The 234,386-nt window shown below is 44.0% G+C and overlaps 1 protein-coding gene across 4 annotated transcripts; it reads left to right on the top strand.

Moving 5' to 3' along the window:
* The first annotated feature begins 19,902 nt into the window (after positions 1–19,902).
* On the top strand, positions 19,903–223,911 carry KIAA1549L (KIAA1549 like). 4 transcript variants are annotated; one of them, XM_040328290.1, is made up of 22 exons: positions 20,155–20,565; positions 86,419–86,694; positions 91,111–91,722; positions 94,279–94,400; positions 97,826–98,030; positions 104,115–104,248; positions 109,697–109,859; positions 115,597–115,656; positions 120,844–120,998; positions 130,195–130,360; positions 134,446–134,609; positions 146,825–147,000; positions 149,235–149,362; positions 152,604–152,630; positions 165,714–165,892; positions 173,405–173,613; positions 184,276–184,408; positions 195,631–195,975; positions 206,442–206,539; positions 208,802–208,866; positions 213,139–213,287; positions 223,100–223,911. In XM_040328290.1, exons 1-22 carry the CDS (start codon positions 20,412–20,414, stop codon positions 223,379–223,381), a joined length of 4,002 nt encoding a protein of 1,333 aa, XP_040184224.1. In that variant the 5' UTR covers positions 20,155–20,411; the 3' UTR covers positions 223,382–223,911. The 4 variants fall into 4 exon arrangements, with proteins under 4 accessions (XP_040184221.1, XP_040184222.1, XP_040184223.1 ...); XM_040328287.1 differs by having other exon boundaries at positions 19,903–20,565; positions 86,419–91,722; XM_040328288.1 differs by lacking the exon at positions 152,604–152,630 and having other exon boundaries at positions 19,903–20,565; positions 86,419–91,722.
* Positions 223,912–234,386: the final 10,475 nt, after the last annotated feature.

Below are 234,386 nucleotides of genomic sequence, written 5' to 3'. Positions count from 1 at the left end.
CATAACGAATTATCCAAATTGATTCAGATCCATTTTTTTTTGCATTTAAAATTTTTCATTAATATAAAAATACCCTACAAATGAAATGGAAACATGTTGCAATAAAAACATTAGGGCTGCTTTCAAACTGCTCCATGGCAAAAACGCATGTGCGAAACACGAATCGATTCGAAGCCACAAATTTTTTAAATTAATTTAGAAAACAAATCATTCTAACATAACGGATATGACGAAATGAAACAACATTTTCTGTTGTGCACATCTCTAGTTATTACCCTCCCTTACTCAATCCAACATAGAAAAAAAAAATCTTTGAATGATGCATTCTTGATTGACATAGTTGCGATGGTTAATATATAGACATTGGACGGATAATAGGCTAAATAGCAAAATGCTCTGTTTGTTTCTCAGTACTCATCTTTTTGCACCGGTCTGGATTCAGTGAGTGTGCCATTTCTTGGAGACTAAAGACTCTAGCAAGCGCTACTGTCTCTTGTACTTCTTAATGTAAAAAAGGAAAGAATGGAGCAAAGACACCTTTGTATGGAAGCATTGGTCCAGCCTAAAATGTTTCTGAAAACAGTGTTCAGTTCAGGTTAAATCAAACCTAAACAGGACTGCAGATTTCCTTGTGAGTTAAGAAAAGTTCTATCTTGGACGACTGTCCCATTTCACGATCTTCAGTATCAGACAGTAGAATTAAATGACGGATGTCCAGGCAAATCAGCTTTGGTAGTGTATAGTCTGCCTCCAAGCCTAATAATATTTGCAACTGTTCAAAAAAACGTCATTTGGAAAATAAAATATTTGCAACATCTGTAACTTTGGAAAGCGTAATAGCGTTGTACCGCATTAGCCATTAATGCAGAAAAGTTTGATTTTTAAGCGAAACCCTTTATGAATGAACTTGAGTTAGCAAAGATGTGAGTATAACTGACAAGGGAATCTACATTATCCCGAAAGCTTGCATCAAGTTGGCCTATAAAGGGTGTGACCTAAATGCCAAACATTCTGCACCTTTGACAATGCAAATAGTAGCACCTGTGAACATTTATGAAAAGATCGTTCGTTGTTGGCTGATGTGCGTGTGACATTATTTCAGTGGACACTTTTACTACCGTGGTGGGGTGGTTTAGGTTTGATTGGGTGCTGTGTTGTTGGACTTCTTCATGGTCGTGTGCCGAGTCTTTGATGTCAAGTGTGGGATTAGCACAATCTTATGCAGATATATGAGCAATGTTCAAGTAGGTTTCTCCAAGGGGGGCCCCTGGTGGGTCTTCTGGTGCTTGTCTATTAAACGCTGTAGCAGTTTGTTGAGTGAGGGTGTTTTGAAGGCCTTTGCAACTCTATTGATTATGGTTGTAAATAAGCAGGTAATATGTGGCTTTCATGGGCCTGCAGTTATAGTCATCAGAATCGTACAGTAAAAATCGGCATTGCCTGTGATGATGGATGATGTCTGTATAGAACAGCCATTACAGACCATAGAGATCAATGGTTTCTATGATGACCACAGTTAACCATTTGGTGACCATGGGCTGAAGCAGCTGTACTATGGCACATGAAAGCCACATCATGAATGGCGGCCTTTACATAGCTTAAGCTGGTCAACTCTGCTTTGAAACTGCAGGTGTATTACTCTGCTTTGCAAGACTTGAGGTCTGTTTGATGTAATAATTGTGGGAGTTTTCAGATTGACATTGCATTTACCATAGACAGTGAATCTTCACCATCCTAGTTCATTCTTTCAGCATGTTTATTTTTGGGAAAGGCTTTCCTGCATAGGTGATCTGTGTCGGGTTAGACAGATCTTGGAGCTAGTTTGCCAGTACACCTAAAATAAATTTAAAGCAGGAGTCAAACCTTTAAAATTTGTCTTTATACATTGATAGATATCCATGTTCTCTTTTGCGCCTTATTCTTAAAGGCTCCTGCTTGCTACATGGATTTGTCCACCTCTCTGTAGCTTCATACGGGCGATAAAGAGGGACAACCTTGGAAAACAAAGTCATACATTGTTAAAGTGATTGTAAAGAAGAGAGTAAAAATTCAGCACTGGGACATCTTGGCATTAAAAATTGATATTTTTATTTAATCCATCAAACCGTAAATGGCAATCCATCCCTAAAAACTGATGAGTTTCAGCCTCCTGCATAAGCCTTAGTCATAAGGCCTATGTAGGAGGCTGAAACGCGCCAATCTTTAGAAACCAATTTCTGGTTTGCTGGATAAAATAAACATATGCTTTTTTAATATATGAAAAAATAGGGGTGCAATCAGCGCAAAAATATAAACTATTGATGAGGTTAAAGCAAGTGCTAAAATAAAGTGAAAAACCATAAACATTAAATTCACCAGTAATGCTGGCTGAACACTAAAACAGGATATTCACAAAAATACAAAGGAAAGCAGTGCAGCGCAAAACCAATAAGAACATATTCAATTGAATATATATTATGTGAAATAAGTATAAATATAAATCAATAAAGTATAAAATTAAGTGATAAAGTCCAAATATTAAGTAGAAAATCCAGATAATCAAATCTTGGAATTCTTCACCAGGTGATGACGACAAAGCCAAACTTAAAGTGATCCCTCCACCAGTAAGAATGGGTACTCTCACCTCCACACATGGACCACTGTTTTACCAGATGGTCAAATAGGCAGATATCTCAGCTTAGGAGACCAGGAAGCAGATTAGCAATTCAAATCCTCATAGGTCAGCAGTATCAGACGGACCCGAACATGAAAAAGGAATCACAAACTAAGTGCTCTCTGCTGGACTCAAACATTTTATTAAAAGCACAGGCTACTCACATTTAGCCACTGTAAAAACGGCAATAAGGAATGCAGGGAAAAACTTGATTCCAAAGGACGGCAGCGAGCGACGTGTATTCAGGCTCCTAACTCATGCTTTTTTAATGCCAAGATGTCCTGGTGCCGGATTTTTACTCTCTTCATTGGATTTTGGGTGTTCAGTACTACCTGAGTCTGGGCACAGATGTCTTGATCTCATCTTGTCTATCCTTATCGGATTTTGGGGTTGTAGCACTTTCTTTGTTGCTCTAAAGTGGTTGTAAAGGCTGAAGGTTTTTTACCTTCATTTTTTTTAATATACATGAAGGTAAAAAACCTTTTGTGTGCAGCATACCCCAGCCCCTCCTAATACTTATTTGAGCCCCCTCTCGATTTTTTGTTTTGCTGAGTTTCTCAATCCTCATTGGCTGAGACACAGCAGCGGGAGCCATTGACTCACTCTGCTGTCAATCACAGCCAGTGACAAGGGGCTGGAAGGGGGCCGCATTCTGTGTGTCTGAAAGAAGCACAAAAGTGGCTTGGGAGCGATCACGCATGATTGTGCCCATTCAAACAGGTTGTTAAGGGACAGGGCCAGGAGCGCAGGCGGGGGACCCGAGAAGAGGGGGATCGGGCTGCTCTGTGCAAAACCACTGCACAGACTAGGTAAGTATAACTTATTTGTTATAAAAAAAAAAAGCATAAATATGACTTAAGATTTCCCTTTTTTATTGTAGCCATTTGCTGCAGTAAATGCATTGAAATAATTGAGGTATCCTATTAGTACTCCTGTTCAGAAGTAAAACCTCAACTGAATCTTTGGCTGTTCTGAAATGTATAGAAGTACTATCTGTATAATTTTGTATAGCTTAACCTTGTGTATAGCACTTTACCTGCTTGCAAACTGCAGCCAGACAAAAACAATAATACAAAGGGTAATGGACTGTCCCCAATAACCTGAGCCAGAATACAGCACCAAAGACACAGAGAAGGAAAGGCTCTGTTTTTGTTGATTGTCTCCTCCTTGAGCTGTAGGACAGGAAAGCCGCATAATGTCAGCCGCTTATATTTTTTTTCTTTTTGTTCAACCGGCCCATTCAGGCTTCAAACCACCTTGTTCAACACACGGCAGCAGCGTGTAGACTGGAAGTTTCCCTTGCACTGCTTAAGGCTTATTAAGAGTCGGCAGTGGGAATCAGCTGGAGGTTTTTCACCACCTTTACAGTGCTAAAAACCACGCAGAGCAATAAGTGAACTGTTGAATGAAACCAACTGTGTTGGAAAACCAAAAATGTTAATGTTCCTCGTTTTTACTTTTAACAGCAGACTGTCATTCATGTCTTCTTCAAGGGCTTTTGTGTCGTATTTTTTAAGAAATAACCCAAAGTAAGCGCTCCTGTGTGCATATTCCCTCTTGCTGTGATCCTAATAGAATGCAGCAAGAAAGAGCCTTCTGTGTAGAGATGGGATGCTTTTTTAGGAAGGAATCGGCACTGCAGATAACCACAGAATGGTGTAGTTATCCGTGGTGCAGGAATAGCAAAGTCCGTCTCATTGAGGCTGCCTACCAGAGGGAGCTTATCCAGCTTTTGGGGCACCAGTCGAAGTCGTGACTGACTCAATGGTGGAGAAAACCTCAACAGGGTTCTCCATTTCATCAGATAAGCAAGTTTTTGCCTCATGCTGCCCATTTTGGAAGGGGTTCTGCCCTAACGTTTACATTGTCTTGTTAGATTTAAGAGTCTGTCTGTTTTCATTGTACAAGTAACTTACAGATTGGATAAGGTACAATAATGCTTTTCCCCTGCAAAAGATAACCCTTGTGATCAAAGCCTGATGATCCACAAAGCTACCTAGATAGGAGCCAGTGGATGGTCTAGGGCAGGGGTGTCAAACTTGGTTTGCTTGTGGGCCACATCAGCATTATGGTTGCCCTCAAAGGGCCAGTTGTATCGGCACCCCACCCCCCTTACATCAGATTTTAAGAGCCCACCACCATTAGAAGTCAAGCTTCCCCCACAAAATCCCTTATATCAGGGCACCCCCTTGTCTTGTGCTGCTGCCAGGAGGACTGGAGAGAAAAGTGGAGGAGCCCTGTCCTCTCTGCGGCTGACTGTTGAGACCAGAGACGAGGGGGGGTGTGAGGGCCACATGAAATGACCTGGAGGGCCGGATTCGGCCCGCGGGCCTTGTGTTTGATACCTGTGGTCTAGGGGTTTTAGCTACAATCTCCCAGGAGGATAATGTGATGGGTCAAAGCTTGTGCACTTGCCTATCACAAGGGAGAATGCAGTGGTGTCTGATGAGGCAGGTCTTCTCTGTGCCTATTGCAGTCCTTATGAATATCAATTGAAGAGATGGGGTAAAGCTGCTATCTTGCCTAAGGCCAGTTCTGCCTTATGTGATCTCTGGTTTTAAAAACCGAGGGTCAGAGAAGAGGGGACCTTTCCATGTTAATCTTTGAGCAGATGTCTACATTTCAATGAATGCACTTAAAATAACAGATCCTCCTGAAGAGATGGTAGCAAGGTGGCTTTGTCGGGAACACAAGACCTGAACAAAAGCAAGTATCATTCACTTCTGATGACTTGCCCATTCTTTTAGTTAAAAAAAAGTCTTCACTCGCTCGAATGTGTGTAAGATTTCAAACTTTGTAATGTATTGGATCATTCTACTTTCGATCATTCTATCATTTCATTTTTCAAGACATGCCTTGTATCATATACCCTTTGCAAGGTATGGAAAGATGACCAACGCTAATGATTCTCACAGCCCACGCTGTCCTTGCCACAGCCGTCTGCTGCTGTATGTTACTATGATTCCTGGAAGAAATCTTTAGGAGTCATTGGGATTTCTATGCCTTTTCCAATAATCACACGCAGGAAGTTTTTAAAGCTCTCTAGGTTGGTTAGACGGCTCCCACAACAAGCATGCCTCCCTCAAAAGGTACCAAGAAATTGGTCAGAATGTAAACCTACATGAAGGGGCACCAAACCATTAGGTTAAAGAGTCCAAAAAGATTTTAAGAGTTCACAATTCAACAATTAAAGACAGCCAACACGTTTTAAGGGCAAAAACACCCCCTTCATCAGGGCTACAAGATGGACAACACATAAAAAATAGAATTTTGGTCATAATTTATGATGTTATTGTAATTTCAATTGTGATTAGGTCTCCTGTTGCCACCTTGAGATCCGACCAATCAATATGTGGAATCCAAGTTATGCAATTTAAATGCTATCAGCCCTTTACGCTATTGTTGATTTAGAGACGGATGTTGTACTTTTGTACCTTTTTTGTCAACCTTTAATAAAAATGATTGGAAATGAAAAATAAGATCTTGTCACATGTACATATGAGAGCAAGATGGTATCACTTTTGTTATGCTTGGTCTATTTTGTAGCTTTGATGAAGAGGGAATGTGATTGCCCCGCAACACGTTGGCTGTTTTTTATGGTTGAATCGTGAACTATTTTTTTTTTTTTTACTATTATACCTAAGGTAATACACCAATGGGTGCCACACCATTATGGTTTGGTGTCAATGTTTACATTTTGAGCCTGTTTCTCGAATAGCTTATCCAACTGTTTTTTGGGAATGGTCTGTCGGTGGTACCTGACTCTCCGATTCAGTGCTGCAGCCATTTTCTGTGATGATCAGTCACTTTTATCACATATTCTGTTCAGTTATATCATGTGGCATACATAGCTGTGTTGAGGTGCCTCACAAGCAAAATAACCGCCTTTGATTTTTATTAGCAGCTGGTACTTCCAGTTATGTTCCAGAGTTAGTCTTAAAGTGGATGTAAAGCCACTCTCATCCTTTCTAAACTACTGCCATATTGCTGATCTATAAGGATATAGATGTCTCCTGCATGTAACCTTACCTGTCAAATGTCTCCCCTCTGTCTGCTATAAGAACTGAAAAACTTCAGATTCGGTAGATCTGTTGTCTGGAGCTCTGTGGGTGGAGTTGTGATGTCAGTAGACTCCCCGCCCTCCTCTACACTCCCCTTGTCAACATGCATTTTTCCTGCGTATTGCTTACTGCAGGGTTTGACAAATTTGCTTGAAATCTAGGAGCCAGCTAAAAAAAGTTAGGCGCCAGAAAACGCACCCCGTCCCGACGAGCTTGCGCGCAGAAGCGAACACATACGTGAGCAGCGCCCGCATATGTAAACGGTGTTCAAACCACACATGTGTGGTATCGCCGCGATTGGTAGAGCGAGAGCAATAATTCTAGCCCTAGACCTCCTCTGTCACTCAAAACATGCAACCTGTAGATTTTTTTAAAAGTCGCCTATGAAGATTTTAAAGGGTAAAAGTTTTCCACGAGCGGACGCAATTTTGAAGCGTGACATGTTGGGTATGAATTTACTCGGCGTAACATTATCTTTCATAATATTAAAAAAAATGGGGATGACTTTACTGTTGTCTTATTTTTTAATAAAAAAACGTGCAATTTTTTCCCAAAAAAAGTGCGCTTGTAAGACCGCTGCGCAAATAGGGCGTGACAGAAAGTATTGCAACGATCGCCATTTTATTCTCAGGGGGGTTAGGATAAAAAATATATATAATGTTTGGGGGTTCTAATTAGAGGGAAGAAGATGGCAGTGAAAATAGTGAAAAATGACATTAGAATTGCTGTTTAACTTGTAATGCTTAACTTGTAATGCCAACGGCCACCACCAGATGGCGCCAGCTCACACATCTGGTGGTAATAACTTGTAATACCAACGGCTCACCACCAGATGGCGCCAGCTCACACACAAAAAAAAAAGTCGCCAGGACACTATTTCTAGTCGCCCTGGCGACCGGGATTTGTCGACCCCCTGATGTAAATAACCTGTCACTCACAGCAAGGGGGTGGAACAGACTAGTTTTTCTCTGTAAGTCCGTTTTATTTCTCTGAACAATAAAAGAGGATTGCTCAGAGCTGGATTAACTCTGTGTGGCAAGACTGGGCACAGATGATGGGAAATCTTATACTCTACATTGTGACATCAAAAAAATAAAATTTTCGAGTTTACATCCACTTTAAGTTAAGGGTACTTTTATACAGGAGAGCCATTACAGGGATAATTATGTAATGAAGTAAATACAACACTGTGCTAGTATTAAAAGTTGGCCTGTACGGGAAGGAAGGCAAAGCAACTATTTGTATTTTAATAGTTGGAAAAGGGCAGACTAAAGTCGTCCACTGGATTTTGTAATCGTTCTTACCAATCGGTAATCATGCGTTGTCTTAATAGAACTGCTGCTCATCTTCCCACGAAGAGGTTGCATTTACAACGACCTATAAGGAATTGCATGGCCATTTATTCAGTCACAGCGGCTGTTGTGAACAATCACTATTGATTGGCTGCTGCTGTGGTGCAGACCACCAATCACTGAGCTTATTTCATCGACGGACAAAGAACTTTTAATTCTGAGTTTAATGAATTTTTCCTACCCTTCTTTTTAAATAAAACACTGCGTAGCCGCAGAGGTGCTTCTACACAACCAATTTCCTATTTATTTTTTACAGATTCATTGTATTTAGATATTAACTCATTCAGGGTGTTATTAAGTATGCTACTGCACTAACTGATTTGGTTTGGGTTTTTAGTTAACTCCATATTTACTTGCTCTTGTGATTTTTATTAAAAATTTTTTTTTTTTTGGCTTGCGTCAAGCGTAACTCATACTGCAAGTGGTAGGACTGTTTAGAAATCCAGCTTTTATTTTTTTCCTTTGATTTGACAAAGTTTGAATTGTTACTGTTTAACAAAAAATGTAGTTTTTGTGGCTTTAATTTTAATTTTTTTATCATTTATTTGTTTTCTCTTTTTTTTTTTTCCTTGGGCTCTTTTTTTATTTTTTTTTGTTTTATTTTATGCTACACTAGTTTGCCATGTAGCAATTGCACTGTGCAATATTCTAATATGAGGACTGGGAAACATTTTTATGGATGTATGTCTCGTTACAGTTTGCGATAGTATTTCTCTCTAGTTCTCAGTGATTTTCAATGTGACCAAGGCTTCTGTACTTTGTCACAAAAAGCGGGTTTTCCAGGTTACTATTTTGGTGAGTGTCAAAATATGAATTTATGGTGTATTATTGTCTAAATTCACTTTGAATTAAAATATATATTGCAGCAATTTTATTGGCTTCTGTCCTTTTTTTGTTCTTCATTATATCATCTGGCTGGGTTGACATTATAAAATTAATGAGAGCAAAATACTAAAAATAAAACTTGGTGATTGACCATCAAGGCTGGGTACTGTGAGTGTTTGTAAACCCTAGCAATTGACATTATTTGTTCCATTTTGATCTTTTGAATTTATAATTAAAAACATTTTTTGTAAGTACAAAGGGCCAGATTCACATAGAACTGCGGCGGCGTAACGTATCGTAAATACGTTACACCGCCGCAAGTTTTCATCGCAAATGCCTGATTCACAGAGCACTTGCGATGAAAACTACGCCGGAGGCCTCCGGCGCAAGGCGGGCCAATTCAAATGGGCGTGTGCCATTTAAATTAGGCCCGCGCCGGACCTACTGCGCATGCTCCGTTTCGTAATTCCCGTCGTGCTTTGCGCGCAAGTGACATAATTTTTTCGAACGGCGACGCGCGTAGCGTAATTCCGTATTCCCGGACGGCTTACACAAACGACGTTATTTTTTAAATTTCGACGCGGGAACGACGGCCATACTTTAGACAGCAATGCGTTTGCTGACTAAAGTTAGGGCACCTAAAACGACGACTAACTTTGCGACAGGAAACTTGACTAGCGGCGACGTAGCGAACGCGAAAATCCGTCGTCGATCGCCGTAACTCCTAATTTGCATACCCGACGCTGGTTTACGACGTGAACTCCCCCCAGCGGCGGCCGCGGTACTGCATCCTAAGATCCGACAGTGTAAAACAATTACACCTGTCGGATCTTAGGGATATCTATGCGTAACTGATTCTATGAATCGGTCGCATAGATACTCTGAGAAATACGACGGAGTATCTCGGCTGTGAATCTGGCCCAAAATAATTATTGATTGATCCTGCCAGGAATGCATACATTTTTTTTATATGGTATGAAAATCACAAACCTACATATTCACCTAGGTGAATGCAGCATCGATCCAATGCTGCACTAGTCCTATGCCGCCTTTAAGACTCAAGTTGTTGTTTTTTTGTTGAAAATATCAAACGTATCATACTTGCCTCCACTGTGCAGTTTGTTTTGCACAGAGTGGCCCAGATCCTCCTCTTCTGGGGTCCCACAGCAGCTCCTCCTCACAATAGATATCCCCCTCTGGGAAGCTCTCTTGGTGTCCATAGCTGGCAAGCCCATGACTCTGCCGCGCCCCCGGATTTGATTGACGGCAGCGAAGGCCAATGGCTGTGCTGCTATAAATCTATCCAATGAAGAGCCGTGAAGCCATAGGGAGAGCGATGCAGGATTGTGCCCACAAATTCGGGGCTCAGGTAAGTAAAACTGGGGGGCCGGACACAGCAAGGTGTTTTGCAGTGGTCCCTAACCTTTTTGGCACCAAGGACCGGTTTTGTGGAAGAATGTTTTTCCAAGGCCCGGTAGAAGGAAAGTGGATTCGCAGGGTTCTCGCATTGCAGCCGTGTGAACCGGCCCTTATTAAAAGTCCCAGTATAAAAGTATTATCAAAGTCCCAGTATAAAAATATTATTAAGGGGCGGGTTAACACTGCTGCGGCGCAGGAACCGTGCGAATCCACTGTGGGTCCCCGCATCGCATGTTTTCCGGCGGCAGTTCACATTGCCCTATGCAAACTGCTGGGAGTGTCAGCAGTTTGCATATCGCATCAGTTTGCATATCGCAGTGGAGACGAGTCTTGCTGTCTGTGTCAATGGACGCAGCAGCAGGACTCTGGAGCGCGCCCGCACAAGTGCCCCCATGGGAATGCTGCTCTTCTGTGGGGGGTTACTCGATAAGGAGGAGGAGCCAGGAGCGCCACCAGGGGACCCCATAAAAGGAGGATCTGACCGCTCTGTGCAAAACCCTTGCACAGAGCAGGTAAGTATGACATGTTTGATTCAATAAAAAATTTAATTAAAAAAAAACTTTTACAATTACTTTAAAACCCAACTGAACATTGAGTAAGAGCTCGCTAAATACATCAAAACAAAAGCTGTCCAAAGTCTTGGGGCCCAATTACACCCCGGACAGTGATCTATGCTTTTTTTTTTTTGCAATGGATCATGGCAGGTCATTGCAAAGGCATGTAGAAAACAATGTTTTTCTATGTGCTTCATTCACATCACAATGGTGTAGATGTGCGTTGGATTAAAATGTGGCGTGTCTGAACTTGATGCACCACCCATGAATGCATGCAAGCACAATACAACACAATTGTGAATGTAAAGAAATAAAAAATAAGTTGTTTTGTATTTTGCCCATTCAGGACCCATGGCTTCACAATAGATAACATTAAAACACATGGCAACGAACATAATACTGCAGTGTATGTATATGTACGTGTGTGTGTGTGTGTGTGTGTGTGTGTGTATATATATATATATATATATATAAACAGCAAAGGAAATCGCTGCTCCAGGTACAATGAATAGTGAGACTCCTCACATGGGTACAACCCCCGGCTCGCCTGCCATAGAAGACTGAATAAGGAAAGAAATTGGCTGCACACCGACGTACTTGAAGTCCATTTATTGAATGTTCCATACAATGACACACACCACGGTTGCAGTAGCCGGAACAGAGGTGGACTAGTTTTCGCCCTTGATATTAAATAAATCATTTAAAAACAACGGACATTCAGGAAGTGGCAGGATCACCGTCTTAATATCACCCAGCAGTGTTGCTGCCCTCTGAAAAGTGACCCACCGCAGATTGCTTTTCCGAGTATGGTAAGAATTTGTGTGCTTCCTTGTACTTCCCGTCGGGGAGCACGCAAAGTTCACTTCATCCTATAGTCACATGTTCACATGCGTTGGGACTACATATCTCATCATCCCTTGTACACAAAGCACATGTGTGCCTCCTCTGCTTCTGGGCTTCATAGAACCCTGGGTGTGCACATAAAGCTGGATACACACTATACAACTTTTCTTGTTAGTTTTTCTTTAGATTTACCTTAAACGATGTGCTTGGGCCTGCCTGATAGTATACCAATTGAAAGTGTTGAGGTTTTAAATGAATGGAAAGAAATGTGTATAGTGTGTATCCAGCTTAGTGTAGCTTCACATTGCTGCGGGTTAGAAATGTAAAAAGTTTAGCTGAACGTAGGGCTGGGGAAAAAATTGATTTGAATCTTGAATCGAGTTGCAAGGTTAAATCGATTCAGATTTTCAGCAAATCGATTTTTTTTTACACCGTGCCGGTTTCTAAAGAGCTGCGGGCAGGAGGTTTTAGGCGAGGCCGCTGCTTCGGCCTAGTCCGCGAGGCCGGACGACGCAGACTAGGCCGAAGCTGCGGCCTCGCATAGAGACTCCTTCCCGCAGCTCCCCAGGATCGGCGCTGACACCGCACCAGTCCTGAGGAGCTGCTGGTGTATTGTCACATTCTGCTGCCTATCGTAGAATGCTCCGGAAGTCATGTGGCGGCCAACTGCGCATGCGCAATGCATTCCAAACGCAAATGCGATGCGTTCCAATGGATTCACGACAGTACACACCAGTGAAACCTCGGTCGGCATCCAGGCTCTTTTCTTAACATCCCAGGATGTTAAAAAAAGAGCCAGGAGGCAGAGCGAGCGGAGCGAGCCGTCTGAGCGAAGCGAGGACGTGAGGCCGACTGGCCACTTTCCTCTAAATCCACGTCGCCCTGAATGCCGGGTTCGCTGGTGTGTACTGTCGTAAATCTGTTGGAACGCATCGCACTTGCGCTTGGAACGCATAGCGCATGTGCATGCGCAGTTGGCCGCCACGTGACTTCCGCAGCATTCTACGATAGGCAGCAGACTGTGACACTACACGGGCAGGAGTTTTTAGGCAAGGCCGCAGCTTCGGCCGAGGCCCGGACACCACGGCCTCGCCTAAGGACGGACACCACGGCCTCGCCTAAGGACCGGCGTGGTGTCCATAAAAAAAAAAAACTTGATTCGAATCGTGAATCGTTTTTTTTTTTTCAGAGAAAATCATCCAGCTCTAGCTGAACGCATGATTTCAACCCGGCAATGCAGTCCGACTTCAGCTGCGATTTTATACATCTGTGCGGGTTCCTGCACAATGTCTATACAAATTGCCCCTAAAAGTAGTACAGGAACTGCTTCTGGGAAAAATCTAACTGGAACCAATATAAGTGATGATATTCTTGTTCCAGAAAGAAGGTTTATTAAAGGAGTTGTAAAGGAAAAAAAAATTTGGGCTAAAATGAATGTCTGCAAGGTAGACAGACCGAATAGTGTAATGATTCTGTTAAAAAAAACAAGTAAATACCTATTAAATTCCTTCATCTATATCACCTCCGGCGTTCTAGTTTCTGTTCTCTCATTCACTTCCTGGTTTGCGGCGCTCGTTCATGTAAGAACTACATTTCCCAGTATGCATTGCGGCACGCCCAGTAATTCACACCTCCTTGAAGTCTCTAACACGTAGAGAGCGTCCTGCCGCACAGATGTAGTTCCCAGGAGGGGGTGAGCACATCACTGACCACCACAGTAATGCCTACCATCACGGTGGTCAGTAAAATCAGACAAGCAGGAAGTGAACAGAACAGAGAAGAAATAGAGCAACTTCTGAGAAAAAACGAACAATGAGGAAGTGAAAAGAGCAATGTCTACAGGTAAAGGATGCTTATTATGGAAAAAATAAATTCCTTTACAACCCCTTTAATGCTTTAATTATCCTCCTGCTCTTTCTCACTCTTGTGAGAGTTTGCCAGCAAGGGCAATGAGAGCTGCAGAGCTGGAGGTGTGCCTCTGTGTAAATCCAGGAAATGAACAGGCAGCAGCTTCAGCTGTACACAGTTAAAACGATTGCAGCCAGACTCAGTGGAGGGAGATTTCTTCAGCATATTTGGTAAGTACAGAATCACAGTATATATAAAATAATATGAAAAATGGTTGGAGGGAAGCTTCAGAATGGCAAAGATGTTTTTATTACAAATTATGTGAGCAGACTGCAGTTCCTCTTTAACCACTTCCTTACTGGGCACTTAAACCCCTTCCTGACCAGAGGACTTTTTGCGATTCGGCACTGCGTCGCTTTAACTGACAATTGCGCGGTCGTGCGACGTGGCTCCCAAACAAAATTAACGTCCTTTTTTCCCCACAAATAGAGCTTTCTTTTGGTGGTATTTGATCACCTCTGCGGTTTTTATTTTTTGCGCTATAAACAAAAATAGAGCGACAATTTTGAAAAAAAAAAAACATTTTTTTACTTGTTGCTATAATAAATAGCTCAATTTTTTTTTACGTTTTTTTTTTATCCTCAGTCTAGGCCGATACGTATTCTACATATTTTTAGTAAAAAAAAAAAAAAAATCGCAATAAGCGACTGGTTTGCGCAAAAGTTATAGCGCCTACAAAATAAGGGACAGAATTATTATTTATTTTTTTTTTTTTTTACTAGTAATGGCGGCGATCTGCGATTTTTATTGGGACTGCGACGTTATGGCGGACACTTTTGACACATTTTTGGCGCCATTCACATTTATACTGCAATCAGTGCTATAAATATGCACTAATTACTGTATAAATGTGACTGGCAGGGAAGGGGTTAACACTAGGGGGTGAGGAAGGGGTTAAATGTGTACCCTAATTAGTGTTCTAACTGTGGGGGGAGGGTGGTGACTGGGGAGGTGACCGATCTGTGTCTCTATGTACAAGAGACACAGATCCGTCTCCTCTCTCCCCTGACAGCACCGCTGTCTGCGAGAGCCGGGAATGAGAGATGATCTCATATGTAAACATATGAGATCATCTCTCATTGGCCGCACAGATCGCCTAGGAAACGGCCGCTCCGATTGGCCGTTCACGGCGATCTGTGACTGGCTGTGTCCAAGGGACACGGCCAGCACAGCAGTTCCCCGCTGCGCGCTCGGGAGCGCGCGCGGGGAACGTGCAAAGGGGAGGCCGTAAAAAGACGGCCTGTTAGAGTTTGGGAGCCGCGCTGAGGCCGTACAAAGTCGTACGGCCGTCAGCTAGTGGTTAAGAAGTCTCTTGGGGACCCCAAGGGCACCAGAACCAGTGTCCCCATTGGAATATTTCCCCTCTATTACTTTTCTGGGGACAACCCAAAATTTGTGACTTTCACTTTCAATGATAATGGTAAACAGGGCAAATAGAGAGGGTGAATCTCCCTAACGGGGACACAGGCAGCAATAAAAACTCACAGGTGTTCTTATCCCTCTCCACTCTATCTAAAACTAAAAAAAAAAGTTTTGCCTTTAATTATACTTTAACCATTTAAGGACTGCCTAACGCTGATATACGTCGGCAGAATGGCATGGCTGAGCACAGGCATGTACTTGTACGTGATTGTTAAATGCCCAGTCGTGGGCGCACGCCCGCGACCCGGTCCGAAGCTCTGTGGCCGCGGGACCTGCGGACCCGATCGCCGCCGGAGTCCCGCGATCGGTCCCCGGAGGTGAAGAACGGGGGGAGGTGTGTGTAAACACAGCTTCCCTGTTCTTCGTTGTGGCGCTGTCATTGATCGTCTGTTCCCTGATATAGGGAAAGGCGATCAATTACATCACACGTCCAGCCCCGCCCCCCTACAGTTAGAAACACATATGAGGTCACACTTAACACCTTCAGCGCCCCCTAGTGGTTAACTTCCAAACTGCAATTGTCATTTTCACAGTAAACAATGCATTTTTATAGCATTTTTTGCTGTGAAAATCACAATGGTCCCAAAAATGTGTCAAAATTGTCCGATGTATCCGCCATAATGTCGCAGTCATGAACAAAATCGCTGATCGCCGCCATTAGTAGTAAAAAAAAAAAAAAATGAATAAAAATGCAATAAAACTATCCCCTATTTTGTAAACGCTATAAATTTTGCGCAAACCAATTGATAAACGCTTATTGCGTTTTTTTTTTACCACAAATAGGTAGAAGAATACGTATCGGCCTAAACTGAGGAAAAAAAAAGTTTTGGGAAAATGCTTTGTTAAGATCGTAAGGGGGGGGGGGGGAATCGCAATCTCGATTCCTAGCAATTAATCGTGCAGCTCTAGGGGAGAGGGATTAAAACCCCTATCAGGTATTTATTGCTATCTGTGCTCATGTTGGAGAGATTCACCCTCTTTTTGCCTAGGGGATCACAAAAGCCAAAGGTGGAAAAAATAAAATAAAAATTGGCGCTGCCTCCAGAACAAGAATATAGGGGAAATCTTCCAATGGGGACACTAGTTCTGATGACAACCAGGGATTCACTTACTTTGGAGGAATTTCCTCTCACTTCCAGTTTGGCTTCACTTCCTGTCGCAGCCAAATCTCCCAAACTGCTCAGATAGGAAACAATCTGGTTGTAAATAACCCTATGATGTTCTGTGGATTTTTGCTCTTTAATTTAACCACTTAACAACCAGGCCAATTCTGACACTTCAGTCCTACATGTAAAAATCATATTTTTTTTGCTCGAAAATTACTTCGAACCCCCAAACATTAAATGTTTTTTTTAGCAGAGACCCTAGAGAATACAATGGCAGTCATTGCAACATTTTATCTCGCACGGTATTTGCGCAGCAATTTTTAAAACGCTTTTTTTGGGAATTTTTTTTTTTTCATGCTTTGAATAAAAAAAAAACAGTAAAGTTAGCTAAATTTTTTTGCATAATGTGAAAGATGATGTCACGCTGAGTAAATAGATACCCAACATGTCACGCTTCAAAATTGCACACACTCGTGGAATGACACCAAACCTTGGCACTTAAAAATCCCCATAGGCGACACTTTAAATTGTTTTACTGGTTACATGTTTTTAGTTGCAAAGGAGGGCTAGAATTATTGCTCTCGCTCGAACGTTCGCGGCAACACCTCACATGTGTGGTTTGAACACCATTTTCATATGTGGGCGGGACTTATGTATGCGTTCGCTTCTGCGTGCGAGCACACGGGGACAGGGGCACTTTAAAAAAAAAAACAATATTGTTAATTTTACTTAAAAAATAAATATTTTGACACGTTAAAAAAAAAAAATTGAATATGGCATGACAGGGCCTCTTTACACTGAGATATGGGGTCAATAAGACCTCACATTACCCTCTAGGCTGGGAAGCCTAAAATAATAATAAAACAAAACGATCACCGCTTCACAGCCGTAGCGGCACCGGTTGGTAAACAGTGGTGACGTCAGCACGCCGCTCTTCCCTACGCCGCTTCGTCAAAGAGATGACTTCTTCCGTGCCCCTGGAAGAAGTCATCTCTTTGACGAAACGGCGTAGGGAGGAGCGGCGCGCTGACATCACCGCTGTTTACCAACGACCATCCGGAAGGACGGGCGGAATATTTGAGCCGGCCGGCTTTACACAAACTACAAACGCTACTTTTATATCAATGAACATGTGAGTGCATCTCTGTTTTATGCTATTAAATTGTTTTTATCGTACAATACTTCTTTATGTTGGCTATTTTGTTTTACTCCCGGGTTTGAATCTGTGCGGGGAGACCTGGCAAGTCACCACCAAGTGTTTTTCTTATGTGGAGGAATACATCAGAGGAGCTGTAACAAGGAGCTTGGCATAGAGCCACATGCGCAATTGATCTTTAGATCGGTAAGCAGATCTTTTATTAGAGGTGGAGGTGCCTTGCGTTCTGCTGTCTGACACTGCTCCCCGTACTGTCTTTAACACATTTTGGGTGCATCTGTGATTCATCTGGGTTATCCATAGGAGTTGCAGCTGTGAATGTCACGACATTTTGGACTATCTATTCACTTTATTTTGCACTTTTTTCATCCTTTTTGTACTATATGCACATTGAGTACACTATTTTTGTATATTTATTTGTGAACTAGCCTTTATGTCACAAATTGGCTGGTTATGCAACTTTGTTCACATTGTTTTATTTCTACAAGCAGTGCAGCCTACATCTTTTTAAACAGCCACTGCATTACCTAGACTGGTTGCTAGGCCCAGCCCCGCCCGGTGTCTAGCAATGAGTGATGTCACAGCAGTCAGCTGTGCCTGCCTGGCTCTGTTTCCGGGTCTTCCCCTCCCAGTACTGTGCGCTGCTGAGCCTTTCACCTTCTCTGCGACTGCCGCTGCACACTGTGTGTGTTCCCTTCAGCTGCTGCCCGGGTGTAACAGAGGCAGAGCCGCTCGCCATGTGACCGAGCTAGTGCAGTAATGGGTGGGGGGCGTCTTGCGATAGGGGTGTTCTGGAGCCCGAGGTTAGCTGTTGCTTTAGGGGGGGGGGGGGGGGGGGGGGGGGTTTGGCACGGTGTTTTGTCAGTAAAAAATGCTGCGGGAGGTTGGAAACACCGGGCACAGTGGCGGCATTTGGGGCACAGTGGCGGCATTTGATGGGGCACAGTGATGACATTTGACGGGCACAGTAATTCCGTTAGTATATGTGCATTTTCAGGGTTGGGGTACTTTCACTTTTTTCTTTGGGGGGGGGGGGGGGGTTCCGACATTGAAGGACCCGACCTTGGGGTGGCAAAGGGAGTAAATCTGGGCCTGATCGTGGGCGCTCTGGACAAGTAATGCTGCGTACACGCGATCGGTTCATCTGATAACAGTCTGATGGACCGTTTTCATCAGACGAACCGATCGTGTGTGGGCCCCATCGTTTTTTTTTCCCATCGGTGAAAAAACGTAGAACCTGTTTTAAAATGATCTGATGGTTAAAAAAACGATAGAAAAAAAACGATCGTCTGTGGGGAAATCCATCGGTTAAAAATCCACGCATGCTCAGAATCAAGTCGACGTATGCTCGGAAGCATTAAACTTTATTTTTCTCAGCACGTCGTCGTGTTTTACGTCACCGCGTTCTGACAGGATCGTTTTTTTAACTGATGGTGTGTAGGCAAGACTGATGAAAGTCAGCTTCATCGGATATCTGATGAAAAAATTAATCGGTCCGTTTTCATCGGATGAACCGATCGTGTGTACAGGGCATGTGTGCTTATTTTAAAATACTTTTAACCGCTTAAGGACCGCCTCCTGCACATATACGTCGGCAGAATGGCATGGCTGGGCACATGTACGTACAGGTACGTCCTCTTTAAGTGCCCAGCCGTGGGTCGCGGTAGCGACCCGGTCCGAAGCTCCGTGACCGCGGGACCCGCGGACCCGATCACCGTTGGAGTCCCGCGATCGGTCCCCGGAGCAGAAGAACGGGGAGAGCTGTGTGTAAACACGGCTTCCCCGTTCTTCACTGTGGCGCCGTCATCGATCGTGTGTTCCCTTTTATAAGGAAACACAATCAATGACGTCACACCTACAGCCACACCCCCTACAGTTAGAAACACAGATGAGGTCACACTTAACCCCTTCAGCGCCCCCTTGTGGTTAACTCCCAAACTGCAATAGTCATTTTCACAGTAAACAATGCATTTTTTGCTGTGAAAATTACAATGGTCCCAAAAATGTGTCAAAATTGTCCGAAGTGTCCGCCATAATGTCGCAGTCATGAAAAAAATCGCTGACTGCGATTTTAGTAGTAAACATTTATTTTTTTTATAAAAATGCAATAAAACTATCCCCTATTTTGTAAACGCTATAAATTTTGCGCAAACCAATCGATAAACGATTATTGCGATTTTTTTTTACCAAAAATAGGTAGAAGAATGCGTATCGGCCTAAACTGAGGGAAAACATTTTTTTTATATATTTTTGGGGGATATTTATTATAGCAAAAAGTAAAAAATATTGCATTTTTTTTCAAAATTGTCGCTCTATTTTTGTTTATAGCGCAAAAAATAAAAACCGCAGAGGTGATCAAATACCACCAAAAGAAAGCTCTATTTCTGGGGAAAAAAAGGATTCCAATTTTGTTTTGGAGCCACGTCGCACGACCGCGCAATTGTCAGTTAAAGCGACGCAGTGCTGAATCGCAAAAAGTCCTCTGGTCTTTGACCAGCAATATGGTCCGTGGGTTAAGTGGTTAATAAACATTTTCCCCCAAGATTCACAGACATTTTTAGCAGTGTGAAAATGTTGGGTGATAGTTCTGTGAATCTCCCATTTAGTACACTGTAGTTTTCTGCATGCAGTACTGTTAATCCTCCACTAGATGTCGCCGGTGCGGGACGCGCATTAGCAGGTAGTCTCCCCCATCTGTCCGTACCTCCACATAGATGTCAGCAGGTCCTCTCTAGGTGAGCTCCATTCTGACATCTCCCAGTCCTCCTGACCTTCCTCACTTTCTCCAGCAGAGGTCCCCATAGCCCAGGCAGCCCCGGCTGGTGTGAATGCGTTTTTTTTTTTTTTTTTATCTGGTTGCTACGTGATCTCTTTTTCAATGAAAAGACGTTTCTAAGCTGCAATAACAGTTTCATCCCCAAAGCAACAGAAACGCCGAGTGACCACACCTCCACCGGCCAGAACAGGTCCTCCTGGGTCACCCTGCCAGCAGATCGCTCACCTGGGCCAGCATGAGCACCTAGCACACCTGCACCCAGGGCACCTTGGCATTTGGGGGTGGGCAGGGAGGACTGTACTCATGACTGATCCTGGGCTGCTGTGACCCCCACTGATGGCTCCTGCTGACAAGTGGCTTGGTGGACCCATGGTGCCACAAGGATGGACTGCAATGAGGAGACCTCACCTAGGACCATCATGGACCAGAAGGACTGCTGTGCTGATGCTGCTGCTGGCCCTGGTGTCAGCTCTGCAGCACCCCACACAAGGTAAGGGGGGCAGATTTACTGCCAAAGCAAAAAAAAAAAAAAAAAAAAAAGGTTCCTCTGCCATACTGCACCATCCTTAGATCTAGAAGAAAGGGGGCACCCTAGCAGTAAAACACCATGATACCCTATGCCTACCCTTCAGATCTAATCATGTGTGAGATGGGTTAATGAGCTGTGCCATGCTGCCAGGATGGCAGCTGATGTATGCAAATCCTGGAGGTCTTTTAGAAGCCAATACAGTCATAATATTGATTTATGTGAAAAAAATATTTATGGGGTGTTCAGCTAGCATTGGGGCTAGGGGCCTTGGACTGATCACCATGATGTGGGTTACCTAGCATTGCCATGCTGCCTGGCTGGCACTTGATTTATGCAAATGTTTCATAGAAGAGAATACAGTCTCATTTTTGAGTAGGTGTGTCTTTTTTATTATAATATTTATTGTGTGTTTAGATATCGATTTAATTTATCAATGGCCTAGGGGGTCCTGAACTGATCACCTGGATGTGGTATACTATGGCATGATGCCTAGCTGGCAGTTGAATGCAAATCCTAAATTCTCTGAGGTCTATAGAAGGGAATACAGTCACATTATTGATCTATATAAAGAAAAAAATATGTATTGTGTGTTCAGATATCAATTTTATATATCAATGGCCTAGGGGGTCCTGAACTGATCACCTGCATATGGTAAGGTATGATGTGGGTTCATTATAAGTGCCATGCTGCCTGGCTGGCACTTGATTTATGCAAATGTTACATAGAAGAGAATACAGTCTCATTTTTGAGTAGGTGTGTCTTTTTTATTATAATATTTATTGTGTGTTTAGATATCAATTTAATTTATCAATGGCCTAGGGGGTCCTGAACTGATCACCTGGATGTGGTATACTATGCCCTGATGCCTAGCTGGCAGTTCAATGCAAATCCTAAATTCTCTGAGGTCTTTATAGAAGGGAATACAGTCACATTATTGATCTATATGCAAATAAAATATGTATTGCGTGTTCAGATATTCATTAATATATCAATGGCCTAGGGGGCCCTGAACTGACCACCTGCATATGGTAAGGCATGATGTGGGTCCATTAGAAGTGCCATGCTACCTGGCTGCCACTTTATTTATGCAAATGTTTTATACAGTCTCATTATTGAGTAGGTGTGTCTTTTTTATTATAATATTTATTTTGTGTTCAGATATCAATTTAATATATCAATGGCCTAGGTCAAAGGGGGTCCCAAACTGATCACCCAGCATATAGTATGGCATGATGCCTAGCTGGCAGTTGAAGTATGCAAATGTGGGAGCCTCTGAGGCCTTCATAGAAGAAAATTCAGTCACGTTATTGATTTATATTAATAAAATATTTATTGGGTTTAATTAACAATTTAATATATCAATGGCCCTGGGGTTCTGAACCAATCACCTGCATATGGTTTGGCGTGATGCCTAGCTGGGAGTCTTTATAGAAGAGCATACAGTCACATTATTGATCTATATGAAAATAAAATATTTATTGTGCGTTCAGATATCAATTTAATATTTCATTGGCCTAAGGCAGGGGTGTCCAAACTTTCTAGAAAGGGCCAGTTTACTGTCCTTCAGACTGTGCCCTGTGAAAGTAAACAATGCCCGATCTTTGGTATTAGCAGGAGAAATAGTTGGAGTCAGTGGGAGGCATAGTGGCCCATTCTTGTTGTCAGTGGAATGAATTATGCCCCATTGTTGGAGTCATTGGAAGGAATAGTGCCCCATCATTGGTGTCAGTGGAATGAATTATGCCCCATTGTTGGAGTCATTGGAAGGAATAGTGCCCCATCATTGGTGTCAGTGGAACAAAAAGTGCCCAAATGTTGGCGTCAGAGGCAGGAAAGATGCCTCAAGGGCCGGATAAAGGCAAGCAAAGGGCCACATTCGGCCTCAGGGCCGCAGTTTGGAGACCCCTGGTCTAAGGGGTCCTGAACTAACCACCTGCATATGGTATGGCATGATGCCTGCCTGCCACTTGATGTTTGGGGCCACTGAGGTCTTTATAGAAGAGAATACAGTCACATGATTTATGTGAATACAATTTTTAATGTGGTTCAGATATCAGTTTTATTGATTATTAGCATAAAAATATTTATTGTGTTTGGATACCAATTTATTATATCATTGGCCTAGGGGCCCTAAACGAATCACCTGCATTGGGGAATGGCATGATGTGGGTTAGTAAGTGGTGCCATGCTGCCAGGCCTGATGTATGTAAATGTTAGAAGGGAATACAGTCACATTTATTAAGTTGATGTGTAATTTTTTATTATAATATTGATTGTGCAAACAGATATCAATATGTAGTGACCTAGGGGCCCTGAACAGATTGCCAGCATATGTGCCATGTAAGGCAGTGGGCATCTAAGCCCCCATCCCCCTTCATAAGCAGGTATGCATTCAGACACACTCCCAGAAAATCCATAAAAATTCAGTCTGTGATGATGAATGGAGGTTGGCTGTATAATTAAATGGTATCTGAGCTGTTGTTTTGTTTTGTTTGTATTAACATTGAGGAATGACATTGTTGCCACCTGCCAGACAGGTTCATCACTGAATGTTACATTGTATCCCCAACACAAGCTGGAGGATTTCCAGGCGGCCCGTTATATGACACAGAGCTGGTTCAGGGAGAAATCGTACTGTGATTGCTGAAATGATATTATTACATTTGTGTGACTTGCAGTGTAAATTGTATTTCTGAATCCCACTCTACGTAATACACATTTATGGTTCAGGTGATAGGCAATGAAATCATCAACTGTGCAAATAGTCATTGAAACCTGTTTTGTTCTATAATGTTTAGGGGGGACAACTTGCTATAGATCTAGTTGTCTTCTGGAGCGGCCCCTGATTTTACCAAGTGGTCACATATACAGGGCCGCCATCAGGGGGGTACAGGCAGTACACCTGTAAGGGTCCCCAGGGCCCCAGACGGCAACCCCCCCTTTTTTTTATAAAAAAAAATACATTTATATATATATATATATATATATATATATATATATATATATATATATATATATATATATATATATATACAGTGAGGAAAATAAGTATTTGAACACCCTGCTATTTTGCAAGTTCTCCCACTTGGAAATCATGGAGGGGTCTGAAATTGTTATCGTAGGTGCATGTCCACTGTGAGAGACATAATCAAAAAAAAAAATCCAGAAATCACAATGTATGATTTTTTTAACTATTTATTTGTATGATACAGCTGGAAATAAGTATTTGAACACCTGAGAAAATCAATGTTAATATTTGGTACAGTAGCCTTTGTTTGCAATTACAGAGGTCAAACGTTTCTTGTAGTTTTTCACCAGGTTTGCACACACTGGAGGAGGGATTTTGGCCCACTCCTCCACACAGATCTTCTCTACATCAGTCAGGTTTCTGGGCCGTCGCTGAGAAACACGGAGTTTGAGCTCCCTCCAAAGATTCTCTATTGGGTTTAGGTCTGGAGACTGGCTAGGCCACGCCAGAACCTTGATATGCTTCTTACAGAGCCACTCCTTGGTTATCCTGGCTGTGTGCTTCGGGTCATTGTCATGTTGGAAGACCCAGCCTCGACCCATCTTCAAAGCTCTAACTGAGGGAAGGAGGTTGTTGCCCAAAATCTCGCAATACATGGCCCCGGTCATCCTCTCCTTAATACAGTGCAGTCGCCCTGTCCCATGTGCAGAAAAACCCCCCCAAAGCATGATGCTACCACCCCCATGCTTCACAGTAGGGATGGTGTTCTTGGGATGGTACTCATCATTCTTCTTCCTCCAAACACGGTTAGTGGAATTATGACCAAAAAGTTCTATTTTGGTCTCATCTGACCACATGACTTTCTCCCATGACTCCTCTGGATCATCCAAATGGTCATTGGCAAACTTAAGACGGGCCTTGACATGTGCTAGTTTAAGCAGGGGAACCTTCCGTGCCATGCATGATTTCAAACTATGACGTCTTAGTGTATTACCAACAGTAACCTTGGAAACGGTGGTCCCAGCTCTTTTCAGGTCATTGACGAACTCCTCCCGTGTAGTCCTGGGCTGATTTCTCACCTTTCTTAGGATCATTGAGACCCCACAAGGTGAGATTTTGCATGGAGCCCCAGTCCGAGGGAGATTGACCGTCATGTTTAGCTTCTTCCATTTTCTAATGATTGCTCCAACAGTGGACCTTTTTTCACCAAGCTGCTTGGCAATTTCCCCGTAGCCCTTTCCAGCCTTGTGGAGGTGTACAATTTTGTCTCTAGTGTCTTTGGACAGCTCTTTGGTCTTGGCCATGTTAGTAGTTGGATTCTTACTGATTGTATGGGGTGGACAGGTGTCTTTATGCAGCTAATGACCCCAAACAGGTGCATCTAATTTAGGATAATAAATGGAGTGGAGGTGGACATTTTAAAGGCAGACTAACAGGTCTTTGAGGGTCAGAATTCTAGCTGATAGACAGGTGTTCAAATACTTATTTGCAGCTGTATCATACAAATAAATAGTTAAAAAATCATAAATTGTGATTTCTGGAATTTTTTTTGGGGATTATGTCTCTCACAGTGGACATGCACCTACGATGACAATTTCAGACCTCCAAGTGGGAGAACAAAGTGGGAGAGCAAAATAGCAGGGTGTTCAAATACTTATTTTCCTCACTGTATATATATATATATATATATATATATATATATATATATATATATATAATTTTTTTTTTATTAAAGGGCTCAGAGGTCCCCAGGGCCCCATGTGGCAACCCCCCCTTTTTTTTATTTATTTTTTATAAATATATATTTTTTTGTTTGTTTATATATTTTTTTTTTATTATTAAAAGGCCCAGAGGTCCCCAGAGGCAACATCCCTTTTTTTTATGTATTTTTTTTTATAAATGTTTATATATGTTTATTTTTTTTTATTATATTTTATATATATTTTTTTCTTTATTTCTTCTTTTTTTTTGTAAAGGCCCCCCCCCCCCCACTTCTCAATTTCAGGCGGCAGCACCCCCCCCCTGGTTCTGTGCTCCAGGGGGCCCATGCCTGGAGCTGTGTAAGGGGCCCCAAAATTCCTGATGGCTGCCCTGCACATATATCAGATATTATATGTAGTACTACAGGAGACTGGGGGCATGTTGGGCTGTACTTACACTAGACATGGTTGCCTTGTACCCTGCTTGAGTATGATTATCCCTACTTCTCCTCTGGTCATATTGTGCCAGGCAGTGGCGGCTGGTGCTCAAAATTTTTGGGGGGCACAAACAAACTGAAAAAAAAAACTATCAATTGCAGCCACTGTACCCATCAAATGCAGCTGCTGTGCCAAACGCAGCTACTGTGCCATCAAACGCAGCCACTGTACCCATAAATTGCCGCCACTGTGCCATCAAACGCAGCCACTGCACCCATCAATTGCCGCCAGTGTGTCCCATCAGATGCTGCCAGTGTGCCCATCAATTGCTGCTACTGTGCCCCATCAGATGCTGCCAGTGTGCCCATCAATTTCCGCTACTGTGCCCCATCAAATGCTGCCAGTGTGCCCATCAATTGCTGCTACTGTGCCTCATCAGATGCTGCCAGTGTGCCCATCAATTGCTGCTACTGTGCCCCATCAGATGCTGCCAGTATTTGATGCTACTGTGCCCCATCAAAGAGAAATATGCTGCTCAGGTGTCAAATCTTCAAAATAATTGCTTCTCCCATAACCATGGATGCAATGCATGTGAGATGCAAAACAAAAGAACGGATTCTTCTGGACAGCCGCACTCCGAATAAAAATTGTCTTTATTATAAATCCAAATAGAAAAACAGCACTACATGTCACAGCACACCGGCAGAGCTGACGCATTTCACACTATACTTAGTGTTTAATCATAGCTTGTGCCCCATCAGATGCTGCCAGTGTGCCCATCAATGGCCGCTACTGTGCCCCATCAGATGCTGCCAGTGTGCCCATCAATTGCCTCTACTGTGCCCCATCTGATGCTGCCAGTGTGCCCATCAATTGCCGCTACTGTGCCCTATCAGATGCTGCCCAGCACTAACCTGTCTCGGAGCAGGTCAGTGGCGGTCTCCTGCACATCCTCCATGTCTTCTTCTGTCCTCTCTCAGGCATCCAATCACAGCGCCTGATGTTTCAGCCAATCAGGTGACTGGTAACAGACCCGGCAACCTGATTGGCTGAGAGACATATTCAGTGTTAGCAAAGCGAATTCCTTTGCTTTGCTAACACACAGCTGAGTGAACAGCGAACGCCTAGCATGGCGCCCGCTGTTCACATTTTTGGGCGCCTATTAGAGCCTCCAGCTCTAATCAGGCACTTCCAAAAAACACCCCACCACTATAATTCAGGTGCCCGGGGCCCAAAAAGGGGCCAGACACCTGAATAGGGGGGGTGTCAGCAGCGACCATAGATAGATTCCTGCATTGCATGAATCTATCTATGGTGATTAGAGCGGTGCAGGAGAGAGGGTGTGGCCATGGGCGTCCGCTCCATAGGGCAAGGAAGGGTGGTCGCCCCCCCCTGGAATCGCCAGGAGCAGGGCTGGACTGGCCCTGGGGCCGCTTTAAGCACTGCAGTGCTCTCCTCCCTCTGTCCTCGGTGCTTGTATTGTATGTCACAGAGCTGGGTCTGTGTGCAAGGTCCCGCCCCCCTAGTTCGGCTCCTCTGATAGTCTTCTAGTGTTCCACATGAGGTTGGGAAGGTATCAGCGCTTTCCTGATTCAGTCTGCATGTATACAACTTTCCCTCTCCTAGACAGTCTTCTCTCCCCCTCTCCAGCCATTTCTATCCTGCTTTCACTTTCACAGTGTCCCGATGTTTGTGGGAGATCACCACCTCGCCCCCCCCCCCCCTCCCCCAGCCTCCTGTTATCTCTCCCTGCTTTAGACAATCTATTCCTGCTCTGTATAGTGACCCCCCCCCCCTCCTCTCCTGTGCTCTTCTCTCGGACCCCCTCCTCCCTACCTGCACAGCAAAACGGAGTGATGTTTTCTCCTGTCTCTGTGCTGCTGAACCTGCCTCTATTCAGCCCAGCCAACAGGTAATAACAGTGACACTTTCAGGCTTCATATCACTGCTAATTGTGAAGACAAGACAAATGTTATTTCAGATTCTATTTTTAGTAGGGGCCCATTCACAAGGGGTGCAAACATGCATCTCCCATGCAGGGCTGGCATTTATCAGCAGGGGGGTACATAGGTGTTGTGCACATCCCTGTGTCATCACCCCATTCATATCTACTAGGACGTGAGTCTGCATGGACACAGCCTATGTATCCTAATATGACATGCAGGTGAGGGTCCCTATAGAAGTGAATGGGACGCTGGCACAGAGATGGCACACAATGACCATATATCCCTGTGCTGATAAGAGAGGACACAGGACACACATGTCTGCACCACATGTGAATGGGCCCTAAAGAATTAGTGTGCACGGAGGCTTAGTGAGCTCCCCAGGCATACGAAGACAGGAGCTACTAAACCTGCCCATTGATGGATGGAAATGTAACGGCTTCAGCAAGGACCGGACAATTTTCAATCCTTCTGTAGTCATTCTTGCTAAAGAGACATCAATTTAATGATTAACTTCTCTCAAGCCAGCAGAAATGTTTCTTTAGATTTGTAGCTCCGACATAGATGTCTCAGCGGAAAGGGTTCCCTTACCCACCTTAGTTGTGTGGATTGGGGGATCCATTCAATTTTTCAGACAAAAATAAAAACGTTTCATCTATGGCCAGCCTCCAGCTTACCATATGTTATACAATCTGATTGTACAATATCTTTTGGATCTACCACCAACTATGTAGTACAAAGGCCTGCCTGATTGGATACTGCTTAAATGAATTGTTTAGGTTGTCCATATATTACATCGTTTTTGTAAATGTAAAGGAGATTGTGCAGAGATTGTACAATCAGATTGTATAGTGTATGCTATACCTACAGTATAGTGTTCTTGTGCATGAGTACTAACAGTGACAAATGTTTTCCCTGTTATCTTTATTCTCACCTATGCAGATTTGTTTGCCCAGGAACTTGGTCTTTGTGTCTAGGGTTGCACCAATACCTGTTTTGTACCAACAATACTTGTGCTCAAGTACTCGCTGATACCAGTTGCCAATACCTTTGCGGTGCGATTTGAGCCCATACGAAATGACTGGGCTTAAATCGCACTGTAAAGAATCACATGTGATTTGAACAGGAATGTGGTGCGATTCCTGTCTGAATCATATGTGGTTTCCTGCACCACTCCTGTGTGAACCCCGGCTGAAGTCATTATGACAAGACAGGGTTAACACAGGAGCGGTGTGAGAAAGAGCATGTGATTCAGACAGGAATCGCACCACATTCCTGTTCAAATCACATGTCATTCTTTACAGTGCGATTTAAGCCCAGTCATTTCGTATGGGCTCAAATCGCACCGCAAAGGTATTGGCAACTGGTATCGGCGAGTACTTGAGCACAAGTATTGTTGGTACAAAACAGGTATTTGTGCAACCCTAGTGTGTACCCAGCTTTAGACAATGTGTCCGTAGACTACAGAGTTGTAGCCTACAGCATAGTTTCTAGTTGTCCCTTATTTAGAGTGCCTGTCCCTCTTCTGAAATCAAATCCATTTGTCCCTCATTCCAAAAAAGGTTCCTCTTTTAGACCTTAAATAAATATACAATATAGTGATATTTAGTCAAGGGAAAGGGGTGCTGTGTAATATAAAGGGGTCCAGTGTTGCAGGGTGCTGTGTAACGTAAAGGGGTCCAGTGATGCAGGGTGCTGTGTAATGTAAAGGGGGCCAGTGATGCAGGGTGCTGTGTAATGTAAAGGGGGCCAGTGATGCAGGGTGCTGTGTAACGTAAAGGGGTCCAGAGGTGCAGGGTGCTGTGTAATGTAAAGGGGGCCAGTGATGCAGGGTGCTGTGTAAGGTAAAGGGGTCCAGAGGTGCAGGGTGCTGTGTAATGTAAAGGGGTCCAGTGATGCAGGGTGCTGTGTAATGTAAAGGGGGCCAGTGATGCAGGGTGCTGTGTAACGTAAAGGGGGCCAGTGATGCAGGGTGCTGTGTAATGTAAAGGGGGCCAGTGATGCAGGGTGCTGTGTAATGTAAAGGGGTCCAGAGGTGCAGGGTGCTGTGTAATGTAAAGGGGTCCAGTGATGCAGGGTGCTGTGTAATGTAAAGGGGGCCAGTGATGCAGGGTGCTGTGTAACGTAAAGGGGGCCAGTGATGCAGGGTGCTGTGTAATGTAAAGGGGGCCAGAGGTGCAGGGTGCTGTGTAATGTAAAGGGGGCCAGTGATGCAGGGTGCTGTGTAACGTAAAGGGGGCCAGTGATGCAGGGTGCTGTGTAATGTAAAGGGGGCCAGTGATGCAGGGTGCTGTGTAATGTAAAGGGGGCCAGTGATGCAGGGTGCTGTGTAATGTAAAGGGGGCCAGTGATGCAGGGTGCTGTGTAATGTAAAGGGGGCCAGTGATGCAGGGTGCTGTGTAATGTAAAGGAGGCCAGAGGTGCGGTTGTGGAGACAAAAGACATATTAAAAAGATGCAGGGGGCACAGTGGGGTGTTTTTTACATTTTAACATGGGAGGGGGGTCGCTTCTAACACCCGCCAGCGGTCAAAGAAAGGGTAAAATGCGACTGTGTATTGCTGCTGCCGAAGCGCCCCCCCCTGAAAATATTTCAGCGGACGCCCATGGGTGTGGCGCTCCTGCGCCCTTTATGGACGCACCGCCACTGGTGCCAGGCCCAAGCATGGTCATGTCTTAACCTCTGCCCGCCAGATTACAGTGATCCTTTTTTCTTTTCTTCTGAGGATGTGGTTTGTTTGCTAAGGAATACAAACTGTAAGATCTTTGCACACCTTTTGTTTGGATACAATTGGAATGTATTTAGCTGATTTAAACTGAAAGTTCAGTTGATCTTTGACAACATAATACTTGAAAAAGTAAGATTTGATTCTGTTAAATGTTAAAGCGGAACTAAACCCATCGATTAACAGTTTAAAAAAACAGTTACATTCCCGGCATCCCATTATATTTGCCTGTGCTCTCAACCAAACAGTCAAACTATCAAATGGCTGGTGTATTAACCAGGGCTGATCCTAGGATCACAGGCGCCTGGGGGCAGAAATATTTCTGGCGCCCCCACATGGGCGTGGTCATTTTACTAACTCCTCCCCTTTACACATGTTTCTATGGCAACGACACAGTCTGCCCTTCTTCAGTTTAAAAAACTGAATGAGAAAAGATACACTGTTCACAATTTAGGCAACACAAATAAATACCGTATATACTCGAGTATAAGCCGAGTTTTTCAGCACATTTTTTTTATGCTGAAAATGCCCCCCTCGACTTATACTCGAGTCACTTTTTTGCGCCTGATCTCCCAGACTTTGGGGACCCGGTACCGGCCGGTTGTAGGTCCTCTGGACCCCAAACTGGCACACATGTAGCCCCATTTCTCCTCTATAAGTGTGCAAAGTTTGTTGTCTGGGGGACCTACGGCCGGGGAGCACCGATTATTCAAATCCGGGCACCCCTTCCATAGACTCCCATGTTAAATGGTCATTTCTCCGGTGACTTTGGGGACTCTTTACCGGCCGGCCGTAGGTCTCCTGGACCTGGAAGTTGGCACACATGTATCCCCTTTTCTTCTCTACAAGTGTGCAAAGTTTGTTGTCTGGGGGACTTACGACTGGGGAGCACCGATTTTTTTCAAACCCGGGCACCCCTTCTATAGACTCCAATGTTAAATGTCAGTCTAGTCATGGGCACAGTGAGGCATGGGCACAGTGAGGCATTGACATGGACACAGTGAGGCAAAGTGAGGCATGCAGATGGACACCCTAGGTTTATACTCGAGTCAATACGTTTTACCATTTTTTTTTGTGGTAAAATTAGGTGCCTCGGTTTATATTCGGGTCGGCTTATACGCGAGTATATACGGTACTCTACAATTACATAGTGTACACAAGAGACATAATAGGGGTTATATATGAAAGACAAATCCACTTTGCACTAGCAGTGCACTTGGAAGTGCAGTCGCTGTAGATCTGAGAGGGGACATGCAAGGGAAATAAAAAACAGCATTTTTACTTGTACATGATTGGATGATAAAATCAGCAGAGCTTCCCCTAATTTCGGAGCTTCCCCTCAGATCCACAGCGATCTACAGAGACTGCACTTTCAAGTGCACTTGCAGTGCAGAGTGGATTTCCTTTTAGTAAATCAACCCCAATGCTTCTATGTCAGACATCAGAAATTGGTAGACTGCAGTCCAGCTTCAGACAAAGTGACAGTTTTTTACCTGTATTGCCAGCCAGTCCTGTCGTCCCTCTCCCCCGCAGTCATTGGTTGCTAGGACTGATGGCATCCTAACAATCAATTAGGTCTAATGCGTGCCCTGGAGGAAGTGGAACTTCCTCTGTCCAGACCCGCAGCCTGCTCTGCCTTTTGGCTTTCACTCTTTAGCTGCCTGGTGCTAAAAGGTGTAGGGATACTCTGATGGGGACAACTGACGTAAGGGGACTCTGATTTAGACATATAGGGCCAGATTCACAAAGGTTAGCGGATCTTTAGATCCGTGTAACCTATGTGTTTTAAGATCCGCCCTCGCAAGTTTGTGAGGAAAGTGTCAAATTCACAACACACTTACCTCCAAACTTGCGACGGCGGATCCTAACTCCCCCAGCGGAATTCAAATTCCGCAGCTAGGGGAGTGTCATATTTAAATCAGGCGCGCTCCCGCGCCGATTTAAATACGCATGCGTCGTCCGGGGAATTTCCCGGCGTGCATTGCTCCCACTGACGTCAATAGGACGTCAGTGGTTGCGACGTGAGCGGGACTTGCGACGCGCGTGTTCGTGAATCGGCGTACGCAAACGACGTAGGAAATTTCAAAATCGACGCGGGAACGACGGCCATACTTAACAATACTTACCCCTGCTTTTAGCATGGGTAAGTATACGACGGGTACCGCGCTACGGAAACGACGTAAGAACACTGCGTCGGGTCCGCGTACGTTCATGAATTTCGCGTATCTCGCTGATTTACATATTATTCAGTGTAAATCAGCGGGAACGCCCCCGGCGCCATTTTTAAATCAAAAAAAAGATCCGACAGTGTAACACAGTGTGACACTGTCGGATCTCAGCCCTATCTATGCGTAACTGGTTCTATGAATCAGGTGCATAGATAGGACTAGTAAATATCCGAGATACGATGGTGTATCTGAGATACACCGTCGTATCTCTTTTGTGAATCTGGCCCATAATCTAAGGGGCACTCTGATGGTGACACCTAATGTAAGGGAGCACTCTGATGGGGACATCTGATAAAAGGGGGCACTCTGATGGTGATACCTGATGTAAGGGGGCACTCTGGAGACATCTGATGTAAGGGGGCACTCTGATGGTGACATATGATGTAAGGGGGCACTCTGATAGGGACATCTGATAAAAGGGGCACTCTGATGGTGACATCTGATGTAAGGGGGCACTCTGGAGACATTTCATGTAAGGGGGCATTCTGATGGTGACATATGATGTAAGGGGGCACTTTGATGGGGACATCTGATGTAAGGGGGCATTCTGATGGTGACACCTGATGTTAGGGGGCACTCTGATGGTGATGTATGATGTAAGGGGGCACTCTGATGGGGACATCTGATGTAAGTGGGCACCTCATTTAGACATATAATCTAAGGGGGCACTCTGATGGGGACACCTGATATAAGAGGGTACTCTAATAGGAACACCTGATGTAAGGGGACTCTGATTTAGACATGTAATCTAAGGGGCACTCTGATGTACAGTACATCTGATATGGATAGGTCTAGGATGGGGGCGCACATGTGCTGTGACACCAGTGGGGATTAGGGACACCAGTACAGTTGACATGGATAGGCCTAGGTTGGGGGCACACATGTGCTGTGACCAGTGCCGATCCTGGCCTCCCTGGGGCCCTAAGCAATATGACATGTCACATTAAAGTTGAGAAGAGAAGTGGGGGGGGGGGGGGGCTGCTGAAAATCTGAAAATGACATATCACATTAAAGTTGAGGAGGCGGGGGGGGGGGGGGGGGGGTTGCTCTGCCGACAGTGACAAGTCACATTTAAGATTAAAGTTGAGAAGCGGGGAGGGGGTGTTCTGCTGTCGGAAATTACATCTTACATTAAAGTGAGATGTGGGGGGTGCTGACTTCTTACATCTTCTCCCATGCAGCCAGCGAGTTGAGAAGCGGGGTGAGAGGCCGAAAATGACTCCGAAAATGACTTCTCACCAGGCGGGGCCTCTAGTAATTTGGGGGGCCCTCTGCAGCTTTGTGGGGCCCTAAGCGGCTTACATAGTGAGCCTATAGGGCAGATCGGCCCTGGCTGTGACACCAGTAGAGATTAGGGACACCAGTACAGTTGACATGGGTAGCCCTAGGTTGGGGGCGAGCATGCGCTGCGACACCAGCGGGGATTAGGGACACCAGTAAAGCTGACATGGATAGGCCTAGGATGGGTGCACACAAGTGCTGTGACACCAGTACTGCACTTGCTGTCAATATCAGGCAGTGCAATCAGCATCATTGCCAAACAATTGCTGAAACAAACATAATGACATGATGAGCCACTCGGAGAAAGTGGTCAATGGATGAATTGTCGGACTTAGAAGATTTGAACTGAGATTAGACTTGTGATGCACATCTAAGCAGGAAACTGCCTGTATGTGTAATAAACACGGCTTTTCCCATGTACATATATATACGTATATATATATTGCAGATATCTGGTCCTTGCTCACTGATTTAATTGAACGCTATATGATATCACACAGCATGCTGGATGTTTTTTCCTCATTATCTACAGAAAGACGCCTCATGTGGTCTAAAGATCAGTTGGCGGTTTCTTGTTAACATCAATAAAAATGTTTGATGTGCGTAGAATTTTCTATGCAGTTATTCTTCACTAACACACATTGGGCTGCATTTTTCATATTTTGTTGATATCTCTTTGTGTATGATGCTGGGATAGGAACAATTTAGCAATGGGAATTGTATTGTCCATTCGAAAGTCTGACAACTCCCCCCAGTTAATCGCAGCTGCTGGCATGCATGCTGCAGTGCTGATTTATGTATTGTGACGGTGGGGGAAGTCCCTGCTGTCAGAATACAATAGCGCAGCAAGGGCGATCCCTGCGTCCTCATTGCTTGTGTGGATGCGTTGATCTGTCAGGTTCTTCTTCGTTTAACCTACTGGTTGAAGGGGAAAAAAAACTGTCTGTGAATACCTTGCTTAAATTTGTCTTTTGACATTAAAACCTTGTTCAGATCTATTGCCAGCAAACGCTGATGCAGTCCTGGTTTTCCAACACAACTGGTCATTAGTCCAGCTTCTGTTGAATATACAGCAGGACTTTCGGTACCGTGTATAATCAGCTTCAAGTGATTGTAAAGGAAAAAATTGTATTTAAAAAAAAATAAATAACAAACATGTCATACTTAGGCCTCTTTCAGTAATGTTCCGCCCCGTAAACCTCCGCTTGCTCAGCAGGGATCGCTCCGTTGATCCCCGCACACTGTTTAGGGACCGCCCTGTCTTTTCTCCGCTCCCCCCTATGGGGATCGGATGAACACGGACCGTCTGTCCGGGTCCATCCGATCCGATCCACAGACGGAAGGAAAAATAGAGTTTTCTTCCGTCTGCAGAATCGGATCATTGCGGAGGCGGGCGAGATCTGGTGTCGGGTGACATCCGCGATCTCATAGGAATCCGCAAACGGATGGATGAAAAAGCGGACATACGGTCCGCAGGTGTGAAAGGGGCCTAACCTGCTCTGTGTAGTGGTTTTGCACAGAGCAACCCCGATCCTCCTCTTTTTGGGTCCCCCGCTGGCGCTCTGGGCCCCTCCCCCTTGCCAAGTGCCCCCATAGCACGTCGCTTGCTGTGGGGACACTAGTGTGTGCTCATTCCTGAGCTGACTCTCTGCATCCATAGGACACAGAGAGCATGACTCAGCACCGCCCCCCTCCTTCTCACTGGCTGATGGCTCCGGCCCCTGTATCTCAGCCAATCAGGAGGGAGAGACCCAGGAGAGCCTCGGGTCTGGTTCACATCACTGGATCGAGATCGGGCTTAGGTAAGTACTGGGGGGGGGGGCTGCACACTGAAGGTTTTTTACCTTCATGCATAGAATGCATGAAGTTAAAAGACCTTCAGCCTTTACAACCACTTTAGGGACCTACCTACACAATTCAATCAATTCAGATCTAAAGGCTATTTCACAATCAAATTTAAAAATAATGGCCCGGATTCACAAAGCACTTGCGCCGACGTATCTCGAGATACGCCGCGTAAGTGCACATATGCGCCGGACTCAGAAACTAGGCTTCATCCGACCAACGCAACCTGCCTACGCAGGCGTAGAGTGGGCGCATATTTACGCTGGACGTATTTGGCGCTCCCATTGATTTTCTATTCACATATGCAAATGAGGGAGATACGCCGATTCACGAACGTACGTCCGTCTGACGCAGTGCGCATAAAGTAATACGCCCGGCGTAAAGTTATGCCCCATAAAGAAGGTGTAACTCAGCAGCATCCATGCAAAGGGCTGCACCAGGGAACACAAGTCGACGTATTTTATGTAGTTTACGTAGGACGTGAATATGACTAGGCGTAGGTTACGTTCACGCCGTAGGCAGTGATCCGACGTATCTTAGGCAGTTTTTCCGACGTGATTCTGAGATGCGCCCATGGGACGGCGCATACGCAGTTGGCAATACGTATCTGTCTGGGGCTCGGCCCATCATTTGCATGGGGTCACGCCTCATTAGCATGGCTCACGCCCACTTCCACTTATGCCGACTTACGCCTGAGAAACCCAGCGCAGATTTGGGAGGAAGTGCTTTGTGAATTCAGTGCTTGTCTTTCTGCGCTGCGTCGGCGTAGCGTAAAGGAGACACACTACGGCAGCATAATTATGCGCCAGTGTCTGTGAATCCGGGCCATAATGGCTACTAAAAGGTCTTCCAAGCAGGTTACTGAAAAACAAAAAAACAGACAAAGGTAGCTTTTTTAATTTGAATTTTTTTTTTTATTTCCTCATTTTGTTGCTTCAATAGTAGGCCTCCTAGTTGTGTGCCGGACTTGGCTGCTATCTAACTGGCTTCTTGTCATATCTCTATGGGGACGGTCAAAGCTTTACTGAAAAACACACAAGAGGGGTCAGTAAATTATTGTGTCATTACCTGATTATCATTACATCCAGTACGAGTGTGTGAAATATAAATAACATCTGTCATCAATCTGAACTGAGACTTGTATACCTGTGCCAAAATCCCGACTCTCTAAATCTGAGTTTCTGATTGGTAAGTTGTACTTGAGTTCCAGCCAACATTCATACTCTCTGAAATGCACGTAGGAACCCCAGCCTACCAGTGCAGGAATTGTCCTGTGCAGAAATAATGCATTCAGAGCCCTAGCCACCAAAGTCCCAAAAGCGATATATTGTTGTTTTTTTTTTGCATGTTTTTTACCAACTAGACCTTCTCTTTTGGTTGTCGCCATAGATGGTCAGGAAGTTATCCCGGTGATCTGACGATATGGTTCCGGCAATCGAGAAAGTTCCTGTAAAGACTGCGCAGGCGCAATCCTTGCCGACGGAAATCTCCGAACCACGGCCGGCATCCAGGGCGACGTGGAATTTGAGGAAAGTGGCCAGTCGGCCTCACGTCCTCGCTTCGCTCGGACGGCTTGCTCCGCCCGCTTGGCCTCCTGGCTCTTTTTTTAACATCCTCCAATCCACGAGGATGTTAAAGCGGGGGTTCACCCAAATTTTTTTTTAACATTACATTCAGCCGAGGTGTCAGAATGACAATCGGCTGTTTTTTTTTTTTATTTTATCCCCGTACATACCGTATTTTCACAGCCGATTGTCATTCTGACAACTCGGCTGAATGTAATGTTAAAAAATTTTTTTTTGGGTGAACCTCCACTTTAAGGAATGAGCCTGGATGCCGGCCGAGGTTCGGAGATTTCCGTCAGCAAGGATTGCGCCTGCGCAGTCCTTATAGGAACCATCTCGATAGGGGAACCTTAACGACAAGTCACCGGCAAGCCAATGATCTTGACCTAAGTTTTCATTTATTTTCTGTTTTAATAAAATTTTATTGAGACTTTTTCAAAGATACTGCAGGTTATGTACATTTCCAAACAACTAAACTGTTCAATACTTTTCCGGTTCAAAAATGTGTATTGAATTTTATGAAAAGAGGAAATCAAAACAGCCGTAACGCCCACGCAGGGGCTTAGACGTCAGAAAACAATAACTTGAATCCTGAAGCAGTGGATGTAACAAAACTGTGCAAACTCACAAACGCTACCGAAAGGTGTTGATAATTAGTGAGCAATGTAGCCCAAACGGTAAGGAGGGGGGTCATGGTCAGGGACGGGGGGAATGGGAAGGAGGAAAATGGGGGGGGGGGGGGATATTCCACAAGCAACTGCAACACTTCACATGGTGTTATGTCTAAGATACCAAATAAAAATCAGTGGAGGTGAGTGAATTGGTTAGTGAGAGCAGTGAATCCAGACAGTTCATGCTGAGCTGGACTTCACAAAGGATTAAAGCGGAGCTGTTGCTGTCCCTGGCAGAGTGCATTTGGTGTCACTCCACCTGTGACAGGATCCGGCGCTATACAGGAAGCAACAGCTTATGCGGCTCTGCTCCCCTGCAGCCACTTGCTTCCTCTATTGGCAACTTCAATTACAACACTGATGCTCTGGGATAGAGGGTCGGAAACCTGCGATCTGGGCTTGCCGACCCGCCATTCCAAATCAGGAGATCGTGGGCAACATCAGTGGGCTCCGCGGGCCACTTGCGGCCCCCCGGGCCACTGGTTGGGCACCCCTGTAGTAAGTTATCCTTTGGACCAAGTTTTTACTAGTCTACCAGTAGCACTGGGCAAATTGAATACACTATCATAATGTATCCCAGTCTACACTATGACCAGTGGAGCGTGTCTTCCATTACTCACTCACCTGTATGAATCAGGATTCTAGTTCTACCCCATAGGCTTAGAAGAAAATCTGTCCTGCTGGAACGCAGAAGTTTGTCTTCACAGTTGCTAATAACAAATGAGCATCCGATGTTTAACCGCTTCCATACTGGGCACTTACGCACCTTCCTGCCCAAGCCAATTTTCAGCTTTCAGCACTGTCGCACTTTGAATGACAATTGCGCGGTCGTGCTACACTGTACCCAAACAATTTTTTTATCATTTTGTTCCCACAAATAGAGCTTTCTTTTGGTGGTATTTGATCATCTCTGCGTTTTTTATTTTTTGCGCTATAAACAAAAGAAGAGCGACAATTTAAAAAAAAACACAATATTTTTAACTTTTTTATTTAATAAATATCAAATTTTTTTTCCTCAGTTTAGGCCGATACGTATTCTTCTACATATTTTTGGTAAAAAAAAATCGCAATAATCATATATTGATTGGTTTGCGCAAAAGTTATAGCGTCTACAAAATAGGTGATAGATTTATGGCATTTTTATTTTATTATTTTTTTTACTAGTATTGGCGGCGATTTGCGATTTTTTTTACTGTCACCGTGACATTGCGGGGAACACATCGGACACTTTTGACACGTTTTTGGGACCATTCACATTTATACAGCGATTAATGCTATAAATATGCATTAATTACTGTGTAAATGTGACTGGCAGGGAAGGGGTTAACCACTAGGGGGCAAGGAAGGGGTTAATATGTGTCCTAAGATGTGTTATAACTGTAGGGGGGAGGGGACTCTCAAGGGGAGGAGACCGATGTGTGTTCCTCTGTACTGGGAACACACATTGGTCTCCTCACCGCTGACAGGAGGTGGATCTGTGTGTTTACACAGATCCACACTCCTGCCGTGATTACCGACAATCGCGGGCACCCGGCGGCAATCGCGGCCGCCGGGTATCCGCTGCGGGAACGTAGGACGTCATATGACGTCCACCCGGGTCGAGAAGGGGTCCCTGCCGCCGTAATTTCACAATGAGGCGGTAGGGAAGTGTTTAAAATGTTGGCTTATCTGAACTGTATTGTTTGAAAACCAAGTACTTTTAATTGAAATGTCCCTGTATGCCCCCCCATTGGTACTCTAGACTTATAGCTAGATTCAGAAAGATGTACGCCGGCGTATCAGTAGATACGCCGACGTAACTCTGAATCTGCGCCGTCGTAAGTTTAAGTGTATTCTCAAACTGAGATACACTTAAACCTAGCTAAGATACGACAGCCTGCGCCGTCGTATCTTAGGGTGCAATATTTAGGCTGGCCGCTAGGTGGCGCTTCCGTTGAGTTCGGCGTAGAATATGTAAATGCCTACATACGCCGATTCACGAACGTACGTGCGCCGGTCGCAGTAAAGATACGCCGTTTACGTAAGGCGTTTTCCGGCGTAAAGTTATTCCATCAAATAGCTGGCCTAGTCAATGTTAAGTATGGCCGTCGTTCCCGCGTCGAAATTTGAAAATTTTACGTGGTTTGCATAAGTCGTCCGTGAATAGGGCTGGACGCAATTTACTTTCACGTCGAAACCAATACGTCCTTGCGGCGTACTTTGGAGCAATGCACACTGGGATATGTACACGGACGGCGCATGCGCCGTTCGTAAAAAACGTCAATCATGTCGGGTCACAAGTAATTTACATAAAACACGCCCCCCACATTCTCATTTGAATTAGGCGCGCTTACGCCGGCCCATTCACGCTACGCCACCGTAACTTAGGAGGCAAGTGCTTTGTGAATACAGCACTTGCCTCTCTGACTTACGGCGGCGTGGTGTAAATGCCATACGCTACGCCTGCCTAACGCTGCGCCCGCCTACCTGAATCCAGCTACTAGTAAATAAGATAAAACTCGGGCATCCACGAAGCAGCCATTCATAAGAGCTCTCAGAGCGTGTTACTGAAATCATTGTTCTAACAGAGATCTATGGACCTATTCCAAAGGTCGTGCACCTGCGTTCAATGGGCATGATTGACTTTAGAGGCAAATATCTTCAGTAAAATACATCAGCCAGCAGGTAGTCAGCGGAGACTGCCAGGAGCAGTAAATCAGTTTGTTTAAAGCCAGTCTCCATGGAGATGGAATACAGAACACTCCATCCCGTCCCATTGTCTTCACAGCGCACCTTCCCTTCACAGACAAGACAATGCCCAATCCCAATGTCATTATTCACACACCCGTTTCTAATTACAAGATGTGCTCATTAATCTAAACATAAGTTATGGCTGTAATATATTATTTGAGGGTAGGAATTATAGAGTGAAAATATAATACAAACAGTTATTAGAAAAATTCGAAAATTTGGTATTAATGTATAAAAGTCAAATATAAATAGATAGATAGATAAAGATACGAGAGATACTATCTATCTATCTATCTATCTATCTATCTATCTATCTATCTATCTATCTATCTATCTATCTATCTATCTACCTATATGTAAAAAAGAAAGTGCACACTAAAACCCAAAAGAACCCAAAGTGCACTTCCCGGCGCCAAAAATAATAATTGTCTGTAAGTGAGATTCCAAAAAAGGAATAAAGAAATAATTGTCCAATAATTGAATAAATAAATAGATCAGTATCACAGTCTAATCAGTATAATGTGATAAAAGGTGCAGCAGCTGTTTAAAATAAATGACAATTTTCTATTTCTTTATAGATGATTTTTTTATCATCACATATAACCAAACCTGGATCATAAAATGATAAAACAGCGCTAAAAAAAATGGATAAAGTCCAAAATCAAATGTATAAAAATTGGATAAATGATGAAGATTCCAAAAGTAATTGCGTGGATCAAAGTTCATACAGTGGTAAGTGCTTCTAGGGTTGAAACTACTATTTCAACCCTAGGAGCACTTACCACTGTCTACCTATATATCTATCTATGTGGGCAACATGTTGTGGACACGGGACCACCAATTACAGTATATGAGCTTTTTGGACATTCCATTCCAAAACCATGGGCACAAATGTGGGATTGGCCCCCTTCATGGCTATAACAGCCAGCACTTCTTTGGGAAGGCTTTATACAATGTTTTTGAGTATGTCTATGGGGATTCGTTGTTATTTTGCCAAAAGTGTCTTTTTATGATTTTGGATGCTAATAGCCCACAATTATGGCTCCAAATTACCCAAAGGTCTTCAAGTAGGGTTGAGGTCAGGGCTCTGTGTAGGACACTCAAGGTCCTCATCACCAGACTCATCAAACCTTGGCTTTATAGATTTGGCTTTATACATCGGGGTATAGTCATGCTGGACCAGAAGGGCCTGCTCCGAAATTGTTGCTACAGAGTTGAAAGAGCACATTAGTCTAAAATGTATTTTTTTGCTGTAGTATTAAACGGGTTGTATCCTATGCATTAATGCATCCTATGCATTAAGGTGAAAAAACATGTGGCAATCACAAGCCCCCCGTTTTACTTACCTTAGTCAGTTCACCTGCTCAGCTCGTCCCCAGCATCCTCTTCTCCACGGAGTCTCGCCATTGATTGGATTGATTGATAGCAGCGCAGCCATTGGCTCCCTCTGCTGTCAATCAAATGCAATGACGCAGCCGCCGGGGGGCGGGACCGAGTCATACACTTGGCATCTATGGACCCCGATAGTATGACACGGGAGCATGCCCGCAAGGTAACCCCCTAGGGAGAAAGCTTCTCAGAGGGGGTTAGCTATTGCGGGGAGGAGCCGAGAGAGCCGCCGTGGGACCCCAGAACAGGAGGATCGGGGCCACTCTGTGCAAACTAACTGCACAGTGGAGGTAAGTATGACATGTTTGTTATTTAAAAATAAAATAAAAAAATTAACCTTTACAGCCACTTTAACAGTAAATTTTACGGAAAACACAACATTTTGGAGCGCTGTACTAATATATTGTGAGGTGTGACAGCCGGGTGTCTACAAAAGAGATAAGATAAAGCAACTCATGTTGTAAATCATGGGATCACTGTAGAGAGAAATATGAAAATGTCTTTTTACAGTAATAGGCAGTAGAAAATATAATAGAATGAAGATGCCCATAAACATTTGATGACAGTCTCCCAATGCAGCTATATTTAGGTGGATGGGGGTGATCTTAATATGTCTATTGGTCAACCACAATATGAATGAATGACCATTATCAGGGGACAAAGCACTCAGAAAGGTTGGAGAGCATTGACCAGTCACTGCTATTTCACCTGAGATAAACTGGTGACAAAACAGTCTGCATGTTTTTCCCTCTGCCCCTTTAGCTTATACAGGTGTTCTTCCCTCTACCCCTTTAGCTTATACAGGTGTTCTTCCCTCTACCCCTTTAGCCTGTACAGCTGTTCCTCCCTCTACCCCTTTAGCCTGTACTGGTGTTCTACCCTCTACCCCTTTAGCCTGTACTGGTGTTCTTCCCTCTACCCCTTTAGCCTGTACAGGTGTTCTTCCCTCTACCCCTTTAGCCTGTACAGGTGTCCTTCCCTCTACCCCTTTAGCCTGTACAGGTATTCTTCCCTCTACCCCTTTAGTCTGTACAGGTGTTCTTCCCTCTACCCCTTTAGTCTGTACAGGAGTCCTTCCCTCTACCCTTTTAGCCTGTACAGGTGTTCTTCCCTCTACCCCTTTAGTCTGTACAGGTGTTCTTCCCTTTAGCCTGTACTGGTGTTATACCCTCTACCCCTTTAGCCTGTACTGGTGTTCTTCCCTCTACCCCTTTAGCCTGTACTGGTGTTCTTCCCTCTACCCCTTTATCCTGTACTGGTGTTCTTCCCTCTACCCCTTTATCCTGTACTGGTGTTCTTCCCTATACCCCTTTAGCCTGTACTGGTGTTCTACCCTCTACCCCTTTAGCCTGTACTGGTGTTCTACCCTCTACCCCTTTAGCCTGTACAAATGTTCTTCCCTCTACCCCTTTAGCCTGTACAGATGTTCTTCCCTCTACCCCTTTAGCCTGTACTGGTGTTCTTCCCTCTACCCCTTTAGTCTGTACAGGTATTCTTCCCTTTACACCTTTAGCCTGTACTGGTGTTCTTCCCTTTACACCTTTAGCCTGTACTGGTGTTCTACCCTCTACCCCTTTAGTCTGTACAGGTGTTCTTCCCTCTACCCCTTTAGTCTGTACAGGAGTCCTTCCCTCTACCCTTTTAGCCTGTACAGGTGTTCTTCCCTCTACCCCTTTAGTCTGTACAGGTGTTCTTCCCTTTAGCCTGTACTGGTGTTATACCCTCTACCCCTTTAGCCTGTACTGGTGTTCTTCCCGCTACCCCTTTAGCCTGTACTGGTGTTCTTCCCTCTACCCCTTTATCCTGTACTGGTGTTCTTCCCTCTACCCCTTTATCCTGAACTGGTGTTCTTCCCTCTACCCCTTTAGCCTGTACTGGTGTTCTACCCTCTACCCCTTTAGCCTGTACTGGTGTTCTACCCTCTACCCCTTTAGCCTGTACAAATGTTCTTCCCTCTACCCCTTTAGCCTGTACAGATGTTCTTCCCTCTACCCCTTTAGCCTGTACTGGTGTTCTTCCCTCTACCCCTTTAGTCTGTACAGGTATTCTTCCCTTTACACCTTTAGCCTGTACTGGTGTTCTTCCCTTTACACCTTTAGCCTGTACTGGTGTTCCTCCCTCTACCCCTTTAGCCTGTACTGGTGTTCTTCCCTTTACACCTTTAGCCTATACAGGTGTTCTTCAATCAGCAGCCCTGGTTTTCATGGTCTGTACAGAGAGGGAATACAGGAAGTGGCGGGTTCAGGGAGGTTATTTTACAGTTTAGAGAGGGGCAGATAAATAGATTACATTGCACAAGCACTGTGCTGTTTAATCTGCTTCAAGGGACCAGGATCAGATTTTTTTGGGGGGTTAATAAACACTTTAAGTCCCATGGTTAAGTTGAGAATAATTTGGGTATGGTGTTGAAATGACTACCAATCTAGGGACAAGCTGCTACATCCCCCAAAACAGGTCTCTGCTATATAATGACAAGCTATTTATGAATTACGGTCCTCTTAAAGTGACCACAAATTTGTGTAACTTTTTTGTTATACAATAGTTTGTTGTGTGACCTAAGGCAATCTCTAGAAGAAGCCATGGTGAGTTGTCATCGATGAATGGTATGTTGTCTTTGTCTGTCCAGGAGGAATTCAGGAGGAATTCAGTCTTAGCTGTGCCACAATTGAAGGTTACCTTTATCTCTGGCTTTGTAAACAGATGTAGAAGTGATAGCCATACATTATTAGTCTTTTGTCCTCCAGACAGTAGAAACGAGTAGATATACACTATGTACAGATCTGCAGCTTGGCAACTGGAAGTGTAGAAACATTTTCATGTCACCGGTTCCTTAAAGGGAATTTCCAGTCTAAAGCCCTAAAGTCATACTCTAGCTTAAACTTTTGTTTATGTGTTAGCAGAGGCGGCTCTAGACTTTGTGAGGCCTTAGGCAAAACTTAGACATGAGGCCCCACTCACGCCCATAATGGGAAAAATAATATGAAATAAAAATTAATGGTATAAATGCATATATTAACAGCCTTAAAGGGGTGTTCCAGGCATTTTTAAATGTTTATTAAAAGTCTGCAGCTACAAAAAGTGTATCTGCTGGCTTTTAATAAACATGCACTCACCTGTTCCACATTCCGGCGACGCGCCAGCCGAAGCTCCGCTCCTCTCCCCCCCCCTCTCCGGCCGGCGTCCTCATTGTTACTGTGGGCACCCGCCCGTGACAGCTTTCGGCACGTGTCCCAGGCGATCGCCTACAGGGAGGGCCGCTAAAAGGGGATATGACGTATCGCCTTAGCGGCCCCTCGGCGGAAGAAGGAAGTGGGACAGGATGTCCCACTCCTCCTGAAGTCCCCACTCCCCCCCCCCAAAAAATTACATGCCAAATGTGGCATGTAAGGGGGCAAGGCGTGGACTAAGCGGAAGTTCCATTTTGGGTGGAACTCCGCTTTAATTCCTATGAATTCACAGTTTCTATAAATTTCTCTAGCCAATTATTCTTTAATCAAATATCATTAAACATAGGGCGGCTGGTGCTCAAAATTTGTGAGGGGGCGCAAACAAACTGAAAAATTCAGAAAAAAATAAAACTATCAAACACAGCCACTGTGCCCAATCAAATGCAGCCAATGTGCCCAATCAAATGCAGCCACTGTGCCCAATCAAATGCTGCCACTGTGCCCAATCAAATGCAGTCTCACTGTGCCCCATCAAATGCAGTCTCACTGTGCCCCATCAAATGCAGTCTCACTGTGCCCCATCAAATGCAGTCTCACTGTGCCCATCAAATGCAGTCTCACTGTGCCCATCAAACACAGCCACTGTGCCTATTAAATGCAGCCACTGTGCCCCATAAAATGCCGCCACTGTGCCCATCAAATGGAGACTCACTGAGCCCATCAAATACTGCCACTGTGCCCCATCTAATGCTGCTACTGTGCCCCATAAAATGCTGCCACTGTGCCCCAAATGCCGGGGCGGTGGCTCTGCTCAGTCTGCAGTTGTGTGCTGCACGCCCGCCGCCCGCTTACCCCGCCGCTTGCGAGTCCCACAACACCTGAAAGGCAAATTAGGCAATCGCGAGGCCCTTTCTGTGGGCGAGGCCTAAGGCGATCGCCTAATTTGCCTAATTAAAGAGCCGCCTCTGTGTGTTAGATATGCTGAAGAGAACGTAGAGAAGGGATAGAACTCCATTGAAAAGACATGAAAAAAGCCATAGTAAACCCAAAAATTAAATATATTGCAGCTTACCAATCATTAGATGTGGTGGCTGCATTAGTTTTCGTTTTTTAGGCTTCCCCCCCTATGTGTTTCACCTCCCGTGTTTCACCTGGTGATTTGGCCAGTAACACACTACCTGTATTAGGATGGCTATACACAGTTCTAATCTTGGCCGGTTCAGCAGGAACCAGCTGAGATTCAAACCATTAATGGGCAGGCTGAATTTACCAAGTTGATGAATCAACTTGGGAACAACCAGCCTGGCAGATTTGCTTCTGATTATCGCAAGCTGCTGCTATAGTTGCTAGCAATAATCACTGTCTTCTACCAGCGGGGAAGGCTTGCCCTCCCGCTGCCGGGAGAAGACAATGGCATGGCAGGAGAGATTCCCCTGTCAGCACTGTCTGTAAAAAAAACATTTTTTACTTTCTGCTATAAAATATATCCAATAATAATAGAAAATAAAATAAAATCGAATTTCTTTATAAAATTAGGCCAAAATGTATTCTGCTCTCTGTCTTTGGTAAAAAAAAATCCTAATAAGTGTATATTGATTGGTTTGTGTGAAATTTTTAGCATCTAGAAACTATGGAATATATAATAAAAAAAAAAAAAAAATGTAATACTAGTAATGGTGAGGATAACAGGGTGATGGGCAATCTGACACTAATAAATTTAAAGTCAACTGCTACTGACTTTTAACCACTTAAGGACCGGACCAATATGCTGCTAAATGACCCAAGGGGTTTTTACAATTCGGCACTGCGTCGCTTTAACAGACAATTGCGCGGTCATGCGACGTGGCTCCCAAACAAAATTGGCGTCCCTTTTTCCCCACAAATAGAGCTTTCTTTTGGTGGTATTTGATCACATGTGCGGTTTTTATTTTTTGCGCTATAAACAAAAATAGAGCGACAATTTTGAAAAAAATGCAATATTTTTTACTTTTTGCTATAATAAATATCCCCCAAAAACATATATAACATTTTTTTTCCTCAGTTTAGGCCGATACGTATTCTTCTACCTATTTTTTGGTAAAAAAAATCGCAATAAGCGTTTATCAATTGGTTTGCGCAAAATGTATAGCGTTTACAAAATAGGGGATAGTTTTATTATTATTATTTTTTTTTTACTACTAATGGCGGCGATCAGTGATTTTTTTCATGACTGCGACATTATGGCGGACACTTCAGACAATTTTGACACATTTCTGGGACCATTGTCATTTTCACAGCAAAAAATGCATTTAAATTGCATTGTTTATTGTGAAAATGACAGTTGCAGTTTGGGAGTTAACCACAGGGGGCGCTGTAGGAGTTAGGGTTCACCTAGTGTGTGTTTACAACTGTAGGGGGGTGTGGCTGTAGGTCTGACGTCATCGATCGAGTCTCCCTATAAAAGGGATGACACGATCGATGCAGCCGCCATAGTGAAGCACGGGGAAGCCGTGTTTACATACGACTCTCCCCGTTCTTCAGCTCCGGGGAGCGATCGCGAGGGGGCGGCTAGCCGCGCCCTCGTCCCGGATCGCTCCTGAAGCCACGGGAACCGCCGCATGTACCGGGGGATCCTGAACGGACCCCCGACCCACGTCTAGGCAGGCACGTACAGGTACGCCAATGTGCCTGTCCGTGCCATTCTGCCGACGTAAATGTACATGCGGCGGTCCGGAAGTGGTTAATATTAGGACACTTACCTGTCCAGGAATCCAGTGATGTCAGCACTCTAGCCGATTTTTTAATCGGCTCTCGGGTGCTGCCGCAGCCATTATTTGTAAGGGAAATCGCATGCGATACCTTGCAGCTTCACAGCCAGTTTCCTTCTGTGCATACTCAAAGCGCGCTCTGCTTTGTGAATGGCCCGGCGGGGAAAGGACGAGGGGCACAAACTTCCAAGTGACTTCCCCACGGCAAAGTGGGAGCAGGTAAAAAAAACAGGTACCCGCTCCGCCCCCCCAATGTGCCAAATGTGGCAGTGGAGGGGGGGGGGGCAGGAAGCAAACAAGCGGAGCTTCCACTCGCTTCAACTATCAGCGGGTCGCGGCCATAAATCATTGGTTAGGAACCGCTGATTGACATGTCCTGGGGCCAGTAAAAGCAAAGCCTGCACGCATGTGCCCCCTACCCAGAAATGCAGAATCGCATATATATTAAAATATATATACGTGATTCTGCATAAGTAAAACTGCAGTGCGCAGTCGGCGTGTGGCTAGACAAAACAAGCCATTACCCCTTGCAGCACAAGCACACTGCACTTTACTTTTTTCCGGAGGTGGCTTTTAAAGATAAACTCCAGGAAGATATAAAAGGCACAAGATATTGCGGCACTGTGATTATTTACACATCATAAAATGTACAGTGCCTTAAAAAAAGTATTCATACCCCTTGAAATTTTCCACATTTTGTCATGTTACAACCAAAAACTTAAATGTATTTATTGGGATTTTATCTGATAGACCAACACAAAGTGGCACATAATTGTGAAGTGGAAAGAAAATTATAAATGGTTTCATTTCTTTTTACAAATAAATATGTGAAAAGTGTGGTGTGCATTTGTATTCAGCCTACCTTTACTCTGATACCCCTAACTAAAATCTATTGGAGCCAATTGTATTCAGAAGTCACCTCAGGGCTCAAGTCCTGCGGGAACGCGTGGGAACGGAGTTCCTGCACTTTTTTCACAGCAGGAACGCAGTTCCCTTTGCAGGACTAGAGCATCTGAGCCACCCGAGCCAATCCCTCACTAAGCGGCGATGCCCAGCCCGAGTCACTGTCAGGGGCAGGCGAACCTTAGTAATACTTTTTTTTACAGGCCGCTTCCTGTATATGGATTCATCAGGTAGTGTGCGGGTATTCCGTCACTTCCTCGATGCCGCAATGTCTCCTGGGAGCTTTTGTCATTGTTCCCAGGAGACATAGCGGAGGTCTGCAGTGAGTTATCGCGGGATTTAGAAAGAACTTGCGGTTTAGTAATTATGCATATGAGCGTATCATTTTTTTTTTTTGGTGGGGGAGTGGATCTTGGGTGGGAGTTCCCACACTTTTTTCCCCAGGACTTGACCCCTGATAATTATTAAATAGAGTCTACCTGTGTGTAATTTAATCTCAGTATAAATACAGCTGTTCTGTGAAGCCCTCAGAGTCAGGTCAGGTATACAATTGTAGATACGTTTAAAGCAGGGTTAGGTTATAAATAAATATTCCCAGCTTTGAACATCTCACGGAGCACTGTTCAATCCATTGTCCGAAAATGGAAAGAGTATGGCACAACTGCATACAAATAATCGGTCCGTGCACGGGAGGCCGCCATTTAACGACTGCTGTTTTAGAAGGACACTTCACTGCGCCCCCCCACACCCAATATTTCGTGCCGCCCAGGGCATCTGTCCCTTCTGCCCCCCCCCCCCCCCTCCTTGTACCAGCTCTGAGCAACAGCACATAGGTGCCATTGCTTCAGTTTTCCCCAGTGCGCATGTGCCGATGACATGGGCACACGCAGGGGACAGGGGATATCTCCTAAACCGTGCAGGTTTACGGTATATAGGCTGTATTTATTGTGTTATTGTACCTATTTTGAGTGTAGCTATTCTGGATTATAGTTGGTAGAACCTGACATGCCAGAAGTCCAAGCAGGCTGCAGTCATGGTGGCAGGACACATTGGGCAGTGAGAAGTACATTAGGCTTCCAGGCAGGCTATTTTTGCTCATACTATAATGAGAATGAAAGGGTGAGCAGACAGATCATTAATCTAGTGTTAATGTACAATTAGCAGTTCCGTTCTTTCAGCGCGGTTATTAGAAATTAGAATACAGGAATGGTTGTCTGGGTTCTCAGTGCTGCTTATTTATATAGCAGAGAGCGCTTAACACAAGATTAAAGCATTCTGCTACAAAATATATCTGATAATTGCTTATCTCATTGATCATCGTATCTCGAAGGAATAGGAGTCTTATGTATTAGCTAATCCCTGCTGGGGGGTGCTTATACAATCTGACCTCATATAGCTGAAAGACATAGGCGCTGTAATGATTTTCATGCAGAGATATAGGGAAACAAGCTTAAAGCAGGAGTTCACCCGAAATTTTTTTTTTAACCTTAGATTGATGCTCATTTTGTCAAGGGGAATCGGGTAGTTTTTTTAAAATCGAAGCAGTACTTACCGTTTTAGAGAGCGATCTTCTCCGCCGCTTCCGGGTATGGTCTTCGGGACTGGGCGTTCCTATTTGATGGACAGGCTTCCGACGGTCGCATCCATCGCGTCACGAGTAGCCGAAAGAAGCCGAACGTCGGTGCGGCTCTATACGGCGCCTGCGCACCGACGTTCGGCTACTTTCGGAAAATCGTGACGCGATGTATGCGACCGTTGGAAGACTGTCAATCAAATAGGAACGCCCAGTCCCGCAGCCCATACCCGGAAGCAGTGGAGAAGATCGCTCTCCTCCACTTTAACAATGGCCTTCTTATTTAAAAAGGGGTTGTAAACCCTTTTTTTTTTTTTTTATAACAAACATATCATACTTACCTCCACTGTGCAGTTCATTTTTCACAGTGTGGCCCCGAACCTCATCTTCTGGGCTCCCCCGACGCTCGTCCTCGCATCGGTAAACCCCCTGGGAGAAGCGACAAAAGAACAAAAAGCGGCGCCCTCTAAGCGTAGTATGGAGTTTAATAGAACAGACAAGCGCTCTCCCTGGGGGTTACCTTGCGGGCGCATTCCCGAGTCCAGCATTTGTGTGCATAGACACAGAATGCCGGACTCGGCCCATTAAAGGCAAGCTGTTAATAGTGGCCCAGATTCAGAGAGCAATTGCGTCTGCGTAACCATAGTTACGCAGCGCAATTGCTTACTTGCGCCGGCGTATCGAATGCTCCTGATTCAGGAACCTCGATACGCCGACTGCAGCCTAAGATATGCCTGGCATAAGGCTCTTATGCCGTCATATCTTAGGCTGCATTCTTACGCAGGCCGCTAGGTGGCGTTCCCGTTGTGGTCAGCGTAGAGTATGCAAATTGCATACTAACGCCGATTCACAACCGTACGCGCGCCCTGCGTACACAGTTTACGTCGTTTGTGTACGTTGGTTTTTGCGTAAGGCTGCTCCTGCTAATAGCAGGGGCAGCCAATGCTACGTATACCCGTCGTTCCCGCGTCGCGAAGTTTAAATTTGACGTAGTTTGCGTAAGTGAATCGTGAATGGCGCTGGACGCCATTCACGTTCACTTTGAAGCAAATGACGTCCTTGCGACGTCATTTACCGCAATGCACGTCGGGAAAGTTTCCAGACGGAGCATGCGCACTACGCTCGGCGTGAGAACGCGCCTAATTTAAATGATCCACGCCCCCTACGGGATCATTTAAATTACGCGCCCTTACGCCGGGCAGTTTTCTGGAGCGCACACGCAATTTACGGAGCTACTGCTCCGTGAATCAAGCGTAGCGCAGGAAATTTACGGAGGCGCAGCGGCAAAACGGTGCGCTGCGCCTCCGTAAAAAATGGGCAACGCTACCTGAATCTGGGCCTCTAAGTTCATTTTTAGGGTGGAACTTCGCTTTAAGGACCTCGGTGGCTGTGGGCTTCTTTACAACCAGCTAAAATAAAACAGATTCTTTAACTATTGCATGCCTGCATCACTACTTAACTACTACACGCATTCATTTATTTATTTCCTTTATGGAATTGACTTTAACACAGTTTTATGCAGTATTTACAGAGCATTTTTGCCTTTTGAGGTTAATCGCATAAAGGGACAGTGACTTGACATTGCGGTTGATTTACTAAAGCTTAGAGTGCAAAATCTGGTGCAGATCTGCATAAAGACCAATCAGCTGTTTGAACAAGCTGAAGTTAGAAGCTGATTGGCTACAATGCAGAGCTGCACCAGATTTTGCGCACTCCAGTTTTAGTAAATCAACCCCATGCATTGTAAGCATCCCAAGCAATATTTGGGAAAAATGTGTCAGATCACCTAAATACTGCATGCAATCTGCTTTAGAGAATGGAATCCAACGTCACTTAGAGGTTCATATCCCTTTTCATTAAAGTCCAGACAGGCCTGGACATGTGCTCCTTGCACCGCTGATTTTTACTCTATTGAGCAGCTAAGCTCGCTAAGGAATCTTTAGCATCTGACACAGTTCTGATTATGTTGGATGCCAAGTCTCCCAATAGGTTGTTTCTTCCACCAGCGCCACTGTATTCTGCAATACAGTGGCGCTGGTGGAAGGAGTAGGACTATTTCATGTACAACATAGCTCATAGAGCGCACAGTGGTCAGTAGGGTGACCACATTTCCAAACTACAATTTAGGGACACCCCCCTTTCCAAAAATGAGCCTGTGCTTTAACGAATCACAGCACAGTGATTGGACACAAGAGGCGGGATTTATGATTTCTCCAATCACAAACGGGAGGTGGGGATTGTGCTCCTCCAGGCATTCCCGGCCAGGACAAGTACTGTCAGTGAGTAAAGTGGTGATGTTGTGGCCTTTTTTGGGGGCATCAGATTGGCCCGGGGGGTGGCTGTGTCAGTTTCATTCCGGGACACTGTATTGTCCTGGAATGAAGGTGCCCGGGACAGACCTGCAAAATGCGGGACTGTCCCGGGCAATCCGGGACACGTGGTCACCCTAGTGGTCAGGACTATGTCATGTACAACATAGTGTACAGAGTGCAGTGTTAAGGACTATGGGTTTGATTTACTAAAGGCAAATCCACTCAGCACTACAAGTGCCCTTAACCGGTTAAGCCCCGGACCTTTAGGCAGCTAAATGCCCAAGCCAGGTTTTGCGATTCGGCACTGCGTCGCTTTAACAGACAATTGCGCGGTCGTGCGACGTGGCTCCCAAACAAAATTGGCGTCCTTTTTTCCCCACAAATAGAGCTTTCTTTTGGTGGTATTTGATCACCTCTGCGGTTTTATTTTTTTGTGCTATAAACAAAAATAGAGCGACAATTTTGAAAAAAAATGCAATATTTTTTACTTTTTGCTGTAATAAATATCCCCCAAAAACATATATAAAACATTTTTTTCCTCAGTTTAGGCCGATACGTATTCTTCTACATATTTTTGGTAAAAAAAATCGCAATACGCGTTTATCGATTGGTTTGCGCAAAATTTATAGCGTTTACAAAATAGGGGATATTTTTATTGTATTTTTATATAAAAAAAATTTTTTTACTACTAATAGCGGCGATCAGTGATTTTTTTCGTGACTGCGACATTATGGCGGACACTTCGGACAATTTTGTCACAATTTTGTCACATTTTTGTCATTTTCACAGCAAAAAATGCATTTAAATTGCATTCTTTATTGTGAAAATGACAATTGCAGTTTGGGAGTTAACCACAGGGGTCGCTGAAAGAGTTGGGGTTCACCTAGTGTGTGTTTACAACGGTAGGGGGGTGTGGCTGTAGGTCTGACGTCATCGATCGAGTCTCCCTATAAAAGGGATGACACGATCGATGCAGCCGCCACAGTGAAGCATGGGGAAGCCGTGTTTACATACGGCTCTCCCCGTTCTTCAGCTCTGGGGAGCGATCGCGAGGGGGCGGCTAGAAACGAATAGCCGCGCCCTCGTCCCGGATCGCTCCCCGCAGGTTTCCGACTGCCGCATGTTACGGGGGGGGTCCCGATCGGACCCCCGACCCGCGGAAAGGCGGGGACGTACATGTACGCCCATATGCCTGTACGTGCCATTCTGTGGACGTACATATACATGCGGCGGTCGGCAACCGGTTAAAGGTGCACTTGGAAGTACAGTCGCTGTAAATCTGAGGGGAAGATCTGAAATCAGCTCTGCTGATTTTTCATCCAATCATGTACAAGCAAAAAATTTTTTTATTTTTTTTAAATTTTCCTTGCTTGTCCCACTTGGATCTACAGCGACTACACTTCCAAGTGCACTTGCAGTGCACTTTTAGTGCAAAGTGGATTTGCCTTTAGTAAATAAACCCTCCTGTGATGTACAAAATGACGTACGGGGGGCAGTGGTCAGGTAATGTATATCACAGTGTATAGTACAGTACAGTACAGTGATCAAGACAAAATGTATACAGTACTGCTTTCAACATGCAAAGGGAAGGACGCACAGGACAACCTATACCAGAGGTTCACAACCAGTGGAATGCCCGAGGGCTTTCACACTGAGGCGATGCACTGGCGGGAGAGAAAAAAATCTCCTGCCAGCAGCATCTTTGGGGCGGTGAGAGGAGCGGCGTGTATACCGCTCCTTCACCGCTCCTTCCCATTTAAAACAATGGGAAACCGTGGCAATACCGCCCGCAATGCGCCTCCGCAGAGGCGCATTGTGGGCAGTATTAACCCTTTATCGGCCACTAGCGGGGGTTAATACCGCACCGCTAGCGGCAGAATCCCGCGGCAAATCCGACGGTATAGCGCCGCTATTTTTAGCGCCGCTCTACCGCCACCGCGCCTCCCGCACCAGTGTGAAAGGGGCCTAAGAGAAAATCCCAATTTTTTTGGGCTTTAGATATTTTTTATTGGTGTTATTCGGAAAATTACACAACTGAAAAAAGATGTGTGTATTCTTTCCACAGACAAATTTTACCACAAAGAAGGAAAACGTCAGAGCAGATGTAGCAAAAAAAGAAAAAGCCTTGGTAACAGAAGCATCCTATTCAATGAGAACCTCCAGTAGTCGTTACCAAGATTAATGTCCCACAGACGCTTTAGTCAGAGTCCCTTCCCTCTCTGCTGCAATGCAGTGAGGTCAGAGAACACCTTGGCTTGTGATTGGAGGAGTCCCCCGAGGTGAGCTAGATTACCAATGTGGTATGCCAGATACTGGCCCATTGTGTATAAGATTATTAGATAACGTTGCAATGATTTTCTTCCCACTGATCCAGCATCTTAAGGTGCATTATATATAAGACTTTACGTCAACTGCATGCATTCTTGCTATGCGAGTTTGATAAAATACAAGCAAATCAATATGGTAGGTAATATATATATACGGTACATACAGCCTTTAGGTCCTTCAGATGTAATGAGATCATCCTTCACTTTGGTTACTGCAGCTGGGAAGATGTATTCGAATTTCCTCTTTTCTTCTGACACAGGACAGCCATAGAAAGGTGGGGGGGGGGGGGGGGGGAGGGGTCATCTACAGTGCAGGAGAAGCTCTGCCCTCTGACTGCGCGATCTCAGTTGCCGTGCCTAATGCCCTGTACACACAATCAGATTATCGGATGATAAAAATCGCTTTCGGATAAATCGTTCGATAATCTGATCGTTAGTACACAGCTTTCGACAGCCAATCGCGACAGTCCGTCCAACAAAATCCAAAGGGTCAAACACGAAAACTTTGCTCGGACGACAGCCCATCGTGCGACAATCCTTTATTCAGTACAGTATGCGTCCGCTAAAAATCGATAGACAAACACCGCGCATGATTGGAAACACGAAAATAAACCAGGACACAGGTGTCACACATATTTGACATCATTTCAGATATGTAGCTACGCACACCGGAAAGGTTTCTCCAGAATCGTAAGACAAAAATCGTACTTTTCCTAGAGCAGATTTTGCACTGTTGTATTTGATATTAGTTTTATGCAACAAAATGCGAACGATGCATTGTACGATAATCTGATCGTGTGTACGAGGCGTAACTCTTACGTTGATGTGACTTTAACCACTTCCAGACCGCCGCATGTACATATACGTCGGCAGAATGGCACGGACAGGCACATCAACGTACCTGTAGGTGCCTGCCTAGACGTGGGTCGGGAGTCCGATCGGGACCCCCCCCGTACATGCGGCGGTTCCCGTGGCTTCAGTAGCGATCCGGGACGACGGCGCTGCTATTCATTTCTAGCCGCCCCCTCGCGATCGCTCCCCGGAGCTGAAGAACGGGAAGAGCCGTATGTAAACACGGCTTCCCCGTGCTTCACTGTGGCGGCTGCATCGATCGAGTGATCCCTTTTATAGGGAGACTCGATCGATGACGTCAGACCTACAGCCACACCCCCCTACAGTTGTAAACACACACTAGGTGAACCCTAACTCCTACAGCGCCCCTGTGGTTAACTCCCAAACTGCAACTGTCATTTTCACAATAAACAATGCAATTTAAATGCATTTTTTGCTGTGAAAATGACAATGGTCCCAAAAATGTGTCAAAATTGTCCGAAGTGTCCGCCATAATGTCGCAGTCACGAAAAAAATCGCTGATCACCGCCATTAGTAGTAAAAAAAAATAATAAAACTATCCCCTATTTTGTAAACGCTATAAATTTTGCGCAAACCAATCGATAAATGCTTATTGCGATTTTTTTTACCAAAAATAGGTAGAAGAATACGTATCGGCCTAAACTGAGGAAAAAAAATGTATATATGTTTTTGGGGGATATTTATTTTAGCAAAAAAATATTTGCATTTTTTTCAAAATTGACGCTCTATTTTTGTTTATAGCGCAAAAAATAAAAACCGCAGAGGTGATCAAATACCACCAAAAGAAAGCTCTATTCGTGGGGAAAAAAGGACGCCAATTTTGTTTGGGAGCCACGTCGCATGACCGCGCAATTGTCTGTTAAAGCGACGCAGTGCCGAATTGTAAAAACCCCTTGGGTCATTTAGCAGCATATTGGTCCGGTCCTTTAGTGGCTAACCACCTAAGACCCGGACCATTATGCAGGTAAAGGACCTGGCCCCTTTTTGCGATTCGGCACTGCATCGCTTTAACTGACAATTGCGCGGTCGTGCGATGTGGCTCCCAAACAAAATTGACGTCCTTTTTTCCCCACAAATAGAGCTTTCTTTTGGTGGTATTTGCACTAAAAACAAAAAAGGAGCGACAATTTTGAAAAAAAAAGCACTATTTTAGATTTTTTGTCTTTAATAAATATCCCCAAAATAATAATAAAAAAAAATGTCTTTCTTAGTTTAGGCCGATACGTATTCTTCTACATATTTGTGGTAAAAAAAATCGCAATAAGGGTATATTGATTGGTTTGCGCAAAAGCTATAGCGTCTACAAAATAGGGGATAGGATTATGTCATCTTTATTATTTTTTTTACTAGTAATGGCAGCGATCTGCGATTTTTATCATGACTGCGACTATATGGTGGACACATCGGACACTTTTGACACAATTTTTGGGACCATTGTAATTTTTACAGCGATCAGTGCTATAAAAATGCACTGATTACTGTGAAATGAGTGCAGTGAAGGGGTTAACCACTAGGTGGCGCGGAAGGGGTTAAGTGTGTCCTAGGGATGTGTTCTAACATGTAACACGACAGATTACAGGAAGCTGTGTACACTGTCCTATCACTAGGAAGAACCCGGGAAATGCTTGTTTACATCAGCATTTCCCCGTTCTTCCTCACCGTGACACGATTGCTGGTATGCCCGCGGACATCGATTCCGCGGGACCCGCGGTCGGAGTCACGGAGCTCCCGGCGGGCGCGCGCACGCTTGTCCACAATGAAGGCTTCTTAAAGGGGACGTATATATACGGCGTCCTGCCTGTCCGTGCCATGCTGTCAACGTATATAGTCGTGCGCTGGTCGCTGTAGACTAAGAAACTCACCATGAGAATCCCGAAGAGATATAGGAAATTGTAGGTCTCCAATTCTCCATCTTCTACTAAATACTGAAACATCAGTTTAGGTGGAATATCCTTTTAATATTGACCATCCTTGAACATGAGTTTTTTCAACAGAAGGGAAAAGAACGAGTAAATCTAGCAGAGGTATAAGAAAATTACCATGACTGGGTGTATAGGGTGACCACATTTCCAAACTACCATTCGGGTGTGTGCTATCCCTTCTGCTGTTGGTGCCCGAATGGCTAGCTCCGCCCCCTGATGCTTAAATAACAAACACAGGGTGGGCTGGCTAGCCCCGCCCCTGTGCAGAGAAATTAACTTACTGGCTGACATCACTTCCTCTGTGCACCCTTCACAGCGTCCCCCCCGCCCAGTCATGTGGCCCCTGCACCTAGGTTCCCTCTGCTCCGGGGATTTCTTTTGTTTTACTGTGTTTATTCCTAAGAGTATATAACAAGAATGAATAAATCCAGAATGTATTATTAAAAACCCAGATATACGTTACCGACAGTATGTGACAGACATATTTTCAGTGTGAGGTAGGGAAAGAAGTACACTAGATAGGAGAGTTATCATGTAGGAATTCTTGGGAGAAGTGAAGATGCTTTCACCAGGATGAGGGGGAGAGATCACAGCTCCGAGTGTTCATGTAAGGGGTGGGGGAGGTTTACACTGTGCATAAGCAAGGTTTAAAATAAATCCTGATTAAAAAAATGTGCTAAAACTTTGACTAGAGAATCCATGTGGAGAATCACTACTTCCCACTTCTAGGTTGATGTTTTGATTGTGTGATTTACAGATAATCTAGTGGATCTATGGCGTTCATTTTGGCAGAAAATTTCGATAAAATTTTTGTCTAATGCTGCGTACACACGACCGTTATTCATGTCATGGAAAAAAAACAAAGTTTTTCTCTACGTGATTCCTCTCAAACTTGCCTTGCCTACACATGATCGTGATAAAAAATGCTCGAGCAAAACGTGATGACGTACAACACGCACGACACCACTATAAAGGGGAAGTTCCATTCGAATGGCGCCACCCTTTGGGTGGCTTATGCTAATTTCCAGTCTCATAACTTGCTTCTGAGCATGCGTGTTTTTTTCCCCCCTCGTTAAAGTGTACACACGATCTAAATTTTTAACGCCCGTTTTTCTCGCCGAGAAAAATGCTCTGGAGCCTACACACGATCGTTTTTAATGACCAATTTAAAACATTGCATTTTTCTTGTCATGAAAAACGGTTGTGTGTACGCGGGATCAGTCTTATGCCGGGTACACACGAGAGGATTTATCCGCGGATACGGTCCTCCGGACCGTTTCCGCGGATAAATCCTCTGAGGATTTCGATCCGCTGGAGTGTACTCACCATCGGATCGAAATCCGCGCCGAATTCACACCGCGGTGACGTGTCGCGCCGTCGCCGCGATGATGACGCGGCGACATGCGCGACGCTGTCATATAAGGATATCCACGCATGCGTCGAATCATTACGACGCATGCGAGGGATGGGTTCGGACGGATCGATCCGGTGAGTCTGTACAGACCACCGGATCGATCCGCTGGAGCCGATTCCAGCGGATAGATTTCTAAGCATGCTAAGAAATTTTTATCCGCTGGAAATCTGTCGGCCCGAAATATATCCACGGATAAATATCCGCTGGATCGTACACACCAGCGGATCTATCCGCTGAAACCGATCCGCGGATCAATTTCAGCGGATCGATCCTCTCGTGTGTACGGGGCCTAAGGACTAAAATGGCATTTCAGTTTTAGTCCCATTTTAGTCTTCTGCAGTTGTTTTAGTTTTAGTCGTATTTAGTGAACTAAATCTCCAGTACATTTTAGTATACTAAGGGCCAGATCCACATATAATTGGATAGGCGCAGCGTATCTCTGATACGCTACGCCGCCGTATCTTACCTGGCTTTAAGTCAAATCCAGGAAGATTTTGCGCCGTAAGTTACGGCGGTGTAGTGTATTTCTGGTGGCGGAATTCAAATCGGCGGGTAGGGGGCGTGATTCATTCGAATAAAGCGCGTCCCCGCGCCGATTGAACTGCGCATGCTCCGTTTCGAAATCTCCCGCTGTGCTTTGCGCGAAATGACGTCGCAACGACGTAATTTTTTAAACTTAGACGTGACTTACGTCCATCCCTATTCACGGACGACTTGCGCAAAAAAATAATAATTCAAATTTCGACGCGGGTACGACGGCCATACTTTAACATGGCAAGTCTATCTATACGCCGCAAAATAGCAGCTTTAACTATACGCCGGAAAAAGCCGACTAGAGACGACGTAAGAGAATGCGACGGCCGCGCGTACGTTCGTGTTATTCACGTCATGTTTCCTCTCAAGCTTGCCTTGCATACACACGATCGTGATAAAAAATGCTTGAGCAAAGCGCGGTGACGTACAAAACTCACAACGCCACTATAAAGGGGAAGTTCCATTCGAATAGTGCCACCCTTTGGGCTGCTTTATGCTAATTTTCATCCAATTGTATCACTCGGCCCCGCCCCCTTAGCGAGCCACATCTGTGGTTTGATTGACAGCAGCGGGAGCCAATGGCTGCGCTGCTATCAATCTCCAATGAAGAGCCGCCTCACGCTGGGGGAAACCATTGGGAGATTGCGCCCACAGAGTTTCGTGGCTTAGGTAAGTAAAACGGGGGGAGGGCTGGGGGGCCCGAGAGTGTGAAGTGGAAGGAAAATGATAAATGGTTTTCAATTTCTTTCACTGCAATTACAGCTGCAAGACTTTGGACATCTAGAGAGGGAAATTTTGCAAAATAGCTCAAGCTCTGTCAGATTGGATGGAGAGCGTCTGTGAACAGCAATTTTTAAGTCTTGCCACAGATTCTCAATTGGATTTAGGTCTGGACTTTGACTGGGCCATTATAACACATGAATATGCATTGATATAAACCATTTACAGCTCTGGCTGTATGTTTAGGGTCGCTGTCCTGCTAGGAGGTGAACCTCCACCCCAGTCTCAAGTCTTTTGCAGACTCTAACAGGTTTTCTTCTAAGATTGCCCTGTATTTGGCTCCATCCATCTTCCCATCAACTCTGACTAGCTTCCCTTTCCCTGCTGAAGAAAAGCAGGCACAGTGAGTGAGCTGAAGCCAAAACCAGAGCAGACTTCCCGCCTGCCGGGACGGTGAAGAAGTGGGAAAGCATCAGCAAGTGACAAGTCAGGGACCCAGCGGGACAGCAGAGGAGACGCCTGTGGGGTGCTCATTGAGCAGAGACCCACAGTGAGTGAGTGTGGGGTAAAGAGAACTGTTCATGTTGCAGATAGTTGAATACTTTTACTGTTAGTAACAGCTACAAGATTGTTGCCATAGGAAACAGCATCCTACCTATACAGAAGTGGTATCCGGCTGGAGACCTTCCACTGTATAGCTGTCTACCTATAGAAGTCTCGGAGTCTGCCAATTAACATTGCATCTGCCCAAGGCTGTCCTTTCTCTAACCCTCATTCCCACAGTTTTGTTTAAGGCCCTGTACACACGACCGAGTTTCTCGGCAGAATTCAGCCAGAAACTCGATCGGAGCTGAATTCTGCCGAGAAACTCGGTCGTGTGTACACTTTTCAGCGAGGAACCTGTCGAGGAACTCGTCGGGCCGAAAAGAGAACATGTTCTCTATTTCCTCGTTGTTCAATGAGGAAAGTCGGCCCGCCGAGCTCCTCGGCGGCTTCCACACTGAACTCGACGAGGAACTCGATGTGTTTGGCACGTCGAGTTCCTCTGTCGTGTGTACGGGGCCTGAGAGACAATAATTCTCTTTGCAAAAAGTCTCTGGTGCCCACCTGTTCATCTTACATTACACCCACCATGCCTTGTAACCCACTCTTCACTGGAGGATGTCAGCTGTCCTTAACTCTGGGGGTCACCATTGGGCTTCAGGGGCCCCGGGACTTTGCTACACCCATATTGGATTTTACCGGAGAGCCTCGGAAACACACGAAAAGGCCCAAGGACAGCTTGGCTGACCTCGGCAAACCTTGGAAAGACTTTCTACCCGAGATTTGCCGAGGTCAGCCGTGCTGTCCTCGGGCCTTTCCGTGCATTTCTGAACGGCGCCAATCGGCGACGTTCGGGTCTGCTCCTCTCCAGCACCCCCCTTAGCTCAGGCCAAAAGCGGTACTGCACACCGCTTTGGCCTGAATCGTGTTAGTTTTGCGAGACACCACTCACAAACCGAGTCACGTTTTTTTAAACTACAGTGCTCGTATTGCGAAGCGCTCGTTGACTGCGTTACTCGCAATCCGAGGTTCCACTGTACTTTGTATCATGTATCACCACTCTCCCCTTACATCAGTGTTCTCTTGGTTGTCCCCCCTTCCGGAGTCTGGGTGGCATGTCTCACTGCAGGGCGTAAGAGAGGCAGAGCAAATCTAGACAGGAGGAGAAAGTTACATGCTGGATCCGTGCAAGCATTCAATTGGTTGCTAGGACACTAAGCGGTCTTGGCAACCAAAAGTTTGGCAGGATGGGCAGCAGGCAGGATTTCAGAAGACACATCCCAGCACAGCACACAAGGCTGCTGATCACTCCACCTGCACTTCAGTGACTGTGGGCGGCGGTGGCCAGATCTATAGGCCAAGCATCAGCTAATGCGGCTGCCGCTGCCTGTGTGCACAATAAAAGAAAAGTCCCCAAAGCTGCTGCCCATGTACAGTACACACTTCAGGGACCCAGCTGAAATGTGATTTAATTGCATTTTTGTTACTTCATTGTGGGCAGAGAGTGACAGGGCACAGTGGGCCTCTCTGGCCTTGGGGGCCCGTGTGCCTCGCACACCCTGCACCCATGAATGATACGCCACTGGGTTGGAGTTCTGTTGTACGTGAGCGCCTTTCTGTTCTGCGTGTACCAGACCTCTGGCAACTAACAAAAAAAATGCAGAATTAAGACATTGCTTTCTTATAATTCTAATGCATAAAAATGCATTACCGCTAATAAGGATTTAGCTTTGCCAAGATTATAACAAAAAATATGAATATAACCTCATACTTTTTTTAATACACCAGTCTGTATTTAATTCCATGAATAGAATGAAGAGACAGTTAATAATGATATGTAAATCACTAGCTTAGTCACTCAGATTAATGCACCTTGTGTCAAGTAAAATTCTACCACCACCTTGGGGCTCGTACTTTTATTCTGCATATTGGCAGCATGTCAGGGCTCTATCAAATTCAAAAATATCAGAGAGAACAAGGGCCCGGATTCACATACATCGGCGCATATTTATGCCGCCATTGCGTATCTTTTTTACGCTACGCCGACACAGCGCAGAGAGACAAGCACTGGATTCACAAAGCCAGTGCTGCCAAATCTGCGCTGGGTTTCTTAGGCGTAAGTCGTCGTAAGTGGAAGTGGGCGTGAGCCATGCTAATGAGGCGTGACCCCATGCAAATGATAGGCTGAGCGCCAGATAAATACGAATAACGAACGGCGCAAGCGCCGTCCCGTGGACGCATCCCAGTGCGCATGCTCAGAATCACGTCGGAACAAATGACTAAGATACGACGGATCACTGCCTACGGCGTGAACGTAACCTACGCCCAGCCATATTCACGTACAACGTAAACAACGTAAAATACGACGGCTTGAGTTCCCTGGTTCATACCTTTTCATGGGTTGCGCCTCATATATGGGGAATAACTTTACGCCGGATGTACGACTTACTCAAACCGCATATATTATGCGTCGGGCGCAAGTACGTTTGTGAATCGGCGTATCTCCCTCATTTGCATATGTGCATATAAAATCCATGGGAGCGGCAAATGCGCCCAGCGTAAATATGCGCCCACGATACGCCGGCGTAGGCAAGTTACGTCGGTCCGATGAAGCCTATTTTTAGGCGTATCTCAGTTTGTGGGCACGGCGCATAGATACGACGGCGCATATTTACACTTACGCGGCGTATCTCAAGATACGTCGGCGTAAGTGCTTTGTGAATCCGGGCCAAGGTCTGCAGTGATCTCAGCACACATTGCAAATCTTGTTCAATAAAACAAAAACTTCAACCCCCATTCACACTTAGGGGGTCTATTTATAAAACATTTGATGCTGAGATGTCGGAAGTATTCCTGCAAGCTGAGATAAATTTCACTGTTTGATTTCTAATATATTCATTCTTGTATCATCTGCTCTATCTAGTCGCCAAAAGGTGGCATATTTTTTTATTGAAGTGTTTCATAAAACTATACTGCAATTCGGCCACTAGATGGAGCTAATGACACAGGAATTGATCTATTAGAAAACATACTGTAAAATTTAGTTTAGCTTGCATTTGAGTAACAGATGTTTTATAAAATGATTCCTTAGCGTGAGTAAAGCCTGGTGATTTAGAGGAGTTTTTTTGTGTTCAGAGCTTATAGGACAGCAGCAGAATCGCTTGTTTTTTGCCCCATAGGCTTTAAAAAGGGAGCACGTAAAAAAAACATGCCTAAACACAAGTTTTTCAATGTTTTAAGTGCTCCCAGTTAAATATTTTTTAGCCAAAAACTTACAATTTTGCCCCAAGGACAGGGATGGACTGGCCATTGGGACTACAGGGAGTTTCCCGGTGGGCTGATGGCTCAGTGGGCCGGCTTCAGTGACAGCGGCCTGGGAGTTTCTCACTTCTGCCTAATCTTGTCCTATAAGGGGGGGGCACCAAACTGATTCTTTGCCCCGGGAGAAATAATGTCTAACTTCCCCACTGGTACTGCCTATAAGAGTACCAGTACCAGCCGTTCTACTCTAATAAAGTAAAACGGCTAGTGGCTAGTGAAGGGGGAGAGGGGGCTTGGGTGACCAGGGGGGGGGGGTGGGGGGTGCGGGAGTTGTCCGGCCGCTGTAGGAGAGACCTGTCAAAGTGGGCCAGTCTGGATGAAGTCCAGGGCCACATTGTTGTCCCAGTCCAGCCCTGCCCAAGGAAGTGTACTTTTTCCGAGCTTCATGCAACAGGAGACAAGTAACAGAAATTTCAGGTGGGAAATGGCCCATTGAGAATAGTGGGGGATTCTTCATATTGAATGCAGTTACGATTTGGAAATTGCAGAGCAAAATGCTCAAGTGTGAGCGGAACGGTTCGGGTCGGTACAGTTTGGAACGGTTAGAATGGTCCGGTCTATTCTGGTGAACGTTTTCACTGCAAGTCGTACCGTCAGGGTCCATACAGGGTTTAGAAAAAATGCCTAGCGTGTCCACCAATCAGTGGAATGTATTGTAGCTCCGCCCTAACCGAACCGTTCCATTTTCTATGGCCCCACATCTGAAGCAGGACCCAGAATGGTGCGGTACGGTTCGGTTTTATGGCACGCTTTCATAATGGAAACACCCAAAATAGCGTACCGAACCGAACCGTACCGAACCGATCCGCTCAGTGGAAACGAGGCATTCGTGAGTGAAGTATGAGTGAAATAGTGTATAACGTGGCTTTGGACAGGCTTTGGTACAGCTTTCTGAACGCCAGTCAAAGCTCCTGTTACTAATTAAAATGGTTAGCTTATGTTCCTGTTTACACCTTGAGTTTGCTTTGCTTCACCTTCGCTTCATAAATGATACCCCATGTAGCTTTAGTGGTGCTTCAAACCGTTTTCAAAGCCTCCATAGACTCTATGACAAAGCTCATTTGAAGCTCGCTTGAAGCACCTGCAGCTTTTGAGAGGCTTTAATGCAGCTTTAGCTTCGCTTTGTTTTGGAGAAATTGCATGTATGAGATATCCACACGCACGCAGGGCATCTTTCAAGCTTCAACAAAGCTTTAAAAGAGCATTACCAAAACTTCACCAAAGCACCACAAAAGCTTCATCGAAGCAGCACTGGAGCATCAAAAACACATCATAAAAGCATGTTAAAGCGGTAGGCACTTTAATATTTGTTGAAGCTAAATGAGCCGTAAGGGTGCAGATGGCTTTAACCACTTAAGGACCGCCTAACGCCGATATTAGTGTTGAGCGGAATACGCCATATTCGATTTCGCGATATATCACGAATATATAGCCGAATATTCGTGAAATATTCGCTAAAATCGAATATTCGTGATATTTAAAAAAAAAAAAAATTGCGAATTTTTTTTTTTTTCGGATTGGCTCTGATGCTAAAGAAGGGCGGAGAAAGTATTCTCGAATATTCGGAAATCGAATATTCGCAAATACTTTCTCCGCCCTTCTTTTGCATCAGAGCCAGAGTTCTCCTACCACAGTTGTCAAAATATTTCAAATTTTTTTTTTGATAAAATATTCCAAATATTCGATTTCCGAATATTCGAGAATACTTTCTCCGCCCTTCTTTTGCATCAGAGCCAATCAGAAAAAAAAAAAAAATTCGCAAAATGTTCGCAATAAATTCGCATTAGCGAAATTTCGCAATTTTTTTTTTATTCGGAATAGCGAATATTGGCCGCGAAATTCGAGATATTCGCGAATACTCGAATATGCCATATTCGAGCCGAATATTCGCAATACGAATATTCGTGAGCAACACTAGCCGATATACGTCGGCAGAATGGCACGGCTGGGCAAAAGCACGTACCTGTATGTCCTCTTTAAGTGCCCACGGTCCGAAGCTCCGTGACCGCAGCCAGAGTCCCACGATCGGTCACAGGAGCTGAAGAACGGAGAGAGGTGTGTGTAAACACACCTTCCCCGTTCTTCACAGTGGCGCTGTCAATGATCGTCTGTTCCCTGATATAGGGAAAGACGATCGGTGACGTCACAAGTCCAGCCCCGCCCCCTACAGTTAGAAACACATATGAGGTCACACTTAACCCCTTCAGCGCCCAAACTGCAATTGTCATTTTCACAGTAATCAGTGCATTTTTATAGCACTTTTTGCTGTGAAAATGACAATGGTCCCAAAAATGTGTCAAAATTGTCCGATGTGTCCGCCATAATGTCGCAGTCATGAAAAAAATCGATGATCGCCGCCATGATTGGTTTGCGCTATAAATTTTGCGCAAACCAATCGTTAAACGCTTATTGCGATTTTTTTTACCAAAAATAGGTAGAAGAATACATATCGGCCTAAACTGAGGAAAAAATAGTTTTTTTATATCTTTTTGGGGATATTTATTATGACAAAAAGTAAAAAATATAGAATTTTTTTCAAAATTGTCGCTCTATTTTTGTTTATAGCGCAAAAAATAAAAACCGCAGAGGTGATCAAATACCACCAAAAGAAAACTCTATTTGTGGGAAAAAAAGGACGCCAATTTTATTTGGGAGCCACGTCGCACGACCGCGCAATTGTCAGTTAAAGCGACGCAGTGCCGAATCGCAAAACAGGGGCCTGGTCCTTTACCTGCATATTGGTCCGGGTCTTAAGTGGTTAAATGGCTCCAGAGTGTTAAACATTTTTTCTTCAAATGGGCTCCTAAAACTGGCCACATATGGATCGAAATTCAGCAGGTTCAGTAGGGACCACCCAAATTTCGATCCATGTTTGGGAAGGCTGACTGTACAGAAGTTGATCTACCAATTGGCTTCTGTGCAGCCACCTTGCTGGGCTTTCCCTGCTCTATCAGCTCTGCAGGCTATAGCCGGCAGTGGCGATCAGTGTATTCTGATGTTAGAGAAGAATACAATAGCTCAGCGGGTAGCATTCCAGATGGGAGAAACAAGTCATTTTTATTGTTGAACCAGCAATGACTCATCTATGGGCTGCTATAATTTCGCACACTCCAAGTGCCAGTGAGCACACAGAAAGTGTTATTATCTCTAACAATGGTAACTATCACATTAAGAAAAGTTGATTGATGGTCAGTAAGGCTTCCCCTATGTACGGGTGTTATGGGGCACATTCCTGGACGTGTGTTTTATTGCACGTTGGTACACCTTGGTCACACGGCACTATACATGCATTTTTGTTGTGCCTCCATTCCTTTCCAATGAGCCCTCACAAACCTGGGTCACTACAACAAACAAGCCAAAAGACGCGTTGTTGAAAAAGGGTTTATGTTCGTTCCTTAGAGCGAAGGTCCACACAAAAAGTGAACCTCCACTTTTCGGAACCCTCCCCCCCTCCGGTGTCACATTTGGCACCTTTCAGGGGGGAGGGGGGTACAGATACCTGTATAATACAGGTATTTGCACCCACTTCCGGGAATAGACTGCCACGGGAGTCACGCCGCTTCACGTTACCCCCCGCTGTCTTCTGGTAAACACACAGTGAGGGCGCGCGGCATGCGCAGTAGGGAACCGGGCAGTGAACCGGGATAAAAGCCACAGGTGGTATAAATGCTTTTGCAGCTTTCCGGCCGCTGCCTCTGCAGCTATACCGGGAGCGATTGAGGTAGCAGTAAAACTGCCGCACAACCACAAGGTTTTACCGCCCCCACTTGTGTGAATGAGACCTTAGTCTAAGGTGACCAGATGTTTTAAATGAAATCCGGGGACATATTTATTTTTTATTGACAAATGGAAAACTATTTTCTAAGCATATTTTCCTCAAGTTGTATATGCGCTGTATGTGGTATATATTGTAAGGGGTTAGCTCGGTAGCGGGGTGTGTGACCCCTTGGATGGGTTCACTACACACTGAATTTATACAGACAGGCAGTCGAAGACGGTTGAAAACAAAGATTTGGGTTTATTCTTCCATCTTGCTGGAAACACGTGCAAGCATCCAAAACGGCATAAACAAAATCGAACATAAAATAAACCCTGGCCACTTGGGGCGTCTATCCTCACCACACAGGAACCTATCTATGGAGTCTGGCACAGCCTAGTGCTGGGCAGACACTGCTGGTCATACAGCAGAAAAACAATAGTCTTTTGATTTTTATCACACAGAAAAATCAGTCACCACCTCACCTCCTCAGAAGACTTTTAGTATGCTGCTCTCCTTACTCACAAAGCCTCAGGATGCAGCAATTCAGTGGTAGTCCTCTGGATTACTTATAGAGGCCCTAATTGCCCCATTCTGAACAGCTGGAGTGTTCCAACGCCCTTAGACCTTTTCTGGCTACTTTTGCAGCCGACACCTAATAACAATTGGTGTATTCTCTAAACAAGGCAGAAATGTATTTCCCATCTGTGACAACACCCACAGATTTACCTGACTTCCCGTCAGTGTTTATGGAATGATTGTATGATATATACATTATTTCTCACATTTCGTCCATGACATAAAAGATACTTTTTGGGGATGTGACTACCAAATGTTAAGAAGATATGATAGAGAAAAAACTTTTCAATGCATATTTTGCATTTTACTCTTACCAAAGAAGAATTTTGGGGGTGCCACCCCCTCGCCGGGCACAAAACCAGGGACAGAATTGGTTGCATGGCCGCCCTACTTTAGTCAGTAGGTTACTTAGCAGGGGGATTGTACATGATCCAGCAGTTGAACATTATTGTATGTAGGTATTTTTACCGATATACATTGGGGATGGGTAACCATCAGGATCCCTATCATTACATTACAGTGGTTACAAACTTGCTGGCCCTCCAGCTGTCTTGAAACTACAAGTCCCATGAGGCAGGGCTCGACAAATCCCGGTCGCCAATTTTTTGTGAGCTGGCGCCATCTGGTGGTGAGCCGTTGGTATTACAAGTTATTACCACCAGATGTGTGAGCTTGCGCCATCTGGTGGTGGCCGTTGGTATTACAAGTTAAGCATTACAAGTTAAACAGCAATTCTAATGTCATTTTTCACTATTTTTCACTGCCATCTTCTTCCCTCTAATTAGAACCCCCAAACATTATATATATTTTTTATCCTAACACCCTAGAGAATAAAATGGCCATCGTTGCAATACTTTCTGTCACGCCATATTTGCGCAGCGGTCTTACAAGCGCACTTTTTTGGGAAAAAATTACACTTTTTTTTAATTAAAAAATTAAACAACAGTAAAGTTATCCCCATTTTTTTTAATATTATGAAAGATAATGTTACGCTGAGTGAATTCATACCCAACATGTCCCGCTTCAAAATTGCGTCCGCTCGTGGAATGCCGACAAACTTTTACCATTTAAAATCTTCATAGGCGACGTTTAAAAAAATCTACAGGTTGCATGTTTTGAGTTACAGAGGAGGACTAGGGCTAGAATTATTGCTCTCGCTCTACCAATCGCGGCGATACCTCACATGTGTGGTTTGAACACCGTTTACATATGCGGGCGCTGCTCACGTATGCGCACAAGCTCGTCGGGACGGGATGCGTTTTCTGGCTCCTAACTTTTTTAGCTGGCTCCTAGATTCCAAGCAAATTTGTCAAATCCTGCCATGAGGCATTGCAAGGCAGACAGTTACAAACATGACTCCCACAGGCAGAGGCATGATGGGACTTGTAGTTTCGCAACAGTTGGAGGACATCTAGTTTGGGACCCCTGATTTAGATTATTAATACATTGTCGCTGTGTCACCAACACATAATATCTCTTGTGTAAACTTGTGAAAAATGACCCGAATTAACCTCCTCCCAGCAGGAAAGCGATGTAGTACAAAAACGCATGTGATGTCTGCGGAATGTACAGGCAGTTGCCATGGCAGCAGAACCTGATGGAATACAAGATAGTCGTATAGGAAGCCGATTGTTGAGGGATACTTTCTCATCAGTCCGTCACAGACCCTGAATCATCTTGGATGCAAATTTAATCCAGTCTTATCAGTTCCAGATAGGAGAACTGCTCGAATATAAAACCTAGTGAAGCTATAATTATATTATTACAACGTTTTCTTGGTCTCTTTTATTTTTTATTTTTTGGCAGTAAATTGGCTGTGATGGGCGATGCATTGTAAGGGTCCTAATAGAGAATTATATTTAGAAATAGGTGAGATTATGGCTTTTCATTGGTTAAAGTGGAGCTCCACCCACCTTTCTACTTGGTCTTAAAGAAAAGACCACCCCTCGTTTTTGGATATATATATATTTTTTTCTTACCTTATTAGTAAAAAGGTAAAACTTAAAGCGGGAGTTCACCCATAAAACAATTTTTCCCTTAGATTCCTGCTCGTTTTGTCTAGGGGAATCGGCTAGTTGTTTTAAAATATGAGCCGTACTTACCGTTTTCGAGATGCATCTTCTCCGTCGCTTCCGGGTATGGGTCTTCGGGAGCGGGCGTTCCTTCTTGATTGACAGTCTTCCGAGAGGCTTCCGACGGTCGCATCCATCGTGTCACTAGTAGCGGAAAGAAGCCGAACGTCGGTGCGGCTCTATACTGCACCTGCGCACCGACGTTCGGCTTCTTTCGGAAAATCGTGACGCGATGGATGCGACCGTCGGAAGCCTCTCGGAAGACTGTCAATCAAAATAGGAACGCCCAGTCCCGCAGCCCATACCCGGAAGCGGCGGAGAAGATGCATCTCGTAAACCGTAAGTACTGCTCATATTTTAAAACAACTAGCCGATTCCCCTAGACAAAACGAGCAGGAATCTAAGGGGAAAAAGTGTTATGTACGGGTGAACCCCCGCTTTAAAACCCAAGGTACGTAATTTATTCGTGTGGCTCTTCCCCTTATCCCCCCCGCTACCTTCTCGGACCTGTGTGTGTCCCAGAAGACGACGGGGCCAATCAAAAAGTGCAGAGCGACTGGCGCATGCAAAGTAGGAAATCGGCTGTGAAGCCTGAAGGCTCCACTGAGTTATAATGGCACCCGATGCGATGGACAGATTGATGGGCCGACATCACAAGCTCCCTGGATAGATTAGTGCTTTTATTAAAAGTCAGCAGCTACAGTGTTTGTAGCTGCAGACTTAAAAAAAAAAAAAAAACATTTTTGAGGGTGGAACTCCGCTTTTGTGATGATGATGATGACGAGTGGGGGACAATGGTGGACATTGCAGTGACGAGTGGGGGACCAATGGTGGACATTGCAGTGACGAGTGGGGGCCAATGGTGGACATTGCAGTGACGAGTGGGGGGGCAATGGTGGACATTACCATATAGAGCCATTGGCCCAGCTAGAGCCCAGACTTGAATCCGACTTGTTTTCATAAATCATTTTTTTTTTTTCTGACCCGAAAATGATCCGATCCGTGACTCCTGATCCGAGGATCGATCCGATCTGTGAGTTTTTTGATCCGTTGCACCCCTAGTAGAGACCCTAGAGAATAAAATGGCGGTTGTTGCACTGTATTTGCGCAGTATAAATGTAAAAGATTTTACGCCGTGAGAATTGTGAGAGAATCGTGATCTTCATTCTAAGCAAAAAAATTTTGATTCTCATTTTGGCCAGAATTGTGCAGCTCTATTGTGAGCCAATCAGATATGCAACACACTAATATTGCAGGAAGATGCAAGCTGGCCAAAAATACAAAACAAAAAATTAAATAAAAACTGAGAGCAGTGAGATAACCTTATCAGTCTCTTGCTGCTTCCTCACTGTCCAATGAGCAGGCTGGGAGTCAGCAACATTACACGATTGGATTTCTAACTGTAAAGACAGTGGTTAGGGTAAGGATCGGGAAATGGGGATCAGTTAGCTGGTTATGAGAAATAAACTGATAAACACTCAAACACCTTGCTACACTGATGATAGTTCTGCCCAGTGGCGGTGCGTTCATAGAGGGCGCAGGAGCGCCGCTCCCTCTCTCTCCTGCACCGCCACTGAATACAATACACAGAATCATGCATTGCATTAATCTGTGTATTGTTGCTGCCGCCCACTATTCAGATGGCCGGCCCCCTGGTGAGCGTCGGCCATCTGAATAACGGCAGCTGGTTGGCTTTGGAAGTGTCTATCAGAGCCAGCGGCTCTGAAAGGCTTTCCGATTACAGCCCTCAGGCTGTAACCGGCTTCCAAATAGTTATCCAGGGGATGCACAGGGTGGTGCGTTCCTTGGATAAGACTAACAGGCGTCTCAGCCAATCAGGTTCACCGGTTCTGGTTACCGGTAACCTGATTGGTTGAAGCGTCATAGAGGGCGGGAGAAGACATCGAGGGACTGTGGAAGGAGGATGCCTGACCCCAGAAAGGTAAGTGCCGGGCGGGAGGGCAGCATTTTACAGGGCACAGTGGCGACAATTAAAGGGCACAGTGGCGACAATTAAAGGGCACATTGGCGACAAAGGGCACAGTGGCGACAAAGGGCACAGTGGCTGAGTTTGATGGCACATTGGCTGCGTTTGATGGCACATTGGCTGCGTTTGATGGCACAGTGGCTGCGTTTGATGGCACAGTGGCGCGTTTGATGGCACAGTGGCTGCGTTTGATGGCACAGTGGCTGCGTTTGATGGCACAGTGGCGAAGTTTGATGGCAAAGTGGCGAAGTTTGATGGCACAGTGGCGAAGTTTGATGGCACAGTAAGGCTGCAATTGTTTGTTTTTCGCTTGTTTGTGCCCCCCCCCCAAAAAAAAAATTGAGCACCAGCCGCCACTGGTTCTGCCTCTAATACCTTATCATTGCCTGAATTACATGTTCCTGGTTTTTCTTATCCTTTTAATAAACGTAACCAGATGATTTCCTCCGTCACCGGAATAAAATGACTCCAGCTTTTGCTACACTGCCAACGGTGCTCCTGATTGTGATCTTCATTTTCTTTTCCTCCCTGTGATCTCTAATGTTCTAATACAAACGAGACACGCTTCACTGGCAGCTAGCTTGCAAAATGTTTTTAATTATCTGCAAAGCAATCGAGAAGGGAAATCAAGGGAGCCTCTGGATAAGACGGGACATCAAGAAGATCATTTGCATATCTTAATAATAAAACGGCGGTGTAACTTTCTGGGAAGTTCTTAAAGTGAAAGATCACCAAGGGTTAATTAGCTCCAGCCTCTGAAGTCTCTGCTCTGGACAATGTCCTAAATTTCCAATGAAATGTTCTCCAGAGATAGGAGATGGTTGGCATCTGAAGAATGATTCATAACTTTGATTGCGCTGCCTGGGATAATAAATATTATTATTTTCTTTTTTTTTAGATAAGTGCATGAAACAGATTTTTTTTGATAGAAAAAAAATTCTAGAGTTGGGCTTTAATTATACTGTTATTGGGGAGCAACCTGTGCCGTCATCCCTCATACCTTAAAGTTGAACTCCACCCTAAAACGTAAGTTCTGCTTTATCTCTAACCCCTCTTCTTTTTTTGGAGGTGGAGTGGGTACCTAGTTTTAATAGGTACCCGCTCCTACGTCTGGGCAGATCGTCGAGGCGATTCCACCAGCGGCGGTGCGTCCATAGGGGGCGCAGGAGCGCCGCCCCCTCTCTTCCCTCAACTTAGGCCCGGATTCACAACGGAGTTACGACGGCGTATCTCCGGATACGCCGTTGTAACTCTGAGTTGCGTGGTCGTATCTATGTGCCTGATTCATAGAATCAGTTGCGCATAGATTTCTATTAGATCCGACCGGCATAAGTCTCTTACGCCGTCGGATCTTAACTGCATATTTACGCTGGCCGCTAGGGGCGTGTATGCTGATTTACACCTAGAAATATGTAAATCAGCTAGATATGCAAATTCACGAACGTACGCCTGGCCGACGCAGTACAGATACGCCGTTTACGTTAGGCTTTTCCCGGCGTAAAGTTACCCCTGCTATATGGTGGCGTACATGCGGCATACCAATGTTAAGTATGGCCGTCGTTCCCACGACTAAATTTGAAAATTTTACGTTGTTTGCGTAAGTCGTCCGTGAATGGGGCTGGACGTTATTTACGTTCACGTCGAAACCAATACGTCTTTGCGACGTACTTTGGAGCAATGCACACTGGGATATTCCACGGACGGCGCATGCGCCGTTCGTGGAAAACGTCAATCACGTCGGGTCACATAACATTTACATAAAACACGCCCCCCTGTTCCACATATGAATTAGGCGGGCTTACGCTGGCCTATTTACGCTACGTCGCCGCAACTTACGGAGCAAGTGCTTTGAGAATACAGCACTTGCCCATTAAACCTCGTTGATAATACAATATGACACAAATTATTTTCAGTGGAGTAATATGGTCACAGCTTTTATTACATAACAAGATAATAACAATGATAAATAAACAATTAACCACTTAAGGACCACCTAACGCCGATTTACGTCAGCAGAATGGCACGACTGGGCACAGGCACGTACAGGTACGTCGCCTTTAAGAGCCCAGCCATGGGTCGCCACCCGGTCCGAAGCTCCGTGACCGCGCCCGCGGACCCGATTGCCGCCGGTGTCCCGTGGTCGGGTCACAGGAGCTGAAGATCGTCTGTACCCTGATATAGGGAACGACGATCACTGACATCACACCTACAGCCACGCCCCATACAGTAAGAATCACTCCCTTAGGGCACACTTAACACCTTAGCGCCGCCTAGTGGTTAACCCCTTCACTGCCATTGTCATTTTCACAGTAATCAGTGCATTTCTATAGCACTTTTCGCTGTGAAAATGACAATGGTCCCAAAAATGTGTCAAAAGTGTCCGATGTGTCTGCCATAATGTCGCAGTCACGAAAAAAATCGCCAATCGCTGCCATTACTAGTAGTAAAAAATATTAATAAAAATGCCATACAACTATTAGAGAATAAGGGAGAGTGTATTTGGCCATACAACTATTCCCTATTTTGTAAACGCTATAACTTTTGCGCAAACCAATCAAAAAACGCTTATTGCGATTTCTTTTACCAAAAATATGCAGAAGAGTAAGTATTGGCCTAAACTGAGGAAAACTTTTTTTTTTATATATTTTTGGGTATATTTATTATAGCAAAAAGTAAAAAATATTGTTTTTTTTTCAAAATTGTAGCTCTATTTTTGTTTATAGCGCGAAAAATAAAAACCGCAGAGGTGATCAAATACCACCAAAAGAAAGCTCTATTTGTGGGGAAAAAAGGACACCAATTTCGTTTGGGAGCCACGTCGCACGTCCGCGCAATTGTCAGTTAAAGTGACGTAGTGCCGAATCGCAAAAACGGGCCAGGTCCTTTAGCTGCATAATGGTCCAGGTCTTAAGTGGTTAATGACCGCGCTCCCAGTGTGTACAACTCAAAAACAACTTCAATAAATTCAGAGGGAGTATGAAGGTGTAGAAAACTGTCTATTAAAAGACCACTCTTAGCCTCCCACTATACAGTACCTTGAAAAAGTATTCATACCCTTTGAGATTTTCCAAAGAACTGGTAAGGGATCAAACGTTGCCACACTCCACCCAAAGCGAAGAAATGCATTTTGGGAGCAGTTCTTCTCAAATGTTGGCACATTTTTCAAGTGTCTGTTATAGTACAGATTTGTTTCAAAATCTATTGCCTTCTCCTGCAATAATTCCACATGCAGTGTTACAGACAGACTTTGATAAATAAGCTTTGCTTCTGTCTGAGATAAATTGGCAGACAATTCATCTGTCATTTTCTGGCACAATCATTTGCAACAGATGGCGTTATAATACCTATTCAGGCAACAATTATTTACTGTGTTCATCGAAACTCAGAAATTCCATAATTATGGTAGTGAAAAGACCGATTTGCTACAAAGCCAGTAAAAAGGTACTGTTATGTGGTTGATGAAAAGGTAACGTTTCTGTGAATGACACAGTCTGAGGAGACAAAGGGCCGGATTCACAAAGAGTTACGCCGGCGTATCAGTAGATACGCCGACCTAACTTGGAATCTAAGTCTGTCGTAAGTTTAAGTGTATGCTCAAACTGAGATACACTTAAACCTAGCTAAGATACAACGGCCTGCGCCGTAGTATCTTAGGGTGCATTTTTTCCGCTGGCCGCTAGATGGCGCTTCCGTCGATTTATGCAAAGAATATGCTAATTAGGTAGATACGCCGATTCACAACGCCCAGCGCTATTTTTTTACGTCGTTTACGTTAGGCTTTTTCGGCGTAAGGTAGCTCCTGCTCTTATGAGGCGTACGCAATGTTAAGTATGGACGTTGTACCCGCTTCGAATTTTGAATTTTTTACGTCGTTTGCGTAAGTCGTTCGCGAATAGGGGTGGACGTAATTTACGTTCACGTCGAAAGCAATGACGTCCTTGCGGCGTATTTTAAGGCAATGCACACTGGGAAATTCCACGGATGGCGCATGCGCCGTTCGGGAAAAACGTCAATCACGTCGGGTCACCAATAATTAACATAAAACACGCCCCCTCATCCTCATTTGAATTACGCGCGCTTACGCCGGCCCCATTTACGCTACGCCGCTACGAGCCAAGTGCTTTGTGAATACAGCACTTTTCGCTGTGAAAATGACAATGGTCCCAAAAATGTGTCAAAAGTGTCCGATGTGTCTGCCATAATGTCGCAGTCACGAAAAAAATCGCCAATCGCTGCCATTACTAGTAGTAAAAAATATTAATAAAAATGCCATACAACTATTAGAGAATAAGGGAGAGTGTATTTGGCCATACAACTATTCCCTATTTTGTAAACGCTATAACTTTTGCGCAAACCAATCAAAAAACGCTTATTGCGATTTCTTTTACCAAAAATATGCAGAAGAGTAAGTATTGGCCTAAACTGAGGAAAACTTTTTTTTTTATATATTTTTGGGTATATTTATTATAGCAAAAAGTAAAAAATATTGTTTTTTTTTCAAAATTGTAGCTCTATTTTTGTTTATAGCGCGAAAAATAAAAACCGCAGAGGTGATCAAATACCACCAAAAGAAAGCTCTATTTGTGGGGAAAAAAGGACACCAATTTCGTTTGGGAGCCACGTCGCACGTCCGCGCAATTGTCAGTTAAAGTGACGTAGTGCCGAATCGCAAAAACGGGCCAGGTCCTTTAGCTGCATAATGGTCCAGGTCTTAAGTGGTTAATGACCGCGCTCCCAGTGTGTACAACTCAAAAACAACTTCAATAAATTCAGAGGGAGTATGAAGGTGTAGAAAACTGTCTATTAAAAGACCACTCTTAGCCTCCCACTATACAGTACCTTGAAAAAGTATTCATACCCTTTGAGATTTTCCAAAGAACTGGTAAGGGATCAAACGTTGCCACACTCCACCCAAAGCGAAGAAATGCATTTTGGGAGCAGTTCTTCTCAAATGTTGGCACATTTTTCAAGTGTCTGTTATAGTACAGATTTGTTTCAAAATCTATTGCCTTCTCCTGCAATAATTCCACATGCAGTGTTACAGACAGACTTTGATAAATAAGCTTTGCTTCTGTCTGAGATAAATTGGCAGACAATTCATCTGTCATTTTCTGGCACAATCATTTGCAACAGATGGCGTTATAATACCTATTCAGGCAACAATTATTTACTGTGTTCATCGAAACTCAGAAATTCCATAATTACGATAGTGAAAAGACCGATTTGCTACAAAGCCAGTAAAAAAGGTACTGTTATGTGGTTGATGAAAAGGTAACGTTTCTGTGAATGACACAGTCTGAGGAGACAAAGGGCCGGATTCACAAAGAGTTACGCCGGCGTATCAGTAGATACGCCGACCTAACTTGGAATCTAAGTCTGTCGTAAGTTTAAGTGTATGCTCAAACTGAGATACACTTAAACCTAGCTAAGATACAACGGCCTGCGCCGTAGTATCTTAGGGTGCATTTTTTCCGCTGGCCGCTAGATGGCGCTTCCGTCGATTTATGCAAAGAATATGCTAATTAGGTAGATACGCCGATTCACAACGCCCAGCGCTATTTTTTTACGTCGTTTACGTTAGGCTTTTTCGGCGTAAGGTAGCTCCTGCTCTTATGAGGCGTACGCAATGTTAAGTATGGACGTTGTACCCGCTTCGAATTTTGAATTTTTTACGTCGTTTGCGTAAGTCGTTCGCGAATAGGGGTGGACGTAATTTACGTTCACGTCGAAAGCAATGACGTCCTTGCGGCGTATTTTAAGGCAATGCACACTGGGAAATTCCACGGATGGCGCATGCGCCGTTCGGGAAAAACGTCAATCACGTCGGGTCACCAATAATTAACATAAAACACGCCCCCTCATCCTCATTTGAATTACGCGCGCTTACGCCGGCCCCATTTACGCTACGCCGCTACGAGCCAAGTGCTTTGTGAATACAGCACTTGCCTCTCTAACTTACGGCGGCGTAGCGTAAATACGCGACGCCGCTGTAAAAATGCGCGGATCTACTTGAATCCAGCCCAAAGTCATCTATACTCTATACTCAGTACTCTGCCAACTCCCCAAATGCACACCAAACCTGGGAGCCAGGGCCTTAAAAAGGCTCTGCCTGATCCAAGATGGTTGGTACTGTCATGTGCTTGATGAAGAATTAATGGTTCTGTGAATGGCACATTCTGAGGAAGCAAAGTCAAGTGAGAACCAGAAATATCACTAGAAATAAAGTTGTACTGGAATGCATTAGTAGACATGGTGAACAGGGCTTAACCACTTCAATACCGGGCATTTTCACCCCCTTCCTGCCCAGACCAATTTTTAGTTTTCAGCGCTGTCACACTTTGAATGACAATTGCGCGGTCGTGCGACGTGGCTCCCAAACAAAATTGACGCCCTCTTTTTCCCACAAATATAGCTTTCTTTTTGTGGTATTTGATCACCTCTGCGGTTTTTATTTTTTGCGCTATAAACAAAAGAAGAGCGTAAATTTTGAAAAAAACACAATATTTTTTACTGTTTGATTTAATAAATATCATAATTTTAAAAAAAAAAAATGTTTTTTCCCTCAGTTTAGACAGATACGTATTCTTCTACATATTTTTGGTAAAAAAAAAAATCGCAATAAGCGTATTTGATCGGTTTGTGCGAAAGTTCTAGTGTCTTCAAAATAGGAAATAGAATTATGGCTTTTTTACTAGTAATGGCGGCGATCTGTGATTTTTATTGTGACTTTGCGGCAGACATATCAGACACTTGACACATTTTTGGGACCATTCACATTTATACAGCAGTTGCTATTAGTGCTATAAAACTGCACTGATTACTGTGTAAATGTGACTGGCAGGGAAGGGGTTAACACTAGGGGGAGCTGAAGGGGTTCAATATGTTCCCTAAAATGTGTTCTAACTGTAGAGGGACTCACAAGGGGAGGAGATCGATGTGTGTTCCTCTGTACTGGGAACACACATATGTCTCCTCACCGCTGACAGGACATGGATCTGTGTGTTTACAGTGCCAGGCGTCTCAAACTGGCGGCCCTCCAGCTGTTGCAAAACTACAAGTCCAATGAGGCATTGCAAGAATGACAGTTACCAGCATGACTCCCACAGGCAGAGGCATGATGGGACTTGTAGTTTTACAACAGCTGGAGGGCCACCAGTTTGAGACCCTTGGTTTACACACACAGATCCATGGTCCTGCCGTGATTGCGGGCAATCGCGGTTGCCCAACGGACATCGCGGCCACCGGGCACGCCCACCGGGTCCCAAGCAATGCGGCGGGGGCACACGGACGCCGCCGCCGGAGCACGCGCGCCCCCTAGCGGCCGGGAAAGCAAGGACGTCATATGACGTCCAGTCTGAAGGACGAAAGGTCCCTGCCGACGTCATATTACTATGACTCAGTAGGGAAGAGGTTAAAGGGGTTGTAAAGGTACAATTTTTTTCCCTAAATAGCTTCCTTTACCTCAGTGCAGTCCTCCTTCACTTACCTTATCCTTCCATTTTGCTTTAAAATGTCCTTATTTCTTCTGAGAAATCCTCACTTCCTGTTCTTCTGTCTGTAACTCCACACAGTAATGCAAGGCTTTCTCCCTGGTGTGGAGTGTCGTGCTCGCCCCCTCCCTTGGACTACAGGAGAGTCAGGACGCCCACTAACACACAGCTCCTTTCTCTATCTGCAATGTAGAGAGCATCCTAACTCTCCTGTAGTCCAAGGGGGGGAGGGCGAGCACGACACTCCACACCAGGGAGAAAGCCTTGCATTACTTCCCCTCATCGCTGAGAAGGCAGCACTGTGTTATTTGTTTCGCAGCGCTGACTTTTATAATTAGTAATTATCAGAAAAAAACAATTAAGTGCTTTCCGAACATTTCCACAATCTTGGGGCCATTTTGGTAATTGTCTAAATTAGTCTCGGAAGGAACTTCAAGGTCTTCTGCCACACACTGAAGCATAGAGACACACTGGCGTTAATCTTTATTTACAGGCCTGACACCGCCGCGCCATAACATGCTTTGTATTAATCTTTAATTGGAAGTGTAAAATGCAGACCGCAAGTTCAAACACCAGACAAGTGGAAAGCAGCTGTAATCTCTGACCCAGAAAGAATTTATGCTACACCAGGAAAGATGTATGGAGTATTCAATACAGTGGAACCTCGGTTTACGAGTAACGCAGTTAACAAGCATTTTGAAAGACGAGCAACTTAAAAAAAATAATAATTGTGACTCGGTTTGCAAGTGTTGTCACTCAAAACGAGCAGAATTCAAGCTAATGGGGCGTGCAGTACTGCATTTGGCCTGAGGTGCAGGGGGTGCCGGAGCCCAGCGGAGCCTATCAGAGCCGTTCGAAAATGTTCCAAATTTGCTTGGAATCTAGGAGCCAGCGAAAAAAGTTAGGAGCCAAAAAACGCACCCCGTCCCGCCAAGCTCACGCGCAGAAGCCAGCGCAACGGTATTCAAACCACACATGTGAGGTATCCCCGCGATCGTTAGAGCGAGAGCAATAATTCTAGCCCTAGACCTCCTCTGTAGCTCAAAACACGCAACCTGTAGAATTTTTTAAACATCGCCTATGGAGATTTTAAAGGGTAAAAGTTTGTCGCCATTGCACGAGCAGATGCAATTTTGAAGCGTGACGTGTTGGGAATCAATTTACTCGGCGTAACATTATCTTTCACAATATAAACAAAAATTGGGCTAACTTCACTGTTGTCTTATTTTTTAATTCAAAAAAGTGTATTGAAGTGGTTAAATCTGCAATAGCACCATTTACTCACTATACGCAGATGCAGGCCTCTTTACCTCCATTTCCCTCAACTCCCTAAGGCCCCTTTCACATTGGACCTGTAGCTGCGGTGGCGGTATATCGCCGCAAAAAATAGCGGCGCTATACCGCCGGGATTGCCGCTAGCGGTGCGGTATTAACCCCCGCTAGCGGCCGATAAAGGGTTAATACCGCCCGCGATGCGCCTCTATAGAGGCACATTGCGGGCGGTATTGCCGCAGTTTCCCATTGTTTTCAATGGAAAGGAGCGGTATACATGCCGCTCCTCTCACCGCTCCAAAGATGCTGCTGACAGGAGATTTGTTTGTCTCCCGCCAGTGCATCGCCTCAGTGTGAAAGTCCTCGGGCTTTCACATTGAGTCTGCAGTGAAGGAGTTTTTCAGGCGGGATAGCAGCGCTAAATGTAGCGCTGTACCGCCTGAAAAACTCCTCAATGTGAAAGGGGCCTTAGTTTCTGGACAAGCCCAGGGAAGATCATTTTCTCTGCTTCCCTCCTTCAGCAGCTCTGAAAGGCCACACCTGATGAGATAGAGGTAACTGAACAAGTGATCTCCAGCCAGGGGAGAGGCCCTCTACTGACAGAACTGGTGTGCAAACACAAGAACAAATTGGGCGCAGGATTCAGATCGATTGATCGAGGACACCCAGTGGCAGAAAGAAATTACTGCAGGACAGCTCCAAATTGAATATCAGTAGTACAGCAAAATCTCTTTAGTGTTTACTATTATTCTACTATTCATTTTTTTTTCTTAGCTAGCTTTAATTTATTAGAAACGCTTCACAAAAACCTGCGTTGAAGGTTTTAAATCACCTCTCAGTTTTGTAGATTTAAAAGAAACAGTATCAGAGTGGCTCTTCTACTGGAGTGAATTATTTGATGTGAATTGGCTAAATGTGTCTGCAGCTTGCTGGCGTCATCAAGGAGGTTTTGGACCTTACTGGTTTTAAATGGGTTCAGTTTGACCACCAGGAAAGATAATATACTATTAGGATGTACACTTTGTTAGACCCCCTGTAGAATGCCTGAATACCTTCTTACATGTTACTTGAACATTTTCATTGTGGGAAATTGAAAGAAATAACTATAAATATCCTTTGAAAGAACAGGCATGAATTCCAATTACAAATATTTCAAATGGATATTTCTTTAGCTCTACCATGACAACGGGCAAATAATGACCTGTATGGCAGAATTTGTGACGTCTATCTGCAATTGTAGCTGTATGTCTATGACTCAAAGTGCCAACAAGCTTGCTAACCCGCCTGCAAAGGGGTTTAAAGGGATGACAGAAATATGGAATCTGCTGTTGCCAGGAGAATCTTATGCAAATGCTGGATGCCTGGCTGCCCCTGCAACAGTGCTTTTAGGTCAGAAAAAGTCAAAGCTCCTAATTTACGTACTGTTTTTAGGTCACCAGCTGAAGAAAGAACTGAAGCCACTGGATCAATATTAAAACCAGGGTACTAGTATTTTCTGGTACAATGGGCCAGATTCTCGTACAATTGCGGCGGCGCAGTTTTCAGTGTAAGTGCCTGATCCACAAAGCACTTACCTGTAAACTTGCGGCGATGTATCGTAAACACGTCCGGCGCAAGCCCGCCCAATTCAAATGGGGCGTGTACCATTTAAATTAGGCGCTCTCCCGCGCCGGACGTACTGCGCATGCTCAGTTTAGAAATTCCCGCCGTGCTTTGCGCGATGTGACGTCATTTTTTAGAACGGCGACGTGCGTAGCGTCCATTCGTATTCCCGGACGTCTCACGCCAAAACAAAAAAAAATTGAAATTCGACCCGGGAACGACGGCCATACTTTAACATGGCTTGACTAAAGTTAAGCCATGTTAAAGCAGGTGTAAATTTGCGATGGGAAAAAATTACTAGCGACGACATAACGAATGCGAAAACCGTCGCGGATCGCCATAAATGCTCATTAGCATACCCGACGCAGGAAACAACGCAAACTCCACCCAGCGGCGGCCGAGGTACTGCAGGAAATGTGTATTGTGCCTGACGTCTGCAACCTAGCTGAATACATTGGTGTGCAGGGTCATTATTTAATCAGGTCTGAGAATAGCTTAGAGCTCCCAGTATGGGAGACAGGAGGTCTCAGGGGACCTCAGCCAGAAGTCATGAGACAGAGGTCTCATTGAGAGGTCAGAGGGCCCAGTCAGAAGCCAAGAGACAGAGGGGGTCATCGAGAAGTCAGAGGGCCCAGCGAGCCCAGCCAGAAGCCGAGAGACAGAGGGTGTCATCGAGGGTTCAGAGGGTCCAGCCAGAAGCCAAAAGACAGAGAGAGTGTCTCATCGAGGTGTCAGGGTACCCAGCCAGAAACCAGGAGACAGCAGGTTTCAGTTCCAGGAGTCAGATTGGTTCCTATGAGGGGTGTCAGGGTAACCCGAATCTATAGGCCAGAGGAGGGTCATGCAGCGGGCTCTGCGACTACAGGCTTGAGAGCCAAGTGTTCCAAGAGAGCTGGACAACACAGTCAATTGTGCAGCCAACAAGTGAGCCAAGTGGCTCGGTATTTTTGTTTGTGCACAATGGGCCAGATTCACAGAATAGATACGACGGCGTATCTCCTGATACACCGTTGTATCTCTTGTCCTATCTATGCGGCTGATTCATAGAATCAGTTCCGCATAGATAGACCTAAGATCCGACAGGTGTAATTGACTTACACCGTCGGATCTTAGGATGCAATACTTCGGCCGCCGCTGGGGGGATTTCGCGTCGTATTCCAGCGTCGGGTATGCAAATGAGGATTTACGGCGATCCACGAAGGTTTTTTCGCGTTCGTTACGTCGTCGCTAGTAATAGTTTCCCGTCGCAAAGTTACACCTGCTTTAACATGGCTTAACTTTAGTCGAGCCATGTTAAAGTATGGCCGTCGTTCCCGGGTCGAATTTCAAATTTTTTTGTTTTGGCGTAAGACGTCCGGGAATACGAATGGACGCTACGCACGTCGCCGTTCTAAAAAATGACGTCACATCGCGCAAAGTACAGCGTTTTTTTTTAAAACTGAGCATGTGCGTCCGGCGCGGGAGCACGCCTAATTTAAATGGTACATGCCCCATTTGAATTGGGCGGGCTTGCGCCGGACGTGTTTACGATACACCGCCGCAAGTTTACAGGTAAGAGCTTTGTGGATCAGGCACTTACACTGAAAACCTGCGGCGGTGTAACGTAAACGGGTTATGTTGCGCCGCCGCAATTGTACGAGAATCTGGCCCATTGTGTGGAAGAAACCCCTGTGTGGGGAACTAATGTACATTTGAACTTTCCATTGATTACATCTGGACTGACGCAACTCATTGCAAATGCAACTGCTGCTTGAGTTTAATCACCCCAATCTCACAGTATGTATAGCAGAGATGTACTTAATATTTTTTTTTATTATTTTGCCCTGGTAATCCAATCTCCTGACACTCTTGAGCTGAGGAAACCACTTGGTAAGTGGGGTGAAATATCTTCTGCATTAGAGAACAAGTCCAATTAAAAATTACTAACTAATACTAGCTATACAAGGATCTATAAGATGAATGAAAACTTTTACAGACATGCGTCTCTGTACAGGATATATAATATATTTATTTCCAATATAATATATGTGTCTCAGAAATGAATGGCTAATGAATGGTTAATAGCTATTTTTGACCAAAAATTACTTTTTAATTATTGGTGACTGCTGGAAGATTTAAAGGGCAACTATCACAAAAAGCTATTACCTAATTGGTGGCTGCGGTCAACACAAATACCTTTAGAGTTTCAAGGGTTTTGTACCTCCTATTATTATTGATTATTATACTCTTAAGCCCTGTACACACGATCGGTTCGTCTGATGAAAATTTTTTCATCAGATATCCGATGAAGCTGACTTTCATCAGTCTTGCCTACACACCATCGTTTAAAAATCTTATCGTGTCAGAACGCGGTGACGTAAAACACAACGACGTGCTGAGAAAAAAGTTCAATGCTTCCGAGCATGCGTCGACTTGATTCCGAGCATGCGTGGATTTTTGACCAATGGATTTCCCCACAGACTAACGTTTTTCTATCGGGTTTTTAACCATAAGAAAAATTTAAAACAGGTTCTATTTTTATTCACCGATGGGGAAAACGATGGGGCCCACACACGATCGGTTCATCCGATGAAAACAGTCCATCGGTCCGATTTCATCAGACGAACCGATCGTGTGTACAGGGCTTTACTGTTGTCACTCATTGAGCTACTTCTTGTCGCATTTAGCCTTTTTAAATCATAAGCTGAATGTATAATATTGTGGCAGTCTTTCCTGTTCTCCATCTGGACATGCCAAGCTATCCTTGTTATCCTGTAGACTCAGCTTTTGGCATTGTGTCATTTATGTAAATTAGTCAGCAATGGCAGTGACCAGCTGCTAACCAACTGGTCTTGAAATGCTTAGATCAGAGATGGGCCAGATTTTTTTCTAAAGTACCATCATTCCTACCATTTGTGGAATAGTAAGTACACTTCATGGATATTGTTAACTTTCTCAATTTATTTAAACAGGCAGACTTTAGATCGTAATTTAAACAGTGCCTGGAAATAAAGGTGATATATTTAAATACGGTAAATGCATAAAATTGACATGGTGTATTCATTCTCACAATCATAATACAGAACTAATCTAGATTTGTCACAAGCAAAAAATGTATATATCAATATATAGAACAGCAAATAAAGGCCGGACCAATTATCGTTCTTTTTGTATAATTATATTTATGCTTCTGTTGGCTAATGCAATCTAAAACATACAAATGTGCTTGTCATTGTAGGTTGGACAACAGATGAAAGCATCTTAACAAGTGACGTGCGGCCTTCTGAAGAACCGTCCCCTTTCTCTGCAATGGGGGAAGTGTTCAGTGCAATGGAGCAAACAGCAGAGACTGGGAATGTTAATTTTCATAACAACACTACACAATCCAGCATCGATGTCAAGGATAATTTTACAAGTCAAGCTGAAAATGTGCAGGACAATACAAGAGTACAGTTGGGGGATAGCAACCCTTCAGAATCTTCACCTTTATCTTCACTCCAGCCTACAGACTCAGGTCTAAGTGATACCAGCACATCACCCCTATTGATGTTCCCCAATACAGCATCCTCATATGCATCCACATTACCTGCAACGGGTCATTCCCTTCCTCTTTCATCCTCATCACCATTGTCATCATCATTGCCAAACCAGTCTTCTCTGTCAGATAAATCTTCCACTAATGTGCCTTACACTGACACTGAAGGTTTAGTAGCATTAGGAACCAATTTGCAGGAAACATTAAATCAGGACACAGTTACAAATATTATATATTCTACCTACATTCCAACCAGCAATATCTTGATTCCTCAAACCACCAGCTTGCCAAGAGACACAAATTCACAAACAGGGGTCTTTATGGAGGGTTCTACTACTGTAGAACCTAGAACTGTAGAACTTACTTCTAGAGTTCCATCAACTAAACCATTTATAGAGGTAACCAGCGTAGAGCAAACGTACAGTTCAGTGGAGCCTACGGCAACAGTGCACACCAGTACTCCAGTAACACCATCTATAGAAGCCCTGAGCTTAACAAATCTACCTGTAACTATAGGGCTTGAAAACTCTGCCACAGATGTAAGTACTTCAGATTCAGAAACGGGTACATCTCAAACCACTATCACCTTAAATACCAGCTCTCTTACTACCAATCCAGTTTCCAAGTCTTCAGCAATCATGGATTCTTTAAATACTATAGACACACACATTTTTGCAGAGATAAACACAGCCAGAACCACTAAGGAAACCATTTCAGAAACTTTAGGTATAACGGTAACCACACCTTTCCATTACACTACCACAGAAATTGGAGAAGCTCAGGGGATCACCGGGACAGCAAATGAGTTGAGTCCAAATGTTCAATCAGACAACTTGCAATCTACAACTCCTCCTGAGCTACACATAACTTCAGAAAGTAGTAATGAAGTACATACCTCTATAAAGGTTCCTATAATAAGTGGGGTATTTACATCTTTAAGGACATCACCAACAGAGCAGTCTTCAACCTCCACACCATCAGAATACACCTCAAGCTCATATTTCTTTATAGATACTGTGTCGAGCACTATCCAGCCAACTACAGTTTCAAAGCTATTGTCTGTTGAGACCATGACCTCTGAATCAGAGTTAACCAATTCTGAGAGTGCCAAGACCATCATAGTTGCTACAGACAATGTTGACACCACTTTTTCAAGTACATCAGTAGCTTCTCCTATCATTTTGACATTATTCCCTTCTCTGTCAAGTGAAGCTAACACACACAGCAGTGTGACCAGTTTTACATTTGATCCCAGTTCAACAGCTAACTCAGATATCACTCAAAGTATTACTGAAGAAAGTACCAACTTAGATTCTACTAACACCAAGTCCACAACATTAGCAAATGTTGTGTCATCGTCAACAACTTCTCATACTGAAGAAATTACATCCCAGGTTAGTATTGGACTGGACACAACTGCCAATACACCAACAGCTGTGGCATTAACAGATGATACAGTGTCTACACCAGATGCCATCCAAAATGAAACAACAATCTGGAATGTCACTAAAATTCCTAGTTTCACATCAAAAACATTAACAAGCTCCTCAAAACCATCCTTTACAGAGTCAGCAACAGAAACATCTTCATCTATCACGACATTTGTGACCAGTACCCCTGATGACAACACAGTGATCTACCAGACAGATTCAACAGGTATCACAAACAATCCAACAGTAAGCGAAAACCATACAGTCTTTATAACTGCAATAACAAATGTGAAACCCACGGTCAGCAACATGTCACCTTCTGATGAGTTGACTACCAGTGCTAATAATATTGTGGAACCGAATACCGATAAACTGATAACAACATCACCTTTAAGGAAAACAACCACATTGCCTTTAACAAATGCTATTAGTGATAGCCTCACAACTTGGGTTATTCCAGATGTTTCTACCAATTCGTCACCAGTTGAGGTGAGTGCATCAACACTGACCACTTCAGAAACATCTGCACCTTCTATGTCTACAGATACACCTAGTATTGATATGCACACAGAAAATCCATACTCATATACACCTATTTCCAATCAAGAAAATACAGTTTTATTATCAACAATGACAGATTTTGGAACCTCAACAAACAACATCTTTATAACTACTTCCAGTCAAGAAAGTCCAGTTTCCTTATCTAAAATGACAGATTTTGGAACCTCAAAAAACAATGACTTTTTAACTACTTCTAGTCAAGAAAGTCTTGTGTCTTTATCAACAATGACAGATACTGGAACCTCAAAAAACAATGACTTTTTAACTACTTCCAGTCAAGAAAGTCCAGTTTCCTTATCAACAATGACTGATTTTGGAACCTCAAAAAACAATGACTTTTTAACTACTTCCAGTCAAGAAAGTACAATTTCTTTATCAACAATGACAGACTTTGAAACCTCAAAAAATGATGCCTCTTTAACTAATTCTAGTCAAGAAAGTCCAGTTTCCTTATCAACAATGACAGATTTCGGAACCTCAAAAAACAATGACTTTTTAACTACTTCCAGTCAAGAAAGTCCAGTTTCTTTATCAACAATGACTGATTTTGGAACCTCAAAAAACAATGACTTTTTAACTACTTCCAGTCAAGAAAGTACAATTTCTTTATCAACAATGACAGACTTTGAAACCTCAAAAAATGATGCCTCTTTAACTAATTCTAGTCAAGAAAGTCCAGTTTCCTTATCAACAATGACAGATTTTGGAACCTCAAAAAACAATGACTTTTTAACTACTTCCAGTCAAGAAAGTACAATTTCTTTATCAACAATAACAGACTTTAAAACCTCAAAAAACAACGACTTTTTAACTACTTCCAGTCAAGAAAGTCCAGTTTCTTTATCAACAATGACTGATTTTGGAACCTCAAAAAACAATGACTTTTTTACTCCTTCCAATCAAGAAAGTCCAGTTTCTTTATCAACAATATCTGATTTTGGAACCTCAAAAAACAATGACTTTTTAACTACTTCTAGTCAAGAAAGTACAGTTTCTTTATCAACAATGACAGATTTTGAAACCTCGAAAGATTCCACCTTTTTAACTAATTCCAAATTAACTTCTAATTTTGGTACAAGTATGGAACAAAATACTAATGCACCACAATTAACCACAAATGTTGATGAAAAAGACACCAGTAATCTGATGACATCGCAGACTAATAATGAAATTAGTACTGGAGACTCTGATCTTACATCACCATCGCATTTGTTAAACAGTCTTACAACACCCTTCTCATCCCCATCCAAAGCTACTAGTGCTGCTACAACTTTTGTGTCTACCTGGACATCCAATGCTACATCCGAGACCGAAGCAGACATCATCACAGAGCATAATACTAAAAGCAGTGCATTTTCTAGCATAACACAGACTGAGCCTGGGACTTCAACCTCAACAGGATCTTCAATGCCTTCTTTTTCTGAACTGAGCACCTATCCTAATACTGATGCTGAGCAAAGTATCTCACCAACAGTCTCAGATGTAACATCAGTGGAGACGACCCCAATAAATATATTAACATCAGTGACTGTAATAGATTATAATACTGAAATATCTACTACAGCATTGCCTAGCACATTAAACACAACAGCATTTTCTTCTTCTCAGGGCGCTTACACGGCTGTTGTTGAAACATCAACACAAGCAAATTTACAGCCAACATTAACTGCAGAGGTGATATCTGAACCTGCCGTTTATACCCCCACAAACACAATTACAAAATTGCCAAATATATTTTCAACAGTATCCTCTTTTCAGACCAGTCTCACACGTTCTGCTGAATCACAAACAGAAGAATCTAACACTATTACAGCATCAACACAGATTTTTCAGACATCCATTCAGCCAAGTCAGCCATCTTATTCTAGTAGCAGAACAGTTGCACATCTTTCTATGTCAACTCTATCCCCAAGCATAACATCCAATGGTAAGCAAGATTATATAAATCAGACAAGCCAAGAAACTTCACCAAGCACCATCAATGAGACCTTCTCCACTACTGAATCTTCAGTATCTCAGCCAACATCCGGAAAAGGGATAGAGCCAGAAGCTACTTCTACAAACACCTATTCATTATTTCCTACAAACTCTACAAACACTTTCAACTTGTCCCTTAGTTCTGAAAGCACGACATCCTCAACACACATGCAAACGACTGGAGGTAATATCACAATTACTCAACATAACACAACAGACACAGCTGAAACCTTGACATACTCAGGGTCCACAACATATAGAGAAACATTATCTACAGTCACTGAAAGTATTACTCAGGCCATTTCAAACACTATGTCTTCAACTATATCCCATTTGCCACCCTCATCAATAACATCTCCTTTTTCATCAACCTTTCCATATAAAACTGCAATCGTTCCAACAAACATATCTGGTTCTTTCTCTACAGTCTCTACTATGTCATCTTCTGCTGAGGTTTCAAGTGTTTCACCTGCAGGAAATGCAACTAAAAACTTTACAACAGTGCCATCTTCTTCCTACATAACTCACACAGTGTCCACAAGCCATGCATCAGTAGCAAACACATTGTTGACCGCTCTGATTACAAGGACTCCACAAGTTCAGACATCAAATGTTGTTACTTCGAAGCCAACTAACTTTACAATAGCAAATCACACTACATATACACCTGTAACAGTTGTTACTCAAACGGCAATAACAAGTAATACAGTATTAGTACCCCCTTCAAGTACTAACACTACTACTCCTGCTACTAGTACTACTACTACTACACATGCACCTACAACACATGTGCCTACTACAATCACTGCTACCCCTCTTTTAGACACCACCACTACGTTAACTGCTCACCCTCGAAACATAACTACATCAGCTGTAACCTCCATAGTGATGTCCACCAAGACAACAAAAGCTCCTTTGGTGCCAGTGTCAAATGCTACTACTGTTTTGAGCACAATCCTGAGTACCATACTTTCTACATCAGCAACAACGCCTGTGCAATTCGGATGCCGGCCCTCATCAGAAACTATGATCAGAACAGGTAAGCTCTTTCAGAGTTCTCAGTCTTTTATTATTATTATCCAATAATGTAGAACAAGCTGAAGTTACAATACAACTTGAATGATACCTGAAAAGGACATACTGTTAGATTTTACGATCCGTAGATACAATTTTTTCTGTTTAATTTATTCTGCTGGGAATAGTTAAATAATTTAAATAACTATAGGGCTCTGTGCTCTGGTTACTTAAATGTGTTGTAAAGGAAATGTTTTTTTTCCCCTAAATAGCTTCCTTTACCTTAGTGCAGTCCTCCTTCACTTACCTCATCCTTCGATTTTGCTTTTAAATGTCCTTATTTCTTCTGAGAAATGCTCACTTCCTGTTCTTCTGTCTGTAACTACACACCATAATGCGAGGCTTTCTCCCTGGTGTGGAGAAAGCCTCTTGAGGGGGGAGGGGCTGAGCAGGCAAGTCAGGACACTCTCTACTTTGCAGATAAAGAAAGGAGCTGTGTGTTAGTGGGCATCCTGACACTCCTGCTCGCCCCCTCCCCCCTCAAGAGGCTTTCTCCACACCAGGGAGAAAGCCTCACATTACTGTGTGTAGTTACAGACAGAAGAACAGGAAGTGAGGATTTCTCAGAAGAAATAAAGACATTTAAAAGCAAAATCGGAGGATGAGGCAAGTGAAGGAGGACTGCACTAAGGTAAAGAAAGCTATTTAGGGAAAAACATTTTTCCCTTTACAACCCCTTTAAGCTGGCCATACATTAGTAGAATTTTTTTTAATAAAGCTTTGTTTTAGGAACGTTGGTTTGATTTTTTTTATTGATTGTGGGGTCAAATTAACGTTAGTTTTCAACCCCAGTGACAAGAAATTTTGAAGGAACAGAATGGGAATTTTTTCTCGCACAAACAAACTTCTAACAGTGAATGTAGGTTTCATTTGGGAAATTCCACTCAAAAGCAAATCTAATTTTTAGGTACTTTCAAATGACAAATAAAGTCCCTGTTGGCATTATTGAATGTACTGATGAGATTTTTCATACAAACATTAATTAAAAAAATTACCATTTTTTTGTCAGCTGGAAGACATATTGAGGTCGATCTACTAAAGGCAAATAAACTGTGCTCTTTGCAAGTGCAATTCACTCTTCAATTGCATTTGCTGTAGAGCTTGGTAAATGAGGGGAAGCTCCACTGACTTTCATCATCCAATCATGTGCAAGCATAAATAGTTTTTTTTTTTTTTTTTTAATCCTTGCATGTACTTGGGTATTCTTTGCGAAGTGAAACTTCACTTAATTTTTTAAAGCTTTGGAGCAAATGCCCAGTCTATTTGCCTTTAGTAAATCCACCCCAATAAGTTACCAACATGGGTTCAGTCATTTGACAACACAACTGTCAGACCTCAGGTGGCCTCTCTTCTTTTATTCCTATCCTGTAAAGCAAAAAAAAAAAAAGTGGGTTGATAATATAAAGCGGATAATCTGACATTCACCAAAAATTCACTACAGATGAATCTTCTGGATGCATGTGTTGTAAACTAAAATGAATAATTCATCACCATTAAATGTCACATTAATTGCTTTATAAATATATCTTATAGTGTGCTATAGATTAGAATATTATAGACAACTTATAATATCAATATTATCACAGAAGAGCATCCATTGGGAGTGTCAGGTCAACCCATGTCCAGTTTCTTGCCAATATCTAAAATAGCATACAAGTGCAAGGAATCCAAATAAGATGTGTAAGTTTTAAAATTATTCAAAAAAATCACATTAGAATAAGAGCCGGTTCACACTGGGGCGGCACGACTTCGGGGGTGACTCGGCAAGGCGTCCTGAAGACGTCTTCAGAGGCGACTTGCAAAATGACTTCTGTATAGAAGTCAATGCAAGTCGCCCCGAGTCGCCCCCAAAGTCGTACAAGAACCTTTTTCTAATGCCGCGTACACACGGTTGTTTTTCGGCATGAAAAAAACCGTCATTTTTAAAAATGTCGCTCCTATTAGAACGGTTCTATTGAATAGAATGGGACGCGACTTGTCAGGCGGCTGAGTCGCCTGACGAATCGCCCCAATCTGAACCGGCTCTAAATAAAATAGGGTATGTATTGAAAACCACCGAAAAATAATGGAAATTAATTTTAGAATTGCAATTGCTGGTCAATAAATAATGTATATATTGGGTAAACCAGCAAAATTATCATTATTTGCTGGTTAAAGCCTAAGGTCATGCTTCAGTCAGTGTTTAATTTCCTACCTTTCAAGTGCAGCATTCAGTTGCTCAAGCAGAGAATGAAAGAGCGGGAAGCTAGACGATAGATCTTTTTTCCTCAGTGAAGCATTTCAGAGATGAAAATGTTTTTTTTTTGTAAAAATAACATTTCATATTGGCTGCAGGAAGCCAAAAATTATTAAAAATGTTCATGCAAAACTTTCATTTTGCACCGTTTGTCATCTGTGTATTTGCATGCAAAGATGAGATCAGAACATCTTAGAACTTAGAACATTTCATTTATTCATGTCAAACATTAGGGGTAGTGAAGAATAGAATATGCACTCATTGTTGATTGTCTCTTCTTGCTAGTTCTCACCCTGTCGAGTTTGCCAACAAGTGATGAAGCACAGAGGCTGAGGGACTTCCTTAGCAGTACTCTCAGTCAAGCATTGACTATGACAGTTCAAGTCCTAGATCTGACAGTACAAACTGTAAGTATCATGTAAACAAACTGTATATAGCCGTTAGTCTTAAAAGCAAAGTATTGATAGAATTCTATATGAAATGCGATGTTCATATAAAAATATATTTCTTTATTTCAAGTGACACTTAACTCAGGTTTAAATAAAACATTTTTAAAGTATGTATTCTTAAAGGGTCACTAAAGGATTTTTTTTAGCTAAATAGCTTCCTTTACCTTACTGCAGTCCTGGTTTCATGTCCTCATTGTTCGTTTTTGCTTTGATGTTGCTGTAATTCCTCTCTGTTCTGGACACTTCCTGGTTGTCTGTTTCCTGATCACCACAGTACTGGGAGATTTCTCACTGTGATGACTAATCAAGGAGGTGTGATTACTGTGTGTCTAAAACTCCTCAGCACCAATCCAGTTTCGTTTCCAAACCATCACTGCCCTCTATTGGCTCTTTGTCTCTGTACATCAGAGAACCAGGAAACAACAGCAAAAACAAAACTAAACTGTAGGTACATTATATGATTGTTTTTTATCTATTTTTAATCATTTTTAAAAGGAATCAGTTAACTATTATGGGCCATATTCTGAGTAGAGTTAGGACGGAGTATCTCAGGAAACTCCGTCGAATCTCTCTTTTTTGACCCGCGTATCTATGCGAGTGATTCCTAGAATCATTTTCGCATAGATACGCTGAAGATCTGACAAGTCACTTACACTGTCGGATCTTAAATGTAATTCGCCGCCGGCCGCTAGGTGGCGTTTACGTTCAGGTCTCATTTGTTTATGCAAATGAGCCTGATACGCCGATTCCCGAACGAATTTGCGTCGCGTAACCATCGCTTACGTCGTTTGCGTAAGCGTAAGGTTACCCCTGCTATATGAGGGGTAACCTTACACCAGTCCCACGTATGCCATGTTAAGTATGGCATCGGATCCGCGTCGTCTTTTCCCGTCGGGTACGTCGTTTTCCTAAGTCGTTCTTGAATACGACTTTACGTCATTGACGTTTTCCGCCGAGAACTGGAGCATGCGCACTGGGCTATTTTTAGCCCGGCGCATGCGCAGTTCGATCGAAACGGGGGAACGCTTAATTTAAATATAAGCCGCCCCCTTTGAAATACGCGGGGATACGCCGGGCCTTTTACACTACGCCTCCGCAAACTACGGAGCAAGTGCTTGAGTAATACGGCACTTGCTCCAGTAAGTTGCGTTGGAGTAGTGTAAATAGCTTAGGCGCGGCCGCCGCAGAATATTGGAGAATCTGGCCCTGAGTCTCTATACCCTGTAAACAGTAATTTCAGCTAAAAAATATTTTTCCTTTAGTGACCCTTTAACTCAAGAAGGACCTTCTATTCCTCTCAGCCTCTTACAGATCTCCAAATTCCTTTTTTTTTTTTTTTTTACTGCTGTGAACTGACGAATGGTTAGAAGGTGACTATATTTATTCTCCACAGTCCCATTGTATGTAGGAGGGTAGGCCACCCTCTCTTGCTCCCTCCCGAGATAGACTATGGACTATAGACTATGGGATGTGTAGTGTACATAGAGCTCTGCACATGACCAAAGCTAATGAGCACTGCTCGTTCCAAACAAACGGAAGTGAGAGGGAAAACGAGAAGTTCACATTACAAGGAGGCAGAAAAACACAGTAAGAAACTATTTCATCAAACTTAGATTACAGGTATTAAAGAGGTTGTATATCCTCCTATTTTTTCACCTTAATGCATTCTATGCATTAAGGTGAAAAAACTACTGGCAGTCACCAGCCCCCCAGCCCTCCATTTTACTTACCTGAGCCCTGGAATGTCCCACGGCAAGGAAGAGCCGTCTCTCTGCCCGGGGTTCTCGGTCCTTGATTGGTAGATTGATAGCAGAGCAGCCATTGGCTCCCGCTGCTGTCAATCAAATCCAATGACACGGGCGCCGGGAGGCAGGCCCGAGTCCTGCATTCGGCAGCTATGGATGCCAAATGCTGGACTCAGGAGCGGTCTTGCAAGGTAACCTCCTGGGAGGGCGCTTCTCCTAGGGGGTTATCTGATGTGGGGAGTAGCCGCATGAGCCACCGGGGGACCCCAGAAGACGGCGTTCTGGGCCACTCTGTGCAAAATTACCTGCACAGTGGAGGTAAGTATGACATGTTTGTTATTTAAAAAAATAATAATACTCAAACCTTTAGTATCACATAGTAGTGTATGTATATGTATTTTTTGTGATAAGAATATTGTTTAGTGTCCTTGTCAGTGGAGTGACAAATTGTACCTTTGAAAAGACTAGTAATTAAATACCTTAACATTTCTATGTTATTTGAGCAGGTACATGGGTTACTTAATATGAGTGGTTAACCTGTCTTACTGCCCTCCGGGTGCTCTTTGCTGGGCAAATTGTGCATAGCTGTTGCCATTCTCTACTGTTTTGACATGCGTGTTGTATGGGCATCAAAGGTTGCGCCTGAAGTTTCCACTGATATTAGGTGTGTGTTTATTTATATTGAGTTGTTTATATGGTGCCAAAAATGTACGCAGTGCATTACATATTGCATGGTCATATCAGTCTCTGCCCCCAAGGAGCTTACAACCTATACATACACATACTAGGGTCAATTTAGACCAGAGTCGGTTACCTACCGGAAGGGCCGGTGCTACCACTAGGCAAAATAGGCAGCCACCTAGTGCGCACTGCTGCCTAGGGGTGCCCGGCCACTGGTGTTCCTACTCTCTTCTCTCTGCAACAAGCAACTAAGTCTCTGCATCAACAGGCATCCACTGCTCCGTTCGTACATAGTGTCAAAGGCGCAGTGGCGGCGGAGGACTGTGTCTGTGTCCCAACTCCTGAATGAATGGAATCAAGCAAACATTCATTGATGGGCTAGAGGAGGCTGCTTTGATGGACGCTGGTAGGCTGCATTTGATGGGCGCTGGTGAGGCTGCTTTGATGGACGCTGGTAGGCTGCATTTGATGGGCGCTGGTGAGGCTGCATTAATGGGTGCTGGTGAGGCTGCATTGATGGGCACTGGTGAGGTTGCATTTGTTGGGTGCTGTTGGGCAGCATTTGATGGGCGTTTCATTAAAAAGGTGGGGTATACATGGGCAGGACAAAGGGGGTGGAGTCAGGGGTGGGGCTGGGGGGGCGGCAAAATGAGGTTTCGCCTAGGGTGTAAAAAATCCTTGCACCAGCAATGCCTGCCAGCATGTCTTTGGAGTGTGGGAGGAAACCAATACAAGCACACAGGGAACATGCAAACTCCATGCAGGTGTTGTCCTGGTTGGGATTGGAACCAAGGACTTCAAGGCCGGAGTTATAAGCACTGGGACACTGTACTTGTTTGGATTATTACATAATATCAAAGTTGAACAGTTCTTTTAAAACATAGATTCATTTCCCATTTACAGTGAAAAAAGAAAAAAAAACAGATGCCATTTTAACTCTTCATCCTATATTTACAGCCCCCATCAAGGAATCTGACTGTTGGATATTCAGTATCTGTGAACTCCTTGCTTTACATCCCTTCAGCCATCGTATCTGTCCTCACAAGGAATGGTGTGTTCAATGTCTCTCGCCTCGGAACTATCATTCCAAGCCTTCTGTCAGTGCCAGTAATAGCTGAAACGTGGAAGGCGGAACCTGCCTTGAACTTTAGGCTAAAAACAGGTAAGTGGAAAGATGTGAACCCCCCCCCCCCACAAATGTTCTAAAAGTAGTACGGTAATGGCAAACTATACCTTTTCAATTGCTGTCCCTAGTGGATTGAAAATTCACTTTAAATATTCACTTTAAGGGGAGACTACAGTGAATTGTCAGCAAGTACACATTCAGGCTGGGTTCACCAGCAGGAGATTGTGACCGGGTCACTATGGAGCCGTTTCACATATCTCCGCAGCGGTTCCGGTGCCATTTGCCTGTGAACAAGGCTTATCATTGAAACTGCTGCTGACTGTACTTACTGTGAAGGCTTCAAAATAAATACGCTTGATGTTGCCGGCTGCTTCTTTTACGCGATTTGCACAGGAGCCATGTGCGTCTTTTGGTCCGTTTCAGGTCCGAATTCAGCCCAAAATTCTGGCAGAAATTGGACCTGAAATGAACGAGGACACCCCGGACTCCTGCTGTGAGCCGCTGCATGCTCCTATGTGAACCCAGCCTCATAGTTAATCTCAAATAGGCAGATTCACGTAGACCTGCCTAACGTTAGGCAGGCGTAGCGTATCTCATATACGCTACGCCGCCGTAAGTTAGAGAGGCAAGTGCTGTATTCACAAAGCACTTGCATCCTAAGTTACGGCGGCGTAGCGTAAATGTGCCGGTGTAAGTGCGCCTAATTCAAATTGTGAAGAGGTGGGCGTGTTTTATGCTAATGAATCGTGACCTGACGTGATTGACGTTTTGAACGAACCGCGCATGCGCCGTCCGTGGACGTAACCCAGTGCGCATGCTCCAAATTACGCCGCAAAGCCTCATTGGTTTCGACGTGAACGTAAATTATGACCAGCCCCATTCACGGACGAGTTACGCAAATGACGTAAAATTTGAAAAATTTGACGCGGTTCCGACGTCCATACTTAACATTGGCTGCGCCATCTTTTTGGTGGACTATCTTTGCGCCTGAAAACGCCTTATGTAAATGACGTATCTTTACTGCGACGGGCAAGCGTACGTTCGTGAATAGGCGTATCTCGCCGATTTAGGCATTCTAGGCGTAAATCAGCGTACACGCCCCTAGCGGCCAGCGTAAACGGACAGCTAAGATACGACGGTGCGGGCGGTCATATCTTAGCTACATTTAAGCGTATCTCAATTTGAGAATACACTTAAATGTACGACGGCGCAGATTCGGAGTTACAACGGCGTATCTACTGATACGCCGTCGTATCTCTACGTGGATCTGCCTAAAAGTAATTGGTGTGATTGGTCTGCTTATTTTTATTTTATTACCGTATATTCTTACTCATGTCCTATATTTTATAATACAGATCATACAGATTTGTATATTCTTCCTCTAATTTTTACTGTAGTATAGGAAGTGAGTCAGAACCTCATCTTTACATTTGCAGAGAGTTAATCAATAAAGTCATACAGAGAGACCATTGTATTTGATCTGTTAAAAATGACAAGCCTGTTTTTAGACAGGAACAATAAAGCATAATTACTACGGCATTATGAAACAGTATGGCCCGGATTCACAGCGAGCGGCGCATATTTATGCCGCCGTAGCGTATCTCCTTTACGCTACGCCGACGCAGCGCAGAGAGGCAAGCATTGAATTCACAAAGCCAATGCTCCCAAATCTGCACTGGGTTTCCAAGGCGTAAGTCGGCGTAAGTGGAAGTGGGCGTGAGCCATGCAAATGAGGCGTGACCCCATGCAAATGATGGGCCGAGCGCCAGACAGATACGTATGACGAACGGCGTCCATGGGACGGCATGCGCCGTCCTGTGGACGCATCCCAATCACGTCGGAACAACTGCCTAAGATACGCCGGATCACTGTCTACGGCGTGAACGTAACCTACGCCTAGTCATATTCACGTCCAACGTAAAATACGCCGGCTTAGGTTCCCTGGAGCAGACCTTTGCATGTCTGTTGCTGACTTACACCTCCTTTATGGGGCATAACTTTACGCCGGACGTATGACTTTACGCGCACTGCGTCGGGCGCGCGTACGTTCGTGAATCGGCGTATCTCCCTCATTTGCATATTTGAATAGGAAATGAATGGGAGCGCCAAATGCGTCCAGCATAAATATGCGCCCACTCCTGCCGGCGTAGGCAAGTTACGTCGGTGGGATGAAGCCTATTTTTAGGCGTATCTTAGTTTGTGGGTACGGCGCACAGATACGACGGTGCACATTTGTACTTACGCGGCGTATCTGAAGATACGGCGGCGTAAGTGCTTCGTGAATCCTGGCCTATGTGTCTCCATAACTACATATCTCTGTATTTCTGTATTTGATGACTCCATAAACATAGGTAACAGGAGATCGCTCTGCCTCTATTCACTGGAATCTCAGTAAAAAAATGTTTTCCTTGAACGTTTGCGCTACTTTTTGTACTTGAATTTTTATATCCATTAGTACATAGTAGGGATTCTAAATTCCTGCCGTGTTTTATATAATGCTTCCTTTTTACAGGCCTGTTGTAATCAAAATGGTGGTGGTGCAAGTTAATAATCACTGCATTTTTCCATCATTGCTCGTAACAAGAAAATCTGATCTGTGGTTGACCTGTTTTTCTGAAAGCCACATCGATATTCTCCCACAAGCTATTAAATATAAGGCTTTATTCTCATTGACAAACATTTTATTGATTCATTACATTATATGTGATATTTAGCCAGGAGATAACCATGATAGTTCTTACTGGTTCCTTTTCAGGACAGGGTAAGTTATTCAGGAAATTCTATTTTCGTGACTTTGTTCCTTGAGTACTGCATGTAACCTTTTATTTGCACCAACAGTACATATTTTTAGGGTAAACTTTCAAGGTCTTCCCATTTCCATAGGACTTCGACTATCTCCTAATCCACATGGGTCACACACAAGGCCCAGGGGCCAAAACCAGCCCTCCAGGCCATTTCTTGTGGCCCTCGCACCCAGGGCTTTTTTCAATGAGGACATGGCGGAACTCTGTTCCGTAACCTTCGGCCCTCTCCCTCCACTCCCCTCTAACCACTGTGACTTGCAAACATAAAAGTCTTCTGTGTTTACAAGGACAGCTTTCCTTTTGGTGGCTGTCACAGACCCCTGCCTGCCCTGCACTCACAGCAGGAACAAGGGAGGGTTCGGTGTCTATGTAGTGCACTCCTCAACCCTGCACTCTGTACACAGCGCACCCCTGACCCCTGCACATAACGCACTCCTGGTATTTATTACCCCGTTAAGATCCTCCCACTGTTCAGGGGCATGGTTGAGTTCTTCCACCTATTCTCTAAATAAAAGCCCTGGATACATTTTTATAGTCCTACAATTACAATTGGCCCTTTGAGGGCAACCTTAATGCTGATGCAGCACTCACTGAAATTGAGTTTGACACCCCCTAATACATATTTAGACAACTATTCTCTTTAAAGAAGCCTATCCTGCTTTTAAACTAATACACTGTGGGCCAGATCCACGAAAGAATTATGCCGGCGTATCTCGCGTCGAGTATGCAAATTAGCTTGTTACGGCGATCCACGAACGTACGTCCGGCCGGCGCATTTTTTTACGTCGTTTGCGTTCGTCTTTTTCTGGTGTATAGTTAAACCTGCTATTATGAGGCGTACTCAATGTTAAGTATGCCCGTCGTTCCCGCCTCGCATTTTGAATTTTTTACGTCGTTTGCGTAAGTCGTTCGCGAATAGGGATTTGCGTAGAATGACGTCACCGTCTTAAACATTGGCTTGTTCCGGTTTCATTTCGAGCATGCGCACTGGGATACCCCCACGGACGGCACATGCGCCGTTAAAAAAAAACGTTGTTTACGTCGGGTCACGACGTATTTACATAAAACACGCCCCCATTACATCCATTTAAATTCCGCGCCCTTATGCCGCCAAAGATACACTACGCCACCGTAACTTACGGCGCAAATTCTTTGAGGATTCGAAAAAAAAAAAAAAAGTTACGGCGGCGTAGTGTATCTTAGATACGCCGCGCCTGGCGGAAAGATGCGCGGAGGTACGTGGATCTGCCCCTGTATTTTTACTTTCTCCATCAGCTTATCCCCCACCGTTATTACATTTTGTATCACTTGACCCTCCCACTTAGATTGTAAGCTCTTAGGAGCAGGGCCCTCTGATTCCTCTTATACTAAATTGTATTGCAACTGTACTGTCTGCCTTCATTTTGCAAAGCGCTGAGCAAGCTGTTGGCACTATATAAATCCTGTATAATAATAATATAATAATTTTTCTTGCTCCACGCAGTATGGGTACACAAAGAATTAGGAACATTCAAATTGTCTAATTGCCAATTGAAGTCTAAATTTATTTAAACATTTTTGTTTTAAAATCAGCATAAAAGACAACATTCAATGTAAAGTGGCTGGTTTGTCAGTTGCAATTAAAAGTATTTTACCCCTCTTCACACCCAAACTGTAATTTTCTGGTGCTGCGTGGGTTAGTACAATTAGCTGGACCTGTCAAAAGTACTCGTCAAGAGTGCCAACTATGCCCACTTATGAATGGAGAAGGTGGACCTTTCATTCACCTGCCTGTAAGGCCCTGTACATACGATCAGTCTATCCGATGAGAACGGTCCGAGAAACGTCTGACCTCTGTGATTGCCAACAAGGGTTTTGCCTCCAATTACTAAGTCATGTTTTGCGAAGGGATCAAATACTTATTTTACTCATTGAAATGCAAATTAATTTATAACTTTTTTTAAATGCGTTTTTCTGGATATTTTTTTTTTGTTATTCTGTCTCTTACTGTTATAATAAACCTACCAATTAAAATTATAGACTTATATTTTTGTCACTGGGCAAACGTACAAAATCAGCAGGGGATTAAATACTTTTTCCCCTCATGCCCCGTACACATGATTGGAAATTCCGACAAGAAAAGTCTGATGTGAGCTTTTGGATGGAAATTCCAACCATGTGTATGCTCCATCGGACTTTTGATGTTTGAATTCCCACCAACAAAAGATTGAAAGCTGGTTCTCAAATCCTATCGGAAAAATCCGATCGTCTGTAGCAAAATTCTGACGCATGCTCGGAAGCATTGAACTTCATTTTCTTTGCTCGTTGTAGTGTTGTACGTCACCACGTTCTTGACGGTCAAAAGTTCAGAGAACTTTTGTGTGACCGTGTGTATGCAAGACAAGCTTGAGCAGAATTCCGTCGGAAAAAACATCCAAGGTTTTTTCCGACGGAAAATCCGATCGTGTGTACGCGGCATCACTGTACTTTAAGATGTGGACACATGGGGCCAGATCCACAAAGAACTTACAGCGGCGTATCTATTGATACGCCGCGTAAGTTCTATGATGCGCCGTCGTATCTTTGTTTTGTATCCACAAAACAAGATACGACTGAATGTGGGCTAGATCTTAGGTGCAGTAGAGTATGCAAATTAGCTAGATACGCCGATTTTCAAACATACGTCCGCCCAGCGCATTTTTTTAAGTAGTTTACGAAAGGCTTTTTTCGGCGTAACGTTACCCCTGCCTCTATGAGGTGTACGCAATGTTAGGTATGGACGTCGGGACAGCGTCAAATTTTCCGTCGTTTGCGTAAATCGTTCGCGAATAGGGCTTTGCGTAAGTTACGTTCACATCCAAAGCATTGACTATTTGCGATGTGATTTCGCGCATGCGCACTGGGATACGTCCACGGACGGCGCATGAGCCGTTTCGTAAAAAGCGTCAATTACGTGGGGTCATACCAGATTACCATACAACACGCCCACTCCAAGCCTACTTTAAATTACGCGGGCTTACGCCGGCAGATTTACGTTACGCCGGCCCGCATATGGGAGCAAGTTCTTTGAGGATACCCTAGGAGCCACTCTGATTTACGGCGGCGTAGCGCATATGAGATGCGCTACGCCCGCCTAAATATACGCCAATTTTTGTGGATCTGGCCCTAGATGTATAATGCAGAGATCCCTCCAATGTAACATTTAGAGTTATTGGGAAAAGAGAGGCTTTTTAAATTTACAGCATCTATTAAAAAAACAAGATATGAATTTTGGGCAGGCTGTCCTTATCACATTTTTCTTGTTATTAATATTGTGGTGATTATTTTTTATTAACAGTGTTGAAGTTGATGGGGACAGGAGGGGATGTGAACACTTGTGTCTATGTTCGGAGCATGGAGCAGAAGTTACAGATGGCCTTTGCGATAGCAGAGTTGAACAGCATGGGTACCCAGAGCAACCTCTCAGTCCAGGTGAGAAACATGAAATCATTTACAATACAGAAGTAGAAGTGAACTGTTTCCTGGCAATGTTATCTGTTATTTATAAAAATTCTTCAGAGTGCTGTTAAATGTATGGGAAGGTAAACTTAAAGCAGAAGGTTTTCTAAAACGCGAAGCTCTGCTTCAGTATCTGACCCCACTACAGAGTCATAGCGGTCTTGGTGAAATCCACTTAGGATAATACAGGGACACTCCTTCTAGTAGCACCCTTGAATCACATTCTTCCACCTCTTAGGCCCTGTACACACGGGCAAGAATTTTGTCTGGAAAAAAACGTTGTTTTTCCCGACGAGATTCTTGGCAAGAATCTCTTGCTGCCGAGTGTACACACAGACCTTTCAAAAGAACCGTGGTTCTCTTAAAAGGCAAGATCGCTGTGACGTCATCGCGTACGACGAGCATGCGCTCGTCACATTCGATGCCGTCGACGATATCTTGCTTCACCCTATCTATGCCGTGGAAGCTACCGCGCATGCGTCAAAGTCATTTCGAGCATGTGCAGGTTTCCACGGCGACAGGTAAGTATACACACTCTCGGGTTTCTCGTTGGGAAACAGGCCGACAAGAATCTCGACGAGAAAATAGAGAGCAGGATCTCTATTTTTCTCGTTGAGATTCTGGTCAGATTTCCAGACGGGAAACCTGAAAGCCTCGTACACACGCTCAGGTTAACTCGGCAAGAAAGCTCTGCCAGCAGTTTTCTTGCTGGTTCTTGCCGAGAAAACGGAGCGTGTGTACGAGGCTTTATTCTCGATCGATCATATAGCGTTTCATAGAATAGAAATGGAGAAACCATAGTGCTCTCTGCTTCAAGTGATTTATTATAAACCTGTGTAGGGGTCATTTACTCTGGCAACATCCAGTTTTCTTTCTGGAATCAGTCAAATGATTTCAGAGTCTTCTCAGGCCAATCAACCCTCTTCAGACACTTCCAAAGAAGAAAATGAGGATGATCTATGTTCAGGCTTTTTTTTTAGGCTTGTTCTTCCTTTTGTAAGACTGTTAAGATGCCATAAAATGATGAGCCTTTTTTTAATGTGTATTGCTCCCTTTCACATGACCGCAGTCAATCTGCACTGGCAAACACAGAGCTGCTGGTGGGCGTTTTATAGATATAATTAGTGGTTTGTGCTGATTACCGTATTTATCAGTGTATGACATGCACTTTTCCCCCGTGAAAATAGGGGGTAAATCACGAGTGTGTGTTATACGCCAATATGTTACCTTGGAGGGGAAGTGGGGACAAGCGCCGCCGGAATTAACCTGAGACGTCATTTCCTGTTTACTTGGCTCTCGCAGTTGCACACAGTCCCGCCTCCGCCACCGGAATTGGACCAGTGTTTTGTCTATCATAGGAGCTGGTCCAATGCCGGTGGCAGAGGCAGGACTGTGTGTGACTGTGAGAGCCGAGTAAACAGGAGATGACGGCTCAGTGATTTTGATCATGCTGCATTGATGGGAGATGGTGAGGCTGCAGATGGGCATTGATCAGGCTGCATTGAGCCTGCAGATGGCATTGATCTGGCTGCATTGAGCCTGCAGTTGGGCATTGATCTGGCTGCATTGAAGCTGCAGATGGGCATTGATCAAGCTGCATTGAGCCTGCAGATGGGCATTGATCAGGCTGCATTTAGCCTGCAGATGGGCCTTGATCAGGCTGCATTGAGCCTGCAGTTGGGCATTGATCTGGCTGCATTGAAGCTGCAGATGGGCATTGATCTGGCTGCATTGAAGCTGCAGATGGGCATTGATCTGGCTGCAGAAGGGAATTGATCAAGCTGCATTGATGCATTGAGGCTGGAGATGGGCATTTATCAGGCTGCATTGAGGTTTCAAATGGGCATTGAGCCTGCAGATGGGTATTGATCAGGCTGCATTGAGCCTGCAGAAGGGCATTGATCAGGCTGCATTGAGCCTCCAGAAGGGCATTGACCAGGCTGCATTGAGCCTGCAGATGGGCATTGATATGGCTGCACTGAGGCTGCAGATGGGCATTGATCAGGCTGCATTGAGGCTGCAGATGGGTATTGATCAGGCTGCAGATGGGCATTGATCAGGCTGCATTGAGCCTGCAGATGGTCATTGATCAGGCTGCATTTATGGGAGATGGTCAGGCTGCAGATGGGCATTAATCTGGCTGCATTGAGGCATTGATGGGCATTGATCAGGCTGCATTAATGCATTGAGGCTGGAGATGGGTATTGATCAGCCTGCATTGAGGCTGCAGATGGCCCCTGAGGCTGGAGATGGGTATTGATCAGGCTGCATTGAGGCTAAAGATGGGTATTGATCAGAATGCATTGAGCCTGCAGATAGTCATTGATCAGGCTCCATTGATGGGAGATGGTGAGTCTGCAGGTGGGCATTGATCGGGCTGCATTGATGGGAGATGGTAAAGCTGCAGATGGGCATTGATAAGACTGCATTGATGGGCACTCACCCTTATTTTGCTTCAAAGTTCTTTATTTAAAAAACACGTTTTTTCCTTAAACTTCCCTAAAGGTGCGTGTTTTATGCCTGTGCATGTTATACGCCAACAAATGCGGTTTATTTCACTATATAATCACTGTAGTAGTCAGTGCAACTACAGTAATATCTGCGATCTGAGTTCTGCTCATGTGAACGGCTGCCCCACTGCTAGAATGCCTTGTATATTTTCAAGGAATACAAGGTGTTCTCTGATTGGATGAAGTGGGGAGGAGAAAAGGTGAGATCACAATCTTGGGGTAGCCTGTGTTTGATAGTACACAGAGCTCTCTCGAGATTTGGGCAACCATCTTGAACCAGGAGAGGCTTTATGTAGCCTGTGCTGAGTCTTGATGATATGTCCGCAGTGTGGGAAGTGCATGCCTCCCAACTTTCTGAGATGGGACATGTACTAGCAAAAGTATGTGGGCATAGGGCACGCCCCCTGTCACACCCACTTAAAGGAAAATTATTAAAAAATATTTGTTAACCACAAGTTTGAGCCAACATTCCTTCGGAAAAAAATACACGGTTTTGTTGTCGAAATGTCCGATCGTGTGTACGTGGGTCCGACTACCCTCCGATCTGATTCATATAAATGGAAGAGCAGGGATCATCTGTTTTTTTTTTAGCAGACCTGATTGGACCCGGAGGTAGGCGGGGTTAAACATGCAAGTCTGTTTATATATCCGCCTGTCCACAGGGATGCAAGGACCATGCGAAAAGGTCTGCCTAAAAAACTGACTGGTGGACATGATCGGATCTGTTTGATCATTCAGCTTATTACCATTTTGTTAACCACTTAACCCCCGGACCATATTGCTGGTCAAAGACCAGAGCACTTTTTGCGATTCGGCACTGCGTCGCTTTAACTGAATGAATGAATGACTTGTATAGCGCTACTATCATGCGAACTGAATCGCCTCTGGGCGCTTTTTCCAGCCAGAGTCTGCTTGGCTGGTGCGGTCATTTTACCCCGTAGGATCGTGACACGCTTGGGACACACAGTCATACACACAGAAATACATATATATATACTGGGCCAATTTGGACAAGATCCAATTTACCTACCAGCATGTCTTTGGAGTGTGGAAGGAAACCGGAGTACCCGGAGGAAACCCGCACAGGGAGAACATGCAAACTCCAGGCAGATGGTGTCGTGGTTGGGATTCTAACCAGCAACCCTTTTGCTGCTAGGTGACAGTGCTACTCACTACACCACTGTGCTGCCCTGACAAATGACAATTGCGCGGTCGTGCGACGTGGCTCCCAAACAAAATTGGCGTCCTTTTTTTCCCACAAATAGAGCTTTCTTTTGGTGGTATTTAATCACCTCTGCGTGTTTTTATTTTTTGCGCTATAAACAAAAATAGCGACAATTTAAAAAGAAATTAATATTTTTTACTTTTTACCATAATAAATATCCCCTCAAAAATATATTAAAAAATAATTGTTTTCCTCAGTTTAGGCCGATATTTATTCTTCTACATATTTCTCTAAAAAAAAAGTTGCAATAAGCGTTTATTGATTGGTTTGCGCAAAAGTTATAGCGTTTACAAAATAGGGGATAGTTTTATGGCATTTTTATTAATATTTTTTTTTTTACTAGTAATGGCGGCGATCGGTACTGCGACAATATGGCAGACATTTCGGATACTTTTGACAAATTTTTGGGGTTATTTTTATAGCGATCAGTGCTATAAAAATGCATTAATTACTATAAAAATGCCACTGGCAGTGAAGGGGTTAACACTAGGGGGCGGGGAAGGGGTTAAGTATGTTCCCTGGGTGTGTTCTAACTGTAGGGGGGGGGTGGCCTCACTAGGGGAAATGACTGATCGCTGTTCATACATTGTATGAACAGACGGTCAGGCATTTCTCCCCTGACAGGCCCGGGAGCTGCTACACACACAGCTCCCGGTTCTCGCTCTGTAACGAGCGATCGCGTGTGCCAGGCGGTCATCGCGACCGCCGGGCACGCGCGCGGGAGTCAGGAGCGAGCGGGGGGAGCGCGTGTGCACCTCCGGCGTCGCGCGCGCGCCCCTATTGGCTGCTTGGAGAGATGATGTATAGCTACGTGCTCTCGCCCAGCAGAGCCGACCTGCCGCCGTATAACAGCGGCGGCTGGTCGGCAAGCAGTTAATTATCTGTCTGCATAATTATTTCTGTGTGATTTAGAAGAAGAAAAAATATGAGTGTCTACCTTCTTATTTGCAGCACAAAGCTTTCTACAAATACACAGATGAGCTTTAGTGTTTCAGTACATATCTTTAAATATTCAAATTTTTTCAGCTTTGCGCATCTAATATTTATCTCAGCACTTTCCTTTATGTGCGAGCGGAAACCCTCATCAAACACATAGCTTTCATGTGACTGTGGGGTTTTGGCTGGCTTTGTATCTTCTTGCTGGTGTTGCACCTGTTCAGAGTCATTGCTGTGCCATTGCAGGTGCTGTAGCTGGCAGAGGATTTGGCTTTGGAATACCCGTCTAAAATATCTGCACAAAAGCTTAAAGTGAAACTCTAGTCATGACGAGGCAAAGTGAAAACATATACAGTATATCTGCATCTGATTGTGGTGGGTTCAGGACGGCACAGAAATTCCATTCTGTAGTGATTCTTTTGCCATACAGTGCCTTGAAAAAGTATTCATACCCCTTGAAATTTTTCACATTTTATCATACCTCCCAACTTTTTGAGATGGGGATGAGGGACACTTATCAGCAAAAGTTTGCAGGCATAGGACACACCCCTTGTCACGCCCCCTTAAAGGAGAATTGTACAAAAAAACAAGATTGGTTAAACCCACAGGTGCTTTTTTTTACCACTGCTATTCCTTTATATTGGCTTTTGGAATTTACAAATGCAGCAATTTAGAAATCAGATGAAAGGTTTAGCGCTGGAAAACACTTTTTAACCACTTCATAATGATTTGTATTATATCTCTTAATAGATTCTGAGTACATCGAAGGAGGGCCAGTTCCTGACTCTGGTCTATGTTGTAAAGAAGAACAGTGAACCACTGAATGGTACAACAGCCAGCAGCCTTCTAAATGTCCTGTCTGGAGAGGTAGTCGGCTACTATCTAGGAGACCCTCCCTCTGTTATTGCAGAACGTAAGTCTTCCAAGCTTCCACTGCTAGTATCTACTTCTTTAGGCTGGTCATAGATGGATCATTGGCCAGTTCAGCATGGGCCATCTGAATTTTGATCCATCTATGGCTGTTCATAATCGACAGCCAATCAGGTGCATGCTGATCAGTGTAATCTGACAGTACAGGAATCTCCCCGCTGTCAGAATACAATAGCACAGCAAGGATAAATTCCTCCATTCATCTTACTTGTGTTGATGAAGGAATCCATTATTTTTGCTGGCCGATCGAAAAAAACGACCCATCTATTGGTAGCTTTATGGTTGACTGTAGGGGTGCAACAGATCAAAAAACTCACGGTTCGGATCGTTGCTCGGCTCAGAGCCACGGATAGGATCATTTTTCGGATCACCACCATATATAGTCCCCACTGTAATATCCACATCTCCCCACATCTCCCCACTGTAATGTCCACATCTCGCCTCATCTCCCCCACTGTAATGTCTACATCTCGCCTCATCTCCCCCACTGTAATGTCCACATCTCCCCTCATCTCCTCCACTGTAATGTCCATGTCATCTCCCCCACTGTAATGTCCACATCTCCCACTACTGTAATGTCCACATCTCCCCCACTGTAATGTCCACATCTCCCCCACTGTAATGTCCACATCTCCCCTCACCCCCCCACTGTAATGTCCACATCTCCCCTCACCCCCCCACTGTAATGTCCACATCTCCCCTCACCCCCCCCCCACTGTAATGTCCACATCTCCCCTCATCTCCCCCACTGTAATGTCCACATCTCCCCTCATCCCCCCCACTGTAATGTCCACATCTCCCCGCATCCCCCCACTGTAATGTCCACATCTCCCCTCATCCCCCCCACTGTAATGTCCACATCTCCCCTCATCTCCCCCACTGTAATGTCCACATCTCCCCGCATCTCCCCCACTGTAATATCCACATCTCCCCCACTGTAATGTCCACATCTCCCCTCATCTCCCCCACTACAATGTCCACATCTCCCCTCATCTCCCCCACTGTAATGTCCACATCATCTCCCCCACTGTAATGTCCACATCTCCCCTCATCTGCCCCACTGTAATGTCCACGTCATCTCCCCCACTGTAATGTCCACATCATCTCCCCCACTGTAATCTCCACATCTCCCCCACTGTAATGTCCACATCATCTCCCCCACTGTAATCTCCACATCTCCCCCACTGTAATGTCCACATCTCCCCCACTGTAATGTCCACATCTCCCCTCATCCCCCCTACTGTAATGTCCACATCTCCCCTCATCTCCCCCACTGTAATGCCCACATCTCCTCTCATCTCCCCCACTGTAATGTCCACATCTCCCCCACTGTAATGTCCACATCTCCCCCACTGTAATGTCCACATCTCCCCTCATCCCCCCTACTGTAATGTCCACATCTCCCCTCATCTCCCCCACTGTAATGCCCACATCTCCTCTCATCTCCCCCACTGTAATGTCCACATCTCCCCCTACTGTAATGTCCACATCTCCCCTCATCCCCCCTACTGTAATGTCCACATCTCCCCCCATCTCCCCCACTGTAATGTCCACATCTTCCCTCATCTCCCCCACTGTATTGTCCACGTCATCTCCCCCACTGTAATGTCCACATCTCCCCTCATCTCTCCCTAAGACACACTGAAACCCCTTCAGTGCCACCTAGTGGTTAAGCCCTTCACTGCCAGTGTCATTTTCACAGTTATCAGTGCATAATTATAGCACTAATCGCTGTAAAAATTACAATGATCCCAAAAATGTGTCAAAAGTGTCAGATGTGTCCGCCATAAAGTCCCAGTCATGATAAAAATCACAGATCGCCGCCATTACTAGTAAAAAAAATAAATAATAATAATAAAAATGCCATAAAACTATCCCCTATTTTATGTGGACATTAGGGAGTGATCCTGTTAGGGGGGCGTGGCTACGAGTGACACGTCACTGATCGCTGTTTCCGATGAGAGGGAACATACGATCAGTGACAGTGTCACTAGGCAGAACGGGAGATGCTTGCTTACACTTGCCTCTCCCCGTTCTGCAGCTCTGTGACCCGATCGCGGGACACCGGCGGACATCGAGTCCGCGGGTCCCGCGGGCACAGTCACAGAGCTCGCGGCAGGGGCGCGCGCGCACCCACACGGTGGGAATTTCAAAGTGACGTAAATATACGTTACTTTGCTCAGCCGTGCCATTCTGCCGACGGAAATGTACAGGAGACGGTACTTAATCGGGTAATATGCGAATAAATTTATAACTTTTTTGAAATGCGTTTTTCTGGATATTTTTGTTGTTCTTCTGTCTCTCACTGTTAAAATAAACCTACTAAAAAATGATAGACTGATCATTTCTTTGCCAGTGGGCACACGTACAAAATCAACAGGGGATCAAATACTTTTTTTCCTTACTGTATGTATAGGCAAACCTTTTTTAATTCATTGGATGGAGTAGGGTTACAACCTCTGCCAGGTTTTTTTTGTACCATTGGGGAAATCTCACAAACACTTGCTGTCAATGGGATTCCCCTTTTAGGCCTTTTAGGCACAGACATTGGTGCTCTTAATTTTATACCCACATGGGTGTGCGGTGCGTGTCCCTGAATTCACACATCCTGCATCCGAATAAACTGACTATTGTCACCATAACTAAAAATGCTAATTAATTTCAAATTTTGAGTTGTCACCAGAACATCGATAGAGGGGAAAACATCCAATGGGGACACTTGTGCTGTTATGTTTTATAGTCACATAAATTCTGCCCATCCACCCATGTCCACCCATGTCTCCATGATTTTTTTTTTTGAGTAATCACTTTGAACACCCCCCCCCCCCCCCCCCCTTAGCATTTTTAGCCTCAGTCATCTTGAGTAAGGGCAGAGGATTCCTGTATCATTTACTTCCTGGAATCCATCTGCCCTTAGCTCAGGCATGCAGGCAGTAGTGTTGAGCGGAATACGCCATATTCGATTTCGCGATATATCACGAATATATAGCCGAATATTCGTGAAATATTCGCTAAAATCGAATATTCGTGATATTTAAAAAAAAAATTAAAAATTGCGAAAATTTGAGAAAGTATTTGCGAATATTCGGAAATCGAATATTCGCGAATACTTTCTCCGCCCTTCTTTTGCATCAGAGCCAATCAGAGTTCTCCTACCACAGTTGTCAAAATATTTCACAACATTTTTTTTTTGATAAAATATTCCGAATATTCGATTTCCGAATATTCGAGAATACTTTCTCCGCCCTACTATTGCATCAGAGCCAATCAGAAAAAAAAAAAAAAAAATATTCGCAAACTGTTCGCAATAAATTCGCATTAGCGAAATTTCGCAATTTTTTTTTTAGATTCGGAATAGCGAATATTGGCCGCGAAATTCGAGATATTCGCGAATACTCGAATATGCCATATTCGAGCCGAATATTCGCAATACGAATATTCGTGAGCAACACTAGCAGGCAGGAGGGTGCGTTTAGCTGAGAAAGCCCCTCCTCCCCTCTTCCAGATAAAAGAAAAAAAAATGCTATTCAAGACTCCTGGGATTTATTACATCATTTTGGCCAAGGAAAGAAACCAAGGAGCAACTGAAGAAATGTAAAAAAAAAGTCTAAAATAAGTAAAAATAATTTACGTTCGTATCTATTTATGAATGCTTGCAGCATAAGAATTAATAATAGTAAATGCTGACTGCAGGAGTTTAGTTCCACTTTTACTTCTCTAGAGCAATTTCCTTGCACTTCCTTTTGTGCATTCAGAAAAAAACCCTAACAGAGGTTTTAACCCTTCGCCACACATTTTTTATTTTTTTTGCCTTTTATGCAAATAAATATCTCTAAGATCTTACAATAGATAAACTTTTATATGTTATTTAATAATAGTTCAGTTTGATGGAGAGATGGTTAGAACTCTTTGTTGACAGTGTGGGGTTCTGGGGTAGAATAGGAAGATTGCATGTATAATGTTTTTTGGGTTCCCCCAGATTTTCAGAGTTACTCCCCTAATATTCCAATAGCTTAAAGTGGATGTAAACCCCCCCCAAAAAAATTTGATGTCACAATGTAGAGAATAAGATTTCCTATCATCTGTGCCCAGTCTTGCCACACAGAGTTAATCCAGCGCTGAGCAATCCTCTTTTAATGTTCAGTGAAAATTAACAGAATTACAGATAAAAACTTGCCAAATTATAAAGTCCGTTTCTCTGTTCTTGCTTTGTGTTACAGGTTATTTACATATCTAGAGCTTGGACATGTTTATCATATGTTATGTTATGTTTATCATAATATGAGGTGATCCAAAGTTCATTGTATATTACCAGGAAATGTATATAACCTGTAACACAAAGCAAGAACAGAGAAACAGACTTTATAATTTGGCAAGTTTTTTAAAGTGTAAACCCTTATATATACCCAGTAAAATTACTGGCATCAGGTTGTACACAGAGATTAAACAAATTGTCCTACATAAAGTTGTACCTGCTTATCTGCTGCTCTTCTCAAAGTCCAGAATTTTTAAAGCTTGTTTGAGCTTTCAAAAAGCAGAGGACGGAGAGAGAAGCTACACCAGTGAGGAGAGCTCTAAAAGCTTATGAGAATACAGGGACACCCCCCCCCCCTTTTCGCACAGCACACAGGAACAGAGCTGAGGCTATCAGTCATAGGCTGTGTGCTGGAGATCACCACTCTGCAGCGGCGTACGGTCCATAAGGCGCACAGGGGTGACCGTCAGTATTTTTACTGGCAGCCAGTAAAAACTGGGCACTTTTCTCCTGGCAGTAAATGCCAGTGATAGAAAAAGGTTGCCAGTAAAAAATGTGGCTGTGACACTTGGCTCGGAACTGCGCACACACAGTTCCAAACCAAGATCATCCAAGCTATAGTGTGTTTGGGCAGTGCTGGTGGGGGGGGGCGGGTCTGGCGGATTGACCCAATTGGCCAGGAGAAGTTGGGGAGGTCGCCTGAAACCTGGATGGGGTAAGTGCGGACCTGGTGGGCAAGTGGGTGGGTTTGTTTGTCACCCCCCCCAAAAAAATAAATATATATATATATATATATAAATATAATGGAGCACCAGCAGCCACTGCTACTCTGTCACTTTTTTTCTCTTGGTGTCAGGATTAATTGAGGCACACTATGAGGGGATGTGCTTTGTTCATATTTCATGTCTGAGGTTTACAACCACTTTAACTGGCTTCTTAGAATGTACATGTGTCTGTATGACTGTAGTAGTCAAATTAGATTGTAAGCTCCTTGTAAAGCAGCACTATATAAATATGGCAGTACAGTAAATCATTGGTTTGCAAGTATAATTTGTTCCAGAAACATGCTTGTAATCCAAAGCACTTGTATATCAAAGCATTTTTTTTTACCGGGTATAAAAGAGAAGAGAGGCACCTCTAAGTGTAGCAATAAGTTGCTAAATGTTGCATCTTCATTAAATGTAACCATATTGCTACACTTAGAGGCACCTCTCTTCTTTTTTATACTCAGTTGTGACATGACGCTACTCTTATATCAAGACATCGCTTGTATATCAAGGCAAAATGTATTAAAACATTTTGCTTGTCTTGCAAAACGCTCTCAAACCAAGTTACTCTCAAACCAAGGTTTTACTGTATAGGTATATAAATATGTAAAGAAAATGTTAAAATAAATGTTATTTGGCAATTTATATATTAAAATTCAGAGATAAACAGATCTTTTTATTTTTTTATTTTTTTTTAGCATTATATTATCCAAATCTTGACATCTCAAATCCAACAATGAGCTACTGGGTGACCACAGGTAACTTCTTTTATAAATATAATATTAAATATAGAGATGTACAATTTTTAATAATGACTTTAATATCCCATTTTACGTTTAGGCTTACTATTCTCCATACTATACTATCAACTCCACCAGCCGAGAGGCTTATTTATTGAGGATTGAATCGAATGTAACCCATAGAAAGCAGCCTTGTCTTTGTAGGATAAACCTCTATTGCTTATGGCATTACCGAATTATAAATTCACATTCTAGTCTGTACATGTAAACTGATGACTTACAGCGGTATTCAACCCAAAAGAAAACTGTATTGCAGCTTACCAATTCTTACATATGATGGCTGCATTTATTTTCTTTTTTTGGGCGTTCTTTCCTTTATTATTATCTGGTGATTCAGCAAGTAAGTCTGTTGTTTTTCAGCAGAACAATGCAGATGTAGCAGTTAGGGGTTTGAGACAAACCATTTACCACTGACGGGTGTTTTTGCAATGGTCAGTTTTTACAGTGGAACCTCGGATTACGAGCATAATCCGTTCCAGGAGAATGCTCGTAATCCAAAGTACTCGCATATCATTTTGGGAAAAAAAGGACATACATTTTTTTACATTTTATTTTCAAAAAAAGGACATACACTTTTTGGGTAAAAAAAAGGACATACATTTTTTTGGGGAAGAAAAAGAAAGACATACATTTTTTGGGGGGAAAGATAGGACATACATTTTTTTGGAAGAAAAAAAAAGGACATACATTTTTTTGGGGAAGAAAAAAAAAGACATACATTTTTTGGGGGAAAAAAAGGACACATTTTTTTTGGGAAGAAAAAAAAAAGACATACATTTTTTTGGGGAGAAAAAAGACATACATTTTTTTGGAAGAAAAATAAAGGACATACATTTTTTGGGAAGAAAAAAAAGGACATACATTTTTTTGGGAAAAAAAAAGGACATACATTTTTTGGGAAGAAAATAAAGGACATACATTTTTTTGGAAGAAAAAAAAGGACATACATTTTTTGGGAAGAAAAATAAGGACATACATTTTTTGGGAAGAAAAGAAAGGACATACATTTTTTGGGAAGAAAAAAAAGGACATACATTTTTTGGGAAGAAAAGAAAGGACATACATTTTTTGGGAAGAAAAGAAAGGACATACATTTTTTTAGAAGAAAAAAAAGGACATACATTTTTTTAGAAGAAAAAAAAGGACATACATTTTTTTGGAAAGAAAAAGGACATACATTTTTTGGGAAGAAAAAAAAGGACATACAGGGGCAGATCCACAAAGATCTGCCCCGGCGCAGCGTATCTGAGATACGCTACGCCGCCGTGACATACTTGTCCTCGGTTCAAATCCTGAAAGAATTTGCGCCGTAAGTCACGGCGGCGTAGTCTATCTCTGGAGGCGTAACGGCGCGTAATTCAAATCGCTGATTAGGGGCCGTGTTTCATTTAAATGAAGCGCGTCCCCGCGCCGAATGAACTGCGCATGCGCCGTCCCTAAATTTCCCACCGTGCATTGCGCTAAATGACATCGCAAGGACGTCATTTTTTTTAACATAGACGTGAATTACGTCCATCCCGATTCACGGACGACTTACGGAAAAAAAAAAAAAAAACGCGGGAACAACGGCCATACTTAACATGGCAAGTCTAACTATACGGGACGAAATACCAGCTTTAACTATATGCCGGAAAAAGCCGACTAGAGACGACGTAAGAGAATGCGACGGCCGCGCCTACGTTCGTGGATCGTCGGAAATAGCTAATTTGCATACTCGACACAGAAAACGACGGGAACGCCACCCAGCGGACACCGAAGTATTGCATCTAAGATCCGAAGGCGTACGAAGCCGTACGCCTGTCGGATCTAACCCAGATGCCGTTGTATCTTGGTTTGAGGATTCAAACTAAAGATACAAACGCGGGAAATTTGAAAGTACGCCGGCGTATCAGTAGATACGCCGGCGTACTTCCTTTGTGGATCTGCCCCACATTTTTTGGGGGAAAAAAAAGGACATACATTTTTTTGGGGAAAAAAAGGACATACTTTTTTTTGGGTACAGCATCGCACGACCGCGCAATTGTCAGTTAAATTAATGCAGTGCCATATAGTAAAAAATGTCCTGGCCATGAAGGGGGGGGGGTAAATCTTTCGGAGCGGAAGTGGTTAAATAACAGACACCTGCAAAGAAAGATATATAAATATATTGGAAGATTGTTACATTTCATACATACATCTTGTTACATTTCATGAATGTTTCATTTGAATGGAAACTTATAGAGAACAATTAGTGTCTTTGTCCGTCGCGCATTCTTGTCATTTTTTCATGCAATACCTAAGTAAACATAAGAAGTACATTTACCTTCTTGGTAAACAAACAGCAATCCCATTCTGAACACAGCGGTGTCATCGCACAAACATTCCCGGCTTTATTTGCTGTACTTAAGATGATTACGGCACTTCAGAATCCCTTCATGTTTTGCAATCAGGAAACTCGGTTCAGGAGTAAGTAAATGTCAGCTGCTAGGTTCGGTTGGCGTGGCAACTAGGTGTAACAAAGATACCGCGTGCACAGAGGCATGGGGGAACTTGTGATAAAAATAAATAGCGGCGGGCGCATTAAAAATACAACCAAATTTGATTGAATTACTTTGAAAGCTGCCTTGATTTGCCTTGCAGTGAGTTGCGTTTATACGTGGTTGCATGCATGTGAATGTGTTGCATTAAAAAAAGTAGTGCATCCCTTTTTTCAGCGCTGGGCAAATGCAATGCAATGCACTGGTGTGAAATATAACTTTTTGGTTGCCATGTATTGGGAATGCGCTCACAAACAGTGGCGGCTGGTGCTCAAATTTTTTTGGGGGGGAGGCGCAAACAAACTGAGAAAAAAACCATCAAGCTCAGCCACTGTGCCCATCAAGCACAGCCACTGTGCCCATCAAGCACAGCCACTGTTCCCATCAAACGCAGCCACTGTACCAATATATTGCCGCCACTGTGCCATCAAAGCAGCTACTGTGCCCATCAATTGTTGCCAGTGTGCCCATCAATTGCCTCCACTGTGCTCCTCAATTGCTGTCAGTGTGCCCATCAATTGCCGCCACTGCGCTCATCAATTGCTGCCAGTGTGCCCATCAATTGCCACCACTGCGCTCATCAATTGCTGCCAGTGTGCCCATCAATTGCCTCCACTGTGCTCATCAATTGCTGTCAGTGTGCCCATCAATTGCCGCCACTGCGCTCATCAATTGCTGCCAGTGTGCCCATCAATTGCCACCACTGCGCTCATCAATTGCTGCCAGTGTGCCCATCAATTGCCTCCACTGTGCTCATCAATTGCTGTCAGTGTGCCCATCAATTGCCACCACTGCGCTCATCAATTGCTGCCAGTGTGCAGGTCCCGACGGAAAAAGTTCCTATCGTAAAATCCACTCTTCTGTATGCAATTCTGATGTGCAAAAAAAAAAAAAAATGTATGCAGGGCTGTCTTTAATGTTGATTCGACCCTGGGCAAAAAATTTCTTGCCCCCCCCCCCATGCAATTTTGCTCTCCACCTGCTCTGAGACATACAATAAATATCGGCTAGACTTAAAATCAGTTTACTGTATCAGATCAGGCAGTGATTGTGATTGGTTGCCAGAGGTTACAGCATATCATTGCCACTTACTGACTGGTTGCTAGAGGTTACAGCACACATTACAGCTCAAGTTCACTGATTAGTAGCTAGAGGTTGCAGTACATGATTTATTCTAGTTGATTGGTTGCTAGAGATCACTGTTCAGTAATACTGCTCACTAATTGGTTGCTAGAGGTTACAACACATCATCTCTTCACTGCAGAGGGGCATTGATATACATATGAATGCTGCCTTTATTTACATATGAATTCCACTTTGTTTTTACATATGAATGCCGCCGGCCTCAGCTATTTACGTATGAATGCTGCCTCTATTTACATGTGGCTGACGGTTAATTACATGTAAACACTGGGTCTGTGAGTCATCTGTACACAACAATAGGGCAGAGCTGGGCAGCATTAGTATTAGCACTTCACACTGAGATATCAGGACACAGCAAAGGATTAAAACTAGTTGGCAAGTATGAGGCAGTTGCTTTGGGCCCCACAACAATGACAGGGCCCAGGACAGCTACCCCTTTTGCCCTGCCTTAAAGATGGCCCTGCATGCTCAGAATCAAGCAGAAGAGCCGAACTGCCTATTCAACTTAAAGGGGTTTTCCACCCATTTTTTAAGTTCATTAAAAGTCAGCAGCTACAAAAAGTGTAGCTGCTGGCTTTTAATAAGCAGACACTTACCTGCTCCACGGCTCCAGCGACGTGCCGGCCGGGGCTCCGCTCCTCGCCCCCCCTCGCCGGCCGGCGTCTTCATTTCTAGTGTGGGCACCCGGCAGTGACAGCTTTCGGCTTCACGGCCGGGCACCCACTGCACATGCGCCAGCGGCACTGTGCATGCGCGAGCGGCGCGGCACCGTCCGATAGGACAGGCGCTCGCCTACAGGGAGGGGCTGTGAAAAGGCGATTAAGCTAATCGCCTTTCCAGCCCCTCGGCGGAAGGAGGAAGTGGGACAGGAAGTCCCCTTCTCCTGAAGCCCCCCACTGCCCCCCTAAAAAAATTACATGCCAAATGTGGCATGTAAGGGGGCGAGGAGTGGGTTAAGCGGAAGTTCCATTTTTAGGTGGAACTCCGCTTTAATTGATCCCGGCTCGTCGTACATCTTGTACGCCGCCGCGTTCTTGACGGCCGGAAATTCCGAAAAGTTTTGTGACCGCGTGTATGCAACACAAGTTTGGGCCAACATTCCGTCAGAAAAAATCCACGGTTTTCTTGTCGGAATTTCCGATCGTGTGTATGCGGCTTACACTTTTGTCCATTGGGAAGATAGCGAAAATGGTTACTGGTGTCAGTGGTTACTTATCTGAGAGGCAAGAATTGCTCTAGGAACCCCTAAAAATCTCTGGAGGAACCCTAGAGTTCTATGGAACCCTGGTTGAGAATGATTGTTCTAGTGATTGAGTTTACATGAGCTTTAAATCCCACGGCGCAATAGAAGTTTCCCATATTCTGATGTATGTGAGGGACATCATTTTCTTATATCTCTATCTGTGAAAATAAGGGTTAGTTCTAGAGCTATATCAATGTAACACAACTAAGATGTAACTTATTCTTGAAATTCTCTTCTCTACAGTCCTTCAGGGGGTGCCCGAATCCCAGTTACAGTGGCCAAATAACCAAAGTTTTGCCAAACTAATGGAAGAGAGACTGGCCACGCTCTTTCAACTTTCCAGTCAACAATCAAGAAGATTTAAAAGAGCAACTACAGTGAAGAGCTACACTGTGCAGGTTGGTTCTTATTTCCAAAATATTAAAACTGAACAAATTACTTGCAAGATACTACATAAAATAAACCGAAATGTTGTCTACTGTGGATAACAAATAAAGGGCCAGATCCACGTAGCGGATATTATTTTTATGCAGGCGTAGCGTATCCTAGTAACGCTACGCCGCCGCAACTTTGAGAGGCAAGTGCTGTATTCACGAAGCATTTGCCTCTAAAGTTACGGCGGCGTAGCGTAATTCTCCCGGCGTAAGGGCACGCAATTCAAATCTATGTGATGGGGGCGTGTTTTATGTTAATACGTCGTGACCCGACGTAAATGACGTTTTTTTTTTAACGGCGCATGCGCCGTCCGTGGGGGTATCCCAGTGCGCATGCTCGAAATTAAACCGGATCAAGCCAATGCTTACGACGGTGACGTCATTCTACGCAAAGCCCTATTCGCGAACGACTTACGCAAACTAGGTAACATTTTCAAAATTAGACGCAGGAATGACGGCCATACTTAACATAGGATACGCCTCATATAGCAGGGGGTAACTATATGCCGAAAAAAGCCGAACGCAAACGACGTAAAAAAATGCGCCGGCCGGACTAATTCGCATACTCGACGCGGAATTCGACGGAAACGCCACCTATCGACCAGCGTAAATATGCACCTACGATCTGACGACGGCGTACTAAGACGTACGCCTGTCGGATCAAGCCCAGATTCCGTCGTATCTTGTTTTGTGGATACAAAACAGAGATACGACGCGGGAACTTTGAAATTACGCGGCGTATCCATAGATACGCCGGCGTAATTCCTTTGAGGATCTGGCCCAAAGTCTTTATTTTTTACGTGTAGCCAGGACCTGCAATCAGGAGACACTGGGGGTTATTTACGAAAGGCAAATCCACTTTGCACTACAAGTGCAAACTACAAGTGCAAAGTGCACTTGAAATTGCACTGAAAGTGCACTTGGAAGTGCAGTCGCTGTAAATCGGAGGGGTAGATCTGAAATGAGGGGAAGCTCTGCTGATTTTATTATCCAATCATGTGCAAGCTAAAATGCTGTTTTTTATTTTCCTTGCATGTCCCCCTCGGATCTACAGCAATTGCACTTCCAAGTGTACTTTGCACTTGTAGTGCAAGGTGGATTTGCCTTTAGTAAGTAACCCCCAATATCCCCAATGCACACGTTCCGGAAAATGGCTGAAGAGTGAGTGGGTGCTATAGTGACTTCAAGGCAAGGAATATGTGACCAGCACACCAGGAAACTCCATAAAAGCAGCAGAAGATAGCGACATTTCAGAGCCACGCAGGACCCCTTCATCAGGCAAGTGACGAATAAGCTTAATGAAGAGGTCCTGCCTGGCTCTGAAATGTTGCTATCTTCTGTTGTGATGTGTTAATCAATAAACGAAAAAAGAGGAAAGGTCTGGTGTCCCCAGTAACACACTTCCATCCCTGTTACATATAGTCAAAACAAAAGGATTCGCCCCGGGACTTTAAATGAAGTGGGTAACGTTTCCGCCAGTAAAGATAACAGTAATTGTATAGTATATCATTTATTCAAGTAAAATTGTTTACATGCGTAAAGTAAAATTGTTACATACATAGATAACACCAACAATTGCCAATTGAAACGACACATAAACAATAAATATTAGTACACAAGTATAATAGTGGACAGAGTACACGGGCATCGTACTACCAGACTAGCCTAGTTTTGCAAGATCCAGCTCGCTCTTCAGGCGTGGGTTACACTGTACCTAGGATGAACAAGTATATAAGTTTGGCAATCTGGCACAGTATTAGTTGTAAAGGCACAGGGCAGGAGGGGTTGTGGGTCCCCATACTCACCACTGAGCTTGACCATGGCTACAAGTGTGCGGCCCCTATTATACTTGTGTACTAATATTTATTGTTTATGTATCGTTTCAATTGGCAATTGTTGGTGTTATTTATGTATGCAGGGGAGGGCTGGCAGCCTTAGGCCTGGGGGGCAAGTTCAATCAACTGGCCCATTGAACCGCCGAATCAGCTCACCATCCATGGCCCATCTGGTTTTTTAATGCAGCCTCACCAGTGCAGCCAACTCCAGTGCCCATCAATGCAACCTGATCACTGGGGCAGTTTACATGGGGTGTATGAGGGGAGGGTGGGGTGGTCAGCTATGGGTGTCAGGGTCTCTCTCTCTCTCTCACCACAGTGATCTCAGTAGGTCCTCCTGGGGGGGGGGGGGTAATGCTCCTGGTCCTGGGGTCAAGTTGCAGCCAGCACCCAGCCCTGCATCACGACTCCCTGGCACACCCTGCTTCCAAGAATCCGCGAGTTGTAGTGTCCTCTGCGCTGCTTTGTTTTCCACCCACCAGGAGCTTGAGCGTGGACTACAACTCCCGGAATGCAACAGCTAGTGGTCGGCCGCTGTGGCCATGCCCCCGACCCAACTTTCTAGACCAGAATAAAAAAGAAAATGGTAGCAGACAGCTGCTGCCGGCCATAAGTCAGGGCGGCCTGGGAGGCAATTGCCACCCTGCCCCCCAGCCCAGCCCTCCCCTGTATGTATGTAACAATTTTACTTTACGCATGTAAACAATGTTACTTGAATAAATTATATACTATACAATTAATGTTATTTTTACTGGCGGAAACGTTACCCACTTCATTTAAAGTCTCAGGGCGAATCCTTTTGTTTTGACTATGTGTTAACCAATAAATCGTTGGAGCCTTTTATGGAGTTCCCTGGTGTGCTAGTCATGTATTTCGTGCCTTAAAGGGGTTGTAAAGGTTTTTTTTTTTTTTTTTGGTTCTTTTGGTTCACTTACCTTTTCCTTCGATTTCCCTTCGAAATGTTTTTTTTTTATAAATTTCTCACTTCCTGTTCCTCCTCAGTAAGCTTGCCCCCATCATCCGAGCCGTTCTGGCTGGGGGTTAGTCAGCGTGCTCGCCCCCTCCTTTGGGACTACATTCCTGCTTTCACAGCTTCTCCCCGCAGGGATGTAGTCCCAAGGGAGGGGGCGAGCACACTGACTAACCCCCAGCCAGAACAGCTCGGATGATGGGGGGCAAGCTTACTGAGGAGGAACACAGTATGAGAAATTCTGACAAAGAAAAAGAACATTTAGAAGGGAAATGGAAGGAGAAGGTAAGTGAACCAACAATGCACTAGCTTAAAGGAACTTATTTAGAAATATATAAAACAAACCTTTACAACCTCTTTAACCTCGATTTCAGGTGCCAGAGACAATGGGGTCATTGGGAGAGAACACAGATCTCCAATAGGAACACCATTAAAAAGTTGATGGAAATTAAAGTCTTCCATTCTTTACCAAAATGTTTTCATTGCTGTTGTCCATGTTAAAAGAGATTTGTCAATGTTTCCTGTCTCAGGACAATACAGTTGATGAAACATGGAACAGCAATTCATTAATGAGCACAGACAGCAGTAAAATCTGACCAGTTTTTATAACTTTAAACACTTAAAAATAATAATCAAAAAATCATTACACTTTAACCACTTGGGATCCGCCTGCCGTCAATTGACGGCTACAGTGCGGATCCCAATCTCCAAACTGCCGTCAATTGACGTCCGCCCCTTAGGGCGGTCCCCGCGCGCGCTCCAGAGCGCGCCGCGGGGAAAATCTGTGTTGGCCGTGTCCCTCGGACACAGCCAATTACAGATCGCCGCGAACGGCCAATCAGAGTGGCCGTTCGCGATGCGATCTGTGCGGCCAATGAGAGATGATCTCATATGTAAACATATAAGATCATCTCTCATTGCTGTTTTACACAGAGACAGCGGTGCTGTCTCTGGAGAGGAGACGGATCTGTGTCTCTTGTACATAGAGACACAGATCGGTCACCCCCCCCAGTCACCCCCCCCTCCACCTACAGTTAGAACACTATATAGGACACACATTTAACCCCTTCCTCACCCCCTAGTGTTAACCCCTTCAATGCCAGTCACATTTATACTGTAATTAGTGCATATTTATAGCACTGATCGCAGTATAAATGTGATTGGCGCCAAAAATGTGTCCGATGTGTCCGCCATAACGCCGCAGTCCCATTAAAAATCGCAGATCGCCGCCATTTCTAGTAAAAAAAAAAAAATTAAAAAATAATAATTCTGTCCCCTATTTTGTAAGCGCTATAACTTTTGCGCAAACCAGTCGCTTATTGCGATTTTTTTTTTTTTTTACCAAAAATATGTAGAAGAATACGTATCGGCCTAAACTGAGAAAAAAAAATGTTTTTTTTTTTTTAAATTGGGATATTTATTATAGCAAGAAGTAAAAAATATTGTATTTTTTTCAAAATTGTCTCACTTTTTTGTTTATAGCGCAAAAAATAAAAACCGCACAGGCGATCAAATACCACCAAAAGAAAGCTCTACTTGTGGGGAAAAAAGGACGTCAATTTTGTTTGGGAGCCACGTCGCACGACCGCGCAATTGTTAGTTAAAGCGATGCAGTGCCGAAAGCTGAAATTTCACCTGGGCAGGAGGGGGGTATATGTGCCCAGTAAGCAAGTGGTTAAAGCTGAATTCCAGGTATAGCTATTTTTGCATAGTTACATTAGCCCAGCTTGGACCAATGTAAGTATGGATGTGCCATATCTGTGGGATCCCCGAGGAAGCTGGAAACAGGGCCGGACTGGGAATGAAAACCAGCCCTGGAAATAATTTCATACCAGCCCCACAGCATTAATATACCAGCCCAAAAAAAAGAGAGAAATCCATGAGAGAGCCAGAGAGGGGCCAGGCTGCAATGGTGAGAGAGAGAGAGGGTGCAACGACGAGAGCAGAGGCATTTCTAGTAAAAATGGCGCCTATGGCAAGCACTGAAACTGTGCCCCTGTCAAAACATTTGAAACCCATCTTTCAGATAACCATAACAAAAAAAACACCCAAGATTGCAGTAATAGCAGCACCCATAATTGCAGTGATATCAGCACCCATAATTGCGGCCTTACCATTACCCATAAATATGGCCTTACCAGCACCCTTAAATGCAGCAATATCAGCCATAAATGCAGCAATATCAGCCATAAATGCAGCAATATCAGCCATAAATGCAGCAATATCAGCACCCATAAATGCAGCAATATCAGCACCCATAAATGCAGTAATATCAGCACCCTTAAATGCGGAGGAATCGTGCGGTGTATCATGGGCACAGCACTGGGCAGAAAGGCAGAGTGGAATGGAACATCAGACAGTGACTGCACGCAGTGGTACACAGACAGGTCACACTCACTGGCACTGTGATGGTCAGGGACACGCAGCAGTGTGTTTCCTTGTAATAGATACAGTCCTCTGCCAATGCTGCGCCAGTGCCTCTGACACTGTACAGGGGGAGAGAGGGAGTAGAATCACCAGCGGCTCTGTCTGCTTAGCACACACGCACAATCGCACATGATAATGACTTTAAGGCCTCTTTCACACTGGGGCGGTGGGGGCATCAGCAGTAAAGCGCCGCTATTTTTAGTGGCACTATTCAGCCGCTAGCGGGGTGCTTTTAATGGCCGCAAAGTGTCACTTTGATTCCAATGGGCAGGGGCGCTTTAGGAGCCGCTCCTATTGCGCCTTAAAGATGCTGCTTGCAGGAAATTTTTTAATGTCCTGCCAGCGTACCGCTCCAGTGTGAAAGCACTTGGGCTTTCACACTGGAGTGGAACCACTCTTTCAGGGCGCTCTGCAGACGCTATTTTTTGCGTTATAGCGCCTGCAAAGCGCCTCAGTGTGAAAGGGGTCTTAGACTGCTTTCACACTGAGGCGCTTTGCAGGCGCTACAAAATAGCGCCTGCAAAATGCCCTGAAAGAGCCTCTCTTCTCACTCCAATGCGGAAGCTTTTACACTGGAGTAGTGCGCTGGCAGGATGCTCAAAAAAGTCCTGCTAGCCGCATCTTTGAGGCCCTGTAGGAACGGTGTATACACTGCTTCTAAAGCGCCCCTGCCCATTGAAATCAATGGGCAGCAGTGCTGAACCGCCAGCAAAGCGCTGCTGCAGCGGCGCTTTGCGGACGTTTTTTTTATCCTTTTGGGCCGCTAGCATTGTGCTGGCAGGACGCTCAAAGTCTATGAGGCGCCCCGCTAGCGGCTGAATAGCGCCGCAAAAATGACAGTAAAGCGCTGCTAAAATACTGACACTTTAGGTGGAGCCTCCTCCAGTCAAACAAATGATAATCTGGCCGAGTGGCCGGTCACACTCGTAAATGAGCATGGGGAGTGCCTGTCACACTCCTCCATACTGCCAAGAGTTAAAGTGGAGGTTCCCCCTAAAAAAAAATCTAACAATACATTGAGAAGACCTAGTTGATTGACGTTCCTCCGACCGGCGCATACTGCGCGTCACGACTTTCCGACAGAAGCCGAACGTCATTGCGCAGGCGCCGTATAGAGTCAGCTCTATACGGCGCCTGCGCAGCGACGTTCGACTTCTTTCGGAAAGTCGTGACGTCAAGTATGCGTCGGTCGGAGGAACGTCAATCAACTAGGAACGCCCAGCCCCACTAGAATCATACCCGGAAGCCGAGAGATGAAACGGCGATAACGAGGTATGTACGAGAAAAAAAAACAACAGCATACCCGCAGTGTAATCAGTCTTCTCAATGTATTGTTAGAATTTTTTTAGGGGGAACCTCCACTTTAAGTAACCAAATTTTTCAGGTAAAGTGCCATACCGCCGGGGCTATAGTGCGGGAGGCAGCCGCAGGAGGACAGTTGGGAATTTTTTGGGCGTTTTTTTTTTTATTACAATTTGCAGGGGCAGCAAGGTGACAGAGAGGAGGGGGGGGGGGGGTGCAAATTGTAACCTAAACCTGTATAATAATCTCTCTCATGAGGCATTGCATGGTGCACCCCCCCCCCCCCCTCCTCTCTGAGATTATTATACAGATTTTAATTGCAGGGGCAGCAAAGCTAGGTGACAGAGAGAGAAGGGGGGGGCTGGGGGTGTGCAGATATGGCAAAAGAGAATCGTTTTTATTGCATTAAAATTTATTTCTTCACCTTGTGCTCCAAGGCAGGGTGGCGACGCCGTTCACTTCTCCCCTCACTCGTGACCGGGCAGACACTGCAGAGACATTGTACTAGGAGCCGGTGTTGGCGCCGCACGGGACGATAGAACTAGTCCTGACGTTTTTTTTTCTCCTGCTCGGCTCCTCCCCGTAGACACATGATCAGTGATGCTGTTCACTGATTAGCTAGGTAAGTTCTTACCTAGCTAATCAGTGAGCAGCATCACTGATCATGTGTCTACGGGGAGGAGCCGAGCAGAAGAAAAAAAAACGTCAGGACTAGTTCAAGTCAGGGAAGTGAGGCGACGAGCATGGCGGCCGCAATCTGCCGGCCTGTGGCTGCTTTTAACTACCGCAGTCTGCAGGTATGAAAAAGCAGCCCCAGGAAACTCAGTGCAGCCGTCACCTCTGCACAATTGAAAACAGCGGCGGCAGCGGCGGCCGCGGCGATCGCGGCTGCGGCCCGCCGCTGATTATATTTGACTGACAGGCAGTGAAAGCAGGCGGCCTACCGGGAATTTTCCCGCTATCCCGGTTGGCCAGTCCGGCCCTGGCTGGAAATCACTTTAGTAGGCACCAACTACAGTGATTGAGGCCAGGGGCAGACTGACCACTTGGGCACTGCCCGAGGGCCCCATGCCACTAGGGGGGCCCATCAGGGTTGCCAGGCTCAGTAAAACCAGGGACAGTATGTAAAAATCTTTTTTTTTTTTTTTTACATCTGTCCCTGATATGTCCGATACCTACATGCTTTTCATGTGAACATCCTGAGATTTTAGCTGCCCCACCTCCATGGGCGTCCGCTGAAATTTTTTCAGAGAGGGGCGCTTCGGCAGCGGCGATACACAATCGCATTTAACCCTTTCTTCAAACACTAGTTGGGGTTAAAAGCACCCCGCTATCGGCCGAATACCGCAGCTAAAATGATGGTAAAGCGCCGCTTTTTAGCGGCGCTTTACCGATAATGCGGCCAGCTGGCAGTGTGAAATAGCTCTTCAGATAATTCAGCTTCACTCCATGCCCATATAAATATAGCCTAGAGAATGTACAGACCCCCCCTTCAGCACAGACCCCTCCATTCAGCACAGATGGACCCCCCCTTCAGCACAGACCCCTCCATTCAGCACAGATGGACCCCCCCATTCTGCACAGACCCCTCCATTCAGCACAGATGGACCCCCCCATTCTGCACAGACCCCTCCATTCAGCACAGACCCCCCTTCAGCACAGATGGACCCCCTTTAAGCACAGACCCCCCTTCAGCACATACCATCCTTCAGTACAGACCCCCCTTCAGCACAGATGGACCCCCTCTTCGGTACAGATGGACCCCCCCTTCAGTACAGACCCCCCTTCAGCACAGATGGACCCCCCATTCAGTACAAAACCCCCTTCAGCACAGACGGGACCCCCCCTCCCCCCATCCCATTCAGTACCTCAAATCAGCCATCAGCATGGCGCAGGCAGCAGGTTCCCTTCCCCTGTGTACACATAAACACTGGAGGGGGAGGCGGCTTCACTCTGCTTACTGTGCCTGTGTGACATCGGGCCCGGGACCACTCAGACAGCCCACGGCCGCGAGGCTCTTCAACACCTTCTCAATTTTTTAGGGGGGTCAATTGCCCCTCCTTGCCCTATGGAGTGGATGCCCATGCCCACCTTTGCACTGCCTCCTGGCGTGGTGGCCATCTGTAAGCCCGGTGGCCCCATAATCTTCTATTGCCCGGGGGCCCCATGAGTTGTCAGTCCGCCCCTGATTGGGGCTGGCTTTTGGGTCCCACACTGGTGGCTACTCTGCTGCTTACTGAACACAGGACATTACTTGCTTGGCACAGGCGCCATTCTGAGAACACTGCATTGTTTTGGTCAATGCAAGGCATACCCTCTTTGGAAGAGGTACAGATCGTGACATCACTGCCCTGTCGCTCCACCTCATCCAATCAGCTGGAACAATGTAACTATGCCAAAATAGCCATGCCTGGAATTCAGTATATTAAGCTGTTGAGTTATACATAGACATTTTAAGGATTACAAAATAATTACTAGAGACACTAGTTTAGTGCTATATAGCAGCTCTGTATTGTACTGTAGAAGAACTGTGACTGCCTTGATTAGTTACATTTTATGGGTACAAAGCCATACCTATAACTTTTGAAAGGATATAACTATATCTTGGCATTGCCTTGTTTTATAGATGGTGACCATGAAATTGGGTGCTAATAATCTGACTGAGTTGACTTACTACGCTTTGAAAGGTGGACAACCAATACCAGGCACCGTGGCTGCCAAGCAGCTGAGTACAATCGACCCTCAGACCATGGCGCTGACCCTTGGTTATATTGTGAAGGCGCAAGCCAACCGTAAGTTATTTTTCATTGCCATATCTGACCTGAATTAAAACATATTCTAATGCCCCATACACACGACCGGTTTTCCCGTCGGAAAAACTGCGATGAGAGCTTTTCATCGGGAATCCCAACCGTGTGTATGCTCCATATGACTTTTTCCCACAGGAGAACTGCTTGGGGGGAAAAACAAGAGCAGGATCTTTTTTTTCCTGTCAGGAAAAAATCCTAGCGGAAAACCATTTGTCTGTATGCTTTTCTGACGGAAAAAAAACACGCTTGCTCTGAAACAATTAGACGCATGCTCGGAAGTATTGAACTTCATTTTGTCGGCTTGTCGTAGTCTTTTTTATCACTGCGTTCTTGGCAGTCAAAAGTTCACTAGACTTTTGTGTGACCGTGTGTATGCACAGGGCCATTCCGGCCTATAGGCTCACTATACAAGCCGCTTAGGGCCCCACAAAGCTGCGGAGGGCCAGCCAAATTACTAGAAGCCCCGCCTGGTGAGAATTCATTTTTGGCCCCTCACCCCACTTCTCAACTCGCTGGCTGCATGGGAGAAGAGGTAAGTCAGTACTCCCCACTTCTCACTTTAATTTAAGATGTCATTTCCGAACACCCCTCCCCCCGCTTTCCCCCCCCCCCGCTTCTCAATTTTAAGATGACATGACATTTTGCTTAGGGGCCCAGGGAGGTCAGGATCGGCACTGTGTATGCAAGGCAGGCTTGAGAGGAATTCCGTTGGCAAAACCATTGTTTTTTTCGAAGGGAAAACCGCTCGTGTGTACGAGGCATATCAGTATATACACAATTGAAAAAGTACAAAAGGAGCCTACTGAGCTGTAAACGGATGCCACTGCCATTAGTTGTAATAGTTTGCCTTTGACTCCTTACAGACCTTTTTTGGGTAGTTACATGGTCTTACCATTGCCATGGTTTTTGTAAACCCATTTTACCTCAGGCCCCTTTTGCACGGGCTGGATCCGGTTCAGCAAGGGATCGATCCATTGATCCCCTGCTGAACTGAGCTTATGCCGAGCAGACACAGACACAGCCCTCTCTGCTCTATGGGCAGCCAAATGTAAACGGACCAGCTGTCCGTTTACACCCGACTGCCCTCCGATCCGGCCAGACAGAGGGGATCAGATCCCCTTCTGTTTCTTTTGCCTGATCAATTTGGACCAAGAGGTAGCCGAGTGTAAGCAGACCAAGATGTAGAGTCTGATCGGGTCCGGCTGAAAAAAGGACAGCTCGACCTGACAGCACTCCCCGTGTGAAAGGGGCCTATATTCTATTTGTACAAAATATTAAATTGATAATACACAAATGCCATCATTTTTATAAATCAGTTTATGTAAAAAGAGATTATGTCACAATTAATAGACGTGTAAATGTTTTATGAGATAATGAGAATGTAATTTCATCAAATCATGCATAACTGCCATTATTTTCCTAAACCTGTTTATAATTATACTAAAATTAATTGACATATAAATGCTTAAAAAGATAATGAAAACTGCAGTGGAAAATGTTGATATACTTTGTGAATCCGGGCCTGTGATTTTAGTAATAAACTTACCTTTAATAACAGTCTTCTATTCAGGTATCACCGGCTGTTGCTGTCCCAGGCTGACTGCATTTGGTATCACTCTGCCTATGATAGGAGCCTGGGCTATACAGGAAGCATTGGCTTATTCTGCAGCCTCTTGTTTCCTCTACCGCCAGATTCATTCACAACACAGGATGGACAACCCACGATCTGGGCTTGCTGACTTGCCATCCTAGATAAGTGGGTCGCGGGCCACATGAAAGGGCTCCGCGGGCCACATGTGTTCCCCGGGCCACTGGTTGGGGACCCCTAACCTAGTTTAGGTTTAATTTTATGGTGGGCCCCTAGCTGTTTTCAGTTCAGTACTCCCCACCAGTTTTTTTAGGGCGGAGAGCGGAGATCTGACAGGGCGGTCCCGGAGCGAACCCCGCTGAGCAAGCGGGTGTTAAAGGAACGGATCCTCACGGAAAGGGCCCTTACAAATACATTATACATTATACAAACTAACATAAACAAAACATCAAACAAACAGCCACCAAAGAAAAAAAAAAGTTAGGTTGAACGAAAAAAAAAAAAAATAGCAGGGTGTACTAGGCTTGATGGGTTTTACTTCCTCTTTTGCTCCCTGCAAAGCCTGCCAATTAAAAGCATAATGGGCTAGTATGCATCACATACTAGCCCATTATGTGACACTTACCTGCAAACCAATCCAGCGCTGTCCCCTGTGCAGGCTGTGTCCATTTTCTCGCCCCTCCTCCTTCCAGAGCCGCGGACTCCGACTCTGTGATTCGCCGGAGGTACATGACGTCACTCCCGCACATGCGTGCGGGAGCTGCTGGAATTTTTTTTGTCAAAGCTTAATTGAAACAGCTGAAGTTAGAAGCTGATTGGCTGCCATGCAGAGCTGCACCCGATTTTGCACTCTCCAGTTTTAGTAAATGAACCCCTGTGTATACTTGCCTCTCTGATGACCTGTGTGTCCTACTTCCCCTTGGTTTCATTGCTGCAGTGAGTGCCATTGGTTCGGAATGGAACATTTATGGAAGTATCGGATGTCTCTGTCACCCCCTGCTGCACATAGTGGTTCCTTCTTCTAACCCTTGCATCGCTGCAGTGTCCTGTAGATATATTGGGGTTTCAGGAAGAAACACGACGGAGGCTGCAGTGATAGAATAGAACCAAAGTAGGATTTACAGGCCACCAGAGAGAAGACTATATAGTCTCCTCTTTTTGCAGGGCATTCTTTTCTGTATCATTTTTCTCCTGACGGAGTCGTTTAACCACTTCCCGCCCAGTCAATAGCATATTGACATCCGGGAAGTGGCTCTGCTATTCTGACTGGGCATCATATGACGTCCAGCAGGATAACATGTCGGTGCGCGCCCGTGGGGGCGCGCAGAGTGGCGATCGTGGCGTGTCACTGACACGCCGCATTTCCGATCGTGGTAAGGAGCCTCTGTCATAGTCTTCTTACCACTTGATCAGCTGTGACCAATCACAGCCGAACCAGGAAGTGCCAGTAAACGTCATTCCTCGGTGTGCGCTGACAGGGAGAGCCGATTGGCAGGGGGGGGGTCTGTGCTGATTATCAGCACATTGATTATCAGCACAGCCCCCTCAGATGTGCCAATCACATGCTAATAAGTGCCCACAGTGTCCCCATAATAAAAAGACTCACAGTGCCAATCAGTGCCCACCAGTGCCAAATCAGAGCCCACCACAGTGCCAATCAGTGCCCAGCAGTAACACCTGTCAGTAACACAACAACAGTCCCTCATCATCAGTGCTGCCCATCAGTGCCACCTGCCAGTGCCAATAAGTACCACCTATCAGTGCCGCCTGTCAGTGCTCATCACAGCCACCTGTCAGTGCCCATCAGTGCCACCTGTCAATGCCCATCAGTGCCCATTAGTGCCGCATATCATTGGTGCCCATCAGTGCTGCATATCAGTGCCACCTATCATTGCCCATCAATTCTACATATCGGTGTCTCCTCATCAGTGCCACCTTATCAGTGCTGCCTCAACAATGCCCAACAGTGCCCATCAGTGCCGCCTCATTAGTGCCCGTCAGTGAAGGGAAAACAACATTTTATGACAGGATCTTTTTTAGTTTGTCTAGCAAAAAATTAAAAACCCAGCAGTGATCAAATACCACCAAAAGAAAGCTCTATTTATGGGAAGAAAATGATAAAAATGTAGTTTGGGTACAGTGTTGCACGACAGCGCAATTTTCATTCAAAGAGTGACAGCGCTGAAAGCTGAAAATTCTCCTGGGCAGGAAGGGGCAAAAGTGCCCGGTATTGAAGTGGTTAAGGTTATTTCAAGAGAATATGTTCAGTCACAGCGCTTTTAATGCATGGTGGAACGTAGCATTGATATAAGCAAATCGGAGTATGACATTTTAGTCTTTTGATGTTCCTGTACGTTTTGAACTAAAAAATAATTGCATTTTTAGAGAATGTATAGCAATTCTATCTTTCATTTGAAATATAACTATTGATGTCAAAGTATAAAGCTGCAATCTGTTTGTTCTTTCATTCCCATAAAAGCCGTGGTCCAAAATCCACCGAACAATCTATGGATAATTGCAGCTGTGTTGGCCCCCATAGCGGTTGTGACAGTAATCATCATCATCATCACTGCCGTCCTTTGCCGGAAGAACAAGAGTGACTTCAAGTCTGATAATCTCGGTAACTTGCCTCCTAGGACCAAGGTAATCCAGCGCAGAGTTTTCAATGCCATACATGTTAAATCATAATGCATTTATTTCATGTTTGATGCTTGAAGATGACATCTGCGTCACGTTTCATTTCTATAATAAGGTGTTGTTATGAGGTTCATTATGCTGGAGGAACATGTCTGTCATTATCATTCTGTAGCTTCTTTCTGTCTGCATGTAAGCAACATCTCAGAGAAATGAAAAATATTAATAGTCCCAATACAGATGCATGACTTTAAAAAGAGCAAGCTTCCAACTTAATAACCATCTTCCCCTATTCATATAGGGAACTTAACTGGTTTCTCACCAGTTTCTTATATAATAAACGATTGCATAATCATTCCAGTCTTATTTTTAATCTGCAGCTTAGTTTCCCGGTAGTCTTCATATCAGCTGTGCTCAGTCTTTCTTACCTGGGGCTGCAAATGTCAGCACTCCACTATTCTGAGACTCCAGGGTCTGACTATGCATTTCCTTGGTTATGAGGAATTAGGATCACTAACCATTGAACAAAAACACCTAGTTTATCTAATGTATCTGCTTTTGGATAAGTGTACATGTTAGCCTATAAAGTATATGTGTGTGTGTATATATATATATATATATATATATATATATGTAGCGCCCCTTTACTTTCAGAAAGGACGCTATGTTAAATTTAGTGGGGGAATGAGAAGAGTTATGTTGCTCTCATTTTTGATTTTTGTCAAATTTGGCTGTCGCCAAATCTGGATTGTTCTGTGGGTCAGTCAGCGTTCCAGGGATGCAGTTTTATCTCTGGGCAGCAGGTGGCGCCAAAGGGGTTCAGGCGAAGCCGCTTCTTCCCAGCAGCCAATTGGAGGAGTTTTTAGCAACCTTAAGTGACGCTCTGGCTGCCAGGCCTGTGGCAGGGGTCTGTCAGGGGTCACTTCACCCACTCTGGCTGGAGTGGCGATGTACTGATACAATTACAGAAGGAAGGACTGCTTTCCTTATCCAAAGTCTGATACTGCGAAGTTACTCTATTTTCATCAACCTTTTCTGTCTACTTCAAGTTGATGTTGGCCGTGTTGGGCCAGGAAAATAAAGCATTCAAAAAACCCTTTAATGACAGATTGGACATTCGATTACTGCTTTGCTCACTACCTTCAGCCCTAGACACTACATAGAGGTAACTTAATACGCCGATCCCAAATCTAACCAACGGCTCCTTCGGGGGTAGCGCTATGTATATATAGTGAGGAATGCTGTATACATGTCACCTAGGGTTCTCTATAAAGGAAACAAACATTGTGGATTTTGCAGCTCTTAATACATTCTGGTCTGGGTCCTGAAGCTTGGAGGCTTTGTAGGGCTTTGGATGGGATGAACCCTCCATCATCCACGTTCCACTATTCTGAGACTCCAGGGTTTGACTCATTTTCCTGGAAAGGAGTTGAGGGGTTCGCTACATGCAGAGTGTGGGGCTGAGGTGTGCAGGGTTGAGAGGTGCACTACGTACAGACTGCAGGGTTGAGCGGTGTGCTACGTACTGAGTCCAGGGTTGAGAGATGCACTACTTACTGAGTGCAGGCTTGAGAGGTGCGCTATGTACAGGTTGCAGGGTTGATAGGTGCACTATGTATAGAATGCAGGGTTGAGAGGTGTGCAACTTACAGAATGCAGGGTTAAGAGGTGTGCTACGTACAGAGTGCAGGGTTTAGAGATGGGCTACGTACAGACTGCAGGGTTGATAGGTGTGCTACATACTGAGTGCAGGGCTGAGAGATGCCCTATGTAATGAGTGCAGGGCTGAGGGATGTGCTACATACTGAGTGCAGGATTGAGAGGTGCACTACATACTTAGTGCAGGGTTGAGAGGTGCGCTATGTACTGAATGCAGGGCTGAGGGATGCGCTACGTACTGAGTGCAGGGCTGAGGGATGCGCTACGTACTGAGTGCAGGGCTGAGGGATGCGCTACGTACTGAGTGCAGGGCTGAGGGATGCGCTACGTACTGAGTGCAGGCCTGAGGGATTCGCTACCTACTAAGTGCAGGGCTGAGGGATGCGCTATGTACTGAGTGCAGGGCTGAGGGGTGTGCTACGTACTGAGTGCAGGGCTGAGGGGTGTGCTACGTACTGAGTGCAGGGCTGAGGGATGTGCTGTGTACTCCCAAGATCTCCCCAGTACAGAGCTCACTCCCCCTTCCCCCATTCCAGTGCAAAGCTCTCTTCCCCACACATTCTCTGAAAGAGTGTGGCTGCTGCAAAAGAGCAACTACAGCTTATCTGCCCCTGCCAGCAGCCTGCATGAATAAGAAGGAGCTTCTGCCGTTGAGTGTCTCCTCACGCTCTTCCTCCTTGCTAGGCACCTTTATGTGGCTGCGCAATGTGCACCGGGCCAGCGGTTTGCATTCCCTTCCCACCTGAGCTTAGCATACCCGAACTGCTCTGCCACCTGAGCCGAGCTGGCCCACTTCCCTGTCCGAGCCGAGCGCACACCAAGCCGGCCGGTCCGCCTCCCTGCCCGTTCTGAGCCGAGCTGGCCCGCTTCCCACGATACTTAGGGGCTGTACAGAAGCAAGCTGCGGTTTTCCAGAGGGGAATTTTCCCAAGCGCTTTTGAACTCCTCTGTGGGATCTTATGGTCTGGTAAGCAGCCTGTTTTGTCATTTGGAGCACGGTGGTAACACAAAAAAACTTTATTTATAGTTGTTTTCAGCACAAGAGCACTTTCTCTTGCACTTAAATAAACTGTGTTTGGATGTTTATTTTTCACCATTTTTGGATGTTTTCACTTCATAGGAAATGTGTATTATATGGATTTTTGTACATTATTTGTACTGTATCATATGAATTTCAGCACATTATTTGCACTTTAAAAACTTGTATTTTTATAGCTAGATTCAGGTAGGCAGGCGTAGCGTTTCGGCGGTGTAGTGTATCGTGTTCACACTACGCCGCCGTAAGTTAGCGAGGCAAGTACATGATTCACAAAGTACTTGCCTGCTAAGTTACGGCGGCGTAGCGTAAATCGGGCGGGCGTAAGCGCGCCTAATTCAAATTTAGCTGAGGGGGCGTGTTTTATGGTAATGGCGGGTGACCTTACTAGATTGCCGTATTTTACGAACGTGTACATATCCCAGTGTGCATTGCGGCAAAGTACGCCGCACGGTCCTATTGGTTTCGACGTGGACGTAAATGACGTAAATCCCTATTCATGGACAACTTACGCAAACGATGTAAAATTTTCAAATTTCGACGCGGGAACGACGGCCATACTTAACATTACTATTCCAGCTATTTGATGGAATAACTTTAGGCCTGAAAGTGCGTTACGTAAACGGCGTATCTTTACTGCGTCGGGCAAGCGTATGTTCGTGAATCGGCGTATCTACTTATTTACATATTCTAGGCCGACCGCAATAGAAGCGCCACCTAGCGGTCAGTCTAAGAATTACACGTTAGGATACGACGGTGTAAGACACTTACGCCGCTCGTATCTGAGCCTAATTTAAGCGTATCTGGTTTCCAGAATACGCTTAAATTTGCGTTGGCGTAGATTCCGAGTTAGGTCGGCGTATCTACTGATACGCCGGCCTAACTCTCTGTGAATCACCCCCTTAGATAGCAGTGGCTATTTGATACTGCAGGATATCAATAAGTATTAGGTGATTTTTACATTTAAATTTTGCTTTTTGAGAAAGCTCACTATTAATATTTTTATAGAGTTTGTGTTATCCAGAATTCAGGGGTATTTAGTGCATGAATGTCCCTCCCGCTGACATTTTTATGTCATCACATAGCCTTTGCTGAACCAGAACTCCAACCCTTGGATATTTAGATGATATAGATGTTATAGTCTGTGGGGAGTCCATCTGTTATGTGATTTTGTTTTGGTTACTCGGCTATACACAGTCAATGTACTGGCCTCCTGCATCAGGCATTAACAGTGTTTATGATATTGATTTCAAGATAATATTTCGACATCCTGCAATTCATTTTCATAATGTTTAAATAGATCTTTGATTTGGCATGGTCAAATGCTTCCTTCTCTTGAAATTAACTTTCTACTGAGCCGTGTTTACAGATCTGCAAAGATTTATTAATGGACTGAGTGCTGACAGACTTGCTGTTAAAGATGGCCTGTTGCCTGTTTCTACTGCTTTCTTCCCTGCTGCAGCCTTCTAAGAGCTGACACCAGATTTAAAGGGTCTGTCCACACAAAACTAATATGCTGGAGGGTTACACTAACTGGCAGTTTCCTAAATGTCTCAGGGACTCCTGGGTCTTCAGACCTGGCATGGCCATTATCATATTCCTTAATAAAGTTTGTCTTCAATCTTATACTATGAGGACCTACAACTCACCAAAGTGAGTGGAAAGGACTGTTGCCTGTTACTGCTACTTTTTTCCCTGCTGCAGCCTTCTAAGAGCTTGAAGACACCAGATTTAAAGGGTCTGTCCACACAAAACTGATATACTGATAGGGTAAACTAACTGGCAGTTTCATACATGTCTCAGGGACTCCCAATTCCTGGGTCTTCAGACCTGGCATGGCCATTATCAGGGGATATCATGTTCCTTGATAGTTTGTTTTTAATCTTATACTATGAGGACCTGGAACTCACCAAAGTGGGTGGGAAGGACTGTTGCCTGTTACTAATACTTTATTCCCTGCTACAGCCTTCTAAGAGCTTGAAGGCACCAGATTTAAAGGGTCTGTCCACACAAAACTGATATGCTGAAGGGGTAAATTAACTGGCAGTCTCATACATGTCTCAGGGACTCCCAATTCCCAGGTTTACAGACCTGGCATGGCCATTATTATCTTATACTATGAGTACCTACAACTCACCAAAGTGGGTGGGAAGGATTGTTGCCTGTTACTACTACTTTTTTCCCTGCTGCAGCCTTCTAAGAGCTTGAAGACACCAGATTTAAAAGGTCTATCCACACAAAACTAATATGCTCAGGTGGGTAAACTAACTGGCAGTTTCTTATATGTCTCAGGGACTCCAAATTCCTGAGTCTTCAGACCTGGCATGGCCATTATGAAGGGATCTCATGATCCTTGATAGTTTGTTTTCATCTTATACTATGAGGACCTGGAACTAACCAAAGTGGGTGGGAAGGAACTGCCAATACGCCCAGGTGGCCAAAAACACTGTCAGGAATTATGGAAGGGAGATCTCATTGTTGGAGCATTGAAGAGGTATAAAAATCTGATTATCTCACTATGCTCCATCTATCCTATGGACTGTGTTCGCAGTTCTCAAGACTGCAGGTCTCATGGCCTAGTTGTGGGCCAAAAGGTGCAATTTTAAATTTACAAATATTTGTTATTTATTAACTTAATATAATTTTAGGTTTTATATTCAGGAGAAGTATAGCAGAAATGTGATGCAAATTTAGCCATTGTATCTGTATGACTAAAATTGCATCACACAGATAGCATGTGATTTGCACTGTTGTGCGGTGCGACTCACATGCAATGTCGGACATCACACCAGTGGGAACCAGCCCTTAGTGATGATCATTAGCGGTGTGAGTGCTGTGTGATCTGTGTGATGTAAATGCGATCATCCATTCTTTATACTCAGGTATGTCGGATCCTCTCCATCCTGCCCCCATCCAGCCCTGCTCTGGCCACAATCCTCTTCTGGTCAAATGTTGCGGGCTGGGTATGGGGAGGGTTACAGAGGAAAGCTGATTTGCTAAAGAGGTGGTGGGAGGCAGAGCAATTTATCAGCAGTCACTCCCTCCCACTCAGATGAGCAGTGCTATTGTTTTTTTTTACACTTGTGTGTGCCTCCCCCTCCACCATCTGAGAGGGGGAGAGCCAAGCAGGGCACTGCTATGCAATTGCTATCACCCACCCACTGCACCCCTTGCCGTCCGGGCCCCCCTCTTTCCCTGGGCCACCTACAGGATGACCGGTGGTCCCCCCTATCAGCGGCTCTGGTTTGGAGGGTCTTTTACAAACTCTGAAAGCTGTAAGTGAAAAATGAAAACCTCCAGATGTTTAGAGATATTTGGTTATTTATGATTTTGTGTACGTTCAATTTTCACCAGTTGGGAAAAAGTTGCAGTTTAAAATTTACAAATATTTGTTATTTATTATCTTAATACAGGTTAAGCTTTTATATTAAGTAGGAATTCAGCAGGGATTTTGCAAAATTTGCTGTGCTTGTATCTGCTAATAATGTTTTTAGTGTATTTTTAGCAAAAATATTGCTTTGGTAAACATTTGGACGAATATCGTGGTGCCCTAAAATCAGTAGCACCTTTCTTTTATTCTACTGGTCCTATGCTTTCAGAAAATATATGGTTTGGGGGGGGGGGGGGGGGGGTTGGTCATTTACAAGCTTTGAAAGCTTTAAGGGAAAAATTAAAACCTTCAGATTTTTAGAGGAATTTGGTTATTTACATATTTTGCGTATGTTCAATTTTCACCTTTTTGCAAAAAGGCGTAATTTAAAATTTACAAATATTTGTTATTTATTAACTCAATACATGCTACGCTTTTATATTTACTAGGAATTTCACAGGAGTTTTGTAAAATATGCTGTGTTTATATCTGCTAATCATGATTTTAGAGTATTTTTAGCAAATATATTGTTTTAATAAACATTTGTGCAAATATCGCAGGGCCTTAAAATCAGTAGCACCTTCTTTTTATTCAACAGGTCATGTGCTTTCAAAAAATATATGGTAGGGGGGTCTTTAACAAACTCTGAAAGCTGTGAAAACCTATATATTTATATAGAAATTTGGATATTTACATTTTTTTGTATGTTCGATTTTTCCCGTTTCGCAAAAGGTGCAATTTAAAATTTACAAATATTAGATATTTTTCAATTCATTACAGGTTAGGCTTTATATTTACTAGGAATCTTCTAAAATGTGCTGTGTTTTTATCTGCTAATAATGATTTTAGTGGATTTTTACCGCAAATATCATTGTTCCCTTAAAAATCAGTTGTACCTTATTTTTATTGTACTGGTCCTAAGCTTTCAGAAAATATATGGTTTGGGGGGTCTTTTACATAAAATTGCAAACTTGAAAGTGGAGCGCAGGGCATGGCAGCGAAAAGGTTAATTTTCATATAATAAATGTTTTGTTTTTATATTGTTTGGTTATTTTTCTTTCCTAAAAGCGAGTGGCACCTTGAAAGTCCTAATTTTCTGTTTCTTGGCTGCAAAACTATACATTGTCTTGGTATGTGGCGCACAGTTTATCCACCTACACCATTATAGTACTACAGTGGGGGGAAATAATTATTTGATCCCCTGCAGATTTTGTAAGTTTGCCCACTTACAAAGAAATGAAGGGTCTATAATTTTTATCATAGGTGTTTTTTAACCACTTCCCGCCCGCCATATAGCAGAATCACGGATGGAAAGTGGTTGTGTTATCCTGACTGGGCATCATATGATGTCCAGCAGGATAAGCTGCTAGCGTGCGCCCGCGTGTCCGCAAGCGGCGATCGGTGGTGTGGTGTGTCAGTCTGACACACCACATCCCCGATCCTGGTAAAGAGCCTATAAGGTAGGCTCTTTACCATGTGATCAGCTGTGTACAATCACAGCTGATCACATGGTAACCAGGAAGTTCCTTTTATCGTCTTTTCCTCTATTTGCGCTGACAAGGTGCGAGTAGAGGAGAGCCGATCGGCTGCTTACCTGACAGGGGGGTCTGCTCTGATAATCGGCGCATTAATTATCAGTGCAGACTCATTGAGGGTGCTCATTAGAGCACACCAGGGATGCCCAATAGAGCCCACCAGGGATGCCCACTAGAACCAACCAGGGATGCCAATCAGTGGCCATTACAAATGCCAATCTGTGCCCATCAGTGATGCCTGTCAATGCCCATTAGTATCACCCATCAGTGCCCATCAGTGTTGCCTATAAGTGCCCACCGGTGCCACATATCAGTGCCCATCAGTGCCGTCTATGAGTGTCCCATCAGTGCCACCTATCAGTGCCCATCAGTGCGACAAATCAGTGCCACCTATCAGTACCCATCAGTGCTGCATATAAGTGCCTTTTCATCAGTGCCATCTCATCAGTGCAGCCTCATCAGTGCTCATCGGTGAAGGAGAAAACATACTTATTTACAACGTTTTATAACAGAAACGAGTAAAAATTTTTTTTCAAAATTTCCATTTTTTTTTTATTTGTATAGCAAAAAATAAAAATCCCAGTGGTGATAAAATACCACCAAAAGAAAACTCTGGGCCAGATCAACATAGAAATAGATCGGCGCAGCGTATCAGAGATACGCTACGCCGCCTTACCTTACCTGGCGTAATTTCGAATCCTTAAAGATTTCTCTGGCGGCGGAATTCAAATCAGCGATTAGGGGGCGTGTTTCATTTAAATGAAGTGCGTCCCCACGCCGAATGAACTGCGCATGCTCTGTTTCTAAATTTCCCACCGTGCATTGCGCTAAATGACGTCGCAACGACTTCATTTTTTTTAACTTAGACGTTAATTACGACCATCCCGATTCACGGACAACTTACGCAAAAAAAAATTAAAATTAAAATTTCGACGCGGGAACGACGGCCATATTTAACATGGCAAGTCTAACTATACGCCGCAAAATACCAGCTTTAACTATACGCTGGAAAAAGCCGACTAGAGACACCGTAAAAAAATGCGCCGGCCGCTCGTACGTTCGTGGATCGTCGGAAATAGCTAATTTGCATACCCGACGCGGAAAACGACGTGAACGCCACCCAGCGGGCGCCGAAGTATTGCATCTTAGATCCGAAGGCGTACGAGGACGTACACCTGTCAGATCTAACCCAGATGCCGTCATATCTTGGTTTGAGGATTCAAACTAAAGATACGGCGTGGGTAATTTGAAAGTACGCCGGCGTATCAGTAGATACGCCGGCGTACTCTGTCTGTGGATCTGCCCCTCTATTTATAGTGAAAGAATTATAAAAATGTTGTGGATACAGTGTTGCATGACAGCGCAATTGTCATTCAAAATGAGGCTGCGCTAAAACCTGAAAATTTACCTGGGCAGGAAGGGGGTGAAAGTGCCCTGTATTGAAGTGGTTAAATGATAAAGACAGAATATCAACCAAAAATCCAGAAAAAACACACAATACAAATAGTGAGTAAAATAAGTATTTGATCCCCAAGCAAAACACGACTTAGCACTTGGTGGAGAAACCCTTGTTGGCGAGCACAGAGGTAGGACATTTCTTGTAGTTGGTGACCAGGTTTGCACACATCTCAGGAGGGATTTTGGTCCACTCTTCTTTACAGATCTTCTCTAAACCCTAAGGCCTCGTACAGATGAGAGGATATCCGCCGGACCGTTTCCAGCGGACATTTCTGCTCCCGATTTTGATCTGATGGGCTGTACACACCATCAGATCAAAATCCCTGCGGAAAACATACGCGGTGACGTGCCGCGACGATGACGCGGCGACGTGCGCGACCCTGGAAGGTAAATACTTCCACGCATGCGTCGAATCACTTCGACGCATGCGAGGGATGGGGAACGCTTGGACTTATCCGGTGAGTCTGTACAGACGACCGGATCAGTCCAACGGACAGGTTTCCAGCGGATAGATTTCTTAGCATGCTAAGAAATTTTTATCCGCTTGAAAACCGGCGAAAAACCGCCGAAAAATGTCCGCTAGGCCGTACACACGACCGGATTTGTCTGCTGGAACTAAATCCCAACGGACAGATCCGGTCGTGTGTACGAGGCCTTAAGGTTCCTTGGCTGTCACATGGCAACTCAAAGTTTCAGCTCCTTCCATAAAGTTTCTGTAGGATTGAGATCTGGAGACTGGCTTGGCCACTCCATGACCTTGATGTGCTTCTTCTTGAGCCATTCCTTTGTTGCGGAATGTTTTGGCTCATTGTCATGCTGAAAGAATCATCCATAACCTATCTTCAATGTTCTAACTGAGGGAAGAAGGTTCTTATCCAAGATTTTGCGATACATGGCCCCATCCATTGGCCCTTTGATGCAGCAAAGTCGGTCTGTACCTTTTAGCAGAGAAAGACCCCCACAGAATGTTTCCACCTCCATGCTTGACTGTAGGGATGGTGTTCTTGGGGTCATAGTCAGCATTTTTCTTACTCCAAACACAGCGAGTCCCCTTCCTCAAGAAGACACATGTACAGTCATGCCAATAAACATCTAAATGATTCAGAGAAGGATTGGGGGAAAGTGCTGTGATCAGATGAGACCAAAATTCAGCTCTTTGGCATTAACCCGTCTTGCCATGTTTGAAGGAAAAATGCTGACTATGACCCTAAGAACACCATTACCGCAGTCAAGCATGGAGGTGGAAACATATAGACATATTCAGGTAGAGTTACGCCGGTGTATCAGTAGATACGCCGTCGTAACTCTGAATCTGCGCCGTCGTATGTTTAAGTGTATTCTCAAATTGAGATACACTTAAATCTAGCTAAGATATGACCGCCGGCGCCGTCGTATCTTAGCTGTCTATTTACGCCGGCCGCTAGGGGCTTGTACGCTGATTTGCACCTAGAATACGTAAATCAGCGAAATACGCCTATTCACGAACGTACGCTTGCCCGTCGCAGTTAAGATACGCCGTTTACGTAAGGCGTTTTCAGGCCTAAAGATATTCCACCAAAAAGATGGCGCAGCCAATGTTAAGTATGGACGTCGGAACCACGTCAAATCTTTTAATTTTTACGACGTTTGCGTAAGTCGTCCGTGAATGGGGCTGGGCGTAATTTACGTTCACGTCGAAACCAATAAGTCTTTGCGGCCTAATTTGGAGCATGCGCACTGGGATACGTCCACGGACGGCGCATGCGCCGTTCGTTCAAAACCTCAATCACGTCGGGTCACGATTCATTAGCATAAAACACGCCCACCTCTTCACAATTTGAATTAGGCGCGCTTACGCCGGGACATTTACGATACGCCGCCGTAACTTAGGACGCAAGTGCTTTGTGAATACAGCACTTGCCTCTCTAACTTATGGCGGCGTAGCGCATATGAGATACGCTACGCCTGCCTAACGTTAGGCACGTGTACCTGAATCCAGCTAATTGTGCTTTGGGGTTGTTTCTCTGCTAAAGGTACAGGCTGACTTTGCCGCATCGAGGGGCCAATGAATGGGGCCATGTATCATAAAATCTTGGATGAGAACCTTCTTCCCTCAGCCAGAACACTGAAGATGGGTCATGGATGGGTCTTCCAGCATGACAATGACCCAAAACATACCGCCAAGGCAGCAAAGGAGTGGCTCATTAAGCACATTAAGGTCATGGAGTGGTCTAGTCATTCTCCAGACCTTAATCCTATAGAAAATGTATGGAGGGAGTTGAAACTTTCGAGTTGCCAAGAGACAGTCAAAAAACCTTAAGGGTTTAGAGAAGATCTGTAAAGAAGAGTGGACCAAAATCCCTCCTGAGATGTCTGCAAACCTGGTCACCAACTACAAGAAACGTCTTACCTCTACGCTTGCAGTAAGGGTTGCTCCACCAAGTACTAAGTAATGTTTTGCATGGCGATCAAATACTAATTTCACTCACTGAACTGCAACTTAATTTATAGCATTTGTTTTGTGTGTTTTTTCTGGATTTTTGGTTGATATTCTGCCTCTATAATTTAAAATACACCTATGATAAAAATGATAGACCCTTAATTTCTTTGTATGTGGGAAAACTTACAAAATCTGCAGGGGATCAATAATTTTTTTCCTCAGTGTAAATATAACCTGGTTGAATGATAACCTTACATACTTATGCCGCGTACACACGGTTGGAATTTCCGACAAGAAAAGTTCGATGTGAGCTTCTGGTCGGAAATTCCAACCGCGTGTAGGCCCCATCAGACTTTTTCTGTCGGAATTTCCGAAAGCCAAAATTTAAGAACTGGTTCTCAAATTTTCCGGCGGGAAAAGTTCTTGTCGGAAATTCCGATCGTCTGTATGCAATTCCGACGCGCAAAAAAACACGCATGCTCGTAATCGATTCGACACATGCTCGGAATCATTGAACTTCATTTTTCTCGGCTCGTTGTAGTGTTGTACGTCACAGCGTTCTTGACGGTTGGAATTTTGTGTGACCGTGTGTATGCAACTCAAGTTTGAGCCAAAATTCCGGGTAAAAAAAAATTCTTGTCTGAATTTCCGATCATGTGTATTAGTCCAATATAAGAACATGAATATTTTAGTTGGGATGGCACCTTCATTAGGAATTCAATATATATTATGTACCTTCTCCTACAGCCCGTCCAAGGTTTCGATTATGCCAAGCAGCACCTGGGCCAGCAAGGAGGTGATGAGGATGCCCTTCCTGTAACCCATGAGACCGTGGTGCCATCTTTGAACTTGTCGCAGGAAAGGGACAGCACTAAGGATGGGAGTACAGAAAAAATGCTCAAATCTTCAGATACAAGAAAAAGGTGAGGCCTCCAGCGCCAGGGATTGACTGAATTCCTGGCCCACAAGTATGCAGACAGTAATTCATTGACCACTGAATATGGAAAATCATATAACAGTAGTATATTTAGCGCAGGTGATTAGAAGTGCGGAGGTATTTGTTTCATGACATGTTCTCTTTAAAGGAAATCTGTCACAAGAAAACCACAGAGGCTGCCATTGCTGATTTCTGTATGTTACTTACAGTGCTAGCTGGCTAGATAATGATGGCTGATTCACATGTTTGTTTTGGGTCAGTGTCAGTGAGTAAGAAGGTATTGGAACCAAAGAGTCAGCAAAAGAGCCAGGCACATAGCATGTTTAGGGTGAGTCAGCAATGACATCTCATTAACAGAATATTTATATTTTGCATTTATATGCCCAATACTAGTGGAGTGTGATTTGTACAAAAATAAATAAATAAATCTATCTATCTATATATCCATGTGTCTATCTATCTATTGACTGTTATCTATCTGTCTGTTCATATCTATCATCAAAAGTATTGTGACGCCTGCCTAAACATGAACTTTAATTGCACCCCAGTCTTATTCCGTAGGGTTCAATATTGAGTTGGCCCAAACTTTGCAGCTATAACAGCTTCAACTCTTTTGGGAAGATTGTGAAGACTGTCAACAAGGTTTAGGAGTGTGCAGGGCTCAAGTCCTGCGGGAACGCGTGGGAACGGAGTTCCTGCACTTTTTTCACAGCAGGAACTCAGTTCCCTTTGCAAGACTAGAGCAGCCGAGAGCAGCCGAGCCAATCCTTCACTAAGCGGCGATGCCCAGCTAGAGTCACTGTCAGGGGCAGGCGAACCTTAGTAATCCTTTATGTTACTGGCCGCTTCCTGTATATGGATTCATCGGGTAGTGTGCGGGTATTCCGTCACTTCCTCGATGCCGCAATGTCTCCTGGGAACTTTTGTCATTGTTCCCAGGAGACATTGCGGAGGTCTGCCGCAAGTTATTGCTGGATTTAGAAAAACATGCGGTTTAGTAATTATGCATATGAGCACATCATTTTTTTTTTTTGTTGGGGGAGTGGATCTTGGGTGGGAGTTCCCACACTTTTTTCCCCAGGACTTGACCCCTGGGAGTGTGTCTTTGGGAAGGTTTGACCATTCTTCCAGAAGTGCATCTGTTAGGCATTGATGTTGGAAGAGGGGGTCTGGCTCGCAGTCTCTGCTCTAATCCCAAGAGGTGTTCTGTCAGGTGCAGGCCAGTTAAGTTCCTCCACCCAAACCTCGCTCATCCATGTCTTTATGGATCTTGCTTTGTGCACTGGTGTGCAGTCATGTTGGAACAGGAAGGAGCCCTCCCCAAACTGTTCCCACAATGTTAGGAGCATGAAATTGTCCAAAATGTCTTGGTATGCTGACGCCGTAAGTGTTCCCTTCACTGGAACTAAGGGGCCAAGCCCAGCCCCTGAAAAACAACCCCACACCCTAATCACCCCTCCATCAAATGATTTGAACCAGTGCACAAAGCAAGGTCCATAAAGAGATTGATGAGCGAATTTGGGGTGGAGGAACTTGACTGGCCTGCACAGTCAAGTCCTGACCTCAACCCGATAGGACACCTTTGGGATGAATTAGAGCGGAGACTGCAAGCCAGGCCTTCTCGTCCAACAAAAGTGCCTGACCTCACAAATGAGCTTGTGGAAGAATGGTCAAACATTCCCATAGACACACTCCTAAACCTTGTGGACAGCCTTCCCAGAAGAGTTGAAGCTGTTATAGATGCAAAGGTTGGGTCAACTCAATATTGAACCCTACAGACTAAGACTGGGATGCCATTAAAGTTCATGTGCATGTACACATTTTGACAATATAGTGTATCTGTATGTTCATGTGTCTATCTACTTATCTCTATCTGTCTCTATCTATCTATCTATCTATCTATCTATCTATCTATCTATCTATCTATCTATCTATCTATCTATTTATCCTCTAATATTTTGATGTGCACATTTACTAACCCACTATAAGTATGATTCTATAATGTCCGGTGGAATACTGATAGATAATCAGATATAAATACAATGATGATGTGTCTGGGAGTGTGTTTGGATTGTTGATGATGATAGAACAGATGATAAAATAGATCATTTAGTGGCAGTATACCCCCCACTTCCTCCACAAGCTTGTCGTGACATTTTCATTACATGAGTCCCAGAAATGATGCCTAACACTTGTCTGTGTTGCTATGGTAACCCACAGCCGGTCGCCTTGTGAAAACGGTTCCGTCATCAGCAACGAATCAGAGGAGGCCAGTTCAGACGGGAGCACTCCGCAGAAACTCATGGCTCAGCACAGGATGACAAAGGATGAGGCGTGCAAGTGGAATGGTAAGAAGGGATCTGTGCTATGTGCCCTGCAGACAGCGCTGTATATCATCTGAACGCTCCACACCACCGCCTCATACCGCTCTAATGACTTTATCCTCTGTGCAGTGCAGGCGCGTGGATTGTCATCTAAATCACCACATTCATATTATACAGAAACAGATTTAGAAAGTCAGGGAGGGAAATACTAAGGACAGGGAGCAATGTCTGCACTACATACCAATAGGGAGAGAATTGGCACAGACAGAGCTGCTGTCCTGAGATTTTATGTAGTTATAGTTTTAGGTTTATATAGAAGGCCTTACAACATTAAGAGAATAGTCTACAAGCTTATTAGAACATAAAGAGTGACTCCACCTTTAGGAAAAACATTTACCTAAACCAGGGGCCCTTAAACTTTTCAGTATGAGGACCATAGAGTATATTTTACAAAGATTTGCGAGCTGTATAAAATAACAAATTAATGAAATAACATATACATGTATGAATACGTTTTTACTTAAGCATAATATAATTCAGAACAACAGAGAAAAAACACAGCAAAAAAAATCCAAATAAACTTGGGACAACTAATAAAGGTTGAACAAAAATAATATCAGTATGCATTCTACTCATCAGTGTCCCTACTTACATCAGGATTAGGTCGCTCTCCCCGACTTGTTCATTCCCCGACTTAGTTGGAGTAGGTGGTACACTTTGGTGGGGGTGGGTCAACCACACACTGTGACCTTTGACCTCTGGGAACCCGCCTTCTGACCTTTGACCTTTGGGGGAGGTCCCTGTTCCAATTCCTGAGTCCTAGCCATATTCTTCAATGGGAACCCCTAACTTACATCAGGATCCCCATCAGAGTTCCCCGTAAACCAGAGTCCCCCTTTTCATTAGAGCTTCCATCAGAGCACCCCTTTACAACAGAGTCCCCTCCTTTCATTAGATTTCCCATAAGAGTTCCTCATTACATCAAGATCCACATCAACATGCCCCCTTACATCAATATCCACACTAGAGCCCCCCATTAGAGTACCCCCTTATATCACTATCCCTGTCAGTGTCCAACCTTCCATTAGTATCCCCATCAAAGTCCCACTTTCATTAGAGCCCCCATTAGAGTGCCCTCTTACATGAAGGTACCCATTAGTGTCCCCACTTTCCTTAGAGCCCCCATCAGAGTACCCCCCTTACATCAGGGTCCCCTGTTCATCAGAGTTCCCCCTTTCACTAGATCCCCCATCAGAGTACCAACTTACATCAGGGTCCCCATGAGATTTACCACTTTCATTAAAATAAAAAAAATGAGTACCTCCTAACATCAGTGTCCCCATCACTGTTCCCCGTTTCATCATCATCCCCATCAATGTGCCTTCCTTCTTCAAGGTCCCCAGCAGAGTGCCCCCTTACATCTAGGTCTCCTTCAATGCCGCCTTACATCAGAATCCCCATCAGAGTGCCCTCTTACATCTAGGTCTCCTTCAATGCCTCCTTACATTAGAATTCCCATCAGATTGCCCTCTTACATCAGAATCCCCTTCAGAGTCACTCCTTACTTAAGGGTCCCCAGCAGTGTCCTCCATACATCGGTGTCCCCATCAGAATCACTCCTTACCACTTAAGGACCCGCTCACCTATATATACATCATTTTTTTAAAGATGGATATTTAGGTAACAGCAGCAGCTGCTGCCACAACCGAGATATCTATCTTTCCTGTGAGCGGTCCTTTAAACGATAACGGTGGTCCCCGCGGTGGATTCGCCGCAAGATCACCGTTATTGGCGGCGGGAGAGGGCCCCCCTTCCCGGCGGAGGCGAACAGTAGGGAAAGTGGCAACCCCACCTAGGTGTGCTCTAGCGTAAAATTCCAGGCATTTTCCCATGCCCGGAGGTGTTTACATGCGTGTATGACATATTCCTGAACATGGAAGCTCTGTGTTTGGGGAATACATCATAAGCACATGCAAACACCAATACAAAAAAAACACCAGCATTTACACACTAATGCCGCGTACACGCGGTCGGAATTTCTGACAACAAATGTTCGATGTGAGCTTGTTGTCGGAAAACCTGACCGTGTGTATGGTCCATCGGACATTTGCTGTCGGAATTTCCGACAACAAAAATTTGAGAGCTGGTTCTCAAATTTTCCGACAACAAAAGTTGAATTGTGTGTACATAATTCAATGCACAAAAATTCTACGCATTCTCAGAATCAATTTGACGCATGCTCAGGATCATTGAACTTAATTTTTCTTGGCTCGTCGTAGTGTTGTACGTCACCGTGTTCTTGACGTTAGCAATTTCCGACAACATTTCTGTGATCATGTGTATGCAAGACAAGTTTGAGTCTGTCAGGAAAAAATCCATGGTTTTGTTGTCGGAATGTCCGATCGCGTGTACGCGGCATTTCAAGCTCCTATAGTCTTTCACTACTATGGGCACTGGGGGAAGGAAACCACATGGAATTTTAGGCTAGAGGACATTTGTTACAGCATATGTCCGTGTGCACCTACCCTAATACCCACGACGGATGTAAAGACCACAAGTTCAGAGATCTCACCAATAGAATCCCTGACAGATAAAAGAAGCTTTGGGTGATTTTCTCTCCCGGATCTACTAGAAACTGAAATATCAGTTTTGAATGAAATTATTCACAACTCGGATACAAATAAACCGAATACACCTATTTATATTTTCTAAAGTGCTTACAAGCAAACTGCCTGCTGTCTAAGGATTCACACCACAGCACTGTGCTGTTTAATGCACACATTTCCGTGTGTTAAGGCGCATTGCACCAGGCAGCCCATTCATTTTGAATGAGCCATGAGCACACCTGAATGCACAAAAAAATAGATCATGCTTTATTTTTCAAAATGCTGCGCACTGCAGGACACACAGCATTTGGAACTGAGCATTGTGGTTTGCCATAGCGCATTCTATAATTGCGTTGGGTTGCAGTTGACAATAAATGGAAACACATAACTGTTTAATAAATACCCAAATATATTTTTAGGCCTCACTCACATAGACTTATCTATGCTTACACCCGTGCAAAGGGGCCGTCTTTGCTTGCATGGTTTGCACAGGTGTTGCATGCATCCGTGGGCAGGCAGTCCTTGTCATGTCTATTGGGGTGTACACATAGGTATGCCCATGTGAATGAGGCCTTTAGAAGCTGTTTTATTTTGTTGACTTACATGAAATATTACTCCATTAGTAAGATGTATCTTTTTTTTTTTTCTTTGACATTTAGGACTTAAAAAAAATAAACAGAAAATTGGTAAGACTTTCAGTGTATCACTCTGTTGTTACTAACCTATGAAGCCTTTGTGTGAGTGGGTGTCTATTAACCCCTCTCTCCTCTGATGTCTCTTCTGACTAGTGATAAAGGTTGTCTGAATTTCCAAAACGGTTTTACATGTATTTGTTAATATACACCTGACCATCACACTTCAATGAGCTTGTTGGACATATCAATGTAGGTCAGGTACTGATGTTGGATGAGAAGACCTGGTCTACAACTAGTCTTCCAACTCATTCTAAGGCCCCTTTCACACTGGGGCGGGAGGCGCGGTGGCGGTATAGCGCCACTAAAAATAGCGGTGCTATACCGTCGCATTTCGGCCGCTAGCAGTGCGGTATTAACCCCCGCTAGCGGCCGATAAAGGGTTAATACCGCCCGCAATGCGCCTCTGCAGAGGCGCATTGCGGGCGGTATTACCGCGGTTTCCTATTGTTTTAAATGGGAAGGAGCGGTATACACGCCGCTCCTCTCACCGCTCCAAAGATGCTGCTGGCAGGAGATTTTTTTCTCTCCCGCCAGTGCATCGCCTCAGTGTGAAAGCCCTCGGGCTTTCACATTGAGTATGCAGTGCAGGAGTTTTTCAGGTGGTATAGCAGCGCTATTTTTAGCGCTGTACCTCCTGAAAAACTCCTCAGTGTGAAAGGGGTCTAAAGGTGTTCAATAGAGTCGAGGTCAGGGCTCTCTGCAGGCCACTGGAGTTCCTCCACAACAAACTCAACTGACTAGTGATAAAGGTTATCTTAATGCCCACAAATTGATCACATGTATATTTATTTATACACCAATCAGCCAGAACTTCATGAGCACGGGCAGGTTAACTGAATAACATTGATTATCTCATTACAATGGCATCTGGTCCAGTGGGATATGCTGTCCCTGAAGTTGATGTGCTGAAAGCAGAAAAAATGGGCATCACAGTTTGTTGTGTAGGGGCTGTGTAGTCGTAGACCGTTCAGGGTGCCAATGCTGATCCATGTCCAAAACCAAAAGCACCTGCAATTGGGCACTTGAGCATCAGAACTGGACCACAGAGCAATGGAAGAATGTGGCTAGGTTTGATGAATCATGTTTTCTCTGTGATCATGTGGGTGGCCAGGTGCGTGTTCGTCGATTACCTTGGGAATATATGGCACCAGGATGCAGTATGGGAAGAATGCAAGCCAACGGAGGCAGTTTGAAGCTTTGGGCAATGTTCTGCTGGGGAACCTTGGGTCCTAATATCTATGTGGATGTTATTTTGACATCTACCCAAACATTGTGCTGACTAAGTACACCCCTTAATGTTAAAGAATACATTAAAGAAACAACGAGTTTAAAGGGGTTGAAAAACATCGTGTTTTTTTTCACCTTAATGCATCCTATGCATTAAGGTGAAAGAACACCTTGACTGCCCGGCACCTGCGATCTCTCGTGAGAGAGCGAGAACCGAGATCTGTGTGTGTAAACACACAAATCCTGGTTCTCTCAGGGGAGAGGAGACAGTTTGTGTGTTCATACTAAGTATGAACACTGATCTCTCTCCTCCCCTAGTCAGTCCCATCTCCCCACAGTTAGAACACACCTAGGGAACACAGTTAACCCCTTGATCACCCCCTAGTGTTAACCTCTTTCCTGCCAGTGACACATACAGTAATCAATGGCTATTTTTAGCTCTGATTGCTGTATAAATGTCAACCGTCCCAAAATATTGTCAAAAGTGTCCGATCTGTCCGCTGCAATGTCGCAGTTCTGATAAAAATCACAGATCGCCGCCATTACTAGTAAAACAAAATAATAATAATAATAATAAAAATGACATAAATCTATCCCCTATTTTGTAGACGCTATGGCCCAGATTCACGTAGAAGCGCGTATCTTTGTGCGGGCGTAACGTATCCTATTTACGTTACGCCTCCGCAACTTTGACAGGCAAGTTCCGTATTCTCAAACCAAAGTTGCGGCGGCGTAGTGTAAATAGGCCGGCGTAAGCACGCCTAATTCAAATGTGGTAGATGTGGGCGTGTGTTATGTAAATTTACTGTGACCCCACGTAAATGACGCTTTTTACGAACGGCGCATGCGCCGTCCGTGAAAGTATCCCAGTGTGCATGCTCCAAATTAACCCGCAAGAAGCCAATGCTTTCGACGTGAACGTAAATGACGCCCAGCCCTATTCGCGAACGACTTGCACAAACGACGTAAAATTATCAAAATTCGACGCGGGAACGACGTCCATACTTAACATTGGTACGCCTCATATAGCAGGGGTAACTTTACGCCGGGAAAAGCCTAACGTAAATGGCGTATCTGTACTGCGTCGGCCGGGCGTACATTCGTGAATTGGCGTATCTAGCTGATTTACATATTTCTAGGCGTAAATCAGCGTACACGCCCCTAGCGACCAGCGTAAATATGCAGTTAGGATACGACGGCATAAGAGACTTACGCCGGTCGGATCTAATACAAATCTATGCGTACCTGATTCTAAGAATCGGGCGCATAGGTACGACGGTTCGGACTCTGGAGATACGCCGGCGTAACACGTACGAGAATCCGGGCCTATAACTTTTGCGCAAACCAATCAATTAACACTTATTTCGATTTTTTTTTTACTAAAAAAAATTTTTTATATTGGGAGATTTATTATATCAAAAACAATTTTTTTTTTCACAATTGTCGCTCTTTTTTTGTTTAGAGCTCAAAAAATAAAAACCAAAGAGGTGATCAAACAGCACCAAAAGAAAGCTCTATTTGTGGGGAAAAAAGGACATCAATTTTGTTTGGGTACAAACATCGCATGGCCGCGCAATTGTCAGTTAAATTGACGCAGTACAGTATCGCAAAACATGGCCTGGTCAGGAAGGGGGAAAATCCTTCTGGGGCTGAAGTGGTTAATCAACCCCATACTGTTCTATTTCTTGATTTCAAGCAAAACCAATTTTTTTATTCAGAATTATTCTGAACAGTCCGGATGGAAAATCCAATTATAAGGAAAGCAGATAAAGCAGATAATCTGATATGATCCTTAATTATATGATGCATCGGACAAACCTCCAATCTTATTTCCGATTGGACAGTAAATGTATCGACAGTAAGAATATAAAATTGTTCTTTGCATGGGCACCATAAAACATAACATTTAATCCCCTAATATCTAACCTTAACCTTTACATAATCCTAACCCTAGGCTGCTACCATACTTACCTTGTCATCACTAACATTATCATGCCAACAGTCCCAAAAACAAGCAGTGCCATGTTCTCAGAAAAGGTCCCATTCTCACTTAGGAATGGGGGGCCAGATTCACAAAAGAGATACGACGGCGTATCTCCTGATACGCCATCGTATCTCTGTGATCCGCCGGTCGTAACTATGCGGCTGATTCATAGAATCAGTTACGCATAGATAGCCCTAAGATCCGACAGGTGTAATTGACTTGCACCGTCGGATCTTAGAATGCAATTCTAGGCCGGCCGCTAGGTGGCGATTCCATTGCGGTCGGCGTAGAATATGCAAATGACTAGTTACGGCGATTCACGAACGTACGCTTTACCCGTCGCTCTAAATTTACGTTGTTTCTGTCGAGATACGCCGCGTAAAACTAAGGCTGCCCTCTAGGTGGTGTAACCCATGTTAAGTATGGCCATTGTTCCCGCGTCGACATTTTAAAATTCACGTCGTTTGCGTAAGTCGTCCGTGAATGGCGCTGGACGCCATTTACGTTAACGTCGAAACCAATGACGTTCTTGCGACATCATTTAGCCCAATGCACGTCGGGTAATTTGACGGACGGAGCATGCGCAGTACGTTCGGCGCGGGAACGCGCCTAGTTTAAATGGTGCCCGCCCCATTTGAATTAGGCGGGCTTGCGCCGAGCGGATTTACGTTACACCGCCGCAAGTTTACAGGTAAGAGCTTTGTGAATCAGGCACTTACGCTGTAAACCTTCGGCGGTGTAACGTAAATGGGATATGTTACGCCGCCACAGCGTAACGTATTTGTACCTGAATCTGGCCTGGGGTCTTTTGTGATTACCCATGGGAGACTCAGCGACGTTCCCTGTAATTAGCTGCAGGTTGGAATCCCCATCGAAAGAAATGGGATGCTGACAGTGCCCACAGCTATGCGCGGTCATGTGCATGTAATCACCCCTGCAGATGATCTGCCCTGGAATATATTAAAGTGTAATACTGAAATTAACCTATAATTCATTCTTTAAATTATTACAGGCACTAGTGGATTGAACCAATCGTTTTTTCTTTTTCAAGTTTTTTCAAGAAAAATAAAGACCAATTTTTCATCATTTTTTTTACATATTCATTCTTTATGGTGGGTGACAAGGGGTTTGCCCTTTGCCCAAATACTTTGTGATAAAAGGTGCCCCTCTTTCCCATATTAGAAAGTTGAAAGCAGTGGCGGCTGGTGCTCAATATTTGGGGGGGCAAACAATTCTGCCCACCTTACTCGCACGTACAAACAGCAACCCCCCTCCCTTTTCCGGTGCACAGGCTAGGCTCAGTACACACTCTTCTCCCCCCTCTCCGCACCGGCTCCCGCTCACCCTTGTTATTTGGGCTGCTGCAATCTGCTGCTCTGGGCTCCGCTAGGTGGGCGGATGATGCCCAGTGCGAGCTCTATGGAGCTGGGAAGGCGGTGATAAGTCTTAGGAGGCAATGCTGCTCCTGCTCCAGCTTGCAGAGGGGCCGTTGCTTCTCCTCACAGCCGAAGAGGAAGCGGGTCCTGAGACCCAATTGGCCGGGAGTCCTAATGCCGCGTACACACGATCGGTCCATCCAATGAGAACGGTCTGATGGACCGTTTTCATCGGTTAACCGATGAAGCTGACTGATGGTCAGTCGTGCCTACACACCATCGGTTAAAAAAACGATCGTGTCAGAACGCGGTGACGTAAAACACAACGACGTGCTGAAAAAAACAAAGTTCAATGCTTCCAAGCATGCGTCGACTTGATTCTGAGCATGCGTGGATTTTTAACCGATGGTTGTGCCTACTAACGATCGTTTTTTTTCTATCGGTTAAATTTAAAACAAGATTGCTTTTTTTTTAACCTATGGATAAATAACCGATGGGGCCCACACACGATCGGTTTGGTCTGATGAAAACGGTCCATCAGACCGTTCTCATCGGTTTGACCGATCGTATGTACGCAGCATTGGACTCCCAGGCCAATCGGGTCTCAGGACCCGCTTCCTGATTGGCCAGGATGAAAAGCAGGAAGACATTAGCCAATATTAATTTTCGAATGTCTCACAACTGGGTGGGCTCAGGGTGCAGTGCTCTGCGCCCAGTGCCCACCCATTATTGAAGCCAATAAGAGCCTCAGACTCTAATCATGTGCTTAAAAAAAAACATTTAAAACCATGCGTTTGGTGCCTTGCATTTAGATTAGGGGCTGGGTGCATGGATTAGGAGGGCGGATCCCCTACGCCCCCAATGGAGTGATTACGGGGGCATCTCCCCTATGCCCCCAATGGCGTGGCCACCACTGGTTGGAAGTTATGTTAGAACTTGGTTTAGGTGCTACATTAAATTAGGGTTACCATAACAGTTTAGCAATTTAAATGTTAAGGAGTAAAATCAGAGGGTTAAAGGGATGTAAATATCAGGGATGAAAAGTGTGCATTGGCACTGGCAGTGGATAAAACATGGCAGCTGCAGCATGCTGAGATCGTTATACTAAAAACTACTAGCTACCTTTTACTAAAACCTTCATGCACTGTGCCTGTCTCTGCATACAGATCAATGAGGTATTAATAAATAATCCCAGGGACAAGGTGTAGGCCATGGCAATTAATCACATTGGTATAGACATTATTATAGCTAGAAAAGGAAAGCAACCATCTAATGTTCCTTGTGCTTTGTGCATCACTCTCTTCCCGAAGGCCGGTTTATATGTACATTCTCCTTTCATTGACCTGTCAGAAGATGTTAGAATGGATTGTTGGGTTAAACGACAACCGCAAGTGCATTATTAGTGTTTATATGGGCTCTAGTATCGTACAAATGTGGTCTACTTACTGTAGACTCACAGGGGCAGATCCACATAGATCTGCACCCGCACAGCGTATCTGAGATACGCTACGCCGCCGTTACTTGCCTGGCTTTGGTTCGAATCCAGAAAGATTTTGCGCCGTAAGTTACGGCGGCGTAGTGTATCTCTCGCGGCGTAACGGCGCGTAATTCAAATCGGCAAGTAGGGGGCATGTTTTGTTTAAATGAAGCGTGTCCCCGCACCGAACGAACTGCGCATTGCGCCGTTCCTAAATTTCCCGCCGTGCATTGCGCTAAATGACGTCGCAAGGACGTCATTGTTTTGACGTGGACATAAATTACGTCTAGCCCCATTCACGGACGACTTACCCAAACAAAATAAAATATTTTCAAATTCGACGCGGGAACGACGGCCATACTTAACATTGCGTATGCCACCAAATAGCAGCTTTAACTATACGCCGAAAAAAGCCGAACGGAAACGACGTAAAAGAATGCGACGGCCGCTCGTAAGTTCGTGGATCGTCGGAAATAGCTAACGTGACAAGGATTACGATGGGAGCGCCACCCAGCGGATGCCGAAGAATTGCATCTACGATCCGAAGGCGTACAAATACGTACGCCTGTCGGATCGAACCCAGATGCCGTCGTATCTTGTTTTGAGGATTCAAAACAAGGATACAACGCGGTAAATTTGAAAGTACGCCTGCGTATCAGTAGATACGCCGGAGTACTTCCTTTGTGGATCTGCCCCACAGTTTATGAAACTGGACTTGGAGTATACTTCACATTTTAACTTAGTATTAATGATAGAAACTTGATAGATTTAAACCAAAAGCTGCTTTAAATTAAGTAGATCATGGTTTAATGTGTATCTAATACCCACCTTTGTTTTCATTTTTTTTTGTGGAATAGTGAAGGTTGGAGCCCCTTTCAGGTGCTTAATTCTGTCTGTTTCCCAAATTCACTCTGTCTATGTGCCCTTGTGGACAGCCTTCCCGAAAGAGTTGAAGCTGTTAAAGATGCAAGGGGTGGACCAACGCAATATTGAACCCTACGGACTTTTGACAATATAGTGTATGTCATATGGACATATGTCATTGTAGGCTATATGTCAGTGTACCATTATTCAAGAATCCCAAATGTTAGGGCACCTTAGTGAGAGCAGCATTGTATCTTCTAGTTAACTGAGATTTTATCGGTATGTTCCAAAATTGTATGTACCCTATTGGCCATGAAGCAGTTTAGATTATGAGCTATGGCTTCTATTAAGCTGTCAAGGCATGTGTGTAAAAATTATTACAATAGCTGGGAATGACTTGACCTACAATATGAGCAGTAAAGAATCATCAGAGATGTCCAGAATACTTAGGTCTGACACATTCTGTAAACTAATGCCTTTGTACCTTAATGCCTAACGCAGTACAGGAATAGCATTAACTTTTCTTTCATAGAATAAATACCTATATATCTAATATTGGGGTTGATGTGTGTATTACACTGACTACCTGATTGATTTACGTTAGAAAACACCATGGAAAACATGTTCACAACTTACTGTATTTAAGCAATTTATTTGCAGCAGGAATGTTCTCTAAGGCCCCGTACACACGACCGAACATGTCTGCTGAAACTGGTCAGCGGACCAGTTTCAGCAGACATGTTCGGTCGTGTGTACGGCCGACCGGACAGGTTTCCAGCGGACATTTGTCCAGCCGACCGTTTTCCAGCGGACAAATGTTTCTTAGCATGCTAAGAAACATGTCCGCTGGAAGCCTGTCCGTCGGACATGTTCGGTCGTCTGTACAGACTCACCGTACATGTCCGATTGGCCGCCATCCCTCGCATGTGTCGAAGTGATTCGACGCATGCGTGGAAGCATTGAACTTCCAGGGCCACGCACGTCGCCGCGTCATCGTCGCAGCGATGGCGCGGCCACGTCACCGCGTATCGTGTACACGCGGATTTCTGTCTGATGGTGTGTACAACCATCAGACAGAAATCTCCGGGCGGACATGTCCGCTAAAAAACGGTCCGGCGGACCGTTTTCAGCGGACAGTCCGTCCATGTGTACGAGGCCTAATAATGCCTATAATTTATAAACTCACCCAAGTTGATGTAGCTGTTTTTAAGGCCTTCGCAATCCTCAGCTCCAGCTTGCAGGTGCTCATTCCGCAGGGGTCCGTTCCTCCTACAGACCAATCATAAAAGTTGTGGAGCTGCACACCACTTCCAAAGGGTAAAATCAACTTTATTTTTAAGCAAAACCACAGAGTCTCCACCCAGGATCCTTCCCCCTTGGATCTGAGACTTAGGCCCCGTACACACGATAGAATCCATCTGCAGATAAATCCCAGCAAATGGGTTTCAGCGGATAGATCCTATGGTGTGTACACGCCAGCGGATCTGTTTCCGCGGATATATCTCCCCTGGGATGGATTCCAGCAGATCGAATATTTGCTGACATGCAGAACAAATCCATCTGCTGGAGTCCATCCCAACGGATGGATCCGCTGGTCTGTACAGACTCACCGGATCAATCCGTCCGAAGGGATCCCCCGCATGCGTCGTAATGATTCGACGCATGCGTGGAATTCCTTATATGACAGCGTCGCGCACGTCGCCGCGTCATAATTGTGGCGACGGCGCGACACGTCATCGCCAGAGGATTTCGGCGCGGATTTCAATGCGATGGTGTGTACACTCCATCGCATGAAAATCCGCCGAAATCCTCGAGAGGATTTATCCGCGGAAACGGTCCGCTGGACCGTATTCGCGAATAAATTCTATCGTGTGTATGGGGCCTCAATCATATAGCAAGAGGACAAGAGAGCGCAAAAGATATATTCACCATGTTAATTGTCATTTACTACTTAAAGGTATAAGGTATGCTAACCTCTTAGGCCCCGTACACACGGTCGGACCGAACCGATGAGAATGAACCGAAGTTCAGTTTCATCGGACCAAACTGACCGTGTGTATAGGCCATCGGTCTGTTTTCCTTCGGTCCAAAATTTTAAAACATGCTTCAAAACCGAACCGATGGACCGCTGCCCGATCGGACCAAACCGATGGTTAGTACAGAAAAGCATCGCTTCAAAACCCGCGCATGCTCAGAATCAAGTCGACGCATGCTTGGAAGCATTGAACTTCGTTTTTTTCAGCACATCATGTGTTTTACATCACCGCGTTCTGACCCGATCGGATTTTGAACTGATGGTGTGTACACACATCAGACCACTTCAGCGGTGAACCGATGAAAACGGTCCGTCGGACCATTCTCAACGGTTTTGTCCGACCGTGTGTACGGGGCCTAAGTGATACCATCCTCTTGCTCTATGATTAAGTCCCTGTAGGGGGCGAAACGCATTATAGGGAGGATCTTGGGTGAAGATTATGTGTCTGTGCTAAACAATACAGTTGAGATCACCCTTTGGAAGTTGATTCTTAAAGTAGAGCTTCTCAAAAGGGTAAGTTCTGCTTTAACGCCCCCCCCCCGGGTTCCTTAGGACAGTATTTATGGAGGGGGGGGGCACAGGTACCTGATTTTGACAGGTTCCCACATCCAGAAGATCACTGCAGCAGATCCACCAGAAGTTCTCCCCTCCCCCTGCCTGCAGCCTTCTAGGGCACGTCACATGTCCCAGAAGGCTACAAGAGCATTCGAAAAGCGCATGAGCAGTGGGCAGCTGGCTGTGAAGCTGCTACGTGTCACAGCCTGCCACCCACAGTTTACATGCCAGTGCCGAAAACCGAAGACCAGTGAAAAGCTGGCTTGAGTGAAGATGGCAATGGATCCTTGGACAGGTAAGTGTCCCTTTTTTTAAAAGCTACTGTATTTGTATATGCTGAATTTTAATTATTTGTTCTTAGGGTGAAGAACTGCTTTAAGCTGTTGTGAAAAAGTATCAATTAATAAAAAAAAAAAAAAAAAAAGAAGGAATTAGTTAAAGAGAACCTGTGACCAGGTTATAAACATACAAATATTTGCATAATATTTACATATTTCTAACAAGCAGCAAATGAGCGTTGAAATCACTTATACTTGTAGCTACAAGAACTATGAAGCAATTTGTCCATCAGAGGCACTAAAATGGTAGTTCATCTACCATTTCTTTTTTTTGATGAGCAAGGCAAAACTTGGCAGCCTGATAGCCTTCCAATGTAAACAAACAGCGGGTGCTGTAAGCTGTCAGAAAATGACTGCAACCTGACTTCAGAGTGTCTGTTGTGATTGCTGGGAATGAATTGCCTCACAGTGCCTGCTGCTACAATGGACAGTGAGAGGTTTTTTTAAGGCTCATTTTCTTCTTGTTAACTAAATACTTTAATATCCATAACTTGTACAATGCAAATATATAACAAATTGCATATGAATGAATTTTATTTATGTTCTTAAACATCCATCTCTAGACTAATTTTTCACATTTATCAGGTTCATTTTGTTCACAGAACTCTGTAGCTCAAGCTAGCACAGCTGAAAGAGCACGGAGGAGCAACTCTTCTCCCTTTTATACCTCAGTACAGGCTTTCAATTAGAGATAAACATTCTGAAATAAAAAACAGTTTCTGCTGGGCTCTCTAGAAAATCCATAGTGGTTTTTGAATCCAGTGTCATTGGTATGCCCTGTATTAAACATTATTTTGTATAATAAAGTTTTTATAGAAATAGTAAAAAAAAAAAGATATGTTTTAAAGGACACCTGTATTATGAACATATACAACCTGACTCTTGTGCCAAAGCCTTCAGTGCTTTCTGACCCACTGAATGGAAACAGCTAGAGATCCAAAGTTCTGCCTTTCCTCTGAATCACTAGCTGCCAGCCTTAATTAGTCATAGGAAGAAAAAGGAACCCACTTTACACTCCCTTTAGAACTAGTGGATTGCAAGGAACATTTTATTATGTACTTTAACATCTTTACAGTATAGGTTCCAAGAGCCTAAAATGATGGCTTTAAATATCATCGCCTCAAGAGGTAGAGGCTAAAGATGAAACAAGAAATGTATTAATAATCTGATATGACCTTTAAATGAGGACCAGCTGAGTCTGAAGATGGTAAAGGCTGCTCTACCACTGTGCTTTATTGTAGTCATAACCTTCTTCTCTGCCTATTAAAACTACTCACACTGGCACCTGCCTCTTCCTCATCCACAAATTTCCTTTTTAAACTTCAGATTGTTCTTTTTTTATATTAGCTTTTGTCCTTTCATATTTTAGATATAGCAAAGTTATAAATGATAGTATTATGATGGCTGTGTGACAACCACATGTAATGCCGCGTACACACGCTCGGAATTTCCGACAACAAATGTTCGATGGGAGCTTTTTGTCGAAAATTCTGACCATGTGTAGCCTCCATCGGACATTTGCTGTCGGAAATTTCCAACAACAAAAATTTAAGAGCTGGTTCTCAAATTTTCCGACAACAAAATCCATTCTCGTAAAATTCTGATCGTGTGTGGACAATGCCGACGCACTAAATTCCATGCATGCTCTGAATCAAGTACGAGGAAAAAGCTCTCGGTTTGGAAAAACTAGCATTCGCAATGGAGATAGGACAACGTCTACTAACACGACTAGTTTTAAACTTCCCTTTTCTAGTGCCGTCGTACGTGTTGTACGTCACCGCGTTCTTGACATTTCGGAATTTCCGACAACATTTGTGTGACCGTGTGTATGCAAGACAAGTTTGCGCCAACATCCGTCAGAAAAAAATCCACGTTTTTCTTGTCGGAATGTCCGATCGTCTGTATGCTGCATAAGTGTAATTATGGGCAAAATTAAAATGATCTACTGTATATGATGCAGTCTGTCAATAGTGTTAACATCGAAGTGAGAGGATATGATTGCAGTGCCATATCATTGGGTAAAACTCCACCAATGTGAGTGTAAAATTATTGCGCTACCCTAAAATTAAAACAAAAAACCGGCCCACAGGGAGGTGGATCAAATATTTATCTGGGCAGAGGCCCACATCCCATGTCTATCGGCGGTGTTTATTCTCGGCATAGAGAATTGCCGAGCGGATTACCTCAGCCATCGACAATTGTAAGAATTTATCTAAGGGCCACGGCCCAGATTAGAAAGACAGATACTTTGTTCATTCTGCCAGATGGGCCCAAAAAGGGGCAGGCAGCATCGAAGGCCACTCTAGCCAGGTGGATTCGGCAGGTAATCGCTCAGGCTTATGGCCTGAAGGTTAAGGATCCTCTGGCTTCCATTAAGGCTCATTCTACTAGAGCTTTAGGGGCTTCTTGGGCAGTTCAACACCAGGTTTCCATGGCCCAGGTTTGTAGGGCGGCAACCTGGTCATCAGTCCACACGTTCATGAAATTTTATCAGTTGGATGTGGGGAGGCGCGGGGACCTGGCCTTTGGGCAGGCTGTCTTACAAGCCGCTCTTTAAGATCCCTGCATCCGGTGGCACCTGTTGGTCCTTCTTCTAGATCTCCCTCCCCTCATTTAGCATTGCTTTTGGACATCCCACATAGTAATTACTATGCCGCTCTGTGTCCCGTGATGTACTACGAGAAAAGGATTTTACAGGTAAGCTGTTTATAAAAATCCCTTTTTCTAGTTCAGTGTTTTCTTGGCTTCAGGAGTGTATAGATCAGGTATGGTACATTGGTTCAAAGTGGACCACTGTAACTATGTAAAAATATACCGTAACTGGAATTCATAATTTAAGAGGTACATCTCTATGCAGTAACACAGAGTGATATTCATCTCCAGATAGACCCTTCAGAGGGTTTCAAAAGTGAATCTGACTGAGCCTAACATGGAAGCTAAATGGAACCCCTTGAATCCTAGGCATTATATACCCCAAGTGGAAATTTAAACCTAACCTGCTCTTTCTTCAATAAGCCCCACCCTCTCACACTGTGACAGAGGCTTGACGATCTACTGATGTTTAAATAACAGGGGGTGTGACTTAGCACTAGGAGTAGGTGGGGTTTAATTCTGACTTGAATAAAAGTCTAGTCTCTGCACAGAGACAACTACTTATATCATTATTTCAGCAAAGGAAGTAGATATAACACTTTTATTTTACAATTTCATTCTCACAGTGCCTATAAGTGATGAAGAGGAAGGAAATATACACTTTGACAAGAATAACAAGATGGTACCCGACCCATTTGACTCATCTTCTGGTTCTGTTCAACTGATCGCCATTAAGCCAGTCTCAATGCCGCCTTCACTTTCGGTGACGGACAGAAATCAGGAGATGTCCATAATTAATGGAGAGGTGAGAATTTTGGACCTTGCGAAGTCTACGTAGAGTGCAGGTCCAGCTTTACCACTGTCCTTGTAGGTGAGGAGTAGAAGCCTGAATTTTATCTTTGAAGCAATCGGGATGGTGGGATTGAAAAAGCAGTAAGCCGGACATGCATTTTACTATCTAATTGTGAATCTCTGCACTACTTCAGGCTGGCCACACACCCTACAGTTTTATTGTATAATCTTTGTAAATCTCTGTAAGGCCTCGTACACACGATAGGATAGCCAGAGGACAACGGTCTGAAGGACCGTTTTCATCGGTCAAAACCAATCGTGTGTGGGCCCCATAGGTTATTTAACCTTCGGTTAAAAAAATAGGAACTTGCTTTAAAATTTAACCGATGGACGCCTAACCGATAGGTCAAAACCGATCGTTACTACGCACGACCATCGGTTAAAAACCCATGCATGCTCAGACTAAATGAGGGGCGGGAGCGCTCGTTCTTGTAAAACTAGCGTTCGTTTTGGAGATAGCACATTCATCGCGCTGTAACAGACAGAAAAGCGTGAATCGTCTTTTACTAACACAAGATCAGCTAAAGCAACCCCAAGGGTGGCGCCATTGGATTTGAACTTCCCCTTTATAGTGCCGTCGTACGTGGTTTACGTGTCCGCGTTCTGACATGATCGGTTCTTTAACCAATGGTGTGTGGGCGCGACGGACCATCAGTCAGCTTCATCGGTTAATCTAAGACAACGGTCCTTCAGACCGTTGTCCTCTGGTTAACCTATTGTGTGTACGAGGCCTTAGAGCTAATAAAGCTGTGTAGTATAAGGGCCTACCTAAACAATTTATCCAATCAAGTTTATCCATTTTCTATATAGTTGTTAGGAGATCTGAAGGAGATTGTACAACCAGATTGTAATGAGTATGGCCAGCCATAGCTTTAGCAATAACTGTGTAATGCAGGAGCATGCCTAAAGATTCAATGCAATCTTTATGCAGCCTTGCCCTTACACTACATAGTTGTATAATCCGTTTATAAGGTGTACATATGGCCTGATAGAAAATGAGGGCTGGATAGACTCATTGAATAATCTGAATATTCAGTCTTAAAGCATACGGATAAATGACAGATTGCAGGTCATTTATCACCTGTAATTCCCAGGGCCTAGAGCCAGTGAGAGAGAAGATCACCGCTCAAGGTAGGTCTATTGTAGGGTCGTTTCACAAATATAGGACTCCAAGGGTGCAGGCAATGCACTAAGGCAAATATTGGTATAAAGATGAGGGATGGACAGCCGCACTCCAAAACAAACGGGTTGTCTTTATTCAAATCAACAGCAAGAACACAGCAGATCACAGCAATAGGAACAGGAGAATACCGACGTTTCGCACTGGCTTCAGTGCTTATTCATGGCTGAATGAATAAGCACTGAAGCCAGTGCGAAACGTCGGTATTCTCCTGTTCCTATTGCTGTGATCTGCTGTGTTCTTGCTGTTGATTTGAATAAAGACAACCCGTTTGTTTTGGAGTGCGGCTGTCCATCCCTCATCTTTATACTAGAGCCAGTGAGTTGGAGAGAAGGGGGCATTTTCCCCCTGAACCAGTTATAATAGGATATATTGGACTGGTGGCCCTGTGTGGTGATACATCATCATTCACAAACTGATCACAGAGGGACCTTATGTCAGTCGGTCATTATATAGACACCTACTGAGACCTGTGATCATGGCATCTGGAACACAAATGTCTTTTTCGGTTTCGAGATTTCATGACACCAAGATCCAAGAAAACCAAAGGAGTCACAAAGGAAGCTGATACTGGAAGATGTAAGGCTATGTCACAATTAATCATGTCCTTTTGGAGCACCACCTTTGGCCATGCTGACCAATCACTGCGGCATCATGACATATTTTGCGTGGCACAATTTTTTTAGCCTACAGTAATCTATCCCTATATTGAAAATGCTACTTGGTCCCCCTCAAGCCAAAGGTCCCCAGTCTTCCCCTGGCTTAGATCCATCCTTAGGTAGGGTAAAGGCCTGTATGCAGTTGGCTTTTCACAACCTGCTCTAAATTAATACTTTGGCTTCCTTATAAAATAAATAACATGACAATTGAAAGACCAACTCTTTTTTTTGGATAGTGCAAAAAAAAAGTTAGAACTTTTGTGAGATTTTAATTGCTGTGATCCCATGGGGAGGAATTCCCCCAGTAACACCAGAGCAAAAAGTGAGGGTAATGGGATCAACGAGCCAGGATGGTACAGGTACATAGTAAATCAGCCTCACATAGATTCTAAGTTGGCTTACCTAAAATAATGGCCACTTGTTCTTTGGTAAAAGATCCAAAGAATCTCTTTTTTCAAGAGGAATCACTTCCCCAGTGGCACGTCGATGATCATTCGGTAAAATGTAATATAATATTATGTTTGCAGTCTTAGGTGTCGGTCGATGAAAATTTTTGACTGCTCCATTGTCCGGCATTCACAGAGGAGATCATTCTCTGGATGCCAGTTTATGAATCAGTGTAGATCGGTCTCCTTTTGAGGAGTGACACGACCTACAAACGATTGGAACAGTGGAGAACATCCCCTGATACTGGAATCTCGTGAGACATAACGAGGTTACAGTACCATAAATTCACCGAAACACAGATGTCCGTTTATTAAAGGGGTCGTAAAACCCTTGTGTTTTTTCACCTTAATGCATCCTATGCATTAAGGTGAAAAAACTTCTGCCAGTCACCGACCCCCCAGCCCCCTAGCCCCCCCTTTTTACTTACCTGAGCCCTGGAATTTATTTGGGGGTGACGCGCTGTCCTTCTCTCCACAGGGTCCTGGCTCTTGTTTGGACAGATTGATAGCAGTGCAGCCATTGGCTCCCGCTGCTGTCAATCAATTCCAGTGGCACAAGCGCCACGGGGCAGGGCTGAGTCATACATTTGATGGCTATTGCCGCTGAATGCTGGACTCGGGAGTGTGCCTGCAAGGTAACCCCTAGGGAGCGCACTTCTCCTAGGGAATTATATGATGCGGGGAGGAGCCACGAGAGCCGCCGAGGGACCCCAGAAGACTGCACAGTGGAGGTAAGTATGACGTTTGTTATTTAAAAAAAAAAAACACAAAGCTTTACAATCACTTTAAAGGGGTTGTAAAGGATTTTTTTTTCTTCATAATAAGCATCCTTTACCTGCAGACATTCCTCTTTTCACTTCCTCATTGTTCGTTTTTGATCAGAAGTTGCTCTATTTCTTCTCTGTTCTGTTCACTTCCTGCTTGTTTGATTTTACTCACCACCGTGAAGGGAGGCTTTACTGCGGTGGTCAGTAACGTGCTCGCCCCCTCCTGGGAAATACATCTGTGTGGCAGGACGCTCTCTACGTGTTAGAGACTTCAAGGAGGTTTGAATTACTGGGCGTGCCGCAATTCATACTGGGAAATGTAGTTCTTACATGAACGAGCGCCGAAAACCAGGAAGTGAATGAGAGAACAGAAACTAGAATGCCGGAGGTGATATAGATGAAGGAATTTAATAGGTATTTACTCGTTTTTTAACAGAATCATTACACTATTCTGTCTGTCTACCTTGCAGACATTAATTTTAGGCAAAACATTTTTTTCCTTTACAACTCCTTTAAGCAGTGATAAATTATCACTGCTTAGTACACGGACATTCCAGGAGGAGACCGCCCCCCTACACTATATATATACATTGACATGGCAGGGGGACATGGTTACTGTCTTGTCGAGGAAGTCAAAAATCTTCCTACTTCCCCCAGAATTCTCTTTTCACTCCCCGATTTACCACCCCATAGCTGGTGAATCAGGGAGGGTGAATTCTGACAGCGATGGCCAGTGAAGTGCGGAGATCGCAGCTTTATAAACTGTCCGTTTCTGTGTCAGTCAATCACAGATTCTCCTCTGATCATCTCTGTTTCATAAACAGTTAATTGACTGTGATCAGTGGTGATCCTTGGGATCACCGCTGTTCACAGTTTCATAAACAGACACCTTCCTGAAAACTGTTATGCCGTGTACACACAACCGTTTTTCATGACGAGAAAAATTTAATTTTTTAAATTGGTCATTAAAAACGATCGTGTGTAGGCTCCAGAGCATTTTTCTCGTCATGAAAAATGTCCGTTAAAAATTTAGAACATCTCTCACCAAACTTTTACTAACACAAAATCAGCAAAAGCAGCCCAAAGGGTGGCGCCATCTGAATAGAACTTCCCCTTTATAGTGCCGTTGTACGTGTTGTACGTCACCGCGCTTTGCTAGAGCATTTTTTTTTTCACGATTGTGTGTATGCAAGGCAGGCTTGACAAGCATCACGTCGAGAAAAACGTTGTTTTTCCCATGACATGAAAAATGGTCGTGTGTATGCGGCTTTACTTTGCTGGAGAAAAGGCTGCACCGGGCTCCCTCCAGTGGTGGTCACTTGTCACATGCAAGTACAGGTTCACCTAAATCTTATTAGCTAGATTCAGGTAGGGGCGCGCAACGTTAGGCACTTGCCTCCTAAGTTACGGCGGCGTAGCGTAAATTAGCCATCGTAAGCGTGCCTAATTCAAATGAGGATGTGGGGGGCGTGTTTTATGTATATTAACTGTGACCCGACGTGATTGACGTTTTTTACGAACGGCGCATGCGCCGTCCGTGTACATATCCCAGTGTGCATTGCACCAAAGTACGCCGCAAGGACGTATTGGTTTCGACGTGAACGTAAAAATTACGTCCAGCCCTATTCACGGACGACTTACGCAAACGATGTAAAATTTTCAAATTTCGACGCGGGAACGACGGCCATACTTAACATTGACTACGCCTCCTAGGGGGCAGCTTTATCTTTATGCGGCGTATCTCTTACGGAAACGGCGTATCTTTACTGCGACGGGCGCCCGTATGTTCGTGAATAGGTGTATCTATGCATTTACATATTCTACGCCGAACTCAATGGAAGCGCCACCTAGCGGCCAGCCTAAATATTGCACCCTAAGATACGCAAGCCGTCGTATCTTAGATAGGTTTAAGTGTATCTCAGTTTGAGAATACACTTAAACTTACGACGGCGTAGATCTACTGATACGCCGGCGTAAATCTTTATGAATCTAGCTATATGTGACTAGCAGAGCCCTTGAAATGAAGAAATCCTGTTCTCAGAACAGATCCCAACCAGTTGTTTTTTCATCTTATTTCCGCCTCCGCAGCTTTCTGTTTTTGCATGAACAATTAAAACTTGAAGAAACTCAGACCAGATTTTCTCACAACATAACACAGTTCAATGAAATTGTTTTTATCTTCTCAGCCCATGCAGATTGGTGGAAAGTCTGCTGTGTGTTTGCATAAAGGCTTTTGTGAAAGATGCACACATTGCCTCGGTCTCTAATTAGTACAATATTCCCTAAATAGCACAATCAACATAACGTGGCAGATGTCCCCGCTAACACAATCACAAAAAATACAAAATAGACAGCAACAAGGTTTTCCAGTAGAAACAATGCGTTGTCGTACAGCACAGCTGTTAAGCATCCCATGTCTATTAAAGTGATTCTGTCACTTAAAATAAAATCAGGGTAAAGCTCTGGCACTTCCGGTTAGTGACTGAGCTTGTCCGCCTATTAACAGGACTGGTTTTAAGTTGGTGTGTGAGTTAGCACCCCCTTGTGGTCACTGGACAGACAACCTCACGTGGCCTTAAGCCTCGTACACACGACCGAGGAACTCGACGGGCGAAACACATCGTTTTTCTTGTCGAGTTCCTTGTTTGGCTGTCGAGGAACTCGACAAGGCAAGTTTCTCCATTCCCGTCGAGGAAATAGAGAACTTGCTCTCTTTTTGGCTCGTCGAGTTTCTCGACAGTTTCCTCGACGAAAATGTACACACGACCGGTTTCCTCGGCAAAAAAATATCTCCCAGCAAGTTTCTTGCTGATTTTTGCCAAGAAACTTGGTCGTGTGTACGAGGCCTTACACTAGAAGGAACATGTCTTCACGCCCTCCAGAGACACCTGTCCCAGTCTTGACTCAGAGTCATTCTGAGGGAATCAACGACTATCCTCCACCAGTTCTTATACACTTTACTCTTGTCTCAGCCCAAAAGCTTGGAGAGAAGCCACCAAACACTTTGCAAGGCCTTGCACACTAGTAGTCCAAGCCTGGTCACTGAGAGGCTCTGTTCCTCAGTGGGCCCAAAGATAGGTACCTTAATGCTGAGAAGGATTGGATTTCCGCCATTGAGTGGGACATTTAAAGCGGAATTCCAGCCTTTTACTGTTTATTAAAAGTCAGCAACTACAAAAAGTGTAGCTGCTGACTTTTAATAAACAGCCACTTACCTTCTCCACGGTTCAGCGACACGGCCGCCCGGAGCTCCGCTCCCCCCCCCCCCCCCTCCCAGGGCCGGATTCCAGACAAGGCCAACAAGGCCAGGCCTCGGGGCGGCAGTGGGTGCAGGGGCGGCACTGTGGCTGAGAGGAGAGGACACTTTCACTTTCATTTCGGGAGTTTCCCCGTCATGTCACGGATGGTGAGAGGAGAGAAAACTGAGGGAAGAGGTGGTGAACACCCCCCCAGTTCTCAATGTCATATTCAGCAGCAGCACTCCCCCCCCCCCGCTTCTCAGTGTCCTGCCGAAAAAGTCCCCCGGCGGATAATGTCCTCCCGGTACTGCGCAGGCGGGGGCGGCATTGAAGGACCCGGCAAAGGGAGTAAATCCGGGCCTGCCCTCTCCAGCTGTCACCTCAATTCATAGTGTGGGCACCCGGCCGTGACAGCTTTCATCTCCACAGATGGGCACTCACTGCGCATGCGCAAGTCGCTCTGCGCTCTAGGAGTGGACAGGCGATCTCCTGGAACCTGTCACGTATACCAAGAAGATCGCCTAAAGGGAGGGGCCACCTAAGGAAAGAGAAGGAGTCACCTAGGCGGTCCCTGGGTGGAAGTCCCTCTCCTACCGAAGCCTGCACCCCCCCCCCCCCCCCCCAAAAAAAAAATTGAATGCCAAATGTGGCATGTAAGGGGGCGAGGAGTACTTAAAGCAGAAGTTCTATTTTTGAGTGGAACTCGGCTTTAAGGCTCAAATAATAATATTTTTTAAGGGGTGACGTCATCACGGCTCAGGCCAGTCACAGCGCCGGAGCCGCGATATGCAGAATTCACTCCTGGAGAGATGGCGCAGACAGAGGAGGACAACGAGCACTGCTGTGGGGGCTTCGATCTAAGGTAAGTACTTCATAATGAGCTAGTGTGCTATGCATACTAGCTCATCATGCCTTTGTCTTGCAGGGTGTTTTTTTTTTTTTTCTCGTTTTTCTTTTTTTTCTTTTTTTTTCCCCAAGAGGGTTAACTTCCTCTTTAACATCCACAGTGTTAGAGGCAGATAAAGATTACAGTATGTGTTCCTAACTACCTAGGCTTTAGATTACAGGAGCTTGATAGCAGTAGCTTTTTCATTCATGGTAATAGAAGTTGACAATACTGACATACTCCCCATAGAAGATCGCTATGTTACATTTTACTTCTTTTCCCCATCAGGTGAACAAAGCGCTTAAACAGAAATCGGACATAGAGCACTACCGAAACAAGCTACGTCTAAAAGCAAAAAGGAAAGGCTACTATGACTTCCCTCCAATAGACAACAGATCACTGAATGACAAGAAGAGGAAAGCCTTTGAGAAAACTCAAATGGAAATTGACAATGTGCTGGAAGGAAATACAGATTCATCTCCCCCTTTTGTGGGCAGGTAGGCAGGACAGCAATCTAGTACTGTTTATTTTACACAGCATACAGTATATACTATACATATATACTGTGGCCTAGATTCACGTACGGCCGCTCTACGTTGCGCGGGCGTAGCGTATCGTATTTACGCTACGCGCCGCAACTTAGAGGCAAGTGCTGTATTCACAAAGCACTTGCGTCCGAAGTTACGGAGGTGTAGCATAAATGGGCCGGCGTAAGCGCGAGTTTTTCATAGTAGGCTGGTAGGGGGCGTGTTGTATTTAAATGAGGCTTGACCCCATGTAGATGCATGGCCAAACGAACGGCGCATGCGCGTGCATGCTCAGTATCATGTCGTATTTACGCCCAAAGATACGTCGGCTCAATGCCTGTGACGTGAACGTAATTTACGCACAGCCCTATTCGCGTACGACTTACGCAAACGACGTAAAAAGATACACTTGTTCCGACGTCCATACTTTGCATGGGCTGCGCCACCTAGAGACATGCTTTATCTTTACGCCGGCGTATGTCTTACGTAAACGGCGTAACTAATTGCGACAGGCGTACGTACGTTCGTGAATCGGCGTATCTTGCTTATTTACATATTCGATGCGGAAATCAAGGAAGCGCCACCTAGTGGCCAGCGTAATTATTGCAACCCAAGATACGACGGCGTAGGAGACTTACGCCGCTCATATTTTGGGCAAATCTATGCGTAACTGATTCTATGAATCAGGCGCATAGATACGACAGCGGCCATTCAGACTTACGACGGTGTATCTGGAGATACGCCGTCGTAAGTCTTTGTGAATCTGGGCCTGTATAAATATAATGTGTGAAATGTGTGGGTGGCCGTGTGCATCCCTTGGTCCCCCTGCTGTGTCCATGTTTTAATCGTCCAATGCACTATTCCCAATGCACATTTTCCTGTAAAAATGGCTGTATAAAAGTGGGTGCTATAGTGACCAATAGCTGTAACCGGGAACAATCAGAGCAAGAGATGTCACCAGCACACCACGGGTCTCCAAATTAGGATCCAAAGCTTTATTCAGCTGTTTGCTGTAACAATGTGATTGCTGAATAAATCTGTGGACCCAATTTTGGAGACCCGTGGTGTGCTGGTGACATGTTTAAATCATATCTTGACTAGAAGACTTGTTAGCATTACCCTGTTCACAATACTGTATATACTGGTATCAGTGCCAATACCGAGCATTTGTGCGAGTTCTTGTAATCACACAAATTCTCCGAATGCCTAATCCAATACCTGGGAAGGAAGAGGCGTCGTTGCACGCAACCGAAAGTCAGTGGGCGGAAAGTGCGGAGCGGAGAGCGAGTCCTCAACAGGCTGGCAGCAGCGGAAGGTAAGCTGACTGGGGCAGGCGTGCAGGGCGCACATTGTAAAGGAAGTGATGTTCGATGTCTCCGTCAGAGGTGGAACATCCCAATGCCCATTTTGGTACACCCTGCACTCGGCCGCAGTAAGCCAGCAGTGGACATCTTGTTACACCCAGCCTGCATGAGCTTGGTGTAACAAGATGTCCGCTGCTGGTTACTGAGTGCAAGGTGTACCAAGATGGGAGTCGCAGCATTACGCATTGCAAAATCCTTTCTTTCTTCTCATCGTTCATTTATTTTTTATGCCAGGCCAACAATTGCCAATCAGTCCTGCATTTCAGTGCCCATTAGTGCCGTCTATCAGTGCCACCTATCAGTGCCAGCCATCAGTGCCAGCACCACCTATCAGTGCTGCATAATCAGTGCCACCTATCATCGTCCATCAGTGCCACCAAATCCTATCAGTACTCATCAGTGCTGCATAATCAGTGCCACCTAATCAGTGCTGTATATTAGGGGCTCCTCATCAGTGCCAGCCAGGGGTCAAGTCCTGGGGAAAAAAGTGTGGGAACTCCCATCCAAGATCCACTCCCCCACCAAAAAAAAAAAAAAATGATACGCTCATATGCATAATTACTAAACCGCAAGTTCTTTCCAAATCCCGCGATAACTCGCGGCAGACCTTCGCAATGTCTCCTGGGAACAATGACAAAAGCTCCCAGGAGACATTGCGGCATCGAGGAAGTGACGGAATACCCGCACACTACCCGATGAATCCATATACAGGAAGCGGCCAGTAACACAAAGGATTACTAAGGTTCGCCTGCCCCTGACAGTGACTCGAGCTGGGCATCGGCACTTAGTGAAGGATCGGCTCGGGAGGCTCGGCTGCTCTAGTCCTGCAAAGGGAACTGAGTTCCTGCTGTGAAAAAAGTGCAGGAACTCCGTTCCCACGTGTTCCCGCAGGACTTGGGCCCTGGTGCCAGCCCATTAGTGTTGCCTCATCAGTGCCACCAACTCCTATCAGTGCCCACCAGTGCTGCATATTAGGGCCCCCCATCAATGCCTCCCTCAGTGCAGCCTATCGGTGCAGTCTCATTAGCGCACATCATTGAAGGCAAAAAAGTACTCTTTACAAAATTTTCTGACAGAAACTAAGAAAGACATTAAAAAACGTATTGGTAATCGGTATCGGCGAGTACTTGAAAAAAGTATTGGTACTTGTACTTGGTCTTAAAAAGGAGTATCGCTGCAACCCTAATGCATGCGCATGTAAACGCAAGTATGGCGTTTGCACAGATATGCCTACGTGCAGCATATTTTGTAATTTATTCCTATGGGCAGAATGGGGAATAAACTAAGGCTCATTGGTGCCACAAAGACAGGTGGATTTTACGCTGTATGCACATAGACATGCAAAAATGCCCATGTGCATGATGCCTAAAATAAGACAATCACAAGAGGATTTATGGTGAACATGTTGATGATCAGTACCTGAAATACAAGCTTCAATGAGAAATGTTATAAGATCCTTTGTAAAAAAAAATGAGGGAGGTGTGGCCAACTAAACAGGAGAGATTTGACCAGTTTGTAACCGTTTTTATTACAAATAATTACCAAATTTCTTTTTGAATTCACATTACATTTAAAGTAATGATTTTCAGCAACGAGGCGGAGGAAGAACAGGCTAAAAACTGAAGTTCATTGTGATATACTGTATATATTGAGGGATGTTGTAGAGTATAGATCATAAACCGGTAATAATTAAATTACATAATTACTGTTGGGATAAATAAAAAAAAATAAAAAAACGCCAGCAACAATATTTGCATTCTATTTCACAGTCAATAAAACTAGTTAGAAGCCGGAGGTTGTTTATCATTGAATAGGAAATAAATACATTTGGGTTTGGGTGACTGTTAAGACGCAGTTGCAAAGGGGAGTTATTGACTGTGTAATGAATTATCAGGATGGGGCCGCTCTAGAAGGAATCGCATTATTCTCTGCAGTGCTGCTACGACTGAAAGCAGTAAAGGGTGAACGATTAAAAAGTGTAAATCATCCGGTGTGGGGATCTGGAGCAAAATTCAGTCCTGCCCGTAAAATCTGCTTGATGGAATACAGAGAAATTAAACTGCATGTGGGTGGATGGGGAGAAGTCATTGTAAAATGATAACTCATGCTGCAATGTAAATGTTGGGTTGTTATCCATCTATCTACATCCCTGTACAGTTATCTATTTATCTCTCAATCTAATTTGCATTCTTTGTTCAAATCTATCTATCTATCTATCTATCTATCTATCTATCTATCTATCTATCTATCTATCTATCTATCTATCTATCTATCTATCTATCTATCTATCTATCTATCTATCCATCTATCCATTCATCCATCTATCCATCCATCTATCCATCCATCCATCTATCTATCTATCTATCTATCTATCTATCTATCTATCTATCTATCTATCTATCTATCTATCTATCTATCTATCTATCTATCATCTATCTATTCATCCATCTATCCATCTATCTATCTATCTATCTATCTCTACCACTCTTTCTGTTCAGTTTTTTTGTTTAATCTCTTCTTTATTAATTTTTTTCTTTACATATATATTATTTAACATATAACATTTAACATGCCTTAACACTTAACCTCCCTGGCGGTATGATTCTTTCAGATTTTAGGTGCTGAAAGCGGTACTATTATTTTGCATGGAAATTTGGCGTTTTGTATTGTAGGCCTAGAGAAAATTGAGTACTGTCCGTGATACTTTTTTTATTTGTACTAACACACAATTTTTCAGGACAAGCTTTCGGGGTGTTACCCCTTCTTCAAGGTCCAAGCAGTACTGTTATATGTTAAATAATATATATGTAAAGAAAAAAATTAATAAAGAAGAGATTAAACAAAAAAACTGAACAGAAAGAGTGGTAGAGATAGATAGATAGATAGATAGATAGATAGATAGATAGATAGATAGATAGATAGATAGATAGATAGATAGATAGATAGATAGATAGATAGATAGATAGATAGTTGGTGCAAATAAAAAAAGTATCACGGATAGTACTCAATTTTCTCTATCACAATTGCACTAATACGGCTACAATCATGTCAAGTATTGTAGGCCTGTAATTCTTAGGAATAACTCACCTAAATCTGTCCAAACCAGAGTCTAGTAGACATCCCGGGTATGATAAAGTTTGAAACACAAAATTATAAATTATAATATAATAAATAATAACAAATAATAATTTAATAATAACAATAAATTTTATTCAATACATTTTAGTAAATAATGTAATCAAAAACTCAGATTTTTTTTGGTCAAACAAGGGTGCAATATTATTCACCTCTTCCAGCATCCAGCGAGGGAATCCTGAGTGTGGCTCGGGGTTACCGATAATAGCACAGAAATCTCACCCCGAGCCACACTCGGGAATACCGCTAGGCAGGTTAAAAGGCAGCTCGATACTACCTTTGTTAACCATATGGTGGTTTCCGATCCCCTCCCAAAAAAAAAAAAAAGGGGGGGGGGAGAACGTAGGAAAGCGTTTGTGACTATAAAGAATGTATTTATATATATGTATTCCTAGTGCTATATACTTGTGATATTTATTATAGTTCCTCTGTGCCTTCTTATATTTATTTATTTATCTGTGATTCAGGTTTACCTCCCTTATTGAGGGGTAAACCCCAAAAAAAAGAAAATTTGTGTTTAAGATGTTATATTTATATGTGTCTTCTTATTTATAATTGTAGTATTCCCTTCTAAATTATATGTGTTTTTTCCTCTTTCTATTTAGTTACTATTTATCTCTCTCTCTCCCCTTCATGGTCTCTGTTCACTTCTATGAAATATGAAAAAAAGAAAGTCTTGCCCTTAGTTTTACTGTAAAGCAATATCACTTGAAAGTGAAGTTTGGGTTTCTGTCCTCTTCCTCTACAATAAGAACTGAGTTATAAAACACCACTGGTTGCTCAGTTCTCCCCTCTGCTTTGAGCAAAGATCTGTGACTCAATCAGTGGCTCTCTGCTCTGCCCCTCCAGTGATCACTGGAGCGCTGGGCTGTGGAGGGGGCCGGAGCTGCTGGCTCAGTCTCCCAGTAGCTTGCTGTGAGGCTGAGCCAGCTGCTGGTCCAGGCTTCTGGGTGGATCACAACTGTAAAGTTGGGATAGATCCAGCTCCTGGACAAGCTCTGTGACGTCAGCCGACAGCAGACTTTAGCACACTGTCAGCTGAAAATGGGTCACAGGAGTGCAGAATGAACTGAACTCCTGTGACCCATAGGAGAAGTAGGGCCAAAAAGTTTTGGCCCTTCTTCTCCTTTAAACCAGTCCTGTAATATTCAGAGTCTCCTCCTAACCCTCCCAAATCTTGTGACTGCATCCCAGCTCTGCCCGCCGCGTAGCGGTCACCTATCACAGTTACTTCTATGCTGGCATCCTTTCCAGTCTATGACCTCTACATAACTACCATAGAGACCCAGCGGCTGAACACGACTCCATCACTTTTAACTTCACAGAAAGTGGAAAACTCTTTAAACCTTGGAAGTAGGTGTTAAAATGTTAGCGGCTAATACTGTCGGAGTATTTTATCCCCCGCTGATGTGGAACTTCATTTAATATGATCAAATTCGAACATAACACAAAGCCTGTGTGAAATGGTGATTAACATGCTTCCTTGTAAACGGGCTAATGAGAAACCTCATAGAGATAGTCAGAGAGATAATATAACGTTCTGCAATTAGGTCAGTAATGATCACAGGGGACTGTTAAAGCCTACTGAATTACCCATGTTATCATAGAGTTTACATCAAAGCTCGGTGGTGTATTTTGTGATGAAAATTAATTTTATTAATTTGCAAGAATTAAACTCAGTAGTTTTATTGCCAAAGGTTCCACCTTCAGAGGGAAAGTTTAGTGCATTTAGTGCAACTTTAAAATTTTATTTAATGTTATTTCCAAGTAATTACTTTTTTCCTACTTGATGTTCTATATTTGTATTATCGTATTTCATGTCCTAATTTGGTAATACTCCTTTTCTAGTGGTCAACTGTGTATGACGGGGTGAAATTAGTAACTCTGGGCTAAACAAAGATTGTCTAAATCAGTGGTTCTCAACCTCTCTAGCGCTGTGACCCCTTGATAAAATTTCCCAAGTTGTGGGGACCCCTAACAGTAAAATTATTTTCATAGCGTGGGAGGTCAGCACCCAAGGCAAGACAAGTAATTTACGCCCCTAACCCATGGATATTTAGCGCTCCCTGAGTCCCTTCCACTTTTTGTTCTCCCTTCTTTCCTTTTTATCTCTTTCTATCCTAATTTCTTGTCCCCCCACCTTTCTCTCTAGCCGCCTTTCTTGTTATTTCTCTTATTCTTTCTCTCCCCTTTTCTTGGTTCCTCCCCCTCTTTTCCTCTCCCTTCCATATATTCACTATTTTTATTCCTTCTCTTACTCCTTGGTGGGGGAAATGGGATGAGTGGCAGTGCTGGCGGGGAGTTGGGATGAGTAGCAATGCTGGGGGGCCAACTTAGGTGCACTTGATCAAGGTCATCTGCTGATCTGAGAACTGTAGTGGAAACTTTTAGTGGCAACTTTAATCACAACTATAATCACTCTGCTAAGCGGTCCCAAGTCTGGCTCGGGTTTACCGCTTTTGGTCCTGAAATTCCACCCTGAGCCAGACTCGGAAATACCGCCAGAGGGGTTTGCTTACTGCACATTTTCACTGACAAGTTGTACACTTGCAGAGCTCTAGAAGCACAAGTTCTAGTTGACACTTTTCCAATTTGTAGAAAATTTGCGTGGCAAGTCTCTAGCAAGAGCAAAGTTGCAGTGGTGAGTCTACAGCAAGAGCTCTGCAAATCTACAGCATGAAAATTCAGCCACAGTGACCCCCTGTGGTGGGATGGCTATTGCACTACATAACTGAACCAGAACTTGCAGCAGACTTGCAGAATATTTGCAGAGAAAGTTGATCTGGAGTCATGCAATGCAGACTTGCTGCAATTGTGCAACAAACTTGTGAAGCCTGGCAAGTCTAGCAATAGCTTAGCAAGTCATTATCAAACATGTACATTTGCTTGCTATCTGGGAAGCTGGCATGAATTATCCCCCTACTTTGACTAATATGTTTATTTCGTCAGCCCCATTTAGTGGTCATAATGTAGTATTTTCCTGAAATCCATCAATTAGGAAAATGCCACATTATGGCCACTAGATGGAGCTGATGATCATTGGAAATAAACATTAGACAAAATACGGGGACTGTATGAATGCTTGTGAAATTCATCTAGCGAACTTTTACAAAAAATAGACCCTTGGTGTCTCTGTACTTTCTTTAATGAAGACCCATCACTTTTCATTTCTCTACCCGCCCCCTTGTAGTTCTCCGACAGGCAGCCTGTAGTAAGTAGACATGTGCATTCGTTTTCGTCTGAATGCATTTTTGTCTGAATTTCGGGTATTTTCATTATCGTTTTAACAAACGAACACACAGAATCCGAAATCCGAATAAACTGACATTAAAAATGCTTTATTTTTGTTTTCGTTGCAACAACAGTTCGATATAGATAGGAGATTCGACATGACGCTTACAATGGCAATCTGTGTCTATCGAATCTGCGGTCGAATGTGCCTAACCTAACTCTATTAGTCCAAGATTATTCTACATAGAGAAGAAAGATTCGACATAGAGAGAAAAGATTTAACATTATAGAGACAGTGTTGGGGTAGACCATTCAACATGAACAACGAAGATTCAACCAAGCAGAGAAAAACATACAAACGTTGAATCTGTCATTGAAGGCTTATGGTGTCTGTCGAATGTTCTAAGAAGATTCGACAAGCAGCTAAACTGTACGACGCCGCAATCGTACATTTCCGGTCAAATGCTCGGCCCATAGACTATAGAAGAATTCGACTGTTGGTTGACTAGTAGTAATAATAATTTATAAATATAATTATTACTACTGTCATACAACATTAGAATTCTTCTATAGCTTGTAGGCGGAACATTCAACCGGAAATGTACAATTGTGGCGTCGTACAGTTTAGCTGCTTCATCAAATCTTCTTAGAACATTCGACAGACACCATAAGCATTCAATGACATATTCGACCTTAATTCATTCGGATTTTCGGACGAAAGCATTTTTTAACGAAACAAAATAAATAAAAACGAATTTCAGGAGTAACTAAATAAATGTATTTTTTGGACGAAAACAAAATTCCGAAACAAAATATTTCAGTGTGCACATGTCTTTTAGTAAGAGGACCTGTTGGGTCCCTCCCACAGCTCTGCTCTCTGCACAGGCTATGTACAGCACAGTGATGATGTCACAACTATTTTATAAGATAATATCTGGGCTTGCAAAGGCATTTAGTGCATGCTAAGTGGATTTATATCCTTTTGAGGCTATTCATGATAAATATATTTAGATAAAAGTTTTTGTTTTCTGCAGTTCAGCTTTAAATGTTTAAAGTGAATGCCTTGGGTGGCTTACATTGTTGTTCACAACACCAATGTAAATGTTTTCTTTTTGCTGCTTCTGTAAATAGCGTTTCATACCAGGAACACGCTTAAATTATCTGTGCTCGGGTTTGTCAGTCCCTGACAATATGCAGGCAGCTGTCCATGAGCTATATAAATGTCCACATAGACTGAACAGCTAATTAACCTGTCAATATGAATTAAGACACACTGACAAAGAACAATACTGCCTATTGTAAGTTTGCTTAGGAACTGGTAATAGGTTCATTAAACGAATACTGCTTACATAGGTAAAACAAATATATGGCCTCTACAGAGTTCCAGTACTTAAAGTGACTTAAAGTGAATCATAAAAAAAAAAGCAAAAAAAAAGTATGTAAACAACTTCTTATTGTTATGTCCCTTGTGGCACGGAAAGCTATTCTTTATCAGTGGATTAATTTGGAACACCCCCTCCACTTCTCTGTTCATAGCTAAATTATCTTATGTTTTCTGCATGGAATGGATGGAGGCCTCCTTAAAGCGGAGCTCCACTCAAAACCCAAACTTCCGCTTATCTGCCTCCTCCCTCCCTCCACTGCCACATTTGGCACCATTAGGGGGGGGGGGGAGCGGGTACCTGGTTTTGACTGCTCTATTCTCTGCTTCAAAATGTATGAACACTTTTAATGGTTCGCTCTCAAGTTTATATACAGTTTTCAAGGCATGTTTCAGTGATCACAGGAACAATCAAACTCTCCACCCACCCATCACACCCTGGGGGGGGGGGGCTTCAATACACCTTCAGATGGGCTAATTGCTAAACATTCCAGACATTTCGGCGCCAGTCTATAATTAACATGACCTAATCACTCCACCTGAGAAGTCACATTCCTTCATTAACAGAATTCAACAAAACACCATCACACAATGATTTCCCCTCAATCCACATCTTTAGACAGACGGTCTGTCTCCGACAGGAAGGTATTCACACCTGAGCATCAATAGGCTTTAAACAGTGTTATCACACAATGAAAGGCCTTTCAAGAGCCAGCCTCATTTAACATGTCAACAGTCTACACAGAAAGTGGGGAAGAGGTTGGTGTCAGTTGGGCAGTGGACGGTGTCAGTTGGGCAGTGGACGGTGTCAGTAGGGCAGTGGATGGTGTCAGTAGGGAAGTGGACGGTGTCAGTAGGACAGAGTATGAAACGAAGACATTTTTTTTTTACAGAATTTTCAGTCTTTTTTCTCTTATAGCGCAAAAAATAAATAAACCAACGGTGATTAAATACCACCAAAAGAAAGCTCTATTTGTGTGAAAAAAAGGACGAAAATTTCATTTGGGTACAGTGTTGTATGACTGAGTAATTGTCATTCAAAATGTGAGAGCACTGAAAGCTGAAAATTGGTCTGGTTATTAAGGGGTTTTAAGTGCCCAGTTGTCAAGTGGTTAATGAATATATGGGGCCATCTCCTTGCTGGATTGGGTTCATTTTCATATATTAAGTTGTACGAGTGTTAAAATAAAAGTGGATGCACCAAAGGACTCAGTGGCCAGTGGGTGGATTTTGTGAAATGGCCAGTGGGCGGGCCCTGGGGAATGTTGGTGGTCAGGCCGGGGGGGGCTTAAAGCTGTGTAAGGGGCCCCCAAATTTCTGATGCCTGCCCAGGGTCTACAGTACATTAAAGTACTGATCCGGTTTAAACTGCCACATACATTAGAGAATGTTTGCTGTTTATAGTTGGATTTGTATGTTTGTAGGCCTCTTCAGAACCCTGGCTAATGCTCCGTGGCTCAGGGAAAAGTTAACACTTTTTTTAACTTTACTCATGCTATAACAATTTTTTCTTATTTTTAGGCAACCTTCATTAAAGAATCATCCATATAGGAGTCGGCAGTCTCTGAACAGTCCAAGCCCAGGAGAGACTGAAATGGATCTTCTTGTAACTCGGGAACGACCACGACGTGGAATTCGGAACAGTGGCTATGATGTGAGTTTTATGTTGTTCATAAGAATTTAATGTTTTAGTATATATAATATTACAACACTAGTGGAGCTCATTAATTTTTGTTTGCTGAAAAGTTTTACTTGAATGAATCTCGCATCTCACAAAATTGTCCTCATGGTGGAAAAATCCATGGTCCATGTTTGATGGAGATCCACCAATTGCCACAGCTGTAAGTACATATGCAAGGCTGCCTGCAGAACGCCCGCTGCTGGTGGTACAGTTTTAGTGCTCCTGCACATAGGCCCCCCCGAACCTGTGTGGCGTCAATTTCGGCATGTTAGGATAAGTACAATGACCAGCTGCTCCTACAATTTCCTCGTTAAGCCATGCAGGGTTTCTGTCCTCTTGGTAACAGGGCAGTAATTGGACTCAATGCATGAATCATTGTCAGGCATACTCTCCCATTACAATCATAGTTAATGTGAGTTTATTATCTCGTCCTGGCGCTATATGAAAAGATCTGCGATCGCAATGATTCATCAGTGCTTTTGCACTTTCCATCTTTTTTTCACTGTAGATAAGTCTGGCCTTAGCTGACATTTTCATTAATCAGACTGCGGAGGATGGTGGAAAGAAGCCTCAGAATACTGACGCATTTAGGAAAATTGATTTCTTTTTTGACTAATATGAAGATGGAATTTTTTTTTTTTTTTAATAACAGGATTTTTTCCATATGTTGTAGAGTCTTTTGTAAAAAGAATTTGTGTAAATGTCACAACCGTTTATACAGCTGTCACAAATAATCGCTGTGTTTTGTTTAATATGTTTTTTTTTCTATGATTGATCAGCTCCAACAAGTGGCCATAATGCTGTATTTTCCTAATTGAGGTATTTATATCGCATTATGGCCACTAGATGGAGCTGACGATCATAAGAAATAAACATATTAGACAAATTATGGGGAATATTCTTGGCAGCTTTTCAAAGACCTTTGTGGACAAATAAATAGAGCGAATCTCTCTAACGAGGGCACAGACAGGTGTTGTAATCCCTCTCCACTCTATCCAAAATGAAAAAATAAATAAAAAATGTGTCTTTAGTTGCACTTTAAATTGAGAGTTAATTTGGGCTTTAAGTTTGGGCCATGGGAACTTAAAATGCAGTACTTGAACTCTTGTACCAAGAAGGTTGGCAAAAGGTGATTGTAACGGTCACCACCATTTACGATATCCCTTCCATCAACCACGACAGCTTATCTGACACTCCACAATCTAGCAGACATCAGACATCCCATTTCCCCAGAAATAACTAGACAAGCTCCGTTCTCTGAGTCAAAATGTATGAACACTTTTATTGGTTAGCCTTCAGGTTTATATACAGTTTACAAGGCATGTTTAAGTAATCACAGGAACAATCAAACTCTCCACCCACACATCACACACTGGGGGGGCTTCAATACACCTTCAGATGGGCTAATTACTAAACATTCCAGACAGCCTGTCTCCGCATTAGAGGAGGTAATTACCACAGCTTGACAAGTCACATTCCACACACAAAACAGTATTTAGCATACATAATGAGAGATCCAGAAGCCAGGCTGTCTACCAAGCTCAAATCCACCTCATCCCAGTCCAGACTGAATTACCATCTCAACAGCCTGTGCTACACAGAGGAATGAGTCATTATTGACCGGTTGTGGGTCAGCATGAAATCCCTTGAATATCTCAAGATATCCTGCAATATGAATTATCAGTTATCAGTCACATCTCATGTAATTTATAATTAATATTTCCCAGTCACCCTATGCCCAAAAGGGACACAGGGTGACCCTAGACCCAAGAGTCATTAGTGACGCTGGCACAGGAGTACCCCCCATCCTCCAAAAGTCTCTGGGTGTCATGGGTCATTCCGTTACAGTGATATTTCTCTCAAAAGTGGGATCTAGTGTCCCTAGTCTGCCCCTAGCTTCCTAAAGATTTCGGATACCTTAGAAGCAAGAGCTCCCTGCTATAATTCCCAACTGGTTCTGTCCACATGGTAGTTTTGGGTATTCCCAACCAACAACCATCTTTATGCGTTCCAGCTCCTTCTGTTACAGTCACCATACTGTAAAACTGGAGAGTGCTAACCCTGGTGCAGCTGTGTATGATAGCCAACCAGCTTCTAACTTCAGCTTGTTCAATGAAGTTTTGACAATGAAACTGGAAGCTCATTGGTTTCTGTGCAGAACGGCAACAGATTTTAGTAAATCAATCCCTAAAGCCGGATGGACTGTTTTCATCAGACAAACCGATCGTGTGTGGGCCCCATCGTTTTTTTTCCATCAGTGTTAAAAAATAGAACATGTTTTATATTTTTCCTATGGATAAAAAAACGATAGAAAAATCTGATTGTCTGTGTGGAACTCCATCAGAGAAAAATCCACGCATGCTCAGAATCAAGTCGACGCATGCTCGGAAGCATTGAACTTCATTTTTTTCGGCTCGTCGTAGTGTTGTACGTAACAGCGTTTTGTCACGGTCGGATTTTTGACTGATATCCGACGAAAAAATTAATCGGATTAGATTCCATCAGATATCCGATCGTGTGTACGAGGCTTTAGTGTCCGACACTTAGGCTTAATAATAGCATGAAATACCAAGCTGCGGTTTCCAATGCAAGCAAAGTCCTTTCTTGTATTAGAAAGAGGTATGGACTCCAGAGAGAGAGATATAATGTTGCCCCTGTTCAAATCATTAGTAAGACCTCATCTGAATAATGCAGTTCAGTTTTGGGCATTAGTTTAAAAAATGGATAGAAAGTCAGAAAGAGGCAAAAAAAAGGCAGAAAGTGCAGAGAAGGGCAACCAAACTGATAAGAGGCATGGAGGAACTTGGCTATGAGGAACGATTAGCTGAACTGAATGTATTCTCGCTTGAGAAGAGGAGATTAGGGGGGGTATGATCAACATGTACAAATATATAAGTGGTCCATATAGTAAACTTGGTGTAGAGTTATTCACTATAAGATCAATAGAGAAGATAAGGGGGCATGCTTTATGTCTGGAAGGTGGAAAGATCCCCCAAGATCTGTTTCTGGCTAGCTCAGTAGATTGGTTTAAAAAAGGCCTGGTAAAGTTCATTCATGGAATATCTGATTGCCATTTGTAGGATCAGGAAGGATCCTCCTATTTTTTGCCTTCCTCTGGATCAACTGTGGGTATAGGATTGTGTATATGGAGGCTTTCTATTTGTGTGTGTGTGTGTGTGTGTGTGTGTGTTTTTTTTCCCTCTTGTGGGTAAAACTGGATGGACTTGTGTCTTTTTTCAAGCAGACTAACTATGTAACAGCCAACGTTCCTATAGCATCAAATTATATTTCCATTTCCTGAAGTTATATGTGCAAAGAGATGAATCCTGACCGGTATCTTTGAATTTCGGTGGTCTCCTGATGAATCAGTTGAAATTAGACATGTGCGTTCCCGTTCGTAACGAATGGATTTTCGTACGAATTCGTTATTATTCGTACATTCGGATCAATTCGAACATCCGAAAAGCTGAAAGAACCAAAATACGAAAATTACAGAATTACGAATAAGCAAAATAACGAACAAGTGAAAATACGAACGTATCATTGGACAATCTTACTAAAATACGAAACACCGAAAAGGCAAAAGAACGAAAATGACATCTATAACGAACGATTTGCATTCCGTATTTTAAATCCTTTGTCTGTTCGTATTTTCATTCGTATGTTCGTATTTTCATTTGTATGTTTTGTAAATCCGTTTCTTTGTCTGTTCGTAAATTTGTGTACTTGTATCGTTCTTTCGATTGGGCACTGGGCAGTGTAGTTAGTGAGTGATTATCTTACTTAATATCTTAGCCAATCAGCTTATCGCTTTTGTGCTGAGTCACATTGTACAGTGTAAAGCCTCGTACACACGATCGGACTTCAAACAAACTTTTCCATGGATTTTTGTCTGAAGGGAGTTGGCCGGACTTTTGAAACCGAAAAAGTTTGTCCGATAGAGCGTACACACGGTCGGATTTTTTGGAAAACGCTAATTTTGATGTTTATTGGCAAAAAGTCCGACTGTGTGTACGGGGCTTAAGAGAAAGTATATCTTAATATGGATTAGCCGCGTGTTGCTATGTATTTACGAAAGTACAAAATTACGAATCCATTAAACGAAAATTATTATCTTAACAAAATTACAAATTTCGAATCAACTAATATAAATTAGACATAATTACGAATCATTCAGTATAAACGAAAATAAAACTGTTACGAAAATACGAACGAGTCCGAATAGGAAAACTTGCGTCTTACGAAATACGAACAGGTCCGAATAGGAAAACTTGCATCTTATGAAATACGAACGGGTCCGAATAGGAAAACTTGAATCTTACGAAATTACGAATCTTTACGAATCTACGGAACGAGACGAAACGGAACAAAAAAATATGAACATTTTTGTTGTGCACATGTCTAGTTGAAATCTGATATGTGGGTGTCCTTGCTGCAACAATTGCCTTTGACCAATTTCGAACATTGTCAGCTGAACATTGACTGTAGCCAATCAGCTGCAGTCACTATTTGCACACTGTGACATAGTTAGGCAGTACCCAATCAGAATACAATAGCCAGCAGAGGAGATTTGTCCAAATTTGTTATCTTGGATTGGTTGCATTAATGGCTACTTTTAGCCCGTGCACATTGCATCACTGTGCCAAATAAGCCCAATTGTTCCTGCAAACATACTTTCCACATCGGTTTAAAAAAGAAGCCCAGATAAAGCTGCTTAATGATGACTTGTGTAGAGATTTAAATGATTTATTACAGATTTGGGTGTTCATGGATCTTATGAAAGTTTTATCCATTGTTACTCTTCTTTCCAGAGGAAGTAGGTCAGGCTGATGCTTATTAATATTGGAGTCCTGGGAATTGCAGAGATAGGGCAGTTTATACCTTACAGATGAAGGGAGTAAACAGCATGTATTGTTGTTGGATTAAAGTATACCAGCCAAGCAACCAATCTTTAAACAATGAATCTCATTGGTCTCATGGGTCATCAGCATATGCACCCGACATGCAAGAGATAATAATAGCTCCACATAGCGCATTAAACGTATAAAATTGTATTAAAAAAGTTGATGTTACACTTACAATGTAGCAAAAAGAAATAGGCCTTGAATCTGGTGTGCCGGCCGGTACACAGAATCCAGACACCCGTCCTACTGGGTGATCGTGTGGATCGTCGAGGTGACGTCCGTGCGCCGCTCTGCCCTACGTCCGTTTCGTAATAACATACTTTGTCCAGGGGCACAGCCATTAATGTCTAAACCGCGGGCAACAAAAGTGAGTACACCCCTAAGTGAAAATGTCCAAACTGGGCTCAAAGTGTCAAAATTTTGTGGCCACCATTATTTTCCAGCACTGCCTTAACCCTCTTGGGCATGGAGTTCACCAGAGCTTCACAGGTTGTCACTTGAGTCCTCTTCCACTCCTCCATGACGACATCACGGAGCTGGATGTTAGAGACCTTTCACTCCTATACTTTTCATTTGAGGATGCCCCACATATGCTTAATAGGGTTTAGGTCTGGAGACATTCTTGGCCAGCCCATCACCTTTACCCTCAGCTTCTTTAGCAAGGCAGTGGTTGTCTTGGAGGTGTGTTTTGGGTCGTTATCATGTTGGAATACTGCCCTGCGGCCCAGTCCCCGAAGGGAGGGGATCATGCTCTGCTTCAGTATGTCACAGTACATGTTGGCATTCATGGTTCACTCAATGAACTGTATCTCCCCAGTGGCGGCAGCACTCATGCAGCCCCAGACCATGACACTCCCACCACCATGCTTAACTGTAGGCAAGATACACTTGTCTTTGTACTCCTCACCTCACGTCTCACTCCTCACTTAGCCCGACCAGACTCACATCGTAATTTCGAAGGAATTCCATCGGATGAAAAGAGAACATTGGGGTAGATTCAGGTAGCTACGCTATAAGTTACGGCGGCACAGCGTAGTGTATTTACGCTACGCCTCCGCAACTTACAGGAGCAAGTGCAGTATTCACAAAGCACTTGCTCCGTAAGTCGCGGCGGCATAGCGTAAATGGGGCCGGCGTAAGCGTGCGTCATTCAAATGGGGAAGGGGGGGCATGTTTTATGGTAATATGTGATGACCTGACGTGATTTACGAACGGCGAATGCGCCGTCCGTGTACATATCCCAGTGTGCATTGCTTCCAAGTACGGCGTAACGACGTATTGGTTTCGACGTGAACGTAAATTACGTCCAGCCCTATTCGCGAACTACTTACGCAAACGACGTAAATAATTCAAATTTCGAAGCGGGAGCGACGTCCATACTTAACATTGGCTGCGCCTCCTAATAGCAGGAGCAGCCTTATGCCGAAAAAGCCTTAACGCAAACGACGTAAAAAACGAATGCCGGGCGCACGTACGTTTGTGAATCGGCATATCTAGGAAATTAGCATATTCTACGCCGACAAAGTTATATTGCACACAATTCTACGCCGCCGCAATCAAGTTACGTCGGTGGAGGAAGCCTATTTTTTCAGCTTAACTGCCTTTGTGAATCGGCGTAAGGCTACGCGGGCTCGGAATTCAAATTACAGCGGGGTATCTGGAGATACGCCGCCGCAAAAGGTATGTGAATCTACCGCATTGTTCTCTATGTAAACTTCGACCGAATTCCTCGGAATATCCGATGGAAAAACTCAGATGGGCATACACACGGTCGGAATTTCCGATGGAAAACATATAACATATAAAATGAAGAAAAAAACTGTGCTTGTAAAAAAATGAAGAATAAATAGCCCTGATGTAGAGTGTGATGGTGGATCATGGTTTGAGCTTCACCCTTCTATAGATGCTGATCTAGCACCTGTGCAGCACAAAATCTGACTCCAGGGAGCAATAGGTAGGTAGTGTAAAATAGGATTCAGCAAACAATTTATGATTAGGTGTATTTTTTATTGCCATATGTATATGAACTTGCTGTAGCTGTCATACTGAAATGACAAGACAGGAAAAATGAACAGACTACTATAAATCCTCATTGAAATGCAGTGATTGTCAAAACTGTCGCTTGATAATTTCCCTGTGGAAAAAAAAAAATCAATGTGTGGTGGAGAAAAGCCGCAGACGGCCCGAGAGTGAATAAGAGTTTAACCCATTAGTGGCATCTGCAACAGTTGATATCGTCATATGTTCATTTTCTTGTGTGTCCTGTTCCACGCCAAAGCCCAGGGGAATTCATCTGCTTTGTAGGATTATTCAATACAAGTTCTAATCATTAGTGGACCTAAAGGAACGGGAAGTTTTTTCATAAATAATTGTGCCCAGCAGAGAACCACCATGTTTAATATTAACCAGTTTTGACTATGGATAACATTTCTGTATATCCTATGATGTCACAGTAATCCCTTTCCTCTAAGCAACATTCAACTTGTTATAGTCAGATTATGGATAGGCGCTGTGAGAAGATAACAGTATTATAGGTAAATAAATAATGACACTACCACAGGATATTATCAAGCTTTGTTTTTAAAGCTGTGTTAAAGTGGTTGTAAACCCTCCTGAAAAAAAAACAAAAAAACAACCTGCAAGATAAAGGCACAATGAGCTAGTATGCATACTAACTCATTATGAATTACTTACCCGACAACGAAGCCCCAGCAGCCGTCGTCGTCTCCCCCTCTGGCCGGCGACATCTATCCCAGGGGTTATTTTCGGAATAGATGTCCTGCTCCGGTGCTGTGATTGACCGGAGCCGCGATGACGTCACTCCCGTGCATGCGCGGGAACGGCTCAGTACAACTGAAGCAACGGCACGTACGTGCTATTGCTTCATTTGGCTTAAGCAGGGCTGGACTGGGACAAAAATTTGGCCCTGGACTTCACCCAGACTGGCCCACTTTGACACGTCTCTCCCATGGCGTCCGGACAACTCCCGCACCCCCCCCCCCCCCCGGCCACCCAAACCCCCTCTCCCCCTTCACTAGCCACTAGCCGTTCTACTTTATTAGATACTGGTACTCTTATCGGCAGTACCAGTGGGGAAGCTAGACATTATTTCACCCGGGGCAAAGAATCAGTTCGGTGCTCCCCCTTATGGGACAAGATTAGGCAGAAGTGAGAAACTCCCAGGCCATAGCTGTTGAGTCAGCCATCTGTCCCCTCCCCCATGCTTCTCTGTCCCCCCCAGGTAAGCGCTGCGGGAAGGGAGAGACAGAGGAGCGGAGGGGGCGGCGGTCCGCTGTCACTGAAGCCGGCCCACTGAGCCATCGGCCCACTGGGAAACTCCCTGTAGTCCCAATGGCCAGTCCATCCCTGGGCTTAAGTGCGCATGTGCCGCATGACGTTGGCACATGCAAATACAGAGATATCTCCTAAACCATGCAGGTTTAGGAGATATCCAGTGCAGCTACAGGTAAGCCTAATAATAGGCTTGCCTGTAGTTTAAAGTGGTTGTAAAGGGTTTCCAACCACTTTAAATATCACTGCTGCTTCCTACCTGCTGCAAGTATTCTACATTTTAGATGCATGGAATACCATCTCCCCTGCCGCATGCCGTGGTTCTTCCGGCTGGCTCATACTTCCTGTAGCGATGTATGAACTGGTGGGCGAAACCATAGCAGGTAGAAGGGGAGCTGGTATTCTACACAAGTGTGGAAATCTTGCAGCCACCAGACAGCAGTGAAATGGCAACATTTCACTGGCTGACAGAAATGTAATTGCAGTGCCTTGAAAAAGTATTTCACACGTCTTGAAATTTTCCACATTTTGTCATGTTACAACCAAAAAAGCAAATGTATTTTATTGGAATTTTACGTGATAGACCAACACAAAGTGCCACATAATTGTGAAGTGGAAGGAAAATGATATATGTTTTTCAATTTTTTTTTTACAAATATCTGAATAGTGTGACGTGCATTTGTATTCAGCCCCCTTTACTCTGATACCCCTAACTAAAATCTAGTGGAACTGAAATTGTTCTGCCTACAGCCTCTGTCCTTGTTATATATCTACTTCAAAAAGATGTTTATGTACAGTATCTGGTAGCTGATTTGTGTTGAATTAATATATCCTTGTGTAAGCATTTAAAGTGGTTTCTGTTTACCCGTAGATTTATTGTTGTGTACTTACTAAAGTTGGAAAAATTCTTGTATGACAGAATACAACTTCGCAAGTGATGTACTGTGTTGTATTGTATTGTAATGTATTCTGACGTTTCTGAGCTTGCATGGTGTTGGTCTTCTTATTTTTTTTTCAGATGAATAATGTACTAATTAAACAAAAATCATTTGCTCTGTCGTCGTACAAGAAACTTTGTCGTGTTTGTCCCTTCGGATAATTTCACATTAACTGTGTACTAACGATTAGATTATTGGACAATGATGCCGCGTTCAGGCTTTGGCCCGGCCAAATCTCATCTGTTCTATATCTAAACTCCGATGGAATTCATCGGAATTTCCGATGAAAGAACTCCGATGGGGCTACACACGATCGGAATATCCGATGAAAAAAGTCCGTCTGACTTTTTCAATCGGAAATGCCGATAGTGTGTACCAGGCATCACTTTGAATGCCGTATTTTTCATCCAATTTTCCAATCGTGTGTACTAGGCATTAGTGGCTCTGTAGGGAATGAGGTTTCTGGAGGGGGCTGAAAGAAACTGTGGTGTATGGGTCTCTGGAGAGGGCTGGTGGTCTTTCCAGGAAGCTAGGGATTTTGCAAGGGCACTGTGTGGGACATTGCAGGAAGCTGCAAGGGATGGAGCACTGTGCAAAGTTTGAGGGTAGTGTGGGATACTGTTGGAGATTGGGGACACTACGGGGGGGCTGGAGGCTGTGCAGAAGACTGGGGGGCACTGCAGAGGGCTGATTGGCTCTGTGCAAGGTTGGAGATTGGAGAGTACTTTGGAATTTTAAGGGCAAACTCAGATACTAGGTTAATTAGGTACAAAAATATAAAGTTTATTAATACATAGTAAAAAATATTGGCACATACATCACCATCAATTGCATAAAATAATAAAGTATACAAAGGCTTGAGTCGAGTTTATGGATGACGTGGTCATTACTTCTCGTTATGGGCGGTTAGGGGGCATTATTGGAGCTGAGGGGCACTGCAGTCCACTATGAAAGGTTGGAGGGCCCTATGGTAGCTGGAAGACACTGTTGGAGATTAGGAGATATGCAGCTTTCTGGAAGTCCACTGGGAGGGAGGCTGCAGCCTGGCAGCAGTATATGGCCCAGTGGTTGAGACTTACTGGTCTAAGGGACAATAAAAGCAGTTTTACTTACCCTGATCCTCAAATCCCCCAGCAAATGGCTGCACCTTGTGCTCCAATGGTGGACTGTTCCTTAGCGTATGGACCACTCATTAGTCTTAATGAGGTCAGACCACCGAAGTGCAAATGGGAAGAGGCTGCAGGGACTCATCTAGCAGTGTGGAGGAGCCTGCAGTAGCGGAGGGCTGGCTAAGTAAAATTGATTTACTAAGTCCCCTAGACCTAAACGATCAGTTATTAAGGATGTTTCATGATCCTGGAGTTCAGCTTTAGGGTGAAATCAGTCAGCTTTTTCATGTGTGTCCTGGCAGTTTGCTACATCCATGTAAACTTTATGCAAACCAAAAATAAACACCTTTTTAAAAAAAACCCTCTCAGTTCATTCTAATGCCTCGTACACACGACGGGAAATGATCCGTCGGAAATCCCGGTGAGAAAACCGAGAACCTGCTCGGTAACTTTTCCCCTGTACACACAAGAGGTTTTCCCGTTGGGAAAACTCCGATGAGTGCTTTGGTCGGGAATCCCGACTGTGTGCTCCTTCGCAGTTTTTCCCATAGGAAAACTGCCAAAAACTTCCGGGAAAAGGTCTGCCGGGAATCCCGGTGGGAAAAAAGAGAGCTGGTTCTCTTTTTTTGTCCGGCGGTTTTTGGCCAGTTTTCCCGTCGGAAAAACTGCTAGGAGCATACACACGGCCGGGATTCCCGACCAAAAGCTCTCCTCGCAGTTTTCCAGTCGGGAAACCCGGACGTGTGTACGAGGCATAAGCCTCCAGGTTTAAAATATATTGCAACATTTGATTTTTTTTTTTGTAAATTTAAATTACAATATCAAATTACAGAATGACTGGTGTATCAGTTATTTATGCCATATACATTTTTTCAGCAAAAGTGGAGTTTGCCTTTAATGGTGTCATAATTTAAATCTACTGCAGCATAATATGTGTCATTTTTCTTACTTAGACCGAACCTGAAATTATTGAAGAAACGAATATCGATCGGGTAAAACAAGCCAGAACGTATATTAAATCTCGTCAAGGGAAAGGTCATTCTGAGACATCTACGCTGAGCTCTCAGCCTTCGATTGATGAAGTCAGGCAGCAGATGCACATGCTGCTAGAAGAGGCGTTCAGCCTGGCATCTGCGGGGCACGGAGGACCCAAGCGACAAGCAGATCCATATGCTTCAGCGCAGCATATGCCCTATTCAGAAGTTGTCACTAGTGCTCCTGGCACAATGTCTCGACCTCGGATGCAGTGGGTGCCAACGTATGGGCCTGAGATGTATCAGTATAGCCTTCCCAGACCGGTAAGATTGTATGAAGCTTGCATTTTTTGCTTGCCTAATACATGAATAAAGCATCACGCAAATGTTGAGAATATCAGACTCACTTTCTATCCCTCTCCCCAGTCAGTTCTAATGTTATATGCTCGTAGCAAAGTTGTTCTATATATATACACACACACACACTATATTACCAAAAGTATTGGGATTCCTGCCTTTACACGCGCATGAACTTTAATGGCATCCCAATCTCAGTCCGTAGGGTTCAATATTGAGTTGGCCCACCCTTTGCAGCTTTAACAGCTTCAACTCTTCTGGGAAGGCTGTTCGCAAGGTTTAGGAGTGTCTATGGGAATGTTTGACCATTCTTCCAGAAGCGCATTTGTGTAGTCAGGCACTGCTGTTGGACAAGAAGGCCTGGCCTGTGGTCTCTGCTCTAATTCATCCCAAAGGTGTTCTATCCGGTTGAGGTCAGGACTCTGAGCAGGCCATTCTTGTTCCTCAACCCCAAACTTGCTCACCCATGTGTTTATGGACATTGCTTGGGGGGAATTATGTGCAGGGTGGGGATTATGGTATTGGGTTCTTCTTCAGGGCTTGGTCTTGGCCCCTTAGTCCCTTAACTCTTACGACATCAACATACCAAGACATTTTGGACAATTTCATGCTCTCAACTTTGTGGGAACAGTTTGGAAAGGCCCGTTCCTGTTCCAACATGTGCACCAGTGCACAAAGCAAAGTCCATAAAGACATGGATGAGTGAGTTTGGGGTGGAGGAATTTGACTGCGAGCCAGGCCTTTTCCCCCAACATCAGTGCCTGACCTCACAAATGCGCTTCTGGAAGAATGGTCAAACATTCCCATAGACACACTCCTATACATTGTGGACAGCCTTCCCAGAAGAGTTGAAACTGTTGAAGCTGCAAAGGGAGGGCCAACTCAATATTGAACCCTACAGACTAAGACTGGAATGCCATTAAAGTTCATGTGCGTGTAAAGGCAGGTGTCCCAATACTTTTGGTAATATAGTGTACATCTAAAGATTCCCGTGACAGTCTAAACATGCCCCAGTTACTAAGGGATGCACACGCCTCATATGTATTGTAACAAAACTTCCTTTCTCTTGACTGCACCAAATCCTCCATTTGTGTCTCACATGTTTCCCCTGCCAGGCACTGCAGCTTACAGTGGGAGGATCTCACTAACAGAATCAGTTACAGGCGGTGCCCGGGTTACGAACAAAATAGGGGACTGTGGGTTTGTTCTTAAGTTGAATTTGTTTGTAAGATGGAAAAGTACATTTTTAAGTGTAACTCCAGCCTGTGCAGGGATGTGGGATGTTCTGGGAGCTTCCGCTCGTGCAATTGTTTTAGTTGGAGCTCTTGTGGCCATGCAGTACTGCAGTGTGGGATGTGTCCGGTGCTGCAACTTGCAAGATGGCTGCTCGGCAGTATCAGGGACCAGTGTGGAGGGTAATTGGCCAGCAGTGACATCATGCCGCCTCCGTTTGTAGGTAGGTGTTCACAACGAAAATGTTTGACTGCCTGTATGCCAATCCAAAAAGCAGTGGGCAGGACTAGGTGTGGCCAGGCGCTGATGAACAAGCTACCAGCTTGTGAATCAATAGTGACAATGTTAATAGCCACACCTCCTGCAATGTCTTCCTATCCACATATAGTGCAGGCACAGCCTATACAAGGATGGCAACTGTACCGTTCGGGAGCAGTGCAGTATTGTTGCCACATCATCACAGGAAGCTGCATGAGCTGGACTTAATTGGCAGCATCAACAATTGTTTGTGAGACTTTGTAAGGGAACTGTAAGTACAGATAACCTTTACAAAAGGCTTATTTACAGTAAAAGCTCTGAAACTGGTGGATTAGTCTTCCACAAGATCTAGTTTTAGCTAACTCTATAGATTGCTCTTCAAAAGGGGCTGGATGTGTTTCTAAATGCACAAAATATACAATAACTGGCTAATAATATTTATAAAACAGTATTTTAGATTGCTAATCCAGGAGTACCCAATCACCTTTGTGGGATCAGGATGGAATTGTTTTCCCTTATGCCCCATACAAGCGGCCAGGATTTCCGACTGGAAAAAGTCCGGGTCCCTGGACCCTGACCCTAACCATAACCCCCTAACCCTGCTCGGAATCATTGGACTTCATTTTTCTCGGCTCGTTGTAGTGTTGTACGTCACCGCGTTCTTGACGGTTGGAATTTTGTGTGAGCTAGTGTATGCAACATAAGTTTGAGCCAACATTCCATCGGAAGAAAATCCACGGTTTTCTTGTCGGAATTTCAGATCGTGTGTACGCGGCATTAGGAAGTAGGGGTTTTAATTAAAAAAAATTGGTTTGGTTGGACTTGGAGGACATGTGTCTTTTTTTAAGTGAACGCATAACTATAGTTCTGCCTTGTAAAATTGCTAGAATTTTTTTATTTTTTGGCAAATAATTTATGCAAAGTCTGTTTTGACAAAAGCTACCCCCCCCCTCCCTGCTCTTAGCAATTTTTCTCTAATGCTGTGTACACACAATCAGACATTCCAACATCAAAACCGTGAATATGCGCTGAGAATAGAGCATCCTGCCAGTGTCAATATAATGGTGGAGGAGCATTGGGGCAGGACCTGGATGAAGCAACAATGGAGATGACGGCATCATCAGGTGGAGCGGTGCCTGGGTCCTGGACCCGTGACCACTGCAGGAGGGCACTTTGTGATATAAGTGTGCCATGCTCATCCTTATTTCGTGGAATTTAGTTCCATTTAACTATGTAACTACTTTATATTTTTAACCAGGTAACTTACATAAAGATACAGTATGTAAAAATGAATCATAAAGAAAACTCAATCCCAAAATATTTCTCTAATGCCCCAGGACAGGGTCTCCAAACTCTCCAAACTTTCTAAACAAAGGGCCAGTTTACTGTCATTCAGACTGTAGGGGGCGGAATGTGGCCAGTGGAAGTAGGAATTGTCCCGGCATCAATGGGAGTAAACAGTGTATCCTTGACATCAGGGGAAGGAATAGTACACCATAGGTGGTGTCAGCAGAATGAATAGTACCCCATCGTTTGTGTCAGTGTGTCACTACCCACTGCTTTATTCTCTGACCTTGAGTTAGAGAGTAATGCCTAGTACACAGGATGAGAAAATATCACTTTCTGAGCGATTGTCCGATAATCTGATCATTAGTACACAGCTTTCGAAAGCGGATCATTACATTTTATGCAAAAATATTTGCAGGGACAAACACAAAAACATTTCTCGTACGATACCAGAATGAACACTTTCATGTAATTAGTATAGTATTTGTACAAAAAAAAAACTTGTGTAACCAAGACCACACATGCTTGAAAACGAAAGAATACATTAAAATACAATACAAAGCGTTATGTCGCTTCTGAAGTTGTATTCTGTTATACTTGAATTTCCGTAACTTTTGTAACTTATTCGTTTTTGATATGAGACTAGCATGCAAAAATAATGGACGATCATTTGTCCAATATTCTTATTGTGTGTACTAGGCTTGAGGGCTTCCAGTGGAGTTTATATCTAATTTGATTGATGGTGGTGTGAATTTTGACATTAACTGGTAAAAGAAAGAGCTGTTATTCCCCGTTGACTAAACTATATAAATTTGTTAATATAATGGTGTCACCAGTTGGGTGCATTGGTAAGGGGTTACAGGGACCTCTTTACTAGTTCCCCTCATAAAGAGTTGAGCACATCTTATTTTTTATGGTCCAGGCCCACTCAGTAATACCATGTCAGACCAATATATATATATATCTTTGAGGAGTTATTTAAATACAGGCTGAATGTGCCTCGATATAAATCAGTGTTTCTAACTACTTCTGACACACAGAAAGAATGCTAAATGCATGAATGAACTTTCATATCGCATCTATGATTACACCAAAGTTTCTACTTGGCTGTGTAAAATGAGATGTGGATGGATCATGACTGAAGATAATCATAACAGACACATTTTAGGACTAGAAAGCAACAGAAGTTGTGTGAAAGTAGACCTCCAGCCTGGAGCTGATTAGAGCAGTTTCAGCAAACCCATTCGCATATGTTACATAAACAGGCTTCTGTGTTACTTTGTCAGGAACCTTGAATCAGACAGAGACAGAAAATGCAGTAATAATCCCACCTTTTTAATATAGTGGAAAAAATGGTACAAATAGTAAACATAGTCCAAACATAGCCAGGGTTCGGTAATCAAATTGCGTAGTCAGTGCAAGCCAGTAAATCAGTAATCCAGAGATCAGCAAACAGGATCAGGAACCAGAAGGGATGTCAGCCAGGCAAGTCTTTAACAGGAGAGACTCTTCAGATATGTTAACCAAGGCGAAGGCATGGGAGAAATGAACCAGGCAGTTTAAAGGGGCTAGCTAATGAACAAGAAATGATCACCAAGTGAGGCACTGTGGAATAATGAGTGTTGGTAATTAACCGACAGCTGAGCAATTTTAGAAGCAAATTTCGATCAAGTTTTAGTCTTATGCCTCGTACACGCGACTGGTTTTCCCGATGGGAAAACTGCCATGTTTGCTTTTTGTCGGAAAAACCGGCCGTGTGTATGCCCCATAGCAGTTTTCCCGACGAGAAACCCCCCCCCCCCAAAAAAAAAGAACCAGCTCTCTTTTTTCCCGTCGTGATTCCCGGCGGTCTTTTTCCCGTTGCGAAAACAGCTCGTGTGTATGCTTTTCCGAGGGGAAAAAAACATGCATACTCAGAATCAAGTATGAGACGGGAGCGCTCGTTCTGGTAAAAATAGTGTTCGTAATGGAGATAGCACATTCGTCACGCTGTAATGGACTGAAAAGCACGAAGACTGAAAAGCGCAAATTGTCTCTCAACAAACTTTTACTAACACGAGGATCAGCAAAAGCAGACCAAAGGATGGCGCCATTTGAATGGAACTTCCCCTTTATAGTCCCGTTGTACATGTTGTACGTCACCGCGCTTTGGTCGGGCGGGATTTGGCATGATCGTCTTTAGTCCCATTTTAGTCTTCTGCAATTGTTTTCGTTTTAGTCGTATTTAGTCGACTAAATCTCCAGTACATTTTAGTTGACTAAAACTCATTTTAGTTCTCTAAAATCAAATGGGTGTAAATAAATTGTAATGCATTAGTTAACATTTCTCTACAATTTCCAAACTGATTATATACTGCTGGAGTGAAAAATCTCATATGTTATTATTTATGGTATTGAGGTATAAACATGCACTACAAACCAATGTTAATTTTGAAGTCAAATTTCAATTTAGTTTTAGTCTTTTGAATAAAATTACATTTTAGTTTTAGTCCCATTTTAGTCTTTTGACTAAAATGCAATTTTTTTTTTTTTGGTTGTATTTTAGGCATCTCAATTGTTTTAAACATATTTTAGTTGACTAAAATAGTATTCATTTAGTCGACTAAAATGTTTTTAACACTGCTGAGCACTGAAAAGTGAAAGCTGAGCCCAGCCCTGACATACTCATCATGCCACACATTCTTTTATTTTATAAGGGATGCTTTATTCAATGACTTTTTCTTAATTCAAATACTTACAATTACTTATGGCTTTGGAAGTGCTCTATCTTTTTGGACACTAAAGTGGTGGTGCTTAGACAAGTGTGTGAAAGTATGGACTTGTGTGGATTTAAGTGTGTTTTGGGTGGATTGATGGTAAAAGTTTAGTAGTAGACATAGTGCTGTGATGGATTAGGGTAGAGGAAATCTCACTTGGCTCTGGCAATGACCAAGGACAAAAAGATCCTTTTAGATTTACCAAAACGATGTAATAGGAAGACCTACCCAAACTATGCATTTGATTTGTCTCCAACCAGACATGCCATGGTACTACATACTGTAGTTTTTGGTAGATCTAACATGACCTAGGAGCTTGGTTCTCCCTAGAGAGGCTTCTGAAAGGGGAACCAAGCTCATGGGACATATTTGGTCAAGAGCATTACTTACAGGGACTTGTGAGTTTTCTCCGATACTGCTATTTCTGGTTTGATGGAAGTGGTGAATTTATTTGGTTTCAGAGATAAGTTAGGTTGGGTTGACACATTTTACAAGTTATACACACTAAAATGAGTTTTAACAGAACATACCATAATCGGGGCGCATGGATCTGAAGAAGCTTTTGCCTGGCAACAGATGTCTTGAGTGGACTACAAAGGTGCTTTGGCGAGTATTCCAATGATCTCGTAGTCTCCACCGTCTGGTCAGCAGTAGATATACATACTATCAACCTGATAGACCTGCATGACCAAAGGTTTTCCCAAATGTCCTCAGCAGTCTCTTCCCGGTGAACATATTCCTCTTTCTACCTCAAAAATGTAAGAGGGTTAGAATCCCTACCAGGTTTTTATTGCTTTGTAAAAAGTCCAATGAGAGCATGAGACCAAAGAACTGAGGCCCAGATTCTCAAAGGAGATACGACGGCGTATCTCCAGATACGCCGTCGTATCTCTCAGTCTGGGCGGTCGTATCTATGTGCCTGATTCTTAGAATCAGTTACGCATAGATTTCTATTAGATCCGACCGGCGTAAGTCTGTTACGCCGTCGGATCTTAACTGCATATTTACGCTGGCCGCTAGGGGCGTGTACGCTGATTTACGCCTAGAAATATGTAAATCAGCTAGATACGCGAATTCACGAACGTACGCCCGGCCGACGCAGTACAGATACACTGTTTATGTTAGGCTTTTCCCGGCGTAAAGTTACCCCTGCTATATGGTGGCGTACAGGCGGCATACCAATGTTAAGTATGGACGTCGTTCCCGCGTCAAATTTTGAATATTTTACGTTGTTTGCGTAAGTCGTCTGTGAATGGGGCTGGGCGTTATTTACGTTCACGTCGAAACCAATACGTCCTTGCGGCGTACTTTGGAGCAATGCACACTGGGATATTCCACGGACGGCGCACAATTTCCACGTTGGGTCACAAGTTATTTACATACAACACGCCCCCCTGTTCCAAATTTGAATTAGGCGGGCTTACAACGGCCTATTTACGCTACGCCGCCGCAACTTACGGAGCAAGTGCTTTGAGAATACAGCACTTGCCCGTCTAAGTTGCGGAGGCGTAACGTAAATAGGATATGTTACGCCCGCACAGAAATACGTCGATCTACGAGAATCTGGCGCTGAGAGTCCAAAATCTTTTAATACTGGTGTTCCTTCATAACAAGAATGACAATATGAAACAGATAAACAGGTTTCCGAGGTACAAAGATCTCCCCCTGCTTCAAAGATCCAATATTCCATATACTGAAGAATGATAAGAATGAAAATCCGAAAATTTAAAAAAACTAAAATCTAAAAATAAGAACAAAAATCTCTAAAATCTGAAATAATAAACTAATAATAATTTAACTATTACTAACTATTAAATTATAAGTATTGGAATTTCCTTTCAAATTTGGCTGTTAGTGAACGTAACGAATACAAATTTATCCACAGTTACGAATTATCCTTAATAACGAATGCCATATCTGAACAAATGGAACGTAACAAATTAATAATAATAAATAACAATAATAATAATAAACGTATTACTTATTATTATTTAGTTTCATTCCATTTGTTTAGATGCAGCATTCCTTTTTTTGGACAATTCGTAACTTCAGATAAATTTGTATTTGTTACATTCACTAACAGACAAATTTGAAAGGAAATTCCAATACCTAGAATTTAATAGTTATTATATTATTAGCTAGCTATTTGTAATTTTTGGATTTTCGTTATTTGTAATTTTTGGATTTTTTTCCTTATTTTCGGAATTTCGACTGTACTAATTTACGAATTTTCAAATTTACAAATTGTGAGTTTTTGAATTTCCAAATTTTTGAACTTACGAATTCCGAATTTTTGAATTTCCGAATTTGTATTATTTTTGAATATCCAAAAAAAAAAAAATGAATGAAACGAAAACAAACAAAATTTATTGGCAGGGCACATGTCTAGTTGAATGATGTTGGCCATCAGACTAGCAGCAGAAAAAAGTACTGCTGGACAAACATCTGGATTGAGGCTGAATACTGCAGCAAAAGCTGTTTGTTAAAGCAGAGGTCCACCCTAAAAAAAAAAGAAAAAAAAAAAGCTCCTAAAAATTTGAAAAAATATATATATATTTTTTTATACTTACCAGAATTGGCTGTTGCTAGGCAGTTTTCCTAATCTGCCACCTCCTATAGCGCAGCTAGCTTATTTCTTGTCCTGTGTGTGTCCCAAAAGACAACCGGCCATTCACAAAGCGGCGTGCGACTTGCGCATGCGCAGTAGGAAACGGGCAGTGAAGCCGCAAGTCTCCACTGCCTGCTTCCCTTAGTTCGAATGGCGGTGCCGACACCCGATCCGATGGACGGATCGGCCTCGGGGGGCCGACATCGTGGGCACCCTGGACAGGTAAGTGTGCTTATTAAAAGTCAGCAGCTACAGTGTTTGCAGCTGCTGACTTTTTAAAAAAAAGCTTGATTTCTGCTTTAAAATTTGTTGAAAATGAAATGAAAATTCTGATTTTGGTATATACTAGAAGTGAACCACTTAATGGAGTATTTTCCCTGTGCTTGAACTTCTGGGTCAGCATGCTGGCTGTGACCATTATAGGCTATTTCCACTGTCCCTCTCTGATGTTTAAAGGCTAACTCCACCTTTTGCTACATGATACACTCGTATTTAGAAGGTAAAATGGTGCAAAAGGAACCCCCAACACTGCCACCTACCTGTGACATGTAGAGGTTCTTCTCCTCTTCAGCAGCTGTCACTTTTGAAACTGACATTGCTTCACCTGCGTAGCTGTGGCATTCATTCATAGAGATCTGTGAATTATTAAATTACAACATAGAGGTCCCATCTGCCACCATGGCAGATGGACTTTTAGGGGTAGATTCACGTACATCGGCGCAATAATCCGCCGGGCGTAGCGTATCTAAGATACACTACGCCGCCGTAACTTATCTTTTTTTTTCGAATCTTTGGCGGCGTAATGGCGCGGCATTCAAATCTCTGTGATGGGGGCGTGTTTTATGTAAATACGTCGTGACCCGACGTAAACAAAGTTTTTTTTTAACTGCGCATGCGCCGTCCGTGGGGGTATCCCAGTGCGCATGCTCGAAATGAAACCGGAACAAGGCAATGTTTAAGACGGTGACGTCATTCTACGCAAATCCCTATTTGCGAACGATTTACGCAAACAACGTAAAAAATTCAAAATGCGGGGCGGGAACCACAGCCATACTTAACATTGAGTACGCCTCATAATAGCAGGTTTAACTATACGCTGGAAAAAGCCGAACACAAACGACGTAAAAAAATGCGCCAGACGTACATTCGTGGATCGCCGTAACTAGCTAATTTGCATACTCGACATGGAATTTGACGGAAACGCCACCTAGCGGCCGCCAAAAAATTGCACCTAAGATCCGACGGCGTACGAAGACGTACGCCTGTCGGATCCATCCGAGATGCCGTCGTATCTTGTTTTGTAGATACAAATCAAAGATACGACACGCAAAATTTGAAATTACACGGCATATCAAGAGATACGCAGGCGTAATTCTTTCGTGGATCTGGCCCTTAGTTCTCAATGGAACACAAGTCTAGCATTAAATCCAGCATCCATAGATGGCGGTTGCACTGCTTTGCGGATTGATTTGCAAAAATAAGTGCACTTTTTTCCTGCAGATATACAAGTATTTATTAATATGTTTCTCAAAGGTGGACTTAGTCTTTACCCTATGTAATGTTATACTGTGTTTCCCTGAAAATAAGACCTAGCGTTATTTTCCGGGAGGGCTGCAATATAAGCCCTAGTTTGTATAATCCACGCTATTACAGTAGTATATATTGTACATCGTGTGTGTTTCTGTAATATAATTGCGGGGAAGAGAGCTCTGGCAGGTCACAGAAGCGCAGAGCGACGCTATAACGAAGGTATTTGGCACACTTATATTACAGAAACACACACATTGTACATTATATACTACTGTAATAGCGTGGATTATACAAACTAGGGCTTATATTGCAGTGGATTATAGGATTTTACAAGCATTTTAACTCCGTTCACACTGGGGATTCCTGTCGGAAGAGCAGACAGCACATTACATGATAATACCTACCCTGAAAATAAGCCCTACTGTGTCTTTTGTTGCCAAAATTAATATAAGACCCGGGCTTATTTTTGTGGAAACACAGTATGTAATGTAATGTAATAGAGTGGGAACACCCCTGGAGAATGAGAATACCCACAACAGAAGAAACCAGGCCAGGAACAATGGAAGGCAGATCTTGTGACAGGACTCCCTAAAACATAGAAGAAGCCAGTTGGGTTTTTAGGACCACAAGTCTCCACATTTTATTGGGAGATCACTTTGGGTTGATTTCTTTCTTTTTTTGTTGATTAACTGGAAGGACAGTCATTTTGTTGGGCTAACATCCTAATACATTAATGTTTCAATGTTTTCTTGTTCCAACAGACATACCGGTTTTCCCAACTCCCTGAAATGGCTATGGGCTCTCCTCCACCACCGGTACCACCGAGGACAGGTCCTGTGGCTGTCCCTTCATTAAGGAGGTATATTACACTAGTGTGTTTATTATCTATCTGACCTTGATTAAAAAAGAAAAGATTGGGTAAAAGAACAAATGTTTCAGATTACTTACTTTTGTTTTTTAAAAGCAAATGTTCACCATAAGAATCCATACCACTTAAATATCACCTATCCTTAGACACCTTACTACTTAAAGTGTATGTTTGGGCAAGACATTTTTTTTTATTACATGCTGTTTTACTGAAGAAGGCATCTACAGCAGGTGCCGAGTGAAGCAATTCAAGCACTGCAATCATGGTTTAGAATGATATTCCGCATTTTAATTGGCACCTTTGCACAGCTGCACTTGCTGATTTTGTATTACTCTTCTGCCACCTAGTGGTCATTTTGTGTACAGTGGATAATTTTAGGTTACTTTACACACTGATGCAAATGGGATGAGGGTTTCCCCTCATTCAATTTGCAAGGCAAGCGACCGGCTCTCAATGAAGCGGGTTCACACCCCCCCCTTGGGTGGCTGCGGAGCCCACTGGAAAAAGGGTCCTGTGTATCCTTGGCTCTGTTTCAAGTGCAAATTCAGCCCAAAATGTTCAGATTTGCTTCTGAAAAGGTGTACAGGGGCGCATCAGACCCCTGCTGTGAGCCATGGCTGCAGCTAGAGTAAACCCAGCCTTAGAGGGTCCTGTTTATAGTCAGGATCACAACTTCTTCCGTTGGTTTTATGACTCAATTCACCATGGGTGTGCCAGTTGTGCCCGGGCACACCCTAATCACCCGGTGTGGCGCAGATTCCCCCTGTTTCAATCCCTGATTTTTCACCAAAGCCCCCTAATGGGGCTCCTAACAAAAATTTTGTTCCACCTCCTATCGACTCCTTGGTTCCACCTCCTACCGGCCTCCCTGTACCGCCCATTTTAGAGAATACAGAACCAAGTATTATTTTTGCTACTTAGTGATTTGCATGGAATTTGTTAATGATAACAAAGAAAGACAGTAAAATAGATCCCCTGCAGTGAGCAACAATAAACCCTACCCCAGCAACAGTAGACTCCTCCAGCAATGATAGACCTCACCCAGCAAAAATAGAGCCCCCACACAACAAAATACCACCCCCAGCAACAATAGACCCCCGGGAGCGACAACAGATGTCCCAGCAGACTGCATCAATAGACCCTCCAGGAGGCAGCAACCATAGACTTCTCGTTCAACAGTGGATCCCTCCCAGCAAGATTAGCTCCCCCTAGAAACATAAGACCCCCCCACTAGCAACAATAGATCTACTCAGCAACAGAAGACCCCCTCCAGTGACAATAGATCCCCCAGCAGCAAGCATCAATAGACCCTCCAACACACCCCAGCACTCCTTGTCATTACATACATTGGGGCAGATCCAGAAAGAATTGCATGGGCGCAGCGTATGTGAGATACGCTACGCCGCTGTAACTTACTTGTTGTCGCTTTGAATCCACAAAGAATTTGCGCCGTAAGTTACGGCGGCGTAGTGTATCTCTCGCGCCGTAACGGCGCCTAATTCAAATCGGCGAGTAGGGGGGCGTGTTTCATTTAAATGAAGCGTGTCCCCGCGCCGAACGTACTGCGCATGCGCTGCCCCTAAATTTCCCGCCGTGCATTGTGCAAGGACGTCATTGTTTAGACTTGGACGTAAATTACGTCCATCCCGCGATTCACGGACAACTTACACATACGAAAAAAAAATATTCAAATTAAACGCGGGAACGACGGCCATACTTAACATAGCAAGTCTAACTATACGCCACGAAAAAGCAGCTTTAACTATACGCCGGAAAAAGCCGACTAGAGACCACGTAAGAGAATGCGACGGCCGCGCGTCCATTCGTGGATCGTCGGAAATAGCTAATTTGCATACTCGACGCGGAAAACAACGAGAACTCCACCCAGCGGACGCCGAAGTATTGCATCTACGATCCGAAGGCGTACGAAGCCGTACGCCTGTCGGATCGTACCCAGATGTCGTCGTATCTTGGTTTGAGGATTCAAACCAAAGATACGACGCAGGAAATTTGAAAGTACGCCAGATCTTTGTGGATCTGCCCCATTCATTGCTGGAGGTTCCGGAACTGTGTTCCTCTGCGTTTCTGCAGAAAAAAAGCCCTGAGAACAGTTGGCGAGTCTGTATGTGTATACTGTATATATAGGATTTTTCCAAATGCAAAAAAAAAATTAAATACTAATTGATTAGAATTAACACTTTTTATTTTTAATACGGTGTGTATGACAGTATTGGTTTGTTATTATTTAAACAGATCCACATCAGACATGACCAACAAGAACAGAGTGCCGGAGCCCAGCGGGAATGAGCAAAGTCCAGGTAGGTACTTGGGGTGTTAAGCATATTCAAGGTTGTCAGTCCCCAGGGACCCAAATGTATCAGCCTGTATAAAATGAATCAGGTGTATATACTGTACATTCAAGTATCAAAAAATCACAAAGGGACACCAATAAGGGTTTAACGGAAAATTCCAACCTAAAAACAAGTCTACGTATAAACTTTAACCCTTTGAATCCATATTTTTGTCTCGAAAATTACTTAGAATCCCCAAACATTATATATATATATATATATATATATATATATATATATATATATATATATATATTTAGCAGAGACCCTAAAGAATAAAATATTGATTGTTGCAATATTTTATGGCACACGGTATTTGCGCGGTAGTTTTTGAAATGCATTTTTTGGGGAAAAATACACTTTCATGAATAAAAAAAACACGGAAATGTTGTATAATGTAAAAGATGATGTAACACTGAGTAAATAGATATGTAAAATGTCATGCTTTGAAATTGCGCACACTCATGGAATGGCGACAAACTACGTTAACTAAAAATCTCCTTAGGCGACGCTTTAACATTTTTTAATGGTTACCAGGTTAGAGTTATGCCGCGTACACACGATAATTTTTCGGCATGAAAAAAATCTTTTTTCAGCATGTCCAAAAAAAAGTTTTTCCAACTTCATCATTAAAAGCGACATTGCCCACACACCATCGTTTTAAAAAAATGATGAACAAAGCGCGGTGACGTACAACACGTACGACGGCACTATAAAGGGGAAGTTCCATTCGCCTTTGGGCTGCTTTAGCTGATTCCGTGTTAGTAAAAGACGATTCGCGCTTTTCTGTCTGTTACAGCGTGATGAATGTGCTTACTCCATTACGAACGGTAGTTTTACCAGAGCGAGCGCTCCCATCTCATAACTTGCTTCTGAGCATGCGCGGGTTTAAAACGTTGTTTTTGCCTACACACAATCATTTTAAATGACATTTTAAAAACGTTGTTTTTTTTCATGACGAAAAATGATCGTGTGTACTCGGCATTAGACCCCTTTCACACTGAGGCACTTTGCAGGCGCTATAATGCTAAAAATATTGCCTGCAAAGCGCCCTGAAAGAGCCGCTGCAGTCTCTCCAGTGTGGAAGCCCTGAGGGCTTTCACACTGGAGCGGTGCTAGCAGAATCTTTGGAGCGGTGAAGGAGCTCCTCCACCGCTCCTGCCCATTGAAATCAATGGGCACCGCGGCTATACCGCCAGCAAAGCACCGCTGCAGCAGCGCTTTGCAGTGGTTTGAACCCTTTATCGGTTGTCAGTGGGGGGTAAAAGCGCCCCGCTAGTGGCCGAATAGCGCCGCAAAATTAACGCTAAAGCGCTGCTAAAAATAGCGGCACTTTACCGCCGACGCACCCACCTCCCCAGTGTGAAAAGGGGCCTTACAGTGGAGGTCTGGTGTTAGCATTATTGCTCTCACTCTGACAATCGTGGCGATACTTTACATGTGTGATTTGAACACCATTTACATTTGTGGGCGTACGCATATCCTATAAGTGACACCTGTGACCTACATTGCTTATGATGGCAAGAGCCATCCACTAAGACATTCTTAGTATTTATTTTTTTATGTTCTTACCATGTCCAAATCCGTCTGCGATCAACACCGTCTGCTAGTCGCCCCTAAGAGATTACTTCTCATTAGCTGAGCTACTGTTTGCAACAGATGATAATGGTAACCTATACAAGATAATTCCTGGGTGACCCATATGCTGCTCCGTACTGTTTATACATAAACAAAGACCCACTGAACTGTCTGTAACAAAAAAGGCTAATCAATTAGAGGAATCCGAATTATCTGCCAGGCTGAAATGTGGGTCCTGCACACTGGTACATCAAGTTGTTTTCTGTGCTTGCTTGGCAGGCAACGGGGCCAGACTGGATTAGCCGAATCAAAGCTGTCGGATTTTCCAAGAACTAGATAAAGAAAATGAGAATTACAGAAAAAAATACAAAATGCAATAACAAATAAAGCATAACGATATCAGTTTACAGGTTTAGCAGAAAAGTTTAAAAGGAAACTATAACGGTTTGGTGTGAATATTATATAGATTTTTTTAAAATCATTTTTTATATATTATTTAAACTGTGGATAATGCTAAGTGCTTTCAAATACCCTCTAACTGAAACATTCTAGGGGGATAAGTCAGTCTTCTAAACATCAGTTTTTTACTAAGATTTGCCATATACTAATGATTTATTTTTCGTACATCACGGGACACAGAGCTGCCGTAGTAATAACTATGTGGTTATACGCCACCTATAGGTGAATGGACACTGGTGCACTCAAAAGACACAAAGTCCCCCTCTATATAACCCCTCCCATACAGGGAGTACCTCAGTTTTTTCGCCAGTGTCTAAGGTGTTGGTCACTGTTATTGAAGTGCTAAGAAGAGCTTCGTCGGAGGTCCTTGGCAGGATCAAGGGGCTATGCAACCGGGTCCATTCAAAGTGCCAAAAAGGCCAAAATTTGTGCTTCCAGAAGAAGGGCAGGCTGCGTTGAAATCAACTCTTTCAAAATGGATTCGTCAGGTGATTATTCAGGCTTATGGTTTGAAATAATGGTTCCTCCTTTTCAAGCTAAAACGCTACTCTACCAGGGCAGTCAGTGCTTCATGGGCGGTGCATCACCAAGCCTCTATGACATAGATTTGCAAGGCCGCTACTTGTTCGTTAGTGCATACATTCACAAAATGTCATCAGGTGGATGTAAGACGCCTTTGGGCGGAGTGTGCTGCAGGTAGCAGTATAGTTCCTCATGTCTGATGGCAACCTGCTTTGGTTTGTGTCTCCCTCCCCTCAGAAGGCATTGCTTTGGGACATCCCACATAGTTATTACTATGGCTGCTCTGATGTACGATAAAGAAAATAGGATTTTTATAACAGCTTACCTATAAAATCCTTTTCTTGGAGTACATCACGAGACACAGAGGCCCCTCTCCACTTACTGGGATATATATATACATATATTGCTTTGCTGCAAAAACTGAGGTACTCCCTGTATGCAGCGCTGTATCCTGGCCTAGGCCAACAAGGCCCAGGCCTAGGGCAGCACGGAAAGAGTCCCCTGTTAGTGTAGCGCCAGTCTTATGGGGCGGTGCTTCTATTTTTGACTGTCCTATCATCCTGGACCACAACCCTTCCTCACTGTGCTATTGGTTATATCTTCTTAGTCCTCTCCATAAAATTATCAGAAATTTGTGCCTAAAGTAGAACTATAGGCAACACTTTTTTTTTTCATTTTGGATAGAGTAAGGGAGGGTTATAGCCCCGGTCAGTTTATTATTTACCATCCATGTCCCTTTGCAGATATTTCCCTTCACTTCCTGCCCCATAGCCCAACAGGAAGTGAGAGAAAATCTATGCAAATTAAGGGACTCCATTGCCCACCCAGGCTCTCAGAACCAGTGTCCCCACTCAAAATTTTCAAGGAGGGTCTTAAACAGCAAGCATTGTGGCCTTGACAGGAATGGGTTGGTCATATTTAAATTAGGAGGTGAACGAGTTTAGTCAGGCCTAGGTCAGCACAAAACCTAAATACACCGCTGCCTGTATCGGAGGGGTTATATATTGGGGGACATCCTGTACCAGTGTCCATCACCTATAGGTGGTGTAAACCCAAATATTGCTATGGCTGCTCTGTTTCCCGTGATGTACTCCAAGAAAAGGATTTTACAAGTAAGCTGTTTTAAAAATCCTATTTTTCTTCCGTTTGACTTGCTGATTGAGCAAAAGAAAATTATTTGATTTCCCCATCCACATTCTTGATGTGGATGGGGGAATCCTCCCACTGTGCTATTGTATTTCTACAGTGGAAAGATTCCCTGCTGTCAGAATACACTCATTAGCACTACTTGCACCGATTGAGAGAATTTTTTTTCAACAGGCTGGTTGTACACAAGTTCATTAATAGATCAACTTGTGTACAACCAGCCTGCCCATACATGGATAAAAATTTGGCTTGTCCCTGCTCAACCAGCAGAATCTTGCTCAATGTATGTTGCTCAAGAGCATGTTGCAATAGGGTGAAACCGTGCTGATTTCCATTTTTTTCATTTTCCTTGCACATGATTGGGTATTTTTATTTTTTTTGGAAAGTGATATTTTTTTTTTTGCTTCACCCCATTCACTAAGAGTAGGCCTTTTCGAAGCTTTTCCAAATGTGTACATGACTTGTTTAAATGTATTTTTCTACAAAAGAATGAAACATTTGCCATCTTCCTCAATGATTGCTTTGCCTTGTCAGGTAATACCGTTCCTGCTGTGTTTGCCATCCCAGGGAACCGCGCAACATATACCGGCTATTACATTCCACAGCCACCAGCTGCCTACCGTAACCATGCCTGGATGTCATACTCGGGAGAAAATGATTTGCCGGGACAATGGGCAGACTCGGTAAGCTAAAAAATATTACACATTGTACTCAGAAGTTTTGTGTTTCAGAGATCTTCTGAAAAGTTCAGTCAGTTGTGGTTTTCCTAAATGTCCAAAGAATTTGTAAACCTCTAAATTTCACAATTCCCCAAACCAGAAATCTCAAAAGTCAAAGCAAATCTAAGCCAAGCTCCTAAAAGTGTGCATATAATACCACAAGTGATGCAACAGTTAGGTTGGGAAGTTCCTGGCAGCCAGGGCCGATCCTAGGCAGGGTGCTCCGCACCCAGGCGCCGCAGAGGTGAGGGCGCCGAAGCTCCCCTCCCTCCTTCTCGTCTGTGTCCAGAGGTGGAACGCATGTAGCGGGTGCTGTGGTTCCCCATCCCACTTGCTCTCTCCGCTGGCAACTGACAAGAGTGCATACCTCCCACTGTCCCCGGAATTAGGGCTGGGTACCGCAGCAGAGCCTAGTACCGAAACACGTTCCGGTACTAGGCTCCAATAATTTTCTTTATCGTACATCACGGGACACAGAGCGGCATTCATTACTATATGGGTTATATGGAGTACCTTCAGGTGTAGACACTGGCAATCTCAAACAGGAAATGCCCCTCCCTATATAACCCCCTCCCATAGGAGGAGTACCTCAGTTTTTCCGCCAGTGTCTTAGGTGTTAGTCATGGTTTAGCTTGCCTCCACATCCTTGGGATTAGGTGAGCTAACCGGTTCTGTCCAAAAAAGCCTCAGCGCTAAAGTGGTCAGTAACCGGACCCCAAACCCTTGGGGTATAGCCCATAATGCTTTTCTTTTTAGAGAGCTGGACCCTGGGCCCAGAACTTAGAAACCTTTGGGTGCCTAATGTTTCTGTTGCCAGAGTGCTATATGGGCCCAGGACAGTGGATCCTTCATAGGAACCCAGGGCCTGAAGGTCTAGACATCCCCACCGAGATGGGGGAAGATTGGGCCTCTTGCTTGGCAAAGTCCTGCGGCATGGAGCAGGTAAGTGAGGGGAAAAACTTGCGGAACTTGGTTCTTAGCAGGTTTTTTCTGGGGGGTCACAGGGGACATGCCTAAAGTTATGCACTGCATCTGGCAAACTAGTCACATATCATAAAGATAGGATGGCTCTATATGTATTATTCCCCATAAGATGTGACCTCCCTTGTAGTGTTGGAAAAGCATTGAGTGGGGCCTGTGATATAAAAGTATATGTGTGTGTCAGAGAGCTGTGCTTACCTGCAAGCCTCCAGGCGATGCTCCATTCAGTCTTCCTCCTCACGGCCTGCAAAGCAGGCAAAACGCCGACCTCTGGAGCAGAGAGGTCCCTTCCTCCCAACCCCACCCCCCCCCTGTCGGGAGGGGCATTTCCTGTTTGAGATTGCTGGGGGGGAAGGGCGGGTCAGTGGCTTAAGGAAGGGGCGGCCCTTCCTTGTTTGTTCCATATAGCTCATTCAATACTTTGGAACTGAGGAGGAAAGACCAGAACGGCAAGCACGGGGCGCCGAGGACACACAGTGGCCAGAAAGAATATTGCAGTCTTCAGAAAGACTGTTTTCAAGCCTAGGAATAGGCTGTTTCTTTTCCATCTCATAGTTTTTCTTGCAATACTACTCAGGGGGACAGAATGTTTTTTTTCTTTCCTAGATTTGAAAAAAAAAAAAAAAAAAAAAAAAAAGATTTTTTTTTTTGAAAAAAAAAAAAAAAAAAAGTGTCATCTAGGGGAGAGGAAGCATTTTTATCCCCCAAACAGGTGTTTGGGCATTTAACTATTTATAAGTCCCAGGTACCAATAAGTAGCAGGTGTACCTCGGTATTGTACCATGGCATCAAAAAACAAGGGTACAAGAGGTGGGGATTCCCCCAGAGAGTCTGAGGTCTCGGACAATGCTATGCCGCTGCTTTCCCCACAGGGAGCCTTGGGGCCATCGGGATCTGGGGCTGGAGCTGACGCGGGTCAGTCCAACCCTAAGATGGTCACGGAGGAGGTATTACTCACCTCTTTAAAAGAGATGCAGAAAAGCATGGGTAAAATGATAGCCGCAGCTATGCGGGGCAGTAAGCGGAATAGATCTCCGTCGCCCGAGCGCGGACCCTCAGAAGAGGAGGTCCTTTCCTCAGGGGAATTGGACGACCTCTTGGACAAGGACCAAGTAGGTTCAGGGATCGAAGATCCGGATACAGAGGAGTCTGGGGCAGTCTCCCTGAGGGAGAGCTGGTGGATTCAAGGATTGTCGGACTTGGTCCATAGGGCATTCAACTTGCCAGTACCAGATCTCCAGGTATCGACGGTTTCAGCTTTGGGCTCACTGAGGGCGCCTCAAAGCAATGCTGTGTTTCCGATCCATCCTCTATTAGAGGGAGTTTTGTTCCAAGATTGGAACAAGCCAGATAAGATCTTCTTACCACCTAAGAAGTTCTCTGTCCTATATCCTATGGAAGAAAAATTTTCCAAAAGATGGGCTACTCCTGCAGTGGACGCAGCCATCTCATGTGTTAACAAATCGTTAACATGCCCTGTAGAAAACATACAGGTGTTCAAGGATCCAGTTGATAAGCGCTTGGAAGCACTACTTAAGAACTCCTTCACTACTGCAGGGGCAGTAGTACAGCCAGCTGTGGCTGCGATTGGGGTCGCTCAAGCATTATCGGATCAATTTAAGCAGATGCTTAAACTTATTCCTGCCCAGCAGGCAGAAGAATTTTCGGATGTCCCTAAGGCCATATGTTTTACGGTAGACGCAATCAAGGATTCTATCCAGCAAGCGTCACGTTTATCGTTATCCCTTATCCATATGAGAAGACTCTTATGGTTAAAAAGCTGGGAGGCTGAGCCCCCATGCAAGAAGCTCCTGGTAGGGTTCCCCTTCCATGGAGGACGACTCTTCGGAGAAGACCTAGATAAATACATTCAGACCATTTCAAACGGCAAGAGTACTCTCTTGCCAACTAAGAAGAAGGTTCAGGGGCCTGCGTTTAAACGACAGTATTCCCCTGGGCAGGGGCCCTCTAATGCCAAGCAGTATCGACGGCCTCCTGCAAAAGCAAACTTCGGCTTCAACAGCAAATCACAAGGACAGGCTGTTAGAGGCAAAAGGCAGTGGTTTCGCAAACCAGCAAAACCAGCCCCCAAGCCAACCTTATGAAGGGGCGCCCCCACCCACGAAGGTGGGGGGAAGGCTGCGACTCTTTTCAGAGATTTGGGAAGCCAGCATTCCCGACGAGTGGGTACGGTCTTCCGTGGCCACAGGCTACAAATTAGATTTCCTAAGGTTTCCTCCTCCTCATTTCCAGGAGTCGAGGATTCCAAACGATCCGCCTCGGATTCCGGCCAGTCCTGGAACAGGGGCTGGGTTTCTACTCCAACCTATTCATCATCCCCAATGGAGATGTCAGGCCAATTTTGGACCTAAAGATGGTAAATGCATATCTAAAGATCCGCTCATTTCGGATGGAATCCGTGCGGTCAGCAGCTGCCACACTCCAGAAGGACGACTTCATGGCGTCCATAGACATAAAGGATGCCTACCTTCATGTTCCAAATTATCAGCCACATCAAAGATATCTACGCTTCATGGTGGCTTCGCGTCACTTCCAATTCGTGGCGCTTCCCTTCGGGTTGGCTACGGCCCCCCGGGTGTTCACGAAGGTCCTAGCTCCGATCCTAGCCAAGCTAAGGATCCAAGGGGTCACGATCCTAGCATACCTGGACGACCTCCTAGTCATAGACCACTCGTCTCCCGGCTTGGAGCGAGCAGTGGCCCTCACGGTCCAATACCTCGAGAGGTTCGGCTGGGTCCTAAATCGAGAAAAGTCAGCTTTCCAGCCCACAAGGCAGTTGGAATATCTCGGCATGAGATTAGACACAGAACAACAAGGAGTGTTCCTACCTCTGAGGAAGGTAAAAGCCATCAAGGAATTAATCCTACTGGTTCTAAGCAAGAAAGAACCGACTATTCGCCTATGTATGAGGTTACTAGGCAAGATGGTGGCCACGTTCGAGGCGGTACCATACGCCCAGAGCCACACTCGCATCCTACAGGCAGCCATCCTGTCAGCATGGAGCAGAAGGCCACAGGCCTTGGATATCCCGTTGCCGCTCTTATCAAGAGTCCGACAAAGTCTGTGTTGGTGGTTAGACCCTCAGAATCTACTGAAGGGGAAGTCTTTCAGCCCAGTGGCTTGGAAGATAGTGACCACAGACGCCAGCCTGACGGGCTGGGGAGCAATTTTGGATGGTTGCACTCGCCAAGGTACTTGGGCAAAGCCAGAGAAGCAGTTGCCCATCAACATCTTGGAGCTCAGAGCTGCTCGACTAGCCCTCAGGGCTTGGACGTCAAAATTGCAGGGGTTCCCGGTGAGAATTCAATCAGACAATGCCACGGCCGTGGCATACATAAATCACCAAGGGGGAACCAGGAGTCAAGCCGCTCAGAGAGAGGTGAGCTTGATTCTCCTATGGGCAGAGGCGCAGGTGCCCTGCATATCGGCAATATTCATTCCAGGAGTGGACAACTTTCAGGCGGACTTCTTAAGCCGCCAGACTCTATGGCCGGGGGAATGGTCTCTGCATCCACAAGTCTTTCAAGCACTCTGCCAAAGATGGGGAGTGCCGGACGTGGATATCATGGCATCGAGACTCAACAAGAAACTAGACAGGTTCATATCCCGCTCAAGGGATCCGATGGCCTGCGGAACCGATGCGTTGGTTTGCCCTTGGCATCAGTTCAAACTTCTTTATGCGTTTCCCCCGCTCCAGTTACTACCCCGCCTGCTGCGCAGGATCCGGGTGGAACACATACCAGTCATCCTGGTAGCTCCAGCATGGCCCAGAAGGGCATGGTACTCACTCATCCTAAAGATGGTAGTGGGAGACCCTTGGACTCTTCCTCTACGGCCAGACCTGCTATCGCAAGGTCCGATCCTCCACCCTGCCTTACGGCATCTAAATTTGACGGCCTGGAAGCTGAATCCCTGATTCTCAGGGGTAGAGGTCTGTCTCAGAAAGTAGTCTCTACCCTAATCAGAGCCAGGAAACCGGTCTCTAGGGTGATTTATTACAGGGTCTGGAAGGCCTATGTAGGCTGGTGTGAGTCCAAGCGATGGCTTTTCTCGCAAATTTACCATCGATAGAGTATTAAGTTTTCTACAGCTAGGAGTGGATAAAGGATTGGCATTAAGCACAATCAAAGGACAGATTTCTGCTCTGTCAGTGTGGTTTCAGCGGCCGCTGGCCACCCACTCGCTGGTTAAGACCTTCCTTCAAGGGGTCTTACGTATTAGACCTCCAGTTAAATCCCCGCTTTGTCCGTGGGATTTAAATCTTGTTCTGTCAAGTTTACAGAAACAACCGTTTGAGCCGTTGGCTGAAATTCCTTTGGTTCTACTGACAAGGAAGTTAGTATTTTTGGTTGCCATAGTTTCCGCAAGAAGAGTTTCGGAGCTAGCGGCCTTATCCTGTAAGGAACCATATCTTGTTTTTCATAAGGACAGGGTCGTTCTCCGCCCTCATCCTTCCTTCCTACCGAAGGTCATATCCAGTTTTCATTTGAACCAGGATTTGGTATTACCATCCTTCTTCCCTAAACCTACTTCCAGAAAGGAAGGGTTGCTGCATACCTTGGATATTGTCAGGGCCATGAAGGCCTATCTTAAAGCTACAAAGAAGATCCGGAAAACAGATGTGCTGTTCATTCTACCGGAGGGGCCCAAGAAGGGGCAGGCAGCTGCAAAGTCCACCATTTCTAGGTGGATTAAGCAATTAATCACTCAGGCCTACGGCTTGAAAGGGTTGCCTCCTCCAGTATCATTAAAGGCTCATTCTACTAGAGCCATGGGCGCCTCCTGGGCAGCACACCACCAGATCTCTATGGCTCAAGTTTGCAAGGCGGCAACCCGGTCTTCTGTCCACACGTTTACAAAATTCTACAAGTTGGACGTAAGAAGGAATACTGATACTGCCTTCGGGCAGGCAGTGCTGCAGGCTGCAGTTTGAGACCCTCGGATTCCGGGGGCTCCTCTTTTTTTGAGTTAAATTTAAAATTTAAAATTATTTTTCTCAACTAAGTTGGATTTATTATGATTTGAGTATATCTCTAAATTAAATCCTTTTGTCTTGGAGATGTTCTCCCTCCCCTCATTGTAAGCATTGCTTTGGAACATCCCATATAGTAATGAATGCCGCTCTGTGTCCCGTGATGTACGATAAAGAAAAAGAGATTTTTAATACAGCTTACCTGTAAAATCTTTTTCTTGGAGTACATCACGGGACACAGAGCTCCCACCCCTCTTTTTTGAGGACCATTTTGGGAGGCATACTGCTTGCTACAAAACTGAGGTACTCCTCCTATGGGAGGGGGTTATATAGGGAGGGGCATTTCCTGTTTGAGATTGCCAGTGTCTACACCTGAAGGTACTCCATATAACCCATATAGTAATGAATGCCGCTCTGTGTCCCGTGATGTACTCCAAGAAAAAGATTTTACAGGTAAGCTGTATTAAAAATCTCTTTATTCTATCCAGTGCGTGAGAAGCAGTCTCCTGTCCGCCCTGCCCCCTCTGCGTGTGTCGGCTCTTCTCCCATAGGCGGTGTGATGAGAGGCTTCAGGGTTGGCCGGAGCTGCTGCCAATTATCCCATGCACTTCCAGAAATGCTCTCCGAGTGCCACCCTCCTAGTAATGTCTGGGGGCTCTTTCTAACAGACTCTCTAACAGAAGCCTTCTCTGTGTGCATTAGAGAGACCCCCCCTCCAGGTGTCATTAGTGTACTAATGACCACGCCCATGTGGGGGCGCCAGAAATATTTCTGCACCCAGGCGTCTGTGACCCTAGGATCGGCCTTGCTGGCAGCCCTGCCGCCCGATGAGTTATTGGGCCAGAAAACATCCAAAAACGAATCTACCAGAGTTATTATGATTTGAAAGGGTAAGACCTGGTGACATTGGAACTTCTGCTGAGAGAAAAATGGAGGCCACTATTGCTTATGGCCGCCTAAAAATGCTGATTGCCTAATAGTCATACTTTGACTTCAGTACTTGTTAAAGCTCATCTCTGGGAAAAACGTAGCAACCTTCCAGGGTTTGTTTACATGCCAAAAAAACACCAAAAGAAAAACGCGCCTACAAAGGCTATCGATTTCAATACACAATTGTATTTATTGGACATACATGTAAAAAGCAACCACGGCAAAGATGGGGGAGCATATTCACTGGAGTGGGAGACAGAGGGGTGGCAGAGATTTTGGGGACCAGGATCTGGGGAGATCAGAGTGGAATGGGTTGTGTTGGGTGGGGGGCCAGGGGGTGGGGGGCCAGGGGGTGGGGTAGGGGTTTCCCATTTTTTGCCATGGTTGCTTTTTACATGTATGTCTAATAAATACAATTTTGTATTGAAATCGATTGCCTTTGTAGGTGCGCTTTTCATTAAGTGTTTTTTTTGGCATGTATATTTTGGAAGCATCTCCCCTCATTTAATAGAGTATAGTCACCTTTTTCACAACTCTCCCAGGATCCATACAATTGTGTTTTTCTTTTCTTCAGGGTTTGTTTACATACCTTTTGACGTAGTAGTTTACTCTGTGTCCCTCACTGTTTCTGGATACATGTGAACTATAATCCAGTGATGTACATGTGCCTGCGTGGGCTGGTACCCAATGGTTCCCTTTGGTTGGTGGCACTGTTAAGACCAGGGATCCTCAAACTACGGCCCTCCAGCTGTTGCGGAACTATACATCCCATGAGGCATTGTAAAACTATGACATTCACAGACATGATAGGCATGATGGGAATTGTAGTTCCTGAACAACTGGAGAGCCATAGTTTGAAGACCCATGGCTAAGACTCTTTGAATCCTGAGAGGCCCCGACCATTGGACAGCCAGTAGGCAGTGTTGATGTGGACACCAGAAGAAGCGAGATGACTTGAGGCTGGTGGAGAGGGGGGGCGGATAGCTGAAGTTACACTCTGAAGAGCTTAGTCAGGAGAGCTCTGACAGCTGATTGGAGGGAAAGGACACACCTCCTCCCTTCGCTCAGCACACAGGAACAAAAATAAGTCTGTTAATCTGCTGGAGATCACTCCCCATCACAAATTTTCCCTTTGTGCCAGGAAAACTTGTCAGAAATTACACTTAGTGCTCTTAATTGAGTAGACAGTATAGAGGGATATAATTTGTCCATATTTCATGTCTGAGGTTTACAACCACTTTAAGTTTTAATTTTTTTTTAGCTTAATGATTGTTTAGAAGACATTACAGTGGTCATATATAATCCCTGTAATGTATTTAATACTGTATGTGTATTTCCTATTATCACCGGCTCCATCTTATGGCCATGATGTGGCATTTTCTTGAAATATGTCAATCAGAAAAATACAGCATTATGGCCACTAGATGGAGCTGATGATCATAGAAATACAGATATTAGACACATTAAAGTGATTGTTTGCAATGAGGCATTTGCATAGCAAAAGTTTTATGAGTAGACCCCTAAGACTACCCTGTATACGGTATATTGCGACAACCGCATTCATTTTTCTTCAGATTGAGCAATGTTGTCACCTTATTACAGGAAGTTAAAAATCAGTGGATCAAATGACTGGATCCACAGGTGATAAATTATATTACAGGGGACTAGGAATGCACTGGTAATTGTATTAATAGACTGCTTTATATTTATAATTTTTGCTTTTGCCCAAAGTTACAATTTAAAGGGGTTGTAAAGGTTTGTTTTTTATTTTCTAAATAGGTTCCTTTAAGCTAGTGCATTGTTGGCTCACTAACCTTTTCCTTCGATTTCCCTTCTAAATGTTTTTTTACTTTGTTTTCTGTAACGGTCAGGGGTTAACACAGTTTACGATATTCCATTCCACCAACCCACGACAGCTTATCCGGCACTCCACAATCCAGCAGACACGATCCATTCCATTCCCCAGAATAACGAGACACAAGCTCTGTTCTCTGGTTCCAAACGAATGAATACTTTAATAGTACTGAGCTCTTCTTATACAGTTAGCAACCAAATATGGACAATGACTCAACTCCACCCACAACATCACACAAGGAACTTCAATACACATTCCTTTATATGCAAGTCAGATATTCTGGCACCGAATCTACATGAGTCAGTTACTATAGCTGACATGGCAGACATCATGACTTTTAGAGTGTGTTAACTCACAACACATATTGGCATCAATAGAACTTCACACAATGAAAGTTCTTGAGAGGCAGACTTAATTAGCACAATAGAATATCTTAGGAGCCAGACTCAATTAACACCTCAACAGTATGTGTCCCCACATTGAATGAGACACTCTCCTATTGACCTGTTGTGGTCAGAATTAACAACTTGTAATATTTCAAGATATCCTGCAATACATGAATTATCATTACTGTCCCATCTCATGTAATTCATGATATCACTTCTCAGTCATCCTATGCCCCTATTGGACATAGGATGACCCTAAACCCAAAGGTCATTAGTGAAGCTGGCACAGGAGTACCCCGCATCCTTCAAAAGTCTCTGGGTATCACGGGCCATTCCGTTACATTTTCTTTGTCTGAATTTCTCACTTCCTGTTCCTCCTCAGTAAGCTGTTCTGGCTGACTAACCCCCATGGATGATGGGGGCAAGCTTACTGAGGAGAAACAGGAAGTGAGAAATTCAAACAAAGAAAAAAAACATTTAGAAGGGAAATCGAAGGAAAAGGTAAGTGAACCAACAATGCACTAGCGTAAAGGAACTTATTTAGAAAATAAAAACAAACCTTTACAACCCCTTTAATTCATCCTCCAAACTGAATTCCTAATTACATGAACTGTTATTTGTCACGGCACAGGCTCCCCTCCCTGGTTACATTGAGGCTTATCCAAGGTCAAGATACCCTCAGAACTCGCCTTCCCGTCTCCCGAGGCAGTTTGGCCAACCTGTCAACCTACACCCGGGCTTGGACCATGCTGCTGGAGCATCAATCGGAGCTTCTCAGCAAAGCCTGGCCGATACCGACACTCCAGACGCCTCGATCACCAATTTATCCACAGCTGCTTTGGTAAAAGCCATAAGAGAAGAAGTTGCCAAGCTGGCTAAAAAACAGACGGATATGTTTGAGTTCCAGGTGTGAAGGAAACCATGGATGTACCGCATCCTTTGTTGTTGAGCGATGGTAACAGTGCCTATAGAAATCTGGACTCACGTGGGGATTATATGCTATTTTTATGTATAAAAGACAAAAAGTGACCTGTTACTGATATGCAGCTGTTTTTATTTATATATTTAAAATATAAAGACTTTTTTTTTTTCTTTCTTTTTTTACCAAATTGATTCATTACATTTTTTTGTATATAAAAAGCAACAGCATTGATAACCAATGGATGTTATTTTCAGATACATAATATCTAATAGATTACCTAGTGTGGAGATGCTCAAAGCTTTTGTTGGCTCCAAATGTCAATGTGCCATTTTTCTAGGGTTCCCGTTATGATTTTTTTGGGATCCAAAGAAAAAAACTTTTTTTTTTAACAGAACCATATAGTATGATTGTTATAGTATATGTAAAATCTCATATAAGCTCTACCATGTCGATTATATATCTAAAGTTTTTTTCAATATTTTAAAATCTACATCCTTTATTAAATTATCTGATAATCTTCCTATGAAGGTTCTTGTTTAGAGGCTTCCTTTTAAAGGGTTCCTGACTCGCAGTTGTGAACCTACCACACGTTCTTCCAATGGAGACCAAGGGGCAGATTCACAAACAATTGCATGGGCGCAGCGTATGTGAGATACGCTACGCCGCTGTAACGTACTGTTCCCAGCTTCAAATCCACAAAGAATTTGCGCCGTAAGTTACAGCGGCGTAGTGTATCTCTCGCAGCGTAATGGCACGCAATTGAAATGCGGCGAGTAGGGGGCGTGTTTCATTTAAATGAAGCGCGTCCCCGCGCCGAACGAACTGCGCATGCGCCGTCCCTAAATTTACCGCCGTGCATTGCGCTAAATGACGTCGCAAGGACGTCATTGTTTTGACGTGGACATAACTTACGCCCAGCCCCATTCACGGACGACTTACGCAAACAAAAAAAAATATTTTCAAATTCGACGCGGGAACGACGGCCATACTTAACATTGCGTACGCCACCAAATAGCAGCTTTAACCATACGCCGGAAAAAGCCGACTAGAGACGATGTAAAAGAATGCGACGGCCGCTTGTACGTTCGTGGATCGTCGGAAATAGCTAATTTGCATACTCAACGCGGATTACGACGGGAACGCCACCCAGCGGACACCAAAGAATTGCATCTAAGATCCGAAGGCGTACGAAGACGTACGCCTGTCAGATCTAACCCAGATGCCGTCGTATCTTGTTTTGAGGATTCAAAACAAAGATACGACGTGGGAAATTTGAAAGTACGCCGGCGTATCAGTAGATACGCCGGCGTACTCTCTTTGTGGATCTGCCCCTACAAGTTCAATGTGTTTCAGTACACAAGCATGGTCTGCTATTGTCACCATCTTGGAACCCACTCTGAGTATCGTCCAGCAGCCATCACTGGGAAAATTCAAAATTTGGAGGTGCCACCAGAACAGCACTAGAGGGGAACTCTTCCAATGAGAATGCTTGTTCTAGGAGACAACTATCTAAGAGGGGATTTTTTCTCCCTTCCCATTGAGTCTGCAAAACAGAAAGTGATGGGCAGGTTCTCAAATGAGACACAGAGGGGAAAAAAATTACCTCTTGTAACCATTCCCTATGTTATATATATTAAAAAAGTGTGTCATTAGTTCAGGAAGTAATCAGAAATGTTTCCATTAGGATCAGAGACAATACATAAATGTTTTCTAATATTAATGCATGGAATGTTTAGAACTTCTGGCAGATTTTTAATTCTTCTCTTTCTTTTCTGGTGACCCCCCAATCCCTACATTTCCTGTCCTGTTGCACTGGGACAGAAATAAAAGAATGTCTGATCCAAGGGAGATAACATTTTTATAAAATAGCTAAACTTTTTACCCTTGACAAATCAAGCCTTTTAGCACCTGTGAATACAAAACCTTAAAGTGAATTCCCCCCCCCCCATTTAAAAAAAAAACTGGTTACCAGGTGATACCCACCCACCCAACGAATCCAGTATTGTCCTGCTTAGATCCTCTTCTGTTCTCCCATCACGCGGTTCTGCACCACCATGTTTTTCTGTGACATCATTGGGAAGCTGCCAACTCTTCCTGGTTTAGCCGGGGGGCCTCTCGATGATGTGGGCCCACCCCCTCACCCTTTACTGAATGACGGAATATACCTCCTGAGATATGTGACATGCATATCCCACAAGGCACGGGCAGCACAGTGCATATCATTTGCCTAGGTCAGTGATGGCGAACCTATGGCACGCGTGCCACAGCTGGCACGCCGAGCCCTCTCTGTGGGCACTCCAGGATAGAGGAGGGAATCCCCAGCAAAGCAGTCACTTGCGGTGCAGGCGATCGTCAGTGCGATCGGGCGGCAGTGTGAGTGTGATCAGGAAGTGGGACAGCAGATGTGAGGAAAGCCCTCTAAGCATTCACTGAGGGCAGCCCAGTGGTTAGGTTATTGTAAGCAGCGCGTGATGCCTCTGGATACCGAGGAGAAGACTGACTCCTCCCTTCCTGGACTTAGAGAGCTGATTCCTGTGCAGGGGCTCAGGCTGAAGCATTGCAATGTGGAGGACTTCACATACACAGGTAGGACAGTGCTATGGGGGAAGGGGGGGGGGCACAGAGGACACTGCTGTGTATCTGGGGGGATGTGAAGGGGCAGAGGACACTGCTTTGGGAAAGGGCTTCACATCACCCCCCTGATCCCAGTATTCTGAGCACATATATCCATCCCTGATCCCAGTATTCTGAGAACATGCATCTATTCCTGATCCCAGTATTCTGAGTGTAACACACTCCTTTAAAAAAAGCAAAACATTTTTTTCTGGGCAGAATTGTATATTTTTGGTCCCTTAGGGCTCATTCAGAGGGATGATCAGTTCCTTCCTCTGTACAGTGCCGCTGGTAGGTTTAATTCCATGTTGGCACTTTGAAATAAATAAGTTGGTTTTGTGTCGCTATTTGGGCACTCAGGCTCAAAAAGGTTCGCCATCACTGGCCTAGGTGAATGACATGCATGTTTGGCATCCTGAAGACTTTTCTTTAAAAAAGAGGGTAAATAAACGACAACAAAAAAAAACGCTAATAGTGCAGTGGAGGGGAGGAAGGGTGGTGAGGTGGTATGATTTTTTTGAGGCTGTAAGGTGTAGTTTACACTTCGTGTTGCCATAGATCACAGGTGTCAAACACAAGGCCCGCGGGCCAAATCCAGCCCTCCAGGCCATTTTAATGTGGCTCCTGCACCTCTCCTGCAGCTGCAGGAGAGCTCCAGCCCTCCTCTGGTCTTACTCCAGACCCTTACTTTCTGCTTTCAAACAATGCACCCAACTTCTTTCCAGAAACAGAGTAAGGAAAGGGGGTGCACTGTTATATAAGGGAGAGTGGGGGACTCAACTTCTGATGGTGGGGTGGGCTCTTGACATCTAATATAAAGGGGAGGGGATGCGCTGGACATCTAATCTTACAGATACAACTGGCCCTTTTGAGGGCAACCATAATGCTGTTGCAGCCCATGATGAAATTGAGTTTGACACCCCTGCTCTAGATGGATAAGATTTCATCCAGTTTGATAGGAAACAGCTGAATTTCAATCCATCTATGGCCATTCCTGTTTATGAGAAGTTGATCAACTTCTCACAAACGGGTTTGTTGGAAAATGTTTTTCCGATCCGTGCTGCAGCCAGAGTAGTCAGAATACAGGATCATAGGCAGTAGGATTCCTCCATCCACCTTGCATCTATGGATGGGGGAATCTGTTTATTTTTGTTCAATCAGCTCGCTGGCTGATTGAACAAAAACGTAAACTAATATACAGTAAAGTAAATATCAGTTGTAAACTTTTCCACATACTGAATATTAAAGATGAACCACAAAGACGAAAATTCCCAAAATAAATTTGGTGCTACAGAATGTCATAGCCCGAGAGAAAAGATGACTTTAATAAGCTTCCTATCCACTCAATATTGAAAGGGTTTGTTTTTAGACTGGAGCTACGCTGAAGCTGGTAAACTGAGATCGTTGAGTACATTTGGCTTAGAACCTGATCTCTAGTCATCCATACAATCAAGTCTCTGTCTGCCTAAGTGCGCTATTCTTTAGAGAGAATTAATACTAAGCCAGAAAAAGAGAACGAAAGGGGTAATTCTTAGTCTAACTGGAAGAGAAAACTAATAAAAAGTCTCTTTTTTCAACCTAGGAATGTTCGGAGATAGAGCTCTATTATGTAATCTGCTTTGTGTGTTAATTTAAGATGTAAATACAGTGCGTACTTTTATTGAAGATATCTTTCCCCATGGAAAAGCAGCATTTCATTAATCGGGATACATTCTATACAATAGAACCTGATACCCAGGACCATATGGATGAACTCTACAGTTTGGCCATCTATAGCGAGTGCATGTTCAAATAACTATGTGAGTTCTGTACATTGTTACCAAAAATAATATATTTTATCACATTCAAATGGAATATGTCCCTTGTATCAAAGTGTTGCTGTAGTCTTTACAAATTTTTTACTAATTTCTGAGTGCCAAAATCCATTTCCAAGGCAAGTCTCCCTACTGCTTGAACAATTTGCATTATTTAGTATGTATAAAATGGCAAAACCTACCAGGCAATAAGCTGTAGCTAACAAAATTTTAAAGCAACCATGTCCATATCATAAAAAAATCAGGTCAAAGCAACAGGTTTACTCTAAAGTGCATGTATAGCTAACACTTTTTTTTACTGTTCTGATTGAGTAGGGATTAGGGAAGGGTAAGAACCCCTTGGGAAAATAGACTTAAAGCAACGCCAACTCTATTTTTATTTTTATATTATTCTTATCTTATAGTATGGCAGTGGTGTAAATGCAAAGAATTAGAATTTTGGGTGCCAACTTCTGCACACAAAAAAATTTCCACTATCACCTTTGGTTATGATAGGGATAAGAAGATCTAAAGCCTCATACACACGATCGGATTTCCATCGGACAAATCCGTGGATTTTTGTCCGAAGGGCGTTGGCCGGGAACTTGTTCTGCCTACAGATGGCAGAAATTTTTCAGCCAGCATACATAAAACTACATTGTTTTTCAGCTCTTTAGCGCCACCCTTTGGGCAACTTTTGCCAATGTTGTCTGATGGATAGCATTTGTTCGGAGCATGCGTGTTTGGATTTTAGTCCGATGGATTTGTGCACACACGATCGGATAATCCGACAGAACACATTTGTTGTCGGACAATTTGAGAGCATGACCATCCAACATTTGTTGTCGGAAATTCTGACAAAAATTGTCCAATGGAGCATACAGACAGTCGGATTATCCGACAAAACACGTTCATCACACAATTGTTGTCGGAATATCCGATTGTGTGTATGGACCTTAACATTTAAATACCACACTGTGGTATATTTCTGTCCAGGTACAGGTTTATTCTAAGGACAGACTGTTTACAAAATCGAAACTTTGGAGCTGCAGCTATGCCCCCTTCATCGTGGCTTACAAATGAAACAAACAATACTTGTGCACGTCATAGTAAATCTATTTGGTGGGTGTTTTGACAATGTTGTGGATTTGCCCGCTATTCATCAGCAACTGATTCTGGCAGTCAGATTTTTATTGCTGTCTTTGTTTCTGCTGGGTACCTTAACTATTTTTACATGTCCCAGTGGCCATTGTCAGGAAAACATAATGTTATGGAAAATCGAAAATTCTACAGTTGCCACCAGATAAGGATTCCAGTGGGGACATCTGGTGACAATTGTCTATGAGGAGTTTTCACCACACTTTGTAGAGCTTTCTTCTCACTTCCTGTTGCGCCTCCTAGACAGGAAAGTAAAGAAAATCTTCTCAACGGACAAAGACAGTAAAATAAAATAAAAAGTTGGGTTAATGCACCCCTATTTTATCTAAAACAACACAGTTTTGACTATACTCTAAAAAAAAAATTCCCCCGAGATGCTTATAGTTACTGTACCTTCTCTTTACTCATTCACCAATCCTTTTGCCTAAGTTGCTCTGCTTGGGTGGGGCCATGGGCTTTCTACCACCACCATATGACAGCACTGGTGCCAAGTGATTGGACTGTCAGCCACACCGTTCTGCATTGTGGAAAGAAAAATCAAGTGCATTCCCATATCTAGGGCTTTTCTTCCTCATCCAATAGGTGCTGGTACTCAACCACGACCCCCCTAAAACCCTTTCCACACACACACACCCTCCAAATCACTTCAAATAGTGGGTGCAGTCAGATTTCACAAACTTAAAGGGGCATTAAATACCAGGATTGCATTACATATAGAGTGCAGAGTTCAGGAGGGTTACACAGAGTGCAGAGCTGTCACTTGTAAACACAGAAACCGGACTTCTGAGTTTACAAGTGATTGTGGTGAGCAGGCACCAAATGATCTGAGCCAGAGGTGGTGGAACTGAGTTCCACCTGAAAAAAAGCCCTGTATCATATCTGGAAGTACTAGATATTTATCTTTTCTCCATGTGGCTGAAAGAAGTGGTGTTTGAAAGCAAGTATTTCAAGGGGGTTGATGGGAATTTAAGTAAACCTCTTGCTTTTCCCTTTAGTTGTTGAGTTCTATTACTGAACCAAAAGAGTGAAAACGGCAACAATTTCTTTAAAATATTTTTTTCAATGTTTGTAAATTTTGAGACAAGTTGTCTTTCCCCTTCCAGGCATGCCACAGCATCCCTTTAACACCGTCTTTTAGCCCAAGAGGCACGAAGGACTGTCCAATTGCATGCCCACTGTGATTGGTTGTCGCAGTGGTCACCTAATCAGGATTGTCAGAGGAAAAAATCCATGAACAGCACATCATGAAGCAGACCTAAGTGCATTAAGTGAGATGAATGGCAGTCTCAGCCCGGATACCAGCCAGGCCACAGCCCCCGGGCCCCCCCGGGGCTGTGGCCTGGCTGGAGTCCAGGTTGAGGCTGCCATTCATCTCACTTCATGCACATAGATCTGCTTCAAGCGGGAGTTCACCCGGAATTTTTTTTTTAACATTAGATTCGTGCTCATTTTGTCTAGGGGAATCGGCTAGTTTTTTTAAAAACAAAGCAGTACTTACCGTTTTAGAGAGCGATCTTCTCCGCCGCTTCCGGGTATGCTCTTCGGGACTGGGCGTTCCTATTTGATTGACAGTCTTCCGAAAGGCTTCCGACGGTCGCATCTGAGCGTCACCTACTTTTTTTTTTCTTTTTGGGTCACACGATCAGGACCCGGTACTGCTGGCTCCTGATCATTACTAGAGACCAAAGCTGTCTATGAAATCTCGGTGATTGTGCCTGGAGCATGCAGTGAATGTGTTCTTATCACAAAGACCTTGGCCATCCATGGTTACATATGTGCAATGTATGGACATTAAAGCCACTACAGTTTTCCACTGCACATATGCGTTACGTGGGTGATAGGAGGGTAAACGAATTAGAGTGGGCCTACCATCTACATGTGAACCAGCAAAACGTGGGACGTTATTACCAAACATAATTTGATTTTTAAAATTTGATTTATCTTAACAGCATGGTAACATTTTTACCATAATTTGCTTGCACCTATCTTCATATTTTATTTATTGCATGATTTGATTTATAATTTGATTTTTCTTAACAGCATGGTAACAATTTTTACCATAATTTACTTGCACCTATCTTCATATTTTATTTATTACATAATTAGATTTATCTGAACAGCATGGTAACATTGTTACCATAATTTTCTTGCACCTATCTTCATATTTTATTTATTATAGCTAAACATATGTATACACCATATCAAGCTTCCAGCTACCTGTAAACATTATCAAATTTCTATGGCATTATTGCAAGTCTTAAACATTGACTGGTGGATCCACCCAGCTGCAGAATTTCTGCCAATCTGTTTCTTGAAGCAGGTACAATTTATCCCTTGACAGCTATTTCTGTGGTGTAGTTAACACAACTCCTATCCCACTTCTTTTGTGATTGGCCCTCTGTTACCCTAAATAGCCAATAAATGAGTTATAAAGACCGGCATTCCGCCAGTGAACACTACATTTGATAGGGGTTGATAGAAAATCTCGCCACAATCTGAGAAAGTTGAGATCACCGGAATGTAGTGTTGAGCAATAGCAGGAACATGCAATTGTGTATAGACAGCTATGCAAAAGAAGTTTGCGCAGTCTGGAAATTTGCGGTTAATTGTGGGTGAATTTTGATCACAGGCCCGCCATAGTTTGGACCTAAATATTTATATTTTTCTCTTACTTTTAAATATTGTCTTCATTTTTACACATATTTTTGTATGTTCTTTTTTACATTTTTTTTTGTTTAGCTTTTCATGTAATTGCGTGATTATGACATTGACTTGGTCTTGTAAAAAGTCACATATATGTACAGTTATATATAAATAAATATATATATATATGAAATGTATTTTTGTAATCTTTGTAAATATATATATTGTACATATATCACAGATATATGCAAATGGCTAAGCTTGAATGATCCTATGACTAACTCGAACTGGCCAATGTTCAGGGCAAAGTGTTTACATCCAATAATACCAATGTAATTGCTTTGAAATTAAACAATCGGATAAAAAAACAGCACCGTATATGAGGATCATGTTCCGTATTGGCTGCATTGACATAATCTACAATTGCAAAATGAGATTAATATTGATGTTATGTTTCTCCAGTGACATATGCTACCGTTGCTTTCATGCCTGTAATAATTACCTTATCATTAAATTCATAAACTTACCTATTTCAAGCAGTAGTGTGTTATTTTTTTTGAAAAACTCTAACTGATTTTAGCAGGAACCTTTAATGGATTGTGTTAAAATAGTGCAACTCCAGTCAAGTTTTGGACAGAGTGGGGAGGGATTGGAATCTCTTTTAGGGCCCATTTACACCACTGCGGTGTATTAATTTGTGTTATGCTGTACGTTCACGTGAATTGTCCTAGGGCAGCCTATTGGGTTTTCTAAAATGAAACAAATTGCACCAAAAAAGGTGTGTAGGCAGGTTGTGTTAATGCTGGCTTAGTAAGTTAATAGCTGGCCCAGGCTGAGAGAAAGGCTTACATTATGTTTTCTCATTTCCTGGCCTTTTTCGTCCCAGATGGCCCACCTGTGCTATAAAAAGAGGGAAGGCTGAGTTTCAGAAGCTCTTGTTCTTGTTTCGGGTCTTGGCTAGTCTCATTGTCGTAGGACTGCTGTGACTTACAGTCCACTGAAGGCACCAGGGTTCCGGAGGAAATCCAAGTCATGGATAGCACCAGCATGGACTATCCCCTTGCAGAGGTATGCCTGGGCAGCCAAACAGCTATAGTTAAGGTTAGGGATTAGACTTGTTCATATAGGACTATAATGTTGAAGTCTCTCCAGTAAAGTTACATTAACTGTTCCAAGCCTGGTCTGAAGCTATTCAGAGGGGTGCATGTTGGTTCAGGCATATCTAAAGAACCAGGGTCTGTAAAGCACAAAGGAGTATGAAGGGGTAAAACCTGTAGCAAGGTCCCAGGCCTCCTTCGATCTAAAGAGAACCTCCAGGGCCAGAGACAGCTGACATCCTTCTGTATATGGTGGGTTGCATTGCATAATGGGTGTAAAGCATGGTAGATTGATTGGGCACCAGACACTTCTTGAATGCAAAATAGGTTTTATTTCTCTTAACAGAACTTTGGGAAAGAGGGTTAGGGCAAGGACATCCTTAAGTAGTTGTAAGATTAATTGGCAGACCCTGAGACTTCAACAGGAGGACAGCCATGCAGGGAAAGGCATTCAACAAGACACCACATCTGCATGGGCAGGAATGTTGTCTCCTATGGCAACAGTCTTCAACATTTCCTAACACAAAGTGTAACAGTTCCTTCACTTTCACTAAAACCACTTCTTGTAGTTCTTCAGCCCACTAATCTCCCAGTCTCTCACCAGACTAGATGATTCACGGCCACTGAGCTCCTCCAATCTCCACGGCAGGGGCGTCAGTAGGGGGTGACTAGGAGGGGACTGAAGCCCCGAATGTGACCCCGAAAAGCCCAGAGTCTCATCATTGGCGGTCTCCATCGTTAGCCCCGAGTGTGAGCAACAGGACCGATCTGATCCCGAGCGCCGCCGAGTGCGGCCAAGTATTATAGCAGGTCCCGCCTTCTGGAGCCTGCGCAACGCCTATGATGGGCGTCCCACTGGTCCAATGCCGGGACCGCGGGACGTGTGACGTCCATCATAGGCGCTGCAGGCTCCAGAAGGCGGGAATTACAATGCGGCCGCCGTGCCACATCCCCCACTTGGTGCTCGGGCGGGCGGCTCTCCACTCAGGCTCCCCGGCTCTCCTCTCCTCCCCTCCTCGTGTCCTCCTCAGGCTCTGACGACTGATGGAATGACTGACTCTGCCTGCTGTGACACCGCACACCTGAGGTAGGTAGGTCATACAGTGTATGTTAATGTCAGAGTGTAGGTAGGTCACTATATGTATGTATATACCCTGTGCTGTTGACTTTTGTAAATGATTTCAATAGCTGCACTGACTGCACCCAGGAATATCACCAGCATATGTTCCCGATGGTACTAAATGCTATAAAATATGGGTGACCGTGAGCTTGATCTGCTATCCATCAAGCAGTAATACTTTTAATTACAATGCAATCAATAATTGTGCAAAATAGGTGTTCTAAACCAGGATAGCGAGCAATTGAGCTGCAAGTTTGAAAATTACTTGTTAAGCTAAAACTTGCCAGGCTTCACAAGTTTGTTGCACAATTGCAGCAAATTCGCATTGCATGACTCCAGATCAACTTTCTTTGAAAACATTCTGCAAGTCTGCTGCAAGTTCTGGTTCAGTTATGTTGTGCAACAGTCATCCCACCACTGGGGGTCACTGTGGCTGAATTCTTTGGTACAATTTTTTTTATTGAGATATGCAAAGGGAGAAACCGAATTCGGCAGCCGAATGACTAATTAAGAAATGTCAGTTGAGACAAAAGGCAACAAAATATTATATACACCTATGTACAGCAGAATAC

The sequence above is a fragment of the Rana temporaria genome, chromosome 11 (assembly GCF_905171775.1).
Source record: "Rana temporaria chromosome 11, aRanTem1.1, whole genome shotgun sequence".
Taxonomy (NCBI): Eukaryota; Metazoa; Chordata; class Amphibia; order Anura; family Ranidae; genus Rana; species Rana temporaria.
This window is presented reverse-complemented; position numbering and strand designations above follow the sequence as displayed.

What these genes read in the sequence shown, in the direction of transcription:
- KIAA1549L (XM_040328287.1), top strand. Translation starts at nt 20,412, where the DNA reads ATGGCTCCTGCTGACAAGTGGCTTGGTGGACCCATGGTGCCACAAGGA. An exon ending in TCCCTCTGTTATTGCAGAAC is followed by an intron (nt 109,860 to 115,596) that starts GTAAGTCTTCCA and finishes ATTTTTTTTTAG; the next exon opens with CATTATATTATCCAAATCTT. An exon ending in TGAGGCGTGCAAGTGGAATG is followed by an intron (nt 149,363 to 152,603) that starts GTAAGAAGGGAT and finishes TTTGACATTTAG; the next exon opens with GACTTAAAAAAAATAAACAG.